The sequence below is a fragment of the Dysidea avara genome, chromosome 6, assembly GCF_963678975.1.
Source record: "Dysidea avara chromosome 6, odDysAvar1.4, whole genome shotgun sequence".
NCBI lineage: Eukaryota > Metazoa > Porifera > Demospongiae > Dictyoceratida > Dysideidae > Dysidea > Dysidea avara.
The window spans coordinates 12,844,441-13,059,528 of NC_089277.1; the positions used below are offsets into that span (position 1 = coordinate 12,844,441).

The following is a 215,088-nucleotide window of genomic DNA, read 5'->3' on the forward strand; positions in this document are numbered from 1 at the left end:
AATGATTTCTGATTTCATGCAGTGATTTCAGTTGATTTCAGCCGTGGGTGTACGTGATTTCAGCATGTGTCGGACCCCTCGTAGCACACGTACATACTGAAAACTACACCATACTACTACTTATTACCTAACTATATACTTATTACTACCTACGTACTAAACTTAACCAATGTCAAAGTCAGGAAATTCGTCCTCAGCAGTAAGCGAATACTGGCGCAGTATCATTTTCGCATTGTACCTCCACAAAGTCACAGAAAGTTGCTGGAGAAGTTGGCGCCTAGCAAACTTTCGAGGTAAACCGTTTCTAACAGTTGTTCTGTCAGCTATGGATCCTAAAATTGATAGGGCATATGGTGACCAAACACCAAAGGTCTCACATACAAGAGGGATAAAATCTCCTCCATTATCATTCACAATGTCCTGGTATTGGTTGTCCTTAGCTATCTCACCAACAGCAGCGGCCACCCCAGCCTGAGAAGAAGCAGAAGATATGACAGCAGACTGAGTGGTACTCCTGACGGAGAGATCAAAATAGGCAGGACGACCAAGATGAAAGTCAGGGTGGTATATGTCGCCAGGACGAGATTGGTCAGATGAAATGCCTTGCTCCCTAAGAACACCAGGGTGATCTTGGAGCAAGGAATGGTGTACAACAGACACTAAAGCATTATGACGCTGGATCCTCAAGGGACCATGAGAGCACCCCAGCAGATGATCACCAAACTGGTCAATGACAGATAGACAAGTACAGAGTGGTAAAGAAGGGAACAAAGGAATGCCAAGCCACAAACGTAAAGCTATAGTAAAATTGTGAGGAGGAATAGCTAGACCCAAAGCAGGCTGTGGAAGTGCTTTAAGCCAACCACTGCTGGTGCCAGAAGAATGTGATAAAGCACGCAGACATGCTTGATCACGAATAGTGGAACTGCTTACAAGCTGTTTAAAAAGTGAATCATCTAAAATGGCTTGAAGGTCAGTTTGAGAGGAGTTATGCAACACAAAAACAGACATACCTTCGAAGAAAGCGAGGGAACAATCCTCCCCGGGAAATGGCATAAAAACATCAAGTTTCCACTACACGTGACACTAAAATACGGGCAGAATTACAGGACCCCACAAATGCAGGAGCAGCAGAACGCTCAGATTCACGTAGGCCCAAGCCTCCTAACCTAAATGGCAAGGTGGCTTATGTCCAACTACTATCAGAAATTCCACAACACAAGATTCTACTAAGGCATTCTCGCAACCTAAGGTCAAAATGTGAGGGAAGGGAGCCCAAAGAGGAAGATGGCACACAACGTAAAAGGTGAGTGACCTTGCAAACGCTAAGACAGCTCCTAAGCAGATGCAACTCTACTTGAGGGTCCTCGAGGTCAACCAATTTATCCTGAATTGCAACTATTGTATCAAATTGAACAGATAAAAAGGCATCGTAAAACTGTGGAGGCCCCCAAAAAGGAGATCCAAGAAGCTCCAAACCACTGTTTTTGGGGTTGATACGCTTGATGGCAGGATGAAAGTTAGGAAAAGAACTGTCACGAGAAGGCCAGTATAGTTCACACTTGGATAGGTTGATGTAAAGACCAAAACTGGGACCCGACTCAGTAAAATGTGAAAGTAATGCGTGAAGACAAGATCTAGTACCTATAAATGTGCCATCATCTAAATACCACAGGTTAAGACGACATGTTTCACTAAAAGAGATGGAACGAAGAAATTGCACCAACACCAAAGAAAAAAGTAAGGGACCAAGAGGATCTCCCTGTTGGACACCTGTGGAAGCAAGAATACACCTGTGACCAAATCTCAGCTCAGCAGGTTTACTGTAGCACCAATACACCCGGGGGGAAATCTCTGGAAACTCTTTACACACACCATCAAGAAAAGCTGAGCGATTACATTAATTAAATGCATTCTTCATGTCTATTTTGAGTAGAGCTAGAGATTCATCATTGCCAAATTGGGAAAGAGAATGACGGACAGCATGGATAGCTGCCTCCAGACCACCTGGGATACCAACACCCACTTGACCATAAGGTAGGAAAAAGTCTGAGAGAAAGGGACGAGCAAACTGACAGCACAGACGACTGGCAAGGCAACGAAGAATTTCACCAACTGCAATAGGGCGAACACCCCGTTCTTTTTCAGAAGAGCTGTTAAAGGGGCACCACACAACCAAGGGGCAAGCGATGGAGAAGCTTTTCCAGAAAGCAAAAAGTTCATCAGATGAGTGAGGGTGGTAAGGCAAAGTTCAGCAGAAGGTGCAGTGTGGCCACTGACTGCATCAAGAAGGTGCTGTGCCCATAAACCAGAGGCACCGGGACTGGTACCGGTACCACGAGGAAAACCCTTCAAACATATTAATACAGCAGATTCATCTACAACTAAAGAAGCAGTCTTGGGGGCCGAACAAGAAGGTGGATCAGAGACAGGATGTCGCTGAAGCAACTCTTGAAATGCCAAATCATTCTTATCAGCCACACCAGTAGAAGTAAGAAACTGTACAGCATTACTGTACCTACCTTCCCGAGCTCAAAACAAAGCTCGAGAAATATTGTGTTTTGAAGACTGAATACAGTGAATGGAGCGAGAGACATGTAAATCATCTTGTAGAGCTTTCCAAAGATTATACAAACCATCGGGCTGAGACCAGAGATGAAGGTGGTCTAGCAAAACAGAAGCTAAAATAAAACGACGGCGGCGCTGACGAAGTGGAGGCATACATAGTGCCAGTTTAGCAAACAGAAAAAGATGCATAAAGCCCCAGACTGAAGAAATTGCATTTCGAAACTCGGTAGACAAGACTCTAGCTAGCAAAGGACAAACACTGTGGGGAATGTGAACAACAGTTGAGACAGGACAGGTCACAACATAATTCATCACTACAGAAAGAACCTCAGACTCAAGATGAGGAGGGCCAACAAAAGAACATGCAGAAGCTGACAGAAGGGCTAACTCTAAAGGACCAGAAGGAATACTGGTGGAGAAAGCTAAGGAAGGTGGTGAAGGAGAAGTGGGAGACTGACTTTCAGACTGATCACAAATTAAAGAAGGAAGATCAGAAGCAGAAACTAATGGAGCATTACAGTGCTGACCAGGCTTAAGTAAACGTCTGCAGCCTGTTTTACGAAAACGTTCCTGAGTAGCCCAACGGCAAGACGGAACAGAGCAAATAAGACGGTTACAGCAAGCAAAGAAAGTCGCAGATGGAAATACATACATAGATATGTGAACCGAGTTGATGTGTTGCCATAAAAGAGAACAGGAGGAACAGGATTTATTACAAATAGGACAAGATAGAAGTGAAGAAAAGTGATCAGCCGAGGAAGGTGGTGAAGGAGAAGTGGGAGACTGACTTTCAGACTGATCACAAATTAAGGAAGGAAGATCAGAAGCAGAAACTAATGGAGCATTACAGTGCTGACCAGGCTTAAGTAAACGTCTGCAGCCTGTTTTACGAAAACGTTCCTGAGTAGCCCAACGGCAAGACGGAACAGAGCAAATAAGACGGTTACAGCAAGCAAAGAAAGTCGCAGATGGAAATACATACATAGATATGTGAACCGAGTTGATGTGTTGCCATAAAAGAGAACAGGAGGAACAGGATTTATTACAAATAGGACAAGATAGAAGTGAAGAAAAGTGATCAGCCGAGGAAGGTGGTGAAGGAGAAGTGGGAGACTGACTTTCAGACTGATCACAAATTAAGGAAGAAAGATCAGAAGCAGAAACTAATGGAGCATTACAGTGCTGACCAGGCTTAAGTAAACGTCTGCAGCCTGTTTTACGAAAACGTTCCTGAGTAGCCCAACGGCAAGACGGAACAGAGCAAATAAGACGGTTACAGCAAGCAAAGAAAGTCGCAGATGGAAATACATACATAGATATGTAAACCGAGTTGATGTGTTGCCATAAAAGAGAACAGGAGGAACAGGATTTATTACAAATAGGACAAGATAGAAGTGAAGAAAAGTGATCAGCCGAGTAAGCACTGGCTGGGATACCCGCCATCATTGGTGAGGGCTGCAAAGATGACTGCATCATAGTGTGAGACAAATCAGGACTGTCTGAACTTGCTGGAGAGGGCACAACTTTATCAGGACTTGCTGGAATAGTAACAACTTTATCAGGGCTTGCTGAAGAGGACAAAACTACATCAGAACTTGCTGGAGAAAGAACAACTTTATCAGGACTTGATGGAGAAGACACTGCTTTATCAGGACTTGCTGGAATAGTAACACCTTTAGCTTCTTATTATTTGGAATAATCACGTGAGTATCGATTAGCGAAATGTGATATCAGGAGGGTAGTTGAAGCAGAGTTTTGTGGCTTCCCTTACAGGTGACAATGTTTATTATGCTGTTGTATAGACCTTTTTGTGGTATCTAACTGCTACGTGGGTTATAGTCTACGGTTTCCGTGACTTTTATTGCCGGTTTGTACTATGATATGCTTTTACCTTTATGAAAGCCCATACTAGGCAGTGGAAGGTGAAAAAGTTGGGAAAGGGGGAGGGGGTTAGCTCAAAATTATTTGAGAGTTGTATGGAAGCTGGAGGCTTGTTCATGGTTTCAGTGATTACAGAAGTGGCTGTAAACATAGCTACTCAGCATGCTCCTTTGTCTTCAGCCTGCATGCCAGACCCTAGGGTGTTATTCCAGTATATCTAGTTATCCCATGCTATTCACTATACATGCAGTTAAGTAGCTACAAGTCTTATTCCCTTCCTCTATATGTAGGTGATCATGAAGATGTAGTGGTTTTGGGACACTGTATTAGCTGCTTAACTGGCAAATGTGCAGGGGGGGGGGGGGACTGAATTGTTAAGGGGCATGTAGGTGATATAGAGCCTCAGTTTGTGTAGAGATGTCAAAGTAAAGATGCTGCTGTTACCCACTGTCAACAGGAACTGTCTCAAAGGAAAAGTAATGTTGCAAAACTATACAGAAGTGTGTGCTTTGCTAATGCTGCCATGTTCCATTTAAAATGATAAGCAGAAACTTTGTCATTTACATGCAGCTATCAGCCTATCAGTCCTTACACATCCAGAGCCACCTACATTTTGTACTATAAAATGACTCAGTCGATGAATGTGTGTGTGTGTGTGTGTGTGTGTGTGTGTGTGTGTGTATGTGTGTGTGCATGTAACCAGTTGACCCATGTGTGCCATGCATTGTAGCTATATACAAACACGGTATTTATCATGACACATCAATCATAACTATATATATTGATACTTTTGATAGCAAGCTACATTGTATACTTATAGTACTTCAACATGTTGGTACACTTTTCCTTCCAGCACAGGTTGTGCCGTAGGCACTTCTTTACTTTTTAAGTCTATTATGATGTCAAAATGAACAGAAGGGTAAAAAATTTTTCTGAATAATTTTCTTTGAAACTTGGGTTAGTAGATGCTGCATAACATATCCAGCGATAATCTGTTTTGCTGGGTTTTTCTGTCAAAACATACAAATCAGTCCCATAAAAGTCAGCAGCTTGTATTTCAACTTGAGCTGCCCAAGTGCCAGGTTTGGCCTTATGTTTCAAGTGACGAGCCATGGAATTATTGAACAAAAGGGTGCTGTACACATCTTGATTTGCAGTGATATGAGAGCATAATTTTTTTTGTACATTCATATGATAATCTTCATCTCCATGTACATACACTGCTACTCTTCTAAAAAAGCATTTTCCATCTGGCAACACATTTTTTATCATCTTTCCTTCTGTTAGCAATTTTCTGGTAATATTAGATATGTTTGCTGATGACAAATATCTGGGTGGAATTGGATCGTCAGGAAAGTTTCCACATTTTGTGAACATCGAACCAGTATAAACAGCCTATAAATTTAGTAAATCAAAGCAATGTTGAAACTTTATAGTAAAACACCTTCATGATCTCATCTTTAGAGTGAAAACTTCTGCTTTGTTGCCAGGAATGCTTTATTCCCTACAGAAAAATAATTTAAATACAGTATGCACATATAGACCTTACACCTTACGAAGATTTTCTATTTTATTTTCAATCGATGCAAGTGCTTCAATAGCATGTGGTTTACTCTTTTGAATCACGTTCTGTTTTTCATCACTATTGTAAGGGCTTCTGGAGGTAATAAATTTACACCGTCTCTGAACACAACACTTTTTAAGATGTTCTGGTCCCCCAAATTTCCTTTTGTCCAGGCAATAACGGCACTTTCCACAATCAGCTGCTTTACAATTCTGACATTCACCACACCGTTTTCTCTTTCTGTGAATATGTATATTGATACAATTATCAAAACAACAATAACAAAATCAATACAGGATAACCTGAGGTTTTCTTTGTAAATAAACAGATGACCTTCATGTAATTCGTGTAAATTGGCTATGCTATAGCAAAAATCTTAACTGTTATATTGATTGAAGTAGGGTACCAGTGAAATTTCTACTTTGGTATTATGAACCAATAGTGTGTAGTATTATAATTGGAAAATGTGTCAATCAGTACATCACGTGCACAATCTAAAAATAACCTAAGTGTTACAATCATGGTGTGTGCATGTGCAAGTTCTGTCAGTTTATCACTACATCTCCCCCCCTTTAAGGTTCAGAATTGTAGTCGATCTGGTGGACGTATAGCCGTTCCAGTCATTCATCGGGTAACAGTTCATGAGGAGTTGCCACTATCTTGTTGTGTGTCCTCCATAGTGGGGTTTACTATGCCCACAGGATTGGTGCCATCTTGCTGTACAGCATTAGTATTGCTATTGTTTGGGACCACACGAAGATGGCAGCGGTTACGCCTGATTGGCCCCTGAGGTGTGTTTACAATATAGGAGCGAGGAGTGTCAGCTTGAGACCTGACTTGGCCAGATGTTGTTGACTGTCCAGATGTTACCCACACCTCCTTCTCTTCCGGGATAGGAGAAAGAGAGTGAGTTCGATGGCGTCTATCATAAGCTGTCTTCTGTTTGAGTTTAAAGTAGGCGTTTAGCTCTTTAAATGCATTTAGCTCTTTAAATGATTCAAGGTATTGCCAGTGTGGTTTGTATTGTCCTCCACCTGTGGTAAAGTGGTGCACAGGGAACGTCCCATCAGTAGTTGTGCTGGGGACAAGTTGTACCAGGGTAGGGGGGGTGGTGAGGCAAGTCAGCAGAGCCAAATATGGGTCATCCGAACTTTTAAGCAGCTTTTTTTTACAGTTTGAACAGCACGTTCAGCTTGTACGTTGGTTTGCGGGTAATGTGGGCTGCTGGTGATGTGACGAAACTTGAATGATGAGGCAAACTCAGCAAACTTGTGAGAAGAGTACTGAGGCCCATTGTCACTGATAACAATTTCTGGGATACCATGTGGATTTGAGTCCCTCAATAATGGTTTGTGATGTCGTAGTTTTAAGTTTGATATCCTCAATGTACCTGGAAAAGTAAACTGCAATGAGATAGTTGGCTCCGTTCAAGAAAAATAGGTCTGTTCCAATCTTTTGCCAGGTGTAGTCAGGGAGATCTGTTGGTAGAAGAGGTTCTCTCTTTGGTGTTGAGACTCTCACACAAGTTGGACAGTTTTCTATCATGTCCTTAATTTGTTTGGTAATACCAGGCCACCATACCGATATATTTGCTCTAAGGCGGCACTTCTGTATGCCCTGGTGGCCTTCATGGATCTTTGAAAGAACCTCTCTTTGCAGCACCTTGGGAATCACTATTCTTGGCCCATACAGTACTAGGTTCTTATGCAATGTAAGATGACCCCTAGCTTGCCAGTACGGTTTGAGTTCAAGTGGGACATTCCATTTGGATGGCCAACCATTCTTGCAGTAGTCGATCAGGTTAGAGTAAACTGGGTCACTGGCTTTGGCTTCGCAAAATTCATTAAGCCGGTGAGTGCTAGCTGGGAGCATAGCAACACAGCTCTCTAAAAGACATTCTGCTTCATCCTGTAGGGAGCAGACCACTGCAGAGGCTGTGGACCCCTGTGGAGAACAAGACAATGCATCTGCCGTGATCAACTGTCTTGCCTGGTGTATGTGAGATGTCATATTCGAAATGTGCCAGTCTTAATCGAAATCTAACTATTCTTGGTGGAAGGCTATGCAGGCTTTTGTTTCCTAACAGAGGTAACAGTGGCTTGTGGTCTGTTTCAATCTGGAACTTCTTGCCCAGAATGTAGGAGAATTTTTCACAAGCCCAGGTGATTGCAAGGGCTTCTTTTTCAACTTGTGCATAGCGACGTTCTGTGTCAGTCATGGCACAGGATGCATAGACTACTGGGAGCCACACCTGGTTACTGTGCTGAGGCAACACTGCACCTAAACCATAAGAGGAGGAGTCAGAAGAGACTTTTAAGTCTGCGTTTACGTTGTAGAGGCAAGGACTGTTGGCTTTGTTAACTCCTCTTTAATTTGGTTAAAAGCAGCTACTTGTGCATCATCCCAGGTCCATGCATTATTCTTGCTAAGTAACTCGCGAAGTGGTTGACTAAGGCTTGCAAGACAGCTAGAAAATTTTCCTAAGTGGTTAACCATCCCCATGAATCATTTCAATTCCTTGACATTTGTAGGGGCAGGCATCTTAGCAATAGTGGCCATTTTCAATAGTGGCCATTGCTGTGTGATTAGGTGGCCCAAGAACCTGAGTTCTGTTTTAGCAAACCTACATTTGTCTGCGTTAAGTGTAACACCCGCAGATTGAAGTCGCTGAAGGACACGCTCTAATCGAGTATCATGTTCCTCTTCGTTGGAGCCGAAAACAAATATGTCATCCATGTGACAAAGCACGCCTTCTAACCCCACTAGGGTTTTGTCCATTTGACGCTGGAAATGTTCTGGGGTACTGCAGATCCCAAATGGCAACTAGTTAAAGCAGTACAGTCCGTATAGGGTTAGAAAGGTTGTCAATAACCTTGATCACTGCTCTAAGGGGACCTGCCAAAAGCCACTATTGGCATCGAGTGTGCTAAAGATTTTGGCGCCAGCCAACTGAGCCAGTGTGTCGTCTACAAAAGGTAGAGGGTGCACCTTACGTTGTACGTTTTCATTAAGAGGCTTGAGGTCTACACAGATTCGGATAGCACCTGTTTTCTTTGGTACAACCACCATCCCTGCGCACCAAGGTGATGGTTCTTCTACTTTAGAGATAACGTTCAATAATTCCATTATATCAAGCTCATCTTTCACCTTGGTACGCAGTGGCATAGGGACGTGACATGGTGTGAATATAGCGTAGGGAGTGGCTCCCTCTTTCAGTGTAATTGTGTACTCATCACCAAAGCTCCCTAGTTCCTGGAATAGGGACTGAAATTTCTGTACTACTGCACACTGGGTGTTTTTTACTCAGAGTCTACTTTAACTACAAGGTTTAAAGCCTCGATCGCAAGTAAGCCCAGCAGGTTTCTCTTCAGGTTTTGTATCACATACACTAATTGAATGGTTTGCTTACCCTGGTGCTCAAGTTTCTCCTCGAATTGTCTGTTAACTGTCAGAGTGGCCTGTGATGGTCCATAGAGGGTCTTCAATGGCTTTGACAGCTTGACATTTAGCTTTCGGTAGGTTTCAACTGTTATGGCAGAGACTTCTTCCCCAGTATCCAGCTTAAATAGTACATCCATGTTGTATAGTTTCACTGTGGTTGTCCAAGTAGTGGCCTGTGTGTCCTCAATGGCATCCAAAAAGGCTGATTCTAGGCTAAGGCCTTGTATGGTCGAGATTGTGTCCATATTCCTACTGCCACAGGTGCAACAATGGTCTGAAACTACTTCATCTATTTTCGTAAGACAACAGGCTACATAATGGCCTTTTTTCTGACAGCGATGGCAGACTGCATCTCTGGCGGGACATTTCTCTCTTGGGTGTTGTCCCTTTCCACACCGAAAACAAAGTTTGCCCTCAGATTGTCTTTGTTTAAAATGCCTTGGGTTCTGCTGCTGTGGTCGTCTTGTGTCATAGCTTGGTGTTCTATGGCAGCCTCGTTGCAGTTCAACCAGATCACCTGATGTTGCTCCCTTGAGCACCTGCTGCTGCTCCTGTACCGCCTCACGCTGACGGACGATTTTCTTCGCCTTCTCTAGAGTCAACTCGGGATCTAGCTGGAGTCGCTGTGAAAATGAAGCATCTTGTATGCCCACAACGAGTCTATCACGGATCATTTCGGATGTGAGAGTTCCATAGTTACAGTGTTCAGCTATGTTGTATAGTTCCACGATATATTGCTCTGCTGACTCAACAGGCAGTTGACATCGGCGATTAAATCGTGCTCTTTCGAAGATAACGTTTCTCGTAACCTGGAAGAACCCATCAAACTTCGCCAGAACTGCTGCGTAGTCCTTCCGTTCCTCTTCACTACTGTTCGTGGAGGTTACGACGGACTCCGCCTCCTCTCCTAGACAGTATAGAACGAGGTATAGAAGTGTGTTCACCTGCTTCGCTACGGAGGCCTCCTGCAGGCCAGAAGCGGAACGAAATTGTTCAAATCTCCACCATCGCGGCCAGTCATCGGGCGTCTTGAAATCAAAGGGATCGGGAGGCTGGAGACGAATTTGTGCCATGAGTTGCGGAGCACGCTGCCACCAAGTAGTATTATAATTGGAAAATGTGTCAATCAGTACATCACGTGCACAATCTAAAAATAACCGAAGTGTTACAATCATGGTGTGTGCATGTGCAAGTTCTGTCAAAGTCTATCACTACATAGTGGTTGCATCCCAATGTGGGACTGGCACTGAAGGACAAAACAACTGAGGAAGGCCAGCTATTTAAAGTGATGGACACACAGTTATTTTTTTGTGAATATCAAGCAGTCAACCGGAACATCAAATGTCACTGGTGTGAACAATTTAAGACATGATTGTACGATATACAAAAGGAACCCAGGGGGTTTACACATTATCACAAAATGGCAACAGCCTCACACTACCTTCATAGCACCTTGGTGGTATTGGTGAGGTAAACCCAATAGTGTATATGTAGCTACAGATAAAATATAATTTTTTAAAATTTATGTATTAAGGCTTTACGGCACAAGTGCTGAAGGTCTGTAGGACACCTGGTCCTACAGCCTGTTTACAGTTAGTACATAAGTGTGTTTGAAAAGGTAGAGAAAGGAGAAAAAATCCATCACTGGACCTGCCTGGGCAGCCTCGAACCTGCAGCCATCTGTAATAATTTGTAAGCAGAAGAGGTGACTTAAATTATAATTTTAATGTACTGTATATCAGACAACCTCATTGTTTCACTATTTTTGTCCTGATTGAATTCAAAATTTCCTTATTTTAATTTGCATTTACTTGTTTATTAACTTTTTTATTACGACTGTGATCCCATGCATTCAAAGAATGGCACTAAACATGCCACAAAATTAATTTTGCATCTGAATGCATGCCCTAATATTCAATTACTGAGAAATGAAGTGGCCCTTATGCTTCTATATTATCCCTAGCATTACAAGTGAAGAACAATACGAGCAGCGCTTCTTCAATTAATCCAGTTACTACAGAAAATATGGTTGATAAATGTGGAGATAGTGTGCACAGCCAAACGGGAAGCCATAACATGCTACCATAACCTAAGTTAGTCAGTCAGTAGAATAGTCACTGAAGCCACTACACCTTTTAAACAACTGAGACCATGTACAAGGTTAAAAAATCTATATTAAAAGATAGAAGCTTTTAGGGATTCTATCACAAGAGGTGGTAATGGAGGATAATTTCAATACTAGTATGCCCCCTATTACAACTAACCAAATTTACTACTCCCTTCTTGACATTACAGATCATATCCGGATCATTGTCAACATCAGTGCCTATAATACGTACATATGTATACACGTACATAAAATGTGAAGATGTAACCTACTGGCTTACCTAAGCTGTTCTTTATTTTTTCCTTTTGGTCTTCCTACAGATCTTCTACTTGCCTTATGTAATGGGTCTTCTTTTACTTTAAGTTGCTTTAAGAGTAAAGGGCATGTAGAGTCATTACATTTTCTTTTCACACGCATTGTCCTATATTTCTTTCAGTTGATTAGCTCGTGAAATTAAGTGAATTCTTTGTTTGTATTCATTGCTTTCATCAGCCATTAGGCACTTCATGACTGGGATTTGTTCTGAACTCAGATTAGTAGATGCAGTTTGCAACAGCTCAGTGTGAATGTGGTTTACCTTGTCGTCAATTTCTTTCAATACACTGATTTCGTCAATCATGAATACAGCAGCACTACACTTTGCTAAATTGTCTCTGATTTTTTTTTTTCTGCATGCTTAGTAGAGTTTTTCCAGATGGATGATATGAGGGTATCTTACTATGAACTGCATCAGGATCAGCATGGTTGCCATCATAGTCAACTTCTTGGTTAATATTATGATCTCCTGTGTCTGTATGGTCATCCACTATACCAGCACAGACAGTTGCATCAATTACACTGTTTGGCTCAGACTGGTTGACCTTTAAAAAGGTTTCTTCTAATATCATATGAGGACTTTCTGTTAGGGATATTTGTAGATTTTTCCATGACCAGTTCGTGTACTCAAAAATGCTAAAAATGTGTTTGCATGGGAGGTTTTGTTTAAGAAAATATGGACATGAACAAGTACCATCAATGATGTTGACATCATACACTGAGCTCCCACTTGAAGATTTAACTTCATATATGCCGTCTTTTGCATGTATTGCTGATGTAGTCAGCTGGCACTTTTTTGGATCTCTCCATGTTGGCAATGCATGAAGTCTGTACATTAAAAGGGCGGTTCTTCAGAAACTCTGGGATATAATTTCTTGGTACTCTGTGCAGGGATTATTGCTTGGCTGTGAGAACAGCATACTCTCTTTCTTGGTCACGAAAAATGCAATACAGCAAATTGATTTGTTGTGATGTAAAGTCAAGTAATGGTTTTTAAGAACATTGTTAAATGATTCCACAAAATTATCATCGTATTGATATTTGCATGGTACACCAGCCTATAAACATGACTCCACAGGTACAGCATAAAATATAGCAATGATGGCACAAATCAAATAAAACAATTACAGTAGCTTTAAACAAAACCCAACTAGTTTACATTTTTCTACTATGAATATACTGACCTGTTAAAGTTGTAGTAAAGAAAAAGGCAAGTAAAGCTGGACGTAGCAACCTTGCCAATTATAAAAAGAATAGACATTATGCAGTATGATAGTACTGACCACAGAAGATTGAGCGTGGCCCATGATAAGACATCACCCAAAAACCAGCCTCGCTTTTCCATGATGACGATGAAGCAGGTTAGGTTAAAACTTAGCCTTCCAAAAACAAGCCTTTAGATTGACCCAAAGCACTTTCAACAGTTGCTATAAAATTGGTTTAACAGAATTTTCTAGTGACTTGCTGACTTATGTAGTAACTGACTGATGCCTTCAGACAAGCGTAACTCGATAGCAGTGGTTGATTTTTTCACTGTTTGACAACATTTTAGTCGGACACATGCCTTTTGGTATATTGTAATTTGTACAATGCATTCTCCATGGAATTACTAGTATCCTCCTTTGTGTCTCATTCATCTTTGCTGATGGCAAAAGGTGCCAACTTGGCGGTAGCTAGTGCACAATACATGTAGCTTTCCTTCGCAATGAAAATTATCCATATATTTTTATAGTGGTTACTTTAATTGCAGTGGAATACTTGTTGGAATACTTTTGTTTTCAGATGAATACTTTGTTTTTTCAGATGATAATTGGTAGGGGCACCATTTCTTTCTTTTGATGTGGTATGTGTGAGTTCACAAGTCATAATTTTATTTTACAAAAAAAAAGTTAACAAACAAGTAGAATTGGGCGATATCACAATTTCCTACAAGCGATATATCACAACCTGAAACATCATGATACTACTAAATATCACGATATCCATACTTAAGTGGTATAGCAAGAATATTTTCATAACCAGCACGTTTTTGGATGGCACTTCCATCTAAGAATTGAATAAATATGTGTAAATATGTAGAATTACACTAAATACAGAAAACTACTAAAATACGATATGACGATATTGCAATTTGAAGACGATATTAGAGGTAAATATCCCAATATACGATAATATTGTGATATTGCCCAGCACTACAAACAAGCCAGCGGTACACAAAGAAATAGAATTTTCAACTAGAGTAGGGACCATAGCACATTGGAAAAAAAGTGCTTGGTCATTGGTTTTGCTAGTGACTTGGCCTAGCTAACCTAGCAGAAGAAAGCTGTTAGGATAAGGGAGGAAACTGGCTGCTCCTAGTCCGGGATACAATATACCACTTAAAGCACTACCTATGCTTGTGTGTACAAAAAATACAGCACTCAGGATCTCGAGGCAAATGTAGCACTCAGCTTCACCTCATGCTGTATTAGCCTCTCAACACACCCCATTGTACAGTATTTTCCGTACACACGTCTGGTAGTACTTTAACTATAACATAAAGCACACTTTGTGGGCTATAAAGTACTATTTGCCATAAAGTGTACTTTTTCAAATATATAGTAAACTTTCTTTGATCACACCAACCCAAAGATAATCTCCATGAACACGAATGCCATTATAAGTTTAATTTTTTTTTTGTACCACATTCATGTGTTATCGAATGCATTCCAATGAAAAAAAGACAATATGCAAATAAGTCAGATTATTTTTAATCAATCAGCAGGTCATATTAACTGAGCTCTGCCTAAATGTGTGTCGTGCGGCCCAAGAAGCCGACTCGTAACACCCGTGAGTATATTGACAGGAAGAAAGAAAACGCAATTTTCGCACCTCCGTAGCTCTATGATGCCTTGATGAAATAAGACGATCTTTACTGTGGACATTCCCTCCACCTTCAGCACTCCACATTCCAAATTTGAGCGAAATCGCTTCAAGCGTTCCCGAGATATGCGAATTCAAAAATTGGCTAAGTTTCTTCGTTTTTTTTTCTTATTTTTCTTCCTCTTTTCGCACACTTCCAAAAACTGCTATAAAACGCGAAGGCCATATCCAATCGCCTCGAAATTTGGCACACAGAAGGGGGGTATAAAGGCACATCTCTGTACAGGTGGAGTTATCATCTTAGAAAGGCTCTTCAATGGCGTAGAAGAATCAGACTTAAGGCCACGGAGTTATAACACGAAATCCAACTTCGTGTAGCAAGTGCGAGATCGAGATACTCTAATAGAGCAGTCATCCTAATAGAGCAGTCACCCGAAGAGAATTCAAGAGATCAGCTAGAAACAAGTAACCTGTATAGAGATCAGCTACAAACAAGTCACCCTGTAGAGAGATCAGACACAAACAATTCACCCTGTAGAGAGATCAGCTAGAAGAAGTTACCTTGTAGGGAATTCATGCAACTATAGAAAGAGATAATTCAGCTAAAAGAAATCACCTTGTAGAGTTCAGCTACAAAGAAACCACAATGTAGAGAGTTCAGCTACAAACAAATCACCCTGTAGAGAGATCAGCTAGAAGAAGTTAACTTGTAGAGAGTTCAGTTACAAAGAAATCACCATGTAGAGAATTCGTTTACAAACTAGTGACCCTGTAGAGACATCAGCTAGAAGAAGTCACTTTGTAAAGAGTTCAGCTACAAAGAAACCATTCTGTAAAGATCTCAGCTGCAAAAAAAATTACCTGTACAAAATTCCACTACAAACAAATCACCCTATAAAAAGATCAGCTAGAAGAAGTTACCTCGTAGAGAGTTCAGTTACAAAGAAACCACCATGTAGAGAATTCATTTACAAACTAGTGACCCTGTAGAGACATCAGCTAGAACAAGTTACCTTGTAAAGAGTTCAGCTACATAGAAACCATTCTGTAAAGAGCTCAGCTGCAAACAAATCACCTGTACAGAATTCAGTTACAAACAAATCACCCTGTAGAGAGATCAGCTAGAAGAAGTTACCTTGTTGATAGTTCAGCTACAAAGAAACCACCATGTAGGGAGTTCAGCTAGAAGAAGTTACCTTGTAGAGAGTTCAGCTACAAAGAAACCATCATGAAGAGAGTTCAGCTGCAAACAATCACCTGTATAGAATTTAGCTACAAACAAATCACCCTGTAGAAAGATCAGCTAGAAGAAGTCACCTTGTAGAGAGTTCAGCTACAAAGAAACCACCATGTAGGGAGTTCAGCTAGAAGAAGTTACCTTGTAGAGAGTTCAGCTACAAAGAAAGCATCATGAAGAGAGTTCAGCTGCAAACAAATCTCCCTGTAGAGAGTTCAGTTAGAAGAAGTTATCTTGTAGAGAGTTCAGCTACAAAGAAACCATTCTGTAAAGAGCTCAGCTGCAAACAAATCACCTGTAGAGAGTTCAGCTACAAACAAATCTCCCTGTAGAGAGATCAGTTAGAAGAAGTTACCTTGTAGAGAGTTCAGCTACAAAGAAACCATTCTGTAAAGAGCTCAGCTGCAAACAAATCACCTGTAGAGAGTTCAGCTACAAACAAATCTCCCTGTAGAGAGATCAGTTAGAAGAAGTTACCTTGTAGAGAGTTCAGCTACAAAGAAACCATTCTGTAAAGAGCTCAACAGCAAAAAAATCACCTATACAGAATCCAGCTATAAATAAATCACCCTGTAGAGAGAACAGCTAGAAGAAGTTACCTTGAAGAGTGTTCAGTTACAAAGAAACCACCATGGACAGTTCTGTAATAAATATATGTATTATATATAATTTGTACATTTACTGATAAAATCAGAATTTTTTTAAGGAACATCTGCTTCATCTTTTCTTTTACCTGTGGTATAGAAAAAAAAGATAGGTTAAAAAAGTCCCAAAGCAGGCCATAGGCCGGCTTTGGGGTATACAAATACAAAAAGTGAAATCTAATCCAAAACATTCAAGCTGTAAAAAAAGTTTGCGGCCCTCAAAAAGGCTATGGTGAAAAAAGATGTGAAATCCAAGGTGGCGGCCAAGAAATGGCTGTGATGGTAGGTTAATGGTAAAAATTTTAATAATGACAATTCAGGTGAATTTTGTGCTAATTGACCAAGTGGCACCAAATTCACCTGAATTGTCGTTATTAAATTTTTTACCATTAACATATCATCACAGCCATTTCTTGGCCGCCACCTTGGATTTCACATCTTTTTTTACCGTAGCCTTTTTGAGGGCGCACACTTTTTTTACAGCTTGGCTGTTTTGGATTAGATATAAATATACGGTAGAAATTTAAGTCTTTCGTTATCTACTGGTAACAGTAATTACCTTCCTATTACAGAGTGATAATAATACTTACAGGTTTGCAGTTCAGTCACTGGTTTATCAAGTATTCTTGTAATTGCAAGTTGTCTTTGTACCAGCTAGATGTTTGAATCTGTGTTAACATGTCTTCAAATTTCTCATCTGTGTGACAATATAGTTGATAACACAGTACGCTGCATAAAATTTATCACTAATTTGAAGTAGCATATAACAAGGTTCTAAATGATGATTTAACTGTTGCCTTATCTTCAAACTTCACACCATTTGATGATTTGCTTATCCATCTTTCTACTGCCTGGAAACTATGGAAGTCACACACCAATCTAGAACACTTTGGATGTACCACATCAATAGCACCTAAAGAACAGTTCCAACTCAAAGACAATTAGCGATGTTAGTGAAACCATACCTAATTCAATGGCGGATTCAGGATGGGGCATTTGGGGCAAATTCCCCCCCCCCCTTCAAGAAATTAAATAAAAGAACGAGATACTCTAATAGAGCAGTCGATTACTCTAATAAAGCAGTCACAATGTTCATGAGGCAGTGTAGCTTACCTATGAAGCTATAAATAGGATTTTATTTTACATGACAGATGTCATATATTTGGTAAAGGATAACTAGCTATTATTGTTGACCTTTTTTTTTTTTTTAGTCCAACTGTTTTTCAATAAGGTGCCCACCCTCTTTCCAAACTCTGGATCCGCCCCTGTAATTCTTGTGAGCTCTTATCAGTCATGAAGAATTTTGGACTCCACCGTGGGTTCCATTGCTTAATAATCTTAAGCCCTTCAGCAATAAGCTCCTCTGTTTCATATAATAGTTCCAACAATTCTACCTATTCCAATTGATGTTTTGACAACAAGGAAGTAACAAGGAAATCCATATCTCAGAGTTTTATAAAGTCAATCCATGCAAGTAATTACGTTACCATAACATCCTAATCATTCTTTCTGCTTCTTAGTTTGGTAAACAAGTAAAAATGAGTCTTCCTTGCTAAGATCAATATCTTCAGCTGCCTTCAAAGTGCTAACAATTTTATTTATTTCAGAAAGTAGGTTTTGATTCCTATTAGTGCGCATGCAGTATAACATTTTAGAGTATAAAACAATAAAATGTGTCATGATAGTGATCATACAGTATCATTACAGTAAGTTATACCCCTTACACATAAACCAACAGTACATGCAGTAAAGCATCCAGCTGAAGTAAGATAAAATGCATGAGTAGAGCTTAACTGTAGGTTTTATTCTATAGAACATCCCCACAATGGCTACATTTAGCACAAATGCTGCACAACAAACACCATATATACATGTTTTTAAGAAAACAATTTCAAGAAAACCAGGCACGCATCCCAGCCAGCTACAGGTCATGATGCCAACTGTGGGCCTTTGGGTATTTTATAGAGTTATACGTAGGCATACTCCATTGGCCCAGTGTGAACACAAAAATGGTCCATAGTCCTCCTTTATTTTTCTCATACTAGTTCAGTTTCGTGGAATACACTTTAAATGGTTGGCCAAGAGGTACGCTACTGGTGGAGCAGTAGATGTCTGGGTTAGGCCTATATAACTTTTGAATACTTATGAAAACCCTAGCGAACCCCATTATGAACCACTAGTGTGGTATTGTACAATGTGCTTTGCAATTTAGCAACAATACGTTTCACACATTTTAGAACAATTGCTCACATGCAGTACTGGATATTACAAACAGTTGTAGTACAGTAAAGGTCTTTTGTAAGCATACACATTTCTGAAAAATTTATGTACATATATGATAGCTTATAGAATAGAAATACCACTTTAGACCATCAAGTGAGGATAAAACGATGCAGATATAATACTGTACATATATAATAATCAGGTATATTTGAAGGGAAAATATCTGATGGGAGAAACTTTTGCATGATAGCTGCTTGCTCAATTCTCCAACAATAACATTTTGATAAAGTAATGACAGAACAGCCAATACAAAATTAATTTAGAGCTGTCAATACAAAATGTTTTCCTCCATAGCCACCAATTGCTATTCTGATTATACTGGTAAGAAAATATGCACAGTTGATTCAGAGAAAAATTTTTCTAATGATTTAAAGCATTATTACTCTCCAGCTTGGCAACTACATGTATGGATTTTTCACCACAGATGAGGCAATTCACTTTTAAGAGCACCTGGTGGCCAGGATAATCCTGGTATTATGAAATGCTTATAAAAGGTCATAAACTGCTATCAACCTGCTACATTTATAATTATATACTGCATATATGCATGATGCAACTTACTGTTCCCCATATGTGATACACTTCGTCTTCAACCAATGCATCAAATTTTTCAATAACCTTGCTTTCTTCACCTAATAAAATTGATTTGCCTTCTTCACCTGATGAAATAGTGCTATCTCTTTCTTGTAAGTTGTCTCTTTGCCTTGATGAAGTAGAGCATCATTATTACCAGAGTTGTCTTTTTCATCTGAAGAAGTATATTAGTTAGAAGCCATCTTGTATGCACGAAAGAAAAAATTAAGCAGATTATTGTCTTTTTCTTCACATAGCAGGTGTAATACAGCTCCTTGTTCCAATTGTGAATTTTATTCTTAGATAATAGCCTTCTTCACCATAATTCGTACATCTTCAGCATTGGGATAGTATGCTCTATTGAACAATAATGGTTCTTTGTCAATCACACCAGTCTAAAGGTGCAATGGTATAAGTTCGTTATTTACCCACATTTTCAAAGCAATTTAAGAGTCCTTTGATTCAAAAGTGAGTCTTGCACCAATACAGATACTTTAGCCTCTATCTGTTGCAAAGTTTGAGACAAATTTGATCTGCTACAGATGAAACATCATGAGAATTAGCAGAGTTCATTGGTACTTTAATTTCAGGGATTTCATTTCCATTGGACATTTTAATAACCGCAAACAAATACCTTCTTGATCCAATAGTTCGACTGTTTTTCTTTGAGTTTCAAAGGTTTGAGCCTGCCTTTGTCTCCCCTCAAATACACATGTATGTGTCCAAACTGACTTATAGGAATGGACTGATTGCTGGAATTTGATGACACCACTTTCTCTGGATGTGTTCTGGTTCCCTTGCACACCAGTACGAATTGTGAATTGACACTTGGTTTGAAGAGTAAACTGTTTCATCCAACTCTTCCATAATTCTTCTGTGTATGGTGTCATGTAACCAATCACTGATTTGGTAGTTGTAGTATCCTTTTGTGTGGAGCACGAAATTTTAAAAATAAATTTTGCATCTTGCGAGATACTGAAAACAATATTTCTGTGAGACAACAATCGTGCCTCCGGTTTCATGGTGGATCAAGCAACGGGATACTACAATGAACATCCCACAATTGTAGAAGTGATTTTTTGGATTGCGGACCCTATCATGGGTATTTCCGCGATTTGAATTTCAACAACGTGAGACTTTAGGGTCCGCAACGTGAAAAATGAAGGTCAAAGAAACAAATCCTTGCCTATCATATTATGTTACCCTTAGTGCCCCATCACTGAAACTACCCTAAATCGGAAGTGCGTTCTCTTTCTGGTAATATATACGGATTTAATATATCACGTGATTGTGTTTTGTTTCCTGTACAGCAAAGAAGGCGTCCGGAGCTCCTAGATGAGTAAAAGAGTAGAAATGAGAAAAAGTTTGCTCGAGGTTACTACACAGGATGTTTTTCTACACGTGAGTCGAGTACTACTTTAACTCGAGGTGACCTACCAGCCAAGAAAAGAGAAGCCAATCCCATCGCACAAGATGATAATATAAGGGGATGGTCATCTATTATTATTATTTGTTTTTACTGTGCAGGAATTACAAATGATTCTAAGGCACAGATATAATTACTTAAGTTGTTACAAAAATTATCCAGGGAAGGGGAATTAATTATACAGGGGGAAGGGGGTTCCAAAGTTTAATTGTAGAGAAGAAAAATGAAAATTTATGCGGGTCAATGTTTGTCCTCAGTTGCCTGTAGTATCCTTTTCTTAATCGCGAATCATTAGGGGTAAAGTACTCTTTGGGGATATCAATAAGATCATTAATAATTTTTACAAGTTTAGCTCTTTCTGTAAAGTAGGTAAGTTAAGTGTGCTCAGCATGTTAGTAACACTAGTCTAAGAGTAACTTGAAAACTTATTTAGGCAAAATCTGGCCGCTCTTCTCTGTACTGCTTCAATTCTATTAATATTAATTACGGTATTTGGATCCCATACAGATGATGCATATTCAAGCACTGGCCTGACCATACTTCTGTAGCAGTTACATTTCACAGTGCTTGGACAGTAGAGCAGGTTTCTGTAAATAAAGGCATTGATTTTTTTAGCTTTATTGGTGATTGTTTGGATATGGTCATTGAAGGTAAGCTTGTTGTCTATTATGACCCCTAGATATTTGGCAGATAGAACTTCTTTAATGTGAGTACTGTTCTACACAGCAAGTTTGAAAGGAATCTGGTCTTCGCAACTATCTGGCTGATAAAGATGAAAATTTGTTACCTTAAAAAAAACCTTGAGGTTTTATGCAAAACAATTTGTTATAATGCACTTATTGAGCAATAAAATAAATAGCAAAATAGATGTATATTGCTCAACACGTAGTAAGTGATATGGTATTTGTTTGACTTTTGGTAGTCCGTATTATTGATATTGGCACGTATGGAACGTCGTTTGTAACAAAAAATATACCTGACTCCAGCTAACTTATTGTCTCCAATAATAAAACACCATCCTTATTATCGCCGATAATCTATAGTGGTACCCACGCAAAATGCACGTGATACTAAGACAATTGTTATGTCCTATTGTGTGAATACACTTAAATTTGAACATTACTAATAATCAAGGAGTAATCACATCATTACATACCAACAAAGACATGATTACACATAGCTACTGATGTGCATACATAATTTCCTCAATTGTGTGTGTGGCACTAACATCTAGTTATAATGTTGGTGGCTTTGTGCACTGGAATTTCTGCACATCTGCACAGTACTCATGCAGAACACAGTTCTTATGAAGATGGCGTATCAAGATGTGTCCCATTACAACCATGCACATACATGAAAAAGATTAGTTTTGAATGGCAGGGAAGTACTCAACTTTGATGATGTTGCATGAACTAACAAAGTCTTTGAGTGTGGTATGAGGATCAATTTACCATGAGTTGGTGCATCACCACAATGAGCTATGTACTAATTCATCTTGCATTTTGCAAATTTATTTTGTACTAGTGGTACTCGCGCAAAATGCGCGTGATACTAAGACAATTGTTATGTCCTATTGTTTGAATACACTTAAATTTGAACATTACTTCACATCACTACATACCAACAAAGACATGATTACGCATAGCTACTGATGTGCATACATAATTTCCTCAATTGTGTGTAATGTTGGTGGCCTTGTGCACTGGAATTTCTGCACATCTGTACATTACTCATGCAGAACACAGTTCTCGTGAAGGTGGCGTATCAAGATGTGTCCCATTACAACCATGCACATACATGAAAAAGATTAGTTTTGAATGGCATGGATGTACTCAACTTCATTTTGATGATGTTGCATGAACTAACATAAAGTCTTTGAGTGTGGTATGAGGATCAATTTACCAATAGTTAGTGCATCACCACAATGAGCTATGTTCTAATTCAACTTGCATTTGTCACATTCATTTTGTATATTGATGTAGTCAATTTGAGTAACTGAATTGTAGTTTTATTTCTACATCCTAGTCATGGTAGTGTAATGTTTACTTATCGCATGACCAAGCATGTATGCAGTACAGTATTGAGTATGGGTATTCAAGTTTATCAGCTGTACTGAGCAAGGTCAACACAACCATGTGGATTTGGATAGAGAAGAGTTCTTTTGTTGCTTTATGAATCAAGGTGCATTACCAAGATGAATCCTTCATAATAAGCTAGAGAGGTTGAGAGAGAGATTGTGTGTGTTCTATTAGGGTATAGATATCGCGATGTATGTTCTATTAGGGTAGTTCAACGGAGCTTCTAGAAGTTTCAGCTGTCCCTGTGGAGTTACCAAGGAGTGAAAACGTATCTTATGTCTCCCTACACATTGAAGACTGCAACAGTCACTTCATGATGTTGTCCACGAATCGTATCCTGGTAAGATAGATGTATGTTTTATTAGAGTAGTTGAACGTAATCTTCCGTTCTTCATCTCTCACAATGGCGAATCTTCCTTGTTTAGTCTGTTAGGTAGCCTGATTGGAGTGATCATAGGTAGTTAAATTGCCACACCTACTACGACTGTATCCTTCTCCCTTACAGTGGTGTTGCTGGTAATCCTTCGTTTTAGGTCTGTCTGTAGTCCCTGACCTGCTTATATTCGTGTCGCAGTAGCTGACACCTCTCTATCCTTGTAGTGGACAGCACAGCAGGGTGCAGTGTGTATTCCCGGCGAGTCTTCCCTCTGTAGACTGTCAAGTAGGCCGATCATAGCTCGTAGACTTGCCACACCCACTACGAAACTCTCCTTTTATACTCGTGGGTGTGTTAAAAAAATTTTTTTTAGTTGCCGGATGATAGCGTACACACCAAATCAAATGATCAAATTCGCTGATGTGATTGGTTAAATCATGAAAAAGTGATTGATCCTATTTCATTGTAAGCTTTTAGACCAATACTTCATCTGATTTTCTATTAGCAACGCGTGTATACCGGAACGCCGTACACGCGTATCGTAAACTTATAATGGCCATTGACAGTGGTAAGTATCTCGCAACCAAGGTTAGCACGTAATTACAGACACAAAAACCACCTTATGACACATTGTTTTGGACGGGTAGTTGGTCTAGCGAGTTTGAAGCTAATCGGGGGAAAACCAGGGAGTTTTTGTTTAAAAATTTTATGGCCTCGATTTTCTGTTTATCGTTCTGTCGTCCACAGGGGGACTGAAACGTCTGGTGTAAGCTGGGATAGGGAAGACCGGTAACACGATAAAGGTCTCCACAAAGTTTTGGACACATTCGTGTCTTCCTAGGGGGGGCTACGGAGGTTTAAAGGATATTTCCCGCAGTTAAACGAATCGCTACCAATCCCGGATCAAAAGATTTGCCTCAAATTTTAGTTTTGAATGGTACCGATCCGATTGGAATCCGACCAAGAACGATGGGACAGTGCTGGAAAAGAGTTATAGCATTATTATATAAATAACTCTTCCGGCACTGCCCCGTCATTCTTGGTCGGATTCCAATAGGATCTGTACCATTCAATTCTAAAATTTTAAGCGCATCTTTTGATCCGGGATTTGTGGCGATTCGTTAAACTACGGGAAATATCCTTTAAAGCACCGTAGCTACCCGAAGAAGACATGAATGTGTCCAAAACTTTCTGTAGACCTTTGTCGTGTTACCTGTCTTCCCCATCCCAGCTTACACCAGACGTCTCTCCCCCTGTGGACGACATAACTAGAAACAGAAAATCGAGGCAGTGAAATTTTAAACAAAAACTCCCTGGTTTTTCTCCCGATTAGCTTCAAACTTGAAAGACCAACTACCCGTCCAAAAAAATGTGTCATAAGGTGGTTTTCGTCTGTCATTACGTGCTAACCTTGGTTGTGAGATACTTATCACTGTCAATGGCCATTATAAGTTTACGATACGCGTATACGGCGTTCCGATATACACTCGTTGCCAATAGAAAATCAGGCGACGAATTGATCTAAAAGCTTACAATGAAATAGGATCAATCACTTTCATGATTTGTGACCAGGCCTGCGAAAATAGGGCATGTGGGTACATGATTTTTGCCTACTTTTTCAAACTTTCATCACTTATAACTTTTTGTACCATTATGCTATGGCATTGCAATTTTCAGCTCTTAGTAAGAATGTAATTGGCATCATGAGGGAAGTTACAGAATGGAATTATACATTTCCAATACTGAGATATGACTTGTAGAGTGATGAGGTGTAGTATGTGCCCACATGCCCTATTTTCGCAGGCCCGGTCACATTTAACCAATCACATCAGCAAATTTGATCATGTGATCTGGTGTGTACGCTATTATCCGGCAACTAAAAAAAAAATTTTTTATCACACTCACCAGTATAAAAGGAGCGTTTCGTAGTGGGTGTGCTAAATCTACGAGTTATGATCGGGCTACTTGACATTCTACGGGGGGAAGACTCGCCGGGAATACACACTCTGCACCCTGCTGTGCTGTCCACTACAAGGATAGAGAGATGTCAGCTACTGTGACACGAATATAAGCAGGTCAAGGACTACAGACAGACTTAAAACGGAGGATTACCAGCAACACCACTGTAAGGGAGAAGGAAACATTCGTAGTAGGGATGGCAATTTAATGAGCTATGATCACTCCAATCAGGCTACCTAACAGACTAAACAAGGAAGATTCGCCATTATGAGAGATGAAGAACGGAAGATTACATTCAACTACTCTAATAAAACATACATCTACCTTACCAGGCTACGAATCGTGGACATCATGAAGTGACTGTTGCAGTCTTCAATGTGTAGGGAGACATAAGATACGTTTTCATTCCTTGGTAACTCCACAGGGACAGCTGAAACTTCTAGAAGCTCTATTACTTATCTCCGTTGAACTACCCTAATAGAACACACACAACCTCTCTACCAACAATCAATCAGAGTGTGTCCTGATATGTTTTCTGCATTTTGGGAGCATGCATATTTCCATTTTCTTGAAGGATCAAACCTTCTTAATCCATGTCTGCATGCAAATAGATAGCATTGGCTGTGGAATCCCTTCTAATGAGAAGCAATTTTGGGATGGTTTCACTGTTGAGGAACTATAATCTCTGTATGGTTCACTTAGTGCGACTCCAGAAAGGTTTTGGCTATACTAGATGAATCCATTGAGAATCCTACCCAAGCAACTGTTTTTGGCTATTTAGGGCTTTTGTTGGGAACATGAACAATGAAGAGGCTAGGTGTTTCTTGAGGTATACCACAGTGAGTTCAGTGTTGATTGGTCAACATATAACTGTTGGCTTTAACAGCTTATAAGGATTTGCCTGGCGACCTACTCCCCCCATACATGTGGGTGTGAATTGGAACTTGCCTTCAACCTATCTCAGCTATCTTGAGTTTAAGAAAGAGTTCAATGCCATTTTAGCTGATGATAACTATGCTTGGGACATGAAAGCTCGTTGACTTTCAGTACACCATTTGTAGCCAGGACGCTGTGTATATTACTTTAATGATTTTTGTATGTGTGTTAGCTATGTAGCTACAATTTATAACATGATCTGTTAATAAACATTGATGATTTTGGATAGTTGCATATGATGCATGTGTTAGGTATTGTACTGTCACGAAAATATTGGTCGGGGTAAAATCGGTCCAGCCGGACCGATTTTGGATACCAAAACTGGTCTGTCCGGACCAAATTTGGTTGACCGAGTTTGGTCCGGCCTGACTATAATTGGTCCGGCCCAAACTTTGTTGGCCACCTGCACCCCCCTGACCGCCTGGACCAATTTTGGTTGGTCCGTGGGTGTACCCGGCATTGTGTGGACAAGTCGGTCTGTGCTAAGTATATTGTGATGGATCACTGCAGCCAACTTAGCCTGGAAACTATATAAATGAGTAGCGTAGTTCATATAGCTATGTCATATAGCTATATATGCAGCGATGAACACAGTCACAAAATTAATGCTGTTTTAATTTAAAGCAGTGTGGTATGATAAAAGTCCTGCATTCTTCTTCTCCATGTCAATAGCTAGCTGGGAAGTAGAGGTTGTCTTCCGGCATACATCAACTCAAATGCATGGTCAAAGTTGGATTCATGGTGGTCAATATTGCATGCAAAAACACAGGTATCAAAATATTCTTCCCAAGTACGTTTTTATATGTTCAACCACTGTTTGAATGTGAAAACCTTTTCTTGTAATATTGATATAAATTACCAATTAAATAAAAAAGTTCAATAAACTTCACAAGCATCATCAGCTCTGCAGTGTTTGGTTGAATCTTTCATCCAAATGAAAATAGCTATAGCTAAGTCGGCTGCAGTGTTCCGTCACAAACAACTGAATTTATAGCTATGCATCATTGGCTGCATGCGTTAGTGGTCCACCCGGACTAATTTTGGTCTACCAATATTGGCCGAATGGTCAGGAGTGCATGTGGCCAACTAGGTTTGGGCCGGACCAATTTTGGTCTGGTCGGACCAATTTCGGATGCTAAAAATGGTCCGGGTGGACTAAATTTGGTCGACTGAAAATAGTCTGGCCGGACCGATTTTTACCCCGGACCAAAATTTTTGTTTTAGTACCAAATACTTTGAGGGAAAAATGTCTGCCTACGACCTTGTTCAACTCCATTGTGCAGCTGACCACTGATGTTGCCGTGATTCACTGAAGCAGCCATGACTTAGCTAGATAACAATATTAATAATAAAAGCTAACAGATCTATATACGCACCTGAGGACATAATTTAAGCGGTCGCTTAATTATATCCAAGGAAAATAAGCACTGTCTTATTATCGACAATAAGTTACCGTATATGCAAGGAAATTTTAACGTCAAAAAAAATTTGAATTCAGACTTCAGATTTGATGATTAAAATACGAAACTCAAGAAATTTGAGGCAAAACCTGTACTTTTAAGGGCGCTTTTAAAGATTTGACGAATTAAACCGATTCATCAAATTTTTTGACGTTAAAATTTCATTGCGTGCAGTAGAGTCCTTATCATCGGTGATAATAAAGCTTTAGTCTTATAATTGTTATTATTATTATTGTATAATTTACAAACCTCAATCACTAGTATAATGTACATGTTAAAAAAAGGAAGAACAGCATAGATAATAGAGTAAAGGGATAGGAAATGAAAGCGATTTCCGGTTTGATTTTTGTTACGCGTAACTTTAAAGGACAAGACAGTTTTGTGCTCAAGAATGGGAATTAGTGTTCTAAGCAGCATAAATAGTAATCCAACAGACTACAGCAAGTATTTAGCTAAGCCTATGTGAGATTTTGGCGCGATAATTCAGATCGTAGATATTGTAACAAAGCGTATCGCATTAACCGTGATTGGTACACGCCGTCATACTTTCGCTCATAGTACCTTCATGCCTCTTCCATACAGCTTCTTTTATAGCCAGTTCCTCTTTCGAAACTTGTGGTAAGCTATAGTATGTTCACGTTGAGCTGAATCCTGAAAAAAAGCTAAAAATTAAAAGTGGATTTTTTCTCAACAGAGTTAACATTTCAGCCAACCAGGTGATTATTGGTAACAGCAAAGGCGTCAACAACAGACATGTACGGTTTGGCTCCATTACAAGTTCGGGAAAGGACTGTAATGGATACTGTACTTATATGGCTTCCCCATAGAAATGTATTGTGAAAATTTTGATTGGCTGTAAATATTGTCAAACATTTGAACAAAAAGATTTCAAAATATTTTTAGCGGATCAAGCAGTACTACAAATGAGCCAAATTTCAAGATCATGTGTAATTGCATTCATGAGTTATTAAATGTTTTTGAGGATTCAGCTCAACGTGAATGTACTATAGGCGTGTCACCAACAGTCTTACTGTTGCGTTGTACTGCAAGGTGATTTAAACTTTTGGTAAAAAATGGAAGATGCTTAGTCTTTTCTTCAAGCAACAGTTAATATTTTGCACCGATATTTCCTCTGGTTCCCTCTGTTAAATGGTAAGGAATAGGTTAATCAGTTAAAAGGATAGAATATATTAACGAAGAGAGTTAAGTGGTTTAAAGTAATTTTTTGGTTTTTTTTTTTTTCACTTTTAATATCCTTTAATTTTTCGTATAACTTTCTTAAGTTTGGTACCATCCTATTTCCCTCGAGTACTTACTTGAGTTCACTGTAGCGAAGTTTCACAGCCGTTAGCTACAAAATTCTGTCTTTACAACAATTTGTTTCTCTTTGATACAAGCTCACGAGTTTGTTCGTGACGTACTTTTAGGCGCAATCTGTGAATTTGCGCAGTTTATAAATTGCACAGTGCATTTTGTGAAACCATAAAATGCACAACAATTTATAATGCGCAGTTTTTGCGCAGTTTGTAAACTACAGTAAGAACTGAGCATTTTATGAACTGAGTACCGCCGTTACGTTCTTGGCCGATTCAACTATGTATCATAGAAGCTTTGATGGAGGAATGACAGGCTTCTTTTACCCCCTTTTACTAGCTGAAGGGACATGGCTAAAGATGCATTCTACCTATATTGTCGAGTATATTGTAGACTATCTCTCCCTCCAGGTTCCTTTGCGTATTCTGCAGCTAGCCTGGATAAGGTTTCTCTCAGTGTTGCGCTGCGTATACTACAGAATTTGTGGTAGCATTCGTTTTGATCAGCTGATATTGATGGGTACAGTCCAGCCTGCATGTTTTACTTTTTCTAGCAGTTGTCCTGCTTATGCAAACACTGCACATGCTGCGCAGTAGTGAAATGCATATCAGCAATTAAGATTTGGTGTAATGTAACTCAAGTCCAACATCATATCTTTAATGTCCAACCTTAAATAGTACACGTAGTTAGTTTCACTCTCACATTATCCCATGCATCCAGATGTAACACAATATGTAGTTAGCTACATAATATCACCTCTGTGTCATACAGTTATTATTGCAAACATAGTGTTTGAAATAAGGTATGCTGTGTTACACATATAGTTACAAGTGTAAGTATGCTCCAATACCTGAGTTACAAAGGTACAGCTCCATTTGATAAACAAGACCCAGAAAAGTTGTATCCATTTTCATCTTTCCTAGCTATAACCACATGTCTTCCTAAACACCATTCATGGTATATACCCACATGAGCAACTAACTGATAGCACCTGACCTACTGAATTTACACAAGAATACACAGTTTGTATGCATAGCTAACTAGACCTCACCATGTCAGTTGTATCATTATCCAAACTAATCATTCCACAAGATTGACAATAATCATCCAATGATTCTAAATAAACAAAACTTATGCATGACACATCATAATTCATCAGTATACGATGAAAGGAAATTTGCTAATTCACTAAGAAATCCAACTATTCATCAAGAAGATTATTTAAGCTAATATAGATACATTTTCACCACAATATGAACATATACGTACATGTTTACTTAATGGTAAAAAGGACACAATGTGATGTATATCGAACTGATTTTTGAAGCAATTTAAAGGTGTATAATTATAATAATTTTTAAGGAAAGCCATTATGTGGTTATATCTACCAAAAATCAACACCTTCCGCTGTCAGGAAAGATGCATAAAGGAGGACTCAAGTAGGTCCATTATGTTCTCATTATACGTACTGCGGTATACAAAATTAAGGTACCAAGCAACGTTGAACAGTGAAGAAATCAAGCCTGCAGCAGGGTGTCTGTAAAGCTGGGTACTGTGTGCAAAATACACACATGGTCTTACTACTGAATGCTCTATTAGAACAAATGACTGTTCTATTAGTGTCGCAATCTTTTTGCAAACTAAGTCAAAAAATTGATAGGTGGTCTCCACAAAATGATAGGTCAATGGGGATCACAAAGGTATGGTCTCTTGCAAAAATATCACCAAAATATCAGCTGACTTATCCTTCACAACTTGGCATTATTACAAACTTGGGAACCGGACTACTTGTTCAGTACAGAATATTGGTATCACCCATCTCCAAAACATATGACTAGTGGCTATAAATTTTTGTGATGCTTGAGATTATGATAGCATACATAATTCACTATACTTCCATATCTCTGAAAGTATTTTCTTGTATTCTACATGTCCATTTTCAGTTGAATGCACACACTCTACTGTCATAAAATTTCTCAACTTTTGCAACTAAATGATGGTCCTTCTTATTCTGTAATTATAGAATTTTTTGTAGGGCATGTGTAGGCACAAATTTTGTTACCCTTTGTTTGTTCCAACTTCAGCTCCGGTAGTTTAACAAAACAAGCTTCATTGTTGTAGTGATGAAAGATAGGGCTAATTAGAGCATCACTTTCCACTCCATTCAAAACGGTCTGATATCAAACAATCTTCTAAACCTTCTCCTCTGTTACTGTTTTTGTTTTGCTTTTTGGAGGTGTGATTGGGACCAAGATATTCAGTTTCCTCTAAAGGCCTTTCGAATGGTCGGCTCTCTGTGACCCTCTTCGATGTACTACATCAGCTCATAGTGAAATTCGCACCTTATATACACTGCTACGAGGAAATGTCTTGATCCAACACTTGGTACGACAGTAGGCCGGCAAACGATATACTGTCGCATCTAGCCTTGCCATATGGCAGCACGACACCTGCGCAATTTATAAATTGTTGCATATTTTATGAATTCATAAAATGCGCTACGCAATTTATAAACTACACAAATTCACAGATTGCACCTAACAGTACTAACCGGAATTCCAATAGAAATGTGCGTATTTTGTGGTCACTTTATTGCGTTTCCTATCTCTCCTTTTAAGTACTCTTATCTATGGTAACAGTAACTATAGGAGTAAAATATTTTACTCTAAAAAGGAAGTTCAGATTACTAGAAGAGTAACAGTAACCCACTAAAGGTAAAGAGAACTCCAAGTAATTGAAAGCACCAAACTGAAAAGTTCCCATTACCAGCTAGCTAGGGGCGGATCCAGAGTTTGGAAAGAGAGGGGCACCTTGCTGAAAAACAGATAAGAACAAAAAAAAATCAAAACAATAATAGCTAGTTATCCTTTACCAAATATATCACATCTGTTATGTAAAATAAAATCCTATTTAAAGATTCATAGGTAAGCTACACTGTGAATTGTGATGCAATTTCTTGAAGGGGGGATATATGCCCCAGATGACCCATCCTGGATCTGCCATTTCTAGCCAGTAAATACGGTGAACTAGGTGAGCCAGTATATATATATAAAGCTAATACTGAGGTCACATAGCTGAACTGAATGATGAGCCACTTATAGCTGTCTCACTATGATATTTTCTCCATTAACTAGCAAGTTCAATTCTAGCCACTCAATGTAAAATTGAATGTAATTATTTAGGTTTCCTTTTCAATGGCAGCCATTTAGCTACTGACTCATGTTTTATTTTACAGACTAACAAAGACATAGTGAAGGAAACAGACAGTACGAAAACAGGACGAATTGTTACTCAGGAGTCAAGAATATTTTGAAATACGTATGTATAATTATTAAATACCATTTCTATTGCAAACGCATTATTTAGAGTGAAGAGTATTATATTTTAAACGGCTTTTTTAACAACAGAACCATGTTGAGTAGTTGAAAGCGGTTTATTTCTCTGAGGAATTGTAGTACTTAAAAGTTGATACTAAAGTGTTTACTTGTTCGTGAATAATTAAGGGAATTAAGGGGGTTTCTGGACAGCTGGGTATTCAGGACACTTAGTTTTTAATCTTCTACTGAAGGATGGAATAGAAACCAATCAGGCTATGATTTAATTACCTAAGTACCCTACTTGTGTACTATAAAATACTAAAGTTTTTTTTTGATAGCATTAAGGATTGCCGAGATACATCACAATTCACTTACGCGTGTGGAATAATTTTGTGTAAAATCTATCACTACTCATGTTAACAGAAGATTTAGGGCAACGTTTATAATTCTAAGCAACCATAGGCAGCACAAATGATCAGTCACACCAAAGATACAGTATACCAACAGGGATTGGAATCGGAAGTAACTCACGTGATATCTCTGTACAAACTCTCAATATGACGTAACAGACGTGAAATACCATCTGTGTCTAGAGCGCTAGTGACCGTCACCATAGATACCAGTGCAGCGCGAATTCGTTAGAAGCCACTTTTGTGCACGTTGTAGAAGAATTACAGCCTAAGCGTTGCGACAATTGGACTAATTACTGTTCTACTCGAGGGCGAAATTACCTGCGTGTGTTCTAGTACACGAGTGATTTGAAACAATCATTGACACTCACTTCTGTGGTAAGCTTAATGTAACCCAGCAGTGCTTCTAGCAGTTGTGTTATTTTGCAAGCCTAACAGTAAGAGCAGTTAGAAAAGTGTTATGTTTTCTGGTGTTTACATCGTCAGTTCCGTGTAAATAGCTTATTGAAATTACTATTCGTGTTAACATACTGGACATTTTAATAATTTCACAATTTACACTTGTGTTTTTTTTTGGAGGACACATCAGTAACTTTGTGTACCAATATACCTTGTCATTAGTTACTAGTACATTAGTAGAGTGTAACGTAAATATTTGATTGTTCTGAAACCAATCCTACAGGAAATGGGAGGTACAAAGATGGAATCCATACTTATACACAATATTGCTGAATAACCACTGTTAGCACTGAAGAATCTGAGAGTTTTTTACCATAAGGACAAAGAAGAACAGTGCTCCGATGTGAGAAGCACAGCTCAAGACCATCAGAAACAAGTTGACATCATATTGCTTGATTTTGCTAAAGCTTTTGACACCGTTCCACACCAGCCATTACTGACGAAATTATAATACTATATGGGATTAGGAACAATACATATAACTGGATCAAAACATGGTTAACTGATCGGACACAATGTGTACTTCTTAATAGCAAATCCTAAACCCCAGTAACAGTTACATCAGGGTACCTCAAGGAACAGTACTTGGTCCTCTGATGTTCTTGTTGTATATAAATGACATTACCAGAAGTATTTTATCCCCACTACAGCTGTTTGATGATGACTGCTTGTTTTATAGAGTAATTGATTCCCTAAATGATGCTTCCATCCATCAGCAAGATCTTGACAGACTATCAGAATGGGTACACATGGCAACTTCGGTTTAATGTATCCAAATGTTTTGTAATAAGATGCAACAGATCTCAGTCACCTATCATTCACAACTATGATCTCAACAACCATACCTTAACAATTACTGATAGACATACATACCTCAGAGTACTCTTGGACAAACATTTATCTTGGTCACCTCATGTATCAAAAATATCAGGTAAAGCATCCAGAACATTAAACTTTCTGAATAGAAACCTAAGCAATTGTTCTACACAAGTGAAAGCAGTAGCATATTTAGCAATGGTAAGACCACAACTGGAATATGCTTCAGTAGTATGGGACCCTATTTATAACAGTGATGTACATAAACTTGAAAATATTCGAAAAAGAGCAGCAAGGTGGGTGTTTTAAGATTACAGTAGGTGCAGTTCAGTTACTTCCATGCTCCAACATCTCTCCTGGCCTTAACTTGAAACTCGACGCAAGATATCCAGACTGCAGACATTTTACAAAGTACTTCATTACCAAATTCCCTTATCTATTCCGTTCAATTATCTCACAATGACCAGAGAAACCAGGCAATATCACCAGTACCATTTCATACTCCCTAAAACATCTAATACAGCTTACCAAAAAGTTTTTTCTCCAGAACAGCTCAAGACTGGAACTCATTGCTACAACTAATTGATTTAAATGACTCTGACTCTTTCTCAGTTAAATTTTCTGATTATTGTAGTAATGTAAATGTGTGATTATTTTTTCCTGAGCGCATCAGCAGTTCTGGCTGCTCAGTAATAATAAATAAATAAAATAAATAGATTCACTACCAATATCTTCTGGTAAACTTGGATTGTTCTTCACTGGAATTTATTTGTTGCTGAATGTGACTTGGTAACTGGTTATATTTGTTTGTTTGCTTTTGTTCCTTTACGTTTTGTTATCTTGTGTAGTGTTGCAAAATTAATGTTAGCTATCCAGTATTTGTTGTACTATTATAGCAATGAGCATGCACATTATCAGTTGGTCACTATAGTTTTAAATTGTGTTATATATAGCTGGTACCAGCTTTGTTGAATGTGTTGTGTAGACAAGCTGGCATGAAGGGTGCATGATGATTGTATGAAACCGGAGTCGTTATTCTATTATTATTAAAGCTTTAAAGTGACCAATTGAAGGTCTGACAGCACATGTGCTGAAGCCTTTGGATTAACCGTGCTATCAGCTGGCTGTATGGGATTTCTAAACCCTTGCAAAAACGCTTCCAAATATCAGGCAACGTATGGAGTTTTTTACAGTGAAATTCACACCAGAGTTTCTCTTTCTTTGTTGAGGTGGACTTATAGTACGCCCTCAAATTTTCGAATATTTCCTTAAGTGACATCACTAGCTCTTCGCTGAATTCTTCAAAAGCGTCTCCGTTCGTATATGGTGCAAAATTGCTTCAACAAACTTTCTACCGCTCTCCATCCGGGTAGATCACAAAACTCACCTATAAAGCTACGGACAACTCCACTCGCTATTACTACTGAGTTACGGATGAAAGTTTACGTCATGCGAGACACGGATATGTTTGTGCACGAGTCTCCATTTCCAATTCCAGTTGGTTTACTGTATCTATGGTCACACTATTCAGTGAACGGATATAGCCTAAAGCATCAACAAGTTAAGAAATGTTATTAATGGAAGAATCACACTTATATACCTTCAGGAATTTATTGCAGGGTAATGCTTGTACTGTTACAGTATACTCTGCATGGTACTACTGTATGTGTAGATAATTTATTTTGAATACTTGATGCTGAACAAATGATAACTATTTGTGTGCACTATTAACATTTCAACGATGCCGAGAAAGGCCTAAACTAAAGCATTGGAAATGAGCAATGGTGCTATTCAACAGCAGAACTCCCAGTTTGCTGTATAATTCTTTGATTAAATATACCACTCTTCATTTTTTTTTTTTTTTTTTTTAAAAATGGTATCAATGGGAACATTAAAAAAATTTTTTTCCCTTACATTCTAAGAGGATGGTTCCTTTTTGTACGTGTTATATTTTCGGCACATAATATAACCTGACAGTGATTTGTTTACCCTCTTCATAGTGACTAACTAGATGATACATGTGAGAAAGTGAAGTAGCTTAAATGATAATTAGCTACAATGTACTGTAACATTTTTGTGTCTAGACGATTAGGAGAGGAGTATCTAATAGCTCCACCACTAATAGCTCCACTACAGGCACGTTTGTGCACTGGAATCCTTGTGGAGTAGTACATAGAATTCAATAGCTAGTTCGCCCATGCCATATCCTCTGTACCTGACACACCCACCACTCAGCAGCATATTTGCAAATGTTTTTCATGCAGAAAATATCATCTCAGAGTGATGCGCTTCAACTTGCCCCAATCCCCACCCACTCCAAAAATCAACTCCTTTGCCTCATGAATGGTGGCCTGGAACATGTATGTCTCCACCATTCTACTAGCTAAACTATCCCAAGTGCTAGAAATGTTCAGCTACCAGTGCATTATACTCCTTAAACTATTGTTGCACCGATACGCATTTTTCACATTAATTTTACCAATATCAATATTTGCCTATTCTTGTAAAGGTTATGCTGATGTTCAGTCCTTCAGAAGAAGGATGGGGGAGCAGGATATCACCTAAATTAAATTGCAAATGTAATGATAATGTAATCAATGTAGTTAATTGAGTATGCATACGATATTACAATGTTGTTGAAGTATTGCCATTAACCCCTTCATGGAAAAGAAGCCAAGTGGTTATAAAATAGCTAAGCCAGCTTATCAAACAGTGTTTCTGGTGGGATTGGAGCGAAAAGTGATTGACTCATTATGTGGGGTGCCAATAAATATCCACAGACTACTATAGCCTGGCAGCCATACTTGCAAAAAAAAAAAAGCCTACATAGTTATAAACAGTTAAGTGTTGTATGCTGCATTTCACAGCTTTACTTTCACCTGTTCATTACCGTCATCAATGATTGATTGTGGGTTTTAGTTAATCAACAAAATATCTCCACTTTGTAACTGATACTGCTACTTGTAAAATTAGCTAATATCGGCTTTTACCGATAATTCAACCCAATTATTAGTGCAACGCAACTTTAAACTTCCAACCTGCCCCCTAGCAGTCCATCCTACCTTCCCACCACAATCACTCTTGTAAATCTGCTGTGATTTGACCAACCTAATAACTTGCCAACACGCCAACTTATTCGCGGGGATTCCCCTACCTAGCATACGTAAGTAGGGTGCATGCACCCCACTACTACAGTACCACTCACTCTTGAGTGTGAACTATGCAATCAACGTGACAAGGCTTTTGTACAGCTGTTCTTATCAAACATTTGACTGGTGTAACTTCGATTACACAGCCCCACACCAATGGCGTAACTAAACCCGGGCCCAGGCCCGGGTGTCAGCAATCAAGTCACGCCCATGGAATTAGTAATAGAGTAGTTGAAAAAAACTATTTTACTGAATAATCGATCGAGACCTTGCACCCATTTTTGGCTGCAAAACAGCTATATTACCTTTCGTTATTGTGAAATCACTTCAAACTGCCAAGTTATTGGTATAAGCGCCTCTAGAAATAATTATCACTTCGATAATTTAGCTACTCAAATAGCTTCACTTGTGAATACGATTTCAACTTATTGCACTGGGCCCTGGTGTCGGTACAAGTCTGGTTACGCCACTGCCCCACACTCCATGGACACAGTGCACAACTTACAATCTGCGTTTGTGAATCCATCTGTTTTGGGCGATCCTCGTGCTCAGAACGCATTCAAACTAGAACCTTTCATTGCCCTCACCTGTATGCACCTGTGGTTTCAGCAGTAACAATTTTATAGATCCCTCTGCACGTGTTCTTAATTATTATGCAGTAGATATGCTCCATAGTTAACAAGGTTGGAACCCTGATAATCACTAATAATCCTTATTACATTTGAACACTTCACGAAGATCCCTGATATTTTATTCAACTCAAACTCTTCATTCTGTGCATTATCCCAACATGTCACCAGGATACATTAACAAATGTACTAGAGTTATGCGTCATATTTAATTTGTAGCACTTGTTACCATCATGCATATTCATGTGTAGGTTCACATTACCCTGCATAACTTGGTTTTGTGTGCATAGTGATACGGCCGCTAAAGCTAATCATGTAGTTTCATTGAAAATATATGGGTACATAGAATATCACCAGACACAACATATAACCACATTTCTCCGCAACAAACATAGGCACAATTAGTCGCAACAAACGTAACCAGTTTGAACATAGCATTTATTGTTATGTCGCATTAGTGATAACACACGCATCTTTGGACTGAATTACTTGTAACTAAGTTCAGCAATTTGCGCCCAATTTCCCCCAAAATAGTTGTTAACAGTGATATAAAACTTAACACATGATGATGTATATTTTTGCAGAACTTGTGTCTATTGTCATACTTGAACTAATGTTCCAGTACTATTACCATACACATACAATATCAAAGCTCACAATGAATACATCATGAGTGACAAAATCCAATTCTTCCATTGACTGTAACTCTGATTTACCATAGCACTCATTACTGTTACATTATGACTATTTAATACTGCCACATGTGATGGTAATTAACCCTTAATGACATCAGAATCTATGAATGATGTAATGTATATAGTAGTAGTAGTATATAATCAATATGTATCAGTGTATTATTATCACAGTGGTCTTGTTGAACCATAAATAGTGTCTACCACTACTGGGACAAGCCATCAAGTGCTGCTGCCCCCCTTTTAATAACTTCTATGTACTGACCGTAAGATTTAATGACTAATATTATTCTACTTACCATGGCTATGGGATGTGCACAACCATAAATCTGTGACATGTTTTATGTGAATACAATGTATCCTCTATTTGTTGCGACTAAATGTGGTTATGTGTTGCGATTACATGTGGTTATTTTTGTGATGAGCGTAATGTTTGTTGCGACTGAATGTTTGTAATGTTTGTTGCGACTGAATGTTCGTAATGTTTTTTGCGACTAAATGTTGTATTGTTTGTTGCGACTTAATGTTTGTAATGTTTGTTGCGACTAGATGTTTGTAATGTAGGCTGTCACTTAATGTTGGTAATGCTAGAGTGTTGTAATGTAATGTTGGGTATAGGTACTGTGGGCCGTGAGTACTGTTGGGTATAGGCACTATTGGGCAAAGTTACAATTGGGCATAAGTACTGTTGGGCGTAAGTACTGTTGGGCGTAAGCACTGTTGGGTGTATGTACTGTTGGGCGTTATTAATGTCTTGTAAGTTACATCATCAATCGCATCATTAAGCGTGGCACAACTGGGACAGTGATAACACACGATTCCCTTTCAAGCAAATGCGCCTCACCTCAGTTGCCCTACCTCCCCCAAAGAGTTGTATGTACGTATGTGTGTACATGTATGTGATGTGATGTTTCTATGTAGTTATCATGTGAAGTAATGTGTTAGAGCTCGGTGCGGTGGAAGGGTGGTTTGTGTAGGGCATGCCGTAACGTGCCGTGATGTGTCATGAAGGTAGAATGTTAAATGTAGTTTGTTGCCTCAGCAACAAACAAAAGTTAACAGGCTAGCTTCCTGGAGTGGTGGGTCAGGAGCAGAAATCAACTTTCAGCACCATCTGTCATCTGGTTGCATAAGTGCATATCATAATTAAATTCCACATTCCTTTATAGTGGAATTGAGTTGTATCTGCCACAATTGTCTAATTGTGTCATCTGTGCATTTGGTGCCCGGTTTTAGTTTCTCAGCAATTAGAGGTCGAACTAGAGAAGTTGGAGGTCTAACTAGAGAAGTGTAACATGTGTGTGACATGTATTTTACACTACTGTACAATGCCTTTAAACTATTGTGCACTATGTTTTCTTGCATAATTTACGTTATCAATACTATGCCATTGTATTTCACTCATTTCAGTAACTCCATGTGGCTTAATAATATTATAGAAATGTGTTCTGATGTTAAGATTGTTCGTATGTACTTTCATAGCATGGATAAATCATCCTCTATTGATACATAATATTACAGTATCTTTTTTAAACACACTCTCAACGACTAGAAATCTTTTGCAATTACAATTCTGGTGTAAGTACATATACCGTTCAGAAAGGTGCATCATCATTGTATCACATTTAGCTCTAATCTATTCAATTTCAATAATATGGTTCAGCGGCATCGACTCTACCTGATTAAATGGTTACAGACCCAAGGTTTATTCAGTATCCTTATGGAATGACTGTCAAGATTTCTGTTAAGATGATGTCTATGTGATCACATCGGTGAACTCTTCCAGGAGACTGGAGACGTTTATACTTATGGAAATCAAAGCTTTCCTCATCTTCAGCACCACCAAAATAGTGTTCTTTCGAGACTAATTGAACTTTTGGAAAACCACTTGGCTAGTCCCACGAAGCACTACTTAATTATATACACATGCCGCCATTTAAGTGCTACGTATCAAAGGTAAAAAAATGTTAATGAATGAAATTAAATGAACAAAACACTTTTTTCTGATAATACACAGTATGTCACCAGTTAAGACAAAACAAAGTCAGTACAGCAGTTATATTACTAAAGGAAAAGTGTAACATGCCATGAGGTAAGAAAAACTGCACTCCAACATTTACACACAGCTCCATGCAATCTGTTTCTTATTTTCCACCCTAAGAACGTTGTCACCTGACAAAGCTATAGAAGCAGAAATGCATTGTGGCTGCTATAAAGTTCTTAGTTAGCTGACTATTGACAATACCATTGTCGGACTCTAACGGCTTTCTAATTGTCTTTACAGATCTAGAGTTCCTCTTTGTCTTCAATTTACTCTATGTACCAATATAATATAATTAATTATAAACAAGTTTATTTCCTGTATAAACTAAATTTTGATATATTTCCATAAGTAGATACTACGAGGACTTGTATGCCTCCGGTCTCCTGAATGAGTTCACCGATATGATCACATAGACACCATCTAAACTAAAATCTCGACAGTCATTGCCCAAGGATACTGAAAATATCTTGGGTTTGTATCAGGTAGTCAATACCGCTGAACCATATTATTCAAATACTAGTATTAAGTTACCTGACTATTGACAATGCTATTGTCAGAGTGTCGTGTAATTCTGAACGTCACAGAGTTTCGTCTACCATCTTCTCTCTCACCACCAATCACCTATTAACACATATCTTAACTTATTACAGCATTAAAATTAAACATTTTATTATTTACATTTTTTTCTTTCCACTACACAAGTAGCATTATTGAAGACATGGATAGTAGTCTCCTGTATGTGTCTGCAGATATCATCGGTGAGACCACCAAGAAGAAGCCTTTGTCCCCGAAGTCATTTGCCAAGGACGTTGTTGAGCAACTGGCAATAGTAACACCATCAGGTAGAGTTGATGCCGCCGAATTATTGAGTTCCATTACTATTGATAATGTACATAAATTATGTAAGAAAAACATGATGTACAGTGGCATATAATACTATATATATATAAATACCGCATGTGCATGTACTGTATGCAAACACTATGCATGAAGTCATGAAAGCATGTATATTTGCATGCATACACATACATACAGTATGCACGCACATACTGTGTATATGCATGAAGGCATGTATGCATGTACACACATACATATGTATGCACGCTCACTAGCATGCACATACTGTATACATGAATGTATGTGCATATACACATGTGCAAACACACATATACAGCTATAATATTGTTATCACTATAAGTTCCGTTGATGAGTCTTCATATTAATGCTTCCCTTACAGCTATATGCTTCACTGACAGACTCAGTAGAGTAAGTGTATGCATGAGTAGAATAAGTGTATGCACTACTAGGTATAGGGAAGGGGGTAACCTACCCCTGGGATCTTATTCGTAATCTGAGAGTTGGTAGCACAGGCTATTCTAAGGAAGTGGGACTGGAGAGACAGGTGCCTTCTTCCCTTGCTGAACAATGAATTATTTAAACTATTGGGGTAATTTATAGTACAGCTAGCAATATAGATAGGCATTGTTCTTAGCATTCTTAAAAATTATCAATTAAACCATTTTAAGATTGCAAAAGTCAAACAACCTAAGTGTTAATTTACATTACCCCATTCCCTCAAAATTCCAATTTATACTAAATCTATATTCAACATTACTGTGACCAGATTTACAAAAAAAAGGGTCTTCCACTCACATCCAATTCCATGAAATTGGAAGGCCATAACTGTGTTTAAGAGACGCACAAATCTGAAATTTTCCCTAGCCATTACGCAATGTTGGCACTAACCACTGACCAAATTTCAGGCCAATAACTTGTATTTCAATTTTATGGATCGTCAAAGTTTGTAAATTAGATGTGTGTGGAAGACTCCTTTTCGCAAATCTGGTCACATCTACCACAGGTCTAGAATCACCACTTAAGGTGGTAGGGTACACCAGGGTAAAATTCATGCACCGGTCACTTTAATGTTTAGGTGAACGGGGCATCTGTTTGTTAGAGTTTACTAGATGTGTTATAATAGTATGGTAAGATTACCATGTACACTGTATCTTACTGCATACAAACAATTTGTTTTTCTAAATTTATTCACCGATGTAGATAGATATATAAATTGTGTAGATGAGAGAATATGACCCAGTGATGCTTATAAATTTTATAGGCATATGAAGTCCTGTGAACTGAAAGAAGAAATTTTTTATACCAACAATTCAACTGCATACCAGAGCAACAAAAGTCAAATATACCTAATAGAACAGTCACCATTAGATTGACATGTTAACTACATTTAATGTCACACTGACACATGCAACTACTTTGTTATGAGACACCACTCCAACATGGCCCTTTTCATTGACTTATTTCAAGTAAAAGCCCTAACCACCTTGGATGCCGATCTAAATGTATGAAACTACAATGAAATGTATTAAATTTCAAAAATTTTACACTAGAATGGGTGAAGCAGTTATCTTGTTAGGTTGATACATAAGGTGATACACTGGCATTGTTGATAACTCCAGTGTACAAACTTGTGCTGGAGAAGCAAGAAGTTAAAATAAATAATAAAAATAAAAAATTACAAAGTACAGTATATTATAATTATTAAAGAATGTGGTCTGTGTGCACCACCAGTGGTTTAACCTTGGAACTAAATACAACACACAATATTTCAGTTATATTTTCATACTGCTCAAGTTAACTTAAATTTATTTTGTTAACACTTCCCAACAAAAATAATTATATACCTGTATGAGGGACCCAATGCAAGAAATCATTTTGACAAAGAATGGACTAGAGTTTCAACACACAAACTCTTTTATTAGGTAATTCATTTAATAAAGTAAAATAAACCTGATAGAACAGTTACTATATTTCCTGTACACCCTATTGCACTGACAAATACCTCTACTCACCAAGCACTTCTTTATGACATACCACTCCATCTTAACTGCTGACTTACCTGAAGAACAAGACACTATGGGGCCTGGATGCAGATATAGATGTACATTACAGCAACAAGGCAGGAAAAATCAAAACTACACAAGAATGGGTGAGTAACTGATCTTGTTGACGGGCTACATGCAAGCTCAAGTGACCAAAATTGCAAAAAAAATAGTCACATCATACGGTTTTAACACATCTACAGGGTGTTTCAGGGACCTAGTTAAAACTCCAGTATACAAACTTGTACTTGGTCTGGAGAAGCAAGAGTAGAAAGTAAACACATAGTATGCCACTCACAGTGAGCACAACCAGTAAAATTGAAACTATAAATAATTTCTCTTTATTTCATTTAGGTAAAATTTAAACTTAGATTTTTAACTATTCTGCCATAAAAAACCTTCATGAGGAATCCAATGCAGTACTATGTAGGACAAAACATCATTGCAGAAAACGTACCATATGTTGGCACCAAAGAATGGACTATAGTTTCCTCTGCATTAACCTCTTAATTTCCTCACTTCTCAACCATGATACATTTAAAAATTTGCAGCAGAACACAATCATCAGGCTACTGACTTGATGTCTGCATGATTACTGTATATTCTTCATGTACAATACATACAGTATTCAGTTTTAGTGATTCAATCACTTTAAGTGGTATCTCACTATAGTCAATGATTTATCAAACATCAAGTAGCTAGACTAGTCAATAGTGTCATGTAAACTATCTCATAACAGTCAATGGTAATCCATCAAGCATCAGTAGCTACAACAGACCAAGGTGGTGTATAAAACATCAAGAAACTTAACCATCTCACAATAGTCAATGATGTGTCAAATATATATCTAGTAGATGTAATTAATAGTCAATGGTGGTGTGCAATCCTTCTCAGAACAGTCTACATTGATGTTCCAATAGCTAGAATAGTCAAAGTAGGTGTGTTAACTGTTTCACAATAGTCAATGATGTGTCAAACATCAGAATAGTCAATGGTCTGGTGGTGTGTAAACTATATCACAACAGTTGATCTCCTTGTGACCTGTCATACATCACGTATCTAGAATGGTCAATGGTGGGGTGTTACACACCAACATTGGCTATTAAACCTACTTGAAGTTTCATTGAATGTTGTGAGATGGTTTACATACAATCATTTACTATTCTAGTTTGACGCATCACATTAGCTGTTGTTAGATGGTGTAAACACAGTGTGTAAACCATTTCACAGCAGCCCATGGTTATCTTTCAAGGATCAGGCAGCTATAATAGTCAATAGTGTTATGTAAATCTCCTCATAATAGTGAGATAAGTGTCAGAGATCAAGTAGCTAGAATTGTTAATTTCCCACTGGTGTTAAACCATCTCACAACAGTCTATGTTGATGCATCAAGCATCACGTAGTTGGAATAGCAAAGGTTTACATGCCACCTGGTTGATGTTTGATACATTACAACGGACTGTTGTGAGATGGTTTACACACACCATTTACTACTCTTGGTACTGTACGTCTGATACTCGACATTGATTGAATCTACAGTGACACCTGTCTTAGTGGCCACTTGCAAAAAAGACCACCTCGATAAAAGTTTCTCTAGTTAGACATTTTTATATTAACCAACCACAACCTTTGGCCTATGAAGGCCAAAAAATTTCGCCTCTAAAACCATTTTAGACAAACAGATGGACTCTGATATTATAAAGATTCTAGCTTATCACTGACTGTTACATTGAGATGATGATACTGGACACCTTCCAGCATAGAATTACTATGATATATACAGGTAGCTCTGTCTTCCTCTTTTGAAAATGAAGTGCATGTCTCTATAGGAAAAGTTTATTCCCCACTGTAAGTGTTGTATTGATATAATACTAAAATGCACGCTACTCAGTTATTTACCAAAAGCTAAGTGTAACTCATAAATATGTATGGTGTATGGTGTAGCTACACTACATCAGAACAATAGTCAACTACAACTTCTCAAATCAATGATATCCTGCTGTGATGTTATATATACAAGAGTAATGTATGATAATATACAGGAAATGGTCAGTATAATGAGGTGATATTATTAATGAGGTCATAAAATGTACCTTAGCTGTGTTCCAGACCTACTTGACTTGGCCACTAAAAAAAAACAGTTTAAAACTCTCAAGACATTAGCTAGATATTGCACTGCAGTTTTTTACCCAGCTATTATCAGAATTCTTCTCAGACAACAAGATTACCATAGTTGTACAGTTATAATAGATCACCATATCATAATTTTTTGTTGTGCCATCATCGATCATTGAACAACCATTGACTATTCTAACTACTTGGTGGTTGACTCTTATCATCAAACATTGCATTGTGAGATGATTTTTAGACATATGACCATTGACTATTCTATCTTCTTGATGGTTGACACATCATCATCGATCATTGCATGTGAGGTGGTCTACACAGACAACTACTGACTATTCTAGCTACTTGATGGTTTACTCTTCATCATCAAACATTGTATTGTTAGATGATTTTCAAACATACGATCATTAGCTACTTGATAGTTGACACATCACCATTGATCATTGCCTGTGAGGTGGTCTACACACACAACCATTGACTATTCTAGCTACTTGATAGCTAGTTGACACATCACCATCGATCATTGCATGCCACTGACTATTCTAGCTACTTGATAGTTGACATCATCATCGATCATTGCATGTAAAGTAGTCTACACACACAACCATTGACTATTCTAGCTACTTGATAGCTAGTTCACACAGCACCATTGATCATTGCATGTGAGGTGGTCTACACAAACAACCACTGACTATCCTAACTACTTGATGGTTGACACATCACCATCAATCATTGCATGTGATGTGGTCTACACACACAACCACTGAATATTCTAGCTACTTGATGGTTGACACATCACCATCGATCATTACATGTGAGGTGGTCTACACACACAACCACTGACTATTCTAGCTACTCGATGGTTGATACATCACCATCCATCATTGCATGTGAGGTGGTCTACACACACAACCACTGACTATTCTAGCTACTTGATGGTTGACACATCACCAATCATTGCATGTGAGGTGGTCTACACACACAACCACTGAATATTCTAGCTACTTGATGGTTGACACATCACCATCGATCATTGCATGTGAGATGGCCTACACACACAACCACTGACTATTCTAGCTACTCAATGGTTGACACATCACCATCCACCATTGCATGTGAGGTGGTCTACACACACAACCACTGAATATTCTAGCTTCTTGATGGTTGACACATCACCATCGATCATTGCATGTGAGGTGGTCTACACACACAACCACTGACTATTCTAGCTACTCGATGGTTGACACATCACCATCGATCATTGCATGTGAGTTGGTCTACACACACAACCACTGACTTCTAGCTACTCGATGGTTGACACATCACCATCCATCATTGCATGTGAGATGGTCTACACACACAACCACTGAATATTCTAGCTACTTGATGGTTGACACATCACCATAAATCATTGCATATGAGGTGGTCTACACAAACAACCATTGACCATTCTAGCTACTTGATGGTTGACACATCACCGTCGATCATTGCAAGTGAGGTGGTCTACACAGACAACTACTGACCATTCTAGCTTCTTGATGGTTGACATATCTTTAGTATACATACATACATATAAAATAACATCAAAATGGATATCTCGACCCCTGATTAGAGTAAAAACTAAAGGTCCCCTCATTAAACAGTGCTATCCTTTAATAGTTGGATAGATGTATCATGCATATGATTTAAATGACCTAAGTACACTGTCATCATCTGCATTTATGTTGACACAAAAAAATCCTGTCTTATTCTAGCTCATGCTACCAGGTGTAAAAGACAAAAGAAGAAAACTTTGTCCCATTAGACTTTTTGCTTTTGATGCTATCACAACGTTATAAAGCATAATATCTTGCGTGCCATCTTTATGGTCTACATGCAGTGACATTCTGATTTTAAGGAGATGTCCATCTCACACCAGTGAGCCACACAAAATGTGCCCTCTCAAATTTGCTTCCAGTCCCACCAATCCAACAGGGTTACTGTCACTGACTATAAAACCAGTACAGAGTTAGTCTAAAAATCTGAAGCTGCATCTGAATCAATTTTAATGATGGCTTGGAATCTGGATCATCAAGAGTCATATTGATGGATCGACATTGAATTAGACCATTATATTATGTATCATATTACAGACATCACTTATTTAACAAAGTTTCATGAGTGCTCCAATGGTGCTCTAATTCTGCCAATGGATTTTGTCCAAACTCACTGAACAGTACCTCCATTCTCTTCATATTGTTTGACAGCTTCTTTGGCTGCTGGGACCACGGTGTTGTCAATAGGTTTTGTCTGATTGTTTTAAGCATCAGCATGTTTGGAATATCCCTGCCTGAATAAAAAGAAATGATGATATAACATAAGATTTAGTGACAGTTATGCATAAACACTGTGCATTAAAATTGTGATATACCTCGGATCCGATGCTCATTCCAGGCAGCCACAAACTTTTTCATTACTACTTGGCTAACTTGGATGCTATAGCAGGAGACACAAAATTTTACATCGTCATGATGTTCCAATTTATATCGTGGTTTTCTTGCATTCAATTAGGATGGCCTTAATCGGATAGCTTACCCTTCCATTGAATTCAACCCGGATCCTTTCAACCACATGATTCTATTATACAAGTCAACACGTTATCCAATGCTAACAAGTACACTGTATATCATAATAGAGTGTATGTACTTCTTGTTATTTAAAGTTTAATTTTGCACCAATGCTAATATTTTATCCGATCTTTAAAATGTATTAAAGTTATTTATCCTGTATGTGTATCCAATTGAACTATCTACTTTAGCTAGTTGCTGACATTGTTAATTTTAATATCAGAATAAAGGTTAAGGTTATTTCATCACGTCATAAAATCTCACCTGAGTTGAGGATGTTTGCAAATGAGGTGGTGCAGAAGGTTTCTTCTATATTCTGTCAGCTGTTCCTGCATGTACAGCATTAGATACCACCACTTCCCCTGATCAACCCTGAGTTGATCCCACATTCCATAGTGGCAGATCATCTGTCTAAGCCATAATAAACAGACACTTGTACATATACATGAGATGGTAGTATGTACAGTACATATAACACGTATTATACTTGTAGTGCGTAACATAATACCTGTATATATACTGTCTCGTAAACAGTGTAGTTGTTTTGATTGGCATAGTAAATGCCACAATTTTACAGCTAATTCCATCAACTACACATATGTGCGTTACTCTGAACATCAAGTTCTTCTCGTTTTGGTCGATGTGCAGTTTCTAACCAAAATAATCTGCCTGGTAGGTTCTAGGGTTTATCATCCGAGCAACAGAGTGTCTGCAGGCTAGAGAGTACAGAGGCGAAATAAGCCTCAGAGATTCCCCAACTCTCTTTTCTCCAGCTTTGAGTTCTTCGGATTCCAATATCCTAGTCAATGTTCGACGTCCATACAATGGATCCACCTGGTTTTCAAATGTTAGACAAATCTGACAATACTAATAATGAAATAAACTAAACAATGTAATATATTTTTTTCATGTCGAGATAGATAATATAACTTTATCCCTTTTCCAATCCAATTGCATATTACTGTACATACTAGCTAACTACCTGTTGAGCAACCTTGCCATGTGTAAAGGCTCATAATATTTTATAAATGAAATTCAACTAATTCAAGTACTACATATTGCTGGGTTTGCACACTGATATATTTAAATGTTTAACACATTTATCTATATATTAATTCTCTTCGCCCACGCACGTGTTTTTTGAGCACTAATCCGTCATTCCTGGTCGGATTTCAATCGGATCGGTACCATTGAATTCTAGAATTTGAGAAATCTTATGATCCAGGATTGGTGGCGATTCGTTGAACTACGAAAAATATCCTTTAAACCACCGTAACTACCCCAGGAAGACACGATTTCGTCCTTAATTTTCTTGAGACCCTTATCGTGTTACCAGCCTTCCCCATCCCCCAGCCTACACTAGACTTTTCTCTCCCCTGTGGCCGACAGAACGAGAAACGTTAAAATCAAGGCGAAAAAAATTTCAAACACAAACTCCTCCCAGGATTTTCCCCAGATTAGCTTCAAACTCGATATACCAACTACCCGTCCAAATCAATGTGTCATAAGGTGGTTTTCGTGTCTATCATTACGTGCTAACCTTGGTTGCGAGATACTTATTACTGTCAATGGCCATTATAAGTTTACTATACACGTATACGACATCCTGGTATACACGCGTTGCCAATAGAAATCAGATGACATCACGGTTAAAATTTAATATCTAAAAGCTTACAGTGAGATAGGATCAATCAATTTTTCATGATTTAATCAATCAAAACAGCAAATTTGATCATGTGATCTGGTGTGTACGCTATCATTCGCAAACATATCCACGATTATAAAAGGAGATCTCCTAAGCACAGTGTAAAGTATTCAATGTATACATGACTCGGTTGTTAGTCACACTACACGCAACAAGACTCTGAGAAGTAGATGCAGGCTATATCCGTCGAATTAATCACACAGAAGTCTCTGCTTACACTACTGTGAAAGAGACGATCCACCTGGCAAAGTAATTATATACCCATACAAGTCACTGCTTCACTATTGCTAGCGGGACACTCCACAGGCAACACACACTTGCTGAGAGGTACATTAAATTAATACATAACACACATACCATATTATTAACTAACATATTTAGAAGCGTGAATCTCTGGATGTCTTCTCTATTTTGGGTGTTATCTATCATCGAAAATATTTGTGACCATATCTGCCATAAAAGGGACATAATCGTACAAACTTTTGCGTATTATTGAAATAATTCCTTAATTTTCTATATACCACTGTATCTTATTGAAGAAATGTAATAAACAACATAAACCAGGATTTCATATTTTTCTCCTACTCAAGAGTAGTTGGATAATCTTTGTTTCATTGCAGTAGATCCAAGGATACATATGTTATGAGCGTTTGTTTACGTTATGTCGAAGTGATCGTACTCGATCGATCTTGCTTCATGAATTTAGCCTTTTCTTTTTCGCCTACTCAAGAGTAGTTGGATAATCTTTGATTGCAGTAGACCCAAGAATACATACGTTATGAGCGTTTGTTTATGCCGGTCATGTTGAAGTTATCGTACTCGATCGATTTTGCTTCATGAATTTAGCGAGGAATTTAGCTTTTGTATGCAGTGATGAAGGTCGAATAAAGGAATAACTTACCCAGTAATTGATTCCCCTGTTCATGGAGAACACGATGTTGAAACGTTTACCTATATACCTCATTCCTTTGGTGAGTTACAACCGTTTTTGTAAGCGCATGTAATTTATTTTCCGTATACTTGCTGAACTAATGGATTTTTCTGATGTTGCTACTTTGTAGGGCTGTAACTCCCAAATCTATTAATTTAATAAATTAGCAAAATTGCTCAGAATAATAATTTCCCCCTAGAAATATTTATTCTATACTGTAGCTATTCAGGGTCAGGTGCAGGGAGATGGAGATACTCTAATAGATCAGTCACAATATTGTTCAGATTAGTCTAGCAATATGTATAAGCAGAGTGGAAATTCCTTTAAAATAAATTTAGATCCTCCCCTGCTATTCCATAATAATATATGGTTGTCAGTGTGCATTGTATGAGAATAATGAATGTTCTATTAGAGTAGTTGCACACATCACTGGCAGGAGTTAATACAATTGGTAGTTTTACAGAGTAGTTGACTTCATGCAGCACTGCCCATTTCATAAATTTGTCCAACAATGTAGTGTTACATGCATAATGTGAAATAAATTATACTTTGTTGGTTATAACAATAGTGTTGTGAATACATACACATGCATACGATATAGTATACACTATTAGACACTTTATGTATACACAATAGAGTGAAGACAGAATAATGCCTCGCCTTGCCAACCGAAAGAGACAATTCACACGTACCATTAGGAACTCCAATGATGTTGAATGTAAGGTTAAATGTGTGAGTGTAGTTTCATCAATGGCAAATATTATTGTGCAAAATGCACGAGAAATTGGATTAGATGTATCTACTGATGAGATAACACCAGGTGATGGTAACTGCTTCTATCATGCGATTGTGCAACAAGTGCATCGAACTGTAATAAGAGATGAGGTAACATCATTATTAACATCACACTCAGAATTAAGAGGTATAGTATGTCAGTACATACGGCTACATCAGAATGCAATTGAATACATTCGCAACTATCGTACATTGTATAACCAGACTTTGCATGTCGATCACAACCACATTACATGGAGTGATTTTATCAATGAACAGAGTTGCAATGGGACATATGCTACTGAATTGTTCATTAAGGCCACAGCTGTAATGATTGGCATTGACATTCATATTACATCTGAATAATGTACTAGGGAGCATCAATTCAATATAATTACTGCTGTCTGGGATGGTACTCCTACCTTCAATTCACCACCATTGATGATTGGTAATATATCCGGTGTACATTTTCAATCCCTATTACCCACTGAAGTTGCCCCTACCATGGGCAGTCATCTGTTGCGTTTGCAAACTGATGTAAAGACTATGAATTTACATGATAATCTACATCATATGAAACTACGATCCCATACAGTATCATACAATAACACCCACAATATTCAACATTCACTTGAGGAACAACTAATTACAAATCAAATGGGAAAAAAGTAGAGCCACCTTCAGATTTACATTATCTGGGCATGATGTTCAGGAAATGCGATCATTGTGCATCCATAAGTTTCACCAATGAATTATTTAAATGTTGCCACAATGGTAAGGTAAAGTTAGACCACTTAAGTCACTATCCAGATGAAATGATACAACTTATGGTTGGTGATTCCACACAAGCATTAAACTTTCAGAAGAACATCAGACAGTACAACAGTGCGTTCACCTTTGCTTCCATGGGAGCTACTCTAGCAACACCACCTGGACATGGACCACCATGCTTTCGAATATGTGGCCAAATTTATCATCGAAGTGGTACCCTACATCCACCTGATGGGGAAGTGCCTGTATTTAGTCAACTTTATATAATTGAGACCAACACTGCCTTAAATCATCGAATGTGTCAGACCGCAAATAAATCATGTCGTGATGATTTGATGAGATCAATTCAACAAGTAATGGAGGACTGCTGTCCATGTATAAAGGCATATAGGCACATGGCTGACATAGAGAAATATGAAATGACAAAGTCTAATAAAATTGGGGAATGTAGAATTTCATCAATACAACTGCATTTCAGAACTGGCAATTACCAGCGAAGGTACAATGTACCACACCATGATGAAGTAGCCATGATATTTGTTGGTGATGATGTTGCACCACCAATTCATCGTGATGTTATTGTCTACCCCAGAGATCACCCTTTACATAAAATATCCTACATGAGTGCCAATTGCGATCCAATGATATATCCCCTTCTGTTTCCACGTGGTGATTCATTGTGATTTACAACACATTCATGAATATTCCACATCTAAACGACATCATGTTACAATGCTTCAATTCTACACATATCGATTGGCTATACGTGATGGTTTTAGTGCGATACATCATAGCAGAAAGCTATTCCAACAGTACTTGGTAGATGCATATGTGAAGGTTGAAAGTCAGCGCTTTGATTTCATACGAAGAAATCAGCAACAACTTCGTGTGGAACGCTATCAAGGTCTTATGGATGAACTTACCAATAGGTCAAATGATTCAAACTTGCATCCTGGTAAAATAGTGATTCTACCATCTACCTTTCAGGGCAGCCCAAGATCACTTCAACAGAATTACCAAGATGCAATGGCTATAATTGCGAAATTTGGCAAACCTGATTTATTTCTGACTTTAACATGCAATCAAAAGTGGCGCGAAATCACTGAAAACCTTTCAAATGGTGAACAGCCATTTAACAGACCGGATTTGTTAGCCAGGGTGTTTAAATTGAAGTTGAATGAATTACTTGATGACATCACAGTGCATCATGTCCTGGGTAAGGTAGTTGCTAAAGTTCATGTAATCGAATTTCAGACACACATTTAACAGCGTGGTTTAAATTAAATGAGTCTGATGAAAGTGCAAATGGACTACTGTACACTGAAAAACCAAAAAGTTACATATTTGTCATTAATACACGTAAATGGCAGAAGTGAAAGAGAGGAGGCAATAAAGTCATTAGTCGAATATATGCAATTACTCCAAGTGATCAGGAATTATATTATTTACGAATATTATTGTTACATATTCCTGTAGCCAAGAGTTTTGAGGAACTGCGAATAGTTGACGGAATACAGTGTGACACATTCAAGGAGGCATGCATTATGTTAGGTCTACTTAAGGATGACATGCAGTGGCACAAAGCAATGGCTGAAGCTGTATCATTTCAAATGCTATACCAACTTAGAAGAATGTTTGCAATAATCTTGACCCATTGTAATCCTGCTAATCCATTACAGCTATGGACTGATCATAAGTCAGGCATGATTGAGGTATACATGTTACATTTCACATATGATGAGTCCATTGAACAATGCCTACGTGAGCTAACTTTACTGCTTGCATATAATGGGAAATGTTTATTTGATTATAAAATTCCAATGCCAAATACAACTATAGGCATTGATAACAGTATGGGTAATTATAATGTACATGGACATGAACTTACTGCAGAGTTACGAGGCATGCTTAATACTCAGCGGAGTGCCATTTTCAAATCTGTGATTGATGTGGTTATGTCACCCATGACATCTAAGTCCAAAGTATTTTACTTGGATGGACCAGGTGGGAGTGGTAAAACTTTCACATACAACTATTTAGTTGCAGAACTTAGTGGTTATGGGTACACTGTTGCAACATCAGCATGGACTAGTATCGCTGCTACGCTATTGAATGGATTTAGAACTGTGCACAGTATGTTCAAATTACCAGTTACTTTGCTTGATAATAGTTCATGCAACATCACTCCTACATCAAATTATGCTGCAATGCTTCGGAACGTGTCACTTTTCATTGTGGATGAGGCATCCATGGTGCCACTACATGCTTTCAATGTAATTGATAGGCTATTACGTGACATAACGGGAATAGACACTTCATTTGGAGGGAAACCATTTTTATGGGGAAGCGATTTCCGACAAGTACTTCCAGTAATACGACATGGATATCCATCTTTAATCCTTTAGAACTGCATTAAACGATCTGCCGAATGGTCATCTGTGACAAAGTTCAAACTTACTACAAACATGAGTTCATCCGGAGGAAGCTTATTTTTCCCATTGGCTACTTCAACTTGGTAATAATGATTTACCAGTCAAGAGTGATAAACCATTTCAAGGATGCATCAGGATACCAGACGAATGTGTAACTGAGTCAGTGATTACTTCTGTATTTGGTGATCTGTTTAGCAAGTATACATTTGCTGACCGTGTGATTTCGAGTCCTACTAATGATGAATCGCTGCAGTTGAATGAAATAATACTCGATCTCCTTCCAGGAGAATCCAGAACTTATTTCAGTATTGATGACATTGTATGTGATCATGTTGATGAACGAGCTCAATATCCAGATGAATTTCTAAATAGTCTTACACCATGTGGAATGCCTCCCCATAAGCTTAGGCTGAAGGTCGGTGCTATTGTAATGCTACTGCGAAACCTGAACTTGCGTGAAGGTTTATGCAATGGGACACGCATGTTCATATCCCATTTGCATGATAATTGCATTCATGCAGAAGTTCTCACTGGCAGAGCAAAGCATACCAGAGTGCTAATACCAAGACTGCAACTTGCACCATCAGATTGTGATATGCCATTTTTGCTTTCAAGATGTCAATTCCCGTTGCACTTTTCATGTTCAATTACAATAAGGCTCAGGGACAAACATTTGATAAAGTGGGTATTTATATGGAGCGGCCATGTTTTTCCCATGGGAAATTATATGTTGCATTTTCAAGAGCACGTCGGTTTGCTGATGTTAGTGTGGAAATTGTGAAGTCGATGTCACAAGGCAGACATCGTCGTGGAACATTTACATCCAATGTAGTATATTCTCAGATATTGAATTGATTATTATGACACACATATGTATGTATGAAATTGTGTTTATGAATTATGACGGATTAATGTTTTTTGTATATTATCACAAACACACACACACACACAGACAATGCATTTACATACAATTACCGTGCATTGAATGTCTGATTACTATGCTCTATTGTAAGAGTAAACACACAATGGTCTTAGTATTAAGCGCATTTTGCGTGGGTACCACTAGTATGTATTAATGTAAAAGATAAATTGACACAATGGAAAGAGCTAACTCACCTCACTTGCAGCAGCGGTTACAATCCTATCTAATTCAGCTTTTGTGAGCCTTCTATAGTATGTTCACATTGAGCTGAACCCTCAAAAACATATAACTCACAGATGCAATTACACACGATCTTGAAATTTGGCTCATTTGTAGTACTGCTTGACCCGCTAAAAATATTTCAAAATCTTTTTGTTCAAATTTTGACATAATATTTACGGCCAATCAAAATTTTCACAATACATTTCCTATGGGAAGCCATATAAGTACAGTGTCCATTACAGCCCTTTCCCAAACTTGTAGTGGAGCCAAACCATACGTGTCTGTTGTTGACACCTTTGCTGTTAACAATAATTATCTGGTAGGCTGAAATGTTAACTCTGTTGAGAAAAAATCCACTTTTAATTTTTAGCTATTTTTCAGGATTCAGCTCAACGTGAACATACTATAGTCTTGTGTATATCTCTTTTATGACAAAATCTACAGAATGAATTAACTAGCTGACTGTATACATATATAAAAACTAAAGCATTATGTCATCTTATGATCTATACATTAATCCAATCATAAAGTGAAGTGTAAATGAAATTCATGGTCAGAAGAATTTAAAGCTGTTTATTGGTCCCAATATGGCTAGCTACATTCTTCAATCTCACTTTTTTTAGTGTTATTATTATAATAAAAAAAAAGTCACATTGAAAAATTATAGTCTACATTACTCTCGCTATCATGTACTCACTTGCAAACCTTCCCAGACTTTGGTTTAAAAGGCATGTGTCACACATATCAATGATAGCTATACGTGTAACCACATTTAACAAGTATATTTGTATACATAGTTAGATGTTCTTCATGGTCATAATTGTAGGTGAGCCTTAGCTAACAGATATAGAAATGTGATCATTCCATGTGACTAGCAAAAATCATACCTGTCTAGTCACTATTGAACAGCACACGCCACCAGGATCAAAAAGTTTGAGTGTGTAATTTCACTTTGACCACTTGATTTAATTCAAACTATAAAAATAATGCCTGACATTAATAATAGTGGTACTCGCGCAAAATGCGCGTGATACTAAGACAATTGTTATGTCCTATTGTGTGAATACACTTAAATTTGAACATTACTTCATATCATTACATATCAACAGACATGATTACGCATAGCTACTGATGTGCATACATAATTTCCTCAATTGTGTGTAATGTTGGTGGCCTTGTGCACTGGAATTTCTGCACATCTGTACATTACTCATGCAGAACACAGTTCTCTTGAAGGTGGCGTATCAAGATGTGCCCCATTACAATCATGCACTTACATGAAAAAGATTAGTTTTGAATGGCAGGGATGTACTCAACTTCATTGTGATGATGTTGCATGAACTAACAAAGTCTTTGAGTGCATGTGGTATGAGGATCAATAATTATTTACCAATAGTTGGTGCATCACCACAATGAGCTATGTTCTAATTCAACTTGCATTTGTCACATTCATTTTGTATATTTATGTAGTCAATTTGAGTAACTGAATTGTAGTTTTATTTCTATATCCTAGTCATGGTAGTGTAATGTTTACTTATCGCATGACCAAGTATGTATGCAGTACAGTATTGAGTATGGGTATTCAAGTTTATCAGCTGTACTGAGCAAGGTCAACACAACCATGTGGATTTGGATAGGGAAGAGTTCTTTTGTTGCTTTCTGAATCAAGGTGCATTACCAAGATGAATCCTTCATATAAAGAGTGGTTACTCTAGAGAGGTTGAGAGAGAGATTGACTGATTGATTGTTGGTAGAGAGGTTGTGTGTGTTCTATTAGGGTAGTTCAACGGAGATAAGTAATAGAGCTTCTAGAAGTTTCAGCTGTCCCTGTAGAGTTAACAAGGAGTGAAAACGTATCTTATGTCTCCCTAAACATTGAAGACTGCAACAGTCACTTCATGATGTTGTCCACAAATCGTAATCTGGTAGATGTATGTTTTATTAGAGTAGTTGAATGTAATCTTCCGTTCTTCATCTCTCATAATGGCGAATCTTCCTTGTTTAGTCTGTTAGGTAGCCTGATTGGAGTGATCATAGCTCGTTAAATTGCCACCCATACTACGAATGTTTCCTTCTCCCTTACAGTGGTGTTGCTGGTAATCCTCCGTTTTAGGTCTGTCTGTAGTCCCTAACCTGCTTATATTCGTGTCGCAGTAGCTGACACATCTCTATTCTTGTAGTGGACAGCACAGCAGGGTGCAGAGTGTGTATTCCCGGCGAGTCTTCCCTCTGTAGACTGTCAAGTAGCCCGATCATAGTTCGTAGACTTGCCACACCCACTACGAAACTCTCCTTTTATACTGGTGGGTGTGATAAAAAAATTTTTTTTTTAGTTGCCAGATGACAGCGTACACACCAGATCACATGATCAAATTCGCTGATGTGATTGGTTAAATCATGAAAAAGTGATTGATCCTATTTCATTGTAAGCTTTTAGACCAATATGTCACCTGATTTTCTATTGGCAACGCGTGTATACCGGAACGCCGTATATGCGTATCGTAAACTTATAATGGCCATTGACAGTGATAAGTATCTCACAACCAAGGTTAGCACGTAATGACAGACACGAAAACCACCTTATGACACGTTGTTTTGGACGGGTAGTTGGTCTAGCAAGTTTGAAGCTAATCGGGGGAAAAACCAGGGAGTTTTTGTTTAAAAATTATACTGTCTCGATTTTCCGTTTCTAGTTATGTCGTCCACAGGGGGAGAGAAACATCTGGTGTAAGCTGGGATGGGGAAAACTGGTAACACGATAAAGGACTCCAGAAAGTTTTGGACACATTCGTGTCTTCATCCAGTAGCTACGGTAGTTTAAAGGATATTTCCCGTAGTTTAACGAATCGCAACCAATCCCTGAAGTAGGTGGCAAAGTTTGTGGAATAACGACTGTAGTACTTTTAGCTACCTATTCACAAAAACGCTTGTAATGGAGAGAGTTTAATCCTTCCTTTGGACTTCCACTGTATAAATCCACTAGTGCTTGCTCTCCTGCAGCCACGATGTCATTTGGTGTAGATGCTACTGTACTAAACACTTTGGCCTGCATTTGAAAGCATTTATTGGACTTTACCTTTCCCAATGTCATATAGCTGTGGTGTTGTGCCACATCCAAGTATTGCATGTAGGAAGAGAATGTTGTATATAGCATATTTCAAAGCCATGTTTCTCTTTGACAGCAGTTATGCTCCACAGTCTAGGTTTCATAGTGGCTTTTTTGGCTCTGATTTGAAAATTGTGTTGTGTGATTCCAAGCAGGCATGATAACACAAAAATACAACAAGATCGGTGTCATCACCAACTAGCACAGTGTCTGCTACTATGGCTAATTCTACTGCTTTTTTGTAATGTACAATCATCACATCAGCATCTCCTGAAGTATGGTATACTTTACAATTTCTTTCCAAGAAGCAGCTAAGCATATTAATGAACTGCTACTTGTTAGTGCTGTTCAATAAAAAAAAGTACCCTTCTTCATGTTCAGCTTCGTATCTTTGGTGAATGACACAGCCACTCCGGAGTACTCGTTGGCCCTCCTCAGATGTACAATATCTTTTTTTGATGACCTCACAGATGTCATTCACCAAAGATACATAAGATGAACATGAAGAAGGGTACTTTTTTGAACAGCACCAACAAGTAGCAGTTCATTAATATGCTTAGCTGCTTCTTGGAAAGAAATTGTAAAGTGTACCATACTTCAGGAGATGCTGATGTGATGATTGTCAAAAATTAGCCAGAGTAGCAGACACTGTGCTAGTTGACGATGACACAGATCTTCTTGTATTGTTGTGCTATCATGCCTCCTTGTAATCACACAACATATTTTTCAAACCAGTGCCACTATGAAACCTAGGGTGTGGAACATAACTGCTGTCAAAGAGAAACTTGTCTTTAAAATATGCTACAATGTTCTCTTCCTGCATGTAATACTTGGATGTGACACAACACCACAGCTTTATGACATTGGGAAAGGTAAAGTCCAGCAAATACTTTCAAATACAGGCCAAAGTGTTCAGTGCAGTAGCATCTACACCAAATGACATCGTGGTTGCAGGAGAGCAAGCACTAGTGGATTTATACAGTGGAAGTCCAAAGGAAGGATTAAACTCTCTCCAATAAAAGCGTTTTTGTGAATAGGTAGCTAAAAGTACTACAGTTGTTCTTCCACAAACTTTGCCACCTACTTCAGCTGCTGCTAAATATCACAGTGACATGTATATTCCAAATACAAGAGTGGAGAGGTGATGCCAGTGAAATGCAGCCAACTGCATGAGAGTAGAAAGACTATGATGGAAAACTGATGCTTGTGCTAACTGATCTATCACCTGCTCCAGATAAGCTGTTGAAGATGATTAGATGTAACTGTCACACTGACTGCAGCAGCATGAGATGCACTTGCAAGAAATACAATGTGAAATGCTCTTCTGTTTGTGGCAACTGCAAGGGAACAGGCTGCACCAACTCAGACACCTCAATCCATGAAGATGATACAGATACCAACACTGAATGAAAGCGAAACTTACCATTTATATACACAAGGGAATAGATTTTCTCATACCATGGCCATGGTTAACGTATGTCATTGTGTATGTACCTAATTTAACTTGTACAATGTCAGGTTTCAAGTTGTAAAGAATTAAATTCATCTTCATGACAATGGAGAATGAAAACAACCGAATTGTATATAAAGCTATGCTATTTCTAAGTTTCCATGGTAACACATGCACCTTCTAGTCTTCATTATGACCCTCTGTTATGAAAATAGTCCCTTGTTATGGGAAAACTATCATTAGACAAGCAATAAATAGCTTAAACCAAAATTTAATTAAGTGCGTGGGCGAGATTAAATAATATTAATTTTGTCCAGTGAAATGATGATAACTTTAGAACAGATTAAGCTATGGATACCAAACAAGTGTCATCTTGTTCCTTATGGTGAGAGCAATCATTTGATACCAAATATAGTTTGGATAATATATAGTTGAAATAGAAGCACAAATCCTAATTTTTTGTTAAAAATTGCAAAAAAGTTCATGCAAAAGGTCACTTTCCCCTTATGGGATTTTCCGGGACTTTTGATACGTTATAGAGCACATTTTTCTGTGCTAGAATCTGTTGAAACCATTTGTGTTGCAATTAGTTAAAGGTTAAACCATAAAATGACTGGACTACTAGTCAAGGGTTAGACTTGTCGTTAAGGGTTGACCAGTTTACAAAATATGACCTTCATACAAATCTTCAACCATTGTGGAGTTAGTTAATACTAAAAAAAATTGTACCTTGTCTATCCTGAGTAATAGCACCACACAATTATTCGTGCAACGCCTGGGCAACCAAGGCGATGAAGTTCAGAGACAAACTGGTAGTGTACTGCTTTGATTTGATTGCACTCTCTCGAATGAAACATTGAAAAAAAGTTAATTCAAAGAGAAACCAATTCAAGTTAGTAAGATGTGACCACTCAAAGTCTAAACCTGTAATGAGTATTGTGCGTACATAAAACTATTAGTTCCTATGGAATGACATCACTGTTGTGAATCCTTCCCATACTATATCTGTGTTAGAATGCTGTGGCTGTTTAGAAGTAAACAGCTGCTTGGTGTGGGTTAATGAGGTTCATGAGAAAGGAGACAAACTTAACTTGTGGCTAGCATCACTAGTAGCATTCTCTGATGCACTATACAGTGAAACTTGTCATAGCGGCTACCTGTTTATAAAGGCCTTTACAGCTAACTAAAATTCTTTAATGGAGAATTTGTACATAAACTTTCTGTTTAAAAGATTGGTCTGAAGCTGACCACTTATATGAGTATGTTTTGCTTACCTTATTGCTTTTAGATAATGGTATCAGCTTTGTCATCCTTTTACCCGGGAATTCGGCACGCAACAGAATGCCATTCTGTTCTGAATAGTTCTGTATGAACTTTACCAGGTTGGTGATGTGCTTAAAAGAAACTTTGCTGTTTCCATGAGTCCAGGAACATAGGCCATTATTGAGGTAACTCTTCTTAATGGCTGGAACCCTGTGTTTCTCCACACTATGCAGAAAGTTGTATGTTTTTCTGCACAATTGTTCATGTAGGCAATACATGCTTTCTGTCTTTTTGCAGGTTTGTGGCGGCCTTCCACTACTGGTGGTATTGGCTTAAAGTCCTCAGAATCTATGGTGGTGGATGTGCAGCTTAGTGGAAGGCTTTATCATGGATTGAACAAGCACTTATTTTTAAGTGTACAGAATAAATTTTGCTGTAAATTATCTATATAATAATTATGTAACTTTTCCAGCACTGTCCCGGCGTTCTAGGTCGGATTCCAATAGGATCGGTACCATTCAAATCTAAAATTTGAGGCGAATCTTTTGATCCGGTATTAGTGGCGATTCGTTAAACTACGGGAAATATCCTTTAAACCACCGTAGCTACCAGAGTAAGACACGAATGTGTCTAAAACTTTCTGGAGACCTTTATCGTGTTACCAGCCTTCTCCATCCCAGCTTACACCAGACGTTTCTCTCCCCCTGTGGATGACAGAACGAGAAAGAGAAAATCGAGGCCATAAAATTTTTAAACAAAAACTCCTCCCTGGTTTTCCCCCGATTAGCTTCAAACTCGCTAGACCAACTACCCGTCCAAAACAATGTGTCATAAGGTGGTTTTCGTGTCTGTCATTACGTGCTAACCTTGGTTGCAAGATACTTATCACCGTCAATGGCCATTATAAGTTTACGATACTTGTGTACGGCGTTCCGGTATACACGCGTTGCCAATAGAAATCAGATGAGGTATTCGTCTAAAAGCTTACAATTAAATAGGATCAATCACTTTTTCATGATTTAACCAATCACATCAGCGAATTTATCACGTGATCTGGTGTGTACGCTATCATCCGGCAACTAAAAAAAAAAATTTTTTATCACACCCACCAGTATAAAAGGAGAGTTTCGTAGTGGGTGTGGCAAGTCTACGAGCTATGGTCGGGCTACTTGACAGTCTACAGAGGGAAGACTCACCGGGAATACACACTCTGCACCCTGCTGTGCTGTCCACTACAAGGATGGACGTCCTGAGGCCCACATCACTGTGCACTGGATGAAGTATTTTCCGACCGCGACACGAATACAAGCAGATCAGTGACTACAGATAGACTTATAAAGGAGGATTACTAGCAACACCACTGAAAGGGAGAAGGAAACAGTCGTAATGGGTGTGGCAATTTAACGAGCTATGATCACTCCAATCGGGCTGCCTAACAGGAAGATTCGCCATTATGAGAGAGGAAGAACGGAAGATTACGTTCAACTACTCTAATTGAACATACATCTACCTTATCAGGCTACGAATCGTGGACAATATGTGACCGGATTTGCGAAAAGGGGTCTTCAGCACAAATCAGATTTATCTACTTTGATGACTCATAACTTTTGAGTGGAAAAGGCTATTGACTTGAAATTTAGTCAAAAGTGAGCATGAACATAGCTTAGTGGATGGAAAAAGTTTCAGGCTAATGTGTTTCTTGAGCACTGAGTTATGGTCTTCTGAGTTTATAGAATTGGATGTGTGTGGAAGACACCTTTTTGCAAATCCGGTCACATATCATGAAGTTGCTGTTGCAGTCTTCAATGTGCAGGGAGACACAAAATACATTTTCACTCCTTGGTAACTCCACAGGGAGAGCTGAAACTTCTAGAAGCTCTATTACTTTATCTCCCTTGAACTACCCTAATCGCGATATCTACCCTAATAGAACACACACAACCTCTCTACAAACAATCAATTTTCAATCAGTCAATCTCTCTAGAGTAACCACTCTTCATATGAAGGATACATCTTGGTAATGCACCTTGATTCCGAAAGCAACAAAATACAACTCTTCCCTATCCAAATCCACATGGTTGTGTTGACCTTGCTCAGTACAGCTGATAAACTTGAATACCCATACTCAATACTGTACTGCATACACGCTTGGTCATGCGATAAGTAAACATTACAATACCATAAATAGGATGTAGAAATAGAACTACAATTCAGTTACTCAAATTGACTACATAAATACAAAATGTATGCGACAAAAGCAAGTTGAATTAGAACATAGCTCATTGTGGTGATGCATCAACCATTGGTAAATTGATCCTCATACCACACTCATACACTTTGTTAGTTCATGCAACATCATCTAAATGAAGTTGAGTACATCCCTGCTGCTCAAAACTAATCTTTTTCATGTATGTGCATGGTTGTATTGGGACACATCTTGATACGTCACCTTCATGAGAACTGTGTTCTGCATGAGTACTGCACAGATGTGCAGAAATTCCCTAACTCCACCAACATTATAACTAGAATGAGTACTGCACAGATGTGCAGAAATTCCCTAACTCCACCAACATTATAACTAGATGTTAGTGCCACACATAATTGAGGAAATTATGCGTGCACATCAGTAGCTAGCGTAATCATGTCTTTGTTGGTAGTGATGTACAAATTCACACAATAGGACATAACAATTGTCTTAGTATCACGTGCATTTTGCGCGGGTACCACTAGTTATAAAAATACTTTGATTATGCCTATGATCAATATTATGTACTAGAAAAAATAGCTAAGGTTTTGTTAAGGTAACACTGTTGGTAGCTCGGAGGGGAGTCAGTAAAATTTAGTAAACTTAAAGGTATATGAAACTTTAACATCTTTCAAGATCATCTTCCAACTACTCAGATCGTGAATTATGCGTGGGCAACCTTTTCCCACATGTATGGAACTTGCTCTGCAAAGTCAGCGATATCAAGGACTTTTCCATGACTTTTTAATACGCTGACTGCTCTATTAGGGTATATCAATCATGCATGTCAAATTTCTGAAATCTACCTAGAATTTCCATTAAAGTCTTCACTCAGCATTGTATCAAGTAAACTAGATAACATACAGTTCATTAAAATTTATTGCAAACTTTGAATGCCTTATCAGTTTACTAAATCAACCAAAATTTTATGAGGCAACTGCCTTACAAGCCGTCCCGGGCTAGAAGGAAAGCCTCTTGCACTGACATAATCTAGACCTAGTCAGAGGCTGTCAAGCCCCATGTATGAAAGTGAGTAGAGGGGGAGAAGCATTCACGATGTGTTCCTTGGAATTAGCTAAAGGTAGTATCGCAATGGTGTATAGAAACCTTGTAGCCACTCAGAGCAGTGTAATGGTGTATGCATAATGGCTTCAATTAATGGAGCAATTAATGCTGGGTGGCCACAAAAGTCAAGCAAACCAGACATGGTTAAGCTTTAAAGCTCAAATTTGGAAATTGGATTTGGCGAAATCCAACTTCCTAAACTATAAACAATAAGACTGTAGCTCATTGCGCGCTGTGTGAGCAAAGCGCTAGTTTGATGCTTTTTATTAGTAATAATTGGATTATGGAAAGATCCCCTTATCGTTCACCCTTTAGAAATCTTCGGACAGATCATACACTTTATGCTCTAATAAAGATATTTACAGTTAGTTTTTAAAATATTTTCAGATTGTTAACAACTTAGATTGTTGCTGTATATAAATAAACTCAAAGTACAAAGTAATCCACAAATGATTTCAGAATTGTTCACCCTTTAGAAATCTTTGGACAGCTCATTCAGTGTATGCTCTAATAGAGATGATATGTAGTGGTAAACTTTTTAAAATACTTCCAGATGGTGAACAACTTAGATTGCCATTAAACACAAAGAACAAAGTGATCCACAAATGATTTCAGAGCTTTTCACCCTTTAGTAATCTAAGTAATCCACAAACGATTCCAGAATTGTTCACCCTTTAGAAATCTTTTTGGACAGCTCATTCAGTATATGCTCTAATAGAGATGATATGTAGTGTTAAATTATTTTAAATACTTCTAGATGGTGAACAACTTAGATAGCTGCTGTATGCCATTAAACAGTAATCCACAAACGATTTCAGAATTGTTCACCCTTTAGAAATCTTTTTGGACAGCTCATTCAGTGTATGCTCTAATACAGATGATATGTCGTATTAAATTTTTAAAAATACTTCCAGATGTTGAACAACTTAGATTGCTGCTGTATACCATTAAACATAAAGAACAAAGTAATCCACAAATGATTTCAGGGTTGTTCACCCTTTATAAAGCTTCAAACTTGTCATTCACTGTATGCTCTAATAGATAGATATATGTAGTGTTACTTTTTAAAATACTTGCAGCTGGTGAACAACTTAGATTGTTGCTGTGTATAAATAAACAAAAAGAGCAAAGTATTCCACAAATGATTCCAGAGTTGGTCACCCTTTTGAAAGCTTCTGACTGTTCATTCACTGTATGCTCTAATAGAGATATGTAGTGTTAAACTTTTTAAGATGCTTCCGTATGGCAGATTGTGTTTAATGGCATGCAGCAGCAATCTAAGTTGTTCACTATCTGGAAGTATTTTAAAAAGTTTACCACCACATATCATTTCTATTAGAGCATACACTGAATGAGGTGTCCAAAGATTTCTAAAGGGTGAACAACTCTGAAATCGTTTGTGGATTACTTTACTCTATTTGTTTATTAATATACAGCAACAATGTAAGTTGTTCTCCATCCGGAAGTATTTTAAAAAGTTTAACACTACATATCTCTATTAGAGCATACAGTAAATGAACAGTTTGAAGCTTTCAAAAGGGTGAACAACTCTGAAATCAGTTGTGGATTACTTTGTTCTTTGTATTTAATGGTATACAGCAGCAATGTAAGTTGTTCACCATCTGAAAGTATTTTAAAAAGTTTAACACTACATATCATCTCTTTTAGAGCATATACTGAATGAGCTGTCCAAAGATTTCTAAAGAGTGAACAACTTTTAAATCGTTTGTGGATTACTTTACTCTATTTGTTTATTAATATACAGCAACAATCTAAGTTGTTCACCATATGGAAGTATTTAAAAAAAAAATTGAACACTACATATCTCTTAGAGCATACAGTGAATGAACAGTCAGAAGCTTTCAAAATGGTGAACAACTCTGAAATCATTTGTGGATTACTTTGCTCTTTTTGTTTATTAATACACAGCAACGATCTAAGTTGTTCACCATCTGGAAGTATTTTAAATAAGTTTACCACTACAGATTATCTCTATTAGAGCATACACTGAATGACCAGTCTAAAGATTTCTAAAGGGTGAACAACTCTGAAATCATTTGTGGATTACTTTGCTCTTTTTGTTTATTAATACTCAGCAACAATCTAAGTTGTTCACCATCTGGAAATATTTTAAAAAGTTTAACACTACATATCTCTATTAGAGCATACAGTGAATGAACAGTCAGAAGCTTTCAAAAGGGTTAACAACTCTGAAATCATTTGTGGATTACTTTTCTCTGTGTTTATTCATATGCAGCAACAATCTAAGTTGTTCACCATCTGGAAGTATTTTAAAAAGTTTAACACTTCATATGTCTATTAGAGCATACAGTTAATGACCAGTTTGAAGCTTTCAAAAGTTTGAACAACTCTGAAATCATTTGTGGATTACTTTGTACTTTGTGTTGATTTATATACAGCAACAATTTAAGTTGTTCACCATCTGGAAGTATTTAAGAAAGTTTAACACTACATATCATCTCTATTACAGCATACACTGAATGACCAGTCCAAAGATTTCTATTGGGTGAACAACTTTGAAAACATTTGTGGACTACTTTGCACTTTATTTATATGCAGCAACAATCTAAGTTGTTCACCATTTGGAAGTATTTTAAAAGTTTACCACTACATATCTCTATTATAGCATACAGTGAATGAACAGTCAGAAGCTTTCAAAAGGGTGAAATCATTTGTGGATTACTTTGTTCTTTGTGTTTAATGGCATGCAGCAGCAATCTAAGTTGTTCACCATCTGGAAGTATTTTTAAAAGTTTACCACTACATATCATCTCTATTAGAGCATACACTGAATGACCAGTCTAAAGATTTCTAAAGGGTGAACAACCCTGAAATTATTTGTGGATTACTTTGCTCTTTTTGTTTATTAATACACAGCAACAATCTAAGTTGTTCACCATCTGGAAATATTTTAAAAAGTTTAACACTACATATCATCTCTATTAGAGCATACAGTGAATGAACAGTCAGAAGCTTTCAAAAGGGTGAACAACTCTGAAATCATTTGTGGATTACTTTGTTCTTTGTGTTTATTTATATGCAGCAACAATCTTAAGTTGTTCACCATCTGGAAGTATTTTAAAAAGTTTAACACTTCATATGTCTATTAGAGCATACAGTTAATGACCAGTTTGAAGCTTTGAAAAGGGTGAACACTCTGAAATCATTTGTGGATTACTTTGTACTTTGTGTTTATTTATATGCAGCAACAATCTAAGTTGTTCACCATCTGGAAGTATTTTAAAAAGTTTACCACTACATATCTCTATTAGAGCATACAGTGAATGAACAGTCAGAAGCTTTCAAAAGGGTGAACAACTCTGAAATCATTTGTGGATTACTTTGTACTTTGTGTTTATTTATATGCAGCAACAATCAGAGTTGGGGTAGTTACTTCAGAAAAGTAACTAGTTACTAGTTACATGTTACTTTCATCCCATGTAACTTAGTTACAGTTACAGTTACTTTTCAAAAGGTAACTAAGTACTCTAGTTACTAGTTACTTTTGCAGTAAAAATTATGCCTTGTTAGCTTTTGTAACATGAATTTTGCTCAGATATGCATCATTAAGGGATGCAATACATATGTGCACTTAAAATAACAATTCTGTGGCTATTTCAGCTCAGTTTTAATTATTGCTACGCCTTTCACTCAAGCTGAATCATAGAGAACAGTAAACAGAATATGTCTACTTAATGTGGCTGTAGCACATATGCACAAAAATTGAAGTGTTCTTGCTTTTAAAGCACAATTAGTTGTAATTACAATGTAACTATTGTAACTTAGTTACTTTTCAAACAATTACTCCTAGTTACAAGTTACTAGTTACAAAGCAAGTAACTAGTTATATTACTAGTTACTTTAAAAGTAATCAGTTATGTAACATAGTTACAAAAGTAACTAGTTACCCCCAACTCTGGCAACAATCTAAGTTGTTCACCATCTGGAAGTATTTTAAAAAGTTTAACACTACATATCTTTATTAGAGCATACAGTGAATGAACAGTCAGAAGCTTTCAAAAGGGTGAACAACTCTGAAATCATTTGTGGATTACTTTGCTCTTTGTGTTTATTTAAATGCAGCAACAATCTAAGTTGTTCACCATCTGGAAGTATTTTAAAAAGTTTAACACTACATAAGTCTATTAGAGCATACAGTTAATGACCAGTTTGAAGCTTTCAAAAGGGTGAACAACTCTGAAATCATTTGTGGATTACTTTGTACTTTGTGTTGATTTGTATACAGCAACAATTTAAGTTGTTCACCATCTGGAAGTATTTTAAAAAGTTTAACACTACATATCTTTATTAGAGCATACACTGAATGAGCTGTCCAAAGATTTCTAAAGGGTGAACAACTCTGAAATCGTTTGTGGATTACTTTACTCTGTTTATTAATACACAGCAACAATCTAAGTTGTTCACCATCTGGGAGTATTTTAAAAAGTTTAACACTACATATCTCTATTAGAGCATACACTGAATGAACAGTTTGAAGCTTTCTAAAGGGTGAACAACTCTGAAATCATTTGTGGATTACTTTGTACTTTGTGTTGATTTATATACAGCAACGATTTAAGTTGTTCACCATCTGGAAGTATTTAAGAAAGTTTAACACTACATATCATCTCTATTACAGCATATACTGAATGACTAGTCCAAAGATTTCTAAAGGGTGAACAACTCTGAAATCATTTGTGGATTACTTTGTTCTTTGTGTTTAATGGTATACAACAGCAATCTAAGTTGTTCACCATCTGGAAGTATTTTACAAAGTTTAACACTACATATGTCTATTAGAGCATACAGTGAATGACAAATTCGAAGCTTTCAAAAGGGTGAACAACTCTGAAAATCATTTGTGGATTACTTTGTTCTTTGTGTTTAATGGCATGCAGCAGCAATCTAAGTTGTTCACCATCTGGAAGTATTCAAAAAAGTTTACCACTACATATCATCTCTATTAGAGCATACACTGAATGAGCTGTCCAAAGATTTCTAAAGGGTGAACAACTCTGAAATGATTTGTGGATTACTTTGTTCTTTGTGTTTAATGGCATGCAGCAGCAATCTAAGTTGTTCACCACCTGGAAGTATTTTAAAAAGTTTACCACTACATATCATCTCTATTAGAGCATACACTGAATGAGCTGTCCAAAGATTTCTAAAGGGTGAACAACTCTGAAATCGTTTGTGGATTACTTTACTCTATTTGTTCATTAATATACAGCAACAATCTAAGTTGTTCACCGTCTGGAAGTATTTAAAAAAGTTGAAAACTACATATCATCTCTATTACAGCATACACTGAATGAACAGTCAGAAGCTTTCAAAAGGGTGAACAACTCTGAAATCGTTTGTGAATTACTTTGCTCTTTTTGTTTGTTAATATACAGCTACAATCTAAGTTGTTCACCATCTGGAAGTATTTTAAAAAGTTTAACACTACATATCATCTCTATTAGAGCATACAGTGAATGAGCTGTCCAAAGATTTCTAAAGGGTGAACAACTCTGAAATCATTTGTGGATTACTTTGATCTTTGTGTTTATTTAATACAGCAACAATCTAAGTTTTTCAGGTGTACATGATATACAAATCTTATAAAATATGATCTCTGTTCCTAGATGATGAAGATGGCAGTGAAAGTTCTCGTGGTAAGTACTGTTAGAATTAATGTTACCAGCTTTACTAATGTGTTAATATTTTATAGCATTGTGCAGCTAAAAAGTGTATGATTAAGTAATTAGTGGATAGCATATGATATCTGATTAGTTTCACAAATACTGCTGCCATTTCTCTGAAGAAGCAAACCTCCATCACTTCAAATGCAAGGAGCATCATTATACTCTAGCTTTACTTCTGTAGCTCTTTAGCTGTGACTCAGTAGTGATCATAGTGTAATGTGCACATGTAAGCATCCTTGCATGTGATATATCTATCATGTTCCATAGTTTTATGGTATAGTTACTTATAGGGTTTCGTTACTTTCACATCATTTTGATGCCCTACGTAAAATTACATAACAACACTGCGCTATAGGTGCTTTTATAAAATAATAATTATTAAGCACACTGACACGCTTTATCAAACCTCGATTCTGGGGAGAGGTGACAGCAGCCAGTGGCCTGTGATGACGTGCTACTAAGGGGTCTGCCAGGATAACAGAAGTGAGTTATGTATGCATGAGTATGTATCACATCACCACCAAGATAACCACTGTTTGCCTGGTTGTCAATGTTTTATGCTACAATGCTATGAACAGAATTCTTAACATAGACATGCTGATAATTCCTTTAGTCCAGATATATTTCAACTTGCCTTGGTCAATTATAGTAGAGGGGCAGAGGCTTAGATTGTCCCATGCAGTTGCAGTGGTGTTGATGGTTTTGCAGTGTTGGTAGTTGAACTAGACCTACATAATCGCCCCCCCCCCCCCCCCCCCTCCTTCCCCTTAGAATTGCCTGTGAGCATATCTACGTAGCTAATGGATAATGCTATAGTACAATTTCTGAAACAATATTAACTGTAAATTTACAACAGAAAAATTTTTACAAAAATAAAATTTGACAAATTGTTAATTTGTCCAATAAGCACCTCAAAAGTCAGTGTTTAGACCTGTTATTTTTTGCTTTTCGTCAAATTTTATTTTGTCAAAGCTGATTAATAATATTGTGAATTCTTCAAATTTTTCTTTCGTCTACTTCCTGTTGTATCTGTAAAATTTTGTTAAATATCTGCATACCTAATCATCTGTGCAGCGCTGTCTGCATGCCTTTCATTTGTGACAGTTAGCTATAGTGTGTGGGTCATGCCATTCTACAGGTATGTTATAGCGTATTTCTATAAATATAAGCTGCGAGAAATTTTAACGAGTTAAATTTTCGTGTTAAAAAATTTTCACTTGTGTCCTCAAGCGACGAAAAATTTTTAACAGTGAATGACGTAACTTTATTAATTCTATACCGGCCTTTTTTGTATACAGGAGAAGCAGAATGACAAGCAGCAAAACTGAATCGTGGCATCTCCGTTCCGGCCATGGAGGCTACACCCCAGATTCGGAAGTTGTTTGTCACAAGTCAAGCAATGGACTGGAGTGAAATGGCTCTAGCTAGAAGCTCATTTCATCAACTTGCATATTTGTGCATATATACTCCATTTAATGTGTCCTGTAGTAGCTAGTTGTCTATCACGGAATCAGATGGCATCATTACCAATGTGCGGCGAAATAGACCAGCAGCTCCCTTCTCTCCTAGGATGAGGGAGGCCTTTGTTTTTAAAAGACCGCAGCAACCTCGATCCAGGTGGCCAGAAAGCAGTTAACCGAATTCCTTCAACTTCTCGAATATTACGTTGGTAAAAAAATTTCGCACAATAAATTTTCGTCGGATGCTAGCTTCGACGAAATATTTTTAACGGTTTATAAATATAGAAATACGGTATATTACTCCACCATTACTGAAGTTCAAAGCAGCCACTGAAATCAATTTATTGTCATGCACAGTGTTGTATAGGTTGAGTAGCTGTATTGCTTGATTAAACACCTTAAATTAGTTTTTAATATTTCATTAAATTAGTTAATACAGAAATATTGACATTTGCAATCTTTGCTGATAGTACAGTCTCGTGCAAGGTTTTGTACCCTGCCCCATGTTGTGCGTGCAGATAACCTTTGTTATTTTATACAATTAGGCACAAGCAGCTGTTACTTCATAACATAAACACAATGGGCTGCTTATGTTGGGACTGGTGGGATACAGGGAATTTGGGGATTCACCCATTCACCATAGGGACCTGCAATATATTAGTACAGACTGTCCCAATATTAAGTAAACTCAAGAGGGTTATCATTTCTGCCATTTGTTATCCAGCGTGTGCAAGTTCAACTCTTGCTCGTGATTAGATATAATTGAATCACTCCAGTCTAACAGTTAAATTTCAAGTACATTTACTGCAAAATGGTGTTACACTGCACACAATCAGTAGAGTCTGAGTTAAAAGACAAACCAAGTGAATCGCCTCAGTTAGTAGGCATCAAATCATCCTCCATAATCAGTAGCAAACAAATTAAGGTACAGCAACATGTGTGTGCCTTCAAAATACCAACTATACTGTTACAGTATGTACTAAATTGAAATTGTTTACAAGAACTTTGTCCTGTACACTGTCATTGTAAGGCATACCCACAGAATGTGGACCATGTCAGCGTGTCCAAGTGTGTAGTAATTTATTTAGCTGGTCTGCACTATATTGAACAGCGACAATTCAGCACGTGCACTATTCTCTTTCCCTACATCAGGACCCTTTCCCCTTTCACTAAAGGCTTGAAACATGCTATCACTATGTAAAGCTGCTCCTGTACAACTGTAACTACTCTATTTATTAGACTGAAATGTTGTTTAAAAATCCATTGCTTTCGTATCATGTACAGCACAGCGTGTTTTGCACTGCTAGGGACATTAAGTACGTATAGGCTTCAGATGAAGTGATCCAATTCATGTGTGGTAACCCAGGGGTTTAAATCAAAGGTAAAGTGCAGTTGTGATTCTGTGTACAGTGAATATGTATGGGGTTTGTTGGAGAGTCAACTACGGAAAGGTTATGAATAATACTTAATGGTGAAATCGTACTTAGAACAAGTAATGTCCCCTCTGTTGGAGAAGCGACAAGTTTCTGGTGATAACAATCTGACTGAGTGTACAAATGATAATTATGAAGTTGTAGATAATGACACTCTTGAACTGTCTAAACTTACATGAACATTATTGTTAGTGTCTCTATTGATTATGCATTCCCCCTCCCCCCACTGGATGCATCAATAATTACAGACTGTCCAGTATAATAAATAAAGACATAATGGTTTGGTTCCAAATTCAGAAAAGGAGACCAAATGGTGTGTTTCCTAGTACATATAAAACAGTGAAATTGTCAGACCACATAGGACATTTGAAATAAAAGCTTCAGGGTGTTTTAGCAGGTGAAGCATTACTACGAATAAGCCACATTCCATTCATAAATTATTAGGGCTACCATCTGAATGTAATAGAGGTAACATACTGTACATGTTCTGTTACAGAAAGAAGTTACGGTAATATCGGATCTACTATAAAGATGTGATAACAAAGGGTTAGTTATTTGTAAACAAAAAGATGTGATATTTAAACAACAATAATATGATCAGCTACAGCATGTACATAAAACTTGGAACAAAAAGTTATTGAGCGATGTACCACAGTCTAACATCACACTATTGCAAATGCTGCAGCTCTTCAGCAAAAAAAGTCACCCTTGATGATAGAGTTCTATGTACAATATAAGGAGATACTGGCCAATTTCATCTGCTGTGCGAGTAGTCATGACTGACCCACAATTAGACGATGACATCATTGCTACCTGCATTAACAAAAACAAACAAAACAATTACTATTGTATTTCATTTTACAGAGTATGTCTAAAAGAACTTTGCAAAATGACATTTGTATTAGGAGAACAGCAGAATTCTACATGGAAAGTCACTACTGTCATCAAAATGAAGAAGTGAACACATACATAGCTACAGAAAGAAACTCAGTCATTACTGATGACATTACTGATGTGCGTAACATGCGTATGTGGGTAAAACCCAGTGGGTTTTTCCCTGAATCATCTTGGTGCTGGATGGTTCAAAATTTTTACATTTTGATTTCTTGTTGCTAGCCCTCACTCTCCATTGTTGTATTTAGTCTTTATTATTCTATTCACTTATGAATGTAAGTTTTCAGGTAGTCGTGCTCCTGGACTTACACATGGTTATTGTCTTGTATCTATGGTTACTAAGTATGTTGTTGGTTGTTTGGTAACAATGATAGATAGCCTGCTACAGTTGCTAGTGGTGCAAAACCCAGATGTTATAGATTACAATGGGCAAACAGGGTGTGGGTTATTTGGAGTATGGTGGAGGGGGGTTAGACTGTGACTTCAGAATCACCTGTTTAATTGTAGTGCTAGGCTTATAAAACAAAACACTAGGGGTATCACGTATCACTTACTAAGTCAATCTCAATCTGTGATTGTGGTCTAACTCACAGTCAACAGTCAAGACTACAAAATATCACTACAGTGGGAGATGGGAAGAGGTGTTAAAACTCACAGTTACCTATAAATAAATATTAAAACTTACGAGATAGAAAAACTTAAAATGTTTCAAAGCTCTATAACAATTTCACTGTGATTTCAATTAGGGTTCCACCGATACAGAAAAATACCTACCGATCCGATACCGATACCAAGCAGTAAATTCTCACCGATACCGATAATTGCCATACACTTTGCACGCCTCTCAAGTTAGCTATGTGTGACTGCACTATTAGATTTGTGCGGTGACTGTTCTATTAGAGTATTTCGATCTTTTTCATGCAAACATAGTAAGTAGCAGTTGCTCAATGTTTAACAAAGCAATTCCAGCACCTTTTATGCTAGAATAATGCTCAACACTATTTCCAGTTTGTTGTACCTCACGTTTTGCTAGCATAGCATTTATGATGATAGTTATGGTGATGACGATTGGCGCGAGTAGTCATTGATCGGTATCGGAGTACCTAGTAACCGATACCGATCGATATTAAAAGCTCAATATCGGCTCCGATACGATACCGATCCGATTATCGGTGGAACACTGATGTATCTTTCACAGTTGTAGATCAGAGGGGTAAGACAAGATCACGTGCACTACAAAGCACTAACAAAAATATTTTATTAAACCATAGTCATACTACCTGTTGAAAGTAATAGATCATACAACAACGATTGTATTGTAATCATTGATGCCTACTGTTACCTGTTGACATGAAAGTCATGGGACAAAGTGGCAGTAAAGAGGGGTTTCTAGGGGTCTGGGCATACTCCCCTAGAATTTTGAAACATAAGTGTGCCATGATTGAACCTGGAAATGATTTTAGAGAATGAGTGAGATCTGGAAATAATTAGCAAGCTGAAGGGACAAAATAACTATGTATATAATTATGTGCATGAAAGCATTGATTTGATGAATGTGTTGATTTTCAGTTTATAGTGAACTGTAAGAAAGAAATTAAAACTAGTAAGGTAATTTTTAATCAGAGTAGACCATGAAATAGAAAATTTTTGAAAATGGCTATCTCAAGATGTATCTTTAGACTTTTAGTCAAATCCCTGTGGTAAATTGTAAAAGAATTAAGAGGTACAATACGTAAGTATACTTTCCTGTAGTAAACCTGGCTATTTTGTCTAAATTTTAGAACTAGCCCAATCACCATTTGCAACTAGCCAAAAGTCATTTACAACTAGCTTTTTGGCCACAACTAGCCCCCCTTTTTTAGCCCTTGCCATAACGGCAGCATCTTTCCAATCATGAATCACACCATTACAAGCAACAAACTAAATAGAACAAAATATGTATCAAGCCCCTTCCTCTACTTTTTGTACAGGGTCTATTCAGTTCACATGAAATACTTTAAGTACTTGTGCAACATTATTACGCATTCACGTGGTCTTGTCCTACTCCCCTGGTTATTATATAGGTAGCATGTATTAAGAAAGTTTAAAGCACAGGACTGGTGTGTTTGGTAAATGGATATAATAAACCTAACAGTTTCAACACTTAAAGTAACAATGAAGGTGTACGGATTTATATTTAGCTGGCTCACATGGCCCAGACAGCAGCTTTCTTGGTTTACTATAGCTAGTTACACTAACTTTTAAAAATGCTAAATGGCCACATTGGATGTGGCCAGGGATGAAAACCTAACAATTAAGCCTAAAACAGCAGACAAAATTTCAGGAAGATGCATTCAAGTCAGGTCAAAAGCTGTAAGCCAGAGGCTAAGGTAAATCTTGTCTTTGACGCAGATCATCCAATAGTGAGTGCTTGTGTGACACCCCAGTGAAACAAACGTATGTTAGGCGCAATCTGTGCGGAATTTGCGCAGTTTATAAATTGCGCTGCGCATTTTGTGACTTTATAAATTGTTGTGCAATTTGTGAACTACCGTAAGAGCTGCGCATTTTATGAATTACATGGGTACCGCCTTTACGTTCTTGGCCGCTTCAAGTACGTATCACAGGGAGGAATGACAGGTTTCTTTTCCCCCTTTAACTAGCTGAAGGGACATGGATACAGACGCATTCTACCCGACTATTTCTCCCTCCAAGGTTCCTTTGCGTACTCTGCAGCTGGCCTGGATAAGGTGCACTGTCTTTCTCTCAGTGTTGCGCTGCGTATACTACAGCATTTGTGGTAGGCTAAGCCATTCGTTTTGATCAGCTGATATTGATGGGCACAGTCCAGTCTGCATGTTTTACTTCTCCTAGCAGTTGTCCAGCACATGCAAACACTGCACATGCTGCACCAGTAATGAAATGCATATCAGCACATAAGGTTTGGTACATTGTAACTCAAGTCCAACATCATATCTTTAATGTCCAGCCTTAAATGGTACACGTAGTTAGTTTCACTCTCACATTATCCCATGCATCTAGATGTAACCCCACAACACGTGGTTAGCTACATAATATAATGTCACCTCTGTGTGATACAGTTATTAGTGCAAACATATAGTGTTTGGAATCAGGTATACTGTGTTACACATATAACTTAGTATGCTCTAATACATGAGTTACAAATCCATTTGATGAACAGCAAGACCCACATGTCTTCCTAAACACCGTTCATTTTCCCCCATGAGCAACTACCGTATGACAACAAATATTGGCGAAACTAATATTTGGCGATTTGCTATAAAATTGCAGTTGGCGGAAATTTAATTTGGCGAAATGCTCTCACAAAAAAAAATTGGCGAATGGAGAAATTACGATGCTGTACTGACTCGCTTTAAAGAATATTCGGGTCCTGCTTCCATAGACGCCTACTGTACTCAAATATCTTTGCTCCAATTTCTTTCGTGGCCACACCCACTTTCAGGATTATTTGCTGTCTGTAGGCATACTTGTCCATTTATCAATGGCTGCGCACGAATTCATGTCTGCTGCTGCCTGCAAGCTTACGAGATGCCACGCCCACTAATCGAGTACGAGTTCTAGTCTAGTCAGTAAGCCACACCCACCGGTTTCAGCAGTATTCACGAAGGTTTGTCGAAAACCTACTTCAACACTGAACTGCTTGACCCAAGGTTTGAAAATAATATTGACGAAATTTAAATTTGGCGGTTTAGTGACGAATCGCCAATTCGCCAAATTTAGTTCACCGCCAAAATTAATTGATATACGGTATTGCACCTGACCTATGGAATCCATACATTAATTTGTATGCATAACTAGACCTCATCATGTCAGTTGTATCATCATCCAAACTAATCATTCCACAAGATTGACAATATAGTCATCCAATGATTCTAAATAAACAAACATTATAATTCATGTGACACATCATAACTTGTCGGTACAATACAACAGACGATGAAAAGAAATTTGCTGGTTCACCAAGAAATCCAACTATTCATCAAAAGTTATTTAAGCTAATATAGATACATTTTACCACAACATGAACAAACACATACACGTTTACTTAATGGTACAAATGACACAATGCGATGATGTATATCAAACTGATTGCTGAAGCAATTAATAGGTGCATAATTATAATAATTTTTGAGGGAAGCCATTACATGCATGATGCTAGCTACCACAAATCAACACCTTCTGCTGTCAGCAAAGATACATAAAGGAGGACTCAAGTAGGTCCATGGTGTTCTCATTATACGTACTGCAGTATGCCAAATTAAGGTACCAAGCAACGTTGAACAGTGAAGAAATCAAGCCCGTAGCAGGGGGTCTGTTCCAGGTAGTTGTAAAGCTGAGTACCATGTACAAAATACACACATGGTCTTACTATAGGGGGTCTGGAGGCATGCCCCTACAGATTCCTTCTGAGATCACTTACTGACTGCTCAGTGTCACAATCTTTTTGCAAACTAATATATCAGAAAATTGATAGGTGGGCTCCATAAATTGATAGGTCGATGGGGACCACAAAGGTTTGGTCTCTTGCAAAAATATCAGCTAATATCCAGCCTGACTTGTCCTTCACAACTTGGCATTATTACAAACTTGGTAACCGGGCTACTTGTTCAGTACAGAGTATTGGTATCACCCATCTCCACAACGTATGGCTAGTGGTTATAAATTTTTGTGATGCGGCTTGAGAATATGATAGCATACATAATTCACTATACTTCCATATCTCTGCAAGTATTTTCTTGTAGTCTACATGTCCATTTTCAGTTGAATGCACACGTGGCTCTACTATGTCATAAAATTTCTCAACTGTTGCAACTAAATGATGGTCATTCTCATTCTATAATTACAAAATTTTGTGAAGGGCAGGCACAAAGTTTCTTACCCTCGTTTGTTCCAACTTCAGCTCTGGGTAGTTTAACAAAACAAACGTCTTTGTTGTAGTAATGAAAGGCAGGGCTAATTAGAGCATCACTTCTTTCCACTCCATTCAAAACGGTCTGATATCAAACATGATCTTCTGCACCTTCTCCTCCGTTACTGTTTTGTTTTGCTTTTTGGAGGTGTGATTGGGACCAAGATATTTTCCTCTACAGAACCCTTCGAATAGCCGGCTCTCTGTGACCCTCTTTTGACATACCTCACAAACTCATAGTGAAATTCACACCTCGCATACACTGCCATAAGGAAATCTCGTGATCCAACACTTGGAACGACAGTAGGTCGGCAACCGATACAACAGGCTGTACGTGTTGCATCTCGCCTTGCCATATGGCAGCACGACACATGCGCAATTTATAAATTGTTGCGCATTTTATGAATTCACAAAATGCGCAGCGAAATTTATAAACTGCGCAAATTCACAGATTGCGCCTAACACGTACACTAGGTCCCTATTAAAAGATGGTCACCAGTAGGTTGAAATATCCCTGAAGTAAATTATCACCATGCTTGTGCTAAGAATTCTGTTCATAGCATTTTTAAAACAGTACACTCAAGGATAATGGAAGGTAACAGAGGTGATGTGATACATAATGCATACATACCTCTGTTATCCTGGCAGAGCAATTAGTTGCACATCATCTTCAGTCATCACAAGACTGGCTGCTGTCACCTATTGAGTTTGACGTGTCTCAGTGCTTTATCAATGTGCCTATAATGTAGTGTTGTTACATAATGGTATGTAGAGGTGCATCAAACAATGTGAAAGTAACAAAAACTGTTTCAGAAATTGTAAGATTATGTGAGTTTCAGACCCTTGGGAAAGAGGCTACAGTATTATCCATTAGCTACAGTTATGCTATTCCTCTAGTAAAGAATACTTCAACTACGAACACTGCTGCAAAACCATCAACACCACTGCAACTGCATGGGACAATCTGAGCCTCTATAATTGACCAAGGCAGGTTGAAATATATCTGGAGTGAAGGAAATTGTTACCATGTCTGTGTTAAGAGTTCTGTTCATAGCATTAATTGCGGTATTGCAGCATAAAACATTACAACCAGGCATATTAAAGTGATCTTGGTGGTGATGTGATACATACTGCTGCATACATTACTTACCTCTGTTATTCTGGCAGACCCCTTAGTCACAGTACACTAGCTGGCTGCTGTTACCTCTCCCCATTAGATTCTATGTATCTGGTTTGATAAAGCGTGTCCTCGCGTGTCTCAGTCAGTGCTTAATAATTATTTTATTAAAGCGCCTCTAACGCAATGTTGTTACGTAATTTTACGTGGGGCATCAAACGATGTGAAAGTTACGAAACCTGTTACTTATAAGCCTGTGTCAAATATATGCCAGCGTTATAGGCTAGAGTGATATGTCAGCATAATACAAACAAACTAGGTGAATATTTCATGCAATGGAGCTCAAGTCCTTGTAAATAGATCAACATTCCCTAATAGAGCAGCCAGCAGAAAATTCAAGCTGCAATCAAATGTAAATGGCTCCTTAGATCAACACTCTCTATTCAAACTGTCACTTCATAGTGAAAAACTCGAAAAGAGCGTTCATGATTAAAATATCCCAAAGAAATTCTGTTAACTTAGATAGCAAAATGGGAGCAACTGAAACTTAAAATTTGGGGAATTCCTGAAAGCAGTTTGGGCAAAATTTTACGCATATTTGACTTAGGCCTAGTTAGTTAATGATTAGCTAATATTATTCAGGAAAATGTACATAATTATAGGGTGAGTGTGATCCTCGGTTACACGCAACAGCAGAAAGGTGTTAATTAAACACTTGTGTGGGCCAGTGTTTGAATTGTAAAATAACATGAAGGTATACTAATTTCTCAGTGTGAAGACTGGTGGGTGGGGAAGTTAGCTAACACTTCAAGGGTTGTAATTTTTAACCATCAGAGTTTAAGTCATCAGTTTGCAATATGTACAAGCCCAAGGAGAGGATTATTCCCTATGCCCAAAGTCAGTATTTTTGGCCACAACTAGCAGTCTCACTTCTAACCCTTGAATGCTGGAGGTTAGTAGATAATATGACAAAAGAAACTAATTACTGTTTTATACAGTAGAGTATAAACGACTTGACCGTCCAATTAGAATGCATGTATGGTTGTTGTATTAGAGCAAATTGATCTGGGACCAGATCCTGTATTCTTACATACACTGTTGGGATAGTTTGAAATAACTCTCACTTTTACACTTGCCAAGCAGCTAACAAAGTATACTATTCAAAGTTCTGAAAAAATTTAACAAGGTACCTTTGTATACCCTAAATTTGAGCTCTGGTGTGGACATGGTAAGGATAACATGTATATATGTATGTCAACTAAATACAGATAGCTCAGGTCTGGAGAGGCTATATTATAGCTACTCACTCACTGAATTTCTGTGCCATATTATCCTTTGAGATACTGAGATGCATTTTGCAGCAGTGTCCAGCATTTGTTGCACAAATACCTTTGGCAGTACTACGTAATCTATTCTTGATGGATAGAAATGATGTTCTTTGTATCATTTCTAAAGAATTATTTGGTTGACGTATTTGGTTACACAATCATGCATGTGGAAATAGGTCAGGCACTTGCAATCGACTTCTCTGTTCAGAGAACTCTATACTGTTATATCACATATGAACTTTGCAACAATTAGATCTTAGCCAAACTTCCTTAGTAAGATTATGGTTAATTGTATTTGTTCATGTTAAAAGCTATAGTATACATTTCAACCAAGGGTGCATGTACCTTTCAATTGCATGGGTGAATTGTATAGCTAATATGCAGTTGAGATCACTGGAACCTGCCTAATGGAAAATATGCACTTGCTTATTTAGCCATGAGTAGCTAAGCACCAGTAAACATGTGCATGCATGGCTCTAGTGGACAAGTGCAACAATTGCACGTATGAAGAATTAACACTGTGGTGACAATAAGCAAGGCTCTGTACTGCATAGCTAAATGACAACCCATAGAACAGCGGAAGCGGGAAAAAGTAACATAACGATATCAATATAAACATTTTCATCAGTTCAGTGGTAATGCACTACATAGGGCATAGCCAGACTTTAGGTGCATCTGAGAGCATGCTTCTCTGGAAATGTTTTGAAAATAGCTTGTGGTATTTTAGTCAATGAATATAGCACAAGTTTTTAGGCAGCAAATTCAAGCTCAAGACCAGCTATATGGATGACATCTGGCAAATATCTCTACTGCTACTGCAATTATACCATCTGCATGTGTCTAAATGTATCGGAGTGTCGCAGTGAATATGGATGGGAAATCCTGAGTGCTCTATAAGCTAGGGCAGTGGAGCAGGCCAAAGAGTGCTTAAATTGCACATTAATGAAGTTGAAGCATGAATGTTATTCATGGGGGTCTGAGTAGCTCATTGCCTCAATTTCATATTTTAATCAAGTTTAGATGATCTCACTATGTTTTTGTAAACGAATTAAGCAGCTTTTAAAAGAAAATGTACAGGTGACTGTTCTATTAGAGTAGTTGACTGCTCTATTAGAATATCTTGACCTTGCATTTACTGAATAAGTTACCCGGAGCTTTAAATTTGAGATTTAATTAAACTTGATATATATATATATATATATAGAACTATTGCTACTTATTTATAGTGGTATTTAGTAAACTGCAGCTAGTGGACTTTTCTACTGAAATTTGGACTTGTATAGCTACCAAAACTGTGGATCTTTTGCTGGCATTGTGAACCTTTTTTACTGAAATAGTGGACCTTTTCTCTAAGAAGGCGGTTCTTCAGGACCTCCTGGCAACGGGTCTGACTGCAGATGCATTAAAGTAACTTATAGTTGCTAGATATAAAGTATCCGGAATAGTGGTTGTTGGAGGAGGTGAACTTTAGCAGGCTGTATCTGCCAGTTGGTGTACATTGCAGACTCCAAATTTTTATCATGGTACTAACATAGACTAAAGTTATATATACTAGAGTTTAGCGGCAATCGGTTCTTTCCTTGCAGAATTATGAGCTGCTGTCCGGATATAGATTGTTTTTGTCCGGTAATCGATTGTTTTTTTTCGGACGGATATTTGGGCTTCGTATTCCTACCTGCTTCAACAGATTGGAGTGATTTTTGGTATGTAAAGTGCCAAGGTATATGTCCTCCTATGCTGCAAATATCAGGGCTATGGAACCATTTGTTTGGTTACCACAGGTGTCCGGATATAAATTCGTCCGGGAATCAATTAATGACTCTACAAGGACTGTCTTCTCCCAGCATTAGCATCAAAAGTTTCTATTAAATGGGACACCAAAACTCGGGCTGAATTCAATAAAACCAGAAAAGAAGGGCAAGAAGAACGCTGTGAGTCACGTAACCCCAAACCTCCCATACGAAAAGGTAATTTAAAAGTAGATTGAAACCAAGCACTATCAGAAATGCTACAGCACATAATCCTACTAAGGCAATTGCGTAGGTTAGAGTCAAACAAAGACGGAAAACAACCTAATGAGGAAGGAGGCACACAGTGTAAAATGTGGGTGATTATACAAACACTGAGACAGCTCCTAAGTAAATGCAATTCTACTTGAGGATTCAGGAAGCTTTTCCTGAATAGAGGAAGTTTTGTCAAGTTTAGTAGGCAAAAAGGAATCGAAAAATTGAGGAGGTCCCCAAACAGGAGACCCCAACAGCCCCAAGCCACTGCTCATAGGGTCATTGCGTTTGATGAAAGCCAGAATCTCCAGTAGGCCAGTAAAGCTCACATTTAGATAATATAATGTGCAGGCCAAAACTTGGTCCAGAAGAGCGGACCTGGACCCAATAAATGTACCATCATCCAAATACCACAAACTCAGGAGGCACTTTTCACTAGCAGAAGTTGAATCAAGAAACTGAAGCAAAACTAAAGAGAACAACACAGGGCCAAGAAGATCACCCTGTTGAACACCTGTGGAAGCAAGAATACGTCAGTGACCAAAATGTAGTTCAGCAGGCTGGCTATAACACCAATGCACCCAATGGGAAATTTCAGGAAAATCTTTAGAAACACGATCAAGAAAGGCTGTATGGCTACATTCATTAAAAGCATTTTTCATATCTATTTTCAGAGGAGCAAGCGATTCATCACTACCAAGTTCGGAAAGAGCACAATGCAGTATGTAGTCCCTTCCAGGCCCTCCAACTTGGCCATGTGGAAGAAAAGTATCGGGAGAAATGGTCGAATCAAGTGACAGCACAAACGACTGGCAAGGCGACGAAGAACTTCACCTGAAGCAATTGGCTTGACACCCCATTCTTCTTAAGAAGAGCCATCAAAGGGGCACCACATAGCCATGGAGCTAGCAAAGGAGAAACTTTGCCAGACAACAAGAAGTTCATCAACCTAGTGAGAGCAAGAAGACAGTCTTCAGCAGATGAAGTTGTATGACCACTGATCACATCAAGAAGATGCTGAGCACGCAAACCAGAAGCACCAGGACTAGTGCCTCGGGGGAACTCCTTCAAACACCTAATCACAGCAGATTCATCAACAGTCAAGGAGGCAGACTCAGGAGCAGGGCAAGTAGGCGGGTCAGATGTGGGATGACGTTCAAGTAGCTCTTGAAATGCCAAATCATCATTCTTATATGCTACTCCAGTGGATGTTAGGGCCTGCACGGCATTACTGTATCTGCCCTCACGTACCCAAAATAAAGCCTGAGAAACATTGTAAGGTGTAGACTGAGAACCAAAACTGGACTCACTAACAATAAGGTCATCTTGTAAAGCCTTCCACAGCATGCATAAACCATCAGATTGAGACCAGATGTGAAGGCAATCCAACAACACAGAGGCCAAAACAAAACGACAGCGACGTTGACGAAAAGGCGGCATACGTAATACCACCTTAGTAAATAAGAAAAGATGCACAAACCCCCAAAGCGAAGAAGTGGCATTACGAAACTCAATTGCCAAGACTTTGGACAGCACACTACAAGGAATGTGCACAACAGTTGAAACTGGACAATCCATAACAGCCTCCAATAGTGTGGAAACAGCCCCAGATTCTGGGCCAATAAAAGAACATGCTGAAGCTGAAAGAAAGGCTAAATCTAAAGGATCACTAGGTAAGTCGATGGAGGTGGCCAAAGGAAAAGGCAAAGGCCTAGAAGGAGGCTGGGGACTAAACAAACATGGAATTTCATTAGCTAGAACCAAAGGGGCATTACAATGTTGGCCAGGTTTAGGTAAACATCTGCAGCCTGTCTTATGGTATCGTTCATGAGAAGCCCAATAGCAGGTGGAGACAGAATAATTAAGACAATTACAACTAGTGAAAAAAGCTGCAGGTGGAAAGACAGCTCTGGAGATATGCACAGAATTAATGTGTTGCCATAAGAGTGAACAGGAAGCACAAGACTTATTACAAATAGGGCATGTCGAAAGAGAAGAGGAGCACTCAGCCACTGCCGCATCCAAAGCTGAGGTATCCACTGCTACCGGTGAGGAGCGTAAATGAAGCAAAGCAGTAGGACTTGCTGTCAGTATTAAGGACTGCATTGGTAGAAATAACTAAACAATCAGGACTTCCTGAGGTAGAAAAAGCAGGACTTGCTGTAGTAGTAGACACAAGATCACTTGCTGAGTTGGAGACAACTGGAGCAGGACTTGCTGTGATAGAACATATAGGATCAAAACTGGCATAGGTGGTAACAACTGGATCAGGACTTGCTGTGATAGTAGACACCAGACCAAATCTGGCAGAGGTGGTAACAATTGGAACAGGACTTGTTGAAAAGGCAGGAGAGACTTGCAGAGGTGGAGACAACAGGATCAGGACTTGCTGTGGTAGTAATAGAAACTGGATCAAAACTTACAGAGGAGGAAACAACAGAATCAGGACTTGCTGTGGTAGTAATAAAAACTGGATCAAAACATACAGAGGAGGAAACAACAGAATCAGGACTTGCTGTGGTAGTAATAAACACTGGATCAAAACTTGCAGAGGAGGTAACAACCAGATCAGGACTTGTTGTAGTAGCAATAAGCATTAGATCAAAACTTGCAGCAGAGGTAACAACTGAATCAGGAGTTGCTGTGGTAGTAAACACAGGATCAAGACTCACAGCAGTGGTAACAACTGGAGCAGGAATAGCCTCAGTCAATCGTGAGATCGTAGAAACTACTGTACAAGTGGCACTACAGACAGCTGCTATAAAAAGTCCACGTGAAGCTGATGGTGATGGCTAGTCTCGCGTGGCCAGACCGCCTTTTCTCCCAAATAATATCAACTGAACAGTCAGACCATAGATATACAGACAAGTACCAGGGATTGGAATCATCTCACGTGAGCCGTTAACTTCAATACAAACGCGTTCGCTGGATCATTGTTACTTAGGATTTCCAAATCTTTGCAACACATCTGAAATGCAAAGCGGAAAAACGTGATCCAGTACGTTACTTCCTACCTCTTACCCAATCAACGGTTTAGACCCTTTAGACCGGACCAACAGTTGTGATTCAACCAAGTCGCTTGTTGATAGATTTTATACTCGTGTGTTAGTGTTTCACTGGTCGCATGGAGTGTTATAGGAATTTTAAATTTCAGTGATAGGCGTGCACTTGAACGCATTGCGCTTTAGTGTTGCAAAGATTTGGAAATCCTCGTACCCCCTTCGAAAAAGGCACGATAGTGAAATACGCCATTCGCAATACGTTTCTGTAAACGGAGTGGCTATTCGTACAGCAGTCACGTATGAATAGTTCTTGGGCTATCTGTACAGCAGTCATGTGATCCATAATAAACGAGCCAGTTCAATGGTTTTTGCATTCCGGAAAGTACACGTGGCTTTTGGCGCGTAAGTTTGGTGGTGTGAACGTCTGCTCTACGCTGGTACATCTTTGACTAGTGAATGCTTTGGTGGATTTTATAGTATCGCAGAGGATCTTTGTGATGCAATATCGACCTTTAGCTTACATGTGTATGTTGTAACCGAACAAATTTCAGCAAGCTGAATTCTCGACCGAAGTTGTGCAAACCTGTACGGCAGACACTGACGATTTTCCGGTGAGGAGGATCATTTGAATCAGCGTCGGCAACACGTGCACCAAAGAAGTACTCAGAAAGGGATCATATAGTTGCAGAACTAGTAAGCATTACCGAATTAGTGTGATTGTACAGTTGGCAACCATGCATTTCTAGATTAGCAGCCACCCATTGTACTAACCACTTCAAGATGAACAAACCTCATTTTCAACTTTCTACTTTGCAGCAATTCATTGAGCAGTCACCCTGACTACAAGATAAGCAACAGTACAACTGCTATAATGTACTTAATGGATTGATCACATTAGGTGTCTCACTCCCAGCTACACACAACCAACTAGTATGACACAAGAGTTAAGTGTCTCACTCCCAGCTACACACAACTGACTAGTATGACACAAGAGTTAAGTGTCTCACTCCCAGCTACACTAGTATGACAAGATTAATGCCGCTCATCAGCTCTTATGTGACCAATCTCATGACTTACAGGACACAATCTGAGAACTCCTCGAGACTGTATTTTAAGGTTTACTGAATGCTGTGCTATGGAATTGCTTTATAGGAGCTGCATGCATACTGTCAAGTGTTGTACACCGATTACGACCACTAGGTGGTAGCAATCAATCCCATGTCAGATTCTGAAGTTGTATATGTCACACAACTGGTGCTTTTCGTTGCCTTTGCTAATTCTTAATCAGCATGAATTCTTCAGGTCCATCTTGGAAAGTGCAAATGCAAATTGATTACTGGAGTGTATATTCCTGTAATGATCATTGTTTTGGCAGAAATCTAGCACCATGCCATTATGACCACAAGGTAATCCATGGCCATCTCATTCTAGCTATGATGTAGCTATAATATACATGCTTGTATTTTTGTATGTTACTGTAGCTATAACAGTTAACTGATATTCCTATATTACAACTATCTGAATATTGATTTTGTGATGATTATTGTATTATAAAATTTATGCATGCTCTTACCGAGACTACAATGCATATACAGTATAAGTGAGCATGCAGTGTCACTGTACCATGCATGGAAATTCAATATGTCAGCTAAGCTTGAATGAGCTATGTCAACAGTGGCGGATCCAAACTCTGGCTTGGAGCAAAATAGGTCACAGCCTGCTGGCAATGGCAGTCCTCCACCAAATATAATGTACTGCATAATTTGCTACTGCTTCTCTAAAATAATGGGACTGCTTTATTCGAGTGATTGATTACTTTATTACAATATCTCGATCTCACATACCAAAACTCTTTTGTAGGGCATAGGCCCACCCCTAAATACGCACTGTGTATCAATCTCCGTCACTGAGGAGGCAGCTGACCGTTGCCAACGAATAGCATTTTTGGCAAGTGGTAGTTACACCCTAGTTACGCTGTTACGTGACCGTACGAATAGCAGGTAAGCTATTTGTACGTACCATCGTATGAATAGCTTTTTTGCTATTCCTAAGGACTGCCGTACGAATAGCACAAGGTGATTTCATAGCTATTCGTACGTGACTGTACAAATAGCAACGGCCCGTACGAATAGGGAACGTACAAATAGGCCACGTGCTATTTGTACAGTCACGTACGAATAGCTATGAAATCACCTTGTGCTACTCGTACGGCGGTCTGTATGAATAGCAAAAAAGCTATTTATATGATAGTATCGCGTACAAATAGCTTACATCGGCATGCTATTCGTACAATCACGTAGCTAAGGTGTAACTACAAATTTCCAAAAAGCTATTTGTCAGCAATGGTCAGCTGCCTCTTCAGTGACAGAGATTGACATACAGTGCAGGGGTGGGCCTATGCTCTACCAAAGAGTTTTGGTATGTGAGATCAAGATATTGTAATAAAGCAGTCAATCACTCCAATAAAGCAGTCAATCACTCCAATAAAGCAGTCAATCACTCCAATAAAGCAGTCAATCACTCCAATAAAGCAGTCAATCACTCCAATAAAGCAGTCACACTATTCAGAGAAGCAGTGTAGCAAATTATGCGTGCAGAGTGTTATATTTGGTGGAGGACTGCCATTGTCAGCTCACTGTGACCACTTTTTTTTGCTCCAACCCAGAGAGTCTGGATACGCCACTGTTGACATAGCTCATTCAAGCTCAGCTGACTTATTGAGTTTCCATGCATGGTACAATGATACTGCATGCTCACTTGTACTATGTATGCATAGTAGCCTCGATAATAATAATCACAAAATCAATATTCAGATAGTTGTACTCAAACTAATACAGGAATATCGGTTAACTGTTAGCTAGCTAGAGCTAATGTACAAAAATACAAGCATGTATATTATATGTCATAGCTAGAATAAGATGAATTACTTTGTTGTCATAATGGCATGATGCTAGATCTCTGCCAGAACAAAGATCAGTACAGAAATATACAGCCCAGTAATCAATTTGCATTTGCACTTTCCAAGATGGACCTGAAGAATTTATGCTGATCAAGAATTAGCAAAGGCAATGATTTATTTCAAACATCAGTTGTGTGACATATGCAACTTCGGAATCTGACATGGGCTTGATTGCTACCCAGTGGTCATAGTCGGCGTACAACACTTGATAGTATGCATGCAGCTCCTATAAAGCATTTCCATAACACAGCATTCAGTAAAACTTGAAATACAGTCTAGAGGAGTTCTTAAGATTGTGATTGTGCCCTGTAAGTCATGAGATTGGTCACATAAGAGCTGATGAGCAGCATTAACTCTTGCCATACTAGTGTAGCTGGGAGTAAGACACTTAACTCTTGTCATACTAGCCGGTTGTGTGTAGCTGGCAGTGGCGTAGCTACCATTGAGGCAACCGAGGCAGCGGCCTCGGTAAAAAAAAGCTCAACAATTCAGGCTGAGTAGGCCTGAGTTTTGACACCCTGAATTTTCTACTCAAATGTTACTACTAGACAGCATTACTACCACTCATAATAGAATCTATGGCTATAGTAAGCAGGGCCAGAGCCCACGGTGACACAGTGGCTGGACCACTTTTCAGCTACTTGAATTTGCATGAAAAGATCGAGATACTCTAATAGAGCAGTCATCGTAATAACTCTAATAGAGCGTTCAGTACAGATTATAGCCACTGCTCCTATTACAGTGCTTGGTCTAAATCATTCACATATTATATGTTAATTTTCTTTAAATTACTTTTCAAACTGAGTTCCAGGAGCCAACTGCATGGTATTGCATTGAGGTAACTGATCATGCATATCATGCATTAGCAGTTACAAATATAACCTCTAGATGCCATTTCAAAGCGTATAATTTCAAAATTTTCCTTGAAGGAGCATGCCCCCATACTCCCTAGCTTGACATGCTTAGCACATATAGTTGAGCACCACATGAAAGAGATAGCTACATAATTTCTGACTTAAATATCACATCAGATCAATAAAAGCAGATAACCTCCACTGTGATTGCAGTCCATTGATGGCCTGACCATGCACTGAAAATATCTTTTGTGGAGTAAGTCAGTTTTTTGTGTTGAGTAATAATTGAAGCATAGTATTACTTAACTAAGCTGGAGCATTACTTATGACATGTAGAAAAACACTCTGAAACAGTTTTTTTTTCCATCCAACCAGAGAGTCAACCTGCAAATGCTGCACCACCCATGCTTGAAAGTTTTTGTGAATCAGTTGAGTTAGAAGCAGACCCTCTCAACTTTGCCTCGGTAAAATTTTCTTCCTGGCTACGTCACTGGCTGGGAGTGAGACACTCAACTCTTTTCACACATAGCTGGAAGTGAGACACTTAACTCTTGTCATACTAGTTATGTGTAGCTGAGAGTGAGACACTTAATGTGATCAATCCGTCAAGTACATTGCAACAGTAGTTGGGACTGTTGCTTATCTTGTAGCCAGGGTGACTGTTCAATGAATTGCTGCAAAGTAGAAAGTTTACAATGATGTTTGTTCATTTTAAGTGGTGACAATGGGTGGCTGCTAATCTAGAAGTCGAGTTAGAAGTGCATGACTGCCAACTGTACAATCTATTATTTAGACACTAATCCGGTAATACTTACTCGTTCTACTGTACATCTATATGGTCCCTTTCTGAGTACTTCTTTGGTGCACGTGTTGTCGACGCTGATTCAAATGATCCTCCTCGCTGGAAAATCGTAAGAGTGTCTGGCGTACAGGGTTGCTCAAGTTCGGCCGAGAATTTGGCTTGCTGAAATGTCGATATTTCATCACAAATACCCTCTGCAATATTTCATCACAAATATCCTCTACGATATTTTAAAATCCACCAAAGCATTCGACAATTTGCTCTAGCCAAAAATGTACCAGACATTCACACCACCAAACTTATGCGCCAAAGGCCACGTGTAGTTTCCGGAATGCAAAAATAGTTGAACTAGTTCGTTTATTATGAATCACGTGACTGCCATACAAATAGCCTAAGAACTATTCATACGAGAGCGCCGTACGAATAGCCACTCCGTTCTGTAAAATGTCAATATGTGAGTCTTTGCTTAGTTGTTGGTAAGGCATCCTCGCAAAAGGGGGTGGTTAATTAGTGGTAGGGCCTAGTTTGTAGGTGTGTCTCTCGATGCAGCTGGCCAATACATAGCCACCGTTATCGAAGCAACTAACTATTAATGTTTTAGGAAGTAGTTACAAGAGTAGAACCAGCCTTCTGCGTGATAAATTTGAAGATATTGCTACTTCTGGTAACAATAATCCGGCACGAAAAACCAGATGATTCCAATCCCAGGTACTTGTCTGTATATCTATGGTCAGACGAGGAAGCAGAAATTTGCACTACACCTGCCATTTTTGCATTTTGCTATTTCCAAAATATAACTCTTCTCCCCTACACCTTTTTGTGCCCCAGTTCTTGGATCAGCCCTTGATGCGTGCAGGGGGATGGGAAACAATGAGTCTACCTGGAGCGAGACTTCGGACTTGGAAGAACAATTTTGGCATTTGCTAATCAGTATCAAATACAGAGCAGCACACTGGGTGTTGAATGACTATGGCAGATTCAGTTAAGTTTCTCTAATGTTGGATCAGCTAAAATGGCCTACATTACAAGTTCGTCGGAAATTATCTAGGTTACAAATATTGCATAAGATACACTACCAACAGTTATCACTCCAAATTCCTCATTATTACTTACCAAAAACATGACCAACAAGACAATACCACCATCTTTACTATATCTTACCTACCTCTGCTCATCCACCCAAGCATACCAAAACAGCTATTTCTCAAGAACAATAAACGACTGGAACATACTACCAACTGATACAATTGAAATTGCAGATACTGATCTATTTATGACTAAACTCCAATCATATTATTGTACCTAATCTATTTGTGTTTATGTGATTCCTGAGTACACCAGCAGGGCTGACTGCTCAGTAAACAATAATAATAATAAATACAGAAATACCTTTCAACATCTTCACTCCTATCCACTATTATACCCCGTACGCTGAATTCTTCTTCCAATGCTATAAGTTAACTCTTGCTCAAAGCGGGCTGCCATATGACAACCACAATCGAAAGCGAACCACCAGCTTCACGTGAATAACACAAACCACAATTGAAATTAAAAAATAGTAAATGTCATCTGTGTTTAGTAAATGACATCTGTGTTTAGTAAATGTCTTAGCTGTTTAGTAAATGTCTTAGCTGTTTAGTAAATGTCTTAGATGTTTACTAATAAGGCATGTTTTTTGAAGTTTTGAGACAAATGGGGCCTCACATAGCAGCACATGTTGCTGTCAGACCTTCAGTGCTGGTCACTGTAAAGCTCTAAGAACAATACAGTCATACTCCGGATCTATGGCAGCTGTATGGTACAGTCATAGAATTACAGTACATTGCAACAAGACAGTTGCAGAGATGCCAAGGTTCAGAATTACTTAGGAGTGAGATTGCCTAAACCAGGCAAGAACTCCAAATTTTCTAAAAGTGATTCACACTTACGCATGCACTTTCAAAGGCTGAGAGCAAAAAAAAAAAAAAAAAAAAAAGGTCTTCAAAAATTATAGCTAGTTTTTGCAATAATTTTCCATTACCTACAAGTGTATAAGCTCTTCAGGTATTTTCTTATAACCAAGAAGGCTGGTCAGATAGCTGTAAAGGTCCTCGAGGTAGCTAGCTAGCTAGCCAATGTGCGATGCGTGAGATTAATGGCTTCATGCGTGTGAGCGTGAGATTCGACACAAACTCGGACACAAATGAGTGAGACTCACGCACAATGCGTGAGACTTGGCATATCTGCAGTTGTCAGTTACAATTCCTTTCGTTGGTGATATCACGTGAAAAACAGTTAATCAGAAAATTCGTAAGAACGAAAATGTACGGGTACAGTACCATAGTGCTACCGCATAGTTATGAAAGTTTCAGGACTTGAAAGTTTCCGTTAGTATACGCAATGTTAAAGCGCATGCGCGAATAGTGGGACACGCCTTTACCTCGTTTCTAAGTAAGGAGGTGGTGATTTTGTCGCGTGGAAATGTCGGACCTCAATCTTCCGAAACTTTTCAATCATGAGGTAAAATACGTTATATTTACTGTAATAACCTGCACTAGAAATTGACAATATTGTGAATGGTGTATTCTAATTTATTCGTACACATTGCGCTGTTTCGTTTCCCCCACAGCTTAACTCCATTTATCAGAGCAAGCCACCGGTTTCTCGCGCTAAAATGGCGAGCATAACAAAGCAAGCACTCAACGCCATTAAGGTAATAACATATCTCTAATGTAATCGTGACCGTCTCAGCAAAAGCCCGCCTAGTTCTCACAATTTCCCATTTTTTCACCTACAGTCCAAAGAATGCATCACCAAAGTTTGAATAGTTGAGGCTAAGAGCAGTGAAATGAAATAAGAAATACAGGTACTTAGAATTCACAACCACATTTGGAGCCATAACTGCTGTGTACAGCATTGAGATTTGGTTTAATATGTTCACTATGAACTGGCGAATCAATGGTATGGTTTTAGCCCTGTAGTCACTTACGCATACACATGAAGCAGAAGAAATAACGACAATCTTGTTTACGTCTACTGCCTACACAAACACACATGTGACACCATGCATACCTGTGGGGCTACAGAAATGATTTTCAAACTTCATGAGCAGGCGAATACCATGGTGTATAGGTTTAATTGATTTGAGACTGTCTTCCCTGGTAATAGCTTTGTTAAAATTTTGTAGTATATGTACTTTCACTAGTATATTTGAATTTATTTCATAAAATGCATGCTTGTATGAACTAGACAGGTTTTTTTTCCGAGATGGTCACAATTTTGTATGCCATCATTTGTTCCATAGTACTACAAGCACGTGGTGATAGCAGTAGAAAAGTTTATTGCTAAGGTTTGTGCATGTGCGTTATACATGTCACTGATATTTATATATTGTACTATTGGCTGCATGTATGTGCATGCTGCTTTAAACCGCAAAAGCATTTGATGTTACCAGTAAACTCTTTCTGTAGTGTCGGCCAGAGTATAAGCTACCAGGGTTGTATGTGATTGATTCTATTGTCAGGCAATCTCAATATCAGGTGTGAAATATGGCCGGCATATAAGTTGTGTGCTTTAGTTTACATGGTTGTAGTATGGTAATAAAGATGTATTTGGGCCAAGATTTTCAAAGAATTTTCAGTCAACGTTTGAGAATCTGTTTCAGTGCCGAGAGGAAGACAAGGTATAATCCTTTAAATAAGCAAGAATACTTGTATGTTATCATAGTGTTTGACAGAAAGCAAACACTGCACATCTAAGTACATGTATATTAACAGATGCACTTACTTTTACATAACTAAATACACTCGCACTACACAGATAGTAAGCAGTCTTCTGTGTATTACTGCATGTTTTAATTTATTAAGCTTTTGATTTATTTTGAAGAAAGTATCCAAGCAGTTATAATTTAGAAGGCTCAGTTGCACATAACAACGGTTACAGCTTTTTGCAGTAAAAAAAATCCTGCAGATAAACAAAATCTTAAATCGAACCACTCACTCACTTCAGTCTTTTTCTCAGTTGTAACATGTGTTCATAGTTAATACTAGAGTCACTCGTCAAAAACCTTGAGAAATTTGACTGCTAAGAGAATGTAGACTAGCTGAAGCGTCACTTGGAGAATTGAAAGAACCATGACAAATTATGTTTTTCCAGCACCATACTGTAAATGCCATTTCATCCTTGAGGTCACGATCTCGGAGCAGTTCTGATGTCATCTTGATGTCAGGATTTGCATTGGCATGTTCACAACATTTATTTTGTTGAATGCCAAAGTAGGGATTTTCCCACTGAGCTATCCATTATTCATTGCTAAAGCTATACGTGTGTACATGTGTGACTGTTCTATTAGGGTGACTTCTGTATTAGAGTATCTCAAGTTGGTTTCCAACCTACCAAGACCTAGGCATGGTCATTATCAATGGCAGGTCTGGGATAGGGCATTTAGGGCAAATGCCCCCCCCCCCCTCCATTCCTCACCTTGTGGAGGAACCAGTCATACTTCTAATTAAAATAGCTACTTAACTTTGTCAGGTCAAGAAACTCATGAAAATATGCACATTTTACTAGCATTTATTACAAATTCACCTGAAACCAAAGCGAACCAAAGCCAAACTAGCTGTGAAATTGTCACCCAGTGCCTTCGTGCGTACTAAGCGCTTCTAAAAATAATTATCGTGTTACATTTGTTTAAGACATTCAGAACCTTTTAAACAGCTTTTAAGACTTCACAACCATCTGAAAAGGCAAAAATGGCAAAAATCAACAGTGAGACACTACTAAGAGGTGATTATTTGTTGCTTCAAAAATGCAGCACTGAGCTAGAGAATCTCGTTCTCCCCAACCACATACAGCTTAGCCTGTTTGTGCCCCTCCCCTTGCCAACTCCTGGATCCGCCCCTGATTATTCCTTACAAGTACACAAAAAAAAATGGAATTTTCAACTAGAGTAGGGACCATAGCACATTGATAAAAAGTACTGAAACAAGCTGGAGTAGTGTACAATATTAAATTACAGTAAAACAATTAGAAGTGTTATATCCCTACTGTGCTCAATATAGCATAATGGAAATGCATGGTAGGGATATAGCACTAATTCTTATTGTTTTACTGTGATTTAATATAATGCACTACTCCAGATCTTTCCATACCTGGCAGCCAGGCCAACACCTTTGCTTTCTTTAATTGACGCTGCAATAGCTACTCCCACAGCAAATCGATGGTTAGGATTACTCGTTTTCTATTGGCAAAACCACTTCTCCTATAGTGGAACAGTCCATATTTCACAATAACACCAAATCTGTATTTCTTCTACCCAAGATGTGGAGTTCTGTTAAATGGTAGACAAAATTTGGCTGACCTGGCACAAGGCAGCTTTATATTCTTAGAGTTAAATTTTTGTAGAAGCTGTGTTCTTCAAATAATTTGAAGACTAAACCCCTTCGAAAATAACCCGTTATACGGTACATTGGTATTGCTCTTTGTGGCAAGTTGAATCCATGCTGTCACGTCTGGAATGGTGTTTGTGGCTAGCCAATCTACGTTATGCAAAATGAAGCCATTTAGCTTCTGCACAATCATCTATTAAAGGACTATACAGCGTTAGATACTCTCCTCTCCATATTATTAACCCTTGCTGGTAGGTTACTAGTAGTGAGTTTTCCTGCTACTTATGTGGTGCTCTTAGGCTGTCCTTACTCTGGAAATGACGATTCCACTGTTTCTGTTGTTTTTTGCTATTCTGCTCTATCTCTTAATTTGGTAAATACACTAAGTTTTGCTTAAAATTTTAATTCCTTTTCGAATTTAACCATGTATAAGGGTATTATTAACCAGCTGCATCACTGCATGTAGGAAATGAATATGTACTACTACAGCTATGACAACATAGTGCATTATGACTCCGGTTCTGCAATGTCTATTGTTTTTATTTACTCAAACAAGTACACAGAAAATTTTGGAAATTTCAACTAGAGTAGGGACCATAACATATCGATAAAAAGTACTGAAACAAGCTGGAGTAGTGCACGATGTTAAATCACAGTAAAACGATAAGAAGTGTTATATCCCTACTGTGCATTTTTTTATTATGATATATTGAGCACAGTACTTCTTATTGTTTTACTGTGATTTACAGTGTTGGGAGTAATGCGTTACTTATGTAATGCGTTACGTAATATTATTACTTTTGTGGTAACAAAGTAATATAACGAAATACGCTATAAAAACAGGTAATATAACGCAAGTTACTATACTTACAAATGTAACGCGTTACCTAAGTAATATAGTTACTGTAACGAGTCTAATATTAAGTAATATTATTACTACAAATAACGAAGTTACTAATCTCGTTAGTTAACGTCTAGCCACAACGAAGTAACGAGGCCTACTGAATGAAGCTTATTCACCAGCTTCTTACTTATAACCAAGATTTGCATATTGTCCAACAACGCAATCATGTCACGTGATAAGGTGGTAGTTTCACACGTGACAGCTCAAGGCTGTGGACACAAAGTAAAATAATATGTAATATTATTACAGTTACTTTATTTTATGGGTAATATGTAACTGTAACTAAATAGTTCAGTTGCAAGTAATATGTAATATGTAACTAGTTACTTTTACAAAGTAATTTGCCCAACACTGGTGATTTAATATTGTGCACTACTCCAGCTTGTTTCAGTACTTTTTATCGATGTGCTATGGTCCCTACTCTAGTTAAAAATTCCAAATTTTTCTGTGTACTTTGTTGACTTGTTTTGTAAACTATAATTATTATGACCGGTGAACCCACGCATACCGCATTTGAAATGGCACCGCGTGCCCCAGCTATATCAATTATTGTCTGGAAAGTGAAGTATCCATTATGCTTCGTTGTCAGCTATGTTCAACCTGTTACATAGCATTACGAATCGAGAACTGTTTGCAAAGCACCTTTGCAATCCATGCATACCAAAAGAAAGAAATGGCACTGCGCGCCCCAGTTACATCATTTATCGTCTGAAAAGTGAAGTATCCATTACGGTTCAATGTTCCACAACAGTAGGAATCAAGAACTGTTCGTAAAGCACCTCTCCAATCAGAATACCTGTAGCCACTACGAAAAATACGGATGATTTCTGTTATGAAGGGAAGCCATCACGTGCTACTGCCAAATCGACACTTTTCGCTGTCAGCAAAGATGAATGGAACACAAAGGAGGACACTGGTAAGTAGAGCTGGGCGATATACCGGTATTGTTAGTAATCTGTAATATTTAAATCATACCTGTTTTGATACTGCCTGTTTTTTTTAATACTGCCATACTGTCTGGGCACTATGGCCTCCCTGTGGGCTTGTTTCTTAGAAGGTAACCAGACATGTGACAATGTTTGTAGGCAGGTGCTGATGTGGTCAGCTAACCAAACTATATAAACAAGTTTGTTTGTGGTAATTTGTACCTGAGGTTTGCTGAGCTACCATGGATATTTGGGACTTTTGTTGAGGTGATTGGCAGTTACTTTAATACTAATGGCTTTTACATTAATACCATGATACTTTTTATGGAAGGTATATCGTTTGCTATTTTTCAATACCGCCCAGCTCTACTGGTAATTAAGTCCATGAAGAATGCATTGTACGTACTGCGGTATGCCAAAAGTCACCTGTCAGGCCGAAGCGACGTCGAACAGTGAATAAATCAAGCCTGTAGTCTTAGCCGTTATTGAGTTATACTTGTCTGAAGGCATCAGTCAGTAGAAAATTCCTTTAAATATATATATATATATATTTAAATTATGTAGCAACTTGTTGAAAGTGTTTTGGGTTGATCTGAAAACTTGTTTGGGCTTAGTTTTACCTAACCAATACTGCCTCATTGTCGTCAGGGAAAATTGAGGCTTGGTTTTGGGTGATGTTACTTCGTGGGCCACGCCTACTCCTTTGTGGTCCCTACTGTATGATGATTATGTATTTTTTCATTATAACATTTTGTCAAGGTGTCCTCATTAATTGTGTCCGTTTGCTTCCACTACATTGCTGTATCTGTTTTTAATAGTTATTATGTTGTATTGATTTCATTATATTTTATGCACAATTTATCAGCCTAAAATTGTTCGAGTGCTCAACCTGTGGCAAAAGAATGACATTTACACACCAGATATCATTCAGCCATTGATGGCACTAGCCTCACAGAGCAGTAGCAAAGGAGGCAGCAGCAACAATACAACCACTTTGAACCATTCCCAGTCTCATGCAACTGTAGCTGAGCCAAGTTACAAGAACATTCCTTCAGATCAGTCATCATCCTTCAATTCTAGTAGTTCCAAGGGACAGGTGGGAAGCAGTGGTACAAAAGCAGCAGCTGAGGCATCTGGATCTGAGCTAATTATCAAGCAGCAACAAGATAAGATAGCTGAATTGGAACAGCTTATTCAAGCTCAAGCCTTGCAAAATCTTCTTGGGCAGAACCCTGTCTTAGCTGCTGCAGCTGCAGCTGTCGCTGTGAAAGACAAAGGAGATGGCTCCATTGTTAGTCTCCTACAGGCACAAGACCAACTGAACCAGTTGGAAATGCTGAAGAATCAACTAGCTGGACAGGTTGAACCGTTATCAGTAGAACCAGTGGTAAAGACCTCTTTCAAGGATGATTTGCCCTCAACTGGTCACACAACTGAGTTCAATAAGGTGCTAATTAAACATTTGATCATAATAAGGTTGTGCATGTATTTTATGATCAGTATAGTCTTCCTGTTTATGTCCTAACAGATTTTTGATGTTTAGTATACTGTAGTATCCAGACTGGATTTGTATATGATTGAATTTGTGATCGTATGTTGATTTATTAATTTCACAGGTTCAGTTATCGTATGCGCATGCATGTACACTGTATGTGCATGCGTACACATGTGTGTGTTTGTTCTGTATTGGCAAGAGAAATATTGAGTTTGTGTTGTGCTGCAAATTGAGAATAATATTTTTACTAAAACATTAAAATTTGTAAGTATTTACATGTAACTGAAGATTTTAGTATCCTTTGTTTATTCAATTACTTGATTGTTTCGTATTTCTTGTATGAGTTAGTTAGGTGCTACTGTACCTGTATATTACATGGCCTTTTCCTTAAGGCTTTGTTGGATGATTTTGACTACAGTGATGATGAAGAAGATATGACTAAACGAATTGATCGACAAAGAGAGCAAGTTGAACAACAGCAATCACGGTTACAGGATAGGTAAAGCTGCATGTGAATGTGTGTTTGTACAGTGTAGAAGGATGCCAGTACTCCTATATGTCTTGTCATATTGTTAACTCTAATTCTAGTTCAACAGATATGGATGTGTTTGGTCAGCTTCAGGAGCAGTTCCGGTTAAAGGAGCATGAAGATCTACTCACACGTAGCATCAACAGCAGGATCCATGATGATGTAAATAGTGATGATGGCAGCAATGACAACTTCCGTAACATGCCCCCACCTCCTCTACCGTCTATTATGGAGGCACCACCACCACACCACCACCCACCACCACCTCTTCCACATCATCACCTTCACGAGCCACCACCTCCATCACTTCCACCCCCTCCACCAAGACCACGAAGTCCACCAGATTCATTTCCGCCACCACCTGCTCCACATCGTCGACATAATCAACCACCGCCGCCGCCGCCGCCACACTATGAGGACAATTTTCCTCCTCCACCCCATCAGTGTCATGATGATATGTACCCTCCGATTCCACCTCAGCATCGAGGTGGTAGTGGTTTCCGTGATAACCATTCTCCTCCTCCTCCACCAAGATTCAGCAATGACTCTTATTTCCACGGAGAACATCGTTTTCCTATAAGAGGTTAGTACATCTATAATGTATTGTGATTTCACAATTAGTTTTTAACTAAAAATAAACCCATATTATATACATGTATAACTAAAAAAGTAACAATAGTTTATCCTAAAACAAAAAAAATGAATTGAAAAGATAGCAAAAAATACTACAACCAAAATTTTTCTTATGCACAACTACTGTACACTGTAAATCTATAACTAAACTAAAAGTTTAATGTTCTTAGACTAAAATAACAAGACATTAAAACCATAACGAAATATGTAACTGATATTATTACTAAAACTAATGCTAAAACTCCGTGCTAAAACAACACTAAATTTGTGATCTCGGACTTGGGGGTAGTTATTTCAGAATAGTACCTTACTTATTATCAAGTGATATGCAATAAGTGCTATATGTCTATCTAGCAGCTGTGTAGTCACCAATACAATACAATACCCCTGTACATGATATGGAGCATTTTTCTAAAAGTGCTATTAAATTTTCATAGCTACTTGTATGTACCAGCTATTCACTGCATTTATGCCTATTCTGTTTTATGACAAGCTTTATGAGTTTCAGGAGAGGGGTAAGCAACACAACTACACTGGTGACCAATAAATTTTTTCGGGAGTTTGTAAAACACGGAATAGCAGAATAACGGAATAAGCAAACTTACCTTCTGCAGATTATGCAAATAGTCTCTATAGTAATTATTTACCTTGTAACAAGTTTACATAGCATGCCATAGCAATTGTAAACAGCAGCTAGGCGAGCATTAAATAGGATGAGCACATAACGAATCATCCTAGAGCATTTACCTTCGCTAAAATTACTTACCTACACTCCTTGGTTCAAACCTAAAGCGTCTTGAAATCCATTTTGAGGACAAACACAACCACTGGACTCCACTTACTCAATAATGTGACTTTAATAAATTTGGTCAGATGAACGTGAAGGCTGGCTATTTTATCCTTAGAAAAGAACTAGGCTTTAGTTTTGTAGCAATATCAATTAATGAAGTATGTTTAGCAAAGGTAGATAGATTTAAAGTGTGCTCGTCCTATTTAATGCTCGCCCAGCTGCTGTTTATCCATTGCCGTGGCATGTCATGCGGAGCTGTTGCAAGTTAACTAAAGTATAATTAGTATAGAGTATATAATAGGGCTGAACAATAGTATCGATAGTGTGATATATCACGATAGTAAATCACTACCGTTATCGCGATAGTAGGGATATCACTATCATGTTAGTTATGATAAGCTCAGATCTGCATTAATATGGTATTAACAACCCTTCTATACTGTTTTACAGTTGGTATTACCAGCTTTCTTACAAAGGAGTGGCCTGTAAAAGCTTTACCACAAGTCAAGATTCATTGGCCGCCCACGAAGTTATGTCCTGTGTATGCAAAATAACTTTCTATATGACTGCAAATCATAGCTATACAAGTAAGACTTTGTTAAGAGCAAAGTGTTTCATAAACTATTGGGATAGTATTCACTATCGTGATATTTAATGAGTAACTATTGTGATAGTAAAATGTTTATATCGCTCAGCACTAGTATATAATCATTTACATATTCTGTAGAAGATAAGTTTAGCAAAGGTAAATCATTCTAGGATGATTCGTTGTGTGCTCATCGCCGGCTCGCCTATCCATCGTCGTGGCGTGCCATGTACTGTAAAGCTGTTTCAAGGTGAATAATTACTATAGAGTAAGTATATGACTATTTGCATAATCTGCAGAAGGTAAGTTTTGCTTATTCCACTATTCCGTATGTATTCCGCATTTTACAAGGTCCCTTTTTTCCCGCCATTTAGTACCAGCTATTACCTATTTTACCACTGTACTGTTATAGAACAGCTGTACAGAATCTAGGAAACTGGTAAACAACCAAGCTGTACAAAATAACCAGACCTTCACATTTCCATGATTGCACTATCAAACAAGATACACAACAGAATATTGCAATATTCCAATATACAGTTTAGTCCAGTCATTATACTGTTGGCCTATTTTTCAACTGTTTTTGTTACAGTAAAATGTGCTGTACGGAATCCCATTGGGGAACATATGGAAAATTTATATCAACTAAATGTACTTTCAGTAATAGATAATTAAATGTACTCTTTAAAACAGGGTTCAAAATTCACCAAGTCAGTAACATTTAAAGTAGAAATGATTGTAGTAACTATTATCATCATGTTCAATTGTTTCTAAATTAGTACACCCTGACTCTGCAGTCAGGAGAAAATTTCACAGCATGTGCACTACAGTCAGCTTGACAGCTACAGTAAATGTGATCATACTCAGTAGCTCACTTGGTAAGTACTGGCATAAACTTTCCACCACTTTTCTTCCATCCCCCTTCTAGGGGGTTCATTTCACCTCCAATTTTAGGAAATAAGCTTGAAGGCTGTGCTATACACATTTCTGCAAAAATTGCCACAAACATATCTTACAGTGTATATCCATCCAATAACTCTGTCTCCTACTGTACTTCAGCTGCTGCAAAGTACCACAGAGAGTCTATAGTAACTCATCAGATGTCCCATTGTACAAAGTCACTAATGCTTGTTCTCCTTCAATGGAAATTTCTTCAGAAGTAGCTGAGCACCTCAGCTTGTTCTTGAAAGTGTTTACCTGCCTGGAATTGCTTGAGAGATGTGCCCTTTTTCCATACAAGTTTGAAGTAGTATCACGGTCAAGGATAGAAAAAGGATGTTACTACATATTTCAGGACCCAATTGCTTCTTGATAGTCTTGGCAATGTTTGCTAGATAAGTCACTTTTTTCATAGTGAATTTCATATCATTGCTCCAGCTTGTCTCTATATAGTTCATCTTTGACATGCCATGTCCTTTGTAGATAATATATAGGCATCAAAGACTAAAATTACTTCACCAGTTTTTAGCCGTACACTGCACATACCTCTTTGTAAGTGTCTCCATGTTGTCCATGGTATGCGCAGAAGGAGAGAACCACTGTCTAGCACGTACTGTATCTCCATCAAACTAGCATTAGCTAGTACTGGTTATTATGACACTGGAATAGTGATGAATCAAAAAGAGCTGGTGGATAACTGCAGAGCTCATACCAAGAGTAGATTTTATATTATGAACTCTTGCTCTTACTTTAAAGGTTTGTTTAATGTTATCGGATGATTTGACATCTATACTCTCAGCCTCTGAAAAAAAGTTTGGGATCTTTTTGCACTCTAGCATGACTGCAGTGTGCACTTCTCTTGAAGTCAGCAGCTGATTTACTGTACATTCCATGCTTTTCCAGATGGAGGTTTCACTCTTGTAGACAATTCAGGAGTGTCTGGGTATCTTTTCAATTTTGTTATATCTTTGTTGGTTTTTTTCTGAACTGAAGGATGTGCCAGTAAGCTATGCATTCATTTCTACACATGTTAGCATTGCCATTAACTATATTTGGTAGTTTAAACAAGTGGGCCTCCCTTTAAATCTGTGCAGTCCATACAGTATTCCATTAGACAACCAATGATTAAAACAAGTACACAAAATTTTTTTGGAATTTTAAGCTGGCTGGAGTAATGCACGATATTAAATCACAGTAAAACAATAAGAAGTGTTATATCCCTACTGTGCATTTCCATTATGGTATCTTGAGCACAGTAGAGATATAACACTTCTTATTGTTTTAATATCGTGCACTACTCCAGCTAGTTTCAGTACTTTTTATCGATGTGCTATGGTCCCTACTCTAGTTGAAAATTCCAATTTTTTTGTGTACTTGTTTGTTCACCTTTTTTGTATATAATTATTATGACTGGTGAACCCACGCATACCGCATCTGAAATGGCACAACACGTCCCAGGTGTATCAATTATTGTCTGAGAAGTGAAGTATCCATTATGCTTCATTGTCAGTACAAATCAAGAACTGTTCGAAAATCACCTTTGCAATCAATATACCCCCTATGCAAAATACGGACGATTTCCATTACGAAGGGAAGCCATCATGTGTTACCGCCAAATCAACACTTCATTCCTCTCATTGTCAGCACAGATGAATGGGACACAAAGGAGGACACTGGTAAGTCCACAAAGATTGCATTGTACGCACTGCAGCCCTCGCCTCTCCCCTCCACTCTTGTAGCCTTAGCCATTATCGAGTTACGCTTGTCTGAAGGCATCAGTCAGTTACTCAGTCAGTAGAAAATTGCATTAAATAATGTTTTTTGAATTCCGTAGCAATTTGTTGAAAGCGTTTCAGGTTGATCTGCAAAAAGCTTGTTTGGGCCTAACCAATACTGCCTCACCATCATCAGGGAAAATTGAGACTGGTTTTTGGGTGATGTTATTTCGTGGGCCACGCCTACTCCTTTGTGGTCCCTACTGTACTGTAGTGTACTATCAGTACTGTATGATAGTACATTCAATTGCTACAGCTGTGTATGTTCTCCCATGACAGGGGCGGTGGAGAAGGGGGACTGTAGTTTTTTTGGTCTTCTAAAGACCTTACAACTAGGCCATGGCATCACCAAGCTAGACCTCCAGCCCCTCCTTAATTAAGGTGTCTCTGCCGCCCCTGCCCCATTAGACATACGAAGTGAGGTACAGTGTAACTACATTAAGTACTTAATTAGTTACTTTCATAGGCTTGTTTGTTAACTTTTGTAACAGATGTATACATCTGTTACAAAAGTTAACAGATGTATACATCTGTTACAAAAGTTAACAAACAAGCCTATGAAAGTACAGTAACTAATTACTGTATTTCCTTACTAATAAAGCTATCTGGGTATACATACCCAGATATGCCTTATTAGTAAGGAAATACGGTAAGAGAACTGTACGTCCTGAAAATATTTATGTGGCCATTTTACATGTACATGTAGCTCAGTTCTGGTCCTAGAATGATAAGAAAATGTGGTTAAAATGATGTCATAAATAATAAATAAATGTTCTCAAAAACTACGAGGCCTACAGACATGTACTTACCAGGGTATATTCGCCTGTGAACAAAGGCACAAATGTATAATTACACAGTACCTGTTTGTGCTGAACAGATATGTAATTTCCAGGTAATTAAAGTCCACTGAAATAGTAAAATACACTTTGGCTATTATCAATCCTTGCTACTAGTGGATAAGTTGGTGCATGTGATTTAGTCAGATTTTGTTTTGTTTAGTAGATATAATGCATTTTAGTATATTGTGATTAATCAATTATGACAATTATATTATATCATAACGCATCAGACAAAGAAACTTTAGTACGTACGAGGTGCCATTAAAGCAGCTATACAGCTAGATTTAATTTAGTTTCATGTCATATCTATCATAACAACCTGAAACACAGTAAGAACTTGTGCTGCAGGCCTGCGGGAGATACAGTAGTTAGTGAATTTACGCTGATCTTGTGGTGAAGAACGCTCGAGAGTGCCTGTTAAAGGGACTGTAAATCAGCAGTACAGTGGTTGAAGCATGTCTAAGTTTATTTCTTGGATGTTTTGAATACATTTAAGGGTCCAATACAGCAAATGGAGGTAGGGAAATGCAAGGGAAAGCTATTGTGATGGCCACTAGCAAGGTATTTTGCAAGATATGCACCAGATATTATCCCTACCTGGCAGAAAGGTGATTCAGGAAAATGTAACAAAGATACCATTGTTTGTTTCGTGGTACTGCAAACCCAGCTTTGTAAACTAATCGAACTAATCTTTCTTCAGTGAAGTAAGATTACTTCAATAATACACCATAGATAGATTACTTCAATTAATCACATTGCTTAAATTACTTCAATATTACTTCTATAGCGCGAAGCAATACAGGCTGAGCTATAGACAACCGCAGAACAACTCTGCTATTGTTTTCTAGCAGAACGTTCAAATAATCGTGGACCACTATGAAGTTGAAAAGGAGGACTTGGTATTACCACCTGCACATTAGACTTTACTGTTTATCTACAGGTGTACATGTACCTTTCCCATTGTAAAGTGTGCAATAACAGTACTTCCAGTTTTTTGTCTTGCGTCACAACATGACGTAACTAGATGTTGTGGCTTAATATCTCAGTATAACAACATGATTGGATTATTTAAAAGGTGTTTTTGTACACTGCATGATGCAAACAACCTATTTATTCAATGATTTACCTTTTCAGTGGACCTTTAAGGTCACAACCATGCTGCAATTTCAAACAACAAGGTAAAGAGTAAATTTCAATGTTTTGCTTGTATTGCACATTTTCTATGCTCCCTCCTGCACCCAGGATGGTTTGCTAGCTGGAATTATTTTCCACCCACTTTACTACTGTTACCAATAATCTGCAATCAATAACTGATGCATTTGCTGCATATACATTAATGTGTAACTATATCCTGTATGTTGTGCACTATGCCAATGCCACACCACTGGAGTACTGGCACATACTAGTGGCCTCTAGTTACAACGATGTCTACAGTGTAATTGTGCCATATTGGCAGATGTGTCTTCACCACCTTACAAGTTTAGGTTGGGAACCTTCTCATTAACTGCACCCATGCAATTATACACTGTAAATGCACTCATTACTAGTTTTATCATAGATACAGTATACCAACAGGGATTGGAAACGGAGAGTCGCGTATGAACATCCGTGTCTCGCATGACGTAAAGAGCGCGCCGTCACTAGGGCTTTCATCTGTAGCTAGTAATGGCGAGTGGAATTGTCCGTAGCTTTATAAGTGAGTTTTGTGACGAAGCGAATGAATCTCCCCGGATGGAAAGTGGTAGAAAGTTTGTTGAAGTATCTTTGCACCATATTACAAACGGAGACGCTTCAATGGACGCTTTTGACGAATTCAGCGAAGAGCTAGTGATGTCACTTAAGGAAATATTCAAAAATTTGAGGGAGTACAAGTCCACCTCCACAAAGAAAGAGAAACTCTGGTGTGAATTCCACCATAAAAGACTCCACACGTTGCCTGATATTTGGAAGTGTTTTTGCAGGAGTTTAGACATCCCATACAGCCAGCTGGTAGCACGACTCCGGTTTCATGCAACCCACATGCACCCTTCATGCCAGCTTGTCTACACAACACATTCAACAGAGCTGGCACCATCTATATATGTAACACAATTTAAAGCTCAGTATATTAGTGACCAACTGATAATGTGCAAGCTCATTGCTATAATAGTACAACAAATAATAGTTAACATTAATTTTGCAACACTACACAAGATAACTAAACGTAAAGGAAGAAAAGCAAACAAACAAATATAACCAGTTACCAAGTCACTTTCAGCACCAAAATATATTACAGTATACTTATGTTCAGAACAATCCAAGTGTTCAGATAGTGAACTTGAAGCCATGTCGTCAATACATTAACATGGAAGTATCATTTACCAGAAGATATTGGCAGTGAATCTTAAGCTGTGCTTCTCACATCGGTGCACTGTTCTTCTTTGTCCTTATGGTAAACAACTCTCAGATTCTTCAGTGCTAACGGTGGTTGTTCAGCAATATTGTGTATAGGTATGGATTCCATCTTTGTACCTCCCATTTCCTGTAGGATTGGTTTCAGAACGATCTAATATTCACGTTACACTCTACTAATGTACTAATAACTAATGACATGGTATATTGGTACACAAAGTTACTGATGTGTCCTCCAAAATAACACAAGTGTAAACTGTAAAATTATTAAAATGTCCAGTATGGTAACACGAATAGTAATTTCAATAAGCTATTTACATGGCACTGACGATGTAAACACCAGAAAACATGACACTTTTCTAACTGCTCTTACTGGCAGGCTTGCAAAATAACACAACTGCTAGAAGCTCTGCTGGGTTACATTAAGCTTACCACAGAAGTGAGTGTCAATGGTCGTTTCAAATCATTCGTGTACTAGAACACGCGCAGGTAATTTCGCCCTTGAGTAGAACAGTAATTAGCCCAATTGTCGCAACGCTTAGTTTGTAATTGTTCTACAACGTGCACAAAAGTGGCCTCTAACGAATTCACGCTGCACTGGTATCTATGGTGACGGTGGTGACGGTCACTCGCGCTCAAGACATGGATGGTATTTCACGTCTGTTACATCATATTGAGAATTTGTACAGAGGTATCATGTGAGTTACTTCCGTTTCCAATCCCTGTTGGTATACTGTATCTATGGGTGTATATCACTGTGGACTCTTTGCTTGTGGACTCTTTGCTTGTGGACTCTTTGCTTGTGGACTCTTTGCTTGTGGACTCTTTGCTTGTGGACTCTTTGCTTGTGGACTCTTTGCTTGTGGACTCTTTGCTTGTGGACTCTTTGCTTGTGGACTCTTTGCTTGTGAAAGTGCATGGTTGTACCTATAGTAACTAGCTAACTGCACTGCCACACTGCTGTTTCTGCAGATCTTAGCCTAGTGGGTATTAAAAGGAATATGCATGTAATCCATTACTTGGATAATCTCGTTGAGAATTCATTCTTGATGAAACTCAAATCACCAGCAACTGTTTATTCACACCAATATTATTAGCTCACTATTGACGATCTTTGTATTAGTGGGCATTAAAAGGGACTTGATTCATCATGTAGACAATCTTTACGTCTTCTATCAAGAATGCCTAACTTTTGACACTGCAATAGTGTCATTACCTGAAAGGAATGGTATCCTAGTTACAGCATCAAACAGTTTGAAATGCAATGGTTGGCGTAACCTCGCTCTTCACATACACATGTTCACAACTAACAGCACACATAAGCATACGTATAAAACCCACAATTGAATAGTACTACTATAATAACAGTTTCAGTCAATCACTGTCTGTGACATGGCTGCTTCACGGACCAGTCTCCTCAGTGGTATGGGGTGATCCTCAATCTGTTTCTCTGAACTCTCCTTAGAGATTGACTTGACTGTCACTTCAGTAGCTGCTGTTACTTCAAGGGGGTACAAGCATGCCATATAGGATGATTGGTCCTTCCAGTGGCTGTACAAATATTTGCAGAATGAATCAAGCCATGTGCTCCTTTATTCAGAGATTCTATAATTGCCAGCTTCCAGTTCACTTTTGCCGAGTCATCATGTATCAACACAACATCACCTACAGTGTACATTCACCTCTCGCTCATTATTGCCAGTTGTTTTGTGTGTTTCCCTCAATGCGGTCAAATATTCATTTCTCCATTTACTATAGAATACTTGATAATGATGGCATGCACTCTTGCTCTACGTTTGACGGACACATCTCCTAAATCAGGATCCTTAACCTCATCATCTTCACCTCTAGTGAGTGTAATTATCTGTACCATGAAGCAGGTAGGACGGTGCAATCGGTTCTGGGTTGCCAATGTCTGAAGATGAGTAAGTGAGGGATGGTTGTTCAGGAGTGCTTCCACTTCGACGACTATTGTTTGCAGGCTCTCCACAGTGGTATGTGTTCTGCCTAGGGTCTTCCTCAAGCTAGATTTGGTGAGGCCTATTAGTCGCTCCCAGAAGCCACCAAACCAGGGAGCACACTTCAGTATAAATTGCCACTGGGTACCTCTGTGGGCAAGTGCTTCTGACAGCTCATCAGATGAGAATGAACTCAAGATCATCCGCTGCCGTCAAGTAGGTAGAACCATTGTCTGATATGAGAGGCTTTGGGACAGATTGGCAGCCATTGAACCTTCGAAATGCTAATAGAAAACTTTCTACACTGAGATCAGAGACTATCTCAAGATCATGATATTGCACATATAAATAGGCAAAGATAGACTTTGCACTCACCCTCTAAAGTTCTGACATACAGATTATACATGTAGGGCACCAGTGAAATCAACATCAGTTACAGAGAAGTGGTCCGTGGGACTGACTCGTGACTTTACTAACGGAGAAGGGTCAGGGATTGTGTAAGGTTTTCCAGCTGTCTTCCTGCATACAACACATTTTCTTATAGTAGATTTGATTTTTTGTCGTGCAGCTGGAATCCAATATATTTGCCTTAAGGCTGTAAGGGTTGGGTTAACTCCACTGTGAAGTTGAGCCGAGTGGGCATTCTTGATGATGAGAACTGTGAAAGGATGATGTGGTGGTAGAAGATATGGAGATTTAGCCAGCTCTGATAGTGGTGCATTATGGATATGTCCTCCACAGCATAGTAGATTGTTACGGTCTAGGAATAGTCTCAATTGGCGTACAAGTGGTGAGCGATTACCACAAGATTGCAAGTTCTGTATTTCGTCTGAAAATATGGTGTGTTGAACATTGTGTAGCCATTTCAGGTTTGTTGCTCTGAGCTCTAAAGCTGACAATGGTCCTACTGTTCTTGACTGGATGGATTGTCTACAATTGTGTATAAATTCAGAGCACATAGGCTGTAGTAGACAAAAGCTTTGAAGGGCTTGAGATATCAGTGAAGCTGAGAATACCAACAGGTGTTGTAACTAAGGTGGTGGTCTCTTGTATCACTTCTAACTCTTCATCTATAATCTGGATATGTAGGATGTTGGACGGTAGCCATGCTGGGAATTGTGATTGTGAGGAAAGCCGTTCTGAGCCATGTTTCCACTGCACTGAGGAGTAAAGAGCATCATATGTTAAGCCTCTTGTGAGTAGGTGGGCAGGATTGTCAGCTGATGGACAGTACTTCCATGTGTTGGAACGTATCCCATTCACTCGATGACTGACAAAGGGTTTTAGAGTCTTCTTACTGTAGATCCACGCGAGGATAATCTGGCTGTCCGACCAAAGGCAAATGGATATAAGGTGGCATTACAGGTAAGTGATGTCATGATGTATGAGCACAGTCATGCGGCAGTCACAGCTGCCATCAACTCAAGTCTCGGTAATGAATGTTGCTTGACGGGTGCAGCTCTGGCCTTTGACATCACAAGATGTGAATTCATTCCAAACTGCAAGTATGCAGCTGCACCCTGGCATCTGCAAAGACATGTAGAATTGTGTCAGTATCGTGTAATGTAGTGATGCACCTTCAAGAGTATGACAGTGTTGTAGCATGAAGTATATCACGGTATTCCAAACTGCACAGAGCTCTTCATCAAGATCACTATTCCATTCATGATGTTGTTGCCACAGTTGTTGTAAAAATAACTTGGCGGAGATGGTAACTGGTGTGATGAGTCTTAATGGGTCAAAGATGCTTGAAGTACACTTAAAGAATAGAACGTTTCGTCTTGGCAGAGGTGAAATTGATGGGCTCTGGCTTGGGTGAATGGTAGAGGAGATCCATCTACACATCCCATACTAAACCAAGGACCTTCACTGGATTGCTAGCTTCTGCTACATGTATATTGCGTTCTCTTGCTGTAGAATGCAGTTAAAATTAGCATTGCTCAACAATGATCTGGACTTAAGGAAATAGTACACAGTTGCTTGTTCAGTTGGGCAACCGGATACCACATTATCCACATACACATTGCGTAGGATATCGTGAGCTACAGTACTTCTGAGTCATTCTGGGTAAGGCGGTAAATGATTGAGCAAGTAGCTCCAAACAGTACAACTTTGAACCTGTAGGTGATGAAGGTACTACTTGCATCAGCTGGATCCGATAGCTGTAGAAATTGTGTTACACCCATGTCTGACTGGTCTAGATGGACATGTAAGAAGGCCTTCTTAATGTTGGACGAGAAAGCAAACTTATGTTGACGAAATCGAAGAAGAATGGTATGGAGTTCCATGAACAAGGGGGTCCAGCAATCATTCAAACTTGGAGAGTCAGATGATTGCCTGCAGCTACAGTCATGCACGATCCTGATTGGTGTGGTAGAGGATTCTTTCTTGACAGGATGGTGTGGAATGTAATGTACAGCCGAAGTGGTACGTTCGAGGTTGCTATCTATTTTCTCCTTTCCTTATCCTCAATGATGGTGCCATATATTCTCTGGAGTGTGGGTGTCTTGGCCAGTCTGTAAGCCATTGATCTGGTACGTTTAGCACAAATGTTGTAGTTAGAAGGGAGGGGTGGATGATTATCCTTCCATGGGAATTTCGGGCAATAGGAGCCATCTGGCTGTGTAGAGACTTTGGTGGACAGGTAGATCTGTAAAAACTCAGTATTCTGATTCTGATGTGGTGTTGTAGTTCCACTTTCCAGAATGTATTGTAGTCTTATGTTACAAGACAGTCCTGAGATTTGTACACATGATGTGTTGACAGACTGTGGGAGGGGTAGAGGGCCTGACAGAAGATAGTCAAGTCTGGACTCTACAGCTGTTGGTCTATCACTACGGACTGCACGATCTTGAACAAAACATGAATAAAATCTACCCCAATGAGAATAGATATGTGGATCACTTGTCATATGAGCACGTACGGAGTTGCCAACATGAGCAGCCAGTTCAGGAACAATTAAGATGGACACTGGGAGCTTAATACCATTCAGTGTATGAAGAAGTATGATTGCTACTGCTAATCTCTTAACAGCAGACACTTGTGCACCAAAGGAGGAGAAGGATAGGTCTTTACCATAGGACACACTGTGAAGAAATTATCAACCGCTTTCTGAAGGTATATATGCAATGAGTTGTTTTCGTGTCTTGTATTCATGGTGAGTTTTGGCCCTATGCTTTATCCAATGGGTAAAACCCTAGGTACTGCTTTATTCCTTGTTACGTCATGGATACAATAGTACAAATCGCATAGCCTTAGCGCTTACTGTATGGAAGTTACAGCGCTTTGTTTACAGACATGCATTACGGCCAAAATATCGGTCTATGCATTTTCAGTGCACTTTTATTAACGATTGCATGTGGCTTTAAGGGTTAAGGTGGTTTTTTCATAATCAATAAAAGATCAATTCACATCACAAACTACAATGTAGATGCCATAGATAAACAAAATTTCAAAAAAAGTAGGAGATGGGGTTGCTGGGGTGGTAATGTTATACACCACTAATTCCTACTGTGTTTTGTCTGGTCGAAGCATGTACAGTGTTAACTAAAATGTTATCACAGGGAGTTTTGTAGTTTACATTACTACTCCAGTGATCCGTTCTTGTTTCGTGAGTTTTTCAGATATCCCTAGTCCCTTTTGAAATTTTCATTTGAAATTTATTTAGTCGTCACCCATGTTTTTTTGTTGTTTAAATCATATATAAAAACTTACACTGAAAAACCACCTTGGAAACCATCCTTCACCTCAATGAATTATAGCCCTCTTCACATGGAGTATAAATGGGGTCCATTAGTGAGTATCAAGGGAAAATTTTAAATTTCGTCTAGTGTATATACTGAGAGGATTGATATCCTCCCCCCCCCCCCCCCCCCCATTTATGCCTATATAAAGACAAGTTGTTAAGGTACTGTACATAGCCTCTGACTTAATGTGGATAGCATGAATAATGATGTATCTGTTGCAAGCAACAATTTGATGGCATGAGCACATAGAAGAATAAAATTTCTGTGCATTCTGTTACTAGTGATGGAACATTTTGAGCTTAATTAAGTAATGACCTGTAGCTAAGAAAGAATTGAAGCTGTAACTTTATTTGAAGGTATCTAATTGAGATAGTACACCTGTAAGTCATTAGAGAATGCAAATTCTAGCAATCAACATTACCAACCAAGTCTTTCTATGGAGTATGGATACCATAATATTTGGTCCTTATTGTTTTATGGAGATATGGACCTTATCCACTATGATGTCATAAGCTCTAATACACTATGGCTGCGATATTTGAAAAACTAATGTACAGGCCCCTATGGATAAATTATTTTGATCAATCTAGTGAAGCAAGATATTGATTAGTAGCCATCAGGTATGGATATAAATTAACAAAAAGCATAGCAAATGAACATTATCTTAAACCATGCAATACAATTCATTTATTATATACCTGTTGCTTAGAACTCAGTATCTCCTTCTTCCCTGGCCGAAATCTGATTGACCTTTTTTTTTTCTCCATGGGCACCTATATGTTAGTCCCCCAAGTAACACAGCCATCTTGTGCTTGCTACATCAGGATATTGTACATTGTCATTAGTAAATGTTGTGGTGTTTTCCAATACAGAACGGCATCCAGATCGACATGCAGAACGACCAGACCGACATGCAGAACGACCAGATCGACATGTAGACCGACCAGATCGACATGTGGAACGACCAGACCGTCATGCAGAACGACCAGATCGACATGCAGAACGACCAGACCGACATGCAGAACGACCAGACCGACATGCAGAACGACCAGATCGACATGCCGAACGGCATCGGTCACGTTCACCCATTGCCTCTCATAGTGGACGTCCTCGCCGTTGGGACAGAGACAACAGGGGTATGCGTCGAAGTAGATCACATTCTCACTCACCACCACCACCACCTGTACAACAAGGCCGAGGTTACCCGCACAACACATGGGAGCCAACACAATTTGACCTGGAGCCTTTGTCACAACCTCCACCCCCACCACCACCAAAAGTGGATTGGAGGAATCGGGAGATCCCGTCACCAAAGCCTAAACATTATTCAAGTAAGTTGGATAGGTTTCAAGCCTGCTGAATTCTACTATGTAACGTGTACTGTATCTATAGTACAGTAGTATGCGTGTACTATCATATCCACAGGAAATTTTGACTAAAGACAAGGTTGGCAAATTTGACGAATCAGTTAAATTCATCAACTTTTAATTTGTCAAACATTTATAAGTGTCTTTAACAGTATGTGCTTAGATCTATATGAGATCTTGAGGTTCATTAACATTTATAATTCGTTAAAGCTGATGAAGTGTTGGATTCACCAAATTTTCCTTTCATCAAAAATTTCCTGTCATACGGTACACTATATAATACATGTATATGTGACCGGCTCTGCAAATACCTGTTTTGGAATCATTCCAATGATACAGCCAAATGTACTATGATGTTTGTTCAATCTGACCAAATTTCTTATCAACAAGCACTGTACTAGTAAAAATTAGGAAATTTAAGTTTGTTTAGGGACTGAATTAGGGATTAAATGTCCAGTAATATATCTTCAGGTGTAGGTGACCTCCCTTTTTTCACAACTTTTTTTTTGTCAGTCATTTACTCAGTAGAAAATTCCACTGTAAGCATGAGCCATAAAATTCAGAATTTGAATAGGCTGTAAGACTGGTTTTTGTAGAGCCAGCCACTTAATTATTGTGAAAGTTCATAAATTACTAATGATTTGTTGTTTTAGTTTGCAGTACTACTATTTGGGTGGGGAGACTGCCTAAAGGTATCACCAAACAGCAACTTGAAGAGACCTTCATGGAGTTTGGTCCAATAAACAGTGTGGAAATGGTTCTGCAACGTGGTTGTGCTTATGTCTGTATGGTATATCGAAAGGACACTGTTCGGGCACGTAATGGGCTCATGAATGCCAAAATTGGTGGGACCTACTGCAAACTAGCTTGGGCTCCTGGTAAAGGATTGAAGGGAGCAAAATACAAGCAGTATTGGAGTGTTGATGATGGTACTTCGTACATCCCCTGGGATATGGTGAAAGAGGAAGAACTTGAAGGGCTAGCTGTTGGCGGAATGATTGACTCTGATACTTATCCTCCTGGAGTAAAGCATTTGCCAGCACCAAAGCCTATAGGTGTGTGAAATAATCCATGTACTGTGTGTCTTCTTAATTAGAGAATAGAACAATTCTATCAGTTCTTTCTATAAACTTATTTACCCCTCCTCCCCATATGAAACTTCTATGCCTTGTAATGCTGTGTTGTAATAGATTTTGTGTTCCTCTTGCTTCAGAGGATAATCCTATAATTCCTATGCAAGAGCTACCAACGGTATCAACCACTGCTACTCAAGATGTGATAATTGCAGCCCTGCCAATCCAGCAGCCTCCAATTCCTCCACCAGTAACAAACATGACTGCTGCTCAATCAGTTCTGCCACCACAGCAGGCACAGTCATTTCCACCTCCAATGGCAATGCCTGCTGCAATGCCAATGATGCCACCACCACCACCTGGAGCACCATTTGGAGCTACAACCCCTCCAGCACATTTGCAGAGGCCTCCACCACCTATAGGAGGAATGCTACCACCTCATACAATGGGACCACCCTTCTCTCAACCAGTAAGTTGATATTCACTGTATAGAGCAATCAGAAATAAGTGTACGCACGTGATCCTTAAAAGATGGCTGTGTGCTCGAAATATTGTGCAATCATGATAGGTGTAGTGCCAATGGTGAGTGAAGTGGAGCTCCTCCAACTTATTTCAGAAAAGCTTTAGCTCTGTTCGTTCTGTACATTGTAAAAATCAAATAGAGCAGACTTGTATATCCTAAAGCTTCAGCTTAGATGAGATCTACCAGAAGATAAATTCCATGAAACAGGATTATGCTAAATTTTGCATATATAAAGGGTGTATCCATTCACTGGACTGGATTACTGGACTCAAGTTTTTTTTATTTTTTTGCCTTTTATAGTCAGACTTAACCACAAAAGTGTTTTAAAACTCAATACCCTTCACCATGAGACTTCAAACAATTAATTATGAAGTCATGCTGTTAAAAGGACTAGATTATAATTAGCTGTATCTGCCTCCAATATGCAAGACAAGACATGGAGAGCCCTCCATGTGTGGTATGCTACTTTATGAAATCACTTCAGTGTAGGACTACTTTAGTGATTGAAAAAAGTGGTTGAGTCAGTCCAGTTGTCCAGTCCAGTGAATGGATGCACTCTAACATACAGATTAGAAAGGGTGTATCCATTCACTGGACTGGAAAACTTTTTTAAAGGTAGACTTAACCACAGAAGTATTTTATAAATCACACCATTCATCACAAGACAAAACTTGCACACAAGACAACTTACACTTTATTCACTAAAAATACACTAAAACCTACCTCAGTGTGGCTCATTATCAATTTTTTTTTGCCTACCGCTATATACAGTAGCAATGATACAAGCACTGTGCACTGTTTATACTGCTAAATGCATCTGTCTGTCTTTAGCCTTCTTTTGTACAGTAAAATAGCACACATTGACATAAAATTCAGTCAGTTTTACGCCTGCAATTTTTTTGAGCTTCCAATTATTCTTTCTGGCAATTCTTTTTAAATTTCCCGAAATCATTCCTGGATTTTGTGCATAGTTAGAGTTTTACATAAGTAACTGCTATAATCATACAGTATAGTAGTACTGTACATTAGGGATCATGCAGTTTTGGGCTTTCTTGCCCAAAAATATCGCCCTAAAACCAGCCTCAAATTTCCTTCATAACAGCTGGGCAGTATTGGTTATGCATAGCCAAGCCCCAAAATGCCGGCTGATGGCATCAGTTAGATAGTCAGTAGAAAATTCAGTTAAATAGGAAAATTTTAAAATTCCATAGAAGTTTGTTGGAAGGGTTTGGGGTCACTCTGAAAAGCATAACATCAACAATGGATATGGCTACGGGCTTGATTTTTTCACTGTTCGACGTCGCTTCGTCCCAAGACGTGCCTTTTTGCCAACCGCAGTATGTACAATGCACGTATCATGGACCTACCTTTGCCCTCCTTTGTGTTCCAGCTATTTTTGCTGGCAACACAAAGTGTCATTAGCACAATACAGCTTCCCTCTGGCTGTATCATGCTTTTCGCCCGCATTTTCTGTACTGACTGGATAAATTGCAGAGAAGTTTCTTGTACTGTTCTTCGTTTGTAATGCTGTGTAACGAGTGGAGCATAGCTACAAACAAAGTGTAATGGCCACCTCATTTTTCAGTGCGTAATTGATTATCGTGGTGCGCATTCAGATGCAAAATTATTTTATGGATTGCCTGGCCCCATTCTTTCTTTAAATGTGGTTCATGTGGATTCAGTAGTCACAACTGTGTTATTAAAAAGGTAAACAAACAAGTACAATAGAAGGAAAAATAAGCTGGATAAGGGATCAAAGAACAACATAGCAGGGAAACAAGGAAACAGCTAAAAAATTGTGAAACAAGGGAGGTTGCCTATACCCGCAGATATACTAGTGGGCATGTAATCCCTACTTCAGTCATGGTTTATATGTAGACTGAAAAGTAGTATATCTGCAGGTATAGGCAACCTCCCTTGTATCACAACTTTTTAGCCGTTCCCTCTTTTTTGTTCTTTGATCCCTAATCTTCCTAATTTTTCCTTCTACTGTACTTGTTAGAATTATGGACTGTTCTATTACAATTAGGTGACTGCTCTATTAGAGTATCTTGATATTTTCAATTGTTTTTTATGCTTGCACTGATTCAATGTTGTATCCAAAAGATTTTTGCATCACGGTACAAGAAAGACTTATAATTTTGCACTAATTATTCCTAGAACTCATCCGATTATTTTCCAATTCTTTCCACTACCAATTACAGGGGGTACAGTAGAACCCCTCTTAACGGACACCCCTGAATGACAGACAACCTCTTTATAACGGGCAATTAATAAAGTCCCAAATGCAACTTCCAATACCTGTGTGTATTAATGCCCCCTCAATAGTGGACACCTCTCTATTCCGTAAACCGGACACTGCACAATTCCCAGACATGGCAAGCACTACAGTACAACACCTCGCTAATCGTGGACACAAGTAACAAAGGTTCATTGCCAGTTACAACAATCAATCGAACTACATCATTTAGCTAATGCAGAAAGTGTGAGACAAAGAAGTTACGAGAAGCAATATGAACGCACATACAAGTACTGCTATTAATTTTCTTACCGAGGTCTTCTGAAAATAGTAGCTAGTGCATTTTAAAAATAAACTGCACTACAGGATAAACTAGATAATCTGTTTAGCCAACCATCTTGATAACTAACCAAATATGGAGTAATCTGGACAAGTCTTTATGTAATTACTGCTATTAATTTTCTTACCGAGGTCTTCTGAAAATAGTAGCTAGTGCATTTTAAGAATAAACTGCACTACAGGATAAATATTAGCTAACCATCTTGATAACTAATCAAATATGGAGTAATCTGGACAAACCTTTATGTATAAAATTTTTGTGGTGTCTAATTGTCTGGGTAGTGTAGTAGAGGCCACACACCATAGGTACCCAATAAAATCACTCACTTGGTCTAGTCTCATGCATTAAAACTGATTATTTAAAAAATTTAGAAAACCCCTTAAAATAAGGACATCTCCATATAAAGGACATATTTCATTTCCCCAATGGTTGTCTTAGAGGGGTTCCAACCAAATTTATTCCGGCATAATAGACACATCCCTATTGATTATGAATTTATCATATACCGGACTACGGTTAGCTGTATGTGCCTCTAAAATGAAGACACTGAGAAATCTGAGTGTGTGGTATACAAAGTAATCATCATGTGGCAAAATCACTTTTAGTAGTTGAATGAGGTGTTTGATGCGAGTTCAGTAGTCCAGTCCAGTGAATGGATGCTTCCTCTCTAAAAATGAAATGACCAGCAAATTTATTTTCTATAGCCATCTATCTAAGTAGCATGTATATTGTTTATTTACATGGTAGTACCGTAAACAGAGAAAGTTTTGCAGTTAGAGCTTACCAATATGATTTGTGGTATAGCTTAAAATTGTAAATACACCTGTAGCATAGCGAGGAACCTTCGTGGTTTGCTTTGGAACTGCAAAACTTTTGTCCAACAAATTTTTCCCTGTTTACGGTACTTTTCTTGTTTGTGCATGTTCTCATTTTTTATTTTATCCCCTATTTTACAGCAGCAGTTTGCTCCACCAATGGTAAGCCCTAACTTTCGTGGTGGGCATCAAATGGAAATGCAGTTTGGTGGTCCTCCTATGGGAATAGTACGTCAGCCACCACCCACTAGTATCCTCCCACCCCAGGCTAACATGCAACACCAAGCTAGTATGAACCAAAATCCCCCACCTTGGATTAAACCAGTGGGAAGTCAGCAAATGGAAGTTGAACAATCTAAGTTGACAATTCAAGACATGGACACAAGTGCTGAACCAGTAGATATGGCACAACCAATTGAGGAGGTTAAAATGGACATCTGTGACACTTGGGAACAGGAGAAAGTACAACGTCTTACAGAGGAAGTAGAGAAATTTGAACAAGAAGTGATGAATATAGAGAAAAGCTCAAAAACAAAGGACACATGTGAGCCAATCACCAAGACACCAGAGAAACTGGTTGCTAAAGATGATAAACCAGAAAATCTGGCTACCACTAAACCAGATGCCAAGGATGATGATATACCAGAAAAACTGGTTGATAATAAACTAGATGAACTGGCTGTTGAAGATAATAAACCAGATGAGCCAGAAAAACTGGTTGCCAAGGATGATAATGGACTGGATAAACTGGCTGCTGAAGATAAACTAGTTGAACTAGCTGCAAAAGTTTATAAGCCAGCAACTGAAACACAAAGTGAACCAGAAGATTCTAAAACTGAGATAGGAGAACTAGATATAAAAGAGGATGCCACTCTAGATAACAAAAAGGAAGACTTGCAATTTGAAACTGGTGAAGACACCAAAAAGCCCGAGAATCCTAAAAAAGAAATTTCAAAAGAATTGCCAACTCATGAAAATAACGAATATGCTGAAAAGAGAAGTGATGGTACAAATAAAGAGGTAACTGATAAGATGATGGAAGATACTAAAGTAGATGAAAGCATACCAAGCAATGAAATAGAAGACAATATTGATCATATGCTTGAAGCAAAGTTTGCAAAGTTAGACGATGATGCATTAGAGCAACAGCCAGGGGAAGCAGTAGAAGGAGAGAACAAAGAAACGAAGTGTGATGGTGTAAAAGGTGAAAAGCACCACAGCACATATGGTGATGTCATGGGTCTACAAGACTCTTCTTCAGAAACAAATGAACCTTCAACTGGTGACGCTTAGTAGCATTTTAGTTTAGTTGTTGTTTGTGTTGTTGCACAGAAGTATACCACTCATACACCCACAAGTCAATTTGTGTTTTGCCTGAGTAAATGTATTTGTGACGGTTACCTTTTGCTTGTATCTTTTATGCTATTATTTCTTAAGTTTCGTACATATATTGTATTTATGAACATATTATATGGAATACAGTATTATTATACTGTATACATGGCAAGAGATTGTAGTTTAGTTTGAAAGGCCATTCTCTTGGCTGAGATTTGTGCTATCAAAACTTCTTTTCCAACAGGTTTTCCATTAAGCAGTTTTTGATGCTGGCAAGGCCTCTCATCTCAGCTCAATTTTTCTTGCATACTGTACCATACATGTTAAAGTAAAACGAGAACTTGTATGTGTGTCAAGCATGCTATCAAGTTGGTACAACATATAGTAAGGACAAGAAAAATTATTTATTTGAAGTGGCCTAAGATTATGTAATGAAAATAATGGCCTACAATCTACATTAGTACTAAAAAGGCAGTGTAAAAAAATCACAAAAACTGATAGAATCAGTACAAGTCCAGTCTACTAACAGTACTTTTTAGTTAGACTTGATCAGGGTTAGCATAGCCAATTATACCACAAGCGAGTCGTGCACCAGCATGTCCAGTTGTCTTGCTATCTGGATATCCTCCTTTGCCAAGATCGTCTTGGTCAGCATGTACAACAACACTCCTTCCAATGATGCATCTTTCTCCAGAGTAGAGGTTGATTTGTTTATCTGTGATGTCAACAGTTGCCTTGCCACTAGTAGCTTCAATATTGCCAAGATCACCAACATGTCTGGAAAATAGTGACCATTAATTCTACTATCAATCCATTAGAATATACACCAACAACTCATTTAATATGGGACGCCATTTGTCTCAAAACTTTAAAAAAACATGCCTTATTAGTAAACATCTAAGATATTTATTAAACACAGATGACATTTGCTAAACAGCTAAGACATTTACTAAACACAGATGACATTTACTATTTTTAATGTCGATTGTGGTTTTGCGTTATTCACGTGAGGCTGGTCGTTCATTTTCGATTGTGGTTGTCAAACATAATTGTACATATGGCAGCTTGCTTTGAGCAAGAGTTGACTATAGCATTGCAAGAGGAATTCAGAGTACAGGGTATAATAGTGGATAGGAGTGAAGATGTTGAAAGGTATTTCTGTATTTGATACTGATTAACAAATGCCAAAATCGTTCTTCCAAGTCTGAAGTCTCGCTCCAGGTAGACTCCTCGTTTCCCATTCCCCCGCACGCATCAAGGGCTGATCCAGGAAATGGCAAAGGGTGGGGCACAAAAAGGATAAGTTGTAGGTGTGGGGAGAAGAGTTATATTTTGGAAATAGCATTATTCACCCTGTAGTAGTGGCTCACTGTTGATCATTTTTTTGGTGAAGTCTTAAAGCTGGCTACCAATGGCTTACACTATATAGATTATCCACTAGCAACACCATAACATGTATAATCATACTCGAGGTATGTACATTAAAACTGTATTCTTTCACAGGCTTTAAGCCTTCTCACAGGACCCTAGTGGGACAGCATTCATAGAATAATACTATCAACACAATGAGTACGACTGTTTTAACAGCTGCTTTGAGTTCGCAGTAACGTTAAGTATTCTTGGGCTGACAGCTTTTTGCAATTCAAGACCATCATTATTATACTGCTTGTTTCCCCGTCACCCAATGCAACAAAAACTGATGCAGGAGGGAGGTGATTATTGATTATTATACACTTATTTCAGTCTCTGACTGCTCTACTAGAGTACCTCAAACTTGAAGGCTGCCAGGATTGTACATTCATGCACCCTGTTGAAAGGATTTCCACCCTTCTGCTATGTTTATATGCATAACTAATGCATTAACCTTAAAACTTGGTCACTCTGTGCCTCCTTCTACCATGAAATAGTGCATTCACGTGATCTATAATCAAATAATTTAAATTTGGTGCAGCCTCCTAAAAATTGATGCAGGCGGTGACGGGAAACAAAGAATTTAATAATGATGGCCCAATCAAAAGAAATGTGGCTCCTCTACAAATGGAGGGGTGGGCATTTGTCCCATTTCCCATCCTGGATCTGCCATTGCACTTAGCTTTTACTGATTTTATAACTGTAGTGTGGATCATCAATTTTGAAAATACAGCTGGCTATAATGAACTGCTTGTCACATGAATTTTTTAGGCGACTCCCTTTGTATGTCAATCTCTGTCACTGAGGAGACAGCTGACCATTGCCACAAATAGCTTTTTGGCAATTTGTATACCCTAGTTACATGCCGGTAACCGTACAAATAGTACGTAAGCTGTTCGTATGTAGTATCATGTAAATACCTTTTTGTTGCTATTCATACAGACCGTCGTACGAATAGCACAAGGTGATTTCATAGCTATTCCGTATGTGACCGTACTAATAGCACTCAAGCTATTTGTACATGACCGTACAAATAGCAGCGGCCTTAAAAATAACCTTTATATACATATATGCAAGCACAGTGTATATAGTCTATTGTAGGGCTGCACTGATTCTACAGTAGTATCGGTATTGGTATCCGGGTCGATACTGCTGTTTTCATGAAGTATCGGAATTGGCCATTATATTGTTGGATACCGATTCTTATCATGTGCGAGAATAAAATAACGTTCGTTTGTACTTGTTTGTACTTGCTTATTTTACTAGCACAGTGGATGCCTAAAAGCATCAAGTGTAACACTAATAACTACCAACAAAATTACTGATCTATGCTGAAACCTACGTGTGAAAACGCTGTACTCAGAAAAATATCTATATACTCTAATAGAACAGTCAATAACTCTAATAGAGCAATCAGGTAGAAGTGACTGTTTCAGTATTAGAATATTGTGTTTTTGTAAACACCATTATGATATTACAGTGGATCCTCACTAATCCGAACAGCTCTGTTCTCAAATTGACAAAACTTTGTTCAGATTAGTGAATTTGTTTGGATTAGTGAACCCATTGATTATAATACAGAACCTAGTTCAATTACTCTAATAGAACATACACTTGTTGCAAAATACTCTAATAGAACAGTCATTTGCACTGTTCGGATTATCGAGCGTTCGGATTACTGGAGTTCGGATTAGTGAGGATCCACTGTATCTACAATTCTCCAGAAGAATACTGGAATATCCACTGGTTTGCATTTCAGTGACTTCCTTCTTTGTGAATCTTGATTGGCTACTTCATTATAAACATGAACCATACTGAAAACGTGTACAAGAATACCATGAAATGCACTATATAATGAATGTGTGCACTATGAAGTAGCTACTTTAAGGTACTTGGTATTGCTACTGTACTTGTACTCGCAGATACTTCCCAGCTGAGTACTTGGTATTTGAAGTATTGGTAAACAGTGGAATTGGTGCAGCCCTAGTCTATTGTACAGACACAAATGCACATACCGATTACTTTTTACTTGGATATCCCTAGTGGACCGGCCAAGCCTATACTCATTGCAAAGAACCAACCAAAAGTTTTATTGAGTTGTTGGATGTGATTTTAGGATCCCTATTATGAACCCGCTATCGTAGATCGTGATAGGTGACTAGCTTTATGAGTCTTACCTTCTGTATTCCTGTATAATAGGTAGTGGAGGAGGCAAGGGAGGGACTTCCTCATCACTTGATAGTTTCTGTCTGCCACCAGCATAGCTGTGTGGCCTAGATCTATTATCCACACAAATTAGGTTAGGTAATCCTAAGGCTGCAGCACATGTTGCTGTAGACCTTCAGTGCTGGTCACTGCAAAGTGTTAATAATAATAAAAACACCGCCACTTGACACGTTTGGAACAGGTCACGGACTCGGTTCCTCACAAACAGTCGAGCGAAATGTAGAGGAATTGGAACTATGTGATAGCACATTGCTTAGAGCCCCAGCAACAACATCTTTAAGATCGTCCACGGTTAAATTCTGCATCTTGCACTTCACACCGACCACACGTGGCAGCACCTTACAGCTGTACACCTAAATAACCGCGCGAACTCACGTGGATAACGTACAACCGCAATCGAAATTAAAAAATAGTAAATGTCATCTGTGTTTAGTAAGGCCACTTCAACTAAATCTTTTGTTTCTCGAGCCCGACCGACCCTATATTTTTCAGCATAAAATAATTATGTTAATCACGTGATCACCTTGCAAAGAGTGATAACGCCACGAAGGAGTTGCAAATTTATCTTTAAGCTCTCAAAAAGTATATAAGTAACACTAAATATCTCACCATATAGCTGCCTACTCACAAGTGATACAGCAACTGTAATGTAGCTTAGCCACCGTTTGACTCGTAATATCACTCTTAAGCTAGCAAAATAGCCTATTTTTATTTTTATTTTACCGACCTACCGACCTTTATTTGGCTGAATTTCGTACGAGAAACATAAGATTTAGTTTAAGTGGCCTAAATGTCTTAGCTGTTTAGTAAATGTCATAGCTGTTTAGTAAATGTTTTAGCTTTACCGACCTACCGACCTTTATTTGGCTGAATTTCACCTGAGAAACATAAGATTTAGTTGAAGTGGCCTAAATGTCTTAGCTGTTTAGTAAATGTCATCATCTGTGTTTAGTAAATGTCTTAGCTGTATAGTAAATGTTTTAGCTGTTTACTAATAAGGCATGTTTTGAGACAAATGGCGCCAAATACCTTTCTGCATCATCAGGTCCGCCATGATCTTTGTTGAAGGGGTTAAAATGTGCTCCGGCGCTGGTACATCCATCGGTAAAATCGCCGTACTCGTGAATGTGAAAACCGTGCTTTCCATCCGTGAAATCCCCAGTCACTTCCCCTGTAACAGTCACCGCTGCATCTTCTGATTGCTGCAAAGAAGTCAGAGCATTCGGTTTTATAAGTGTTTCTGCGTTACCTGCGTGAAAGTAATGGTTCCTTCAACGGAACCTTCTAATTTCGCGACTGCTTGCATCTGGTTTTTCAGCAACCTTTTAGCGTTTTTCCGGTTAGTCTCGTGCCCAGCTTGGGCTCGCGCTATGTTATGTTATGTTATTATCAATTTTGTCAAAAGACCTGGTTGTACAAAAGGACAAGCCTGTAGGCGTACTTCCCACAAAAAGCACATACACACCAGAAATTACAAAAACAATGACATAAGCAAACACACCTGTAAAACAAAACTACTACAAGAACAAAAATAAATACTAACAAAACAAGAACATTAAGTATATACAGAAGATTCAAAAAAGAAAACGACGGAGGGCTAAACGGAACAAGGGTGGCTGTTTAATTCGCAGGATGGTATGGGGTATGGTATTCCACAGAAATGGGCTGTTCACAAAGAAAGAGTAACGAAACGAATTGATAGACGATGTCACAGGCCGGAGAGATAGAGGGTGACACCTTGTGGGAGCTTGGGACAACTGAAAATGTTCACTAAATGGTAAGGAATTCCTGTGGTAGCTCGTAGAGACTATCATGAATGCAACAAATAGTAAAGCAGTTGTGATGCTGTTGCATGAATGGTAGGCCACTTTAATGCTTGGATGCATTCGTCAGAAGACTTACTCCAACAGTGAGATGAAGGAATCCACCTACTATTGGAAGCCCAACGGGCAGCTCTACGCTGAACAGATTCCAGAGCATTGATGTTTTTAGCAGTATGAGGATGCCAAACTGGACTGGCATATTCCATAACGGGGCGGACAATGCATTTGTAAGCAGTAGATTTAATGGATGAAGGAGCATTGAACAGGCAGTGGCGAAGAAAATTGAGTGCTTTAGTAGCTTTAGCTGAAACATATTTACAGTGTTCATTCCAGTTCAGCTTTGTGTCAACTATAATATGCCTAGGTATCGAATTACAGGATGGTGTAGAATAACAGAAGAATCTAGATGATATGAAGGTAAAATTGGGGAACGCTTGTTGGAAATCACTATGCTATCACATTTAATTGGATTGAGACGCAAGAGCCACTTTTTCGCCCACTGAGCTATACTTGAGAGATCAAACTGCAACAATTTAACATCATCAGGCGCTAATAGTCTTGTCCCCATATGCTCACGCGTAGGACCTTTGCGTGCCCGGCTGGGTACAGTACGAGACTATGCTTTAGCACACGTGCTTCATTAGGACATCCTACTCTTGTGTTGACACCTAGTCTCACGTGCCGACACCGAGGTTGACACTAATGGCTATTCTTCTGGACTTAGTGGCTGAGTAAGATGACAACGACGGCAACCATTAAGGTGTGTATCAATTAGAATTACGCGTTTGTCGGTGTAGGCATTTATGCACTATCAATGTTATGTTCCCTGGTCATGCTCCACCTACCCCAAGGTCCGAAGGGCGGGGTACCCATGGGTTTTAGGAAACCCCTTTGATTTTACACACTACTTGAAACATCAAGAATTTGGAACTTCAGGTTTCCAGATTCTAAGACCTATATCATGGAACAGGACACATTTTAAACTTTATCTTAGTTAAATAATAGTTTCTAACATGATAGCAACACTTAATGCACCTATCAGTGTCAAGCCCCACCTACCCCAGGTCAGGCAGAGGTGGGGATTTGCAAAAATCTAAACGACACACTCCCCACCCCTGGGGACAACTTCGAGTTACAAATCCCCTACTAATTCGTAATATTTACCTCGGGAATCACTAACAATATGGTGAATATTGGTTATTTGTGTTGCAAATGCCCCTACCCTGGGGACGAGTTCGGGTGACAAATCCCCACCTGCTGCCTGACCTGGGGTAGGTGGGGCGTGACATTGATAGGTGCATTATAGCATTGTTCTGAATTATGATTTTGGTGAAAAGATCGAGATGCTCTAATAGAGCAGTCAGATAATCTAATATAACAGTCACTTAGCTGTAGTGGAAACCCCTTTTCAAAATCCCTGCATACGCCCCTGGAGGGGGATTTGTAGTGGGAATTTGTCATCTATCTTTTGTGAATCTCCCACTACTGCCTGATGGTAGGTCAGGCATTTGGATTTGGATTTGATTACTGTGTAAGGCAGCCGTATGGCTGATACAACACAGGGGGGTGCAACTGCACAACCCCAAATAATAAGCACAATACATTTGTAAATCAAAGTTATATGATTGACATGATATTGATAGGTGCATTACCTTGTTGGAAGGGGTATCATAGTTACAGCATCAATCTAAACTATGAACTCGATACATGAGTGATACTGTAACCTGATTAGACAGGAACATGTGTTCACACTATTCTTCAACTGTTTAGCACACATGACCATACACTTTAAACCCACAATACAATACTTAACTACAGTTATAGTCAATGTTTGGGGGACACTTATGGTTGCAGTCCGTTGTTTCATCAATTGCTGCTCTCTTGGCTGCTCCTTATATTGGTCAGTGAGCAGGAACATTAGTTGCAGGTTGCTCCAGATGACCATGTGCAGCTCACTATGGCACGACAGTCTGTAATGCCTCAAGCTTTTAAATGCTATACTTTACCTTTGGCTGATTAACAGGAGCAGTTCTCTGTAATCCATATATGTTATGTTTGAATATGTACAGGTATATAAACTGTGTATTTGCTTATTAATTGAAAGCACACCACAGCAAAACACTTCCATGTCTGCTATCTTGAGTGAGTCACTTGATATGTTACTTAGTTTTGTAGTAGAAATATTTTAATTGTGCAGTTATGTTAAGAGTGCTATCAGTAAAAGCGTTGTAGTAAACTCAAGTGGGTATAGACAGGTGATAGGATGACTTGGTTCTCCCAGTTCATTTGTAGTACATATGTTTTCAGAGCGAATTTCCCATCTGCCCTGATTCAGTCACTTCCATCCTACAGTTGATTCTTGGTACGTCGTCATGAATAGAAACAACATCCCCTACCTTTGTTTGTTGATTGTTACTGCCACACTCCCTGCATGCTTCCCTAAGATACTCTACCAACGACTCTGAAAGTGTTTGATTATGATTGTTTGCTTCTTGGCTCTACTTCTAACATCTGAAGTGTCTCCAAACTTATGATCATGAACTTCACTATCTTCATTATCAGAGCAATCAAATTCACAATTATGATCAACACTCAGATTAACCTGGGTCTCATCTCTGTTACAGACACTTCACGGTCATGGCTTGATAGCTTCGCTTTCTCAAGATAATCGATCTATTCTTTCAGCTTTGGATCCTTTCTTTGCTCCAGATGGAAATTTTTCTCAACTGCACTGGTACATGGTCTTGAAACCAGATTGACAGCATTAATATGCATCAACAACTGGGTTACGAGGAAGGTCATCGGCTGCAACATTCTCTCTGCCTGGTCTGTGAAGTACTTTCAAATGTTTAATGCCACTGCTAAACGCCTTGAGCCATCATCACATTGTGTGCTTCCATTGGACTCAGGTTTGTCAAATGTATTCTCACAGCAGAATGGTCAGAAATGACAGTGACATCGTATAGGCATGGAAATGCTGAATAGCCCACACCACAGCCAATGTTTCTAACTTGTAATACTGTAGTATTGTTCTATGTTAGACAGCTGTGTTAGACAGAGATCTAGGCATACACAATCATGCTGCCAGGTTTTCTTTGGGAGAGTATTGCACCTAAACGTTTTATGCTGACATCTAGCTGTCTCCAGCTCAAACTCAAGGTCAGAATTAGGGTAGGCCAACACTTTTGCAGATGTCAGTCTTTCCTTCAACAACTCAAAAACTTGTTGACACTCCTGTGTCCAGTTCCATTCAACTTCCAAGTCAGGTGGTGTAGAGGGAAGTCTATCTTTCAGCAATAAATCTTTGACAATGGAGAGCTTGCATACGAAGTGCGGGCTTAACAACAGTTGCTAGGTCAGCCATGTTTGGGGGCAAAATATGTGCTACAGCTGTTCTCAATGGCTTAGCGAAGTACAGGACATGTTCGTTAGGTTAGTCACTTGTATAAACTAGGATAGCTGTAGTCAAAATCTCACAAATCACTATAATTCATGAGAAATCTACCAAAAATTAATATTACGCTTGTATATGTTAAACCTAGCTTTGATATTTGTTTATAACCTTATCATAGCGTCTGGCAGTGATACTCGTTGTGCATAGCTTGTGGTGGTAAATCAAGAATATTTGTCACAATTAGTCCCATTGAAATTTGCCCTCAACTATGGCCGAGTAGCAACAGTTGTCAAGCAATTTTTGTACGCGCATTTTGTATGCAAGCTCTCTATAGGAAGTTAGCCCCAAAAATTGATGCATATGTTGCGTGTGGCTGAAAATGCCTGCACAACAGTTACTTTTAGGTTGGAACCCTTGGGGAGTTAGAGCATGTCCCAAAAACTCTACTGATTTTCTAATGAAATAACATTAGACAGCTCAAGATTCACCTTCATAACTTCACATAAGTGATCCAGATGTTCCTGCCATGATCTAGAATAAATTAACAGGTCATCAATGTACACAATTACAAAACTAGGGCCTTCTAGTTATACTCTCATGGCCAGCCTTGCGAAAGGTCTTTTCAAGTCTACTAATGAATCCAGACACAGTTTCTCCACCACACTGAGACATGTGACGGAAATCCTGTGCTGCAACTGCTTTTCTGTCAAGATTTAGTTTACATTCAAGTGCTTTGATTGCAGTTTCATACAACTGTTTGCTGCTTGACTCAAGTAGGTTTCTGTGCCTTACCCTGTAATATCCTGCAAGTTTCTTCTTCCTCCCAATCATACCATGCACCAGCTCCCTCCAATATTGGAAGCCAGTCCTCCCACAGATGATCAGCCTTCTCACCAGTGAATGGCTCCACAGGGGCTTTCCCACATTGCACCTGGCTTCGGGGGCCTCGTTCAGTCGATATTACATCACCCATGCTCGGCATACTGGTACTACTATACTATTACACACTCTGCTTCACCAGTTGCTCTCCAGCGCCAGCAATTGGTGCCACTTCAGTGTCCCTGGCACTCATTTCTTCCTTGTACTTCAGCATCTGGTCACACCTCAGTTTCCAAAATTTTCTTGGTCTTTTGTGTTTCTTTGCTTATCTCTACCTTCAGCTGCTGGGCTAGTGCAAAGCTGGCTTCATTTGTTCGATTGTAGCCCGTGTGTCTGCTAAGTCTGCCTCAAGGTTTCAAATTGTATCTTCCTTAGCCTCTAGTGATATGCAAAGTTGGTCATGCTCTTCCAGTGCACTGCGTACTTCATCACGTGAATCATCGGTCATATATGCAGCCGCATTTAACACCTTCATCATTAACAAGGTAGTCTCATCAGATAAAGTTACCTGTATGTTCGACATATCATATCCCAATTCAGTTAGTTTCTCTTCCACCGTCAGTCTTAATTCTGAACACATGGCAGATAAGGATGACAGCATACCCAATGCATCTCCTACCTGACGAAGTATTAGCATGGTTAAATGCCTGGCATTCAAGGGAATCATCCCCCCACCCCCCCAGGCCAATCTCCATTGTTTCTCCAGAATCTCCATTATATATCCACTTCGCTGTGTTCCGTGGACTTGTCATGACACCCAATTACTCAGATCTCTCCACTGTAATCTACCAATTATTGCCCCCAAAATACTTGTAACTTGACAGACCACATGGTAGCACTCTAATTATAGCTCACTTACATATGCATGTGACAACACATGCCTAACTACTCTAACACAACAGTTGTATATCTACTCTAGTATATACATGTAACAGTCAGTCTCATATTATATACTGTCAACTCAGCAATGTTGACCATGCGAACACCAGTGGCTCTTTTGCCATTGGAGCTAGGATAAAATACACTGTACTGCCAGGTAAGATAATGGTCTATATAGGGGAACCAGGGTGGATCAGAGAGTTCCTTCACACCAGCTTGAATGTTGGTTGTCAATTAATGAACAGTCACTGTAGTGCATGGTCAATAGCAAATATCTCCATGTATGTGAATTAATGAACATTATAATATTGAAAATCGCCAATCCATAAACTGGGTAGTCAGTGAGAGTGCACAACACTGGTAGAAGTACAGGTAATAATATTGCACCTTGTATACTATATAGGTAGCTGAATCTGTGGACAACTACTGGACAGTTCCTCTGAAAAGATGTTTGGCATTTTAACAGTAATAGTATAGCCACACAAACACACTATGACGAGGTAACAGACTGCAGTACAATGGTAATCAGTAATACTAGCCACATATAGGAACAGTGACACATTTTGCAATTCCTTATCTTACTGCATAAGTAGCTGATGTTTTATACAGTAAAAACAAGGATGAGCTGGGGGTGGGCTAGTTGTCATACATGCATGTGCCATGCAACCAAGACTACCAGAAGCTTGCCTTGTGCTAAGAGAGCAAATCTGTTCTAAAAATAAGCTTTTTACCTATATATCCCAATTTATAACAAATTAGTGTCCAATTAACCAGTGACTAAAATTTGTGGTTGTTAAAATTGTGGTTGTACACCTACTAGTGCTATGTGCTATATACACAGTATTGATGAGACAGTGCATTGACAAAACATGCACTGAAAAGTAGTATGTCCCCCATCACTTGCATAACAAGTTTTTTCTGCCTCAAGCTTGTTGTGTGGGTACTGAAAACTGTGTTGTGCACTTCTCCATGATATACATAATGTAGATATGTTGTCCTATAAAGTAATACTGTGAAACTCACATAGAACCTGAAATGGTGTTACACGTATGGAGGTACACATAGTTTGCACATGTGTGGTCAACATACTGATTACAACTATTTCCACAATTTCCACAATACTACATGCTATACAGTTAGTTGTGTTAGTTACATGCAGCTCTGTTATATAGCCCTCATGCTTACAGCTTTTCAGTATACTTGTGGAAATGACTCAAATGAGGCAATGAAGTGACATCATGCATGCTATCAATGTAGTAAAATCAATGTAGTACAGTTTGTGATTGATGATGAGTATTCACTAGCAGTAAATATTTTATGTAGCATAGCTAACAATTACCACTATTGGAGTAGTGGCCTGTCTGAAGACAATAATTTAGTCTAGTCATGAAACCAATTGTCTTAGTCATCACAAGAACTGCTACACTATCATCACTCTTTCCTACTCATCATCTCAATAAGACAATTTGATTTATGTGCCCTAAACATTGCAAGAAAAAGCTGTTCTCTAATTAGTGAATTTTACAGTGGCTAAAACTTGCTGCTCTCGCTGAAATCTTCCTTGGTGCCATATCCAAATTCTGCCATGTATACTGCTTGTAAGGTGCCCAAGTATGTTACACACACAAGCTCTCGCTGAAATCTTCCTTGGTGCCATATCCAAATTCTGCTATGTATACTGCTTGTAAGATGCCCAAGTATATTACACACACAAGCTCTCGCTGAAATCTTCCTTGGTGCCATATCCAAATTCTGCCATGTATGCTGCTTGTAAGATGCCCAAGTATATTACACACAGAAGTTTCAAACCGACCTACTGTACTGAGTCTTCGACCCATTCTGAAACATTTTGCCTGTACATTACCTAACAGGCATACTTGGACAATGTATATAAACACAAAAGCCATATTGTATAGAAACTTTGGTGGCAAACTAAATTGCTTTAATTTGGTGAAATAAACTTGGCAAATACAAGGTCAGTCTTTAGCTATAAAGATGCTAATCTCAGGCACTATTTGGCAAATTAGTAGCAAAGTGCTCACTATAATTATGGTATGCAATTCTGTTTGGCTTCATGATTGATTTTTGTTAGTGGTTATTCAGTCTTTTCTTTGTGCCCATATATGGCATTAGGAAGAGATGAATATAGGAAAATCTGCCAAGTGGGATCAAATGTACTAATGGACTGCCACAGAAACAGATTATTTAGAGTTGGGATGGGAAAATAATTGCAACATGAATAGAAGGAAACAGCTCTAGAACTAGCCATTGCAAGGAGCTAACTTGAACAACATACCTATGTCAACACGTTGATGATGATAACGTCATGAAAGTATAACAACATATATCAGTAATTATAAATTTCATAGCACTTAGGAAAGTTCATTTTAAATACACAATCTCAGTGCACAACTAAAACCACTAATACTGCAAAGTCCAGTCACTACTTTTGTTAAACTTAATCAGGGTTGGCATAGCCAATTACACCACAAGAGAGTCGTGCACCAGCATGTCCAGTTGTCTTGCTATCTGGATATCCTCCTTTGCCAAGATCATCTTGGTCAGCATGTACAACAACACTCCTTCCAATGATGCACTTTTCTCCAGAGTAGAGGCTGATTTGTTTATCTGTGATGTCAATGACTGCCTTGCCACTAGTAGCTTCAATATTGCCAAGATCACCAACATGTCTGGAAATAAGTGACCATTATAATTCTACTATCAATCCGTCCGTGAGAGTACACCAACAATTTTAAAGACTCTCTCGTACCTTTCTGCATCATCAGGTCCTCCATGTTCTTTGTTGAAGGGGTTGAAATGTGATCCGGCGCTGGTGCATCCGTCGGTAAAATCGCCGTACTGATGAATGTGAAAACCGTGCTTTCCATCCGTCAGATCCCCAGTCACTTCCCCTGTAACAGTCACTGCTGCATCTTCTGATTGCTGCAAAGAAAGTCAGAGCATTAGGTTTTGTAAGTGTCTCTGCGTTACCTGCGTGAAAGTAATGGTTCCTTCAACGGAACCTTCTAATTTCGCGACTGCTTGCATCTCGGCGCTTTAACACAAACTTCCTCAGCGTTCTTCCAACTCAATACTCCGGAAATTACATACCCACCAACACCGTATATCATGTGCATTCCATAATTACAATACCAAAAATACAGACACGCAAAAATGACTTTCGTAATAATTATTATGGAATTTAAAATATCTGGATTCTGAAGTTACTATAGTCACAAATATACAGTCTTTCTTCAGAGTCAAGCGCTATGCCATGAGGACGACTAAGCTGATCACTGGCAGATCCTTTCGAGCCAAAACAATGGACACAGTTTCCATCTTTATCAAAAACTGATACACGATTGTTCCAAGTGTCAGCAACAAAAATGAACAAATTGACATCAGTGGCGAGACTACATGGACTATTTAACTTCCCAACACCATTGCCTCCACTGCTAAACTTTTGTAAGCAACTTCCATCCAATGTGAATGTGTAAACGCAATTCTGACTGCAGTCAAGGACAAGCAAGTGATGGAGACAGTTTACTGCAACATCACAAGGATCAGTTAGTTCTTTGGACCCAACTGTGAAACAAAATTGACCAGTACTATCAAATACAGAGACACATCCTTTGTCACTTTTTTCAGCAACGTAAACTTTGTTATTGTGTGTTGTCACTCCGGTAGGGAAATTCATTTTGTAAAATCCAAAAAGTTTGTGACCATTAAATTGCAGTAGATATTCGCCACTGTTGTTGAACTTTTGTATTCTGTGGTTACAATAGTCAGCTACATACAAATTATTTGACTGGTCACAACTAATACCACGAGGAGACTGAAACTGACCCTTGCTACCGCCTTTGCCACCGTACTTTCTAATCAGTTGATCCTGGCCATAAAACACATACACACAATGGTTGGAATTGTCTGTTACTGCCCACGTCCCATCATAACAAAAAGTAATACCCCAAAGACTTCCAAACTTGGCTTTACAGTCATCACCAATAGTTTTGCTGGCTTTGTTTAATGCATGGTAATTCCTATACACCGTAAAAGTGTGAGCACTTCCTTGAACATGCTCTCCATTAACAAAAACCGACACTGTTGCCTTTCCTATCTGCTTACTGATGAAAGATGCCACATAGATACCGTCATTGTTATCTTTTACCTCTACAGCTGTTAGTTCTCCATTGGTGGACTCCAGTTGTACACATACTTTGTTTCCTCCTAATGAACAATTATGCCCAGTCTGATCTTTGGACACAATTTTTAAGTTTACGGTATCACCTTTAAATGTATACGAGGGATACTTTTCTACTTCTGATTTGGTAGCATCTGCTAAGGAAAACGGTTTGCCAAGTGCATACAACTGTCCAAAGACTTTTTCATTGCTCACAAACGAAACCATATTGTCTGGTTCTAAGATTGGGAGGTGTAACCTTTTATATAGTTTGCATACACTGTCCATATTGTCAATTAATATATGTTCAGTAGACAACACCTCTTGGTCAGAGCTCTTTTCCACATCATCATTCAATTCCTGTACTCTACATATTTCTGCTTGCACGCCTTCAACTTCAGTCAGTCTGGTCATCAATTTTAATCCAATTTGGGAAATTGCAACAAACAACTCCTCCTTAAGCAATTGTTTCTGTTTTGTTAGCTGTTGAAACAATTCATCATAATGCTGATCAATTTTTTCATTTATCTCATTCTCCTCTTCCTTAATCTTTTCTTGCAAGTTGTTAACAATGCGACAAGCATTTGAAACACTATTGTTCATTTCACTTATTGTAGCAGCTAACTTTTTAAGCCCATTCCGATGCTTTCCTGCAACATTCTTGACCATGTCATGATCGTGTCCATTGTGTTCCTTTTGTGTACAGTACAGACACACCAGAGTGCCACATGTCTCACAATAATGCTTCAATTCATAGTCATGTTTTTCACAGATAAATCCTGATTGAATTGAGGAGATGGATGCAGTTAATGAAACAGTGTCATTACTTTGACAAGTTTGTTTCTCTTTGTGAATGCTACTACACACAGGGCACAAAAAAGAATTGCAGCTGGGACAGAAAGCAGCAATTTCATCATCACCACACTCATTACAGGTTACTTTTGCTTCACTTTTCGTACGCCTAAGGATCAAATCGTCTACTAGTTTATTAATAAAGAAGTTGGTAGCAAATTCTTTCACTCCTCCTGCAGGAACTTTAGCTTCCTTCCTGCACTCGGGACAGATGATTTTGGATTGAACCTGCATCTTCTCTAGACATCCTTCACAGTAGGAATGATGGCAAGGTAAATACCTGGGGCTCTTGAACAAATTAAAGCATACTGGGCAGGACAGATTTTCTGTAGTCCTTTTCAGATTCTCAGCCATTTTTAGCAAGTCTTTCTGTCGAACGGTAAAGACAACTTACTAACACAAATTATAGTACAGACTACGTAGAGATACCGACCTCGACACCGACAAAGATACTCAACAAACTGTTTTCCTCTAAATAAAGCACACTTGCCACACCATCACGTGAGGAACCTGAGGGAAAGACTCGGAAAGATTTCTCGATTTCTGGGTGGTCATAGGAGTGTGACACCAGTACTTGTTAAATTAATGTAAGTGAACTGACAACTGTATTGCTGATTCAAGTCTTGCGCGAGGTCTCGTGACTAGAGTAGTCCGAGAGCATCGACCGATATCAGGGGCGGATCCAGACTTTTAGAAAGGAGCGCGCTTGTAAGTAGCGCGCTTGTAAGTAGCGCGCCTCTTATAATCTCTAATCGATAAGCGGCCGCGCGGAAAGGGTCTGGTCACGCGAGACTAGGTTCCACTTTGGAATTGCAACTTCAGCGTAGCTGTAAGTTGAAGACTAAAAAAAAAAAAAAGGTCATTACCTGCTGACAATATTTACCCCTCTCCATAAAGTGACTTATCGTAATTGTACATACTTATATAGTTAAGTAACTAATTGAAATTGTACACATGCACATCAGCATTATGCCCCTGGAGGGTCCTGCTGATTAACAATAAATAATAATAATAGATTCCCTCACCAACTATATTTCCTTATTTATAACTAGATACATAGCTTGCTACACTGCTCCTCAAAAGACTACTGTGACTGCTTTATTAGAGTGTCTCGATTTGACTGTTCTATTAGAGTATCTCGAGTAAGAGAAGCTCTTTCAAAAGGGGGTTTCCATGGAACCCTTTGAACCCCCCTGGATCCGCCCCTGGATATCAGAGATGCCAACCTCTGAACAATTTTAGGAGTGATACGTTAAACACTACCAGCAATGTGGACCAGACTCAAGTGCAGCTCCAGGATTTTTGGTAGTGAAGAAGCGCAGGGTTAATTATGAAACAGATCAGGCGTGAGATTACTAGCCAAAGAGTGAGACTCACGCCTAATGCATGACAGTTGGCATGTCTGCGATATAGGACTTGCAGTGTGACGTATATCATTGTAATTGCTAAGTAACCGTAGCTGTCGGGTATGTTTCGGGACCGGGACAGTGTTGTGGCTGAAAAGCGTTTTCTCAGGATTTGGTACAGGCTGTAATGAAGCGAATCAGTGTTGAGTTGTGTTGTAAATACTACCCAGCTCGTTAAAAAAAGGTGAATAAGTTAGAATTGGTGAGTAATGTATCAAAATTTAATTAGCCACCTATTTCACGAAGGGAATGATATGATCCTCTATTTCGAAACCAGTCCTGCCACTATACCCAGCACTTAGTGAATAAATCGTTACTTTCATTCTGATCCAATATCTCGCCCAATATGTGCCATAGAAAGTTGTCCCGAAACATGTCTGCCTAGCAACCGTTGCTGCACACGTGCAAGTCCTTTTTTTTTTCGCTTCACTTTTGTGGGGGAAAAGGGTCTGGTACAATGACATTAGAAATCCTGTTCAGACTTTCACCAATTTTCAGTGAGCATTAATTGGCGAAGCCTTAAACTTCATACGCCTGTTAACGAGCAACACGCTCCATTTACAATAACAACTTTACAAGACGAAATATCTCGTTCTATAGAATCATTATCCACTTGAGGACTAACAGTACTTTACACTGAAAGGCTAGGCATCTTCTTTAAAGCTTTCAGATTGCTACGACACTGCAATTAATGATGGCGGCGCGCGTTACTCGTTAATAGGCGTATGAAGTTTAGGGCTTCGCCAATCAACGCTCACCGAAAACTTGTGAAAGTCTGAACAGGATTTCTATTGTCATTGTACCAGACCCTTTTTTCCCTATCCAAACACAAGGAAAAAAAAGTGGTCTGGCTACGCGAGGCTAATCAACCGAGAGGTTGTGTTATTTTATGATCTCTTTGAGGAACTATCGATATCGAGTACTCTGGCGTAGTCTGAATCAGGACATTTGTCCAATTTGTATTGGTGTATAGATCAAAATCTGGACATTTATCAAGATGCCACAATACATGGAAGCAGCACACGCATTTGCACGATTTATGGTATGTTCATGTCGAGATGAATCCTCAAAAATATTTAACAACTCATGGATGCAATTACACACGATCTTGAAATTTGGCTCATTTGTAGTACTGCTTGACCTGCTAAAAATATTTCAAAATCTTTTTGTTCAAATGTTTGACATATTTACGGCCAATCAAAGTTTTCACAATAGATTTCCTATTGGGGAAGCCATATAAGTATATCCATTACAACCCTTTCCCGAACTTCTAATGGAACCAAACTGTACGTGTCTTTTGTCATAGATAGTATATACTATGTACCCGGGATTGCGTGCCAAAGGAAAGATCATCGTTGTACTCAACACGTTTCCTTTGTAGTGTACCGCGCAAGTGTTGTACTAGGCGGCATAGTACTGGAGCTCAACAGCATCATATCTGCTACTCTCTACAGTTTCAATGGCTAAAAGAGAGATCCTGATTGGCTAAATGTCAAAGCCAGAAAATCAGCACAAGCTGAGTGGTAAAATAGTGGTATCCGTTTCGGGTTGTTGGAAGGTGTTTGGGGATCTCAGTTTTTTGTTAAATGGCTAAATAATGTCACATACTATGATGCTACTGGTTGAGTGGACACAGACGAATGGTTTAAGATAGGCATGACGACTGTAGCTTAGTTTTTTGAGTCGTTATTGAATGAAATACATGTATAATGGCGAGTTTGAGGCTTGTAAAATCATTTGCACGATGCTTATGCTGTATTTCAAGTGTTTTCCTGGTAATTCAGTCTATTGAGAAGTGTTCTAGTGTATCCTTTCACTGTTTACATAATGTTGAAGAGGTCAAATCTTTCGTATTAGTAAAATTACCAGGAGGTGGCCAGTTTTACGGGAAACGTTTACGATTACCAAGAGTTCATAATATATATACTGAGGAGAGTATCCTACTCTCATATACCCCTGTAGAAGGGCGTATCGTGAAGTCATGACGTAACGACAAGATGTTGTGGTCTGTGACGTATGTGCAGCCATAAAAGTGCAAGAATCGTTAGTACCGTTTCACACTCGTGACGCTCAGGATAGCCGTATTTGCAAATGGCCTAGCAAGAAATGCCTATGAAGCGGTCATGATCAGGGACAATTGTAGTTCGGTGAGAAACGCTTAGAGCTGGAGTTAATTTGGTTGCTAGCGACGTTGTTAGGCATGCGTTCAATCGATACCATGTTCAACTAATGACATCATTAATTATACAAAGAAAAACGGGCAAACTCAGAAGTGTTACGTCATAACTTCACGATACCCCCTTTTACAGGGGTATATGACTCTCCTCAGTATATATATTATGAACTCTTGCGATTACTAACAGAAGACCGTATATTGAGGATTGGCAGTGTTGATAAGTGTTAACAAAGTTGGTACGCAATCCCGGTTACGTAGTATATAATATCTATGCTTTTGTTGACACCTTTGCTATTACCAGTAATCATCTGGTTGGCTGAAATGTTAACTCTATTGAGAGAAAAAATCCACTTTTAATTTTAGCTGTTTTTCAGGATTCAGCTCAACGTGAACATACTATAGTATGTTCATTACAACCATTCATTATAAACATTCATTCACGTTGCAGGACGCATATGTTAAGCGGTGTTAAACACAGACCAGTCAAATGTCACTAGCACATTCATAAAGGAAATTAAATTTTCCAATTCCTCCACTACTGTGGTTAGCCTTTAACGTAACTCAACCATCTTCTGCTTAGCTGTGGGGTAGTGATGTAATGGTGATTATATGAATATATGGACCTTATCCGCAATGACATCAAGGCGTTAAATGGCGGCCGATAGTGTGGACACTTTGTACAGGGGGGTATTGGGAGAAATGGTGGTTCGCTATGTTAACGTTCACTTACTGCAGCAAGGGGAAAGGTGAGGCATGCATACTTAATTTCAAGACAAATGCGCATGGTTTTGCATCAATACCAAAACTTAAGTCTGCTTTCATCTGGGGGACTATTTCGCATTGCCATATCATGTTATCTAGCCTCTTACCTTTATTATCCAATAGTTACATGTCGTGAAATCCGCAAACAAATAGTGATTACATACGAAGTGCCCACACTATGCATGGCCATTTTGTAAATTATGATGTCATTGCGGATAAGGTCCATTGTGACTAACCTCTCTTGAGAGCATTGTCTAATACTACTAGTCTTGACTCTGATAACAAATAAAGCTGGTCTAGACTCTAGACTGGAACCTCTAGTATTTTATACCTCCTCCAGACAATATTGAATTTTGCATCCAGGAGACTGAGAGAGCTGGCCGAGACAGTAGACAGTCATTGACTGTGTCAAAGATGACTTGATGGTGCCAGTTATTTAGTAGGTTATGTTGTATACAATGCAGGCTCACCATGTACACCTGTACATGTTGTGATATCTGTGGTAGCTCTGCAGTTGTTCTTATGATGAAAAGTGTAATTTTATGATTTGATTGTCACATTCTTCTCAGCTAACAAATGATTTTCATTATTGTTATGAACTAGTGTTGTAAATTAAATTGTGCACATACAGGAATGTATTTACAAACAGGTATTAATTTTACTAATATATTTTGTAAAGTATTTCTTCAAATGTTCTTCAATCCAATCATAGATTATTGCCTTTAAATTTGGCTTACTCTCAAAGTTGGACAGAATTTCAAGTGCCGTATTTTTAAATTATTGAGACAGGTATCTGTCTTTTTACATAAGTGGCTTATGTCTCATACAGCATAAGAATGGAATCTTTTTTTGTTAATTTTCATAAAATGAGACCTGACAGACAAGTATATGTTTCCTAGCAGTATAAAGTTTTTGATAAATCTGAAGCTGCCATCAAGCCTACTGTATAACAGCTGGTATTGCTAGTAGTTGTGCCAAATGGATAAAATGGGCTACTGTTCAATGCATTCACTGCAACTGAACCTGGACCTGTGTCGACTGTGATACTGAGCTGTGAAGTTGTCATCAAAGCTTTGTAGCATAGCAACAGTATGACTCGTAGGTATACCAAATGATAATCCAGTCTGTGCAACTAACACTGGAGTTCTGCTAACCATGGAACAGTAACCCTGGAGCTGTGAAGTCATCAAAACTATTGTAGCACAGCTACGACTTGTAGGTATACAAAATAATAATAATCCAGTCTGTGCAACTATCTTTGTAGTTGTAACTGTGGCCAAAGATGTCATCAAAGCTGTTGTAGCACAGCTACAACTTGTAGGTAAACCAAATGATAATCCAGTCTATGTCAACTGTGGCCCTGGAGCTGTAAAGCTGTCATCAAAGTTGATGTAGCATAGCTGGTATGATTTGTTGACATTCTCTTGGTTTCTGCATTATTGCATTGTTTCCAAAGTATGATCCATGTACAACTCTGTGTAATCCATTCATGGGCTTCTCTAGCTTGCGACCTGATGCATTGTCATCACTTGTGAATGGAGAATAGCCAGGGGCCTCTATAGCCTCCAATGAGTTGACAGAACAACTATCAGATGAGCTGTCTTCAGGAAAATAGATCATCAGAGATGGTAAAGATATCACAACCAGATAATCTCACTATACATTCCTGCATAAATTACTGGTGTATTGTAAATGGATATTTGTCACAGTATTATAAGCTCATAAACACATGGCCACGACATCTGGCAAGCCTGAATAACTACTCACAGGTTGTGCTGCTCCTTTAGCTTGGGAGTTGGTTTATCACTAGTAGCATCAGCTACATTACTGGGGGCAGTGGCATCTATGTCAACTACTTGTGTATTCTGAGATTGTTTTGTGCATGGTCCCTTGTAAAGATTGCCAACACCGTTCATATGTCATAAAGCACTTCTACATACCACACTACGATTGTGTATTAGGTGATCACAAAGCCTTAGTTCATCATCTTGGCAGCCCTAAGTTTGTTGTTAAAAGCACAAATAAACAAGGGGTGAATTTTTCTCAGAAGGATCTAATCCAACTGTAATATATGCGTTCCTGAAGAATCAGACACCATTTGCTCTGAGTTGATTCACTCTTAGTGACTCCATGCCAGACTGCATACTGTTGGCATGACGATTGATCATTCTTGCGGGTTGGTGATGTAATCTTGAGCGTGGGCCCCCAACATAATATTGCGCATTCCAAGTTCTTAATGCTAGACAGACCAGACCTATTTTTCAGCTAACTATCTAGTAGTCTTGATACTGAGTGGTCCATGGGAGATGTCAAACAGTTTCAATGGAAAATAAAGAAACTAAATGTATTGCTTGGCAAACATCAGGGCAGTCTATTCCCATGCCAAATGCTACACGGTATTAACTACTATCCTCAAAATGTGATGGTTTACAAAACTTCCAATATATTTGCCTTTATCTCAAGGTCAGTGGAACTAAAACAAATTCACAAGTGGTAATTCTGATGCATCTACTGGTTCAGTAAACTAGCTGCCTAAACATTTTTGGGAATCAGCCACCATCAGATAGCTTCTGATTGTTCTGGGAAAGTTTATATGTTCCTTAAGTAGTCCCTCAACAAGTGGAGCAAGTGCCTGCTGGAAGTGTACAAGATGTTTTGCTTTGAGGATGAAACTAGCAACAATTGCAGGGTGTTTCATTCCCACTATATTTGAACCTCTTGACATAAAAATGTTGTAGCTGTAACATCACATGGACACCTGATGCAACCTCTCCTGATACAGTGGTGTTGTCAATAACTCCAGCCATGTTACATTGAGTAGCAGCAACACCAGTGTAAAATACACTTGCATTCTGTGATCTCTCATCATCACAGCTGGTATACCTTTGGCACTAAAATTTGAAACCTGAAGGTTTGTAGAATTTAAAGAGATTAACTACAAATTGATTTACTGGACTATTAACTTTAAAACAGATACATAAATGACTGGTTTCATGCAAGGGGCATTTGTACTATGCAACTCCCCACCTCATCTTTTATTATAGACACCAATGGGGATAAAATCACCACCACTGACTTATTTTTACCCGATAGACTGTTGGTAAACAAGTATAACAAAAACGTTTCCCAATTCCAGTGAGTAAAAACATTACCCACAACAAAGTTGGTCATGACCCTCTGTTCAGCTTTCATGCTCAGGCAACCCAGTTGATTTGCAACGACCTTGAAAGCATCACGAATTTGCTCAGTTTCAATTTCAGCCACGTAGTCTTAGAACATCACGTGTCGTAATTGACAATACTGCAATTTCATTTAATGCACCAGTCAAGCTGGAAATCTTGTAGGACGATCTTAAAATCTTTACTAGAAATCTCTGGAATCGAAAGCTGAAATCTTTAAAGTTTCCAGATACGCATGGATATTACACGAGGCATTACACCCATTTTTTGAAGTGTGTGACTGCACTAACTTGTCATAGCACTAAATGTGTGGTGATATACGTAGCTGTGTCACTTGAACAGACAGTCAGTGCACTTATTTTAATAATGTGAACTTATTTACAGTCTATGAGCATGCTAATTAAAGCCCTTTTACAAAATATAGATCCTTGTATCACACATACACATCCATGCATTGTAAGCACGATTGTAATCGGAGTAGTCAAATGCAATACATTTATAAAACACTGTAATCATAATTACAATCATAATAGTCATAGAAAGCAAAGTAATCTCGATCGTAACCAATTACTTTCCTTGTGTAATTGCCCTATGCCTGTTTTAGAGATTATGAGTAGGAAGTGTTGACTGCTCTATTAGAGTATCTCAATCGCCCATCTTGTGATCAATATGCTCGACTTGAACAATATTTCAAGGCAAGAAAAACAGGTAATTGTCTCACCAAAATTTAGACTACTGGTACACAAGTATCATTTCAGTAGTACATTGCAGTTTAATGATGTTGTTATCTGATAAAGGGTTTGAAAACACAAATTCACAGACTACTAACTATACTAGAAACGCTTTTTTCCTGTTCAGAGTAATGCGCACACAAAAACAATCTTGTCTATGTACTGCAAGCAGATGTACTGCATGGTGCTGTGGCAATCACTCCACAACCCAGCCTGGGCCCAGCATTTCCAGTCGCCATGCTTCCTGCATCACCAACAGTACCAAGGTCATCTTCATCACGATGTATGACTATACTTCGTCCCACAATTGACAATGGACCGTTAAGGGAGATTATGGAATCTTCAATATCTACAGTAGCCATATTGCTAGCATCAGCATTGATATTTCCCAAATCACCAACATGCCTAGAGAATGGAAAGAACTTTACTAATTTCTGTACTTCGGAAATTTGAAAGGTCTTATACCTTTCCTCATCACTAGGAGCACCATGGGTCCTTCCCAATGGATTATAGTGACCAGCTGCACTGGTACAGCCATTACTGAAGTCACCATATGTATGTACGTGGAATCCATGTGGTCCTTGAGGTAAATTGTTCACTCTTCCCTTTACTGTGACTGTGCCATTCTGTATAAATGAAATTACCATTGCTAGTAAGCATGGAAAATTTATTATCACCTCTTCTCTGAAACATATGGTTCCACTCAAGCTTCCTACTGTCAAAGCAGCAATGGCACATGTGACAGTGTTGTCCTCTACAAAGAAAACAATAACATACTATTTTATAAATTTACCCTGTAGCAGCACCTGTACATGCATATACCATTATTCTATGTAGTTAGTTATTGTATTCTATTTTTGCATTACTGTACATGCCACAATTCACTAATGTGCAACACAAAATATGTTATCTCAGTACATAATATCACACTATAAGCTTGTAAATATAATTTAGGACTAGGTCTGACTAAGCACTAATTATGCAACGCAGCGTATTTAGAAAACCAGTCTTTTGTTGGTCAGTAATTTCATTTAGAGATGGACCGATACCACTTTTTACCGATATTTCTGATACCAGTATTTGTACTGAAATTATTTGCTGATATCGATACCGATACTATACATTGAAGCCTAGACAAGTTTAATAGAAATTTCATTCAGTTGTGATACATAGCTAGCTATTAAAATATCACAGTAATTGATTGATCTCAGTTAATCAAGTTTAAAATATTCATTGTATAACAGCTAAACATGATAAAAACATCATTGTGGATTACTAATTTCTTGATTTGAGGTAGTTTTCTTGTAAGCTTATTGATAAGGCAATTAATTGCGTGGGCGGCCGATAATTGTACAATGTTTGTTACAGCTTTTCAACTAAACCTTTTCATGAAAAAGCAAGCCAAGTAGTCATAAACGTATTTCTTGAGGAACAACTGCATTACCATTTAAATACAAAGGATTCACGTGCTCTAATATATTAGAATACACACGGAGCAGTTGCAGCAATACTTGGAAAAGGGTAACAAAGGCTTTGTTTCGCTACTTTGTTAGCTCAACTAAGTTACTGATTAGCTCAACTAAGTTATTAGCTACTGGAAACTTAGCTAGAGATGGTTTAATAAAAGTGGTGAGTGTCTACTGTGGTATCTGTACCTTGTGTATGTGGTTATACTATAATATCTATGCTTGTATTACCGATCCAATACTGGTATCGGTCCACCTTTAATTTCATTGACTACCATATGTTATCCACTGTATGAGTGGGCTGCATGAGTTCTTAGTAAATCTACAGGTGCGATAATCCTATATACCTCTCTCATTTTAGGTGGTTTCATAAATAAATTGACTGCACTACTGATTGGTGCTTGCCTGATATGCTATATCTCATGAAAATGAAATCATGCAAGTGGCAGTACAGGGACAGGGTATACGTAGTAACTGTCTGGTTTTTTTTGTTTGTTAGTTTTTTGTGTTTGACAATAGGTAATATATTAGAGCAGTTTTCCAGAGTAGCCTCATTACTAACCAACAACAAATAGTCGCAATACTATGTGGTAGTAATGTAATTAGCTACATCTAGAGGATGAGGGTTTAGAATCTTTCCATCCACTATATATATATATATATATATATATATATATGCTGCAAAGTCCTTTCATGCAATATGTCTTTAAGTGCATAAGCACTGCATTCATAATTATGTATATTTCCATCCTGTATATGATGCCAGTTAGACCTGTTTAACATGTTACAACCAGTTCTATTATTCTTCCAAATCAGTTTCTTAACAATCCATAAAAAGTGCTATGTGGTTTAATGGTTTTACAATAAAGGAAAGTGGCATGGTAAATGGTAAACAGGATTACTTGGCAATGGGGGTATGCAAGCATTTTATTGATGTGACAGGGTGTCTCTCTTGGAATTCTCGCATAAATGCTATCCCTGCAAATCAACAATAGGACAGTACAATCACCTATACTCTCTCCACAACATAAAAATACAGTTCAGTGTGTCCATTGTGATCAGCTTACCTTCATTGACACAAATAGGCATACTATTTGACCACGTTGCTTGTCCATCAATACACATGCATCTCAGAGAAGAGTGACCTTGCAATAAGTATCCAGGATTACACCGAAATCGTACTGTTTGGCTAACCCTTCTCCTTCCACGAGCAATTCCATTTTCAAATGTCCCTATCCTACTACACTTACGAGGCCTACATGATTCAGGTGGCCCTTGTGCACTTGTCAACACATAAAAAGTCAGTACAATAGTTGCAATGAGGAATTTCATAATCATCAATAAGGTATATAATATGAGAATAGTTTAGCCTAATGTTTTTATATCGAGCATAGCTTGATGTGGTTTCTTTTGTTTATGACATCATTGTAGCATATGTTTACTGCAAGTTGCAATGTCAGCAGTCATGTGTCTTCAGTGGTCACAATAAATAACCTACCCACTATATGTGCATACTGTACATGTAACTATCTAGGTAGTAAAAAAGAAGAGTAACGTTCTTTCTGTGGTCCCTACTGTGTGTGAGTTTTGAGACATATGAAAAGGGATAAACTTGTTGTACCAGTATTGCCAGATATGTGTCACACTATGGCAGTCTGGCACCAGCTGTCTGGATGTGTACATGAATACATTTAGGAAATGGACAGGCAACCAAAACTGCAAATACAGCATTTCCATGCACATGTGTTCATAAATCACAATGTTCTGTTTGTTCACAAAACACTGCATGATAATTAAGGTACACACTATATATACATGTATATAGTGGACTTAGTTACCTTCACTAACACATATAGGACGTTCTCCTTGCCAGACTGGTTGTCCACCTTCACAGATACATGATCTAGAAGAGTGACCTTGTAGTACATACCCAGCTTTACAATAAAAAACAGTGTTTCTGCCTATCTGTCTTGAGCCACGGACAAAGCCATTTGCATGTCCCCTTATACGTCTGCATCTACGCCTCACACATTCTGTATTTGTTATACCACCACTTGATATTCCCCAAAGACCCAGCAAAATAACTAATGTCCACAACTTCATTTTAAGCATCAAATACTATCTACTGTAAGATTGGTTGCTTCCTGCTTTTATATACCACCTGATGTGGTTTTTCTTTATCATTTTCCTTTGTTAGCTCTCACATTTGTGTAGCTTCATGTGGGAAAGCCATACAAATCAAAGTCACAGGTTACAATGCCAGATGGAAGTATGATGGTTTTTAAACTGTGGCTGAGCATTGAAGGTGCTGATGACTGAGCTAACTATAAAAATCTGTTCATTCACATACTACAAATTATTTTGTAAACTGGTTTGTGTTTTGTTACAGTGAAAATATATATATATATGTTAAAGCATAGCAGCGAGTACTATATGAAAAATAAAGTATGAGGCACGTGGCCGAGATGCTAATAAAACACGAGGCGAAGCCAAGTGCTTTATTAGCATCGAGGCCAAGCGCCAAGTACTTTATTTTTCATATAGCACGAGCAAGGCTATGCTTTAAATGATTTATGGAACTTTCTAGTCGTGTAGCTTCACCATACACTAGGACTCGTAATTAACACGCATTGCGCGAACTATTAGCAGCCTGAATGCGCACAAACTAGTTTAACAAAGTAACTCACACGTAGTTTACCATAGTTTGGTATGGAAGACGTTCATCTCGTATTTTGGCAGGTTTTGCTTGCAACCCACAGTCGATTCTATTGTGAGCCACATGGAAAAATATTTCCGTGATATCTCCAGGACTTGTCCGTTTACATTAACAAATGTAACAGCTACGTTACCTTCTCCCACCCATCATCGAAGCATTCTATAAAAGCAATCCAGTGGTAGAACTCGTATTGACTGGGGTGATTGATCACTCAGCGCGGCGAGGGTATCAGCCTTCACCAGCGTGGGTGATTAGTCATACTGGCATGAGCCCCGCAGGCTATTAGCCTGCACTAAGGCATGTGGGCAACTGTGCTCTTTGTTGCCCACAAAGAGTGCTTTATTCGTTCAATAAAGCACTCTTTGCGGTTCAATAAAGCACTCTTTGTGGTCTGAAGCACTGTTGGCCGGCTGAGAGTGTACTTTATGAAAGTTAAAGTACACTTTTTTTCTTTTATCTCGCCCACGTAAAGTTCTATAAATATATATGTGACTGAATTTGACAAAACAAGGCTTCGACACACAAAACTTCGTTAGGAGATATGGTGATTTAATCATTGTGTAATAACTTCCCAGTGCCTACAGCTGTGCAAACAAAATTTGCACCAATTATTCATCTATGTACTAGCTATCACTGAGTGGGTGTATAAATTTCTGATACCCAAAATTTGCCCTGTTTAGGGCAGCTTTTTTCGAGCGGGTAATAATATCACAGGTGGTAGTAATAGGGTGGTGGGTGGGCTTAATATAGGGGTATAAAATGAAGTAAGAAGACGAATGGAATCCAGAGGCCAAGTTGGGGCCCTCCATGGCCTTCAAATCACTCCAAATTGACTGAGAACACTATTGGTGAGCTCTCTGTGAAGTCCCAGCTCACTACACACCATTATCACAAATCCATGGCCATTTAATGGCGCCAATCTCCCACTCGTGGCTTTGACAGGGTCGGAAAAAAGCTGCTACAGAAACCAGACTTGCCAGTCCTGAAGGAAGTACAGTGTGGAATATGATAGTGTGTTAGACCAGCAATCCATTTCTGGTAAAAACGTAAGTTTGATTTTGTGTGTGTGGAAACCTGGTTATATGAAATCTGGTCACATATATATATATCAATGTAACACCCTCTCTGCTAATCCATTTTGGCACGTGCACATCATTGACAATGCATTATTATTATATTTATTACTGTGCAGCAATCAAAAGATTATAATGCACAGGTGTGATCATAAAAGTTACTTAAGTTATTACAAAACTCATTAGGGGTAGAGGAATTAATTACATCAGCAGGGAGTTGGTTCCATAATTTGATGGTTGATGGGAAAAAGGAAAATTTGTATGCATCAATTAGAGTCACTGGTTGGTGATAGTAGCCACTCCTTAAACTTGAAAGTTTAGGGGTAAGATCATCTGTAGGCACAATCAAATATCCATTAATTATTTTGCATGGCTACTAAGCAAACACTGAACTGAATTGCCACCAACAACCACTTGAAACTACTAATAACACACGGTTGTTTCATCAAAAAAGTTAGTGCACCACACCAGTGTGTGATAATCAGCAGAATTGAAAAAAGAAAATGCAAATACCATATATACATATAAATTTTTGAGGGACAATTTTTGCAGTTGCTTAGCTGTCTGTGAAACTTCCATTATTCAAAAATATCAAGATATTTGACAACAACCATTCCTGACTTATACAAAAGCCCTCAAAAGTTTGGATTAATCTCCTAGGGCCTTGGACTTACCTTAAAATCACTGTAAAATGCAAGACTGTGCTTGAATTCGGTATACATAAGACAAAGTTACTTAACAAGTTGGTGCAAATCTGATAAACAGTCAGAGAGTTATGGATTTTTAATCTGCTACAGAGTACAGTGCTTACAAAAGTCATTTGAAAAATTTATAGGTACATGTACATTACCTGTAGCTCAAACTGTTCATGGTTGAAAAGATCTAAGGAGTTACAAAGGAAAAACCAAATATGTATAAATTTGCAAGTTAAGCTGTAATACTATCAACCTTCCTGGAACATCAAAACTCCAATCCTTACCCTTAAGCTTATCAACTCCCCTTAATTTCTACCTTATAAATAATAAAAACTATATAGTCTTGCAATAGAACATTCTACAGAACTGTATGTGTGTCATGGGGGGGAAGAGGTGATTACTAAAACACTATTTTAGAGCTACATTAATCCAAATACTATAGCCAACTATTCTAGATATCCAAATGAACTTTTTAAAACTACAGTGTAAGATAAAAATTAAACCTCTTCTTGATCACACTCCATTTTCACCATTGTAGCAATTGTCCTGCCATATCAATTGGTTAATTTTTTATGCTTTTGAAGCCCATACTGACTTAAATGCTTCCTTTTGTAATAAACGTTAATCCTTAAATATCTCTACAGTTAACACCTGGATAAAATGAAAGATCTTGTATATACAGCACACTGAGCACAGATCTTTATTTATGACAGTGGAGCTGTACAGCCACTACAACCATTCCCCATTCACGTCCCGTGTTGGCTAGAGCTCTATTAGGGCCCAAAACCACTAACATGGATCGCCACTACGCTTGGGAAAAGCAACAAGCTAAAGCAGACCACTCAAGTTTAGTTTATGAAATTTGATAGTTTTTTATGTGGCTTTGTAATCTACTGCCATGGGTGATAAAGACCGACCCAGTCACTTATGTACAAATCACATGTACAATATCATAATCCTGCTTTGTAACAATAACAGTACAATGGGTCTAAAATTGGCTTGTGTATGATTGATGGACCTTGAGCATTGGCAAAACTGTTCATGTGCAAATACTGTGTACAGCCATATGGTATATCAAAACTGTCATCTTGGTTACCCATTTAGAATAATTATTATATGTACTTCAAAGTCGACACAGTACGTACTGTAGGTACTACTGTAAACTCATCGTCTTTTATTATCATCAATACAGCAAACTTATAACAATACAAATTATCTAACATTTACTTAAAACAATCAATCTTCTGAATCACAAGCAGAAGCAGCAGCTATGGCGATGACTCCACAACCCAACCTGGCCCCAGCATTTCCAGTTGCCAGACTTCCTGCATCACCACCAGTACCAAGGTCATCTTCATCACGATGTATGACTATACTTCGTCCCACAATTGACAATGGACCATTAAGGGAGATTATGGAGTCCTCAATGTTTATATAGGAAGTGTTTGTGTTGTCAGCCATAATATTACCCAAGTCACCAACATGCCTAAAATTATTTGACCATTATACAGTTGAATAATATAATATTACATACAGTACCTCTCTTCATCATCAGGGGCACCATGTGTCCTCCCCAGAGGGTTGTAATGACCACCTGCACTACTGCAGCCCTCAGTGAAGTCACCATACTCGTGTACATGAATGCCATGCAACCCTTCTGGTAAATTCTCCACTCTCCCTGTTACTGTAGTGATTCCATTCTGTGTTCAGAAATAGGATATTATAAGCAGGAGTATAAAAAGTCAGACAATTGGACTTGGGAAATTAAGTCAGTTGAAAAGGGAATGCTCATAAATAGGTCTAGACGTCAGACATGGGGCCAAGTACATTTAAAAGTACTTAAGTAAAGTACAAGTACTTTTGAATTTTCCAAGTACAAGTACAAGTACTCCTGCAGCACTCAAGATAGTACTTAAGTAAAGTACAAGTACATGCTGGAAGTACTTAAGTAAAGTACAAGTACATTTTGCTGTAGTAAAATATACACTGTAATCAATGTATTGTAGTATGTAAGTGTGTCTAGAGGGGTTGATACTTTCAAGTTTTTGTCAACCATTCTCTCTCCGAAACTCTTAAAATGCACTGCCTTGAACAGCAGCATTGTTTTTGTTTGCTCGTGGGAACATGATACATAGTATGGTTGGGGAAGGTAGTAGAAGAATCGCAAGTAGTTGTAAATTGCACCTTCATACAATTTTGTTATTCTCATTGTACACCCACTGTGTACAAACTACGTACAATGTTTGCAGTACTTACAAGTACTTAAAGTACTCAAGTACATAGTGAAGTACTTGAGTATAAGTACAAGTACATTGGGGAAATTAAGGAAGTATTTAAGTAAAGTACAAGTACTTTCAAATTTGTACTTAAGTGTACTTAAGTATAAGTACTCATGTACTTGGCCCCATGTCTGCTAGACGTACATGTACAAAGAATAATCCAGGAAAAGCTTATACAGCTATGTGAATAATGTCATTAATAGTTGAAGTCACTTTATTTATACAACAGAGTCGGAGAACAGACCTCAGCATGTACATACAAGAGTGTGAATTTGACTGTTTCAGGTTATACTCAGTTGTGATCCCAAACTTTTAACCCCCCTCCCCTTGGTCCAGATTCCTGATTCATTTTATTGAGCTACTTATACGGATCTATCACATGTATAAAAAGTGTAACACACGTAACATAATAACTATTAAGGAAATATTTAGATGTTTGGCCCACTTTCTGAAACCAAGAGTACATAACAAAAATAGGGAGGGAGAGTGTCTAACTAGGACACTTTCAGCCAAAATCACTGTGTATTATAGACAATCCACACATTGGTAGAGCAAAAGCTTTACATTATTCAACACTTATCAACAGCACTCAACACCTATCAACAAATCTCTATCATCAGTAAAAGTGTTAATTTGTTCAAAGATCATTGTCTGTTCAATAATTAATGATTTGACCAGGGCCCTATGGAAGTTAAATTATATGAGTGAGATGAGCAAATGTAATACTGGTATTTCCTTCACACCACACAATATTACATTACATGTAGTGAATCTTATAAAATATAATATGCAGCGATTTTGTACAGGCTGTATTGGCAGTTAGACACTCTCCCTCCCTATTTTTATTATGTACTCTTGCTGAAACTATATTAGCTAGGGACTGCCCTACCACCACCCCCCCAGAACTAGTTGTCAAGAGCCACAACCAATACCCAGGTAGCTAGATCAACACATGTGGGGTGATGTGTTTATCAGGGGAACTAGCTAGCTTATTTTGAGCTCTGTAGAGTGTGCAAAGCATTTGTGCTCTTTCTTGGTCTGGGGCATGTTTTATTCGAAGGCAATGTCACAGTACATCACTTTGTTCTGTACAGCTGCTCATTTTGATCTGTACTAAAACAATAATAAGCTAATAAGGAGGCTGGCACCCCTCCCCTTAGTTCTTTTGAGGTTGTTCTAGTACCTCGTGTTTTGTTGTGCAACTCTACGCAATTCTGGATAAAAAGGTCAACACAAAATGAAATAACTGCCCTTGCAATTTTTAGGCACTAGCATGCCTTATATTATGAGCAGCTCAAAAATGTGGTAATTTTCATGAAATTACAAGGACTCTGCAACTAGATGGGATAAATAATTTAGCAGAATCTGGACCGAGAGGAAAAGTATCAAAAACCATGTTTTGGGGATCTTAACGTGAACTTATATTTCTGCTGTTTACACTTTGAAGCTGCATGCTTGAACTTAACTTTATAGAAAGTTGAGGAACCCAAGCCTAGCTGATCATGGATATGGAGTAAATGTTTTGCTATGCACGAGTCACACTATACACATACACAATACCTGTTCTCTCAGATACAATGTTCCAATAAGATCACCTGATGTTAGCGGGACAACGGCACACGTGTTAGCATTCTCCTCTGCAAAATACAAACCCACAACCACAATTAAATATTTGTGATGTGTAATTATAATACGTGTGTGTGCGTTCTATACGAGGTTCTGTACGTTGGAGGTAAGTATCATACTCAGTATCATGCGTATGTATTAAAAGGTTAAATGTTGCATAGTACAGGTATTAGACTACCACTGTTTCCAGGAGTCAATTTTGAATTTTTTTTTTTTTAGGATCAGCTGTCTTGAAGAATGGATCAACTAGCAAACATTACCGCTGTAAAGCAGGAGCCAGTTGACCCAGTTCATCTTGAAAACACCATATTACGGTTGTGTAGAGAAAACCCCAAGGGAATAACAGACAGCTTGCTGCAGTCAGAGTGTCCTGGAATCAGTGTTGAACAGAGAATGAAAGCACTTCAACGATTGCTCTCAATGGTAATGCAGTGATCAAGGGTATAATACTATCATGTAGCCAGAACACTACCTTTTTGTATGCAGGTGGGAACTTTTTCCTCCTACGTGCAATAGTGGTCTAGCCTTTTCCATAACAACACAATTAAAATGGGCGATCTTTATTTGGGGTACTCTAATATTTTCGAGTATTGGATCCTATGGGCGGTAAAAGAAGATCAATTGTTTGTGTAATCCAGAAAGAAACTATCACGGTAAAACTGGAAGGTATGAGTATAATGCTATTAACGGAATTCGTTTTTGCTACTTCCAAAATTTTCGGCTGGTTTTCTAAGTAGAGTGGAAACATTACTCTATTAATGACATAGTAACCATACCTAATCGCTGCGCCTCAATATAGGTTTTATTAATCTGGTAATAATAAATCAAAAACACTCGCATCATAGGAAACAGTACTCAAAAATATAAGAATACCCCAAATAGAAATTGGTGTGATGTCATTATGGAAAGGATTATGACACTGTATATAGCAATTTTCATCCTTTTAAATAACTGCCATATTAGGTCACTCCAAATAATCTGTTTTCCATCCTTGACTCGGGCATATTATGCGTGCAGGTGGTCATTGGCAGCTTTTCAAGCATACTTAATCTTTTACATACACCTGTATCTTCCTTTTTAGTTACAAAATTGCACAAAGGTGCCAATTTGGTGACACATAAGCTGACATTGTTACAAGCTGAGCGTGCACAGAATACAAAGAAAATAATGAAAAAATATTGAGTAATGGAATATTTAGAACAAGCTGACAGTAACCAGATGCGGGCAGTGGACAGGAAACAGAATTTATTTTGGGTGGCCTTATATATTGTAAGCAACCATGCAATCCATTTTATCATGCATATAGTATTGTTGTGCCCTTTATATTTATGCATGCCATCCCACCAGTAGAAATTAAAATCTCAAGTAAAATCTCAAGTTGGCACATCAATATTTGGAGCGGCCAATTTATCTTAGTACTGTAGTTTGCTTTAACATTAAAACAGATTGATCTGGTGGCAATAATTGGGTGTTGCCGTATCCACAACAGAGATCTATCTCTTATGCTAAACTTTGTATTAATTGTGAGTATATTTTCTAGAACCAACTTGATTTACTCCGGCAAGGCCAGACTCTGGTATACAAAGCAAAAGCTGCTTCAACAAGTGGAGCATCTGCTAGCAATAGTGGTGCTATGTCAGCATCACTTAGCAGGTACAACATCTGTGGTTTGTTCTTTAATTGATTGACTGATGTATGTAATTTTTAATAGCAAGACAAGGGGATTTGAAGTGGAGGAACGATTGGTATATCAAATAATTGAGGATGCTGGAAACAAAGGTAATATGAGTATTTGTATATATGCACACATACTACAGCTAGAGTAATGCATTGTTTTGTCAACGTACATGCTATCCAATTGTCTATTATATCAGTATGGTACACACTATGAACATATATGCAAGTAGATCTACACTGTATGGGTATATAGTGTATTAACTATTTGAAAATATTATGCTTGCACAGGTATTTGGGTAAGGGACATCAAGTTCAAGTCCAATTTAGTACAAACACAAGTACAAAAGATATTGAAGACGCTTGAAAGCAAGAAACTTGTGAAACCTGTAAAGTCAGTACAGGTAAAGTTTTAGTACTGTACGATCAAATATACTGTATTACTAACTACTTGTTGAAAGACTACCACTTTAAATTATCCAGTTACAGTAACTATATTCCCCAAGCAAGAAATGAATAGCTTCTACTTATGTGCTTATTTGACTAAGGTGACAGGCGAAGGTTTGAATTCCAAAGTACCAAGTAGTATTATGTGCCATCACAGATGTGTATAGCAGTACTTGAAATAATGGTCGGATATCTGACCAATTGCAAAATTGTTGTTTGTCTGAGTATGTTCCATTTTGGCTGGACATAATGTCTGATCATAACATTATGCTCAACCCAAGCAAAATGCACATCACACTTGTAGGTGTTTTAAGGTAAAAAAATAATTCAATATCCAAGCAAGTTTGTACAAATGCCTAATCAAATATAATTTTGTGCAATCGACACTATGTCCTAGCATTTGTGTCTATTTATTCCAAGCACTGCTATAGTGTCCAATTATGCAGTATATGCATGGATGTGTCACCCTAGTCTCGAGGTGGGACAGCAAATACACCCTGTTAACCTTCTGCTTTAGTGTCATGCATTTGCATGTTGTATATACAGGATGTGTGAGTGTGGGTACATGTACGGGTATGTGTGTACTACTCTTTAGTAATTATAGACATTGTGTGCATGGTAATCCTGTTGTAAAGAAATTTTCAAGCAGGATACATTACATTAAAAGTTATTACACAAGGGGACTGTACAGCAAGTACTTTAGCCCAAACCAGTATGGGTTGCATCCTTGTTTAGGCATATAACCTTAACTTGCTTGTAAAATTCCTGATTTCTGCTTACACTTGTTTGGTAACATATCACTCATCATTATAACATCACATCAAAAGAAAAGAATAGGTAAATGAGGCTGTCATTGTATACAAACGTGCACCTCTATACCAAATACTACTTTGCAAAGTGGCGGTTTTGCATAATTCGACTACTACAGTATGTATTCTACCTGTTACACAGCCATGAATATGGAGAGAGATACAACCTGTATGCCAAACTACAATCTCCATTTTATTCTAACATGATAGGCATCACAAAACCATTAGTGTGCTATCCTGAATTCACACCTTGCGCTGTCAATGAACAGAAATGGAAGACAAAGGTTAAGTCCCTGATCTAGATTGACAGTCAGGAAATGTACACTAATGCTCTACTGTAAGGGGAGATTGAATTGACAAGTTTTTTTAGACATGTGCCCGAATACTCTGTATCCTACCAGTGTATCAACCAATGCTTTTGCTAGAGGCTACAGTGTACAGTAATACAAGCATTTATAATAGTGCAAGCAGTTTACTTACCCTCGCTGACACACTTAGGTATATCTCCAGACCACACAAACTGTCCATTAACATGTAAACATCTTAAAGATGAGGAGCCTTGCAGCACATATCCTGGACGACAGCAGAACCCTAGTGCACCGCCTATCCTATTTGAACCATAAGCATATCCGTTTTCAGGTCTTCCTGGATAGATACATCTACCATATCTACTGTACTGTCCATAATAAGTACATTGTACACTTCCCAGCATTGCAATTAGAGTTATGACTGTTTTCAACATCTTCATTGTAGTTGAATCCACTCTCTGTCTGTATTGTGTTGGAATAGACCAGAATAGTTGTTTTATACTACATGAAGTCAGCTCTTGTGTAGTTTCTTTTGTCTACTGCATGATCAGTGAATCCATACGAGATATGTGTTGCAAAACTGTGACTTGATTTTCACAGTTTTGATTTCACTTTGCATTTGTATTGGTACTATGGACCTTATCCAAAATGACTTCAGGCATGTAAAAATGGCCGCAATAGTTGTGGGACTTTCGTAAAATATGTGATATCTCAGCCAAGATAGAAGATATCGAACTCTAACCTGCATGTGTGATTATAAGGTAACTGAATGAATAACAATCTGGCATTAGTTTGAAAACCACCCGTAAATCACTTCTATGTATTTTTTGTAATGTCTTAAGCCATACCTCAATATCTTCTTTCTTAGCTGAGATATGATCGTAAATTTTTTTCCCACAGTCGTCCATACAAATTTTATCACAACTATCGCTGCCATTTTATGGCTGTAACGTCATTGCGGATAAGATCCATTGTATTCTGGCTTGTATTATGCAGCAAAATTAAAAATTAACCACCAAATATGAAACTACAGTACTGAGCAACACAAAATGAACCTACCGTATATGTGAAGATGATTAAGTTTAGCAAATTTCCTTGATTCGCTGAATTGGCCAAACTTTAGTCAACTTTTGTTGTTTGCAGTATATCACTGTTATTGGAAATGAATAATACGATATGTTATTTACTCATGCCGAGAGTTACTAATTGCTCGTACTGATAGCACTAAATTGAATATATTGAAACTTCACTTACTGTGGTGCAGTCACCTCCTTTAATCATTCAGTACTATGCAGGTATTCTGGCCACGTGTATGTGTATAAATTATATGTACATTGTTTTATGACAATGGTTTCAGTTTATTGATTTGTTTCATTGTTTTTATTTCAATCAGGCTGAAGAAGTATACAGTAGCTTCGTTTTCATCATGCATGTGTGTGTATATACAGCTGTATTTCTGAAATTCTGCATGCCTGTGCCAGCTTCCTGTGATGGCTTCCTGTGATACATGTATTTATGATTGCTGTCGCAGTTGTTCTACATATGTCTGCCTGTTTTTTACATGTATGTGTTAAAACTACAGTACATATTAGTATTCATGTATAGTGGAAGTAAACTTCCAGATAATTGTATTAAAGACTACTCAGGAACTACCTGTAGCTGTATAAATTAGGGCTGGGACGAAGCTTCGAATTCTTCGTGAGTTCGAAGGTTAAGTAAACTTCGAATTATAAAAGTATCCTTTGAAGCTTTGTAATGCACTCATAGTCTACGAAAGAATTACAAATATACGTCGCTATCTTTATTGTAGCTGCTTATTCCTCTTGCATGATCAATGTTTGTCTCTTCGTGATCAATCTTTGTGTGCCATGCCCACTTTTAAACCATCGCAGTTTAGCTTGCTACCATAGTTGCAGATTTAAAACACCTTATAAAGTGATAGATAATGCATGAAAAGCGTACTTTTAGCCATTACTAAGTGCTTACCTATGCATGATTGCAGTATATCCAACACACCCATTTGCAATCGATCGATCGCGTCATTCAGTACTGCTGCTATGCACTTTCCAAATGCTTACAAACTTATTAAATAGGTTTAGAAAGGTAAAACTTAAGAATGATGTGCATAAATGCAGGAAAACCTGTAACTTGAAAGCCAGCACCGAAGCTTCAAATGTTCGAACATTTTATTAGCGAATATTCGAAGGTAAATTTCAATATTCGTCCCAGACCTAGTATAAATACAATATGCACACATGTTCAATGAAATTGTACATGTACATGTACACTAATGGTGGTACAGTGATAGTCATGTTATGTGTGTCTCCTTACCCTTGTAGGCTAGTAGGAAGAAAGTGTACATGTTATATGACCTTAAACCTGATGAATCAGTGACAGGAGGTGCCTGGTACAGTGAACAGGATTTTGACTATGATTTTGTTGAAGTCTTGAGTGCCAACTGTCTTAAGTTTCTGAAGCAAAAGGTATTGTTTACTTATTGCATGAATGTGTGCCTGGGTGCATGTGTGTGTGTACATATACAATTCAATTCAACATTGCAATTCAACATTAATAATTCAATACTAAAGCAAAAGGACAACTATAGGCCATTAATTTCAGTGGTTGAGAATACATTGATACTTTTGAAATCAGGTACTGTAACAAGCAGATTATTGTTTAGCATTTAGGCTTCTGTGTATATGTGTATGTAGTGGTGTAAAATACAAATAAGATACACTAAAAGGATATTGCCTAAATTACTGTCTATTAGCATTTGCTAAATATTGTACTGTCTGTTAACACCCAGTTCACACAATCACAGTTTTGCATTGTTTGTTATGGTACTTTTCCTTGTAAGGCAAATGCTTTGATTGCATCGAGGCTGTAACTGCTGTACGTATATAGTCGAAACAAGCATGCATGTAAATGACTTCTTTGTTATTCTCCCCCATGTAGTAGGCAAAAGGACATTGTATTTATTTATTTTTCATGGGTGTGGGAATGGGTGCCCAACTCAAAATATTGTGCATGTTACATGCATGTACCATGCAACCTCCATGCACGTTTACTATATAACATGAGTGTTCCATGTATGTAAGGTGCATGTATCATGCAACATGCATGTTACAGTGAGGGGGATATGCATGTACCATGCATGCAATGACCATCTTCCAGTGACATGCATGTATCGTTCATAATACATGCATGTTGGTGTGGTTCATGTAGAATCCCACAATGAAAACCAACACTTGGTCATTAGATTATAAATACAAATTAAAACTTTCTATAATGGTGAAAAATAGTTAGGTAATTAAGTCGTGTGTATGACTGTTCTACATACTGTAGGTGACCCCAAGTAGTCAGTAATGATTCACATTAGTGTTGTTTTAGTAAGGACTTTCAGTTTTAGTTTTAGCTTTAGTTTTAGTTATAGTCATAGTCAGTTTCGTCAATAATTTTAGTTTTAGTTATAGCTAACTAAACCACCATCAGGTCACAAACTATAACGTATATTGATGTTTGGATGCTATGTACATATAGCAGTACAGTTTCATTCTGTGCTTTGTTCCACCTGTAGAGCATATGTGAACTTATACATGCAGTTGTCTGAGCAACATAGTGTTGTTTTAGTAAAGAGTTTTAGTTTTAGTTATCGCAAGAGTTAATAATAGAGAGTATCCAACGCTCAATAGGCCTGTGTAATATGAGCACGCACCTTGGATGGCCTCCAGGCCAGACGTGTTAACAACCTCAAAGGAGGAGCAAAAAGAGGCGTACATTTGGACTGCGATATCGATACGATTTTACAGTACTGTATCTTATGAGCTGGCTGCAATGGCTTCTAAAAGGACGCAGTGTGAAGAAGCACCCAAGCCCAAGAAGCAGCGTCAGACAAAGGTCATGCTGAAGAAAACGTGTAAGACGTTATAGGATTCTTTGAAATCCTTGGGTGCGAATGTTCTTGTAAGCGAAGCAGTCATGTGTATGAATGAATTTATGAATAGCCCACTGTTGTGTTTCGTTGAAGAACTGAGTAAAGAGAAGCAGCTGTTACAAGAACTGGTCGAGAATCATCGTCAAACTTTTGTAATGCTTCACTGCGAGTGCAAAAAGGAGAAAAACTCTCCAGTTAAGGTGGCTGGAATATTGTAGTGCAATTCTGTTGGAAGAAAGATACACTTTGGCAGCTATTCATTTGGTAGAGACCCCGGAATTAATAAATGTCTGGATTTCTTGAAGGAGCACACCATGTCAGTCCTTACTTGTAGACCAGTTATGACATCCTTGTCATCTGCAGTATGTAACACACTCCTGGAACATGTATCATCATTTCAAACCAAACAAGGCAAAACAGTTACAAGTAGTGTGGCTCCTGATATTGAAGAAGAAGGAGTCTATTACCGTTTTGGTGGAGGAGCCCTATGTGAAATGCTGCAATGACGATACAAGCAGATAAAAACATCAAGGAACAAGAATTTGACGTCAACAGAAATAAGTATGTTGCAGGCCATCAACACTAAAGACAAATCTGATCTACCTGGATACTTTCAATATAGAGATCAAGGTTTTATGTACTTCCTGTATAAGGTATTTATACCATTTCTACAGAAAATAGATACTGAAGTTACAGGGTGTAAGTTGCTTGTGAACGTAGAATCTTTAAATGAGCACGGGGACAACTTGATAAAGGTAAGTCGTATTCCCTGTTTGTTCTCTACTGAATTGCTTAATTTTTAAAGGTTACTCACGATGAATTGAGAAAAAGCTCATACAAGGATGATTTCAGTAGTGCATTAAAACAGCAACTTCCAGCTACCGTTTTTGGCAATGAAAGCGAGTTGGCAATGAGTAACATATACGAAGAATTTACTAGGAAACTTTGTAATGCGAGGATTCAGGAATTTATATCAGCCACAAAACAGGAATTCACAGCCAAGAAAGGATTGGCGTCAACTGTTGATACAAACTTACGTACTACATTATTAAGTGACCATACAAAATTGTTCAGTAAAGTAGGTAAATGAATATTACATTTGTTTTTGTGGAATACATGTTATAGTCTATATACCATATATGTACAAATTTTCAAGGTACACTGTATTAAGGTTTATGTAATGAAATTTTCATTGGCAGACAAACAACCACAAAATTCATGTATTTCAAAAGTTTGTGTGTATACAGTAAATAATACAAGAGATAATAATAAATGTATTATGTCATTCTGAAGTTATCTTGGTGCCATACGTCTTCTTCAGGGGGATTTCAAGGCAACTAAGTGTCTGATCACAATATCCACGTGATGTACAGCTGCACACTGTTTCACTAGGTGTGCACATCTAGAAGTAGCATAGTTACAGGCGTCAAGCTTTCCACCTGTGTTGTGCTTAAACTGGCTAAAGAGACTTTCAATGGATGAACCAGATATATTCAGTGGAGAAACAAAGTACCCTGGATATTTCTCAAGAAAATACTTGCAGAAAGCTTGGAATCCATAAATGTCTATATGTAGCAAATCCCGTGCTGGTAAAATCAAAGAATAAAATTACATACAAACAATTAATTAACTTACTCTGCCATGATAGAAAGACCTTTTGTGTGCTAGACGTATGAGCAAAATCTTTATCTAGACAATGAATAATTATTTAAGGCATGTTGCAAGTGCAGTCAGCATACCTTCAGAAAGCAGTGTTGAAATCCATATAGTAAGATACTTATAGCCTTGAGAAATGTTTTGTAAAACAGTGGAATCCATGGAACAAATTTTGTCAAAGCAATCCTTTCTGAAATATTAGGCTACAAGCCTCAAGGTATTTATGGGCTTCAATGGTAGTAGCTACATTGGGCGGTGGTGGTTCTTGATGAATATAGGAGTACAACTCTGTCAATACTTCCTCCTGCTGCATAAACAACTTTAACTTTAAATATATTGATAAATTTAACAAACTTGCATGGTTTTGGCCAGCGAAACATTTAGCTTTGTCCAAGAGTCCCTTAGTACATGTACTTCTTTCAGATGCGGAGCCATGTGGGTCTGTTGTTGTCTGGCTCTACCGACCTCTCATTTATACATATCCACAATGGTGGCCCACCCAAAAGAACTCTGTCCTTTTCCACATTGAAAAAGCTTAGTACCTCCAATCTTTGACGAAAATAGAGTGTTAATCATATTCTTGAGCTGTTATATGTTTATAAAAAAAAGTGGTACTAAAAATACACTAAGTTATTTACCTGGTGTGTTGGACAGACCATCCAACAAATTAAGTCTGGAGGACTAAACGGATTGATGAACCAAGGCTCAATTTCAAACTTGTCTGTGGAGTCAGGTTAAAGAGAATATGCACCATGCTGTCCTTGAGTAGCCTTGATGGTTGTAAGATTTGCAGCACAACCATCACACACTAACAAACTAGTCTTCAATCCATGATGTTGGAATAGTTGATAGTCTCAAGCACACATGTCAAAACAAATTTGTTGTCAACTGAATCGGCACAAGTAAAATATTATAATGTCATAAGTGCTGGTCAAATCACACCACAAAAATTGAAGTATGTAAGACGTCTGTGCTGCAACTTTGGATGCCTGCAGGAGCTGGTAAACATCAGTGACTGACATCAGATATTTACTGGTCATCGCTAGTCCAGACAATGTGTTATTTCGTGAATTCCACGTTAGTTGGCATGCCACTTTGACCTCATCGAACACCAGCACACCATCTGACTTGGGGAGATGTTTGCCTTGCTTCTCACACTTAGTTTTGAACAAGACATACTGGTCAGATATGGAATTGCTACTGGCACCTGGTTCATGCAAAAATGTACCAGTGTATGATTGTAATAATGACCTAGAAGGCAGCTGCAAAATATCAAAGTTCTTAAGTGCTTCATAAGCTGCAGCACTTCTGGTAAAAATGGCTAAAGCTATAAAGACCACATATGAACTCAAAATTGACATACTACAATAGCCTTACCAATCCGGATGGTGATCATATTCCATCGATTGTTTCATTTGCCAGTGACTAGGAAAATGCAAATTGCATTAATTTTCGATTTTACTATCTATTCCCTACCATTCCTTGCTTGATCTTCCTTAAATTGTTCCAGCTGATCCCTCTTATCTGTTGTCCATATCTCCCTTAACTTGTCACTAACACCATGGGCTTCTCCTTCCTCAAATATATGCTGTAATTCATCAACAGCAACACCATCAATAATGTTCATCACATCACACATCTGTGTGTGCTGATGATCCGACAAAGTTATCAAGCTTCCTCTTATCAATATCTTGTTCCATTGAAGCATTTTCTCTCCTCTTCATTTGACTTCTTGGGAACATACATGATAATCTAGCTTTTGAAGAGGAAGCTTGCCTTTTGATCTTCCTTGCTGGACTCTCAGATTTGGTGCATTGTAATTGTCTGTCTAGATGAGAGATTAATCTCTTGCAAGCTGAGCAGACAACTTCAGCTTTACATTTGTCTGCAACTGGGGCATTGGATGGCAGTGTAAACAACCGATTGCAATTGACAGACTCCACTCGATAAAATGGTGACTCTGTGTGTCTCACACTCTGTATGTGGAAACGTATCACCTCATGGTAGTGCTCCTGGTAATATGTCCACTCCATCCCTGAACAAAATTTGTATGGAGTCGTCTTGCTAAACCTTTTAAATAATTCGTGTACTTCCTGCTGGTTACTGAGAGTGCCACTTTCCAGTTCTTGCGGTAAGACGCGTACTTGATATCTTCCATCTTCTTGAGGCGTTATCTGAACACGAGACGTGAAACCTAGAGGTGGATGATGGGCTAATCCATGCTGTGTAACAACCATTATAGGCTTATTTCCGTCAAGTGTGGACGAAAGGGTAACTACGAGCTCTGGAAATTTCGGTCCTTCCTTACTACAGATCCATTCCAGTTGAAGCGTACTCGAACCATCCATCGTTTCATTACTAGAAACATCCTCCTGTTGAACGTCAGCTAGGGGTTCGATAGAAGATTCCTCTCTAATCTGTCGACATGCCGGGTTACAGACCGGAGTATCCATGACGTGCACACAATGGGTTCCACTCGCTCCAATATTGGTAGAAAATATTGAACTGGTTAAGTCAGCAAGAAGCGACTAATCCAATTATTAACACATATTCGAATTATGAACAAGGACGATGACAATCGATTTTATGTCTATAGTATGTTCATGTTGAGCTGAACCCTGAAAAACAGCTAAAAATTAAAAGTGGATTCTTTCTCAACAGAGTTAACATTTCTGCCAACTAGATGATTATTGGTAACAGCAAAGGTATCAACCACAGACACATACGGTTTGGCTCCATTACAAGTTCGGGAAGGCTCTAATGGACACTATACTTATATGGCTTCTCCATAGAAAATGTATTGTGAAAATTTTGATTGGCCATAAATATTATGTCAAACATTTGAACAACAAGATTTTAAAATATTTTTAGCGGGTCAAGCAGTACTACAAATGAGCCAAATTTCAAGATCGTGTGTAATTGCATCCATGAGTTATTAAATGTTTTTGAGGATTCAGCTCAACGCGAACATACTATAGCCAGGAGCCATCCAAGGTGCACGCTCGTATTACACAGGCCTATTGAGCGTTGGATACTCTCCCTCCCTCTATTATTAACTCTTGGTTATAGTCAATAATTTTAGTTTTAGTTATAGTAATGTTTCTTAATTCATTTTAGTTATAGATTTAGTTATGGTTATATCGTCTTTGTTGTTTTAGTTTTAGTTTTAGTTAAAAACATAAAAACCTTTTAGTTTTAGTTATAGTTTTAGTTGTGCGTAAGAATATCTTTTGGTTTTAGTTACAGTTTTAGTTATCTTTCTTAGTTTTAGATTTAGTAAAATATTTGGCTGTTTTTTAGTTATAGATTTAGTTTTAGTTATAATATGGATTTGCTTTTAGTTATAGTTTTAGTTAACTAATACATACACCCTATATTTGCCTTACTAAAAGTACTTTTAGTTTTAGTTATAGTTAACTAAAACAACATAGCAGGTTGGTAGCCATTAGATACAGACGTAACCATAATAATGACAAACTTTATGCATGTTACATGCATGCCACTTTTTGGAATCAGTACATGTTATGACATGCATGTTAGTATTCATGCTACATGCATGCACCCAGAGGCATAGGCAAGGGGAGGCATTTACCCCCCCATCACCGTAGTATTTGCTTTTTTTAAAACCTCCCGTCACAAGCTTACCAGTATTGAACTGACACACAAATGACTATAAATTATGTGCGCTACTGCGCAGTATCACCAGGGGTTGCTAGTGATTGTGCACTCACAACATTCAACTTGCTCGTAAATCCACCAAATGAAAATATTAGAGACACAATTCTATATTTAGCCTAGATTACTCACGTGATAGAGCATTTTTGAATCTAAAGAGTGACCTGCTCTAAGTGACAGATGACGCTACGAATCTACTGCCTACGAGGTGATAAAGTGTTAAATGTACCAAGTTTATTTTCACGAGTCAATCACACTAGATCTTTGTACGGCAGTGCAGTCTATTTTTTTTTACTTTGTCAGTCAGTCAGGTGGATCAGTCACAAGTTTACAAGTTCTGCTAGCAAGAAAGACAGGTGGGATTTCATGCAATGCGTGACATTTGAATTTTGCAGAATGAAGTGAGTGAACACGTCATCCTGTCAGCAGTGTGCTAGGACTGCAGCACAGGCTGTGGCTAACGTAAAGTAACTTGTATTTGCACTAAAATATTAACAACATAGCTCTACCGGACTGTGGATGAATTTGTTGGAGTACAGTTGTGGCACGTGCGATGATGCTCGACGAATATACCTCCATTGAATCATTGATAAGTGATAAGCAATTAGTACTGAAATAGTTACGTAGCTAGTTGTGTAAGCTGTAATAATAAACATCATATGTTGGCTAGCTCACCTTGGGTCATTAGCTTTTTTTTCAATCATGAATGATTTTGAGCGTTTCGTGGGGCCATCCCTGCCCCTCCACCTTCTGGCTAGCTATGCCCCTGCATGCAGCATATAGGAAAAGTGTCTGAAATCCATGCATGTTACAGTACGTGAAACATGTATGTTGAGGAGATCCAGTAGGTTGCATGTTACATGCATGGTACGTGTGCATATTTTGAACTGGGTGTATATATACAGTACATGTACAGACTGTATGTGTCAGTTTACACAGTTGTATAGACGAAATAGTGAATAGTGCTGTTGCCAAACTGACAATAAATTGTGCAGAATCAACTGCCTACAGTATATAAAAGATTAATTTTTGATATAATTTTCTGATAATACGGTATGTACTTTATGCTAGAAATGTTCCTTCTTACAGTAGCTGTAAATATTCCAGATTTTAATCTTTTTTTTGTAACATAATTTTATTGATGAACTTCTAACAGAAATAACAACACCAGATGTACAGTATAAGACTTTAATTGTATGACAAAATAATGCCCTAATTAATCATTTCTCTGAGTTTTCAGCTACTGTCCATTACACAGCCAGTATGTACAGAGAAGAAGCATACAGTATATCAAGTTACATTGACTGTTGGGTGAGATTTATGGACTTCGCTTCTTTTTTAGGGACTTTGCTTCTTTTGTAATAATCAATACATGAAACCGTTGACTAGTTGCTGTAAATTGACATCTTGCACTGCAGTGAAAAAAAGGGATACAAAGGAGAAGGACGAATACGTAAATCACATGATCTATATATATACAGTGTATGAATTGTACTAACTGCGGTATGTAAGTACAGGCCCCAAATTTGAAATAATCAATCCCATAGTGTTAGCCATTAGGAAGTTACACTTACACTAGTTAATCACTAGGTCTGTTAGTGGATAATTCTGTTGAATAAATAAGTTGATGTGCTATACTTCAGGTGCCATGCAGATCAGTATTTGTACCTTATAGAAGTTTGGCCTTTTCATTTCTGCCAAGTTTAGTGCGAGTTATGATCGATAATGTGAATTTCTATTTCCTCTGCTACTAACGCTACACACGCACAACTTGATAACTTTTGCTCTTATGAACAACTTAGTTCAAAGGTTTAACTTCGTTTTCCATAAGGTTTAGCCGCTATACTGCACTGAAGATGTAAATTGTTGGTTATTCAACCTTATTTCTAAATTATCTCCCAGCCCTATTTACTACATGTATTACACTGTACTGGCAGGTGACTGCACATAATCTCCCATGAGCGCTATAAACAGTTCACTAGATGAAAAGATTATCTAGATACCTAAATCACCTATCGTAAATAAGATAATGAATTTGCTTATCGAGATAATAGTAAATCTTTGTAATCTATTGTAAATCAATTACATTCAGATAGAAAACTTGTGGAAAGGTGTCAAACTAGTTGATGAAGTAATAAAATTTCTGACTTCACAAAGACTTAAGTCACTGTATGTCAAAAAAAAAATATAAAACAAAACAGTCCTTTGATGTCCTTTCATTATCGAGATAATATCCGACTATCGAGATAAAATGGTTGTTACTTATCGAGATGTAGCTTTTACTGTTATCGCACAGCCCTAGTAGTAAAACTCTGTAAATGCTCCAAACATTCCTAGGGATACTGTAGACAGACCACTTGACTTTGGAAATGCTAAAGGGCTAAGTTCTGTGCAAAGGGAGCATGACCAAACAAGTGGGTGTGGTCATACAAGTTGACGATGAATACCGGAAATTGAACAATTATGCAGCTGCTTAATTAGTAGCTTTTACACTACTGTATGTATGCCAAGTGAGTCTTACAAGCCATGCAAGCGAATTGAACATGCAGTGTTGTGTTTTGAAGTTACTATCATTTATTTCTTGCAACATTAGAGTGACTAAAACGTACCATATTTATGTTAATCGATAGCGTTGTAATGTTGGCTATGGAATAAGGAGTAGATGAAGTAATTTCTTCAGAGCTTGTCAATCGTTACCAATTAGATTCCTGATAGACGAAACAAAGTCAAATAAATTTTTTCATTCTAAAATAAGATTAGCAGTATACTGAAACCACGCTCAGCTGTGGTGATTCTGTTTTTATCTGCTGAAAGTTGAGACCACATGCAGTTATTTTTGTTTGTTTGTTTGTTTTTTTAAAGGTTCAATTTGTATGTGATCAAAGATGTAGTGTAAATCAATCGATGCATTAGTTTTTAGTGATGATATCGCTATCTTAGGATATCTGGGGAAAAGATTTTGTTTAGGATGCCAAGATAAACCATCTAGTGTGGTCAAAGGGATGAGTACAAGAGCTACATAGCTACTAGCTATATAATGTAGTATCTGCATATATGTCTTCATGTTTACACAAAAATCTGCCACTATGGTGTCTTTGAACATTATGAAAATTGTATGAGAGACAATTATAAGCTACATGCATACTATCTACACTTCACAAGTGTTACGTATGTGTAAATAGTCTAAATGAAGACTACTCTAAGTCTCAATCCCAATAGAATCATGCATATTATGCAAACATGTAAAAGTGCTCTAATTTTGGCTTAAAACTTAGTTCATCAGAGGAAGTGGTAATTTCACGGTGCAGAGTAGGCATAGTAGATTGAGTGCAACTGAAAGTACCAGCAATAGAGTGGTGCATGAATGAAGACCAATACTCTAACATTCTGAAATTTCATTCTTGCAGCAAATTGAATGGATACTAGTACTGTAAATTAAAGTAGTGAGCGTAATGGGGAGTCCATCAGATAATACTGAAAATATGAGGTGCCTAACTGCCTTAAATGTTGAATTGATTTGCCCACTAGTTGTGGCGAGCCCATCTCCATATTGGGAGAGAGACCAAAAGTTCAGTGTAGCTGTATAGCTGCAGCCTACTGTATGTAGGCTATGCTTTAGAGTTCACATTAATAACTTTATATTATGAACCCCTGATTAAACTATGTATACAGGCAGAATTTTTCAAGGGACAAATTTTATGTTTCTTTTATTTACCTAATTCCTGAAGTAATTGTGACCAGATTTTGTAAAAGTAATCCAAATTGCACATCTGACAAATATCAAACTAACACCACCAGTGGATCGCTATACTACCATTAACTTTCAGCATTACTCAAAACTACTTGAGGCTGATTTTAAGGACGTCTTTTTCTGGAAACCTTGAGTGGTGGTTTCTGGCCTTGAGAATGACCCAGCGGTGTACTGGTGGATGGCCTGATAGAGTTGGCCAAACATTTTCTGTGTTTATTTTGCTGCATATCAGCCACTAAGAAGCCAACACAACCCTATGTCTGGACTTTATTTATGGTCTGCATCCATTTTGAAGTCTATCTCTTGCCCACCCCCTTCCTTTGTGAGCACTTGTGATACTACTTCATTCATGCAACTGCTCAGATTTTCATGGGAAACTCTACAAGTAGTGGAAGTGGTTTTGAGGTAATAAATTGACACATCTCTTGTATAAATTTCATAGGTGTGCTCAATGTCATTATAATGGCTTGAATTATTTAGTACCACTCTGCGTGGGCAGTTCAAAGGCACCGCCAGTGCCATAATTTGTATATTGCACTGCTGCAGACCACAGCGAGTGCATTATAACTTATAACGCACTGGTTGCAGTGCTGTAGACCGCAACAAGTGCATTATAAGTTATAATGCACCGACCGCAGTGCAATATATAGATATTGCACTGGCTGCGGTTTTGTGCAGTATAGCACAAGTGCCGGTGGCCAAGACCACTACAACACCTCACCTAATAGGTGGAAAGACAGTTCACAGATCACTAGAATTCTTTTATAGTCTGACATGTAAAGATCGATTGTGGGCCATAACGTCACCAATATGTATAATGTTTACAAGCAGCCAATGGCAATCGAAAAAGCCAACGCAGAGGCCACAACTCTAGTCTACATATATATAAATGTACTTATACACCTTACTAGTCTGGTGTCATCTTAGCCCAGATTAAACTGTAGTCCACTTCGACATACCCTTGCTGCTAATGAGAATGGTAGCAAGAGATAGATGATCCCTATTGTTCTACATTGGTATATTGGCTATTATACAGTAATACCTTGATTGTATAATTCATTCAGACATTCAGAGCTAATGGAAATGAAAACTTGGGACCAATGGCAAAGATCAATGCATCCTATGCATCAGCTGAAGAAGTACATAGATTTATCACTGAACTAGGGATTAGCAAAGTAAGTAATTAGCTACTTTAATAAGTATTATTTTCAATAGTCTGCATGTAGATTGAGTTATCAGTGGATAATATTGATCAAATTCTAACTACGCTCACTTATGATGATAAGGTGGAGGTCACGGTTCAGTTAATCACGGCAGATCAGCAAGTCAAACTGTACCGAGTCTCGAACCAGTTCATTTCCACTACTGGAATGGTGTACACTCCTTGTGGAGTATGTCCGGTTAGCTCAATGTACAGCATATTCACAGACCCATAGACTTAAGACATACAGTAGGTAATGATCAATGGTGGATCCAGCATATATAGGAAATGCCCTCTGTATGCATGGCTGATATTGTATGCACTGTAACCGTATTTAATTTCTAACATGCAGCAATAGGGATACTCCTGAGCCTCTAATAGAGCAGTCAATTAGTCTATTGAAACTATACCAATCTACCCTTATACATTTTATTGACACTATACAATGACAATTTTCAATGGTACAGCAAACTTAGAAGATTATTATAACAGATTTACCATGAAATCATCTTTAGATATCTGCTAGTTAAACAAACATTTTACAGGGTGTATATTGTACTTGTTGGTCATGTTGTATCATTGGTGTACATGTGGCTGGCAAATCACCACTTTACTTTTCACTACAGTGAAGTTTCATTTAAGTTGTTATAGTGGTACATGTAGATCTGTGTTATATGTGTACTTGTTTGTTTTGCTTTAGGTAATATCTCAGTGTCATGACGATGCCGCAATATCACCCAGTACTTGCAAGTATTTGACAGATTGGCTAAAATTTTGACACCTTTGTATAATTACCATCAGTGGATGTAATTATGTTTCATTACAATCTTTTATCAATTTTATCATGTACATGTGATTGTAAACGTTTTCTGTTTTAGAAATATTTGTGCATGAAGATTGTAGCTGTTAGCTGTTGGTTATGTAATAGGGACCAACCTGATTATTAAGGTGCCCTGATTTTCCAGGGACCATTATCAAGCATGTAAATTAATATACAGCTCATCTTCAAGTGCCCCGATTAACTAGCTAGCTACCCTGAGATTCAGGTTTAGGCTGCAGAAGTAAAGTCTGATAATACCGACTGAAATTGTGGCATGACCAGCTACAGCAAATACAGCTTCAAACTCTTTGGTTCAGCAAATAATACTATCACCCTGTTATGTCATCTTTCACATCAGGACTGAAATGGCTAAGCTAGGACTTTTACTTCCTGGGTTTTGCATCCACACATGTACACATAATATGGCTAAAATCAAGTTGGACCAGATTTTAATTAAACTACCTGTGAAAGGTTTCAAAAAAATCTCTGCCTATTTCACGTGCAGGTGGCTTCAGGGAGTACAATATAGCTAAGTCATCATCACTGCAGCCTACACACACTCGTGACCGGAAGCTTCACACTTAGCATGCACTTAGTCAGCACGAAACTCTAAGGTTACCCAGGTGGAAGTTCGATTGTGGCTTTCGTAACTGAAGAAGTCGAAACCCGTACGCATTATATTCGTAGAGTTTATCTCGGACATAATCTATGTGTGAGTTTTTATTTACGTCAAACTGTACATGTGGGTACAAGGGCACACCTTTAACTGATCCGTGACATGGTCGTAAAATTTCGGCCCTTATAAGGCAAAGCCTGTCAATGGGGTAATTGACTTTATGTTTACGTGCTATGCATGGTAAACTAATTTAAAAGCATGTAATTTTACCTTAGATGTTGGGCTGGCTAATCTAGGGGTGTGCCTGACTTTAACTGCATAAAGATTTTCAAAATATTAATGCCACTTGGCAAAAAGCAAGCACCTCCGATGAGCACAAAGGACCAGTTGCGAGGCCAGCAGAAAGTCATACGTGGTGCACAGCGTCAGATGACAAGGGACCAACAGCAATTGGAGAGACAAGAAAAGCAACTTGTAAGACAAGGAAATTTAAGAAGCCCTGAATGGTGTTTCATCTGGTATATTTATAGGAAGCTGAAATTAAGAGGGCTGCAAAGCAAGGAAACAAACAAGTATGTAGATAAATAAGGTTGTCATAATTATTTTGTTATGTAATTCCTTTGAGATTTGCTCTTGGTTAAGTGCATGTGTCATGATGTGTGTGTGGTCTTTTGTTGTAACCACAATTCAATTAGGTTGCTAGGAAGAGGTAACCATGGCAATTAAGTAATAGTTTTCATAATGAAGAGGAAGTGGCTCGACACACCTGTTTCAGTTGTATTGACACCTGCTGTATACATACGCATAGCTATTTTGTGAGATCATCATCGAGTAGTATACTTGTGCATGTGTGTGTTCAAGAAGGTGATGTCGTCCCAGAGATGCAAACAGTGTGTTAATTTTGTTGTAAACATGCTTTGAAAAACAGCAAAGTGGTACAGGTGTATTTGAGGCAACTAATGTAACGAGTTTGAGCTATGCGTATAGGATGTTAGCAAATGACACATGTGTGTAAAACATTTGTATATCCTTTGGCATGGGAGTTAGTAAAACGCGGAATAACGGAATTGCGGAATAACGAAATAAGCAACTTATCTTTTGCAGATTATGCAAATAGTTATATGCTCTATAGCAATCATCCTTTATTCTTTATTTACACCTTGCAACAGCTCTGCATGGCACGCCACGGCAATCAATGATGGAGAAACAGCAGCTGGGTGAGCGAGTACAATGGACGAGTACACAACCAATCACCCTAGAACGATCTACCTTCGCTAAACTACTTATCTATACTCCTTAGTTGATATAGCTACAAAATGCCAAGACCTAGTTCTATTCTTAGATTAAACTAGCTGCCCTTCATGTGCATACGACCGAATTTATTAGAGTCACACTACTATAGAGTTCAGTAGGTAAGTCCAATGGTTGTGTGTCTTTCAATGGATTTCAAAACTCTTCAGGTTTGAATCAAGAGTGTAGGTAAGTAAGTTTAGCGAAGGTAGATCGTTCTAGGGTGATCGGTTGTGTGCTCATCCCATTTAATGCTCGCCAGCTGCTGTTCTATCCATCACCGTGGTGTGCCATGCAGAGCTGTTACAAGGTAAATAAAGTATAATTACTATAGAGCATATAAATATTTGTACAATCTGCAAAAGATAAGTTTTGCTTATTTCGTTATTCCGTATTCCGCGTTTTACTAATTCCCCTTTGGCACAACATATTATACTGCATTAATGCCAAAGGCAAAAGAATGATTACTTTGATCTACAGTGGATGTCTTGTTAATAAATACTAAGTGCACCACCATCCTTAACGACTATCACTTTAATGTTACAATTAGAATTATGTGGTTATAAAAGTTTTGATCATGATACCTTATACATTGTTGGATACTTGTAATGGAAACTCTTTGTACCGTAACAAGCACTTTTGGGTTGGTACTGTATTGAGTTTTCCTGTTTCTGTTCCTTGTTTCTCTCTGTTTCACAATGCAAATACATGTGCTTTGTGTGTGTCTGTGTGTGTGTGTGTGTGTGTGTGTGTGTGTGTGTGTGTGTGTGTGTGTGTATGTGTGTGCACGTGTGCTTTGCTTTACATTTGTGTGTACACGTGTTTGTGTGTGCATGTTTCTGCATTTGCACAATTATGTGTTGTGTGTTCACGCACATGTGCATGCTAGTGTGTATGACCTGATCACCATGTGGTGGAGACTCTGGGTATTATCTAGCATTGGCCTTGCAACAGCAGGGCTTATATCATGCATACAGGTAATATGCTTTACTGAGAAGGTGCCTTTTGCTGGTCATATAATATTATCCTGCTATTGACTATGGTCTATCCGCAACCTATATGTTGTCTACTTGAGTTTGAAAGCAAAAATTTGTGCCTAGTAGCTACAAAGATTTCATATAATAACTTGGCACATTCCACATTTAGTACACACACTCACTGTACATGTAATATTTATCATGTTACTTTGTGAAGTTATTCAAAAATTAGTAAGTGATCCTGTGCCTGAATCCTAGCAGATGTAATATATAACTTCATGTCGAAGGCTCATAGAAGAGTTATTTGCTAAGTCATTTGTATCCGGATTTGTGAAAAGGTACCTTTTTTGCAATCAAAATTTGACCCATTTTTTGAACTTTGAAGCTTCAAAACTGTGCTAAGAACAAGTTTGTCAGTATACGGAGTCGAGTGTACATCATTTTGTTTGCAGGTATATAAAATGTGTGGAAGAGCTTTTCACAAATCTGGTCACATTGATTATACTGTCTAATTAGCAGTTTGCCAACTGGATTCTTTAATGAGTCGCTAAATATTTTTGTTAGCCAAAATAAAATAAACACAGCACTGAGATGCTGTATGTATTACAATTTGTTTGGCACTTATATGTAATGTTTATGTACAGTACCCCAGTGGAATGGAGGTGACAACATGGCAACGAGGTGGTCACTGATTTACCATGTTCCCAGGAATTTAGATAGCAATCGCTTTGTTGATGTTGTCACTTATCTTCTATGTGTATGTTTGTTCCACCAGTGTTTTCCATTCTGTAGTTATTGAATGTGTTGGCCAAACAGCTGGTGGCACTGCGGAAGCAGAAGACGCGATCAATGGTAGTAAATTCCAAAATGACAGGAATTAGCCATCAGCTTAAGGCAAGTAATGAGTGCTCCTTTCACCTCTTTGCATAAGCTTTTTTTTTGCAGGTAGCACAGACCACTTCAACAATGGCTGGAGCTTTGGGAACTTCAACAAGGGTAAGACTAATTTGCCATTTGATTTCTTGTACATTGATATTGCATTTTGCTATTCAACATGTTTAAATGATGAAAAAATTTATTCTAAATGAAATTTATAATTTTTTTACTTGGCAGGAAGTATGCTGTTGACAAGTCAGTTCTTTGGCAATAATTTTTCAGCATGCTAAGTATCTAGTAAATACTTGTTGTGTGCTGACAACAGCATAGACTTTGCACATCCACTTTGACCCTAATGTTAATGTTGCATGTCCAGTCAATATATGATCATAAAGGTCAGTAAACAAGTTAAGTTGAACAGTTTTTCTATTGCTAAAGCATCTTAAACAGCTATGATGCACATACATTAAATGTGTGCCCTTATGATAGTGCAAATAACTATGCACATGTATAATATAGAGATTATCCAGTCAGTATTCTTCAAGTATTGTTACTGTTGCATGTACTAGTTATTTGGCTGTAATTGCTATGCCAATATTATAGCATTATGTGAGAGCTGAAACCAGAGCTGTGAAAATTGATACAGCTTAATTTTGTGGCTTGTGTTATAAAATACAATGGATATCTTCAGTAGTATATGTACAGTTTTCTTTATAGATATATTTTTCATTTTCCACTAGGCAATGGCAACAGTGAATGCAGCCATTAATCCTTCTCAACTGCAGCACACGCTACAGAGCTTTGAACGAGAGACCACAAAGATGGACATGGCAGGAGAGCTAAGTGAGTTCAATATCACTGAAGTGAACTATCATGCTTCAATGGTGTATAGAAAGTGAATGTAATGTATTGCGGTAGCCCTGTGTATTGTACTTTATTGTCAACATACTGCAACTGAGTGGTAGGTAGTTTTTAATCTTATATTTTGAAAACAGGTTTTTAGCTACAGTCAATTAGAAGGCAGTTAAGGGTGTGTAACTAATACTAATCAGGGTGGAAACCATGCAGGTTGGGTCAATATATCACATGCATCCAGGTCTTATAGAGTATCCAGGTCTCGAAATAGATAAATTATTTTGATGATGTGATGTGGAAGTGTATGTGCCACAGTCTAGTCTTGCAGCCCAGCCCCTTTCATGAGCCATCATCCATGCTCACTTATTATAAGGATTCTCTGCATGCCTACGTGGAGTCATACACACTATAGCTAACTGATTGTTATTGTGCAAGTCAGTAAGCCAGCTTCTTTCATCAGCCATGCCACATATTGAAAATGCACGATGCTGTCTGTAGGCATTCATATGAGCTATGCTATTTAAGTAGTTAGGAGTGGTTAAGTTTATAACCATACCCACTTATAGGAAACATGTTTACTGTCTGTGGAACACTGATCATTAATTTACACCCAGAGCCATAATTTATACCAGAGTGTCCAAAATGTAGCTGCTTGCTCTGAAGGTATTAATTAAGCCTGGATCTGACCTGGATTATTATCCGAATCAGCTATTGGTGACATGATTTCAGCCCTGATTATAGAGCGGTTGCACTAATAATTACTTTAGACACGCTTAGAAAAACGTGTGGCAAGAATCCATTGCCACATTGCATGAGAATTGCATATTCGATTCTACTGCCACAACGCAAGTATGGATAGCTTAGATACTACAATGTTACATTCACCTATTATAAGGTATTAATATACTAGAAGGACGAGAGCGTAGCTGGTCTGGTTTCTGAAATTACGATAAAATTCTGCTTTTTACTAACACGCTCACGAAGCCAGGTGCCTATTCACGTTTACCAATGTGTTAAAAGAGTTTTTCTGACACAATTATGAAGAAAGAAAGCAGTTTAACCTCGCTATTTCAACTTACGGGTGAACCTGTTTCGAAAATGCGTGGGCAAATAAACACTATTTTTGCCATGTAGCCACAAAGCAGACCAACTATGCTCTCACTACTCTAGTATGTTAGTACCTGATAACAGACGATTATCAACACTGACGTAGTTTGGCTGTTAGTCACTCTACAATAACAGGAAAATGAAACACGCAATTTTCCCAGCACCTGGCTGTACAAATGCCGCACGTTTTGCCACACGTTTCAGTTGAATGCCGCACCTGTGACGTCACATGCAACCACTCTATACACCAATTTGTGCATACTTATAGTACATTCTCTACAGTTTGGTGACTTGTTAACCTTAAGTATTGTGTGTACTTGAGCTTTAAGTTTAAAAGTTTACAAAATTGACATTTACAGTATAGTTGTTAGTAAAACTTATTGGATATTAACACATTACATTGATTTTGCAAATGTGCATGCTTGATGTTCAATAATAAATACGTAGTCCTAATGGTGGCTTTATTAATTTTATTCCACACTTTAAATGCACAGAGTAGTGATTTATTTTAAATAGCATATTGTGTATTACGATCAATTAGTGGATGAGACACTTGATGACATACTTGCTGGCTCAGATGAGGAGGAAGCAAGTGACCAACTAGTTTCACAAGTACTGGACGAAATTGGTCTGGAGACAACATCAAAGGTTGGTTAATACAGTATCACTATACACACAGTGTATATAGTATTCCTTATGTGTTGTCTGGGCTGGTTTTAGCACTTTGTATGAAAGTGATACAGTATAGCATGGTGGTTTTTGAGTGGGAGTGTCATAAAAGCTTTTTCTCCTTCCTCTACAGCTTGCTGCCATTCCACAAAAGAAGCAAGACCTGGAATTGCCTACTTTGGATACCACTGCAGACCTGGAACAAAGACTGGCCAAGTTACACAGCTAGCACAACACTACACCCACAAAACCAGCTCCTTGCTTCAAGGAGGTCTTATTTTTCAACAACAAAGTCACGCAACTATTCTAAACATGCAATTTCGTTCTGTTTACCGTTTTCATAGGGAATTACCGCATCATAATTATGTAAGCTGATGGTTTGGGGCGTAACCGCATGAGGAATCGCGTATGACCTTAAAGCTGGCACTTAAAGCTGGTTGAATGCGGCGAGTGCTTTCATTTTATGCAAAAAGTTTCCTAACGGTTGCGTGAGAAATTTCTTACTATGGCTAAAGAAAGTGGTACGGTTTCCATACACCACTTGCTAAGTGGAGAAACTGCAGTAGATTCGAAAGAGTTACAGAAGTTGTTAGCTACTGAAGATACAGATGTGGATAAAAAGGAGGTTGCAGTCGAGCTCGAAGATGACGTTCTGTGGCGCCAGTTTCACGAGCACACGAATGAAATGATCGTCACAAAAACTGGGAGGTAGGGCTCGCAATTGCGCGCGCTTTGCAAACGATTTTGATCTACGCGCATACTTATCGTTACAGACGAATGTTTCCAGTCCTCAAATTCAACTTGTCCGGCTTGAAGCAAGATGCAATGTATACGGTGCTGTTAGATTTCATGCCTGCTGACACACACCGATGGAAGTATTTGAATGGATCGTGGGTGAGTGGTGGAAAAGGGGACCCTCTACCTCCATCTTGTGTCTACGTTCACCCTGACTCACCTAACTATGGATCACATTGGATGAAGCAAGCTATAAGTTTCAGTAGGGTCAAACTCACCAACAAAATCAATGGAAAAGTCCAGGGAAAGGTAACACATACAATCATCTGTAATATGCTGTGGCTTATTTAGCTATTGCTGTTTGTTTCTCTCAACTAATATTATTGAATTACTGCATAATTCTTTTGCAGATGATTCTCAATTCACTGCACCGCTATGAACCAAGAGTTCATATATTACGGGTGGATGGTAGTGAGCTTGTGAAAGTGATGAGTGTCTCAATTGCTGAAGCAAGATTCATTGCTGTCACAGCATATCAAAATGAAGAAGTAAGTTGTAAAATACTCAGCTATCTCAGTTGACATTATAATGATGTGTTTTGTTTCTTATTGTAGATAACGGCACTTAAGATAAAGCACAATCCCTTTGCAAAGGCTTTCCTAGACACCAAAGACAGTAGCAGCCGGTAAGTTGTAGATTGTGTACAATAAGAGTTATTGTACATCACATAACTAGATTTATTATTTTGTTTATTCAATTTATAGGATAGAGAGATCCTCTGTCAACAATTATTACACACCCTCACCCCAGATATCATCATACTCACAACTCAGTAAGCAGCAACAACAATAACCAACATACACCCCTGTATAGCTATAGCTACAACAACATGGTGTTTTAAGTGCATGGTGTTTTTTTCTTTATAGCAAATTCAAGTGCTGGCTGGGTATTATCATCACCTCCAATGCTCACATCAAGAGAATCTCAGTATATCCGACATGCTCCTTACCCATCACCAACACTCCATCACAAAGGTGCTGATCCCAGTGAGTACTCCAATGATATGTGTTTGTACACTCACTATAGATGTGTGTGGCCATGTGTGTACTGTTAATTGTTCCTGCGTAATGCATTGTATTTTGATTTCACCGTAATTACATCATTTTTAAGGACCCTTAGCTACCACAATGTTTTGTGTACATGTTAGTTGACCTTCATGGTTTTCTAGGATATAATATTTAATATGTTGTTAAATGGTGGGTGTAGATGAGGTTTACACCTGGCTGTCACATTAAGTTTGTGTACTCAGCATGGGGCATTATAGGAATGGTGTACCGAGCAACCCCATCGGCCTATTCTTTTGAACTTTACTCGACCGATTATGACTTGTTTACTTGTACCTTTAGATTTGTTTTCTTAGTTACTTTGCATGGTTGGCCATTGTAGCTTGTGATAGTATAATGTGTTGTATACATTTGTATTTCATATACTATATTTTCTTCACAGTTCCATTGTCTCCTGGATTGCAGAGTCACAGTCCCACACACTCACCCATCCCATACTATCCCACTACTGCTGGTTTTTCTGCTGATTGCTTTCAGTTGGGAGCAAGTTTTACATCTCAGTCACCCCATCAACTCTCCTGTGGTGGAAACCATTTCATCTAACTCTGAAAACATACATGATGCAATGCAAACACATTATTACATTAGCAACTTTATGCAATTCTGGTGTATATAATTATTTTTGATAAATTATTATTTTTACATGTAGTTGGGCATTTTATAATGTTGTAAGTGTATAAATGCTCATTTTGTAACTACAAGAAGGAAATGGTTGCAGTTTTGGGGCTCCATACGTAGACTGCATATTCATATTTGCTTGCTTGTGAGGTTTCATTTGAAATGTTTATTTAAATATTGAAAGTTGCAATTGCATGCATACAGATTATTTAATTAACCTTTGCCTGCATGCATGGACAATGAATGATGTACATGGTGACATCAAACATTGATAGTTTGCAAAGGTTGTGTACAAGTCATTCGTGTATGGAGTTTCTACTCTGTACACGAATGACTATAACCATGTGGACATTCAAATGGAGCATCTGTTTAATGAAGGATACTTGAGACTATCATTAGCTAACTGTGTAGTCTAATTATAGATCACTTACACCTATACTGGAAAGGTATACATTATCTATGGTGTATAATTACTGGAAAGGTATACATTATCTATGGTGTATAATTATTCCTTCCTCGGTGTATAATTACTATTGTGTAATGATGTGTAATTTGTATGTGTATATTTTTTTGTTTACTTATTGCTTTTGTACCTGTGTGTTTATTGTAGTTGTAAATTATTGTATTGTACCTGCACGTGTGTTTATTGTAGTTGTAAATTGTTTTCTGTATTCGTTGTTTGTACGCTCTTGTATGGAAGAACGGCTATGCCGAATATTTGAGCTTAATTAAAAAATCAATCGATCAATCAAAATCAATATGCATGGTCTAATCCTCTTTTTAGAATGTCCCCATTAACAGGTTCTGCTGTAATTTATGCATCTGCCACATACGTAATTATTTTATTCAATACTGGTTACCTATAAATAATCAGTTTGGTCACTGCCAAAGGCCATGCATGCACAAATCTCTCTAAATTGGCCATTGTATATTATATATATAATAATCTCCGTACGTGTTGTTCAGTAAAACAAAAGGTATGGCGAAAAGAAAAAACTCAATGTGGACCAGCAGAATTATGGAGACAAGGGCATTCTATAGCTGTAGCTCATGATAGCCACTATACTGAGTTACATGGAATGCTCTTGCCACCGTCCCTAGCACAAAAGGTATTGTGCTGGAGATTGCTGATAAAAGACTAGTATGTAGAAAGTTCAGCTGCCAAAGAAACTGATTTAGCTAACCCGGCAGCTACTATCAAACTCACTTAGGCAAAGAAAATTATTTCTTGTCATAATCCTATAGTGGCAATCCTTGAATCTATGTTAAACTCACATTATAATAATCATTATTCTTTGTAATCGTGGTGCTACGCAACAGAGTTGTCAAAGATTGAAACTGCTGTCTTATTTGTCAAGCTGCATGTACTATTGGAAAGGCTATAAAGAGAAGCCATCATCATCATGATTATGATGAAAGTGTACAAAAACTCAAACACTACAGTGTGTGAATCATCGGACAAACATGCATGCAACCACATAACCTGATTCACACAGTAGATTCAGCAAGGAAAACCGAGAGGAAAACAATGTTAACTGTAATAGCTTAGGTTCTTGGAAAGGTATATAATGTGCGGAAAAAACACACACACACAAACAAAACACTATACAAAATTCTGTGAGACTGACTGGCATTCCAAGCCGCAAAATCTTGGCGCCGCCCGCTCTTTACAAATGAGAAGTGCGGGGGTGTCTCACGTTAACATATTCCGGATTTTTTGCGGATTCTTACGCGGGATTTCGAAACTCTAATAGAAGAGCAGTATTTCTATGGCAGTTTCACACCAAGCGGTTAAGTCAGTTAGGCTCACACCGCTTGATACCGTTCCGGAGTTTGAAAGATGTCTACGCGAGCTTCGACACTCTTGCACGGCCGAAGGCCTAGAACAGTAAGCACTGAGGAAATTTTATATTCCTTCATTGTAACCCGGTTGAATCCTTTTATTTAGTAAAGTTAAGCAATATATTACTTAGGTTAACGTTTTGCATTTATTTTCTGGTGCGGTTCGGTAGAAGGTACTTCCCCTAATATTTTGAATATTTTTAATTATGTGTTTTACAGTTATCTGTGAAATGTTTCGTGTATATTTTTGAACATCTTATTAATGTACTTAAATACAAAGCACACAAATGGTTTTAGTGTACAAGGTTTTAGTTTGTTTGTTTGTTTGTTGTTGTTGTTGTTTTTTTTGTAGCATTGGTTGTTTTAGCATGTGTGTGTAAGAGAGATAGGATTATTGCTACCTTTTGATTTGTGTATTGCATTGCAGTCTCTCTCAAAAGTGCGAAGAACTGGCTAAAGTAGCTGATCAACTTATCAAGGTCATGATGTGGCAATATCGTTCCCATCCTGTACAGCTTGGTGGTGTATCTGATGCCTTCAAGCTCAGTATTCATCGCATCTTGCAACTAAAAGGATTAGTAATGAACATGGAGGGATTTATTAGGGAAAGGGAACTTGGCAACAGAGAGGATGATGATAATATGTCTGAAGCATTGTAAGTCATGTTCCCATAATACATGTACATTTTTCAAATATCAGCAATTCAGTTTTCAAACTGGCCACGTGGGCACTCATCTGGTTCTTTGGAATTGCTTTCCCAACAATACGTGTGTGTGTGTGTGTGTGTGTGTGTGTGTGTGTGTGTGTGTGTGTGTGTGTGTGTGTGTGTGTGTGTGTGTGTGTGTGTGTGTGTGTGTGTGTGTGTGTGTGTGTGTGTGTGTGTGTGTGTGTGTGTGTGTGGTCATTGGCAGCATAGTAAGATGGCTAGAACATCAGCCTGGTAATTGAAATGCCTATGGTTTTTGTTTCCTTATCCAAGAAACTTTACCCACTATATAATGGGGACCTGGTGGCCTTGGGAAGCAGCCTATGTAACATCAATGGGTACCTGATGCTAACTAGGGAATCAAATTTCCAACCGTCCTTGTCTTGCTTGTGGAAGTTTAATAGCCTCTCTCCGTAAGATCTACATGTATTATATAGGTCTTGCCAGCAGTGCTGGAGTTCATCGTGTCTTCTAGTTTATGTGTGGCTATGTCATGACTATTGCCAGTAAACCCTGGCAGTGTGATGGTCTACCTTAGGTCGATCTTTACTGTTCTATCCATCCCTTTTTGGAAGGCCATGTGACTTGTGTATTATGCAGCGAGAAGTGTTACGCAGTAAAGGAAGTGGAGAAGGACATGCCTGTAATGTATGTTTTAATTCATTTTTTTCCTTCACAGGGGGAAGGGAGCTTAGAAATAAATTCTCCTTTTTGCACCCTTAAATTTTTATAAATGATAAGTTAAATGTTTCATACTGTTATGCTGTGGAGTTTCTGTAGTTTTGAACAGTTTTTGCAGTAACAAATGCACCTACGTATATATAGACTTGTAGGCTCTTCCCTAAAGAACAGCAGAGTGATGTTGCACCACTCTTATTTAATAAGGAATAACTTTGATGTTATTATCAAATTGACAGTTTTACTGTGCACACTACTGGAAAACTCTGGTAGATATAGATTTTGTTTAACTGCATTTTGTTTACGTATGGGTTAATAGTATAATTTTACTGTATATTCATAATCAGCATAATATTGGTGTTTTGTGTGACATAGACCACTTGAAGGGCCTAGTTTGGTACCAAAGAACTATGGCTATCGTAAACTTCGTGATTGGGAAGAGTCCAGTATGACAAGCTCATCATCTTCAATAGCCCCAGGCAGACTCACCCCTGGCAAGGCTGTTTCCTTTGAAAATCTAAAAAAGACACTTATTCCCAACATCTTGTCACGTTCACTGCAAGGAAAGGGACGATCATCAGAACAGCTAGCCAGTGAGGCATCTAGTGTTGCTGGTAGTGAAGATCCTTCAGAAGATATTGGTGGAAGAAGGCGAGCCAAAAGTGAAGATCTACACATGAGAGATCTATCCAAGAAAATAGAAGTGAGCTGATGTGTATACAGCAACTAAGCTGCATACAGTGATACCTGTCCTGTAATGTAGACCTTCTGGATTAAAATTTTATTGACACCAAGGACCTGAATTTTGTTCCAAAATGCACTATGTACTAGAGATGCAGCAATATATTGATAAGATGAATAAAAAATTGGAAATTTTAAAATGGGAATAGGGATCGTTGAAAAAAGCCACGAAACAAAGAGGGATCACTGGGGTGGTAATGTAAACCACAAATCCCTATTTTAACTCTGTCATAAATCTTTAGTTACATGCTCTGTCATTTTGAAATGAGTCAAAATAGGGATTTGTGGTTTACATTACCACCCCAGCGATCCCTCCTTGTTTCGTGGCTTTTTTCAGCGATCCCTATTCCCATTTTAAAATTTCCAATTTTTTATTCATCTAGTTTGTGTACTTTTTATTAATCCAGTAATGGATTATGAAGAAGACTGTTGTGAATAGTGTAATTTTGCATTCTGCATAGTAACACCATCAACATTTCAGTACACACATGAAACTGATCAAATTGCAGTGTGCATACAGACTGAGAGGCTCCTAATATGAGCTACAATTCACATTACTGGTGCCTGTAATAGCTGTCAAATTCAGTGCAAGGATTGTTGTAGCTTGACTGCATTATTAGAGTATTTACATGACTGCTCTATTAGAGTATTTAATCTGGATAACCCGTCCACGTACAATTATCACGGAGCGGAAAAAACCACCTTGCAACAAAGTTCCTGGCCTATACTGAGTCTAATAAAGACAGATTCTATTAGCCACAAGCAGCGCACACCCAAAAACTTAACTTTGAGTGTGATCTTGTATGGCTTCTCGAGCGTAATGGCATTTCGGCAAGAAGAAATGGCCTGGTTTTGTCTATATAGGTCATGGACATGAAAAAGGACTCCGTAAGCATGGCTATATAGTTTTTAGCACGAAAAAGTGGATAACTTTTGCTGTACATGAGTGAAACAAAATAATATTATGAATAATAAGAATAATAATAATATGAACAAAACGGCAAATTTCAGTTTTGTCCCAAATACACATGCTGTTTCCTTTTCACTTGATACTTACTAGTGGACCAATACTAATTGCAAATAACCACCAGAGGGTGGTTTTGAGTTGGAGGATGCTTTCCAAGGTGGTTTTTAGGCGTGCGTTCTATTAGAGTTTTTGCAAAAACACATGGGCGATCCCTATTATGAACCCACTATCGTGGTTCATGATAATACCATACCTGTTTCACTGCCCATACAAAAGTCTCAATAGTAGCAGTGAAATTTATCCCGTATTTCACTGACAGCAGTGAAAAAGTTGTAATTGCAATTTCATTGGCTAGAATTTATGTTAACAATGTAGCACCAATTAGTGTTGATGCGTGTTTAGTACATATAGTGACAAATTGCGTACATGCAGTGAGTATGGTATTAACTGGGAATAGCATGGGTGTAGCAGTGAAATTTGGGATAAATACCACTCTTGTATTGGAAATGGTAAATTTCACTCGGCTTTGCCTCGTGAAATTTATCCCCATTTTGCCTCATGAAATTTATCCCCATTTCCAATACAACACTTGTGGTATTTATCCCAAATTTCACTGCTACCCATGCTATTACTAGTACTAATATTGTGTATCGTATCTTTTTAAGACAATATCACTCTATCAATACAAAGTCAAACTGTATCGATATATCGCATATCGTGGTATATCTACATATCGTGGCTTGTTAACATGGCTAACAATCAAATTATTGTACATTGTGGTTAAACTGAATAGCATGTAATGCTTTTCAAAGAAAACTTAGCTTACAAATTTCTCTTAAAAACAAAAAAAAAGTAACATAGCTAGACCATTGCTTAGACTCCACTTTGTATTGTACAATATATCACTGTATTGTGATACACCAGAGGCAACATATTGATACGTCTACACGCTGTATCGTTGGAACTCTACTACGTACTTCTGTACATGTGTATTGGCAATAATATTATTATGTGAAAATATTTTTAGGCTAGAGCTCTTTAATTCATCATCATGTAGATAATGGCATGATGCTTCAGTGAAGTGGTAGTGCTAGTAATAATCATTGTTCATTACTAGGTGCATTCCTAGCTTAGACCCTTTTGGTGGTGAATTTGGTGGATTTTTGAGGTGTCTAAGTTACTTAGACCCTTTTCATGTTTACTTAGACCCTTTCATGTTTACTTAGACCCTTTCATGTTTACTTAGACCCTTTTCATGTTTATTATGCGCACCCGGACTGCAGACTGTGTTGGAAACGCCACCTGAAAATTAATTTTAAACCTGTAACGGGTGGAGTAATGGCTTGTTTCTACTAATGAACGCTACATTTCTCTGTTACAAGCAGCTGTCAACAATGTTAAGGTACAACAACTACATAAAGGGTCTAAATAACTTGACTTCAGACCACAGTGGTCTAAGCCCTGTGTCGTGCTACTACAGGGCCTGAGGGTTACTAAATTACTTAGACCCCTGTGGTCTGAAGTCTAACTATTACTTAGTACTTATGTACATTTCAGACAATTAGTGTTTTGGCAGTTGCATGGTAGTGAAGACCACATGTAGGGATCTAAAGCTTACTTGCAAACTGAGAGTGTTAACTACTGATACTGACACATGACAAGTAGCCTAATGGCAAGCTTCTGAGACCAGTAGACTGGGAAAAGTAATTAGACAACATTTTATCACTGCTGCGTACTTGTGATTTGTTTACATATATTATTATTGTTGTTGTTTGATTGTCAATATAGTCACTAAAGGTGGATAATACCAGATTACGAGACAGTGAGCGTAAGCTACTGAAGGAAACTGTAGTCCTTAAAAGACAATGCAAGGTTGGTTAATTCTGTGATTTTATTTGTAATTGGATGATAATTTTAAAACAAAGACATATAATGTTTTTTGGACTTAGTTCAGATGCTTTACTGTTTTAAATGATTACTCAATATGTGACCAAATTTTGGGAAACTATTGATACACGCACAGTAGTACTTTTGTAACACATTTAAAAACAATAGGTAAAATATGTGAGTTTGCAAAAATAATTTATGCAAGTTTTATCGCCTTAATAGTTGGTGAATTAACAATCAATAAAACTTAGGTATCATCTGTCCATGGCAAATTTTAAAACCTTTGTTTTTATTCTCCATGCATGGATGCATGGGTTTCCGAATTACATGTGTTTGTATAATTACGTTGCAGTGTAAAGAATTTATCAATGATCTTTCTTGAATATGCCTTCCTTCTCGAACCCAAAACATATATTAATTGGGCTACCTTGGTGGATTCACAAATTCATACAGTGAACAGATTCAACTCCATACACTGCTGCATCAGTATGTTATGATGGTTTATTAAGTGCCTGTAGATTATTTTCTTGATTCTTTTATTTGCTCATTTGGCTATCTAGTGCTGTATTTCTTGCTTACCAGATGAAACTTTGCCAGTCCATTCCTCTGTGTCCCTATAGACAACAGAGAAGCAATAAAATGAATTTTAAAGAAATCTGTGGACATCAACGGTTTTCTAAATTTACATCACATATGGTAAAAATGCATGCACTCATAACACTGGACAGGGGTTGATTCTGCATTGCATGTAAGTCTACTTCACCATTTGCTATTTACCTTATATACACTGTGGTAGGCTTGATATCCATTTTACTACAGCAGTTAAAGGTCTAAACAATGTTTGGAAATACACAAAAGTTTGGAAAATTTCCTTTGATTTTGGAAATTAGCCAACCAAAACAATTTTTCTATTGTGGTACACCAAGCATTTTTTTTGCTACAGTGTTGATCAGTCAGTTATTGTTGTCATTTGTGTTTGCTCATGCTTTTAACAGTCACTTGAACAAGAAAGAGACAGAGCAGAAAACCGACTAAAGGTAGAACAGACACAGAGAGATTCCATACAAAAATTGAGAGAGAGGAATGCTCAGTTGGAATCTCAACTACAAGAACTATGCAAGTTACAGGTATGTGATATACTGTACATGTACACCAGAGGAGGTACTACAACACACATTAAGCTCTACCTAATGGAATTCATGTTAATTGCGTATTTTGACTTAATTAATGTTTATAATTTGGATTAATTAAATTCAATTTTCAGACTCGTTTATTGTTGCTATTGGCCCTCTGTTTAAGTAAACTCTAATCCTCCTATTCAATCCTCCTAAACTCTAATTTGCCATTCATTGAATACAAAATTTCATTCAATTCTTGACTGTAATTTTGTATTCAGAATGGCAAATGGATACAAAATTTCATTCAATTCTTGATTGTAATTTTGTATCCATTTGCCGTTCGGCATTTTTTATTCTGTAATTAATAGTAGAGGCAAGACTCGAACTTGCACCTTTAGACAATGACTCTAATGACCTACCATTAGTCGACTCTACCAATGAATGGCAAATTCTATTCTATTCAATAGAATAGAATTTGCCATTCAGATTTAATAAATGGGTATTGCATAGCCATTTATTAAATCAATGAATGGCAAAGGGATAATCGAAGATTATCCATTTGCCATTCATGTAATTAGCCAAATCTCCAATTAATTTTACAATCAATTGGAGATTTGGCTAACGGAGAATATGAGACTCGAACTCATACCAGAGGCTTTGAAGGCCTATAGTCTACATTAACCTAATTCTCCCCTCCCCCCCCTACATACTCGGCAACTGAATACCAAATTACAGTCAAGAATTGAATGTAATTTGGTATTCAATGAATGGCAAATTCTATTCTATTCTATAGAATAGAATTTGCCATTCAGAATACCAACTGGAGAATCTTTGATTGTCCATTTTGTATTCATTGAATCCACAAATTGCTAATTTAAATTATCAATTTGTGGATTCAGAATACCAAAATTGATACAAAGTGTCAATTTTTGTATTCATTGAATGGCAAATTAATCTACTAAATCCATTTATTGATTTAGTATCTTAATTTGCCATTCTGAATTTGCCATACCTTCCAAATATTCCTGCCGCACCACACCCTATCAACGGCAAAAAAATTATTAATAATATCATTCTTATTACTGAATGGCAAATTCTATTCTATTCTATTGAATAGAATAGAATTTGCCATTCATTGAATACAAAAATTGATACAAAGTGTCAATTTTTGTATTCATTGAATCCACAAATTGCTAATTTAAATTATCAATTTGTGGATTCAGAATACAAAATTACATTCAATTCTTGACTGTAATTTTGTATTCAGAATGGCAAATGGATAATCTTCGATTATCCCTTTGCCATTCATTGATTTAATAAATGGCTATGCAATACCCATTTATAAAATCTGAATGGCAAATTCTATTCTATTGAATAGAATAGAATTTGCCATTCATTGAATACAAAAATTGATACAAAGTGTCAATTTTTGTATTCATTGATTTATATTTAAAATAAAGAATAAACCACTCAATGGGCAATACTAAATAACAAATTAGAGAAAAAGAAAAAGAATATAATAAAATATAAACAACCCCCGACTAAATATGCCAATCGACTGGGAAACTTTTTACCATTCAAAATATCTCCCCAAATTAACAATCCAACATCCTTATCTTTTTGAAAATATACCAATTTTATTACTCTCAGATAATAAAACCCGGCGACCCCAGAACATAATAATACAAAACAAGCAAAATAATAATAACCTTCCGCCACTCCACCCATAAGGACCAACCACTTTCCTAAAAATCCTAACAATGGAGGTATTCCCGCCATTGAAAACAAAGCACATAATAAACTCACACTTAAAACCGGATTTCCCCGCACTGCTCCTGCCACTTGTACTAATATTCCCCTTCCTTCATACACTCCACTTAATATCCCAAATAAACATACCGAACTCAACACATATATCATCAAATACACTAACAACCCTCCTATTCCTGACCATCCTATTACCAACCCCCATAACATTATCCCTATATGTGTTATTCCACTAAAAGCATATAATTTCTGTACTTTCGTTTGATTCAATCCTCCTATCGCTCCTACTTTCGTTTGATTCAATCCTTCAATCCTCCTTCGTTTGATTCAATCCTCCTGTTTTAAAAATCCTAGATCCACCAGTGGTGGATCTAGGATTTTTAAAACAGGGTATAGCTGAAAAATAAGGTATCAACATTTACCAGTGCTTTAAACTGTAGATACCTAGCTAACTGTAGGGCAAAAGTTGTGACTAAGCTGTAGCTTTTATTGCTCTGTCAGAGTAGTTAGCTACATGACAGCTCTATTAGAGTATCTTGATCATTTTAATGCAGTGGGAGATGAAAAGTGAAATGTTGTTGGGTTTTAATAGTTGCTAGATGAATAAAAAATTGAAAATTTTGAATAGGGATCGCTGAAAAAAGCCATGAAACAAGAAGAGATCGCTGGGATGGTAATGTAAACCACAAATCCCTATTTTGACTCTCTGTCATAAATCTTTAGTTACATGCTTGGTCATTTTGAAATGAGTCAAAATAGGAATTTGTGGTTTACATTACCATCCCAGCGATCCCTTCTTGTTTCATGGCTTTTTTCAGCAATCCCTATTCTCTCTCTTAAAATTTTCAATTTTTTATTCATCTAGTTTATGTACTTTTTATTAATCTAGTTTATGTACTTTTTATTAATCCAGTGATGGATTATGGATTTCTTTGATTGATAATGAAGACTGTGGTGAATAGTGTAATTTTGCATTCTACATAGTAACACTTCGGTACACACATAAAACTGATCAAATTGCAATGTACATACAAACTGAGAGTCACCCAATATGAGTTACGATTTACATTACTGGTGCCTTTAATAGCTGTCAAATTCAGTACAAGGATTGTTGTTATACATTTGACTGCATTATTAGAGTATTTACATGACTGCTCTATTAGAGCATGGCCAGATTAAGCTTCTTGGCCTATACTGAGTTTAATAAAGACAGATTCTATTAGCCACAAGCAGCGCACACCAAAAAACTAACTTTGAGCATGATCTTGTATGGCTTCTCTAGCTTAATGGTGTTTTGGCAAGAAGAAATGGCTGGGTTTGGGCTGAAAACAAAATCAAAAATAGGTCATGGACATGCACACTGATCCATTCAGCAAGCCTTGCTACTTTTTATCCCAGGATTCTTCACGAAAGAATAATAATACTAGATGAATAAAAAATTGGAAATTTTAAAATGGGAATAGGGATCGCTGAAAAAAGCCACCAAACAAGAAGGGATCGCTGGGGTGGTAATGCAAACCACAAATCCCTATTTTGACTCTCTGTCATAAATATTTAGTTACATGCTCCCCTGAGTCATTTTAAAATGAGTCAAAATAGGGATTTGTGGTTTGCATTACCACCCCAGCGATCCCTTCTTGTTTGGTGGCTTTTTTTCAGCAATCCCTATTCCCATTTTAAAATTTCCAATTTTTTATTCATCTAGTTTGTGTACTTTTTATTAGCCCAGTAATGGATTTGTTTTACTGATAATGATAATTGTTGTAGATATATGTAGAGCAGTTTACAATTAGTGGCTGTCAAGTTCAGTGTAAGCTTTGTTGTTATCAGACACACTTGACTGCATTATTAGAGTATTTACCTGACTGCTCTTGGCTGTGGACGAGACTATACATTACACACAACAGTGAGCAGCTGTTGTCTAACTTGTCTTACTACATGTGTCAGAACTCTAGTCTCTTACTCACATTAGCATCCTAATGCAGTGTTCATGAATATACACACACCAAATGGTATGATACTGAGCTAGCTACCTGTCATAAGACAATTGAAGACATGGAACTCTGACAAGCATATAATTATAAGTTAAAATAGTCAGTGGCTGTGCATTTATTATTTCAGCCAAGACCATACACAATAAGAAGAATCATAATATACAGATTTTCCATGGGTGCATGGACTACAACATTGGCTCACTGGTGCACAGTAGTATAAATGATAATATAATGCTACGTACAATATAATTTGTGCAGCTAGAGTTTGTTGTTCATGTGAGTATTGTATTCATTGAGTATACCACAGTGAAGAAATCTATGTTGACATGTATATGGATGCATGACTTCCCACAAACAATATGTGCTATTAACACTTTACAGTGACCAGCACTGAAGGTCTGAAGCTAATGTGCATGCACACACATCATTCACAACAACAAAGTCAGGTACTGTGTATAGCTGCAATGCCTATTATAAACCATGGGTTATAAACAGCATGAAGCCATGTTGTTTACACAATGTGGTCAGACTATTAAGGCACTCGCAAATAGTTTTAATTAACACTAACACTGACTCCACCCAACTTTAGGCTTTACGTGGAAAGGAAATATGGTTTATAGAAACTATTCATAACAATGAATAATTTCTGGTGTCAGCACTATCACTTCTTTATGTCTCTGAGAGAGCGCTTGTATGGTCGCTCGTAGCAAATCGCGACCGTGCGCTTACAGGAAGAAGTAGACTATACTCACCACGCAGAGACGCTATGCGAGATCTAAGTCTAAGAAGTGCTGTTGAGTACTTGATTAACGCTGCAACAAAACCCAAAGGAGCTCACACAATGGAATCCTGTAATTTTATTGTTATACGGCTTCTTTAGTATACGGAACTGCTGCCAATAGTGTAATGGCGAAGAGAACTTAGAAAATTTTTGAGGTGTAGGGTGGTTGGCGATCTGTGGAATACGGGCTTATTAACACGCGGAAGGACTCAGTAAGCATGGCTATATAGTTTTTAGCGCGAAAAAGTGGATAACTTTTGTTGTACATGAATAATATTATGAATAATAAGAATAATAGTAATAATAATATGAACAAAACGGCAAATTTCAGTTTTGTCCCAATACACATACTGTTTCCTTTTCACTTGATACTTACTAGTGGACCAATACTAATTCTTGGATGGCAAAAAGAATTCTGCTTCAGAAGCTCCTGCTATACAGTATTACTATTGTTTACACTGTAAAGGGTGGAAACAAATTTGTTACAGCATGATGTACAGCAATTTGTTATTGTGCATGTTTGTGTCTAACATACATGTATGCCATCTACATACAAACTTAATAACTTTTATAGACTTGGAGGGAGGAGGAGAAACGAAAAGCTAACCTACAAGATGATAATCCACCGCCAGACACATGATATGATGTGCTAGGGAACAGTTTAAATTATGTCTTTAGCAATGCAATCTGAAATTAAACATTTCTGTTAGAATTTCTTTATATTTTTTGCATTTATGTCTAGTTGTCCTTTTCTACTTTGTACCCACATTCTGCTGATATACATGTATTAGGTGTTATTTTTTAATTCTAGTTTTTGTATGTATTATAACCACATGGTGTGGTTTACCCCAGGAATAATATTAAGGTTTTAGCCATGATTTTTGAAAGGTACTTTCCAGATTTTGTAGTAAACTGAGTCACAGATGCAGGAGTCTAGGGATACAGCACAAAGCGACTGACAAGTTTTGAACATTACATTGCAATGTCTTGAAATTATTCATGGACGACGGTTCCTTTTATTGTTAGCTGTGTTGATAGATATAGGTATTGGTGGCATAGTTCAAGTCTAGGTCCAAAAATTAAAATGGGTTTGTGTGACTGTTCTATTAGAATAGCTTGACAGTATAGTACTGACAAAGTGATTACTGTATTCAGAGCAAAATGCCTCAAAGAACCTGTAGCATCATCAGTTTTTACCACCACATAGCACAAATGGTGTGTGCTGTACACTGAGGATTGCATTATTATTATTATTAGTCCATGAATTGGAAGACTCCACTATAACAAGCCTGGGAGTCTCATGAGTAATGGACAAGTAGGTTCCATGGATGAAGCAAAACTATAATATTATAGTATGGGCTTCCATGTGCTAGGTTAAAAAAATGAAGAACCTACAATTTTTGTGTTGTGTGTGAGGTGGACAAAAGCAAAAGCTTCATTTATGGATAAGCAAAACACAACATCCTAGCAATCAGTATCATCTTCAGTGTGAATTCAGCTATGATAAAGCATACATGTGGCAGAGGCACGTATAATATTGTACAACAAAAGTACAAAGAATACAACATGCATGTATGGTACTAAGTCTATCAAACAATTCACATCACAATTTTTGTGCATAACAAATAATAGCTGCCTGTACATTAAACATACGATTTAATTTTCTGGCTTGGAAACAATAAGGATAAAAGTGTATAGTTGTGTGTGTTAACTATCTTTCATGACATGTTCTAGCGTTGCTTGAGGAAGCAAATCAGACGGTGCAGTTTCAGAGCAGGTCCTAGTTTCATGTTAAGGTTCTGTACCATGTCTCTAACCTCCATCAACAGCAATGCTTGACCATCTATCTCCTAATGCATTGAGGCAACATGTATAAAAGCATACAAATACACATAGTGTGCTACAGTGCTAAACAAAAACCATTTTTGTACAAAACTTCCATTTGATCATTCAATTATCATGTTCTATGGATCATGAAGATACAGCACGTGCTGAAGGCAACATCATCCATTATTTTCAGCATTGTTGTGAGAGTATGCTAGGGGAGAGGGAGTAAATTGACTTGTAGTTGTAAAAAGCAATTAGAGGGAAAAATAGGGAGTAAATTGACTTGTAGTTGTAAAAAGTAAGTAGAGGGAAAAATTGGTTCACTAGTTCTGTAGGTATAGGCGACCTCCCCTGTTTCATGCCACTTTTTATGGCTATATTCCTTCTACTTGTTTGTTTACTTTTTTGTAACACAAGTTTAAGGAAAAAATAGGAATTTTAAGTTCGATTAGGGTTCATAGAAAATAAAGTAGGGAAACAAGGGAAGTTGCCTACACCTGCAATATACTAGTGAACATTTAATCCCTAATTCAAGCCCATAGCCTTAGCCATTATCAAGTTACACCTGAAGGCAGGCAGGCAGGCAGTAGAAAATTCCATTGAATAATCTAAAAAAAAAATCTGTAACAATTTATTGGAAGCCTTTAGGATCGTACTGAAGGCACTTCTGGGCTTGGTTATATACCTAACCAATACTGCAAAGGAGCCAGGATGGAGTTGTGAAGCTGGTTTTTGGGTGAATTTTATGACTAGGAAAACCCAAATCTCCATGATCCCTAATGTACAGTACTACCGTACTGTATGATAATTATGACTAGTGAACCAGCACATACTAGACCAAAAGAAAGAATGGCACCATAATTCAGAATAACTTAGCACTAGTGTTTGGTTACAACATTAACATTAAAGGTGGTGAAGTGCACTATGAATCACTAACTACTTCAGGAGCTGGCTATGTAGACAAGTACAGTAGTGTACACAAGGCAATAAATAATCAGCATTAATTCTGTCACACCTTAGTTTCTGACAAACCAGAGGCAGAGATTCAGTGAGGGAAAAGCCAATAAATTAACACTAATTATTCACATACAACAAACAGTATAGTGACAACATTTAAAAAATACTCTTTTGGGTAGGAGTGACTCTGTATACTTGTGAAAATGCTAAAATTATGGATAATCCCCAATCAAATGATTAGCAATGACAGTGTCAAGAGCACCACGTGTAGTTTGGCTCCACTACAAGTTAAGAGTCATAACACATATCAAACCTGCTGTTGAAATAGAGTGGTGTACTGTTGATACTTGGCATCAGTAAGAAACTTCTCCACATCACTGATAGACCATTGCTCCACATCACTACCTCCTGAACACATGGGAAAGTCTCCATGGTAATGATACACATATTTACATCATGCATGCATGCACGTACATACATAATGTACATATAGTACGTACCAGCCAGGCAAGGCAATGTAATAACAGTGGAATCAGCGGTGACATCATTATCAGTAACGTTATTTGGGAACAGCCCAGACATTTCAGTCACAGGTATGCTGATTGAAGGCTGTGTGACGGTACTGCTAGTTTCAATGGTAGATGCAGGAGTTGACTCTTTTTCCTTGGTAGCCGAAGACTGTGTGCTTTTAGTGGTCGAAGTTGCAGTTGTTGTGGTTGGAGTAGTAGATTTTGATACAGTTGGAGTTTTTTGAATACTCTACATAACAACATGTACTATTTTGACAGTACATTCTAGTGAAGTACACACACTGAAGATAGATTCAAATAGAACACAGAGTCAACTAAAAATTATACAACTAACTCTGAAGTCTGAACATGTGACTGAATTGAACCTTGTCATGAATTCATAGAACATGAGACTTGTGGTCGAGTTGATAGGGAAAATGGCTAGGTTGGCAGATACTAATTACAATAGGTGAGGGAGATCCTTGGAAGGTTTCACTGTCTAAATAATGTACTTGCAAGTGTTCCATTCCCAAGCAGACCAAGCTTAGAGTTAAAAGTTACATTAAGTACAGTAGCTGTTGTAGTACATGAACAAATACACAGATTATAGCAGAACAAACACATACTGTAAGATGCAATGTACAAGAGCTTGTAATATTTTTGTAATGAATATTGGTGCATGACCACCCAACATATTTTGACCAAGAGAACGTTGATGGTTCTGTACCTTTTTAGATGGTGTTGACATTGAATCCTCTGAAGGCGAAGTTTCTGAGGAATAAGTGATTGTTTTAAACGGACTTTCTGGCTCCTTCTTGACGCCACTGGGCACTACAATAATGAAGTGCAGCAGTACAGTTAGCATATGCAGCACATATGTGATACTGTGTGTGCATGGATTAATATAATTATAAGCATAGAACACATAATTTGTCAATACAATGTTTCCAATGCACATGCAGTGTCCTTAACTGATAGACCTTTGGGTGTTTTAGTGGGCCACAACACTATATACTTACGGTGTTTTAACAAAATCTATTACACCATACACATTACACAATACTTACTATTCATGTTTATAGCCAGCTGCTTCCTCAGTGTGGGAGGAGCATTTGCTAGGAGTTCTTCCAATTCACTGTTCTCATCAACCTACATATAAAATATTTTCTGGATGAAATATGAATAATGCTACATGTAGCAATTAACCTACACAGACTTAATGCACTTTACCTTCTTAGAATCTCGACGGCTAGAGGTTCTCATCGAGTATTCCTTCTTTTCTGAGGTTGTCATGGTCACCTTTGAACTACTGGAGGACACTACAGTCGTACTAGTCGACAACTTTGCTACTCTAGCAGAGCTTCGTTCTGGAGTTGCTGGAGTTGCTTCCTTGGACTACACACATATATAGTATGTTTGTAAGAATAGTGAACAAACTGCAGTGAAATTATATTTACCTTAGGGGTCAACTTAGGTATGACTACCTTGGGAGATGACATTTTGGCTATTTTAGCTGGCCGTTTCTCTGGAGTAGAGTCACCAGCACTAGAAGACTGAACACGTATGTTATATAAATCCAATTAACATGTGAAATACAGTAGTGAAGTGGGTTCGGAATAGGGTTTTTTAAAGTCAGACGGGTTAGTCACTGCAAATCAGTTTGCACCACATACAAACATACACTTAGTAAGCTAGCTGCACTGGGACAGTCTGTAAGCAATAACTGCTGGACTACTAACTGCAGACCTATAAAACTGTTAGGTTTGTACAACACACAATTTATTATACTGTAAATTGTGTGCACAAATCCACCCATCCAATGGGAAGTAACACTGCCAGCTGATGACAAAGAATTAAACAGTAAGTGGCTGCTGTGCTCCTAGGTCTTCAATTTCTGCATTTATCTATATACAGTAATTTGAGTATGGCAAATCTAGTTGGATTATAATACTTGCAGGGTTGACAGTTCCACAAAAGTATATCAATACTGTATCAATTATAAGCAATCAATACGTGCAGTGGATGGTACGTGTGTATAAGCATGTCAGTATGTAAATACTCCCTCTATGAACTGTACAATACTAAATTAACTACAAAAATGAAATTACCTGGTTAAGCTGACTAAGGCTCCTTTTTCGCTGCAAAAAAAATAATAAGCATAATTGAAATATGCATGAATATATTACAATTTCAGAGAATATAAATATGAGCAAAACTAGTTATAATACACCACATACCACTTTAGCGTGGGTGCTCAAAGGCGCCGTTTGGAGTTTAAATATCATGAGAACACAATTTATTTAAATGTCCAACCAGTTTAAAGATATGATATACTTTGACTCATTACATTGAGCAAATGACTGTTAAATTGTGGGTTTGGGTTTACAGGTTCTAGGCTAGGCTCAGTGTAGTCGCTAAGTTTCAACACGAATGATCAGTAAAATAATTGCTTGGGAAATGCATGATGCATATTTCTACCCACCACATGTCAGCCATTAAGCAGACCACGGAACAACACAAACAGGCAAACTGCCTTTTAATAGGTGAGTACCTTATGGTCCTAAGTACTTTTAACAAGCCCCAATAGCAAAGTTGACAGGCTTAATGTACTACAAAATGGTAAAATTAAATTTCTAGATCCCACAGTTGGCTTTGTATGTAAAGCATAATGATGCATGAATAATGTTTTGAAGCATATTATATTAGCTCACACTATTATCGATCATCAGATATACTGGTGTATAAAAGGAGCATGGTAAGTTTTCTGTAGTCCTTTCATTCACCTATTAGGTGAGTGTGCCTAGAGTGATGTATATCACTTATACCATGACTGTGTTGAATTTTGCTGATATATATACACCCTTAGTACTAAGGGTCTGCGGGCCTCGTGTTTACCAAGCCTGATGTTTACAAATAAGCCACACCTTCTCTTGTAGCACTAAAACACCAGTATTCTAACAAATGAAAGCACACCTCTGCTGTCAGATATATTTCCACATTTTACTGTACTAAACACTACAGGAGTGTAGCAAACTGCCTATCCAGCTCAATTGTCATTGTGGACCATGGGAGCTGGTTACAGGCTACTACAGTCACTAGCTTGTGGTCCTGACTTGGGCAACAGCAATACACAGGTTTGTGGCTATATGGAAAATAGCCATAATAACCAGAAAGGAAATGTGAAAGAAGATATTTACATTATTATTGCACAGAAAGCTAATAAAGTAGTGAGATGGTGCAATATTTAAGACACTACACACATCACTGTATCAAAAATCATTTCAGTAATAGTCTACTACAGTATACTGTACATTAGATGATCGAATATATTATCTTGTACATATTTAAAGTGACGTTTCACAGGTGGATGAACAAGAAGACAAAACAAATTACTTTACCCTTGAGTATGTGTACACAGTAATTGCTGTTGGTGCTAATAATACCACAATTGACATGAGGTCAATAAACAACACACATGATACCCTACAGTACAAATTACTGAATCAGTGAGTATAAAAAGGAGCATCTTGAGCCACATATGTATAGCACTATAACAATTCTTTCAAAGATAGATGAGAAGAGAGAGAACTGATTGTTGACATGACAGATAAAAACACCTTTACAACTCTACTGCTGGTGATTACTGGGGCATCATTAGTTTCAGCAGAAATTCCACTTACAAGCTGCTGCTCTCTTGGCTATAACAACACTCTCTTCAATGCAAAGAGTTCAGGAGTCTACACTATTGCTAACTTCAATGGAGTGGAAGGATCACACACTAGAGCATACTGTGATACAACCTCTGGAGGTGGAGGATGGCTGGTTTTTCAAAGGAGAAAAGATGGCAGTGTTGACTTCAACAGAGACTGGGTAGATTATGAAGATGGATTTGGCACCTTGACAGGTGAATTCTGGTATGGGCTACGTGCCCTCCATTCTCTCACCAACCAAGGCCAGTGGGAACTGCGTATTGACTTTGCACGCAATGATGGAAGCAAAGATTACATATGCTACAGTAAGTTTAGAGTAGGCCCCACCAGTCAACAGTACAAAATAAGTGTCTATGGATTTAGCGGAGTTTCTGGTCAGGATGTATTGCAGTACATCCACGGTGCTAACTTTACAACAAGAGACAGAGATAATGATCGTTCTCGGATAAATGAAGAAAACTGTGCAGTGCATGGCTATGGAGGTAACAGTGGAGGGTGGTGGTATTATAGTTGTGCACATACTCGCATACGTCCTAACCACCAGTACAACCATTACTACACGGTACTGCTTAATGGAGTGCACCAACCTCTTCCGTTCATTGAGCTCAAAATCCGACCGAAAAATTGTTACCAATAATGCTAATACTGTATATGTACGCAATGTTTTGCTTGATTGAAAATATGTTCTTGTACCAATATTTACTTGCATCTATAGTAAGTGTAAAGTTTATTACATATCATGCCATAAAAGAAAAAAAAATGGGAACTACGTTATCATACAATTACTGCAGTGAACTATTGCACTGTATAGGGTATATCCATGCATAAACATACAATGTACAGAGTGTACACACAACAGCGTATTTACATCTGGTGTCTTCATGGTCAACGTTGGTATCATCACCAACAAGCCATTCCCAGGACTCATGCTACAGAACTCTCACTTTCACCCCTTGTCAAAACTCAAGGTTGCTTGGTGAGTGAGCAGCCTGTTACTACAGCCCGTAGCAACATTTTCACAGCTGAGTACAAGACGAGAAGTGGGGTGGGATTTGTGTTATAATGCTGATCAACCTCTTGGTGGAAACTTTAAAATTCACAGGCATTGTAGTCACACAGTAGGTTTAACTACGCCACGGGAATTAACACAGGCCACAGTACATTATAATTATTCACAGTCAGTAATATGGTCCATATTATGAACACTTGGAAAAAAAACCTTGAATAGTCCATTTTTATGAAGTTAATCTAGTGATTGTAACATAATATTATTCCATGCACAATGGCACATGTGACACACTGGAAAATAAAATATTTCACAGTAACCTTCTCATGGGTTGCTTGTAAAATTTTAAAACTCAATTACAGAATTCCCATGCTGGTTGCCAGGTAATTTTAGTATGTACTGTAGTAAATTCAGTTACCAGGATACACCCTGTACTCTTGTTAGACAAAATAACAAACATTGTGAATTGATTTACAAATAGGTAACAGATTGTAAGAGACAGCTAGTATACAGGAATGATTATAGACACACTATTGGAATATTTCCATATTAGTACACCTCCAGCTAGTGGAGGAGGAAAACAAATAACAATTAAACCTTATGCCAACCAATAACCCAGGCTTGTATATAAAGTCATTCTGGTGGTTGCACTTGTAGTGGTCTGAGTGATTGATCACTACTATGGAAGTGTTAAATATTAGCTGAAACACGGGGTATACTCAGGCTTTACCAGATTCAACCCATACATTAACCCAGCTCAGTATTACACAATACAATGTTATTATTTTCATGGGTTAATGCAGTAGCTCAAATTTCTTACTGTACATGTAGCTACCATTACATTCTTTGAACTCAAACATTTAAGAAAGTAATATAAACTCACTGCAGCATAGGAGAGCTGTGACTTGTCCAATGTAGTCTGACTAGCAGGGCTACTCTTTTCTGTTGACTTGCGTTGTGTTGCAAATTTTGCATATTCACTGAGTGGCTACATTAACATACAATCAAGTTAATATCACACCAAAATACTGATCACAATTTTAAACTAAATGTACTGCTTAATTTACATGATTTTGCAACAGTATGCATGCATGTCAATACAAGCCGGTAAATTACTCTATTACCAAAATGGTACATAAATCTATGGCTTGCAGTATATCAAACTATACAGTATACATAGTACTACTTATTAGGGTTCTCCGTAAAGTGATGACCATTACAAACCATCATAGAAACAAGATACATGACAAAAATCACTTTTACGGAATAACTTTAGTGCATGTATATGACTTCAAATGTGGCATTTAAAGCAAGAAATACTCTGGATATTGAATTTTTAAATCACCAAAACCTAATTTTTGGTCTGCCTGCCAGCCCGCCTGACCATAGTCACAAGGTTAGAGGTCAAACAAAGTAGTACGCGGGTCATCATTTCGTGCCACAATAACAAACTCCCCACAATAAAGTAGAGTCGTAAACCTGTCAGTTTGCTACTTTCAATTTGTTAATTATATACATACTTTTTACCACATCAAAAGAATTTGAGTGGTACTGTACCACTCTTTGAGGAAGCCCCTGTTTACTGGAAGCATCACTGAAGCCGCATGTGACTTTTCTGATTCCAACGAGTATCTGTCCTCCACACTTTGCCTTTCCAAAATTGACTTCTTCATGCAAGGAAACCATACCGAGGCAATAGTATTCTGCATCAACATTTCCTTAGAGAAGTGCTTTTAGATAACACAAAACTACTTAAGCCACTGTAGGTATAGTTGATACATGAACCTGGACCTCAAGCTGCACTAATAAAACAATTGCTGGTCTGAAGCACTCCTAAAGGATCTGAAAATGCCACCTCACCTTTAACGATCAGAGCACACCATGACAATACCCCTTAATGATTTAGCTACAATGGGCTGCAGTTTTGCTGTAGAAAACTGTACACAACAAACCCCATTAATGTGTAGATCTATTCATAGATCTATGAAATGAAATTATAAACATCTATTTAGATATAAAACAGAAATTAAGTGGGATGATCAGTAAAGATAGCAGCGGTTCAGTGGTTATGGTAGAGGTGTACCGATATGGGTTTTTGGCATGTACCGATATCCGATATTGATGCAAACAAAAGAAGCCGATAACCGATAGTCGATCCGAATTTACATTAATATTTTAAGCAAACGAAAGTGTACATTTACCTACCCTACAACAGCATGTGCATGTATTCATTGCCTGTGGTGGTATACAGCTTGGGTTTCTATTGTGCAATCCAGACAATTAGGCACCTACAAACATATTTATGTATACTCCCATGAAACCTTAAACGGATATTTCTGCATTACTCCGCATTCTAACGGCTTGTGAGAAAGCTGGTACAGCAAGTTTCCGTGATCCTTCTTTTATTACAAAAGTACTCAGTTTCCGTGATCCTTCTTTTATTACAAAGGTACTCTATAACTGCTTCATTTGTAAAGACTGTGCCAGCAACAAACACTAGAATCGCGTGTAATTGTATGGCTTCTCATAATGTAACACTTGTTGCAGAGTGAACAATAAGCCAGAGCCACATGGATAACATAGAAAACCAGTGCATAATCCGTTTGTGTACAAACTATTGCTACTGTATAAATATCGGTAGCGATATCGGTCCTCCTGCTGTTCTGTACCGATGCCGATATTGGTAAAAAATATCATATCGGTGGCCGATATTGTAGCCGATCCGATTATCGGTACACCTCTAGGTTATGGATGCTGGTGTTATGTATAGAGGTCCGAACTCTGCCAAGTATTTTTGTGCACCTTTTTTACCCTGCAGTGACTGCTCTATTAGAGTAACTTGAACCTGTAATTATATAATTGTTAGGTTTTTGCTTTACATCTGCAACTCTTATCACTTTTCAAACCATTACTACGATGATCAGCCTATGTACACACCTATTTGTGTTTTAGAGAAGGGGCCATGGGGCTATGCACATGTGAAAATGCTGTTTTCTTTCTACCTGTCAATATACTCACGGTGTGCGCACCAACTTTCTTGGCAGCATGACACACTGCTGTGTGTCTTGATCTATGACATAACAAACAGTTAACAAATGTGACCGGATCTGCGAAAACCCGACATAATGGTGCAAGTCTAAATTTTCAGTATAGGCTATTGATTGCAATGCGTAAAATATTCGCTTTTAAATGCTTTGTTCTTTGTGAAGAAAGGGTGAGAAATCTTTGTTACGTAGCAGTGGTTGTAAACAAAGTGTTGCATGTTTCATATATCTACATAATTTGTGCCATTTTACTTGTGGCACAAATAAGCATGCTGTCATATACCTTCAGGGATTTGCTAGCCATTGCTAGAACCACAGTGTGCACATTACCCATTTCAATGCTAATGTGTTTAGACTTGGTTTAATGGTTAAACAAACCATTACAGTTAACACACAATTACTGAAATATCTGTGTTACATCATGCAATCATTTATTACAAGCTAATAAGCTATCAGTATATGTGACTGGATTTGCGAAAATGTACCTTTTCCACACATTTTACATACCAGCAAACAAAACAATGTAACCTTTACACTGATTAACTTGATCTTTATTTCAAAATATAGCCTAATTAGTGCTTTAGCTGCACTCATGGAAAATTTCAGGCAATTTTATGCAATTACCAAAAAGTTAAGGAGCTTCAAAGATCAAAAAATGGGTTACTTTTTCGTAAATCCAGTCACATATATGCTGTTAAATGTGACATCTTTGCTTGAGTATTCAGTGTGGTATTAATTGTCAGTAAGCAACCCACGTAACTGACTGTTGTATTAGAGTACAGTAAAAGTTTGCTAGTAGGAAGTATTTTGCACTTTAATGGCTCAAGTTTACATGCCTGTTTAATTATACACGTGGCATGTGTGTTTTTGAGGTTTGCTTTCTGTGCCTTTACTGTTACCATTTCTTTATTTGCAACAACTCAACAATGTACAGAAATTCAATTTAATGCACACCACACAAGGTCACCTAACTTTTTAACCAGGCACACCCTGTGGGCACGTGCCTGGTTTTCTGCATTTGTTTTCCATGTGTGTGTGTTTATATGTATGTTTGCATATTTGCTTGTCTTTCCACACCCACATGAACAAAATGGCTTACTAATACTGCTGGGCGTGGTTACTTTAAAACCGCGCTGTTGGCACAGTGCACGTTTATATTTGTTTTATTAGCACATGAAACCTCATGTGAGCTGTGTAAGATGTCTGTTAATAAAGCGGTGGTGTTAAATTTAGCTTTCAAGTGTTAACAATCGTCGTAAAGTTATCAACAGCGTAGGCAAAGCAATCGACATTTTTTGCTACTCTCAGTTTTAATTGCAGCGTTTTATGGTACTGTGTCACCTCTTGTTCGGGCTGATAGGGAAATATGGGCCTTGCCAAGGTAATAAGTAGTCCACATTTATACAATTATCTTGTGTTTGCTATATGTATGGTCACTGTAGGTCAGATTTTTGGTGGGACTACATTATTGTGCTACAAACATTTTCTGCTGCAGACTGGATTGAGAATTTTAAAATTAGTCAGGAGACTTTTAATTTCCTATGTCAACAACTAAGGCCAGCTTTAGAGAAGCAAAACACCCAACTACGTAGCTCATTGTCAGTAGAGAAGCGACTGGGAGTTACACTGTGGTATTTAGCCACATCTATGGAGTTCCATAGTATTGGGCATCTATTTGGTATTGCTCGCTGCACGGCTGGTGTTATTGTTCATGAAACATGTGCAGCGATTGTGAAGGTACTACTGAAATTGTACATCATTTCCCCAAAGGGGAAAGAGTAACAGACACTGTAGATGGATTTTTGAAAATGTGGGGAATTCCAGTGTTGTGGAGCTGTGGATGGCTCCCATAACCCGTATCAGCCCCAGTAATGAATTTTACTGACTACTATAACAGAAAAGGCTTTTATTCCATGGTGGTCCAAGCAGTAGTTGATTACAGATATAGGTTTATGAATGTGTACACTGGATGGCCTGGTAGTGTGCATGACGCACGTGTATTTGCACATTTTTCTCTGTATAAATTGGGTACAAAAACAAGCTGCTTCCAGACACAAGAAAGGTACCGAAGTACTGTATATCCTAAATATTTCGAGGGGGGAAAATTTTCGCTGATTTTGCGGTTTTGGGTGTTATCAGTGAAAATTTTACCCTTGAAATATTTAGACCTCCATATAGTCTAATACATTTTGGGAGTGTTTGCAAATCCACGAAATTTTTATTTTTAGCAACATTGCTCAACCTTGAAATATTTGCCCCTCAAAATATTTAGGCTATACGGTACCCCTTTATATTGTAGGAGATTCAGCCTATCCACTGTTAACATGGCTTATGAAACCCTTTCCACATAACAATAACTTATCACCAGAGTTGGGGTAGTTACTTCAGAAAAGTAACTAGTTACTAGTTACACATTACTTTTATTGCATGTAGCTTAGTTACAGTAACAGTTACTTTTCAAAAAGTAACTAAGTACTCTAGTTACTAGTTACTGACGTAGTATAAATTACGCCTTGTTTTTTTGCTTTTGTAACATGAATTTTGCTCAGATATGCATCATTAAGGGATGCAATACATATGTGCACTTAAAATAACAATTCTGTGGCTATTTCAGGTCAGTTTTAATTATTGCTACGTCTGTTACTCAAGCTGAATCATAGAGAACAGTACACAGAATCTGTCTACTTAATGTGGCTGTAGCATATATGACACATAAATTGAAGTGCTCTTGCTTTTAAAGCATAATTAGTTATAGTTACAATGTAACTATTGTAATTAGTTACCATTGTAACTTAGTTACTTTTCAGACAAATACTCCTAGTTACAAGTTACTAGTTACAAAGCAAGTAACTAGCTAGATTACTAGTTACTTTAAAAGTAATCCGTTACATAATTTAGTTACAAAAGTAACTAGTTACCCCCAACTCTGCTTATCACGGGAGCAAAGACGATACAACTATCGTATAAGCAGGGCTAGAATTGTAGTTGAAAACTGCTTTGGCAGACTCAAAGCAAGATGGTGTCGTCTCCTCAAAAGGTTGGATGTGGATGTTCATCACATTCCAAATATTATTACTGCCTGTTGTGTACTGCATAACATAGGCGAGGTACATGATGAAACATTTGTAAATAGTTGGATGGATGATGTACCTGACGACACAGAAGAGCCTAATTGTTCAAATGCTACAGGGGTGTACCTGTGAAACTATAGACTCTGTGTCACATGATGCAAAAGCTATACAATCGGCTTTGGTAAAACACTTTTCAAAATAATACTCACATATACTATTCATTTTGTTACATGTTTGTAAACAAAGTTAGCTACTGATATAATTATGCACACAAGTTCACTGTTTACCATGCTAATAATCAAAATATGTCAATCAATCACATATATGAGTAACTGAATTCAAATGTCCAGTCTACTTTGAATCAGTACTACAATGTCCGGGAATAGTGCCAGAGTACTTGTTGATTACGTTTGCATCCTTCTAGCTGCGCCTGTATATCATCCTGTGACCACAGTTCTATTAACTTAAAGGTTTCTTCATTCGTCCATGAGGCCATCGTTACTCACGTGCTCGAGAAATAGCACGCGTCTCACCTCAGTTCTGTTTACACTGGTAATTTAACCGTGCCAGCGCGTGCTGACTCACCAAGATTATGAGGACTGGAGTGGTACAGTTCGGTTTAGCACATGTTTATACAACAAAATAAACCGTGACAAACCATGCTGACTCGAGCCGAACTGTGATATACGCATAGTGTTAACGCAGTATAAAAGCAGAAATAAATGCTGCACAGAGCCAGTATAAACCTTCCCAGTAAGTAAGCTTTCACTTTGAGGCGGTTTATTCATGACAGCTTGAAAAATGGGTGAAGCAAAATCCAAAAGACGTTATGAATGTCTTTCACAATGGGCTATAATGCATATGGAGATTATAGTCTTAACTGCATTTTAATAACTTGTAAATATGGATAATTTAGTTGTTCCATGCTGTTTTCTCTTATTCATCCCATATAGCTGCTTCTCAGAATCACCACTATGTTTATTTGTTGCATGATTGGTTATAAATAAGCATTGTAGCAATGAGATAGTAACCATGTACACACTTAGATGGCTTTGAACAGTAAAGTAGTGTTGCACTGATATGAAATTTTGCCAATATTCCGATAACCGATATTGGATAATATTTTTTCAAACCGATAAACATAGCCGATCCGATATAGTACAACATGTCTATTTTGTAGTAATTTTTATTAGTGAAGGACCACTTTAGTTTGTTTATAGTGGCGGTATTATAACAACAACAGCTGACAGTGCACTGAAGCAGTAATAACAACATTATAATACAGGAAAATGCAACTCGTTACATTTGTAGACATCATTTGGTGTACATGAGCATGTGTTTCTGAATAAATTCATAGATCTGCTTTTTTCACCTTGGTGCTGATCCGATACAGATATACAAAAAACACAGCCGATATTTGGTTTTTCCGATAACCGATATACAAAAAACACAGCCGATATATGGTTTTTCCGATAACCGATCCGATTATCGGTGCAACACTACAGTAATGTACTTTTATTTAAGGAAGAAAACTATTTTCCAGCCTTGTTCACTGTATAACAGGATATAATGTCCACACAATGTCCGAAGATACTTACTTGTTACAATCATTTTTCCTAGTTTCACTACTCCCACTTCCAAAATAATATACTAGTTTGTTTAGTTTTTAAAACCAGGCTGGTTTACTGAAATTGTTTAACTAAAAGTGTGAGTGTGCACGTGTGTGTGTGTGTGTGCGTGTGCATGTGTGTGTGTGAGAGAGAAAGAGACAGAGAACAAAATCGAGTGTGGCACTTGGCCAGTATCCAGGTGGCCTGCAGATCAAAGTCAGGCTAGGAATGGATGTTTTCAAAGCCCTTCTAGGTACCCCCCCTGTATTTGTCCCGTTTCACTTTAGTCACTTAGGTTTTCCTTGGCTCATGGTAAGCACCTCGTACAGGATTTGCCTCCAGTGTTTGCCCTCCAGTGCCTAACTGGTAAAGCAGATAAAAACAAACCAAGCAAAATCGTTACATGGTAAAAGCAGTTTGAACGTAAGAAGCAAACGCGAAATGAAGTCGTGTATTAAACTTCCGTACATGTAAACTTTGCTCTGAGGTGGTTTCTTTTTGGGGGTCTGAAATACAGGTGATGCAACTCTCTCTCTCTCAGACTTTGTGGATTACCTTCCCTTCAGGTTTTGCAGGTTTTTAACAACTGAGAAACAATGGTACAGGCCTCCCACACTAGCCCATCCCTTCAAGTTGAAAGGGGGCATGTCCCCTATGTACACAAACAAAAATTTAAGGCTTTGTTGTGAGAATTTGCGGGAAAAAACACATAAAACAGTTTAAAATATACCTAAAATAATAACATAATACATACAGTAGTCAGATGAGTAGCTAGCTGCATGGCACTTGGTTTCAGAACTACCACAACATCAATTTGTTTTGTTCTATTAAAATACCACTTAGTATTACGATGACTGTCACATTAAAATATGTCAAGTCGGCCTCTCGCCTACATGATGTCTCAAGGGTGTGGTCAGTACCCTTGTTTTCACTGTCTTATATCAGTATAAACACAACTAGGGGGTGAGATTATCATGTTCAAATAAATAGATTGCTAGGTGCAGTCTCTGTACTCAATCATTAGTCAACCTAGATCATTGATGGGCGTGGTCTCAAACCTATTGTGAAAGTATCTACAGTAGTGTAAGCGCCTTGAGGAAAGACAATTAACTAGGCACAAAGGACACACCATCGTTGGAACCCCAAAGCCACATGCCACTGGTGAGTTTTGCTATTGCGGTGTACAATTGTGGCCGTGCACTGATTCCTTGGCCTCTAGCCTTGCAACTGCGGTCAGTGAGGTAGGCAGACCAAAATACGGGTTTTGACAATTTAAAAAACAACAACAACCTGTGCATTAGATGTTACATGGACTAATAAAAAGTGATTTTCGTTGCATAAGATATCTCTAGGATGATTTTAAGGACAGAACGTTGGGTGGTGCCTGGGACAACCCCTACTTAAACAGTACTACTGTACTGTTCGATAATATATGAAAATGTTTTAAAACACTTTTTGCCTAAAATGTCTTTCTATATGTTGGGTGACCATACATAATTAAATACATACAGGGTATTAAAGATACGTGAGGGCTGTGCAATATTTCATAAACTCAAGAAGAATGCAAGTCTAGTCATAACATTTCTACTTACCTTGTGTAGGCAAATTCGTTCAACGCAGCGTTGCTTTCTTGTATTATTTCCACCAAATTTTGGCTTATCTTTACAAGACAAACATTTCCCACAATCCTCCTTGCAGCAGTTTACACAGTTTCCACAGTTGAGATATCTCGATCGCTGCCGTCCAGCTTGTGGCCGCTTTGATGGAGTCACTGTCACCTTTTTGCTTGCATTGCCTTGTTTGTTATTGTGATTAACACTAATAGTTTTCTTATCAAGTGTAGTTTGCATTTTGCTACTCATTTTGCTACTACTGTTGCTGCTTGGAGAATCAATGTGATATTTCCTTGGTCTCCCTTTCTTTCTCTTTGATTGTTCATCAGCACCATCAATGTCTTTAGAGGAGGAAGGTTCTGATGTCTTGAAGTAACTGTGGTCAGACTTTACAGAGTCCTGAGTCGTAGTTGCTAAAAAAATTGTATAACCAATAAAATAAATGTACGTACAATATTGTACAATACATGCACATTGTCTTATAATTACAAACACAACTGTAATTACTTTATTGTGCATTAATTATTCAAATTCCAGTATAGTGGCGATGAAAAGGAAGCATATCTAACTGGTTATTGCTAATAATAACCCGACAGCTGCAAAGAAGTTCATGTTTCTTGGCCTAACCAAGTGATTTTGAACAACCTCAAAACAGTCAAAATAAATATAACAGAAATGTGTGCATGCATTAATCAAATACAACAAAAATACCATGTAATTCTGAAGTGAGCATAAACTTCTCCAGGCCAACATTATCATCAGCATAAGAAGATGACAGACTATACGATGAATCACTGCTGCTGGACAATGAGGTACTACTACTACTTTCCAGGTTGGCTGTAATCTCCACAGGGCCAATAGGTTTCAGTGGTGGGGGACTAGGCAGCAATGTTTCTACAGCGATTGATGGTAATGCGCCTGACGCAAGACTGATTGGAGATGTAGTCTGCACAACACAGTAACAAAGACAATATTATGGCAACTCATGTATGCATCAAACACTTGATTATCACCCTATATAATCTGTGTGGGAAACCTTGTCAACCATGGTGTCAAAAATTTATAATACAAACAAGTGGGCAGCATATATAACACTAGGTCTATATGCCACAATCAAATGAAACAGTGATATGTCAACTGTTCGTGGTGTAAAACAAATGCTTACTACATGTACACGATGTCGCGATACTCACCCCAGTGGCGAGCAGTCCCCGAGTAGAATCACCTGCTGTGACAGCCGCGCTTGCCAATGTGACGTTGTTTTTCAGTGACATTACGTTGGAACTGATTTTTTCCATAGTTTTTTGATCAACTAGACGTTACAATTTACCACAAAATGGCGCGAAAGAAAAAAAAAGACGTACACACTACACACTTCAAAGAATACACGACAATGTCACTTGGAAAGAGTATCCACACCATCTGCGATCACGCGATATACGCGCTTAAAGTCACGTGGAACAAACCAGTTTTGCTCCGGATATTTATGCGCCTACGTTGTGAAATCTCGTACGCTCCTGCGGTAGAAATCAGAAATCAAGGCCTCTAACCTCCGTGTTTCTATGTAAATTGAAAAGGTTTTCCGTAAACTATAGCTCATGTTGGCGGAAATCAGCAGAAATCAACCTAGAAATCAGAAATCACGGTAGAAATCTGGAAATCTTGTACGCTCTTTCCAAAGTGTCGGACCCCTCGGTTGTGGCCATTTTGTGAGAGCTTGGTGAATATTACCTTGGAATATACAGATGATGCATACAGATAATGATGGCAACTAGGCTGGTTGCAAGAATAATTGGTGAGGTTTCTGACTCCTGAATGATGATGACTGTGATGATGATTGTGTTACAGTGTAGCATGGGGCCACCCCTCACCTTTTCAGAATCTTTTTGGCACAGCCTAAGTGTTGCAACTCTGTATTGTTACTGGCCAACACAAGAAGAGCATGACTCTAGGAGGCCACTGACAATGCATACTGATAAAGCAGTCGAAACCCAGAGCCAGTGAAATAAAAGCCAACCATGTAACTACACGGTTTAAACAACAAATAGACTTAATCCGCACTCGGAACATGCTAGTTTACAGACTTGAATTTTTCATTCAAGTGGCAGTGATAGAAAGTCTATAGAAACGTATTAAAGTTTCTTTTCCTTTCATGTCCCAATATTTGCTTTAGTATAATATAGGGCTGAGAGATTGTGACATTTTGCTACTTTCACAATTGTAGGATGCAACAATGAACTTATGATAA

The 215,088-nt window shown here is 38.1% G+C and overlaps 15 protein-coding genes and 3 long non-coding RNA genes across 26 annotated transcripts; 9 read left to right on the forward strand and 9 right to left on the reverse strand.

The window, feature by feature from the left end:
- Window positions 1-5,208: 5,208 nt before the first annotated feature.
- Window positions 5,209-10,648, reverse strand: LOC136258899 (uncharacterized). The gene is made up of 4 exons (XM_066052274.1): window positions 9,423-10,648; window positions 6,006-6,253; window positions 5,894-5,953; window positions 5,209-5,844 (listed from the first exon to the last, which is right to left on the reverse strand). The coding sequence occupies exons 1-2, from the start codon at window positions 10,627-10,629 to the stop codon at window positions 6,072-6,074; spliced, it is 1,389 nt and encodes a 462-aa protein (XP_065908346.1). The 5' UTR covers window positions 10,630-10,648; the 3' UTR covers window positions 5,209-5,844; window positions 5,894-5,953; window positions 6,006-6,071.
- A 41,750-nt stretch (window positions 10,649-52,398) lies between these two features.
- Window positions 52,399-53,037, forward strand: LOC136259257 (uncharacterized). Its single transcript, XM_066052745.1, has one exon. It carries the CDS (start codon window positions 52,399-52,401, stop codon window positions 53,035-53,037), a length of 639 nt encoding a protein of 212 aa, XP_065908817.1.
- A 49-nt stretch (window positions 53,038-53,086) lies between these two features.
- On the forward strand, window positions 53,087-54,759 carry LOC136259258 (uncharacterized). Its single transcript, XM_066052746.1, has 2 exons — window positions 53,087-53,570; window positions 53,831-54,759. The coding sequence occupies exons 1-2, from the start codon at window positions 53,087-53,089 to the stop codon at window positions 54,757-54,759; spliced, it is 1,413 nt and encodes a 470-aa protein (XP_065908818.1).
- A 116-nt stretch (window positions 54,760-54,875) lies between these two features.
- On the forward strand, window positions 54,876-55,641 carry LOC136259259 (uncharacterized). The gene is made up of 3 exons (XM_066052747.1): window positions 54,876-54,937; window positions 54,982-55,213; window positions 55,444-55,641. Exons 1-3 carry the CDS (start codon window positions 54,876-54,878, stop codon window positions 55,639-55,641), a joined length of 492 nt encoding a protein of 163 aa, XP_065908819.1.
- A 15,491-nt stretch (window positions 55,642-71,132) lies between these two features.
- Window positions 71,133-72,297, forward strand: LOC136257337 (uncharacterized). The gene is made up of 2 exons (XR_010701917.1): window positions 71,133-71,250; window positions 72,066-72,297. It is a non-coding gene; the product is annotated as an uncharacterized lncRNA (long non-coding RNA).
- A 1,897-nt stretch (window positions 72,298-74,194) lies between these two features.
- On the reverse strand, window positions 74,195-93,067 carry LOC136257339 (uncharacterized). 2 transcript variants are annotated; one of them, XR_010701920.1, is made up of 4 exons: window positions 92,939-93,067; window positions 80,116-80,222; window positions 78,376-78,447; window positions 74,195-74,473 (listed from the first exon to the last, which is right to left on the reverse strand). It is a non-coding gene; the product is annotated as an uncharacterized lncRNA (long non-coding RNA). The 2 variants fall into 2 exon arrangements; XR_010701919.1 differs by lacking the exon at window positions 92,939-93,067 and having other exon boundaries at window positions 80,116-80,611.
- An 842-nt stretch (window positions 93,068-93,909) lies between these two features.
- On the forward strand, window positions 93,910-122,290 carry LOC136257228 (SR-related and CTD-associated factor 4-like). 2 transcript variants are annotated; one of them, XM_066050300.1, is made up of 12 exons: window positions 93,910-94,048; window positions 94,158-94,241; window positions 94,833-94,877; window positions 94,999-95,067; window positions 95,121-95,210; window positions 99,611-100,192; window positions 100,633-100,739; window positions 100,829-101,352; window positions 115,299-115,757; window positions 116,447-116,848; window positions 117,007-117,335; window positions 120,925-122,290. In XM_066050300.1, the coding sequence occupies exons 1-12, from the start codon at window positions 94,010-94,012 to the stop codon at window positions 122,074-122,076; spliced, it is 3,882 nt and encodes a 1,293-aa protein (XP_065906372.1). In that variant the 5' UTR covers window positions 93,910-94,009; the 3' UTR covers window positions 122,077-122,290. The 2 variants fall into 2 exon arrangements, with proteins under 2 accessions (XP_065906372.1, XP_065906373.1); XM_066050301.1 differs by having other exon boundaries at window positions 120,928-122,290.
- Window positions 122,291-122,441: 151 nt separating this feature from the next.
- On the reverse strand, window positions 122,442-127,158 carry LOC136257229 (superoxide dismutase [Cu-Zn]-like). The gene is made up of 3 exons (XM_066050302.1): window positions 127,004-127,158; window positions 126,784-126,956; window positions 122,442-122,895 (listed from the first exon to the last, which is right to left on the reverse strand). Exons 1-3 carry the CDS (start codon window positions 127,058-127,060, stop codon window positions 122,658-122,660), a joined length of 468 nt encoding a protein of 155 aa, XP_065906374.1. The 5' UTR covers window positions 127,061-127,158; the 3' UTR covers window positions 122,442-122,657.
- Window positions 127,159-128,176: 1,018 nt separating this feature from the next.
- On the forward strand, window positions 128,177-174,234 carry LOC136259038 (DNA-directed RNA polymerase III subunit RPC6-like). 4 transcript variants are annotated; one of them, XM_066052447.1, is made up of 9 exons: window positions 128,177-128,337; window positions 156,090-156,293; window positions 157,411-157,523; window positions 157,582-157,649; window positions 157,836-157,948; window positions 161,448-161,591; window positions 173,189-173,299; window positions 173,351-173,524; window positions 174,026-174,234. In XM_066052447.1, exons 2-9 carry the CDS (start codon window positions 156,108-156,110, stop codon window positions 174,101-174,103), a joined length of 987 nt encoding a protein of 328 aa, XP_065908519.1. In that variant the 5' UTR covers window positions 128,177-128,337; window positions 156,090-156,107; the 3' UTR covers window positions 174,104-174,234. The 4 variants fall into 4 exon arrangements, with proteins under 4 accessions (XP_065908519.1, XP_065908517.1, XP_065908518.1 ...); XM_066052445.1 differs by lacking the exon at window positions 128,177-128,337 and adding an exon at window positions 138,245-138,348; XM_066052446.1 differs by lacking the exon at window positions 128,177-128,337 and adding an exon at window positions 147,484-147,644.
- Window positions 135,039-135,881, reverse strand: LOC136259042 (superoxide dismutase [Cu-Zn]-like). Its single transcript, XM_066052451.1, has 3 exons — window positions 135,721-135,881; window positions 135,500-135,672; window positions 135,039-135,419 (listed from the first exon to the last, which is right to left on the reverse strand). Exons 1-3 carry the CDS (start codon window positions 135,775-135,777, stop codon window positions 135,188-135,190), a joined length of 462 nt encoding a protein of 153 aa, XP_065908523.1. The 5' UTR covers window positions 135,778-135,881; the 3' UTR covers window positions 135,039-135,187.
- LOC136259037 (tripartite motif-containing protein 2-like) lies at window positions 135,857-138,464 on the reverse strand. Its single transcript, XM_066052443.1, has one exon. It carries the CDS (start codon window positions 138,113-138,115, stop codon window positions 135,932-135,934), a length of 2,184 nt encoding a protein of 727 aa, XP_065908515.1. The 5' UTR covers window positions 138,116-138,464; the 3' UTR covers window positions 135,857-135,931.
- Window positions 146,037-149,615, reverse strand: LOC136259039 (superoxide dismutase [Cu-Zn]-like). 2 transcript variants are annotated; one of them, XM_066052448.1, is made up of 4 exons: window positions 149,320-149,615; window positions 146,693-146,769; window positions 146,481-146,641; window positions 146,037-146,420 (listed from the first exon to the last, which is right to left on the reverse strand). In XM_066052448.1, the coding sequence occupies exons 1-4, from the start codon at window positions 149,591-149,593 to the stop codon at window positions 146,171-146,173; spliced, it is 762 nt and encodes a 253-aa protein (XP_065908520.1). In that variant the 5' UTR covers window positions 149,594-149,615; the 3' UTR covers window positions 146,037-146,170. The 2 variants fall into 2 exon arrangements, with proteins under 2 accessions (XP_065908520.1, XP_065908521.1); XM_066052449.1 differs by lacking the exon at window positions 149,320-149,615 and adding an exon at window positions 148,549-148,844.
- On the reverse strand, window positions 153,075-159,563 carry LOC136259040 (superoxide dismutase [Cu-Zn]-like). The gene is made up of 4 exons (XM_066052450.1): window positions 159,281-159,563; window positions 155,805-155,881; window positions 153,505-153,665; window positions 153,075-153,451 (listed from the first exon to the last, which is right to left on the reverse strand). Exons 1-4 carry the CDS (start codon window positions 159,546-159,548, stop codon window positions 153,202-153,204), a joined length of 756 nt encoding a protein of 251 aa, XP_065908522.1. The 5' UTR covers window positions 159,549-159,563; the 3' UTR covers window positions 153,075-153,201.
- On the reverse strand, window positions 164,141-167,470 carry LOC136259043 (uncharacterized). Its single transcript, XR_010703164.1, has 7 exons — window positions 166,175-167,470; window positions 166,076-166,123; window positions 165,337-166,025; window positions 165,053-165,283; window positions 164,782-165,005; window positions 164,678-164,731; window positions 164,141-164,628 (listed from the first exon to the last, which is right to left on the reverse strand). It is a non-coding gene; the product is annotated as an uncharacterized lncRNA (long non-coding RNA).
- A 462-nt stretch (window positions 174,235-174,696) lies between the features above and the next one.
- Window positions 174,697-180,900, forward strand: LOC136257667 (charged multivesicular body protein 2b-like). The gene is made up of 8 exons (XM_066050935.1): window positions 174,697-174,857; window positions 175,037-175,235; window positions 175,292-175,333; window positions 177,821-177,926; window positions 177,978-178,024; window positions 178,645-178,747; window positions 180,408-180,514; window positions 180,669-180,900. Exons 2-8 carry the CDS (start codon window positions 175,101-175,103, stop codon window positions 180,762-180,764), a joined length of 636 nt encoding a protein of 211 aa, XP_065907007.1. The 5' UTR covers window positions 174,697-174,857; window positions 175,037-175,100; the 3' UTR covers window positions 180,765-180,900.
- Window positions 180,901-181,025: 125 nt separating this feature from the next.
- On the forward strand, window positions 181,026-183,103 carry LOC136257666 (T-box transcription factor T-like). Of its 2 annotated transcripts, none has more exons than XM_066050933.1 (7): window positions 181,026-181,243; window positions 181,309-181,579; window positions 181,681-181,818; window positions 181,885-181,955; window positions 182,035-182,102; window positions 182,197-182,304; window positions 182,777-183,103. In XM_066050933.1, exons 1-7 carry the CDS (start codon window positions 181,041-181,043, stop codon window positions 182,935-182,937), a joined length of 1,020 nt encoding a protein of 339 aa, XP_065907005.1. In that variant the 5' UTR covers window positions 181,026-181,040; the 3' UTR covers window positions 182,938-183,103. The 2 variants fall into 2 exon arrangements, with proteins under 2 accessions (XP_065907005.1, XP_065907004.1); XM_066050932.1 differs by having other exon boundaries at window positions 182,197-182,316; window positions 182,777-183,042.
- Window positions 183,104-184,728: 1,625 nt separating this feature from the next.
- LOC136258228 (calponin homology domain-containing protein DDB_G0272472-like) lies at window positions 184,729-196,371 on the forward strand. Its single transcript, XM_066051563.1, has 6 exons — window positions 184,729-184,900; window positions 185,282-185,509; window positions 186,614-186,941; window positions 189,735-189,818; window positions 190,829-190,960; window positions 196,068-196,371. Exons 1-6 carry the CDS (start codon window positions 184,782-184,784, stop codon window positions 196,131-196,133), a joined length of 957 nt encoding a protein of 318 aa, XP_065907635.1. The 5' UTR covers window positions 184,729-184,781; the 3' UTR covers window positions 196,134-196,371.
- Window positions 196,372-196,997: 626 nt separating this feature from the next.
- LOC136259202 (uncharacterized) lies at window positions 196,998-214,327 on the reverse strand. Of its 2 annotated transcripts, none has more exons than XM_066052682.1 (12): window positions 214,034-214,315; window positions 213,552-213,786; window positions 212,820-213,253; window positions 204,386-204,490; window positions 200,895-200,924; window positions 200,244-200,339; window positions 200,017-200,181; window positions 199,854-199,935; window positions 199,514-199,617; window positions 198,778-199,036; window positions 198,591-198,685; window positions 196,998-197,343 (listed from the first exon to the last, which is right to left on the reverse strand). In XM_066052682.1, exons 1-12 carry the CDS (start codon window positions 214,136-214,138, stop codon window positions 197,224-197,226), a joined length of 1,830 nt encoding a protein of 609 aa, XP_065908754.1. In that variant the 5' UTR covers window positions 214,139-214,315; the 3' UTR covers window positions 196,998-197,223. The 2 variants fall into 2 exon arrangements, with proteins under 2 accessions (XP_065908754.1, XP_065908755.1); XM_066052683.1 differs by lacking the exon at window positions 196,998-197,343 and adding an exon at window positions 197,350-197,531 and having other exon boundaries at window positions 214,034-214,327.
- Between the last annotated feature and the right edge of the window lie 761 nt (window positions 214,328-215,088).

Bases quoted from the DNA above. Each gene is read 5' to 3' on its own strand.
- LOC136259039 (XM_066052448.1), bottom strand. From the start codon at position 149,593: ATGCTTAAAATGAAGTTGTGGACATTAGTTATTTTGCTGGGTCTTTGG. The intron at 146,642-146,692 runs GTGATAATAAAT...TCATTTATACAG, and splicing joins CCATATGTTTCAGAGAAGAG to AATGGCACAGTCACAGTAAA. The intron at 146,421-146,480 runs GTATAAGACCTT...TCCATTCTCTAG, and splicing joins GCTCCTAGTGATGAGGAAAG to GCATGTTGGTGATTTGGGAA.
- LOC136257229 (XM_066050302.1), bottom strand. From the start codon at position 127,060: ATGCAAGCAGTCGCGAAATTAGAAGGTTCCGTTGAAGGAACCATTACT. The intron at 126,957-127,003 runs GTAACGCAGAAA...ACTTCTTTGCAG, and splicing joins GAACCATTACTTTCACGCAG to CAATCAGAAGATGCAGCGGT. The intron at 122,896-126,783 runs GTATTTGGCGCC...ACTATTTTCCAG, and splicing joins GGACCTGATGATGCAGAAAG to ACATGTTGGTGATCTTGGCA.
- LOC136259042 (XM_066052451.1), bottom strand. From the start codon at position 135,777: ATGCAAGCAGTCGCGAAATTAGAAGGTTCCGTTGAAGGAACCATTACT. The intron at 135,673-135,720 runs GTAACGCAGAGA...CTTTCTTTGCAG, and splicing joins GAACCATTACTTTCACGCAG to CAATCAGAAGATGCAGCAGT. The intron at 135,420-135,499 runs GTACGAGAGAGT...ACTTATTTCCAG, and splicing joins GGACCTGATGATGCAGAAAG to ACATGTTGGTGATCTTGGCA.
- LOC136258228 (XM_066051563.1), top strand. From the start codon at position 184,782: ATGGCAGTTTCACACCAAGCGGTTAAGTCAGTTAGGCTCACACCGCTT. The intron at 185,510-186,613 runs GTAAGTCATGTT...TGTGTGACATAG, and splicing joins GATAATATGTCTGAAGCATT to ACCACTTGAAGGGCCTAGTT. The intron at 186,942-189,734 runs GTGAGCTGATGT...TTGTCAATATAG, and splicing joins ATCTATCCAAGAAAATAGAA to TCACTAAAGGTGGATAATAC.
- LOC136259037 (XM_066052443.1), bottom strand. From the start codon at position 138,115: ATGGCTGAGAATCTGAAAAGGACTACAGAAAATCTGTCCTGCCCAGTA.
- LOC136257228 (XM_066050300.1), top strand. From the start codon at position 94,010: ATGTCGGACCTCAATCTTCCGAAACTTTTCAATCATGAG. The intron at 94,878-94,998 runs GTTTGTGCATGT...CTCTTTCTGTAG, and splicing joins TAGAAAAGTTTATTGCTAAG to TGTCGGCCAGAGTATAAGCT. The intron at 101,353-115,298 runs GTTAGTACATCT...TTTCCAATACAG, and splicing joins ACATCGTTTTCCTATAAGAG to AACGGCATCCAGATCGACAT.
- LOC136257666 (XM_066050932.1), top strand. From the start codon at position 181,041: ATGGCTAAAGAAAGTGGTACGGTTTCCATACACCACTTGCTAAGTGGA. The intron at 181,956-182,034 runs GTAAGTTGTAGA...TTCAATTTATAG, and splicing joins ACCAAAGACAGTAGCAGCCG to GATAGAGAGATCCTCTGTCA. The intron at 182,317-182,776 runs GTGAGTACTCCA...TTTTCTTCACAG, and splicing joins TCACAAAGGTGCTGATCCCA to TTCCATTGTCTCCTGGATTG.
- LOC136259257 (XM_066052745.1), top strand. From the start codon at position 52,399: ATGATACAACTTATGGTTGGTGATTCCACACAAGCATTAAACTTTCAG.
- LOC136259259 (XM_066052747.1), top strand. From the start codon at position 54,876: ATGATTTACCAGTCAAGAGTGATAAACCATTTCAAGGATGCATCAGGA. The intron at 54,938-54,981 runs GTAACTGAGTCA...TGATCTGTTTAG, and splicing joins TCAGGATACCAGACGAATGT to CAAGTATACATTTGCTGACC. The intron at 55,214-55,443 runs GTAATGCTACTG...AATTACAATAAG, and splicing joins GGCTGAAGGTCGGTGCTATT to GCTCAGGGACAAACATTTGA.
- LOC136259040 (XM_066052450.1), bottom strand. From the start codon at position 159,548: ATGAAGATGTTGAAAACAGTCATAACTCTAATTGCAATGCTGGGAAGT. The intron at 153,666-155,804 runs GTATTGTGTATG...TTCTGAACACAG, and splicing joins CATTGTATCTGAGAGAACAG to AATGGAATCACTACAGTAAC. The intron at 153,452-153,504 runs GTACTGTATGTA...AAATAATTTTAG, and splicing joins GCCCCTGATGATGAAGAGAG to GCATGTTGGTGACTTGGGTA.
- LOC136259038 (XM_066052447.1), top strand. From the start codon at position 156,108: ATGGATCAACTAGCAAACATTACCGCTGTAAAGCAGGAGCCAGTTGAC. The intron at 161,592-173,188 runs GTATTGTTTACT...TAATTCATTCAG, and splicing joins TTAAGTTTCTGAAGCAAAAG to ACATTCAGAGCTAATGGAAA. The intron at 173,300-173,350 runs GTAAGTAATTAG...GTCTGCATGTAG, and splicing joins CTGAACTAGGGATTAGCAAA to ATTGAGTTATCAGTGGATAA.
- LOC136258899 (XM_066052274.1), bottom strand. From the start codon at position 10,629: ATGATTGTAACACTTCGGTTATTTTTAGATTGTGCACGTGATGTACTG. The intron at 6,254-9,422 runs GTAAGCAAACCA...ACATATTCACAG, and splicing joins GGAGAAACTTGAGCACCAGG to AAAGAGAAAACGGTGTGGTG.
- LOC136257667 (XM_066050935.1), top strand. From the start codon at position 175,101: ATGCCACTTGGCAAAAAGCAAGCACCTCCGATGAGCACAAAGGACCAG. The intron at 175,236-175,291 runs GTAAGACAAGGA...GTATATTTATAG, and splicing joins AGAGACAAGAAAAGCAACTT to GAAGCTGAAATTAAGAGGGC. The intron at 175,334-177,820 runs GTATGTAGATAA...TCCATTCTGTAG, and splicing joins CAAAGCAAGGAAACAAACAA to TTATTGAATGTGTTGGCCAA.
- LOC136259202 (XM_066052682.1), bottom strand. From the start codon at position 214,138: ATGGAAAAAATCAGTTCCAACGTAATGTCACTGAAAAACAACGTCACA. The intron at 213,254-213,551 runs GTATTTTTGTTG...CAATTTTTTTAG, and splicing joins GCTCACTTCAGAATTACATG to CAACTACGACTCAGGACTCT. The intron at 197,344-198,590 runs GTTTGATATGTG...TCAATGCATTAG, and splicing joins CCACTCTATTTCAACAGCAG to GAGATAGATGGTCAAGCATT.
- LOC136259258 (XM_066052746.1), top strand. From the start codon at position 53,087: ATGCTTCAATTCTACACATATCGATTGGCTATACGTGATGGTTTTAGT. The intron at 53,571-53,830 runs GTAAGGTAGTTG...ATATTCCTGTAG, and splicing joins CACAGTGCATCATGTCCTGG to CCAAGAGTTTTGAGGAACTG.